Source organism: Neopelma chrysocephalum, unplaced genomic scaffold (genome assembly GCF_003984885.1).
Source record: "Neopelma chrysocephalum unplaced genomic scaffold, ASM398488v2 Primary Assembly neopelma1_22b, whole genome shotgun sequence".
Lineage (NCBI taxonomy): Eukaryota > Metazoa > Chordata > Aves > Passeriformes > Pipridae > Neopelma > Neopelma chrysocephalum.
The window spans coordinates 15,518,621-15,760,393 of NW_020897690.1; the positions used below are offsets into that span (position 1 = coordinate 15,518,621).

The 241,773-nt window shown below is 39.7% G+C and overlaps 3 protein-coding genes across 10 annotated transcripts; all 3 read left to right on the forward strand.

Moving 5' to 3' along the window:
* Positions 1 to 4,779: 4,779 nt before the first annotated feature.
* Positions 4,780 to 149,331, forward strand: GRB10 (growth factor receptor bound protein 10). Its single transcript, XM_027680571.1, has 17 exons — positions 4,780 to 4,910; positions 41,201 to 41,298; positions 66,040 to 66,133; positions 93,062 to 93,278; positions 95,992 to 96,133; positions 125,191 to 125,347; positions 130,986 to 131,101; positions 133,103 to 133,177; positions 136,251 to 136,388; positions 136,926 to 137,036; positions 138,192 to 138,290; positions 139,788 to 139,865; positions 140,528 to 140,644; positions 141,530 to 141,596; positions 142,590 to 142,677; positions 145,368 to 145,461; positions 146,202 to 149,331. The coding sequence occupies exons 2-17, from the start codon at positions 41,248 to 41,250 to the stop codon at positions 146,346 to 146,348; spliced, it is 1,791 nt and encodes a 596-aa protein (XP_027536372.1). The 5' UTR covers positions 4,780 to 4,910; positions 41,201 to 41,247; the 3' UTR covers positions 146,349 to 149,331.
* A 5,323-nt stretch (positions 149,332 to 154,654) lies between these two features.
* Positions 154,655 to 224,720, forward strand: DDC (dopa decarboxylase). 5 transcript variants are annotated; one of them, XM_027680592.1, is made up of 15 exons: positions 154,655 to 154,845; positions 155,127 to 155,221; positions 175,258 to 175,494; positions 180,790 to 180,903; positions 181,576 to 181,695; positions 185,760 to 185,894; positions 189,351 to 189,494; positions 195,944 to 196,010; positions 198,067 to 198,161; positions 199,981 to 200,048; positions 206,321 to 206,397; positions 210,079 to 210,098; positions 210,785 to 210,883; positions 216,601 to 216,702; positions 220,787 to 224,720. In XM_027680592.1, the coding sequence occupies exons 3-15, from the start codon at positions 175,294 to 175,296 to the stop codon at positions 221,000 to 221,002; spliced, it is 1,458 nt and encodes a 485-aa protein (XP_027536393.1). In that variant the 5' UTR covers positions 154,655 to 154,845; positions 155,127 to 155,221; positions 175,258 to 175,293; the 3' UTR covers positions 221,003 to 224,720. The 5 variants fall into 5 exon arrangements, with proteins under 5 accessions (XP_027536393.1, XP_027536404.1, XP_027536385.1 ...); XM_027680603.1 differs by lacking the exon at positions 155,127 to 155,221 and having other exon boundaries at positions 220,787 to 221,029; positions 221,214 to 224,720; XM_027680584.1 differs by lacking the exon at positions 155,127 to 155,221.
* A 2,069-nt stretch (positions 224,721 to 226,789) lies between these two features.
* On the forward strand, positions 226,790 to 232,412 carry FIGNL1 (fidgetin like 1). Of its 4 annotated transcripts, none has more exons than XM_027680633.1 (3): positions 226,790 to 226,833; positions 228,466 to 228,574; positions 229,702 to 232,412. In XM_027680633.1, the coding sequence occupies exon 3, from the start codon at positions 229,716 to 229,718 to the stop codon at positions 231,789 to 231,791; it is 2,076 nt and encodes a 691-aa protein (XP_027536434.1). In that variant the 5' UTR covers positions 226,790 to 226,833; positions 228,466 to 228,574; positions 229,702 to 229,715; the 3' UTR covers positions 231,792 to 232,412. The 4 variants fall into 4 exon arrangements, with proteins under 4 accessions (XP_027536434.1, XP_027536453.1, XP_027536425.1 ...); XM_027680624.1 differs by lacking the exon at positions 226,790 to 226,833 and adding an exon at positions 226,890 to 227,001; XM_027680642.1 differs by lacking the exon at positions 226,790 to 226,833 and adding an exon at positions 227,219 to 227,387.
* Positions 232,413 to 241,773: the final 9,361 nt, after the last annotated feature.

Here is a 241,773-nt window from a genome sequence, read left to right on the forward strand (position 1 = left end):
TGAAGTTTCTGCTGAGTCAGCTAAAAAAACAGACTTTAGCAATTACTGGTGGAAAATATGAAAAGTTTCGAAAATCTCAGTCTTTTGGTGAATATTGAAATTCAATCTGTATCCTTTGGCTCATACAGTTATATTTAGTGAGTGTTTTTACAAACTTGTTTAGTTTCTTTCTTAGTGCTTTCCTTTCTTCTTCCAGCTTTCAATCTCCACCATAGCATGAGTGATAAAATAATGGAAAAGTAGGATGTAGACAGAAAGGAATGAGAATATTTCCCCTCCACCCCCCCATCTTGATGTTAAAATGACCTTTTTTTTTCTGAATAGCTTTAAAAAATATTTTAAGCATTTGCTTCATCTATAGTAAAAGCAACAAAAATAATTTTGAGTTGGTTTTGTTCCAGATTAAGCCTTATTAAAATTCTACTGTGTTAGAAGACTTCCTGACTATTTAAGGTGAAAAGCTTTGTCCATGACAAAAGAAACTTATCATAATTTCAAAGGCTGGTCAGCACTTTTGCCTATATACCTACTAGGTAATAATGACCATGTTGACCCTTTTTTGATTGCTGAACTCTTTTATCAGTGCATTCTACTAGTTAAAGATCATGCTTAATGCCAACTTTCATATAATGCTTTCATGAAAGTTCCTTTGAGAGTGAAAGCAATGGCCAGATTCTGATCTCTCCTCTTCAGATCTTCTGCTATTGGATTTTCATTTCCTAAATCAATGTAATAGAAAAGAAAATTATGCCTGTTCTCAGTATATATGTGAAATATAAGAATGTTTCTAAAGAAAACTTCATATCTACTAGACAGTTTTCATTAGTCTATTTAATAAAACTTTTAAATTACCTTTTTCTCTCTTGGAACTAACTGAATTGTAGAACTTAGTGTCCTTTGGCTAAGTTCCAAAATGAAAAGTCACCCTGCAGAGTTCAAATCTATGTGGAAAGAAAACCAGGTCCACTGTACTTGAACTCCAACATCTATTTATTATTAGGTATTGAGTCTTAAACATAGCACTAAATACACATAGAATGTCTATATTTTCCTTATATTTTGGACCTGGTTTTAAACCCTTAACACACGACAAACTTACATTAATGTAAGTTTTCTGAGGAGTAAAAATGGTAAAAAGATAATTTTCTGGGCTTTATGGATATCTTGAGGGTAGTAAATTGGAGAATAAACTGATATCATAAGCTCAGTTGTACCATGGGCTCCGAGCCTGGTAGCTGTGGGGCAGCAAGACCCTCTCCAGCTAGGAATGAACTGCATGCCCTGTCCTCTTTTCTCCCAGTGCCCTGGATGCCCCCAAGCACAGCCACGAGTCTCATTAGTTCTTCCATCTTCTTCTTCTGTCAGGGGTCAGGGGAATTTGTCTTCTCTAACCCTAACCTTAACCACTGCAAAGAAGAAAACAGGGAGCTGGGACAAACTTAGCCTGGGCACAAAGTCCTGAAGGCATCAAGGCTTGATGTTTGCCTTTACTTTTTGGACTGTCCTTGGGCAGGAATAATGTTTACATAGTAAGAGTACATTATTGCCAACATTATTTCTTCTGTGTTTTTTCTTGCAGAAAATGACACTTTTTATTTTTCTTAGCAAAAATATTGACATTTTAGGCTGTTATTTTCATGATATAGCATACTGTAGGGTGTTGCCAGAGATTTGTTAGTTAAAAGAAAAGTATGTCCTTCACTGCCACAGAAAAGATGCATTGCTACTTCTCCAGTTAACAGCTATTTTGGATAAACAATTTTATAACCGTACAGTTTTGTCTTGAATGATACAGCTGTAGTCTAGGAAACTAAACATATCTTTCCTAATGTTTTTATTTTTCAGAGGAGTATTTTCAATACTCATGTGTATCTGTTTTTTTTAACCCACCACAAAATGAAAAATATTATACTATTAAGACCTGAGCAGTCACTTATTTTTGTATGTATTAGAAAGAAATTTAAGTACAGACATATGCTTAATAATAATACAATTGAACATTTTATCATTGTCAAAGGCATCTTTAGAGGAATCCATCAACTCTTCTGATTTCCATACAAGTCAATTTACTGTCTTCAAAATGTAGCACTAATGGCACTCAGTGTGTACACACTGTTATCCTTTAAAATAATGTACATGGGAAACGGATATGTTCTCATGCATTAATAATTTAAAAGTTAATTTTAGGTACTTACTCAATATGATTAACTGATGGATCAGCAGTCTTATATGTGAAACAGTGAGTACACTTAAAGGAAGAGCATGCTGAAAGGCAGCCAGGTGGTTGCCTGCGTGATGCTTCAAAAATACCTGAACTTTATTCCTCCTGTTTCCCTTCAGTGTTGGATACAGAGCATCACAGTCACAAAGGTGGTCTCTGGTTTTGAGATTCAAAAATGCCCGAAAGTGCAAAGTGCCTTAGAGGTTGAGGTAAGAGGACTTTGGTGGAAGAAGGGGGATGTTTTGGAAGGCGGGAATCTCTGCAATGCAATCCTGCCCATGGCTGGCTGGCTCTGCAGCACCAGACCAGTTATATAACTTCTCTCCTTTAATTTTTCACTTTTTGAGGACACAGTGTAACACAGGGTTGTAAATTGATATTCTAGGGTGGAAATACTACGGATAAAAAAGTATAACTGATGCATTACGGAGCTAAGGAATGTGCAGGGGCAAATTGCATGAAACAGGATGTAGAAAAGGCATGTCTTGAAGTCCTTGGCCTTGCCTGCCACAGCAGGTTCTGCGAAAGCAACAAAAACTGGACATCTATTGCAGAAACCCTAGTCAAATCATACAAGTACATGTATGGCTGCAAAAGAGATGGAGATTCTCTCTTCACAGAGAGACACAGGGAGCAGACAAGCAGCAACAGGTAAAAGTTGCACGAGGAGAGGTTTCATCTTGATTTGGATTCACTGTAAAAAAGGAAATTTTTTACAGTTAGAACAATCACCCATTGGAAAATCATCCCCAGGTAGGGGGTGGAGTCCCCATCACTGGAGGCTTTCAAGATGCGATTGGACAGTGTGACAGACAATGTCATCTTGGCTCCCTTTCCCATGAAAAGTTGGACCAGGTTGGACCAGATCTTTGGAGTTCCCTCCCAACCTGGGCTGGTTGACCTAAATGTGCAGAAAGCTTCTCATGTGAGCATGTGGGGCTGTGCTGCCAGCCATGCTGGTCCTTCCACCTGGGATCTGGCAGGTAGTAGGTGCCTCCTCTGGAGTAATCTCTGGCAGAAATCTGATACCGCCTGCATTCACCTTTCCACTAGATAGTAACCTGGATAGGAGACAGCTTCTCCCTTGGTGAGGCACCAGCACTCCGAGGCTGGACCCACAAAATGCAAGATCAGGGTGAATGATGGCTCACAGAAAGTCAGGGCAGACCAGCCCAGCAGTGGGAAGAGAGGGTTGAGAGTGAGGTTGAGAAGAGACAGCATGCGGAGCAAGCTCCCGATAGTCCAGGCCAGGCCAGGCTAGGCAGTAGTGGTGCTGACAGGCTGAAGAGCAATGCTCAGCACTGCATCAAGTGAAGATGGCCGAGGGAAATGCGGTTCCCAGGAGAGGTCAGGGGACTGGTGACATGAGGAGGATGAGCACTGAGTAGGCAGGAGAATGGCACGTGCATCCAAGAGGCTGAGGTGACACACACAAGGAAACTGGAGAGATTATTTGAGGAGTTGAACAGGGAGGGTGAGTGGTGAGAGCAGAGCAAGACCAGAGCAGGGCTGCAAACACAGGGACCGGGAGGGCAGGTTGATAAGAAAAGCATTTCTTTAAATTCAGTAAAGAAGAGCCATGGAGGAAGAAACAGCAAGAGCAAAGAAGGTATCATGTTACATTTCAAAATATATTCAGCTCGGGCACTCAGCCACAATGCTCCCATTAGTGTACATGCATCTGTCTTAGGAAGAAAAGCCCATAGATTTCTCCCACTTCTCCTTAGGTTCGATTTCCTTTTATAGGGCTGACCACTTTCTTATGAGAGGTGTTTTTGCCTCTGGCGGAGAGAATATTCCTCTCCTCCCAGAGCGTGACGGCTCGTGTTAGATGTCTATACGCTTTAAAACAGTAGCTCTTCCGGAAGCGAGCAGCTTCGCTTCTCTTGAAAGAGCTTTAACCGCAGTCCGAGTTGCACGCTACTTGCAAAATGGGATGGCTTGGAGCTACCGGGGTGAAATACCAAAAGTCACAGTACACAGAAGTTTGCAGCAGTAGTCTGTAGGAGTGCTGGTAGCAGCCTGAGGATCCAGGGCGCTTTGCGGTATAGAGAAACTCCGAGCAGACCCCCACACTGTTGGCACACGCCGGGCGCCTGCTCCACACTGTCTGAAAGGGGAGCTGGGGCACCTTCCCTGCGCAGTTTTTTCTGGGAAAAATGTGAGAACGGGGCCGGTAAGGGTAAAGAAAAATACGCACAAATGCCTTGCATTTGCAGATGCTCTGTTAGTTTTATTTTAAAGAAAAAATAGCCCTTCCCAACAAAAGCACGAGCCGATGCTACCTGAGGGTGAGCTTTTGTTGGAGGGCAGGAGAACCGCCACGGTCCCGTGACCTGCCGCCCCCAGCCCCGTTCGCAGTGGAACGGCGGAGAGTGGCGGGGGGGGGGGGGACGCCATCCCCGCACCGCCCGCCGTCGCCGCTCCCGGCCGCCTCCTGCCCTCGGCGGGGCGCGGACCGGGGCTGCGGCTGCGTGCAGCGGGGGCGGGAGCGGGGCGGGAGCAGGGCGGGAATGGGGCGGGGCGGCACCGGGAGTCAGCTGGGCGCGAGGCGAGAGCGCGGCGGCGGTGGGGCGCCGTTAGCACCGGGATCGGCGGTGGCAGCGGGCAGGCAGAAGTTTTCTCCGCAGACCTCTTCCCGCAGCCTGGGGACGCCTTGCGGAGGCGCGAACGTCCCTGTCCGCTTTGGGTGTGTTTTTCTTCTTTTTTCTTTTTTTTTTCTTTTTTTTCCCCCCTCCCGATTTGTTTAATTGCAATTCTTTTTTGTTTTATTTTTAATTTTATTTTTTTCTAAAATTGTAATTTTTTTTTCTTTTGTTACTGTTGTTCTTGAGGCGCGTGGCTCCGAGAGCTTGCCCTCCCCCGCCCGTGTCCCACTACACCCCGCCGCTCGGAGGATCCCCCCTCCCCGCCCGCGCTCCCGTCCCCGCCGCCTCACACGACCCTTCCTTCCCCTGACCCCCCGCGCCCGCCCCGGGCTCGGCGGGTGCGCGGCGCCCGGCAGGGTCGGTGCCGGCCGCCCGCCCAGCAGGTAAGGGGCCGGAGGGCGGTGCGGGGCGCGCAGGGGGGCAGCGGCTGCCCCTGGGGAGCCGCAGCGGGGGATGGGGGGGGTCGGGCCGGGGTGGGTGAGGACTCGCCGGCTCCTCGGTGGCGGAGGCCGGTGGGAGGAGGAGGAGAGCAAACTTCCTTTTCCTGGGGCCGCCGGCGAGCCGCCCCCCCACACCCCCCGTACTCGCGGGGAGCGCCCCCCGCCCACTGCCCGCCATCCCCGGGCCCTGACGGGGGACGGCCGGCTGCCGCGGGGCTCTGGGGAGCGGCCCTTTCCCCCGGTTTGGGGCTTTCTTGCCGCGTTTTGTTTGCTCGCCTGCTGCGCGCCTCGCCCCGGCGGTGCCGGGAGCCGAGCTGTTCCGTCGCCCCGCACTGGAGGAGAGTGAGGTCCTGCCCCGCCAACTGTTGGCGGTGCTGCTGCCGCCACCGAAACTCCCCGGTGTTTCCCCCTCTCCGTTCGGGGTTTGCGGGAGTGCTGGCGGATGGGCAGTTCGCAGAAATGCCATCCCGGAGTGCTGCCACCTCACTGCTCATCCGCGGCGGGGATGTGCGACCGCTCTGGGCGGCCGTGTGCCTGCGGGAGAGCGGCCCTGCCCGCCACAGAACCCCGGCCCTGCCCGGAGCTCCGCCCTAGCCCAGGAGCCCCGCAATAGCGGGAAGTGCGGGGCTGCTCCTGCCCCAGCTCCGCGCCGGGGAGAGCCGTGCACGCATGGCTCTCTCATTGTATAACTGTGGTACTGCAAGCTGGGGCTGAAACTGTGGCATCGTTATAAGAACAGTTTGCAGTTAATTGGTTTGGCAGATGAACTCCTGCTCAATCCTCTTGCCCGCTTCTGTTGCTTAAGTGCCAGGGCCCCCTCCCATCCTTTCCCCCCTTTTCCCCCGCTTTCCTTTGAAGCGTCGCATAACTCTGTATTGCCAGCAGGATGGAAAGTGCTGATTCAGCAGCCAGGAACCCCACTCCATCTGAAGTGGTGGTCTGCCTGAAATGTTCCCATTTGTTGAAATGGGAACATGTGTTGCTGGTATGTCAAAGCAGCATTGATCAGGTTTTCTAAAACAGACCCGAAGAATGTGGTTTGCTTTTCCCTTCAGTAAAGCAAAATGAATTTGGGTTTGGGGGAAAGCAAGAGCAAGCAGGATAGGAGGGATGTGAGTATCTACCACCTCAAGTTACGCTTCTAAGGGACAGTTGAAATTGTTCTCATTGTGCCTCATAAAGGTTGCAAGGATGCATTAACAGTCCAACTCCATCTATTCCTGTATTTAGAGACTAGTAGTTGTGCTTAAAGCTCTAGAAAAGGTATGGAGAAGGGCAACAAGGCTAATCCTAGATTTAAAAGGAGTGAGTTATGAGGACAGGTTAAAAAACCCTACCACAAATGCATGGAGATTAGAAAACTCACACAGAAAAAGGAAATATGCTTGAAACTTTAAATAGGAGCTTTACCTGTGCTTCATGATCATTTTGGAACTGAAGCAGGGTGCAGAAGGTAAGCAGGATGCACTTGCCATTGCCGTGTTGGTCTTCCTTCAGGGCTTAACCTCTCAGTGCAGCGTAAGAAGGAGAGCTGTTCCAGAGCTGTATTCCTCTGGCTATCTTTGTATGGGTGTATGTTAATATCAAGGCTGCTTGGGTTTTTTTTCCTCCAAAACCAAACTCTTTAAAATTCAGCACAATGTAGAGCAAACAGCAAAGCCTGAAGAGTACTGTTTGGTAGCCTTACTGCAAACAGTAAACTGACAGAGCAGCAGACCCTGACGCTTGCCTCCAGTGATCATTTTACCATGTTATAGTCTGATTTATTTTCTTCACTTGGACTTTATTTGTTCTTAAAGTAGGTCTTGTTTGTCCTGGCTACATATTAAAGATCTTGTGGTACTTCCATGGTTTTCCTTGGTTTTGTTAATCAAACTGTCCCCTCCCTGAGCACTGTGTGAATTGGCTTTCATCCTCAGATACAGCCACACCTGGATTTCAGTAGCATATTCCTGTGTTTTTTATTAGGTAGTCCAAAAGTGCTGCCTAAATGCAAAATGGATCTCTGCATTTCAGTTCTGCTAAAGTGTATACTATGCACTCTGTGAATAAATCAAATTTTTGCAACCCTCTGTCTTGTGAGCACTTAAATGACTCCAGCAAGAATTGTCACAAGGGTTTTTTAGAAGTTTTTGGTCATGTTCTCGTCTGTGCTTGGGGTGTAAATGGGCAAAAAAGTATCTGGATCTTTCTGGCGAAGGTATCCTTCCAAGGCAGGGAGTTCCCAGCTGGCAGAGGAGAGGCATAGCTGGGTCATGCGCTGCTTCTGCCAGCAGTACGGGAGTGTTGCGCTGGGAATTTGTTTTCTGACAGCCCCGAACGAACAGATGTCCATCTAGACTGTGAGGCACCATCAGCTTCCCTGGGCGTGCGTAGCGGTGGCAGCAGGCAAGCCGAGGGGCTCCCGGGTAGTGTCACACTAGGTGGGACCGTGTTGTTACTCCTCTCCTCCCTTTTGCCATGCCTCTCTATATCTGGTTGTAGAGGTGATGGTGCTAAATGAGGCTAGATTTCTGGATAAAACTTTTGCTTAGACCAGTTGAGCTCTGTCTCAGGAAGTGTGTATCTGTGTGTGGGAAATGCACTTAGGTGCTTCTTCAGACCACTGAAATTGGGAGTGGGGGAGTAGATGAAGGGGTTACCTTTTGATGTCCAGTGGTAGACATTTTTAGGATGCACTTAAGTATTTGCTCGAGTAAAAATTTCACTGGTTGCAGCAAACACTGTGGTGCAAAACCCTTACTATTTTCTGCTGGCTTTTTTACTCTAAACCTCTGGGTGAACTTTATTAATGGGGTCAAGAGAAAAGCTTTTCTTCACTTAAAACCAACATTTTTGTCCAAACTAAGACTAAGGAAGCCTGCTTTTCTTTGGATTTATCTCAATTATGAGAGTATTGATGCCAGTTCACAGTGTAGCGTTTCTTACATTTGCCCACCTGGCCCACTGTTTTCACAAACAAGGAATATAACTCTTGAGACCTCTGCCTCTGTCAGGCTTGCATGCAGCTTGCCAATTGGCTTGGCTACAGCGTGATTGCATAAGCCTCCTGTATGAAAGCAGGCTAAGAAGTTTGGATTGTTTTTCCTGGAAACTGGACCTGCTCCTGGCCATGTCCAAAATATACCAGTTGTGACTCTTCATCCAGGGAAATCTAGGAATGGTGATCCTTTACCAAAAAGTTGAAACCCCCCAGTCTTTTTAAGAATTGCAAGGAATGAGGTTGCCAAGGTGTCCTTTTGTTAGCATTGAACTTTATTTACAGGTTTACCTGCTGGTCAGGAGAACACTTTTCAGTCTAAACTTGGATGTGGCAAAGTAGTCTTGTTTCCTACCACTTTTTCTCCCAAACCAGTGGTTGTTGTGAAACATGATATTATGAAGTAAACAGATGTCACCTCATTGACTTTTCTTTATACATGTTGAGCTGTGTGCTTCTGAACTAGTCCCGTGCCAGGTCTTTCCTATTCTTATGCCATCTGTTGAATTGGATGATCTTTTTGGACAGCATTTCCCACTTAAACTCAGTATGGCTCCTCTGTTGCATTGTGGATGTAGAGAGTAATGTCCTAGGAAGCCAGATTCCACTATGAGTGCAGCATTAAAGAAAACTGTTGATCGGTATGAGGCATTCTGTCTGCAAACAGACTGTTAATCTCTTCAGTGATTAAACAACCAGAATAGCCTGACTATAAGGTTTGGTTGGATATATTTTACAGTCCCTTTGCTTATATGCTTTATTCCTGTGGATACTGTCTCTTCAGCGGGTACCTGATATAAGAGAGACAGATAGGCACTGCATTTTTCATACAGGTACATTCATCTGAAAGCAGTGGGGTTTATAGTTTCTAGCAGCTTTTGGACTTAAAATGTGCATAAGAACCCTGAATATCGAAGGATTCATGAAGTGAGTCATCATCAGTGACAGGTTATCCTGAAACTGTTTAAAGAGATCTTCACATTCACACTAATGTGCACCCATTGCCTGAAAACTTAGCTCCCTCTTTGCTTTCCTAGGGTCTTTCATAAGTTGCAGATGGATCAGTTCATGCTGAGCAGATGGACATGGTTGTCAGAACTGAAGGCAAGTTCATGCCCTACTTTAGAGTAGTGCCCTTGTGAACAGTTCTGTCTTTTCTGGTCTCTATATCAGAAAAGGCCAGGAATTTCTGTCTAATGGTGAGGAGTCAGTCATGGAACCATGAGGTTTTGAGCACTGGGTGAGTCATCTTCCATTAGAAGGTGGTGGCAGCTATATGGCTGCTTGGATTTTTACTGGCAAACAACCTTTGTAGGCAAAGAGCAGAGACTCAGGTGTGGATTGAACAAAAATATAGTCAGGATGAATAATGTGGGTTCTTCAAAGCCCAACACCAATGCTTATTTACAAGTCAAGAGAGCTTTTAATGAAACCTGCTAATTGTATCCCAATTAGTTAACCCATGGGGAATGCTGATTACCACTCCTGAATGGCTACAGCAAGTGAAGATCAGTTATTTTAAAGTGGATGATCTCTTTAGCAGAGTAGGGACCTTTTTCTTGCTGAAGCCTTTCAGAACCCTTTGGTAAGTCAATTGTATCCCTGGGTATCAACTTTGGGGAGAGTAAAACAGAGAGAAAAATGCATAGTTCTCTGATGTGTGATATGAAGTAAAATTACAGGTTGTACCAAAGTTGTAAATTGCTAGACTAAAACTTGCATAATCTAGGCATATGACATGAAAGTCTACCTTGTTGATACTGAGAGAAGTGAAATGTCTCTTTTGGAACTCTTTGCAGCTTTGAAGACTGCTGTCTTTGAGATTATATTGGTTCAGGTATGATGGGATAAGACATCTTTGCTAGAATAATTTGACCCCTTCTTGGAGAAAGGATCAGCAGAGAGAAATTCTCCCTTTGCCACATGAAGATGGGACAAACTCTGTTTATTCTTCCCTGAAGTGAGAACTGGGGAGGGGGTGAGGGGAGTTGCAAGTCTTAATTATACTGTGCAGTAGGTTTCTGAAAAGAGCTTTGACCTTATGGTGATTGTCATAATCCTTGGATACAGAGGTGATAAGTGCCCTAGATGAACTTACTGGGAACACCATGACCATCTCTGCATGCTCTTCTTGTGGGCAGAAGCTGGAGAGCATCTGAGAAAGAAACACTGTCCTATTTCTGTTGTATTCTTTTGTTGCACACCAGGAGAAGACTGCAAGAGGTTTTCCCATTATCTTACCTTCCTGCTGTTGAGCTATCATCCTTAGGCCAACAGCAACAAGTTGAGCAGCCATGTTGATCTTAATGTGCAACAGTTTCATTAATGATTACAATGTTAACCATTGTAATCATTACTGTTTCAACTGAGCAACAGTTCTGTTGCTCTAGCCATGATATTCAAACAATGTATTTCTTAGTAAGCCTGTTTCAACTTTTTTGGAAGCCAAACCCAAGGAACATGGGGAAATTCCAAAAAAAGACAGTTTTGCATAGACAGGGCATGATGAATGGGGTGATTGTAAACACATGTTTGGTTAAACCGCTAGCAAACCAGCCTCTGATTCTTCCCAGCCTCCATCAATGCCAGCTTCTACTAGCTCACAACAGGACAAAAATAGGAAATTACTTTCCTGGCAGGCAAACCATAGAGGAAATGCCATGCCATCCTGTTGGAATAAACCTATAGCCCAGTGGGAAGGAGCTCTCCTGCTGAGCAGCAGTGGGGATTTCTACGTTTGTTCACACAGTAAACTTCGGAGTGTGGTGGTCCTTGTGCTCTCTTCACACTTACTGCTGCAGAATTTGTGTCAACAGAGAAATCGGAGAAACTGAGCCGTCTGCATTGAAGCTGAGCCTGTGGCTGCTGAAGGGTGCAGATAAGTAAGGGTGGATAATACTTCATGAGACCAATATCATTCTTCCATTATGCATCCCTGGTGAGAAAATCAATAAGGAGGGAGAATCTCTTAGTCTGTAGATTCTTTTCATGGTGGAGATTAGCACCTGATGAACACTTAGAAACTTCTTTCAATGCCCAGGATCTAAATTCTGCCTTTCTGATGGCTTGATCAAGTGGCTGCAGCTCATATTGTTGGTTTGTAACATAGAGTAAGTTTTCAGAAGTTATTTTTTTCCTTTGATTAACTTTATTTCTAGGTCATCTTCAGGTGCAATTTAAGTTTTGAAACCATGAGGAAAGGAATCTGTAAAATATCACCCAAATCTTTCACTGTAGATGTTCCTCTTAATGAACAAGCTGTGGTTCTGTAATTCTGATTTGACACTTAAACATATTTTTGATCGGGAAGTTGCAACTGGACTCTGTGTCTATGCATGATTCATATGTTCATAAAGTGCTTTAGATGTCAAAACTAACTGGCAGCAAGGATTTGGATCATTTTCTAGAGAAAAATCTGCTAGAAGAATTTTCCCAGATAATTGATTTGAATGGAGGATGATAGCACAAGATAGTTGTATATTAGAAAGTATTAGAGCAGAAGTTTTCAAATCTGAAATAAAAATAGGGAAGAGACTTTTTTCTTTTTTTTCCACCTCCCTTTCTTCTTTCCTTCTTTTCCATGATGTTCATCTCTGCCAAACTACTAGGTATGGATTCAGATAGGAGAATGTTTTCTCTCCTTAAATGGGAATTGAGAGAGGGGGTGAGAACGACTGGGGGAAGGTAAAATCTGTGGGTTGGTCTTGCTTAGTGTACTGTTAAAGCTCTGAGCATCCTTGGAAAGGAACGAGGAGCTTTTATTATATTGAAGCACAAGTGTGGAATTAAACTTCAAGGAGCTGGAAAAGCTAAAAATTCAGAAGGCTTTGGCACAAGACAAAAATATCACAAGCTTTCTTAAAAGGCCTGCTTTCCCTTCTGGCTCAAATATATTGAAGTCCATTTATGAGATGTTAAGGGAGGAATATGTATTGCAAGGCCATTGATTCTTCCTGAATTAATGTCTTGTGGGTGATCATTCTTCATTCTAATAGCTGCTTGTGCTGACATCATCCAAGATGTCAGGGGATTATGTCAGAATTCAAGCCTTGATATGTGCAGAACAATGGCTCAAGTGCTGTCAGATGCTTTCTTGGTGGGTCAATTTGCTTTTCTTTTTCCTGTCCAGCTCTAACTATGATGTTCCAGTTACTGTACATAGTCACAGCAAGAGATGTAGTAAACAATTTCCAAGAGAAACATATCTGTGCAGCATAATTGTGAGGACAAAGTACTACTTGCTTCTAAATCTTAGGCTAGAGGGAGATTTGCCACCAGCATCTACACTCTAGATGGAGAATGCGTGCATTTTAAACAGTTCATGAAAAAGCTAACTAGCTGTAACATTGTCATCTCCTGTTTTGTTACGAAATATTTAATTCCAGGAATTCTGAAGTCCAAAAAGTTGAGGCCAAAAGTGGTTTTGGTGGTAGTGGTTTTTTCCTGATCAGTTGGTTGGTTCATTGTTGGGGTTTTGTTTGTTTTGTTAGATTTCTTTCCCCCTCCTCCCTGGCTATTGCACACCTAGCTTTACTTTTTAAATGATGATTATAACGAAGGCCCTTGTGGTTTAACCTGTCAGGCAGACACAGTTCACTCGCTTCCCCCAGTGGGATGGGGAAGAGAATTGGAAAGAAGGTAAAACTCCTGGGTTGAGATACACAGTGCAATAGAACAGAAAAGGAAGGTAAAATAATAATAACTAAAAAAGACTCCAAACAAGTGATGAACAATGTAGAGGCTCACCACCTGCTGACTGATGCCCAGCCAGTCCCAAGCAGGGGCCACTGGCCCTCAGCCAAATCTCCGCAGTTTTTTGTTCAGCATGACACCATATAGTATGCAATATCCCTTTGGCCATTTTGGGTCGGCTGTCCTGGCTGTGTCCCCTCCCAGCCTCTCGTGCACCCCCAGCCTCCTTGCTGGTGGGGTGAGAAACTGAAGAGTCCTTGACTTGATGTGAGCACTCCTCAGGAACAACCAAAACACCAGTGTGTTATTAACATAGTTCTCATCCTAAATCCAAAACATGGAAGTGTACCAGCTACTAGAAAGAAAATTAACTCTATCCCAGCTGACACCAGGACAGCCCTGTGAGGGGAAAGCAATCAAAATAGCCCATTATAATGCTCTAGTAATGATCAGGATAGAATGTCACAGATTATACCCAATTTTCATAAACTGATGCTTTTGATATCCTTTACTGGTAGGCTGTTATAACATTACACATTTAACATTTGAAAGGTTTTAGAAGAAGCATTGGGTTTATTTTCTGAAAGGCTTCAGGAGAATTGAGCAAGGAGACTATGAGATTAGCTGTAGGAGTGGAGAGCAAATGCTATTTGGGTTACTGACGTCTCTGGTGTGTACTCAGACTTGTTTTGTGTTTGGTATGCATTATTTTTTCTAGAGCTGATGCCAAAAAAGGTCAGGAAGAATCTCTGTGGAGTTCCTTGCTAGCAAAGGAGTATTATACTGTTAACAAACGAAAAGTCAGAGGAGCATTGCAAAGGCTGTTGCAGATGATGCTGCGCGCGACAGGATGAGTTTAGGTGTGTGATAACACTTGCAACACCTAGTTGAGTTGTTGTTGGAGGATAACTTCCTCCCCAGTGTCCTTTGGAAAATAGTACTGATACAGCCTCCAGAAGGAGAAGAGCATTGCAAGATGTCTTGCTAGTCTTATTCTTAGCTAATTTTGGTAAATGTATCATTTGTCCTGGTTTACTTGGAAATGGTTAAACTCTTCTTCCCAGGGAGCAGGTTCTCACGGTGTTTGGAAAATGGACAATTTTGAAAACTTGAATGAAGGAGTCCTGTGCTGTAACAACCTGACTTTGTTTTGCTTGTATTCATCTCTGAGAAGTTCTTGGGTCCTTCATGTCCAACAGTCCAGCTCTTGCTTACTAGGTTTATTTTACAGGGGTCTCATTTAAAATGCACATTAACTAAGGTGACATGTCTATAGGTGATGTGAAATTGCCTTTCAGGTCAATTTGGCAATGCTCAGTAGAGTTTCAGGGAGACAGCATGTGTGCAGCCATCAGAGATGCAAGTCACTTTTTCCTCTTTGAGTGTTGAAATGCTAATTTTTTTTAATTTTTTTTTTTAATGAAAAATCTACAGTGTGAAGAGGTGAAGAAACTTTTCCCTTGGGAGAGAGGCAGGTCATCATTTCTCAAGAGATGTGGGCCATGCTAAACGCTCACTGCTGCCAAGAGATGATGTTGTTTTTGTTAGAGCATTTGGGTCTCTTACCTCAGGCCAGCTTGGTTGTTCACTACCTGCGTGCATGCCTAACTCCATAACTAGGTAGGAAAACTGTCACACGTACTTGCCTTTTCTGGGACTGGTTTTCTTTTGGGTTAAAGGATGGAATCAGTTCTTGGAAGCATGCTGTGAGGCAGATGAGGTGAGGTGCCCTTACAGGGAAAGGAAGAAAAAGAAATGGGAAAGAGAAGAATAGGTCCCATCTCTTTTCAGTGATAGCAAACTGCTGGGCCAGCTTGGCCAGGGAAGCCTACTAATTTTTCTGGCAACCCAACAAAGGTTATTTTTCTCTATGAATTCCAAAAAATCTTATGAAACTACGTAAGCAAACAAGCTAATGACTTAGACCTGGATTTGCAGAGGGTCTCTAGAGCTTGCCTATATTTGCAAGGTTTACCTATTGAAAGGCTGAAGGGAATTTTTCTACCATGTGCGAGGGTTAACCTTGTGTCTGATCTGTGTGTTGCCTTGAACTGTGGTTCTGAGATGTTGTCTTTACTTGTGTCTTTAAATTTCCACTTTTTTTTTCAAAAATAAAATGGACCTGTATTGTTGGGTTGTTATCTTAAAATGATTATGAAATACATTAGTGCTAGGTGAGTTTTTTTGTTGAGCAACTCAGCCATAATAAAAATGTCACTATTGCTCTTATAAATTTTAAAAAAGTAAAAATAGCACCTTGAGTTTCAGAAGATTCTGTAAGGTATGTTTAGCTGTATCTTATATGATCATCATAAAACAGAACAACTGAGGAACTAACTGGTAATAAATCCATCATTATTCATATTATGAAAAATATCAAGAGTAATAGCTGTTCAAACACCAGAGACTGGGTTGACTTGCTCTGAAATGTAGTGGTAAAACATACTTGTTTCAGACCAGTTACCAGCTGAAATGTGTTTTTTCCTGGAATGGCTCATGTTTCCAGTCTCAGGATCCCACAGCTACCTGTAAACTGGTTCAGCCACCCTGCTCTGACCAAGAGGGGTTTCTGTAACCAAAGTCAAAGAAAAGCATTAGAGGTGACATCTCTTGTGCCTACTAGGAAATGGTCTTAGTGGCTGTGGGGCAGATCTTGCCCGTGAACTCCTGGGACCCTTTAGGGGCTGCCTTAGAGTGCAAATTTCTCAGCCTTGCTAAAGCTAGTATGCTTTAGCCTGAAAAAAACCCCAACCACCCCACAGACTGAAAACCAAAGTAAGTTCAGTAATTTCAGTTATTATTCTTGACTGTGGTAAATGTGGAATAATTTTGAGGGCAAGGTGACATGTAATGTATTTTCTTCATTTTACCAAACAGAGTTTGGGAAGATCTAGGGTTTGGGTTCTTGGGTTCTGGATTGCACAGCAGGGACTGGGGTTTCTCTTTAGAAACATATCTGAATAGCTGTTTCCATAATTTTAGCACAAAAATGGCTGAGTTAAATGACTGGCTCAGTCTTTCTGGCTGGGTACCAACTCTATTATAGATGGACTCCTGGATGGATGGAGGAAGAGATCTTTTCTCAGCCTTCATTACAGGGACTTGCCTCCATCTGAAAACAGTTTCTATCTTTTGCAAGGTCATTTGGAGAGTGACAAAATGTGTGTTACATGTCCTCCCCATACTCTGTGTTTTACTTTGAGCGCTCTATACAACTGTTGAATGAAGTTCGGGTTTTATAACAAATGCTACTCATAAGGCTTTGGTTGGTTTGCATAGCTGTAGGGTTTGGGGCTGTTGAGGTGAAGGAAGTAATGAATGACAAACTGTGCCCATAAAATTACTTCTAATGTGGTTGTATACAAATACCAAGTTTCTTCCTCTTCTCAGGATATCTGGCCAACTTGTATGCTTGCCTTCAGCCATGTCATATCTGTACTGACTTTGGCAGTGATTCAGAGAAGATTCATCCAGCCAGAGAAGCATTCATGGGATGGATAGTTTTTAAAATCAATTGCTTTATTTATTTTTTTTTAAGTGTCTTGGGACTGAACCTTTTTTCCTATGCGCAGCTGTGGCTTGTCTAAAGTCAATGTTTGACTACAGTTCAAGCTGTGTGGTCAGAGTGAATTTTTACCTAAACCTATGTTAGAACCATAAATTGTTGCATTGTGTGGGCAATGATGCTTTCATCCAGTAGCCGGTCTCAGACACCTCTTCCTGCCAGTATCCTCTAATTCTGGAGTTGTAACTCTGTAAAGCCAAGCAAGGAAGTGTGTCCTTTGTGTGTGAACTCTTTGAAATCCTGGCTTACTGGGTTGAAAGCCCAGAGTTTCCCAAAGTGTCTTTCTCTGCTCCTCCTCCTGCCCTGCAGCCAGGGCTACCTACCTGCAATATCACGTTCTGTTCCCAGCAGCCCTGTGGCCATGCTTTCTCCCCTCCCAGACACCCAAATACCCCATTTCTCTCTCAAGGATGGGTGACGTCTATGCAAAATAGGATTGTAAAACCATACTTTTCTGGAGTACCTTATGGATATTGAAGGTTTCTTGTTGAGCACTGACATAGTTTAGCAATATACTGAAGGTTGGTAAAGGTCTTATGATCCATACATAAAGCTGACTGTTTATGTGCTGTGGGGAGATGAGGGGGAAAGATGAAGGGAAGAATGTGTTGCTTCTCGTGGTCAGGGCGGCAAATGTCCTTCTGCAGGTCAGGCTTAGGGCATTATCAGGATGGCTTCAATTGAAATTAATTAGTTTAGTGTACTCTGATTATACTACATTATACACCCCCTTTATGATGTCTGAGAGTGGTGTATCTCCTCTGCAGTTCAATGCATGCTAAATCCAACACTTCTTTGGTATTTCTGGGACCTTAGGATGAAACCTTTCAGCAATCTGGTATATGAAGGGCTAGTTCGTGTTGGAATATGCAATAGGAGACATTGTTCCAAGCTGGGCTGGAGCGGGGGGGCTGCTGGGTGGTAGTGTGGAACCTTAGCAGGGCTGTGGCTGTGTGTGGAGCTGAGGGGCTTGGAGGAGAGAGCTTCAGGTTAAGTCTTCCTACGGTCTTCTGGGATCCTTCTAAAAGTACTGCTCTAACAGGGTAACTCATGGTACCTGACACCTTAGCCATGTCAAATGACGTCCCTAGAAAACCAATGGACTCAAAGGATTGTATTAAAAGTGGCTTTTACCTGAGATGCTGTGTCTGAAATTCATTAGCAGTTTAAAATTAAACACATTCTTGGTAGCTTAAATGAATCATAATGACTTTCTGACACTTTTATTTTACAACCTTGTTGCTTTCAGTGCAGCCTGGATTGCAAATGTGTTATTTTATCATTGAAGATGATTTTGTAGTATGACAGTAATCTTCCTAAAGGTTTGTCTGGTCAATGAAGAAGTAACAGGATTGTATAAACCAAAGCAGAGCAGTCCAACATAGCTGTATCCTAAAGCTGACCTAACCTATAAAGCTTTGAATTACTGTGTCATCTTCCACCAGGGAACACTGCAAAGTCTTCTGCCCTTTTCCATCCTGTAAGAAAGAATTTAGTCATTCCATTATTAGGGAAGAAATACTGAATACAGACTAAAGATCTAAAATTGAACAAAGAATGTAAATGAACGCCAACTAAAAATGTTTGTTTGTTTTCTTTATTGAGATCCATACTGTAAAAGAAAACCATTCCAATCCAGTTTTGAAGATTTGATTGACAGTTTCCAAGTGACCTCTCTGCTCATATGTGTGTTTTGTAGCAGTGGGAGGGGAGAGGGGAAGATGCTTTAAAGAAGAGAGTTTAGGAGACATAGTGAGAACTGAGAAGGCACAAAGAAGGGCAGTATTGAGACAGCTCAACTTTTTCATCAACTTGATCTTTTGCGTTTTTTTTCCCCCCGCCAGTGCACCCCACTTGTCAGCAGTGTGAGAGGTGAAGGAATCAAATTGATTTCCATAGTCATATATGTCTTTCTAGTGTGAAAAGGCAAAGCAGGCTGCATCCCCACCCTCCTCAGGTGAAAATGATGTGATAGGAATGTCTTAGCTCAAAGCATGGCTAAATCATGGCTCTGAAAGTGATTACTGATATGATTATCTTTTCCGAGTAATACTAACACTTTCTTGGAGCTACTGTCAGGCATCTGTATGAGAAAAGCCTGCAGTTTTTGGTGGCTGTATAGTTTTTGGTGTTTTCCTGTGTGATGGTTGTATCACTCTGTGTTTGCTTCCAATGTCCCAGCTCATGGAAGTTAAATTCTCAGAGATGATGATTGTCTCACCAAAGGTGAAGGAAGTGTTAAGAACAAGAAAAAATTGAGAGAGAACAAGTATTTATACCACAATGCATAGTAAACATCCCACTTGTGATACAGGTAGCTAATCTGCATCTAAAACTTTGCCTGACTTCAGTCCTGCTCTAGACCATAAGTGTCAATTTTGAGTAGATGTTTATGTGCCATGTCCTGTGGTCTGGTGGCCGTTCAGACAGACAAGGATTCCAGGGATAACCACATGGTGAGGCACCTGAGTAAAAACATTTCTGCTCTGAATGCAAACAGTGGTACAGCGTAACTCCATGAAATGGCAATGCCTGTTCACCTTTCTTGACTTCAAATGCCTATACCTGTTGATTTTACTTTTTAAAACCAATTTATTTTCCTTTCTTTTATGTCCCAGCCCTGTCACTCTTCAGGAGCAACTGGTGCTTTGCCTTTGTGGGCTGGCAGCCTCATGCTCCAAGATCCCAGTATCTGCAGTTGTAAAGATGCAAAGTGGAAAGCAGAGGGTCATTCCTGATAGGGAGGGATGGGCACTGGTGCTAATCCTGTAAATCCACAGCAAGTCCCTCCCATGCGCAAAAACCTGATCTTAACTCTTATATCCTCATTTGCTGTGATATTTACATATAATTCCTGCTTCTTAAAACAAGAAGGAGTTAGATCTAGTCAGATTTAAGGGAACCTGCATTAACTAGCCTTATAAATATTTATCTCTGCATCAGCATCTCACTCAGGGATACTCAAGAAAATATGACAAATGACTGTCTTTTTGACACTGCACAATATAAAGCAAATGAAATTTCAAAGCCTCCCTTAAGCCTCTGTGGCATGCTTAAATATCTTCCAGTTGGATGGTTAAAGGCTAAAATAAGTCTTGTACCCAGGAGTATTGGATTTGGGAGGTTTGTGAAGCGTCTGTCCCTAGCTACTTCCATTGATGCAAATGGTGGAGACAAACTGCGGGGTGAGGGACTGCATCTTATTGGCTGGATAAGATGATAGTGCTTGCAGTTATTTCTAATCAGAGTTCATTTCCTATAGATAATCCCATAGGTTTTGCATAGTGAGAACAAATGCAAATGCAGTTTGGAATACGCTGGTGGCTATAGCTCAATGCTCACAGTCCACGAGGTAAAAAAAATTGAAGGGATTGAAGTTTTGTTGGGTTTTTCCCCAGGTTCCCCCCCTGCCCCGCCCCATCCATACTTCTAGAGATGCTTGCTGCTGAGTAAGTGTTAATGCCAAGCTGCAGAATGATGAGATTGTGCTTTACAGTACTGACTCCAGTTAATTGTACTGAGATGGCCATGTATAGATTATCATCTTCCATGGTCTTGTGGAAGAAGAAATTTCTCTATAGCATGTACCCTTCGAAAACCTGACAGGCAGTGAAACCAGAAGATCTTGATCCACGGCTTCCTGATTGTGGCTAAGCATTTAAAAATACTCAAGACATTATAGTCAAAGTGGTGTTCCTGCTATTTGTCCCCCAGAATGAGACTAGAGAGCAAAATTTCTAGCATTGAAGGCATTTGCAATGTGCCTGTCTTTTGTCAGGTACCGGTTTGTTTGTAGTGTTAGGACATAACTGGATTCTTGTATCAACAGAAGCAAGTAGATGGGTATTTTAACACCTAAGGTTTTAAGTTGTTTATTTGGTGGGGTTTTTTTTAAGACATTTTGGCACAGAAGGTTACAGTTGGTAAGCAACTCATTGGTATTCTCATTTTGAGTATTGTCCTTTGAAGAAAGAGAGGAGACAATGCATCTGTTAAGACTGTTTCTCTTGTAGCACAGCCCTAGATCTGGAGAGGAGACTTTACAGAGGTCAACTAGTCAACTCCAGTCAAAGCTGGAGTATAGCTGTTTTTGGAGTATACAGTTTTTGATGGGAGCTTGGTGAAAGTGATTGGGGGAAAATCTGTGTACTCTATTGACTCACTGTTTTTTTTCCCCCTTTTAGCAATTTTTGATTTGGTGCTTCTCTTTTCTCTGTGCCCTCACTCCACACCCTCCCTACCACTCCACCCAGAAATGTTTTCCTAAATATTTGCTTTTTAAACTTTTCTGTTTCTTCTTCTGAAAGTGGTGGGCACAGAGAACAGATTATTTTCTCTTTCTTTGCAGCAGGCTTTCATAGATTTAGAAGATTTCATCATGACCCTTACTTTTGCTTCTTTTGGCTGAGCTCCAGTTAATTCTCCTTTGTTTTTTTTTTTTTTCCTCCCAGATGTCATGTTTTTCTAATTCTGTGATGTTCCTATTGCTTTTACTTGGATTCTTTCCAGTTGATCTTTTCTGAAATTTGCTGTAGACTGGGTACAGCTTTGTGCTGGAAGCTTTATCAGCCACAAGTAGAACAGAACTGTTGCTTCATGATTCTCACATATGTTCTTCTGTACATTCCTGTGTGGTATTTGCCTCTTTCTCAACAAAGGATTTTCCAGTTTCTCAAACTTGCTTTGAATTAAGTCTTCCACCAAGCTGGCAGCTTCAAGTTAGCAGCTTCCCCAAGTTTAATGAGTGTCATTTTCTCCTTCATTATCTAGATCATTAGCGTTAGAACAGTGTGGGACCAGGGCAGATCTCTGCAGAGGTTATTCAGTATGTCAGGCTATTTTGTTAGTATTTCAATTTTTTTTGACATTCCAAACAAATGTCAAAAATGTAATGTACGTCAGTGCAGTTACCCAGTCACTTTTAAATTTGCCATAAGATGACTGTTTGCATTGATAACAGTATGACAAAGTTTTCCTATCTTTTCATGAGAATGCAGTTTGAATTTTTTGATGTGGTTTTGCTAATGTCAAGATTGTGTCTACTGCTTCTGTGTTCCTAAAATACATTATTCTGACATACTAGGATATTGAGTTGGTTTGACATGGCTTATGCATGAAAAACCAATTTTTGTTGAAGTCAATCTTTTATTTTCTTCCTGATGCTAGCAGATGGGTTAATGGCAATCCATGTGCAAATTAGGCAACAAATATCATTCTTCAGGTTTTTCTTTCCACTCCTTTCTCCTCCCACTTCTTTAGGATATCACTGTTTGCCATTCTGTAGCCTCTGCTACCTTGTCAATCCACTATGAACTTTCAAAAATAACCGCTAATGATTTGAAGCTTTAAGAAAAATTCAAACTATTCAATTCATGACTGAATTTCATGAAAATCGGCTAATTTGAAAGTTGATTAACCTAATTTCTTTTCTCTCCTCTGTCCTATCATCACTAGTAATAGTTGGGTTTTTTGTTTTGGTCTTGTTACCTGCAACTTTCTTCAGAAAGCGATGAGTGGACTGACCTTTCCCTTAATCATTATTTTATTGCTGTGGAATTACAGAATGAATTTTTGATGTCTCTTGTTTCACTTTCACTTATTTTGGTACTGCAATAATTGTCTGCAGGCTATTGCTCTTTTAGTGGAGTGCAGATGAATGGACTTTGCTTGACCTCTTTAGCTAGCGAGACAGAAGAACTAACTGTTGCTTGCTTTTTGTCATATATAGGCAACAGCAAAACTTAAACATCTTGGGTCTGAGGATTAACTGGGAAGCCAATTAAAAACCGGAGATGAGAAAGAACAGTCAGTGGCAGAAAGCTCTCTTCAAATACAAAGCAAGTTGTTTCATCTCGAATCAATGCACTGAAATGGTTAATGGGCAAATGCCAAAAGGCTGAATTTTTACCTCAGCTGTTTTTGTCAGACTTGGGTTTGAGAACATCATTTAGTTGGTGCCCCGATCAACTCAGCCGTAATTCAGAAACCATGAATGGTTTTATATATGTTGCTTCTGCTGCTGTCTGAGATTATAATAATTGAAAATAGAAAGTACTGAAATATACTGATGAACTCAAATTGACTAGATAATGACATGATAAACCAGAGGTTTAGTCCTGTGTCACCACCAGATCTAGAAGTGCGTTGGATAAGGGGCTGTTGATAGAGCGAAGAGAGAGAACAATGATAATGCTGTTCACAAAATAAGAACCCTTCTGAAAAGGAACATACAGTTTCAAGAACAGATGGTCTAGTGGTAATAGAGACTAACAAATTTTTGTTGGCTGGCAGCCATCTTTCAGGTTAGGATCTTGTCTTTAAAGCTCTTTCATGGAGTTGACTTCCTTGCTGCAAAGTACTTGGTAAAAGGACAGAATAAATTCCTCCTGGGAACTTATTCTTCCTGGTCTAACAAAAATGAGATTACAGTGGAAGCACAAGGCAGTCAGCTCATGGTGACAAGGTAGGCTTTGTTGGAGCAGCCTATGGTTTTTTTGATTTTGTTCTGCTCCCTGCACTCCAGAATTAGCATGCTGCAGGACGGTTGTCACCCCTGTGATGGAAGGTGGGAAGACTGACTTGGAAACATGCACAAGTCTTGCTTTGATCATCTCATTTCTTCTGCAGAAGAAGCATATTGTTTGTGAGACAGAGCTTACATAATGCTCCTTCTGTGTGTGTGTGTGTGTAAACATATTTAACACAGGCCTTTTGTTTCTTGACTAGTTTAAATTTAATCCATAGTGTACATGCAGTGTGGAAGGGGACAGAATAGGGGTGAGTTACAGTGCATTTTGGATTTATCCTCTCCTCCAGTGCCCCAGAACTTGTATGGACTCATAACAGGCAAAATGGAGGTGAAATAATCCCATTCCCATTTTCTATCTGTGCCCTAAAAGCAAACTGACTGTCTCTAACTAATCAGTGGTATCACAACCCTCTGTCTTTCCTTGCTGGGTTGTCTTATTGCACAGTAGCTGGTAGAGAGGCTTTAAATGCAGAATTAGCATATAAGCCTGTGCCATTTTTGGCTGGCTGTTAATGTTTAAAGTCTTTAAAGTCACCCACTAAAGACAAGGCAGAAGAACAAACGTCGGCCTGGATATGTGGCGTGTGTGTTCTTGTTTAATATTGGAATTTCTGGTATGGCCAGGGATGCATGCCAGCTTTGGCAGTACAGGGCACAGTTCAGATACTTAAGTACTGTACTAAAAATAACAGGACTATTTTAGACTGGGACCCAATTAGGGAGAGAATAACTTGTTGCTCTGCAATCAGTAATCTGAAGTAGCAGGCACGCTGCAATGCGCATGTAAACTTGTCTGTTTTGCTTGCAGAGTTGCCAGTTTTGACATTGCTTCCTCCCTGTGTTCCTTAGATGCTTTTCCAGAGGTTAAAAAAAAAAATCAACAAAACCCCCCCTCCTCTTAAGGCAGACTTTATGTGCTTTAGTTCAGATTTTGATATTGCAGTGTTTAATAGCATTACATCTCCTAATCCTCCAGTGTTCGCTTGGGAAATTCCTAGAAGGCAGGGAGCAGGAGATGAGGAGTGGTGCTCTCCATGACGCAGTGAGTGAGCTTTGTCCTGCCCCACAGAAGGGCAGCGAGGGTGAATCTGGGCAGTCAAGGAGCAGAGGGGCTGGTTTGGAGACTTCCCCTGCTTTGCCTGCTGGGGATGAAGGAGAAGGGAGTATGGTTCTCAAAATTTGCTGCTGCTGCTTGATTTCCATGTCAAGAAGTACAGTGAAAATAACCTGCGTGTTTAACCTCCTGAAACAAAATATTACTTTACATGTCAGTAGTTTCCCTCTGATGATTTTATTTTTGGTGATGCTGCTGGCTGCCACCTTCTATTAAAACGCTTGGATTACAGTGAAGCAAGTTAGAGGAATCTGAATTTCTTCGTGTGCAGCGTGTGGGGGGTGATGGGGAAGGTGCAAGCCTGCTCCAGCATCCAAATCCTCTGGTCTGGGAGGGCTTTCAAGTGATTGGCTGCATCTGATCTCAGTTTTATGCCACTGATCAGAGCGGGGTTTTTGATGAGGGAATGCTTTATGGAGCCTTACGCAAATGCTTCATTGGATAGACTTGTGCTGATGCTCGAGATGAAAGCAAAATGCACCTAAAACTTCTATTTTTGTACACGTCTTTCTAGCATGCTATTCTGAGAACATGAAAAAGCCAGAATCTTTTTGGTGTTGTGACTCTTGTGCTGTTTTGAAAGTAGCTTTTCATTTTTTTAAAAATAAAAAGCTTATGAGAAGTGTTCAAGGCTTTGTTCAGCTGTGGTCTCTTACAGCTTTCAGTATGGTGTTGAGCTTATGTTGTGATTTTTGGGAGGACATAATCAGGTTTCCTTTATTATGCAGGAAGCTTCGTGTTCTTTAAAACCTTAGGTTTCGATTTGCTCTTGTCCTGACCTGAAATGCCAAGGAAGAGTTTTCCTAGATGCCCATTATGAAAACAGCATCTTTTGTATTCAGTGTTAAAATGTAGTGTATCGTGGATATAGTAAGTTCCCATGGAAATAGTGGGAGAGGCACCTTGGCAAAGTGGATCATGTTTTGTGTTGTAGAGAGCCAGAATTTAGGCATGTGCTTGTCAACTCATGGGCTACGTGTGTTCTACCTTCTTCATACTGCAGCAGCCTGCAGGACTTGCTGTTAAAAGTAAATGTTACGTGGAGGATGCCTAGCAACTGTAGTTTCTAGTTCTGTGCCAAATTGTTAAAGGTGCAAATCTGTTAGATTGATGCAGTGTTTTTGGAGGATGCAGTGTGGCAGTGCTGAGGTGGTACTTCTGCACCTCAGTGATGTAGCTGTCCCTCCAGCTCTCCTTCACCATCCCCATTAGGTTAATGTATAGAGCCCACAGTTCACAGCCAGGAATATTAATTTAAAAAAAATTAATTTGAATTGCAGTTTCTTAGGTAGGAAGCCTGCAAGGAGCTTTTCTCTGCTTTTAGACCCTTCTGCTTCATGGTGAACTGTACTCTGGTTCTCTAGAGCATACACACCCATTACTATAGGTACTGTCCCTTAAAAAGCTTTCTCCAGTGTTTAGCCTAAACTGTTATTATTTTAACACATTGATCAAAGTCCAGTCACCCCATCGAAAAGATTTGCATGTTTCCTCTCCACTCAATGTTTGCCTTCTTCTCCCTCAGATATCTCTCTTCTTCTCTGTGCCAAATAATCCAGGACTGTTCGTTTCTGCTTTAGGAATTCCTGTTCTCTGTACTCTTTTTAATTCTATTTTACCCTTTTAGTGTCATAACAGCCCACGGTTTTCAAGAAGTGGGTGTGTCCTGGGTTTAATGACTTGTCATGATTCTGCTTTGCTTGTGACAGTTCCTGGATTCTTAATACTGTATTACTATATTTCCTTGTGAGATATTGTCTGCTCCCCCCCGCCTTCCCTCTAAGGTGATATTTCAAACAAGACTTAAGACTCCTGACACTTAAAACTTCAGTGGTACACACAGGCAGGGTTATTTTTCTTCTTGTACATTGGCTTGAGTTTGTGGAAATTAGGGTTGCCTTTTTGGCTATCCATTTGCCTGCGATCATGAGATCATTCTGCTGTGCTTTGCATGAAGCTCCAACTCTGACTGAACTCATCATATTGCTGGCAAATTTTGTGTCACATTTCAGAGAGCTTATGGATATGTTGAAAAGAATGGCCAGTCATTCTGGAGACTCCTTGTATGGAAAAAAAGGCTCTGTTTTCCTCCGTTTAATTCTTATCCTTCAGCTGGGTGTTAAGGGGGAACTACTCCTGCAAACTACAGCAGCTCTGGTCCTTTGAGGTGTCCCCAGCCTAGAGATAATGTCCACATGTGTCTTGTTCATACAGTATCATAAACCGTGGGTAGGTTTGAGTCATAATTTCTGCAAAGAGTTACTGACTCTTCCTCATGCCATCTTATTTATTATTCAAGTCCATGTTATCTAGTTTTAACTGGTTCTTTCAGAAAAGAAGTCACTTCCTGATGTTTCAGTTCACTGGATTTACCTTGAACTCATTTCTAAAAACTGATATAACTTACCATCTTCCATGCTATGTCCAAATCACTTTATGCATGACACGGTAAGTACAATAATTAATAGCTTGGTAGTTTGATGTTTTCCTCTAGAAATCTTGACTAAATGCTTTCTGTTGTGCAACTTACTACAGTCTTTTATGCTGCTCTTAAAAATAATCTGTCAGCAAGTGTTTAGTATATATGGTGTCTGGTTGGCTTATTTATTTTGACTTCTTTTAATGAACAAACATAGTATCTCTTAAGGAACTAAAACCAAAACAGTCCTTACCTTTTCTTTCTGTCAAGAAACCTAGAAGATGTTTGCAGCTAAGGTGAGTTTTTGAGGTGAGGGGTGGGAAAACTTGATTTCCTGTATTTTGCATTAGAGCCGGTAGCAGGTGCCATTCTAGGCTGGTCTTTGGATTAAGTCTTGTGCCCCAAATTAGTCTAGGCGTTTGTTTGAAGGTAACCATAAACATGAAATTGATCTTCACTACCCTGACTTCTGGGGCTCTTGCCATAGGTTATTGGGTGTGCCTGGTACAGCATCAGTACATCCTGGTGTTTCATTTCTGAACTTGTGTCCCTCCTCTGCGTTGCCTGGTCTCAAGTTACTGGGACACCAAGTTAACATCTTTGAGTACACTTGGCAGAACAAAGTCAGAGGAATGTACTTCTTGGTTAGAAAACTTAACTCTCCAACTTTTGCAGCAAAAAGATGGATATAAACTTTCCACACCTGAGCAAGAAGTGTCAGGCAAACCTCCCACTGGCAAAGGAGAAGACCTGGGAAGCTCTCATGTATCTTTTGCAATATTTCTAGCACATAATTAAATGCTGCTTTCTTGTCCAGTCTGAGAACTTGTTTATGAAACCTAATACTGCCCTGTGAAACTCTATGCTTTGCTTCTTAATACTACAGCCTGAGTGATGCTCAATGAGGTGGACAGGGTGCTTTGTGTATCAGCTGTTTCAGGCATCGTGAAGTCTAAATACAGCACTTCCTTAGCTGGCACTTGGAAGCTTCACTCGCTCCCGGGGAGGGGGAAGAAATGTCAGTGTCACGGCTCAATCCTGTAGTAGATGGATCCTTCAAAAAAATAAATAAAACAGCTGAATCATTCATTCTTTCTTTTTCTTCCATGCTGCCAGCCAATCCCAATACCCTTGTATTTCACACAGGAGGGAGAAGGCAGACAATACTGTCTTTTATTATTCATACCCTGCAGCTCACTATCTTCTTCACAAAATAAGGATGGCGTCTGTCTGTCTCCACTTCATGGGAAAGATTAACAACAATTAAGGTCAGCAATTAAGGTTGTGAAAACCTTTGAATAACTGCAACATCTGTTCTTATACTAGAATAAATAAAATAAAGCTGGAGCTCTAATTGCCAACAGAGTACTTGCTCATATCTGTTTTGTAATAGTGGGCTTGTGAAATTCGTATTGTTAACTGGTCCCTTGCCGACCAATATCACTGGCCAGCCATTGGTGCAAACTTGCACGGTTTAGCTGAGAGCCATGTGCTGGAAGTGAGGGTGCAGGATGAGAAGTGGGAATAGCGTATAAAATGTGGGACACTGTGAACCTTGCCCTGGCAGGGTGGCCGAGTGGTTCCTGAGATGGCTGTGGGATGTTATCAGCCTCTCACATTGGACATAGCACTTGATCCCCTGAACTTCCCCGTCCATTTCAATGTCAAATAAAACTGTTTTTCCTAAACTGTTTTTCACTCTGAGTGGTTTTACTCTTGCTTTGAGACAGAATAGGGTTGTTAAGGGGAAATTTACTATTTCTCAACTGACTGTTGTTTTTTCCATAAGCTTAAATTTGATGGCAAGAGAGCACCTGAGTGTTCCGAGATGGACATTTCTAGAAGTAGTTGTTTTCAGTGTTGCATCGATGCCTGACTTAGATCAGGAAAAAAATTTACAAATTAAAGAAAGAGAATGTCCTGAATTTCAGTTAAGCATTTGTGCAGATAAAGCCATTTTGGTATAAAACAATGTTCCTTGAATGTTCAACAAATGGAATAGAACATTGCAGTTCAAAGGTACCTGCAATTATCATCCAGTCCAACTGTGTGACCACTTCAGGACTGACCAAAAGTCAAAGCGTGTTGCTAAGGGCATTGTCCAAGTGCCTCTTAAACACTGACAGACTTGGGGTATTGACCACCTCTCTAGAAAGCCTGTTCCAGTGTTTGACCAGCCTCTTGGTAGAGGAATTGTTTCTGTATATCTAGTCTGAACCTCCCCTGACTCAGCTGTGAACCATTCTCATACATCCTGTCACTGGATACGAGGGAGAAGGTTTCCAGTAACGAATGGCACGTTTACTTAATTTTGTCTGACTCTACGGGCTGATTTCTTAACTTTTCTGCAGAGCAAATGCTCAACAGTGTTGTACTTTCCATCCAGAGAATGAAAACTTCAGTGCTGCTCAAGTGCCGGGAGCTGGAGCCTAGTCCTTGGCACATGTGGCCTTCACAGAGGACATTGCTTGTGTTCTGACTTGGTGCAAAACTGTGCTTTCCAGTTGTCTTTTTTGGTATTTTTAAAAGTGGTTCTCATGAGACATTTAAACCTTAAAAGGCTTAACCTGCTAGACAGAGATCTGTCTTAAGACTTAGGGATCTATCCTCAAAGTCTGGTAGGAAACCAGCCATGTCTTTCTGTCCCTCAGACCATGGGAAAAATTCAGGTGTGTTGTTTCCTGGTATGCTCAATATTTCTCCCTCTCCATCTGTTGGTAGTAGTTTCCTATAATCCTGCATTTCTTTATTCTAGCTGCAAGACCTTTTCTGACCAGTGCTGCTACTTGCTGTCGTGGGAAAAATTATATCCATGTTATTCCTGCTGCATGTTTCACTGTTCTGCATAGTCCCACTGAGACTGATTGCATTATGCAATGTGTTGTTGCATTTCTGCAGGAGCAGAGAATAAAGGTATGCCAGTAGCTTAGGAGACAACACTAGGAAGTTCTACAACTGGGTGCTTCTCTGGGAACAATGGCTATCATTTCCTGCCATGGAGAGAAGAGAGTTCTGTATGGACCAGCCTTTTTAAATCTGGCTCTTGAGAGGCATCCAGCTTCAGTGAATTTCTGCTTCTGTCTTGTGTTTTGGAGAGAAGCTTTTTGGTTTTGTATAATGAAGAGGTTGTCATTTAGTTAAATGATACAGTCCTCATGAAAATTGTGCTGCTTATTTTAGGCTATTGACTTATATGAGTTATCGGACTGGAAAAGATGCGTAGGCAAAGATGTTGCAGGAAACTAATCTGATAGTTTCCAAGCCATAGTGTAATTTATCTCAGAACAGTAATGCCATAAAGAGGAGAGAGTATCAGACACTGGTGGCAAATTCTGTGGTACTGCTGTCTATTTGAAGGAGGTGGGGAATATTACAAGCTAGTGATTGCTGAGATCTGTAAGCATCAGAGCCTTAGGTGAAGGGAATATTCACCCTTTTCTAATGACAGAAAGTAGCATGAAAGCCTGTGGGAGGTATTTACGGGAAGAAGGCAGTTGTGTGAAGCCATCTCTTTGTGCAGAGCTGGGTTTTAATAAAATAGAACGGCTAATTAGTGAGGCTGAAATGAAAATCAAGACTTCTGATGCATCTGTCAAATTGATTGTATTAATTATGAGTGAATGCTTTCACAGATCAAAATACAAAGCTAAAAAATCTTTTTGAATTGTTATTTCTTCAATTAACAGCAGCAATCAGAAATTTCAAATTTCTGATATTCACAGAGGCTTTTACAAGATAGCTAGTCTGCTTTTTTTGGTAAATCTTTTGTTTTCTTACACTGCAGTGTATATTGGGAGGGGGAGAACTTTTTGGAGGAGCAAAGTGTGAACAAAATCTCTGCCTCAAACAGCAAAGGAAGTTCAGGGAAGAAAACTGAGATTTTTTTTGTTTTGTTTTGTTTGAGGTGGACTGACTTCTGCCTTGTCAGCTGAAAGAGCTTTCTTTTGCATTCTGTGCTGCAGCTAAAGAATCTCATCTGTTTACAGAGTTTACATACGCGTGTAAGACTACATGTATAATATATATATATGTAGAGTACATGTATTATATATATAATATATATAATACATATATATATATGTATGCACATACTGAGTGAAATCAAACCCTGAAAATTGCTAGGAGAAACTGAAGCTTTGTCAGGATTGACTCCTGCAGTACAGAGACGAAAAGTCTTGTCCAGAGGTGCCGAGAGTCTAAAGTTTAGGTGCTGAACACTGGGGGGGGATTCCTCTGGCTGGTTTTGTGCCTCTAGATTGTGGATGGCTGCATCTGAGCCAGTTTGCTAAACTCCCTTTGTAGTCAGTGGAAAGAACCAGGTGCTCCAGTGGTGTGCTTCATTGAATTGTGTAGGTTGTAAGTGGCCTCTTGAGCTCATCTCATCCAAACCCCAGCTTTCTCTGACATCTTTTAGATAGCTGCCATGTAATGAGATGGACTGTACATAAAGAGAGCCTGTTTCTCCTCACTGACTGATGTGGCAATGCAGGGGTGTACATTTCTCCTGTATGCATACCTTGGGTATGTGACTTTCTTCATATCCTATATTAGTGTTGTGGTCAATTCTGTGTGTAGCCTGGATGTTGATTTGCTTCTGTGGGCAGTGTACTGCAGGCCTGTAAAATGACGTTGTGTGTGGGGACACTTAGGTGCTGTCTTCTCCATCCTTTCTAATGCTGCCAGTACCAGTTAGACAACCTCGGAGGTGGGAGAATGCAGATGGGACCTGTGTGTGGGTTCCAGGCTTGGAGTACAGGTGTTTTGTGGGTTAAAGTACATTGGTACGGAGGGAAGGCACTTTGGCTATATCTGGAGCCTACACCCTTTGAGAACAAATGTTCCCCTTCATCAGCTCTGTAGTCTGAAGGTTAACTAGGCATGTTCCTTGTTTAATGTGTGTCTAGTTAACCTTCAGTGATGGTGATATTCAGCATCTCATACCATTGTTAAATAGTCTAATAAGGCCTGAAACAACAGATTTCCTTTATGGCATCCTGAAAGTACAGGGAAGTAGCTCTTAATGTAGGTGGCTTGGCAAAATACTCTAGTCGAGTATTTGGCCTGCTACCCAGCCTTCGATATATAATCTTTCGGTGCTGCCAAAATACCGTTCTAATTAAGTTGACATAGTCTATGAAGCCTGGGTGGTATTATTTCAGTTTTCTTTACTGTGCTTTCCAACACTGCATTTTGAAAGGGTTGGTGGAAGCTGACACTTGCAACCTCACCAGAGTCTTCATTAAACTGGGATTTTGGTGACCTTGTGACCTTCAGTATCTAAGGAGGGAATAATTCTCTTTCTTCCTCTCTGCAGGTACCTGTTAATAGCAATAAAGAAATATACACTAATGCACATAAAACATGTGATCAATTGGCCAGATTTCAGCTTTTCATTGAACATTAGCCCTTCTACAAAACATTAACCTATCCTGTAGGTTCTGTTTTGCTTACACTTATTTGAAAAAGCTATGCCCTGTTTGTCCCAGGGTGGTATTATATTTGCAAGTAGGTCAGCATACTTGCTTTTGAGATGTCAGCTTGAAACTGTTTTTCAAGGGCTGAAAAGCAAAAGGGGTTAAGAAAGACTTTTGCATGTCCACTATTCTTTATTTATTTATTTATTTATTTATAGAAATTCTTAGCCTGTAATCAAGAATAGAGCACCAGTAACATTTTAGTTTTTTTCTGAAAGTCTACACTGATTGCCTGCTGCTAACTATAAGCCACCCGTGGATTTGAAGCTTGTGTGTTGCATAATACCAGCAAATGCATCTGAGATTACAAAATGGTCTCTTTGCTCTAAGAAGAGATTGTTGTGATTTGTTAGTAAGGCAGCGTTAAAGTACATATGAGGTATCTATGACATCAGTATCTTAAAACCGCAAGCAGTTTTTTGGAGTTGAGTGTGCTCTGGCACTGCTGGTGCTTCATTGCATGGGAGTGAATAAGTGCAGACTCCAAACTGGGTACAGTTTTTATGTTCCAGTTAATCAATCAAGAGTGTATGTATTCCTTTAAGTTTCTTTGCATTATCTTTTGCACTTCTTTATTATAGCCCTCTTGAATAGACAGGATTTTCTGTTCATCCCAAGAGCAACACAGTATTTGTTGGAGCTGCCTCCTTGCACTCTTTGCAACTAGAAGCAGAGTTCATGGTCATCTGCTTGCTCCGGGTTGATGTAGTCCAGGGCTCTCCTGGCTTTATTGAGTTATCGCTTACAAGATACACGATGGTTACTCTTACCCTGCTGTGCATGAGACGTGAAGTGGGTTTGCTTTTTCATTTTACTCCATGCTATTGTTACTTACTGTGGTGTCTCTATAGTGATTGTTTCAACAGTTGAATTCTTTAGAATAAACCATGTTTGGGAATATGTCACCTCAAAATTCTTTGGAGGGTGAATTAACGTACTGTTGATATTGGGGAATGAATCTCTGCTCGCAGCATGTAATTTTTTTCAGAGTGTTCTAACCATACAAATGAGATATGCTGAGAATAACCTGCACACTTAAGTGTACCTCTAATAGTATTTCAAAAAGATACTATCTTAGTGAGTAGCCTGGTGTTTGAATTGAAATGTCTAAACTTGCCTTCCAGCTTCAACTGTTTATATGGTATTAGACAATGTAACTAAACTAGTGCTTATTCATGAACATAAATTATAGATAACTGTAAAACCCTCTGTCAATTGATTCGCTTTAAAACCATAAACCTTGATGTCTAAATAAAAGCTTTTGAAAATCCTAGTCAATAACTCTTAAAAAAATCTTTTACCGGGAGAACAGCAAGTGACACATGTACGCTTAACTGTGTTAACTATCAGTATTAAACCCTGTAAATCATCAAAGTGAAAAACCTAATGTCTAATGTCCTTGCTCCACTATGATGAAGTTTTAGATCCAGTATTTTAACTTACCTGAAGACTTTGGAGAGCAGGAGAGACGTAAGGAGGGATGTGAATGGTATTGACAGATCTCTGTAGCTTTCTGTGCATTTTGGTTTTGAAGTGTCTTATGGTCAGCCCTCTGTAGCCAGTATGGTGTTACAAAAACTAGCAGGTTCATTGAGAAGCTTTGCTGAGCTCCGTGCATAAAGCATCCAAGTAAAGAAAAATAGACTTGAATAGCTGTAATGATGGATGAATGGATCATTTGGATGAAACAGGCTTAAAATGCATGAAAAACTGATCAGTAGGTAATGTGATAGGAGATTACCTTTTGTTCTGTTTCTTTTTTTTTTTTGTATATCTGTCTTTTGCATCAGCCAGAAGGGGAGGAAAGGCTTTTGCATACTCTGGAAGATTCTCCTCAAATAAAGGAGTGTTGTCGAGAAATGAGGGAACAGAAGCTGAAAACAGGGCATACTTGCTACAGATTGCTACTCTATGAATTTAAAAGTCCCTCTATCAAAGCTTTGTATATATGTTTCAACTGTTTTCTCTCCTAAATTTTGTCAGGCTGAACTTGCTGTAATTGTATGGGAGTTGGGTAGAAAAATGTCTTGTGTGTAGTTTAGTCTCTGGGCTGGGGGGTCTAGAGCCATTGGCTTCCAAGTTCGACCCCAGAGCACCATTCCACATCATTCACACCAGTTGCAGGTTGAAAGCATTAGGGCTCATTAGTGTGTTGAATGCAAAAAGCAGTGTTTTGGTAAGTATGCAACAAAAGCAGACTTCAGTTGAGTTGGTACCACAAGGTGAAAGTAAATGGCTTTGAGAAAAATGCAACTTTATATTTTATTTGGAAATTTCTCCAGATGTTTAACTTCTGTGAGATGCCTGGAAAGAAGTAATCTCACAGACATGCAGTAGGAAAGATTTGCCAGCTCCTAATGGCAGTAAACAAAGAAAATGAAAGTTCACGTTTCCTTGGCCAATGCAGTAGTTTGCTGCCACTGGAAGGAGGTGATCGTGTTCCTTTCCCCTCTTCCTTGTGGTCTCCTGCCACTCACATTGTGCCAACTGAACTGCCTGTCAGATCTAAGTTTATTACACTTGTTTCCTTAGCAGAACACTAACCCAGCAAAATAAATGTGTTAATTAAAACAAGCTGAACTCATTAAGGACCATACATGACACAAAAGGGGGAGAAGGAGGGAGTGCCATGAAGTTGCTGGGAGGAAGTGGAGGAAGAATGCAGAGCAGGGGCTGATGAAGAGAGTGGGACATCTGTCCTGTTCTTGGCAGTAAAAAGCTTTTAAATCATCTTGCCTGTTGTATAACTTCACTCTAAGTCTTCAGGTTGGAAAATAAAAGCCTAAAATAACATAAGGAAATAATTATTTAGACTGCTTCCCAAAATTATAAAACTTTGGATTCTGTTTTTCGAGAAATATGACTAAATTGAGGTGGGGAGGGGGGACAAGGCAATGATAACACAGAGAATAGAGATAGTATTTTTTCGGTTCTCTGGAGGCAAAGAATGTTGTGAGGATCTGTACATACAAAATTAGGGACCGTTAGTCATTGCATTCTCTGAAGTTCACCTTGGGCTGCTTCCCTATGTATCTCCTGACCCAGTCATGCATCTGTGGACCTGCCCTACCTCTGCATATGGCTTGGTGATGGGGTTGTCTCCTGTATACTGCATAGTTTTTTATTTCAGTTGCTGTCTAATTAACATTTTGTTTAGACTTGGGTACAGTCTCTGTTTAGTTGCTAAGGTTCCTGCTTCAAAGCTATGGATTTAGCTGTTAAAAGGCAGAAGATTTTCAGTGATTAAGGGAGAGAGTGAAATTGCAGAGTTTTGGAAACGTTTCTAAAGTTCATTATAGGTTTGGGGTGTTTTTTGTTGTTGTTTTGGGGGGTTTTTTTGTAGTTTTTTTGTTGTTTTGTTTTTTATTTGTTTGTTTGTTTTTACCTGGAATACTTCCTTCAGACATAAGGGGGAAAATCCTTACATAGACAGGCTAAGTCCTATTTCTCTATTTTTCTCCCAGGACTTTATCTTTGCTGTCAGTGAACCTGCTCTGTCAGGAGGTGAACATGAATTCACAGGCTATAAGTCTTGAGCCTTTTCAAAATTTTAGGCAGATTCAGGAAACAAAAAAGTGCTGAACTGCCTATATTTTATTTAATTTTATTTGGCAAGACTGGAAGTGGGATGGCATCAGCTCTTCTGTACTTCTTCTGAAGTATATATCTGTTTTGGCTTTCAAAAGCCTGAATTGCTGTTGCCAAGATTCTTCACTTTCTGGCAAAATTACAATGGCAAGTGGCTTCCTTTACAAGGTGTAATATTTAGACTAACAGCTTTGCAATTAAGAATGGCAAAAGAGAATTATATTCCCTTTTTTTATAAGATCAGATTTTTTAGTATGGATTCGTGGGAGTGTTTGGACGTAACTGAAGTGCTTTTGATTGATGATTTATATTTTGAACAATGCTTTTCATTTTAGTGTGCAACACTCACTTGAAATTTTAACTAGAACAATGCTTTGTTTTCAAAGATGTTCAAAGTATTTCTCTAGTTAGGCAGTTGCTCTGTATCATAGACTTGCAAATGCCTTTTGGGTATGTACGTGTAACAAAACGTGTTTGCAGATACCGACTTGTGCAAGGGAAGTGGGAAGAAATTGGGAAAGCTACAAGTATTCTTAAATATTACCTGCTGCTAATCTCAGTAGGCCATCAGGGTGTTGAGGATCGTGTCATTGAATCTTTTGTGGATGGAGAGTGATGCCTTTCTGGAGTGTTTGGGGAGATGTTTTGGAGGAAAAAAAAACTTGTTTGAAGGGAAATTGACCAAGTATTATTTTCCGGCATGGAAAACCTGGAGACTTGGGGTGTGAGGAGGGACGTTTAGAGCTGGGGAGAGAAGCAAGCATATGTTTGGACTGAGTAAATTGGGAAAGTGGTCAATAAAATGTTTGAGATGATGAATCCGGTCCTCTGAGTGCCCAGCAAAGCAATGCTGTGTTGTTCTGTGCACAGAAGGCTGCCAGTATTGTTTGAAGTCGGAGTCTTTCGGTTTTATCTGTTTGACAGCCTGCACTAATGAACCTTTGAGTCCTGCTGATCAAGTTATCACCTTGGGAGTGGAGGGCATCCTCAGTCTTGTAAACTGACACAGTCTCTACCTGAAACCATCACCAAAAGAGGGCAACATGCTTTAGGAATCCGTATACATACTGATCACTAAAGCTGCAATGAAATCTGATGGCAAACTTGTGTGCTGCCAAGGGTGTTCTAGGACCTAATCTCCTTAGTCCAGTCAGCTGGGGAACCTGATGGCACTTTTTTTTCAGCCCACATAGTTGTCATTCAGGCTTCCTTCTTGTGAGAAGTTGTGTGGATCTTGAATGCAAAAGCACATCTGGGTCCCGCAGTTTCAGTGCAGCTGGGGACATTGCTAGCTGTCAGGTCTTTCAACTACAGAAAATTTACTGGCATGCCTCATGCTGCTTGTATCCAAATTTATATCCATTGTAACTATGGCAATAGGAGTAGATTAGGAAGAAAGTTTCAGAGGATGGGTCCTCAGGCCCTGTGTTGTAGAGGATTGCTGGGTGTATCTATTTATTTGCTTCCTCTTGAAAACCTGCTTCAGTGATTCAGATATCCATATATATGTATGTGTCTGTAGGTGCTGTGAAGTAGTGGGTAGTCTGGAGCCAGGTGAGTGGCCAGTTGAGGTCTTGGAGATTGCTCCTTCTATGGACCAGCCAGATAGGGTCTTCTTTCCCTGAATCTTTAAGATGTTAAATTATAAGTCAAGTAGACTTAACCCAGACAGTCCTGAAGGTAACTTAGGGGAGAATATTGTATGAACTCAGTTGTTTTAAGACTTTGTTCTAGTTTCTTAGGAAAAATCCAGGTTTGGTCTGCTAAGCATCATGCTGTAGTGTGGGGAGAAATGAACAGTGATATTTAGTTATGTTAAACCTGAGCTCCTAGAGAAAAGTCTTCAGATAGGTCAAAATATAAGGCTATGTTGAAGCTTTTTTCCCTTCCCTGTTTCATCGTAGTTCAGTTACAGAAAGCAGAACAATACAGAAGAAAAATAATGAAATATTTAAAAGAGTATAGTATTCAACATATTTTTTAAGTTACCTTTCATAAAAGAGCATAAATCCCGTTTTCAAGAGCTCTGGAGGTTGTCTTGCAACTCTGCCAGGTTAAAATATTTTTTTTTTGTCCTTCCTCCTGTTCCCAACTAATATGCAAGCAATTTTAAAAATTATTTTTCTCTTGAATTTAAAGACTTTGACAGATGGCACATGTAGAACCTGGAAAACTTCCTGAATTGGCAGAGTGACCATACCCCTGCCATTTTCCTACTGCAGTATCTGTAGGTGCGTAGGCTGTGTCTGCTTCCAGAGTGCTGGGTGAGATACCGTTTTCTCTGCTGGGAATGTGCAGAGAGCAAGTGATAAATCAAAAAAACACACCTGGCTTAATTTACAGTTAATAAATAACATAATCTACTGGTTAGGTGGGTAATTTGATTGTGACTTAAACTAACTCATTCATACCAGCAACAACCTCCAGGATGCATACCTCCAGTGTTTTCCATACGGGATGAATACCAATCTTTGTTTAGATTATGTGAGTTGGTTTAACACTTTTGAGAGACTGAGACATCAAAGCTAAGCCTCACAATAGTCTATTCTTTAATCTAGAGAATGTCATACCAAAAATTAGTCTTATGACCTTTGAAACTTTGTTTATCGTGACTGTCCTTCTTTCAGGGACTCTGTCCAAGGCAGAACTCTCAGGCCAATAACAGCACATGAAATTGCTTGTTTATGAATGCGCACAGGCTGTTTCACTCGATGTTGCATGACAGTTGTTCTCGCCACTGAAAGTAGTGAGTTTTGTAACAGTGATTGACTACGTAGCTTTTTTTCTATTTACAATTCTTTGGAATTTCCCTCCCCCATCTAAGGCATTTTAGGAAAAGGGCAGTAACTTGGCACTTCAATACTTCTTTGCGATTTGTGCTGTTTAACTTGTGTGGAAAGAATACGTACGTCTGTATGCAGCTACAATCTGAAGAGAAGTGAAGTGCTAAAAATCATGTTTAGGGCAACAGCAAAGGAAAAGTTGATTTATTTTTTCTTTCTAAGTCCTAATGTTTATCTGCGGAACACGTGAATTCAGTATAGAGTTCTGTCCGTATAGAATTTATTATTTGTTGATGTGGTACAACAGGGCCTTAGATCTTAAAGGTGAGCAAAGGCTTTTTTTATTCCTAGGGTAGGACTAGTTTGATAAACTGCTTTTAGACAGACAAAAGAGATGTGATCTTAAATCAGTGTTAATGTGTGACTGACCAGGAATGATATCATCTAGAGATTGCTTTCCTCTGTTTCTGCAGTGTTAACAAATGAATACTCAAGAATGTAGCAGTAAAGCAAATGGTTCTTGATGAATTATGCAATCTTGACTCCAACTATTGTTTGAGGTAATTTATGATCTTCCATTGGCATAATGGGGCTGTGGCATAAACTGCAGCACACCCTAGAGTAGACAAATTGGTCTGGTATTGTTTAGAAACATATTTAATCTATCTTGCTATAAATGAATTGGAGCTTTTTGCTGAAACATCAAAAGACAGTATTTTGATATTCAGCCCTAAATAACTTACCATTAAAATTGCAGCAGTTGTGCCTTTTCCTGTTTTCTAAATACTGAAGTGATAATAAACATAAAACTGTTGCAGTATAAAGCTGAATTTTTTTCCCTTATCCCTTTACGTAAACTTTTTTTAGTCATGATGGGTTTAGAGGTTAATGATACAGTTCTCCTTGTTCTTGATGCATTTGACCAACTTCAGAACAGCCATTCCAGTGGCTTGCCTAATTTCACAGTACATGTGCTTATAGAAAACTGTACTTCCCAAAATGAAAAGGTTTTTAAGAGCTTTTCTTAAATGGATGCTTAATTCTCCTGGAACAAACTGGGTGATTAGAGTGAAATCTTCAGATCAGTCCTAAAAACTTACTGCAAACTTTTAAGTGTGGAGAAATAGTTATGTGGCTTTAGACCACTGTTTATATTTTTAAAGACTAGCGATAGTACAAGTTGGGTATTGTGCCTACAGAGTTAGATGTTTGAGCTGGCCTCCCCCTGCTTCATCCTCCACTGTGAATGCTGTAAGATTTTTGCGTTTAAACTTTCTTCTTCCACAGCATTTACTTACCTAGAATAAACAACTTGATTTATGCAAATTGGGTTGAATAGATTTTCAGACTTGCTGTTGCCAAAAGCAGTTTCCTCCCAAGGTAATTGGCTGTATGAATTGATCATGGAAAACTGCAGAAGCTCAGTAACTACTTTCTGGAAAGGAGTTCCCAGGAGTTTGCCTGCCTTACTGATAGAAGAGGAGGCAACCATACCTCAGCCTAACTTATCCTGGAACTAGATAAAATAAAGCTTCCTTGATGAGTGCATGGTTTATGTAGACCATAGGCTACAACTCCTCTGGGAACAGTTTTTCCAAGATGTCCTTTACTCTTGTCTCTGACTTAACTGTCCCATAAATCTGGCTGGCAGCTTTGGTTTGGTGACAGTTCATGCTTAGCAGAGAGCAGGGGGTAGCCTGTTTAAAACTCAAGCTTTTGTTTTGAATATATAATTGATAATAAGAGCAAACAAGACAGGAACTCACTTGTGGTAGAAGTTCTGGCTCTGCTTTGCAGCCTGTTCTCTCTTCTCCAGTCACCCATTTTTCATCTACTTGGAGATGACATCACTTGTCTTAGTCTGCAGGAATGTCTCCAGTTGAATATCAGTAGATGGAAGAAATGCTGGAGCAGCAAATAGTGCTTTATATATCTATTTATTTTTGTTTATTTTTCTTTCCTTTGTTATGAGGCAACAGTTAAAATAACTGTCTTGACATTGTCTTAATACTGCCTTCTCTTTTGTCATTCTTAGTTCTTTAGCCATATGTACCTCTAAATGTTTGCCAGTTTCTTTTCAAGCTGTATCTGATCACAGAAGCTATGCTTAAAAGAAACACTACTCACCTTGAAAAGCTGTTGCTGATAATCACTCAGAAGAGCAAATGCAAGACTTGAATGAATTTGTATGGGGCACCCTATTTGATAGATTGTGTGAGAATAAAATCATGAGAGAAAAGGCAGGCAGGAAAGGGTAAACGTTGAAGTTGTGTAACTAGGCATTGAAGGCTAATGCTACTTAAGGATCTTGATGATCCTATGGGTCTTTTCCTACCTAAACGATTCTATGATAAGTGACTGTCATCTTAATCCTAATTAACTCAGATTTCAGTGTTTTCTTTCCACAATTGAAAAGATAGCCTCAATTGGTGAGAGCCAATTTTTAAATGGTCAAGGTTTCAGTGCTTTACAATGAAAGAGAGGCTTTCGTTTTTGCCAGGATAGTGGAAATAAAGGAGGAGCCACCTGGCCTGAGAATAGTTATGTTGGGAATTTAAATGAAATGCCAAATTGAACGTGTTTTCTAGGCTACAGACAGCAAATGTGCAGAATTGCTACTCCCAAGTTGATGCAAATCCTCATCACCTCATCTTGGTCTTCTCGGTCTTCCCCCTCCAACTATTTTCAATAATAAGTTGATGAAATGTCTTCAGTATGGTTTCTGACAGTTTGTTTGTACTCTGCAGGTCCTGGGAAGCAGTATATGTAATTTGAAGAAAATTTGAAGGAACAAATGGCTTTAGCTGGCTGCCCAGACTCCTTTTTACATCTTCCTTATCGGATAGTAAGTTGTGAAACTGCATGTTCCTGTCAGCTTGTAGCATCATATTGCTGTGTGTCGCTGATTGACTGTGCATTCAAAATTTTCATCAAACTGCTAATAGCTGTCTGGCAATTCTCTGGGTTTTGCTAACATTTGGGAATAGAGCCTCTGTTACCATCCAGTATTCAGGATCTGCTGCTGAAAAAAATTGGGTCACTAATATATACTGATTAAGATTTTATATTTGTCTTCAAAAAAGCCATTTCATATTTGGAAGAAGTCAATTATTTAAAAAAAAAAATTGCAAGCTACAAAATCAGTGAAATGCCTTGCACTGAAATGTATCAATGCTTACTGAATGCTATGTTTGTAGGAACAAAGGCAGAGATTTTTACACTTGGTTAGATCCTATGCTTTTTGAGTCATTGTGCTGTATCTAAGCAGCCAATATGGCATATTACAAAGAGTATGTTTTAATAAACCCTCAGCTAACTTCAAAGGTACTATGCAAAAATGCATGTAACCGTTCCTTTTTTTTAATGGGCAGTTTTAGTTGTCATAATTTTTTATAGAACAGCAAATTCTTTAGTTTGGATATGACCTTTTCTTTTTGCACTTTTTATCTCTTGTTTTCATAATGTGATTACCACCCTGAGGGTTCAGTTATGATTTTGGACCCTGCAGATACACAAATAATTATACAGTGTCATATGACATTAAAACCTTTTCTCTTTGTCGCAAGAGAAACATTACTAGTAGTGATTCCTACAGTCATGCTACTCATTTGGAAGAAAAACAAAACCCAAACAGAAACAGCAATAAAATTCCCCAAAAAAGTATAGTATTTATGCATGCTTTGTAATGTGTCAACTTACAATTTTTTTTCCCAACAGGAACCTTAAATGAGTTAAAAGTCTAATGTTAGTATATGCTTAGTTGTCAGCTGAATGTACCTTAATGCTTTTCCTGATAACAGGAAAAACATAACAGTTCCTTTATAACTGCTTTTGCAGCTATAAAAATAGAATGGACTTTGAGAAATTGGGTGTTCTGAAAATCTGTTACTATACTTGGATCTATGATTTTAAAAGAATATGTGAATAGATATGCCTGGACTTCATAATTTTGATGCACTGTGAAATTATGCTTCCAATTCATTTAGAGCATCATCTGAGTCATAATGCAAAGCTGAGGGAGAGGAGAGCTATGTAAGAGAAACTTGACATTATATGCAGTCATTTTTGAGCTGCAAGTTCTTTAACTGAATGTCAGTCATACTTGTGAAAATAGTGTCTTTACTGGTTCATAGGAAGTAAGAATGTGAATTTTCATTGTTACTTATTTTCTCTGAAAAACCCTGTAGATAATCTGCTTTAGTCTGGGGCAATCAGCAGACTAAATGTGTCAGAGTAACATGGGTGACTTAAGATGGTGGGAAAGTGACTCATTTAATTGTGGTCATAGCTGACTGTGTATTAACTACCCTAAGTGCTTATAACCAGTTTGAAGACTAGCTTTGGAAGCCCATTCACAACTACTGTGCCTTCTGTCAGAACTGAAGTTTGCATTAAAAAAACCCTGAACATCTGTTTTTCCACCCCTACTAAATCTGACTTAAGAGCTTTCATCAAGTTGTCTTTCAAATTTGGCTGCAGTGCCAGCATTTTGTTGGTAAAGGGCTGAAAGAAGGTTAAACTAAATATGCTCTAGATTAGAGTGTAAAGTATTCTATTTTTTCGGTACATTTTCTGACTTAATATGAATGAAAGTCTATGAAGGACACTGGTCCAGAGATCCCAAGGTTGGGACCTTAATGCTGTAACTTCAGTATTAGAATAAATTGACATATCAGAGTTTGGGATTACATTCAAACCAAGAAAAATGAGAACCTGGATAAGTGAGTGTGCACTACAGAATAACCTTTGGGATGTCTTGTTGTCAATCTACCTCTGCTCTTCATTTTTTTTCTGGTTTTGGGGAGATGAGCAAAGCATAGAGCTCTGAAATTCTTACTGGGCTCTTTGTTTACAACCTTTGCTGCTTTCAGAAGCTTTCAGGTCTTGTTTAAGAGCCTTTTTTTCTTTTAACTTTCTCAGGAGTTAGCACATAAACCAGTCATACTGAGTGCATTCTCCTAAAAACAATCTCTAGCTTTGTACTATCTTTCAGTGGCTTTCAGGAGCCCTTTCCAAATTCTTGAACTCTTCAATAAAAATCCGGCAGTGAGAATTGGCAGTGTTTGTCTTCTGTTCCTGGAAATTCAGAACATAGTCCCAGAATTTCTCAGAAAAAATGGGATGATTTACTGTGTTTCCGTTCTTTTGCAATCTGTAGTCACAACAGTATTTATGTACAGTGACTTGAACTCTTGGGGAATATTTAGTTCTTTAACCCTTTGCATTAATTGTACAAGTCTCAGTGACATAAATAACAAAAGGATGAGGTTTTTTCTCAATTTATGAGGATAAAATTCTGAGCTGCTCTTCATCTTCTACTTTCTGCCTTCTGTTTATTTTCTCATAACTGAGATGCAGGTATGACTTTGGTAATAATTAAGAGTTTGTTTTCATTGAGCTGAATTCTTATTAGAGAAAGGCCTTGTAACTCAGCATAAAATGAACTACAGGTACTTGGTCACAAAATAGGGAGAAAATGGAAATTGCTTTCTCATATGTGTACAGAGCTGTGGATTTTGGGATTGCCAATAATCCTCTTGATCAGATAAGAGAGCAGAATATTGCACATCATACTTGAGAAGCTTTGTGCACTTTACGAGTAGGGAATTAAATACCTAGGAGAACTAATCAGAGGCTAGCTACTGTAATGAAAGCCTCTTTTAATGATGTCAGATTTGTGGATGTGAAGGTGATGTGCTGCCAGTACTACAGCTGCAATAGTGACATTCCTTTGCCTTCACCTGGAGGAACGGCTAGGCACAGCTAGGTTTTCCAGGTCTTAGTATGGCAGTTTGGACCCTTGTTTTCAATATAATGATACAGTAAGTTAGGTGACACCTTTGGAGGTTGTCTGATCCAAGTCCATGGCATATTGAGGTTATACTTGTTTTCCTAGAGTGCTTCATCTTGGTGAGTGTGGTTTTTTGGGAAACTTGGTTTTTTCGTTTTCAGAGGTGGTTTGCTTTGATTGGGCAGTTAAAGAAGAGAGGGTTTCTGTTTTAGTGAAATGGGGAAACAACCCTTTTTGATTTGATTAAATCTCTAATTTAATTAGATAATTACACTGATGGCTGCCATAATCTTCATCCTTGTGACGTCAAGGTGCCTTCTGTGTGACTCAGTCTTATCTCTGCCACTGTGGAATTGAACTGTCTGTTATTTAGTGTAATATAAGTATACATGCTGCTGTCCATGTTTGCGTTCATAAAATGTCTTGTCCTAAGGAAATCTCTATGAAAAAAAAATTTGATTGCAGAATTTATCTCCAAGTAGACTTGGGAAGGGCTGTCAAGACCTATGTTTTGGCCCTCATTGTTTGCCTTACACTATTTGAAAATCTTCGTTTTGTTGGGTATTGACAAATTTTTTATTGAGTCTATGGAGATCTTTTTTACCAATTGTAGTAAGAAAGACATCAGGCCAAAGTGGCTCTGGTCACTCTCCTCCTCAGCTGGGCAGGGGAGATAAAATATAATGAAAGGCTCATGGGATGACATAAGGGCAGGGAGAGATAACTTGCCAGTTACCATCATGGGCAGAACAGACTTGACTGGGGGAAATTAATTGAATTTATTACCAATCAAGTCAGAGTAGGGTAATGAGAAATAAAACCAAGTCTTAAAAACACCTTTACCCCACTGCTTCCTTCTTACCAGGCTCAACTTCACTCCCAATTTTCTCTCCTTCCTCTCCTCCAGCAACGCAGGGGGATGGGGAATGGGGACTGCAGTCCAATATACATTGTCTCTGCTGCTCTTTCCTCCCTAAGGGGAGGACTACTCCCACTCTTCCCTTGCTCCAGTATAGGGTCCCTCCCGTTGGAGACAGACCTCCGTGAACTCCGATGTGGGTCCTTCCCACTCCAGCATGGGTCCCTTCCATGGGGTGCAGTCCATCAGGAACCCACTGCTGTGACCTGTGGGGTCACAAGTCCTGCCAGAAAATCTGCTCCAGTGTGAGCTTCTCTCCCCATGGGTCCACAGGTCCTGCCAAGACCCTGTTCCAGCACAGGCTTCACATGGGGTCACAGCCTCCTTTTTGCATCCATAGGTTCCAGCATAGGGTCCCCTGCACCACAGGCTGCGGGGGATCTCAACTCCAGTTCCTGGAATGCCTCCTTCTACTCCTTTGTCACTGACCCTGGTTTCTGCAGGGCTGTTTCTCTCATATATTCCCACTCCTCACTCCGTTGTTTTGGTTTAGGAATGGTACTCCCTAATTTAGTTCTCCAAAGGAGACTCTTCAAACCACACTGCCCTCCCACCCCCAATGAAGGTGGCCAGAGAGGAGAATTGGAGGCACAAAAGGCAAAAATTACAGGTTGAGATAGTAACAATTTACTGGAAACAGCAGTGAGATAAGAAAATTAACAGTAACAGCAACAATTTTAACAATAAAAGTTTATGAAAGAGAGAATGATTCACATGCAAAATGCTCAAGGAGCCTGATGCCCCTTCTCCTGGGAAGAGTCCCTTTTCCCCACCCCCAGCAACTGACATGAGGTGATATAGAGTAACTTCCAGGTCCTAGCTGTGTCTCCTCCCTCCTACTGCAGAAAATTAACCCTGCCCTGGCTGGAACCCAGGCACAACTGAATGGATTTTTCCCTCTCTTAAATCCAGTATCAATCATCCAGTGAAGGACTCCCTGCCCCAAGGGAGGTACTGCCACTGTTGCTCATGGCCTTGGCCTTGGCCTTGGCCAGTGGTGGGTCTGTCTTACAGCTGGCTGTCATTGGCTCTGCCGGACATAGGGCAAGCTTCTGGCAGCTGCTTACAGAAGCCACCCCTGTAGCCCCCCCCACTGCCACAGCCTTGTCTTGCAAACCCAATACATGATTTTCAAGATTCAAAATAAACAGTACCTTAATTTAGTCCTATTAGGCTTAAACATACAAGTATTCTACTTACATAGAATTTGTCCCAGCGTTTGGGTTTTTGATGCTAAGAGGACAATATGGAAGGACTAGAGTGCGCAGGCAGTCTTTCAAAGTCCTTGGGCATAGCTGAGTGAAAAAACACCAGATGCATTATTGCATTGCATCATTCTTCTACATATTGCATAAAGAAAAGCTGAAATGTTGCTACTGCCAATGCAGAAAGTCATCAGCTTTGTGAAATATGGTGTCAGTCAACAGATCTTTTATTGACGATGCTCTTGTTTTAACAGTTTACATGTATGTGGTGTAGAGGGTTGATGGACTGGAGCAGACAGAAAGTACAAAGCAGCGAGAACATTAGTGAATGTTTTTACAAGACATGTTGCCTCCAATATGAAGTTATGAAATCTGTCTCCCTGAGTGCAGACTGCAAATGTTTTTTATAGATAGAGTTGATGCTGCTTGGTAGTTTTCGTTGAAGATTAACTAAAGCTAGATTTCTAGCCTCTATTTTTCTTGGAAAGAAATCTGTTTAAAAACTTATCCCAAAAGCAATTGTTTTCACTAACATTGAAATAAAATTGTGGTGCTTACCTCTTAAAGAAGCCATTGGAAGTGTACTTACCACCACTAAGGTGTATCATCAGACTATTTTATATGAAGCAAAATAATGTAAAAGAAATTTCTATCTTACACTAAGCTTATATCCAATTGATTATGGTTTCCCTTCTTACAAAAAATACACATCAATTATTTTTTTTGATGTACCAGTTTACCTTTCTACATTTCCAACTGAAAGTCTGTACTTACCAGTTTGCACTTCTGCTTTTGTATTCCAATTTACATGGGAGTTGGTTGGCAAAACATGAAGCCTTTTTATGAAGGTGAATGCAAGCACGAAATTTCAAGTGGCTGGGTCCACATTTTTCAATTATATGAGCTTTTTCAAGCCACAAAAAAAAAAAAAGGGACTCAAGGCATTCTAGTGGTCAATCATAGCATTTGCTACTTGTGTTACTACTAACAGTGGTTAGGAAACAACGTAGGTGTTTCAAATCAAGTGAGGAATTTAAGTAAAGAAGTTTATTTTGCATCTTTCTGTTAATGGTTTCATGCTTGAACACTAGACTGAACCTATCATTTAGTCTTGTAATGTCATGACATGCAAGCAGTCTCTTGATTTAGCTCTATTTTTCATACATCTTTAAATCTACAGTTTACTGCTTTTATACTTCAGAGAAAGTTGAGGGTGATCTTATGAATATATATATATATAAAAGTACCTGAAGGGAGGGTGCAAAGAGAATGGAGCCAGGCTCTTTTCCCTGGTGACCAGAGGCAATGAACACAATCTGAAACACAGGATATTCTCTCTGAACACTGGGCAACACTCTTCCACTGTGAGGGTGACTGAGAACTTACAGGTTGCCCAGAGAGGGGGTGGAATCTCAATCCAAAGCCATCCAGACATGGTCTCAGGCAACTGGCTGTAGGTGGCTTTACTTGAGCAGGGAGTTGAACCAAGTGAATTCGAGATCTCTTCCAACACCAATCACTCAGTGATCCTATAAAAATCAAAAGCAGTATGTCTCTTTAGGTTCTGACTTGTATGCAACTTCTAAGATGTCACTTCCAAATTATAAAAACATCCATGTTGATAAAAACAGACCATTTTCTGGTGTTTTCTCACAGAACTTCATGAGAACATTCTGAAGCAATGGTAACAATTAGCTTAGCAGGCTATAGCACCAAATGAAATCCTGTATATTTTTTTTAATGAATGTGATCTTTTCCAAATGAGTAAATATTTGACAAGCTCTTTACCAACTGGTTGTTTTGGAGAATTTCAAGTGTTTTCATGGTAGTAAGAGCTCTAACTTAAAAGAGAAGTTGATGTACCAGTCCTAAGACAGCTTCATACTTCAAATGTCTGTGTAAACATAACAGAATAGAAACCTGAAATACAAGGGAATGGAAGCATTTTTTTTTTAAATTGTCTTTGTTGTAATCAACTAGAATTATGTTAGAGATAGTTTGGGGGGGTGTGCTTTTAATGAACCTTCCTTCTACACATGTTCTGTGCTCTAGATATGAGTAAATAATAATCAGAGGAGATGATTTTGTTTTTCAAAGAGGAAGATAAGATTGCTGTGCATTTGGAGCTGTCACTTTTCAAGAAAGTACTGTGACTTGGAAAATTCTTGGTGCTGTTTTCCATGCCTGTTGGCTCAGAAAGGCCTTTTCTATCCTTGGAAGAGACCAATGATATAATATTGTCTTATATTTAAGTATTTCCAAGAACTGTATCTAGATACAGACCTTGCGTAAAGTTATGCTCAGTACATTTTCTTGCCTTACATAGTCTAAAGGGAATCTGTTTGATCAAAGGAAGGACAATATTTCATAAGCACTTATTTCATCCTTTTTTTTAAAGTTAAAAGGGGGGGGAGGGAACTCTTCCAAAGTACCACCCCACAGTCAAAATCCTGTGATTCTGCATGAAGCTGTTTGTATGATCAACTCTGAGTGGAGAATTTTTCGGCTTCTAAAAAGAAGCTGTGGGTACAGTTTCAAAACTTTATTGTTTATGTGATGTCTCATGGCAGGGATCATTTTGTTTGTTTCTACAGTTGCAGACTTTCCATTCCCAATGCTGCAGCAAGTCCTGAATTGAAGCTGATTCAAAGAAGAATGGATAGCCTGAACTCACTGTGGCCTTGGTGGTGGATGGGCCACTTACCTTGTAAGCTAGGGATGAATATATCAGGTCCACCTAGCACTAGCTATGATTGAAAATTATCTTTACCTGCTCCTTTTGCATCCTTTAAGAATTTTTCTTTCAGTTTCTAGTGTAAGGCAGTCTGAAACACTCTTTTTTAATAGTTCTCCCCAAGTTCCCATAGAACTCTGCTGCTTTCAGGTGTATCTTTCATTCATATTGTTCAGGTACGTTCCCTTCATGGAGATGTGGGATGGAGAGTACAACACAGAGCAAGGGCTTTGTTCTTGTGTGATTGACTTTGTTTTTTCAGGAGGGAATTTTACCGAATTGATCAGCTTTCAGGAATCCTTCATGAAGAAAGGGCCAGATTATTGGTATTAATGGTCTTTCATGCTAGATAGTATTGATATTTTAATCTGAGGCATTAAGATACAGTGTTTTTCTTTCTGGTTTTGAAAGAACAACAAGCAATCAAAAGTAGAACACAAATGTCCAGCAAAGCTCTCAGGCTTTACTGCTATTTTAAGATAGCTCTGGTCTGCGCACTGGTACAACCAGTGTGCATGCTTGAAATTCTAGCCTCTACAATGAAAAGACAAGCCCACGGAAACAGCCAGTGGTTTTGGAGCATGCTGGTCCCTTGCAAGCTGAATGTTAAACAATGACTTAAGACTCTACTACACACTGGCTGTAGCTCTTGATGTCTTACACACTGGCTCCATTTTTTGACATAACTTTGGCAAGTGGGGAACCTGGCAACCCTTCATGCTAGAGACCTTAGCTCTAATAAAGTGCTTTAGTTATTAGCACAAGTAAATAGTTGTCCATTTGTGCTTCATTAATGCATATTAGTCATACAGTAAATACTGTCAGCTGGCAAGTTCCCCAGAATACTGAATACTTCTGCACAGTTCAGGAGGGGGTTTCTGACAAAGTGGTGTTGGCACTTTTCTTGAAGAAGTTCTTGAAGCTATTAGTGTAGGAGAGTGACAGGCCATTATTTCAGCTCACGTGGGTTTTGTAAAATTGATGCTTCAGTGGAGGCAAAGAAGTATTTTGGATGAATTTTATGCTGTTGCAGTCGGTCCTTCTCGAGTTTGCAGTTAACTTTTCTACAGTCTTCAGCTATATCTGAGGCAGATTGCTTTGGGCTGTGCAAAGTACAAATGAGGTGTCTACTTTTCTAATGAAAATGGATGTTCTGAAAATCCCACAAGATTGTCCAAAATTGTAAAATTTTAACTATATATTTGAAGAACCTAGAATGTGCAGCTTGATGAAGAAACCAAAAGGCAGCGCAATGATCCATGATCTATGTGTTTTGAATTCTTGAGAAATAAGGCCTTTAATATAAATGGTATAAAATTGTGAGCTGAAATGTCAGGTGTGACTTGTTTTTTGGAACAGCCAGTGTAGATTTACCAATTGCTTTTTTTTGTCTTCTGTGTTCCTGGCAGTGACTTCCAGGAGGACTTGCTGCATAATCTTGACAGAAACCAGGCAAGGTTAACCAGCTTCTGGTTCTTCATATTGAAGAGGAATGTATTTTTTTTACCTCTGCAGTCATCAGGATCATCCTCTGATCAGTGACTTACTCTTTTGAAGATATGAGAGAGTAGCTTCTCAGTGATATTGGCTAGCTTCCTTAGCACCTTCTGACACATTCCGTCTGGTCCTAGGGACTTGGTTCAGTTAGCTTGTCTGATCCATAACTTTCCTTTGCTGTGAGTAATGGTTCAGTCCTCCGGATGCTGACACTGTGCTCAAAAAACTGGGAGACCTGAAGATGAATTTACCAGGAAAAACTGAGGCAAAGACATCATTGATCTTTTGTGTCCTTAGCTGCTGGGTCCCGTGCACAACTGAAGATGAACTAGACTAATATTAGCCATCCTTTTGTCCTTGCTTGCCTATATAAGCATTTCTTGTTTTTTTTCTTGTCTTCATTTGCTTGCTCCAACTCTTCTTCATGGGCACTTATCTCCATATTCTTTCTGCATAACCTCTTCCTGCTTTGACCTTCCTTGCATTACAGCATTTGAGCTGACACAGAAGTTGCCTGTCCATTCAACCTATCTTTCTGCCATTCTCTTGTGACTTTCTGCATGCCAAAATGGACCATGTTTGAGGAGGTTGTCCTTCAAGATCAGATTGTTGCCTTGGGCACCTTGGTCTTTCAGAGCAGTCTGCCATAGGAACCTTGCAAGCAGATCTTTAAACAAGCCAAAAATCTGCTTTCCCATTGTCCAGGACCGTTATTTTGCTAGTAGTCTTGCTCCCTTTGCTCGGTCATTTCCATCATCTCCGCTACCATCAACCTCTTCCTCTCCAACTGGTTCTTCTTTGTCCACAAGTTGTCTTTGCTTGTTGGTCAAGCAGCAGAATGCTTCCCTGGCTGGCTCACTGATCACTTGTGATGTGACGTTATCTTGAACCCACTCCAGAAATCTTTTTAGTGTCCAGTGCTGGCTGCAGCTGGAACTGCACTGTTTGCTTGTGGGTGGGTCAGAAATGTGGTTTAGCTGATTTTTCTCTCCCTATCCCATGTACCTGGCTGCAAAAATGGACTTGTTTGGCCTAGGCAACACAGATATTCTGAACTTTTCTTCTCAAAGATGATGGGTGCCTCTGTTAGATAGAAGTATTGATGTGGAAAATGAGGGACTTGCCAGTGTGACAGAACCAAAGGAGAGCCTAGGGGTGCTAGTAGTCCAGGTGTTTCCTAGCCCACCTCTGTCCTTTGTGGCTGCCCAGCCAAGCTGCTGGTACTCAGTCTTCTGTTGTGGCACTCTCCTACCTTCCCTGATGTCTACTCTCTCTTAAAAGGTTTGCATCCAAATGGACGACCCCCCATGCTGCCTTCTCTGAGGACTCACTGCCAACCATATCTCCCCAGGACTGTCCTTGGGGCAATGTGGGGAAGGTCCCCCTTGCTAAGTGGCTTATGAGCTTCCACTCTCAGATCTGACTGATGATTCTATCCTTTGGTCACAAGTGCCTCTGGCTCAGAGTCATTTGGTGGGATTGGGCATGAGGCACTAGGAGAGTTGTGACCATATGTTCCCCTTTCCACTGTGGGCCCATTGCAGAAGAGATATCACCCATGTGCCTGGAGAGCAAAGAGACAATGGGGGTCAGGAAGGAAGGGCTGACACAAGCCTTCAAATGCATGAACTGTTCTATTGATTGTAAAGAGTTCGTGGCTAACCTGGAAAGGCTAACACCTCCCTTTCCTAAAAGCCCGTGGGTTTTCTATCTCCTCCACCACTCTGGCAGAGACCTGACCCCTCAGGATTTCCTTGAATGGTTGTGTGTTGGCTGATGGAGGGTACTGCCTGGGGGAGCTTCGGAGAAGATATTCTGGCCCTTCTGGAAGGAAATAGCTGGCTTTTTCTGGAGGACATCTTGGCAGGGATGATGTCAGAAGACAGTTGATTGTATCTGGGGCTAGCCCACCTCCATGGGTTCCTTTTTCCTAATCAGCCTCTGTGGTCTCTGGATCTGCTGCCACCTGGTTAAGTGAAGTCCTTCAGTTCTGCACAATCCTTCTGTGTGCTCTTACCCTGTTCCCCCTCTGCATATCTTCCTTCTTCAAGAGCCCTTCTCTTGGGCTCATTCTTCCTTGACTAGCAGGGAAGCAGGAAGCACTGGGCAAGCCATGGCCACACTCCCATGACCTTGCCATGACCAATTGAAAAGATTTCTGTAGAATGTAACTCTAGGATTGTATGTAACATACATGTTACATACATAAATAAATATCCATTTATTAAAGTGACTTAAAACATGTTTACCCACTCACACATGCACACTCAACTTACGTGATTTTTTTTTCCTTTTTGAATTCATGACAGACTCAAGACATTTTTAAAACCAGATATTAATGTCAATATTTGAGGGAGTCACCTTGAGTGTTTTGTAGCTGGAAGCATTTGTAGAGCCTGTTCTCTAAGGTGAATGTGAATTAAGACTTCAAAGGGACTGTTTCTCTACTTCTGACCATACAGAAGTATAAGGCAGTGTGTTGCAAGTTTGATGGAAAAAATTCCTTCCTACATGTTTGCTGGTGAAAATTCTGCATGGAATATATATTTTTTTTCCTGACAGGGGCAAAAGAGCTAACTAAGTGTGCTAAAGATGTTCCTAAAAAGGCACCTCTTGCAATCTTGTTTTTTCTGGAGTCCTTTATGTCCTCAAAATTATGTCAAGCTGATGGCTGTTGAACATGAATTGCCTGGATGGTTTAGTCACAAACCATAACTGCTATGCTGGATGAGAGAAAGTTGGAAAAATAGTTTTCTGACAATGTATCTTTTAAAATATGACTTGCTCTGAAGATTAAAATAAACCCAAACCCACAAGACCAGAAACTTCATATTGGCTGTCCTGCTAGCATCTTCTGGAAGAGGGATATTGACACAATAACATGTAGTATTAGGATGTAAGACTACACACACGCTGTCAGTATTGCAGTGTGCTAAGGAGCTCCCAGGTAATCTGCACAGCTAATTTTCTTGTTTTAGCTAAATGAATGGTCTTCTGTTCATCTGTATCCAGAAGGTGGCTTGTTCCTCTCACCCACAGCTTGCTTCTGAAGCTTAATTCAAAGTTTTTCCTCTTTTCCTCCTTTTTTTGATCTCTGGTTTGACTTTAATCTCAGCAGGAATCTTTTCCACTACCTTTATTTCATAGATCTGCATTTTTGGGTTAGAAAGAATAGCTCAAAACTAGAGGAAGCGGTACAGTAAATACTGATTGTGCTGTAAAAGGTACCGCCCTGAATGCTGGAGTTAATCACCATGTCAGCTCATGTGTGGTAGCTGCTCATGTGCAAGCTGCCAGCCCCTTGAAGTGCAAGGTAAACAAGTCACTTCCCCTCCCTAGACTTCAGCAGTGGTTTCATGGAAGAGAAAGAAAGGTGTTTGAAAGCCACTTCAATTCCAATTGAACACAACTCATCCGATTGCATCTCACCTTTTCTCGGAGTGAACAGTAGAAATCCATTTGCGGAAATTTTCTCATAGTCTGCCGACCAGCTTTGCAATCTCTGTTCAAATCTCTCCTTGTTTGGAGACCCTGTACCTGGGCAGGTCTTGTTTGAGGTGGTTTGCTTGTTTTGTTTCATGTGCTGCCTTGGCAATGTTTGGCACACCAGACCTTCCTCCAGTAGCATGCTGGTAGTTATGAAACCTCTTTGATCTGTTGAGGCTTTAATATAGCCTCAGATGCTTTGTGAAGAATTAAAGCAGCTGCTGCTAACTATGTTGAAGCACCGCAGTGTATGTTCTGACGTGCTGTGGGTAACTTCCTTGGATGTGTCCAGTAGGCATTAGCAAGAGGTGGGGAGCAGCTGTACAAAATAAGAGGTCACTTAACACACTTATGGTGTAAACAACAGTAAAGCAGAACGAAACAAAAAGAAAACCTTCCAAGCATGAAGAGATGTTTGACGTGCTTGCTTTTGGTGTGCCAGTTTCTGCAAAAACTAAAGATTACACTTTGTATTGTGTTTTCCTGGAACAACTTGCAATTTTACATGTAATTTGTTACTATTTGAATGCAAATTGCTGATCTTTTGTGAATTTTCTTCCTTCAGAGTATGTTAAGTCAATAAAGATTTTCTGATAAAGCCATCTTCTTAATGCAAGATAACTGGTAGAGCTACTTACAATTTGTATCCTTTCCTTAAGGAAAGGATAACATGGCAGCTGCTACTTTGAGATAGATATAAATATAAATATAAATATATATTTTTATTAATACTGCAACAAGTGTAACAATTAAGCATATTTTATACTGTACCTAGATTTTTGAAAATTAAGACAGAAAGAGATAAAGTATGCAGAGGACTGAGAGAAGTTCTCAGGCTAAAAAGTAACTTTGAGGTGCTGGGATTCTACTACATTCAAACTAGTTAATTCTTTTTCTAAAGACTCTGAAGATGTAGAAATTCACAGAATCATTAAGTTGGAAAAGACCTCCAAGATCAAGTCCAATGTTTGGACCTTGTCAACTGGACCACAGAACTAAGTGCCACCCCAGTTGTTTCTTGAACAGCTCCAGGAATAGTGACTCCACCACATGCCTGGGCAGTCTGTTCCAATGTTTAACAACCCCAGAAATTCCTTCTGATGTCCACCCTGAACTTCTGCTGGTGCAGCTTGAGGCTGTGTCTTCTCATCCTGTTGCTGGTTGGTTGTGTGAAGAGCCTGATCCCCACTTGGCTACAACCTCCTTTCAGGCAGTTGTAGAGAGTGGTAAGGTCTCCCCCGAACCTTCTTTTCTCCAGGCTAAACACCCTCAGGCTCCCACAGCCACTCGTCATATGACTTACTCTCCAGACCCTTCACCAGCTTCGTTGCCCTTCTCTAAACTTGCTCCAGAACCTCAGTGTCCTCCTTGTAGTGAGAGGCCCAGAACTGGACACAGGACTCAAGGTGCATCTTCACGAGCGACTGAGTACAGAGGGAACAGTCATTGCCCTGGTTCTGCTGGCCTATTTTTGGTACAAGTCAGGATGCCATTGGCCTTGGCCACCTGGGCACACTGCTGGCTCATGTTTAGCCAGCTCTCAAACAGCACCCCCCAGGTCCTCTTCTGCTGGGCTGCTTTCCAGCCACTCTTCCCCCAGCCTATAGGACTGCATGAGGTTGTTGTGACCTAGGTGTAGGACCCGGCATTTGGACTTGTTGAACCTCACACTGTTGGTCTTGCCCCATCTATCCAGACTGTTCAGATCCCTCTGCAGAGCTTTCCCACCCTCCAGCAGATCAGCACTCCCACCCAACTTGGTGTCATCCATGAACTTACTGAGGGTGCCCTCGATCCCCTCATCCAGATCATCAATAACGATATTAAACAGGATTGGACCCAATACTGAGCCCTGCAAGTTCCTTTCATTTTGAGAAATGAGAATAAGATAGTGTCACCCTGAAATATTCAGGATGACTCCTGTAGTTAGTCTTATCTTAATCTTTGTTTTGTTTTCTTTCCAACTGTTATGAATCAACAACTTGTTTGTAGGTATTTCTATAGTGCAAACTGCAGCATCATTTGTGTTAAAAATTTTATTCAATCGTTGTATGCAAAGACTTGGGGGTGGTGACTTTACGAGGTCTAATAGAGCATCACTGTGAGACTTTTTTAAGGAAAATTGTTTTGACCATCACTGTGAAAGGTGCAGTGATGTATGTGACTTTCTTAAAACTGCAAAGGTCAAATGAGATTCAGACATGATTAAAGAAAGAAATGCACACGTACAGGCATCTTGTTTTCTTGGTAAAGGTGTGGGGTTTGTTGGTTATTTTTTTCTGAGGGCTTGCAAAGTAACCCGTTATTTGAATGTAAGCAGTACAAAAGAACTTTTTTTTTTTTAAGTACCCATATATTGTAGACTGTTCTTAGACTCCGTAATTTTTTTTGCATAAATTACATTACTCATTTGCACTGAGTGTAACCCTGCTGCTTGGTTAGGGGAGAGCACAGCATTCTGTTTCAATACGTGATCTGATGCTTCATTATTAATCATGAAAAGACATGATTATTGTGCTTTAGACATGTGTCTGTGATTTCTGTGGGGTTTGAGTAGGGTAGAGAGCAATCAGCTGAAGTGTGTAAATCTTTACCCCATGTCCGAGATTCTGAAATATCTTTTTGGTAAGGCTTGCTGTTTTGGAACTGTGTAAAGAGTTAGTTCTGTATCTAACTGAGAGTATGCCACCTGAAACACAAATGCTCTTTTCTGAGGTAGGCAATGAGTTCTGGGGCAGACTGCACCATATAAGAGGCAAATGGTTCTTTATCTAAGCAGAAAGGTGTGTGATCAATATAATTAGGATCATAGGTTTGATCAGATGGGACAGGCATTTCTAGACCTAGTTAAATTACTTATCTAATGCCAAGGATCACTCTTTGGAAGGAGGGGAGGGGTACCAAGCGCACTCTAAATTGCAGCAATTGAGAAAATTGACTAGAAAGTAGAGTGAGAAGGTCCATGTTGCTGATAGTTGAAGTAAGTAAGGATAGCAAAGTAGTCTTGTATGAATTTGTTCAACATGACACTTTAAATTCATCAGAGTTTCAGTATGAAGAATAATTTCATTAGCGTGTGAATGGTACTTTGCTTGCTGGCATCCAGTAAATTTTAGAGGTCTGTGTGATACAGAGGCTCCTGCCCCACAAGACGTTTATCATTTTATCAGCTCTGTCAAGGGCTGTGGATAACTGTCTTCATCTCTTGGCATATTCAGACTCTTGCTTTGAACCTGAACCATCAAGACAACAGAAGTATTGCCTGCAAGAGAGCAGACCCACATTCAGATGGCGTAAATTCCTTTGCTCTGTGTTTCATACTACTTTCATTCCTTTGTTACAGTTTCATCTGTCTTGAGTTTTCAGGGCTGCCTAGCTATGAGGGTGCGTACACTTAAATTTAGGTTATCTGGCTGTGGTTGCCGCTTCCCAAAGCGTAGATATTTGAATATAAATTCCTGAAGAGAATGCGCTTGGATGGAAATAGTGGTTCCTTCAACCCAGGTGTCATCTTCCCTTCTCTCCTCCCTCCCCTGGCCTGAGACACAGAAATTTTTTGCTGCAGTGCCAGATCCAGAGTCCACCAGCTCATCGTTTCAAGCGTTGAGCCTTCCAAGGTTAATTCAGGGCATCTTTAGCTTGTACTGGGACAAACTGTCCAAGGCATTTTGCAGAACGTCTCCTGTCCACGTGGTGCAAGGATGCTGTCAACACCTGACTCCTAAAGCCAGTGTTCCGTGAAGCAGCTGGTCAGCAGCACTGCTACAACCGAAGCTCTAGTAGATTTGATGCCAAGTAGAACAGATGAGCTACCTTGTATTTCACAGATCTGAGCATGGGGAGGGCAGTGCATTGAAAAGGATCAAATATCCTATACCTTCTTTCTGTGTTACAGCTTCCCCCAAAAGAATATGTGGAGATTTTTTTTTATTTTTTTTAAAACACAAGGTGAAAGAAAATAATTTTTAAGACACTTTCTCAGACTGGACAGGTGTGTTAGCAAGTGTGTGACATGCTGAAATTTTCCATAGCACCAGGGCACAAATATTGCCATTGTATTTCTTTTCCTCTTTCTGATGAAGAAGGAATATAGCCTGACCATGCACTTCAGAAACTTGGACAAAACATAGAAAGTGACCCCAGTAAAGATTCTTGAATAGGCTAAAGGTTTTATGAGCAACAACACATTGTTATGGCTTGCATTACTGCCTCAGATTTCATGAGCACCATTCAGTATAGTAGTTAACATGTATGAACCTGTGCCTTTAGGTCAATTGAAGTAGTATAGTCTCTTAAGTCTCAATTCTTTGATAAGAGAATGATGCAATATGTCACTGAAAAGCTAAAGACATGTTATCAGGATCTATAGGCACCAGCAGAAGAAAAAAAAATTTATGTAAGCATGTGATTTTTCTGCTGTGAAGAATTTCCTAATATAAACTTCATTTATTCAGTGGTGTTTTGTTAGAAATGAAAAGGAACCTAGTTTGTTTTAAAAAAAAGGATGCAAAAGGATACTTTATCAGTAAATAAGTGCTTAATTTTTGTAAGTACTTTATAGATGAAGACACCTCTAAGGAGTGATTGCTTTCACTGAGAACTTTGTGCAATTGTTTCTTTTCTGTATCTCAGGACTTTATTTTAGCTGTAAACTATGTAAACTGCCTCTAACAGACCCAGTGGTTTTAGTCTCATTAAAAATAGAACAAAGCTCTTAGCATTTCTAAGCCTGTCAGTTGGATTCCCTCCTTGCTAGCTGATTAAAAGACAGCAACCATGATGCATTGAATTTTCTTCTCCCATAATAAATGGCAGTCGGGTTCAAAAAGTGCACAGTGTAGAACATACTGTCCATTTTCTTGTGCAGAGTAATGGGAGACAGCTCAATTCTTGCAGAAGCAGTTGGTTTCTAGTACGGGAGGACTGCATCTAGGGAGAGAAATTTATTTTGACGTCATTATGGCCAAAGTTTGGGTCCAGGAGTGTTGAAAATCCTGTTAATGCCAGTTTTGCGAAGACCAGCCTAGAGAAGCTGAATCTGTAATGTTAACCTGTGTGTGTGCTGTAAAAGTGCATTGCTGGAGCTGTCAGCTAATGTGGTATGCTCACTCCTGCCTTACTGGAGAAAAGCCTTTTATTAATAAACTGCTCCTACCAGATACTGTTGGAGCTTGCTAGTCGTGGTCCAGCTCTTGCTAAACTACATTAACTATTTGATTAATTGATTTGTTTATTTCCTGGAGGGCAAAGAGACACTTGGAGTTGGGGGGAGGACAGGAAGAAGCTAGTAGTAAGAGTAGTTTTTGGTGTGCCCTGATAGCAGTTGCAATGCAGGTAGTGACAAGTCACATAACCGGACTCCTAAAATAAATCTCAAACACCTTCAGAAAAATAACTTTCTAGCTCAGCTATAGCAGTAGCTTCTATAACTATGTCGGCCCGTGGCTTTTAGAAAGAAACACTTCACTGACTTGGGGCATGCACAATATGGGGTTTCAGTGTCAACAACAGGGTCCAAACTCCCAATTTTTTGCTGAATTGAAGGACTTATGGTCAGTGGGTTACTGAAGCCCAGAGGGGGTCGGGAAAGAAATTCCTCCAAGGTCAGGCTGACAAGCCTTTCTGCCTTCCCCTGTATCATGGGATGTAATATAATTCCTGTGATTCATTTAACAAATTCCCTGCCATTGCAGAGACATGGACCATGGATGCAGGTCTGTCTTGTCTATCAGTCTCATTTTCCTTCTTTCTTTGCTAATACCTGGTCTGCTGTGTTTCTTGTAGCTATTGTATATGTTGCATGGTGGGCTAGTAAGTCTGCTGAGGGTTATATGAATGTTTGGATCACAATAAGTCTGCGCCGTGCCAGGTTTTCAGTGATTTGCTGCAGGGATTTGCGGCACTGAGGATCAGAGGTGCTGCTGTGTGTTGGGAGGAATGTACTGCTGCCTTTGCTACTCCTGTAATCCTGAGCTGGGCTTGTTTGTTCTTGGTCTCTAGGGTTATTGCTCCTAGTCTTGACAGCCAGTACTGTAAAAACAGAAGGATTCCTGCAGTTAGTGGCTTTGCTACTTCAGGAGAGAGAGCCCAACTTTTGACAAAGCTAAGTGGCTTTATTTTAAGCCCTTGTTTGTACAAGCTCTCTTAGCAATGGGAATGCTAAAATTCTAGGTTCACAGTTACTCTGTTGACTTACTGAGCCTTTCACTTGGCTCTTACCTAGTCAAATGACTATAGTTAAGAGGCAGGAAACCAGGTTACAGGTCTTTAATTATGTAATATGTGGGTTGTCTGAGAATGCACTTTAAAGTTTTTTGCCTAGTGTGCAAAGCTTCTTTTTTCTTTATTTCTGTGAGATGTTAAGCACTCTTGCAGAAAACAGTAAAACATACAAACTGTGTTTGAGTAAAGTTGAAATCATTTGCAAAGAAGTGACTTTGGACAAACCCAAGAGCCTTGCTCTTCCCTTGGGACACATGTCCTCAAACTCTGGGACGTCAGCTTGCTGAATTATGCTGTACCAAACATCTGTCTGGTAGGGGACTGTGCTGCTGTATTTTTAAGAAAGAAGCATCACATGCATTGCTAATTGATCTGGACTGTGGAGTTTGGATTAGAACTTGAACATAGGTTTGGATCTGTCAGTTGGATTTATTCTTGTAAAGGTTTGTATGTTTGCCTTCACAGGGCTAAGAGTAAAACTGAGTGAACAGAAACTCTGTAGATGCTTGTGGATACCAGTAAGCTGTAGGACAGTTTATTTAGATGAATAGCTGGCTATTCAGCACTTAGCATAATTGAGTCTATTATCCTCCTTGTACATTTGATGCTTCTAGTAAGCTGCAAAATCATGGTATAAAGAAGCAGCATAGCTTAAAAAGCAGTGCAGAGCTTAAAAAGCAGTGCAGGAAATTACTTTACATAAATGCAAATAGTAGTTTGTTTGGAAAGTGAGGAATCTTATAAACCAGTCCTCAGAAGAAATTGCAGCCTAATCTGTTTATTGCCTAAGGAAACTCCAGGAGCATGTTAAGAGTTATGCTACTGGGTCAGGTAAAGAAATGTTCCTCTATCTCTGTCTCCTTCCTCTAAGAGCAATAAGTTGCAGATACAAAGAGAGAGTATAATTTCTTCAAGTATCCCCTTTCTTCTCCAGAAGCCTGGAGCTGTGTCTGCTTTTTCACAGCCCTTGGTGGACACTTCTTCAGTGAATTTTTGTAATTGCCTTTTTTGGAAACCACTTACACTTGAATACTCTGCAATAGCTTCCTTTGTCTGTGCTAGCATGAAGTACTTCATTTTGCTTTACACAAGTTACCTGAACAGAGTAAAGCTAAGGTGGTTCAAACAATGACTTGGCTAATTTTCCTTTTACGCTCAACTAGTTTGAAGACCTCTGCCTTGGTGTGGTGAATGAGCTCTGCCAAGTGGGCAGGCAAGGCAGGAGTGCCTCTGTGCAAACAGAGGTGTATCTGCCTTGATAGTCTCCTAAACCACGGTGAGACCCGTCAGCATGTCTGACTTTACTTTCTGTTGTGCTGGACAGTGTACAAACATCAGAAGTATGTCATGATCTTAATTTGTCGCTGTGGGACTGCTGGCATGAGTACGCGTGACTCTTGCTCAATTGAACCTTTTGTTCAGGAGCACGGCAGTGTGGGTTTGCAGACAGCTACAGTAAATCCAAAACCAGGGACTGTCATCTTGGTGGTCTGGACATCCTCAGTCTGGCCATGCTCCCAGGAGCTTCCGAGAAGCTGTGCTGCCACTTGTAGCCTTTCTTCATCTCGTAAACTTCCAGTGACTACTGAAGTTAGAAAAAGTTGAAGCCTTCAGTAACAGGGGATTTCCAGACTTCTCAAGAAAGCTGCTCAGTCTCTGCTAATGTTAGGCCCCTTTCTTTGCAAAGAACGAGGGAGAAGGGAAGTACAGATTATACTTCATTATTTGTGCTTTCGAATCTGCTTCCTCCCTTCTCTAGGCACTATTTACCCATAAGATTATCCTGAATGACTGACTAGATAACCTTTGCTGAATGAATTAGGATGAGAGAAGCAGCAGTAGAGTAGTAGCAACACACTGGTCAGCCTAATAACAGTCTCATACTGATAAATACTCTTCTGAGCTAACCTGCAGGTGGGAACAGTAGCACTTGGAGCTGAAGAAGTGATTAAAGAACATGTGTGCAGACAGTGGAGCTGCTATAGTATATGACTATCTGATTCACTGATTAAAAATAAGATTTAATGTTTTCTTTGATAACTGAAAAGCTTATCGTGCTAGCACAAACAGCAGCAAACATATGTCATAGTTGAAGGAGTGCAACTTGAAAGGCTTGGTTATAGATTGAAAAATAAATCCAGATTGTCCTGGTTACTGATACGTAGAGATAACACTGCTTATGGGTGGACTTTGGCTCTTAATGCGATGCAAGCATGTCACCTTTTGTGTCGTGCAATATAAGTTTGCAAAAGGACACCGTAGTGTGACCTGTAATGATGGTGTGTTTGGCTATATGAAATCCTAATACTTTAAAGGACTATATGAAAAATAAACCCTGCTTCAGATCCTTCTAGCACTCTTGCTAGTCACTTGATTAAATCATCCTTGGTTGCAGATGCTGATGGAGAAAATAGTACATGCAAACAAGTCAGGGAGGGCTAATGCTCACTTAGCTTCTAAAAATACTACAAAAGCTGGATGGTCCAGTAAGTTAAGTAACATGCTTTAATTTCATATTGAGAGCATTTATTGGAAAAGGAGGGAGAGCTGGGGATTAAACCATGAAGCAAACAAATGACTTCAAGCTTGGTTTCGGTCACGACAGGGGGGATGATGATAGATCAAAGCAGGTGCCCACCTTGCTGAGGGCCATGACCTCACCCTTGATATGGAGCCCAACAACAAGGCTGCTGGCACAAAGCAATTATATAACTTTATTTCCTGCCCCCCTCCCCTTTCTTTTAACCTTGTTCCAGTGTCTGATCTCAGCTGCATCTGGCCGAGTGCCAGTGTTTGTCTGTGCACACCGGACACAAACAGATTCTGGAGGGTCATGTGAAACTACCCCTAGCTCTTTAAACCACACCGCCCTTACCTTTTCCCCTCCACTGCCTGCATTGCTGTAACAGGTGTGGCTTTGTTTATGCACGGCTTGTTGCTTTGCTTTAGCACCTGGGTTTTGCTGGCCCTCAGTGTCCGGAGGAAACCTTTGTTTCCCTGCTTTGCTCAAGCAGAAGGAGAACTCTCCGGACCTTCTGAGCAGGTGTTTGCACCAAACGAAATAGTCAGGGGCATCAGCTTTATGAGGGCATCAACCAGCAGTCATTAGTCACTATAATGTCGCTTTCTGAAAACTTTGACCATGGCTTTGGCTTAACTTCATGAGGCCTGTGGTTCTCAGCATCTTCTGGTACAGATGTAAGGTGATTCCAGAGAGGGTATATCCTATTCCTGTAAATTATTAACAATTGCTAGTTAAAAAAAAAAATAAAATCCAGCTTAATTGAAGAGTTACGGGCTTGGAGCCAGGTATAAGCCTGAAATAAGGTCTTTTCAGTTAAATGTTTATGTGTTACTGCTGTGGGAAATGCAAATGTAAAATGATGCATCTCAGCCTCATTTCACCTTTGTTCATACATAGCACTGCATGAATCTTGCCTTGCACTTGTATGTGTTGGGGCAACTGCAAACACATTTAGATAAGTAACAAATAGCTTATAACTGGTTTTCTTGTTCCAGCTTTTATTTCTCTTGGGATACCCTGTTGTTCTTCCCAGCCAAGAGTCAATAGGTAACTGCATCCATGCATTGGACACTGGGACTTGTTCCTGGGAAGTGGAACTGATAGTGCTAAACTGCATCTCTAGGATTTTAGCGACCCCATAAAAATTTGTCATGTTGAATTGCATGGAGAGAAATGCACAGAGAAAAGCTCTTTGCTAGGGAGGGATGTTCTGCTGAGTTCTCTATGCCTGGGATGCTCACCTCTTAGCCTTTGTACTGAGAGCAATCAGCTTCAGCTTTAGGTTTTGACTGAAAGTTTTCCTAGACAAGCATCTCCTCCTCCCTGTTGCCCTTGGCACCTTTGAATCAATTACACTTAACTTTCTGGGGAACAGACTCATAATTTTGTATGTCCTTTCTCCAGTTGCCTTCTTGTGTTCCAAGTCCCAAATTTCCTGCCTGAAATTTAAAATTGAGATGATGTGAGCCAGGTCAATGATGGCTGTGTGGTGTCCCAGAGAAAACGAGATATATCCAGTGAGAATGACTAGCGCTCCAAAAGCACTAGTAATGTTGGAATGTGATACCCTGCAGTTGCAAGGGATTTGACAGAGATAGGACCTCATGAGTTGCTTGTTCCTCATACATGTTCAGCTAGCTCCAGTGAAAGAGCTAACAAATACTGCAGTTTCAAGAAAGTAAGAACAAAGATAGCACCTTCTGTGCTGACAGAAGGTCTGATGTGGTTAGGTGTTTTTTTTTTATTCCTAAGAAGCAACTACAAAAACTTGTGAGATAAGGGAGATGTGGCTCATGAAACAACAGCCAGTGTTTTGAAAACCAGTGCGAAGAATGTGAAGAGCAATACGTGGAGATAGTCAATATGGAGGCAGAAGTCTGAGTGGTCCCAGTTGTATCTGGCATAGATGATGGATGCCATTTGTATCTTATCATATGTTGTTTACTCATAGAAACCTTCCTTAGTCATACCACTGTTGGCAGCTTTTGTCTTCTAAATGCCTGTGGGGTCTTGAATTGATCCCTGATGGTGAAGACACTAGAGTGGTGCTTGAGTACTTGAATCAAAGTTCAAGTATTTGCTGAGACTGTCTCTCTGATGAAGAGATAATATAATTTATTTCATATACTGTATAACTATATGCAATTCTAAGCCCCAAACACTACATCCATTATGTTTTTGAGTATTGGCTTATATTCTGTAAACTCGAAGTGCTGGGCTGAGAGTTCATGATTGCACATAGTTGAATTGCCACTCACTGTGGGCATGTTATTGCTCTGCCATAATTACAATGTCATTTGCCATGAAGGTGGTTCCTATGTTTTGACATAAATGTGGATGATGCCATTGTGTATTTATCCCACACTTCAGGCACAGCAGGATTGTGTATATAGTCACGTATATCACTGCAGCAGTTTATGGTGGGTGATATATCAATGCAGTCAACTTTATGCACTTTTCCCTACCCACCTTTAACTGGTATATGCAAAGGTATGCCAACTTTGTAAAACTATGTACCTGCTTTAAATCCCCTTCTCATACTTCAAAAATGTGACTTGTCTTGCTTTTCTTATATTCTTGTTTATATTTCAATTCCTCTGCTTTCTCCTAGTTGTCTTCTTTGGCAAGATCTGTGAGAAACTGTGGTGTTTCAGACTGAGCCAAATTCAGTTTGTGTTAAAACTTCATGAAACCTGATCTTGTGAGAGTTCTAGTATGAAAAAAACAACAGGTTGGCATCCAGAGGCATGGATGTTTATCTAAACTGAACTTCTGATTCCTCTTGAGGTTTAGTAGTTCACTACTGAATCTGTTTCAGTCCAGTTAATTAGTTACAAAACCCTAAGCCACAGACTTGGAATTAGAGAAAACAAAGCCCCAAGCCTCTGCATAATTTGATGTAAGAAGAAACTTTTGTTAAACTAGGAAGTGCATTTACATCACTGTTTCTCAGTTTGAAATGCAAACTTATGTACAGATGAACCAACAGCATAGTCATTGGTTCTGGATTCATGCCACAGGTATTAATGTGACAGCCTTGTGTCCCCCTACGATCTGTCCCCCCCACCTTCTCTGACACTGATTTCTCCTGTCAGACGTATGGCAGGGTTTTTTTGTTTTGTATAGGTGGTTTGACTTTGTGTAATGTAGCTTACAGGAAGCACAGGATGCCTGATTTTGATAAGATATTCTGCTCCTCTCTTTTTAGGACAATGTAGATCAGACTTCAGCTCATGGTCGGCGGGATCTGGTGGAGCCGGGTTTCCAAGAACCATCTAACCGCATCTCCCTGAATCACCAAGGTAAGGAACAGTGGGTGGAAATCCAGGCTTCTCAAGGGGATGCAGATGCGGTTTGACCTCCATATTGCCATTTTCCTCACTGGGGGAAAAAATGTTCTGGATGGTTGGAGGAGGAGAACTGAAGAAATTGTTTCTTGTCACAACTGTCCTTTGAGCTGTGAGTGAAGATGATGAAGGACCTGTATGCATCTCAAGCCTTGCAGCCCAAAATGGGATTACTAGGCAGGGTGACAGGAGGGGGCAGGAGAGAAGTACTGAAATGGAATTCAACATTTGTAATGTCAAAGTTGTATTTAAAAAAATCTTCTGTTGCTATAAGAAGGATTCAGGGCTCTGGCTCAATGTCTGCATTAGGGGAAAAGAAAAGCATGTTTACTTGCTTTCCATGAAAGAATTCAGATCATTTGGGAAAAGAAAGTCCTGAACTAGAAGTTGTAACGCTAGTGTAATAGTTCAGCTTCTGTATGTCAACAAGAGTACATATAAAAAGTTAAAATAAATCTTAAAAATCTGTCTTTGCTAATTTCTGTCTGTTCAGATGCATAAAAGGCAACAGTTACTATTATTGCAGAGACTGTTCAGCTCAGCTTTATTTTTTTAGGTTTGAAATAATTTATTATAGAGAGTACCATCTTAACCAGTGAACCCTTTTACCCTCGGGGTTCCTGATGGTTTAATTTGAAACCAAGTCCTTGAAGGTCATCTTCAAATGTTGTTTCATCAGTGCAACAGCTAATAGTATGCAGTCAGAACAAGTCTATTGAAACAAAAAAGATTACAGACGTATTACTTAAAATATTTGCCAAATATGACATGCTTGAGTTTGTCCTTTAAAAATCCAGCATTTTTTATTTGTCAAGGGCAGCAAGACTGGAATTTCATGACTCGTAGATTATCAAGACCATTTAGGTTTCACAAACAAGTCCCAGAATGTAATGAGGATTGTATTTTAACTTGCTCCCCTCTCCATGCTCCAAGTCTTCTGGTGTTTTTGAAGCTTTGTTTTCAATTGCAATGTAATCCAGTCTAAAACTTGCAGTAACCCAGGCAGTGTGTTGTGACATGCTTGCGTGCATAGAGCAGAGTTTATAAATTCAATTTTTCATTTGTTTTAGAATAGTACTGTTACATTACTTTCACCTATCTCAGGATGTGCAAATCCTGGAGAAGATCTATACAGGTGACTTCTGAAGCTATTTGTAAATGTCCCCCCTTTAATCAGGGGATTTTTTTGGGAGGGAACACATGCTGTGTGGTTTGAGTTCATGCTTTATAGTACGTGTTGCTGCTGCTTTTGAAGTCTGAACATTTATTGAAGAAATAGGTAATACTGTGTTTTGATGGCAAAATGCCAGCTTTGCAGCCTGACATTTTCCTACTTCCTTTTCAGATCCTTCTTTTCCTCTATCAGTATTGTTGTACTGCAGAAGGATCCATACAGTGTCACCTGACATGTGGCTCTGTCTCAGCCACTTCAAAACAAATGTCTGTATGCGGTGGTCCAAATTAATTTAGGAAACAGCTGTCTTTGAAGAAAATTTTGCATAGGGGGTACTGGCAGTTCAATGCCTGTTTCTAAAGCAAGACTCGGTTAACATATCTCCCAATACTTTCTGAAGTAAAGATCTCTTATGCATCCACAAATTGTTTGGGATTTTTCTTCTATGTCAGCTGACTGACAGCAATCAAATCCAGGATTTCTAAAATCTTTCTAATTTTGTTGCTGAAATAAGTATATAGTACATTATTAATCTTGATGCTGTTACGTTAGTGGTGTGGATTAAGAACTGAAATCTAAATGCCCAAAGGTGGCCTTTAATCTGTGCTGGGCTGTAGCACTTCTGCCTTTTTGCAGTGTTGGAGGGAAGCAATGTGCTTTACAGACATGATACCTGCTGCTTTGGTACCTTTTTGAAAATGGAAGTGACCATAAGCATGATATGGTGTCATGTTTTGTGTGTTCTGCCTGTCCAAGTGTGAGCATCTACACTCTTTCACAGCATATGACATATACATTGTTATCCAAGAACTTGAAAGTAAAAGTATTCTAAGAGCTGGCATATAATCCAGTAACTGATTAATGAGTAGTACATAGAAAAGTACAACACAAAGAGCTTCAATGGGAGTTATGACATGGTCTGAACTAGCTCCCATGCAGTCACATTAGTCACATCATAAATAGGAAGACTAGTTATTAACATGAAATGGATTTCTAAGTTCTATGTCCGCTCTTTACTTTGGTTTTTTACTCTTACACAAAATTTTGTTATCCATTACTTTCTATTAAAGCTTTGCTGGCACTGACACTGGTTAAAAATGTAAGAGTAAACCTGTATCCGGAAGAAACTTGCAGGACCACTGCAAATTAATCTGGTGGTATGTCTTGATTATGTTGATGATAAAGATACTTGCAACAGACTATGGCAATTTTTGCTTCCAGTTATGTACAACGTTGCTTGCTGACTTCAGCATACACCTATTATTAGATCTAAAGCTTTTGTTCCTGTGTTTCACATGAGCAGAAATTGTGGAAGGATTAGAATTAGCTAAAATATTTAATGTGTTAGGTGCTCCCTGCCTTTTTCTCTTTAGTGTATTGCGTGTTAAACGCTGCAGCTGAACTTTGAGCAACCATACTTGTTATGTTACTTTATGTATGCACTTCCAATTCATACCTGACCACATTGCTCAGCGAATGCAGCAGATCTGCCAGTTTCTGTTGAACATTAACTTATGGCCCTTTGCTTTTCACTGGGGGAGCTTTTGGTACAAGCACTTGCAATTCTGAACCCGAACTGCTTTCCACAGCCTATAAAAACGGTGATTAGCTACTTCCCAGGCATCTGAATCCCTTCAACACTAAGTGAAAAAAGAGCATTCAAGTGGAGACTTGAGATAGCCCTGCCAACTGTCCCTGCCTGAATAAGCCCTTTCTTATGAAGGGTATTTCAAGTACGTGTTTCCTGCTGAATCACTGTTTTTACACAAGCAGATGCCTTATAACTGTTCAGCTTTTTATTTCAAAAGAATATCTTGCAAAGATTGGGAAGCAGAAGATACTTTTGTAAAGTGAGGAGTCTTTAGAATAGGACAGCTTCATGTGAAACACATGCACAAAGTTAGCATAGATGGAACGGTATTTTTTCCTAGACATAGTTTAATAGCTGTTTATGTGTAGGTATGCTAATAAACTTGCTTACTTTAATAGTAAGTATTTTTATATCTAAACCATTATTTAGTACTCACTTTTCAATGATTCTGCTAATTGGGCAAATTTTGTAAACGTACTAAATGCAAACAGTGGGAACAGTGATGTCTTTCCTATATTCCCCATAAGCTACTTCATAAATTAAATGTCATAGGAAAGAACAAGCTTTGTCTTGCTGAGTAATACTAATATTGCAATACTAGCAATATTAGCAATGCTAATATTGAAATAGTGATATCCACTGATGTAAAGGATGCTTCAGCTACCTATTAAAAGTTATAGGAAGTTATCAACAGCCAGCCAGGATTTGGCATTTAATAACCAATAAGTCTAAATATTTCTGGAACAGTCCTTCCAGAAGTTGTAGTAAAGTCTCTAGGCTTGGAGAAGAAAAATAAATCTAAATTATGTGGTCTTTTCTGAAGAGGAAAAGGAAGAAGGTGAAGAAACAATCTAAACAACTACTTACCATCTTTAAAAACACTAAGAGAAAGTGAGAGCATGCTTAGGATGGGACAGGTATTGTTATTTTTTGAAATTTTCCCCTTCAGGAATGGAGTGTGGAGATGAAGGAAACTGTAGCCCCCTCAGGCACATCTTACTTTGCAATACATTCAACAGTCACAAATGTTTAAAATTTGGCAATGACAGGTTTCCTGCAGTGTGTAGCCTACAGCATTTGTACCCTGTCCAGTAGTGAGGGGTAGTGTGGAGCAGAGCTGGGGACCATAGTGATGATTTTAGTCAAAAGCTCTGCATTCACATGGAGATGCCATTTTGAGGTTTTTAGTAGAGGTGATGGGCTTCAGCACTTGTTCTCCCTGTCCTGTCCCAAAGGATGCTGCTGGTTCTCTCTCCCCAGGCACCCTGGCAGTGCAGCCTCTGTTCCTCTTGGCTGCTCTGTGTGATGCCACCAAATTTAACTTTGAATGTCTCTCAGTAGCAAGATAAATCTCATGGATTTCCCTGTGCTACTGAGGAAGAGTTTTGCTGTATGAATTATGGTGGCAAAATACACTATTCTACAGAAACTGTAAGCCCAACAGAATTTGTTGACTCTTGGACTTCAGGAGGTTTAACCTGACAGCCATGCCACTGCTGTTTCTCTTCTCACTCTATACTTCTGGGATTTTCTTTGTTGAGGCATGTTTTGGAGCTCCTTTTTTCTGTTCGTTTTTCTAGAAAGCAGCAAATAGTGCCAACTCCAGTCCCAGATGTAAGTTTATGGGCAATACTTTTTATTGGTACTTGACGTACTTTTTGAGATTGCGTAGGTACTTCTTATTCAGAATTTTGAAGCCATGCATAAATAAGATGCATTCTGTCACCTTGCCTTTTAGTGGAAGTATTAAACATGCAATTCTGGCACTTTCTTTATGTGTGTACTTGTGGGATGATTGTCAGTTTCTGTACAGATGTGTTTTGCCATGGGTCTATGATGAAAGATTTATCTTCCTTTTATTAATGCATTCACACACAGCCTTTCTTTCCTGAGCTCTTGTTGGACTTCATGCTTTTTGTCACTCCACTTTGCAGACAGAGCTGAGCTGAACCTTATGGTACCTCTGGCTGCACAGCCAGGTGTCTCCAGCAGCAGAAAGGAAATGGTGATATGAGTTGTTTTAGCCAAGAGCTGCCCTGTGTCAACAGCCAGCTCAGCCTTTGGTCTTTCTTGGTTGGTCATGGTAGAAAATCCTGTCTGTCGAGAGACGGTGAATATGCTTTGGTTGTGGATTGGGTTGACATTAGTTTTCCTGCCTGTATTTACAGACAACTTGCTCACAGTGAAACTGGAGGGATCCAGGGCATCTGCCAACTTGCATCATACTGCAGCCAACTCTTGAGGTAGATGCTCTCTAGTACCTCACTGGCTAGTCACTAATACATTAACTTCTCTAGAGACAGTAAATGACAGCATGGTGAAAACTACCTTTCTAGCACACTGCCTGGGTCCAAAAAATACAAGCCCATGTAAATACAGGCAGACTTTTGAATGAGCATGGGTGTAGATGAAGTATTACAATGCCTAAGATTTAGCCCAGAGAAATAATCTTGTGTAGCACTCTTTTTCTCCTCCACTGTTGTTATTACTTGCTTTTAATATCTTTTCTTTTGTATCTGCCTCAGGATAGACATGGGAGGTTGAGGCGATGTTGTTATTCATTCCGTAGCTAAGGAAGAGTCTGTTTAGTAACAACCGGTGCTACTCTGAAATGCTTCACTTATGGGATCTGACTGGGATGAGTCGGTTATCTGGTGTATCAGAACTAACCCATGTTTTTGCAGAATCCAGCTGGTACCGAGTTGAAAATGTAGAGTGAAAAACAGATAGTCTTGTTTGTATTTCAGGGACAATACTGCCAAGACATTCATGAATTCTCATGCTTTGTATAAATGTTGTTGTCATTGTCTAGCCTTAGAAAAAAATCAGCATTACTGCCAAAAAGATTTACACTGACTAATCTTTTGAAGAGAGTGGAGGTCCTGCTTCCTGCCTAGCTCATTACAGTACCTTTGTCTTGTTTTGGAAAACACTCCCATTGATATTTGGTGATGAATCTTGTTAGCTACTAGGAAGGCACCTGTCATAGCTGTGTAGAAGTTTAACTTCCCTCTTTAGATTAGTTCCCAAACCCTCGGGCTAACAGAACTCTGAAAAAAACCCAAACAAAACAACATGAAAAGAGAAGACAAAGTAGAGTGGTGTTTAGTACAGATAGCTTGAGAGATTTGCAGCAAGCTACAGGAAGAGAGAGAAACTGAGTTTAGCTGGAAGACTGTATATAATATAATGAAGATTGAGTGAAATCAGTGAAATGAGAAGAAACAGATAAAAAAATTATTTAAACTGTTGCACGTTCAGATAAAAATGTTTGCTGGTGACTGATGGATTTTCTTTTATTTTTATTGTATTTTTAAATTTTATTTTATTTTTCATGTATTGATTTTTTGTTATCAGCTTTGCAAATCATCACTTTTGGACATATTTAAAAATTTTGTGTTCCTCTGAAGCCATTCTGTGACTTACGGGAAAATGGTAGTTGTTACCAGGTTTGCAATGACCTTCTTGCTGTGATGGAGGGGAGATGGTTGCTGGGGCAGAGCAGTTGCATTGGGAGAGCAAGTGGAGCTGGATTGGGAAACTGGGTTCCTTGCTCAAGATAGTCCATGATTACCCACCCTCAGGGACTGAAGCTGTATGGGCGTATGGCATTTGAAATAGTGGTTTGGGTTTTTTTATGCTGAAGATAAAGGGATTGTCTTCACCTCTTTCAAGATTTGTATCTGCAGTTATCAAGGGGCAGAGGGGAGCAGATTCACAAGGTGTGAATTTAGGGTAATTAGAAGGTCCTTTCTTGTATTGTTAAATTCTTGTCTAAAGCTTTGGGAGGTGAAGGTGTAAATTGGGCCCCTGAGTGGTGTATTTCTCTTGCTTCTTTACAGATATGTCTCAGAAAAAGAGGGCATTTAACTTCTCTCACCCCTTACGTTTTACCTACTGGAATACAAGTTACCAGCATAAGCTTAAAGCGATGACTGTAAGAAACTCGCCACTAATCGAATAATGAGAGACACTGCGAAATCAATCGTAAAATCAAACGTCCTTTTTAATTCACTCTTGTCTTTAGTATTAAGGAACGTGCATTTCCCGCTGCCACTGAAGCGGAGCAAATCTACCTGATGGAGCAGGCACATTTTTGCATCCTCTGGGTAATGCAAGAGGTAGCATAGGGATCCCCTCTCTCCTTGTCTGGGGGTTTGCACTCTTGGGCATCTCGTGGAAGACTGTCTTTCTGTGCTACAGCTATCGAGGCGCTCCGGGGGCTCTTGGTGAGGGGCTGGGATGCCAAGAGACAGGTGCATGAGAGCATTGGTCTGTTGGGAGTGTCTGCTCTGTTAGCGGGAGGCAAACATTCACATCGAGTATTTGTTTACTTTTGGCACGCTTTCCCAGAGGTATGTCAGCTCAACGCGGTGATGTCATCGGCGGCATAAATAGTTTCTGTGCTGGTGCGACTACCCCGGTGGTGTCGGGGCGGCTGGCTGCCTGCCCAGCGAGCGCCTGTCTGCTGGCAGCCTGATGCAACAGCCTTGCTGGTGGCTTCTTGGGAGGGACAGCACCTTGCACTGGCTGAGAGAGGGCTCCTGGAGCGAAGCAGCCTGGCAAGCCCTTCATGGATATGATGTTTCAGGCGTTTCGTTTCTTGGGCTTGAGCTCATGGGTCTGACACTTCAATTGGAAATGGTGTGCTTGGAAAAATTCAGATATCAGAGGCAAAACAGTGTCTCAATATCCACTCGTGATGAGATGTTTCTCCCAGGTACCAGAGCTGAGCTTATTTCTTGTGCACTTATGTCTTCTGTGAGAAAAAAAGTCGAATATCCTATGGGTAGTGCACTCTCTCCTCTGTAAATGTATTTACTTAGCAAATTGCATCATTCCCGTTGCTAAAGCAGCCAAATGCAATATATTTCACTAATTTTTTAATCATTTTATATACTTATTTATCTCTTCTCCATGGTATGGGGACACTCACAGTCTCAAGTCTTTCTCTGCCTCCCAGGTGGCTTATCTCTTCCATTTGAGTTAATAGTCCGTAACTGAACTTAGTGATCTGAAATACCCTCTTCTAATTTAATCAATAGAAGTTAACTGTAAGATCTTGGGATTAGCTCATATGTTTTCTGAACATAACTTTATTGCTTTTATGTTTGGTTTTTTTTGTAATCTGACTAAATTTGTACTGTTAACATGTTAGAGCAGAAGGATGGAAATTAATATTATCAACATAGGCTCTTTTGATGGCTTCTGGATGACATATTTAACATGGCTCAGTTGAATTCTGGCCTGTGCCACTCCACCCTCTTCCTGCACGTTCTTGGGGTTTGCATATTCCCTGTTAGGGGTAATATTTTAAGTGTATTTAGCTTTATGTAAGAAGCTTTTGAACCTGTCAGTGAGGGTGTTATAGCCAAATGTCAAAACATGGCTGTGGGCACTTAAAATAGTCTCAGTACTAATGAGCTTTCCAGCTAGGAAAGTTGATTTATTATGTAGCCTGGCTTTTAATCGTGCCATAACAATGGCAGTTATTCAGTAAAAACAGTGTCTCTGCAGCATCACAATATTAACTTCAAATTCTGACACCTTAACCAAAATCAAATTCTAAATTTCAAAGGCAATTTGACATGTGAAGGGGAAGGGTATGGTTAGAGATGGAAACAATCTGCGTACACACTATACCGTCTGCTCTGAAATACACTTTCGAAAATATTCTTTCAAGAAGTATCTCTAATTTTTGAGATAAAAGTACAATGTCACTATACAAGGACAGCTTTAATGGAGAGAGTATCTGATTACATGGAAAGCTCTAGGGCCTTAATCTGGTTTCATGACTGTTGTGTTCAAGTCTGAAATAAATCTGCTTATTCGGACATTTAAAAGTATCATCTATGAGTAGATCAGAAATTGATTTTCATTTATCTGCAGTGCACATTTGAAATCACTGTGACTGTTGAGGGGAGGCTATTTTATTTTTTAAATCTCTCTACTTTGGTAAAAGAAGACAGATTTATCAAAAGCACAGTGTTAATTGTACATCCTCTGCTTTCTGAAGATGATAGGGGAAAAGGGACCCCATTTTCTATGAAACTGATTTCCAAGTGTGTGGTGGCAGTGGTGTGGTGAAGTACAGGCAGTTGTAATGCCAGAAACTGCTCCTTAAATTGAGATTGGCTGGACTGCAGCTTCACAAGAAAGCTTTTAACAGCCTTAGTTCACTGGTATATTTAATGGTTTTGGAATCAGATTTTTTTTTTCAGAAGGAGATCCATTTAACCAGATGAAGCCCTGAGTTACTCCCACCCCTATTTAAAGCACACTGAACTGATTTTTGTACTATCTCTGACCAGCCATGCACCTTTGATCTCTCTTGTGATGGCAGGTAATTTCTAGTAGCTGACACAATATAGCCCTCTTGTCTGCAAACAATTCTGAGAGACGTGTATTCAAGTTTTGTATTTTTGTTTTCCCCTGACCTTCAAGGTTGTATTTTTGGTCTCTGTCAAAGTTGTGAGAGGGTAGAGAACAGTTTCCTTCCATTGTTTGTCTTAAACTTTGGTTTCTGTCTCTTCTTTCCAGTGCCTCAGGTAGAGAAAAGTATTAAGTTAACTTACCTTTTTATGACTTTCGTCTTCTAAGCAGAGCTTTTATCATCTTAGAAATGAATACAGAAGTTCACTTTGTTCATCTTTTATAAAATAAAAATAATTAAAAAAATAAGCAAGCAATGTCTAGATCTGTAACATTTCCAGGGGTAAGAAATAGAACGAGTGTGAGGTAAGACTTGTTTGCAAGAGTGAAATGGGGCATATTTGTGATACAGCAGTTCTCTTGGCAAAGACTTCTGTTGCTTTAGGATTCCTAACAATTCAACAACTTTATGCTCCTCCTTTTCAGTTGTTAGCTGGTCTTAATCAGAGGAAGAATTATAAATGCTAAACAAAAGTTGGCCTTGTGCTTAAAAATTGAATGGATTTTAAAAGTTGGCTGACACTATTTTAACAAATTTAGGTTAAGCAGTCCAAACAAGTATAGAGTTAGTTTAAGGGTTCAGTATCCTTTTCTGCATATTAAAACAATTTTCAGGAGCTTACACACTAGAAAAAATGGGATTGTCACAAAAAGATATAACACATCGTACAGCTGAGAGGAAAATACCCAGTTCAAGTTATAGCTTAAACATGATCTTTCTTAGAAATGCCTTTTCTAATGTGTTTATTAGATTGGTTCAGCCAGATGACTGGGAAGTTGAGGACTGCAGATTTTAAGATTTTTCCAGCATGGGAACATATCTCCTTCAGTTGAGACAAACAAGTTGCACTGGAATGCACTCATGGTCTATATCAGCAAGTATAGCTTAACTTAGTTATGTCAAAAAGAATATATACTATGGTATATCTGAAAAAAATGAATGTCATTAAAAATACTTGGCTAATAAATTACAGTGGTTTTGGGTGAATGCGAAAGTAGGCTTTCTTAGTGGCAAAGTTCTGTTTATTTAAGTATCAACATGATTTTCTATGTTTAAAAAATGATTAAAGATTCATGAACTAAGTCAGACTTCAGATAGCAAGAAGAGCGTAAAATGGCACAGGCTTCAACTACAGCAGCTTTATGGTTCTTTTTTTAAGCTCTACTACTCTGCAGAGTGTACTGCCTGTATTTTCAGCCAGTCCTCGCTCAAAGAAGGTGATTTGAACGTGAATGACTTTGTGCTGACTGGCAGCTTTATTGATAGCAAGATCCTTATTGGAGGAATGGTTCATTTTTCACTCATTTTGGAAGTTGTGTGGAGTAGCAAACATCCGAAGCCTGTGCTGTGGGGTTGCACAGACTCTTACACACATATGCGAATGAGTGGTTGCAAACTCTAGCAGTTAATGATGGCAGCAGCAGACCTGGCTCCCCTGTGTTAATCATCTATAGCTCAGGCATGTGTAAGCTGCTCAGAATAATTGGACTCACTTGAGGTTTTGATGAAACCAGACTGCAGAAATCGTTGCAGGATGCTTCTAAGTGTCTGTTTCTTTACCACACTGAAGCAGCCATGGGCTCTTCACAACCCCTCCAAGCAGAAGCTAGGAAATACTTTTTGGGGTTGGCCCCTGTGCCTGTGGGGAGCAGGGCAAAGAGTTAGAAGCGCTTGTTCAACAAATTAGCTGTTACGTAGAACAAAACAAATCACTGTAGATGTCTACCTACATTTTCACCATTGGCAAAATGAGGACATTGCTATTACAAAACTTCGGTCAAATATGTAGTTGAGATCTGCTCAGTGGTGTGCATGCTATTTTTGAGATTAAGTCCTACTTTGTTCATGATATTAAGTGAGCCAGTTGTGATGAGATGAAATCAAGACCGAAATGTGAACATATGTGAGATTGTATCGTAATACATAGGGTAAACCATAGGGTATTTTTTGACATGGTGGGTAGCCTTTCTGTAGATTAACTTGCTTGCATGCCACGTGGAAGTGGCACATGGAAGTGGTGAGAAATGATGCAGCTTCTAAGTGCATAAACGTGCTTTGATTGATGGTGCTTTATTCTTGACTCACAGTAGGGAGGAGGTCAAGTTGAAGGGTAGCTGTAGCTTTTTCTTTGCGCCCCTGGGGGTTGAAATTAAAGTTTGGAACAGTGATCAGACTTGCCAGTTGACAATGAAACATTTACTAAAAACAAAAAAAGAAAGGTATTAAATGTGGGATGACGAGATAAGGAAAAACCACTTGAGGCATAAAGCATGGTGAAAAGCCATGTAGTTTCTTTAAGACGGTTTTAGTGTGTAGCTGAAATGAAACTACTGAAAGAGATCTAATTTGTTTTCATTACTGTAGGAGCCGAGATGTCTACTAATACAGTATTTATGTTTGTGGTAATATCTTTCCACCATTGTGTATCTCTATAAACCTTCTGTTTAAGAAAACGACCAAACAAAGCAAAACAAAAAAACCTCTCAACCCTTCCTCGGTATGGCAATAGTGCGGAGCTGTTTGGGCCAGGATACATGTCTCCTGCTGTGTTAAGCTGGTGAAATACAAAACAGAGAGATCTCTTTCTGAAGAGCAAGTTTAGAGATGAATCTGGCAGACTGTTGGCTCCAAGGCAAATTGAGACTATCAGAGAAATTTGTTGAAGGCTTGGCTGGGTTGAATGCCTCCTTTCTTACAGTGAGGGTGTTTGAGCAAGAAGAGTTGGTGATCTCGGTGCTGATGAGTTTGCCCTGAAAAAAGATGTCCTTTCAAGTAGGCTGTTCTCAGACCATTTACATTCCCCACGGTCTGTGTCTCCCAGGGGTTTGGTGGTACAGCTGTGCTGGCACAATTCCTAATGTACTTGTAATAGCAAAAAAACCACTTTCTCTGAAGGAAGTTTATTCTGGTTTGACAAATGAAATGAAATGCAGCAATAAAAACATTCTTAGACACTTATACTGAACTAGAAATACAGATATTTTAAAAGGAAAAAACAGTAGAAATGTGGAGTCATCTCTACTGAACTGGTTGTGTGCAACCTTTCCTTGTATTTCAGGCAAATGTGCAGACCTACACAAAGTGAGGGCCTGAATTCAAGAGGTTAACATTGCATGTGTATGTCTCTCAGCTCCAGCCTGATTTTTGTGCCTTACAAACACAGAGGAAGACTCAGCCCCCGCCAATAAATCTGACAAAAAAGAGATAGAGAAGAAGTGCTTTTGCACTGTAAAGTTTTTGGTTTAAAATCTGGGAGGTGGAAGAGAGATTTTTAGTGCCATAGGTTAAATAGCTTTTAAATAGACTTGGAAGAAACTTAATGGTTAATCTATCCCCAAAAGTTTTATGGATATAGTTTTACTAGTATAGGTTTGTGATCCCTTTACTGTGTTTTTCACTTGTAATGATTCCTGGAAAAATGCTGCTGTTCAGCATACTTCACTTTATTCACTGACCTGATATAACCAATGCGTGCATTTTTCACAGGTTAATGAATGTCTACCTAAAAAACCTTGGTCAAAATACTTGCCATGTCTCATGCAGGCATCTAGATTACTTCTAAATGCATTTTATTGGGAACGTGGGAAGACAGTCTTCTAGTGAATCCTCAGTTTTGGAGGGACCAGCAGACAGACTGCCTAATGAGGGCAGAACTGAGGGGTGTTGTTGACAGAGTGGACACTAGAGATGTTAATAGGGTAGAAAAGAACATAAGAAGCTCTCAATGAAATGGTACCCTACTGTGCTGAAAGAGGAAGACAGTAAGAATCTGAAATCCATTTGACTGAAGTACAGAAGAAGGTGTTATTCTTCAGCAAGATAATGCTCAAAATTAGTTCTCCACAAGTTGTAAGGAAGCCCATGTGAGATGTCCACTTTGGAGGACTTAGAGGGATAAAGGAAACTTTGAGTGGTTTCTAGTGCTTTACTTAGATCAGCTCTTAGTGCAGGTCTTTCCTGCTCTCAGACCGTATGTTGGTGTTTTGTTCACTTTATGGTGAAAGTATGTATAGGTGCATAAACACATCAGAAAACAGAAAGAACCTTCATTTATTTTTTACTCCTAAAGATTAAAAATACTTTTAGGTAACTGTACATTCTGATGTTATACTACATCTGCCTTGGCTTGTGCTTTAAGTTGAAAATTTGTCAAATAAGGAAACAAAGTCTGTGCTCGTTTGTTTGTTTTTCTAGTCAGATGGTCCTCATGTTTATCTAAGAAAAGATTGAGGAACATCAGTGAAAATAGGTTGCCATACCAAAGAAAATGCTTTTGAGTTTTTTGAAGAGGAGTAAAATAGCAAAAGCTAATATTGTAGTGTTGCATTATTTATGGTGCTTATAGCTTTGAAAAAATCTTGCAATGTTAAGACTGTCCTGAAATGAACTGGAATGGTACATTTCTGTTACTCTTTTTCTCTGATTTCTTATTTTGTCTATAAAGCAGATATAGCAAGCTTGGGATTTGTTTTAAGATCACATAATAAGAGCAGGGGAGAAATCCTCTCAACTTTCATAGCTTAATAGAATAAGCAAAATCTGTAGAAAAACAACTCTGTAATTTGATGTCAGTTCTGCACTAAAATCTTTTATCACGGTGCAGCATTGTAACAATAAGCCTCAGTCATCACTGTCTTTCAACTTACCTGACTGTGATAAGCAGTACGGTATTTGTTTCTGCCTTTATGTCAACATTGTGCTGCAAGTAGTTCATGACAGCACTTCAGCCTGGCAAGCTGTGTCATGTGAGGATACTTGAGAAATGCATCCTTTCAAGGCAGCTGACATTCTTGCATTGAGGTTGAAGAAGGTTGCAGCACTCTTCTTAAAGCCAAGAGGCTTCAAGAGGAAGATCAATCTGAATTTGCTACTTTTTCCATGTTTCTTTGTGCCTATTAAAAAGGACAAGCTTCTGCCAAGATAGTTATATTTTCAGCTAAAAAAAGCCAGAGTTAAATGGGGCAAACCACCTAAATAAAAAAAAAAAAACCCGTCAGAATATAGCATGAGATGTAGCTAAATTTGGAGTTCTTAACAGCAAGCAGCTGCTTAAGTAATTAAAGTGTATAAGGTGCTACTGACCAAAGCAATTAGTATGTAATTTCATTAATGGTATTAGGATTGCAGTAACAATATTTAAGTCTTTCTGTCCAAATCAAGATTGCAGGCAATTTGTGACATGCACAAGATGAGGTTAGAAGCAGTGAGATGTTATGGTGTGTTACAGCACCACTGTCTGAGAGGATTTGTAACTGCGCAAGAACGTGTCTTACACTGGCTGTATCTTGTTAACGCTCCTAATTGACATACATTGCTCTCGAGTTTACATATTCGTACACTTCTAAAATTTATATGCTAGGATGTTTGTAAGTTTATATATAAAACAAGGCTTCATTGGGGCTGCTAATTTTTTGTTTATCTCTGCAATTAATTTGTGAACTTGCTGCTGTTCAAGAGCAAAAGAGAATTATTCTTTTTTTGTATGCTTTTGTGGTTTGGCCTTTAAGTGGTTCAAAAATCCTGGAGAGCTCAGGCATAGTAAAATATTTCAAGTCCCTCTGAATTCAAAAGTGCTGCAGATGACGGGTTTCTAAGTTACAAGGTCTGCAACTCAAAGACAAGTGGGCGATGAACCCAGCAACTACAGTTAGGTAACTTCATTCCTTCAAGAATAGCTATAAATATTCTTCAGAAGATGACAATGAGTTTTAGAGACTAGTTAAAAAAAATATATATCAGAGGGTGAATATGGAATATACTAAAGTCATCTCCAAAGCTACGGTAGCATCATTGACAAATCATTCAGTCAGGGAACTGAAGCTGGGAAAGCTTGCTGCTGGGACACCCATGGGTATTACTACCACAGTGGCTAACCTGGAGCTGCTGACACTGTTAAAAAGCCATCGAGAGAAGTCCTTCAGAGCCTTCAGGCTTTACAGCAACACTTTTGGCCTACCTCAAGCTCTGTCCTGTTGACACATTACCTCTTTCTAGGTCTAAGGCTTTCTAGGTCTGTAAATATGTGGGAGTGCTTTTGGCAGGGGAAGCCAGTCTTCGCTGCTTTTCTGGGCTGTATTTCAGATGTGAAACGGAGCCAGGTGAGCAGGTTGTCTCACCCCTTGTGAACACTGACCCTGCGCCCAGAGGTTTTTGGGGCGTCATTCCTTAGAGGAGTGGTGGAGGTGACTTAAGGCAGCGCAGTGCAGGACACTGGTGCCCTGCAAGCTCTTTTGAGCGTGCTGCTGACATCCTTGTCACGTGGGGTGAAGGAAATGGAGATGGCCTTGTAAGAAGCAATGGTCTGTTAACAGACACGGGGGAAAGTATCTTGTGTCCTGCTTCCAGCCTTGTTATATGGGCGTGCAAGGAGGTGAATCTAGGCAGGGAATTGGGCTCCCTGAACACTGACTTGATGGAGAAGCACAGCGGCCAAAATCACAGGGCACGCTGTGTACCTGAACCGGGAATGCACACAACTTGTAAAATCAGGCACATGGGTCTCAGAAGGAAAATGGGCATAATGGACAAGTTGGTTTTGACTCATACCAATACGCAAGGAGTCTTATGTGTAGCACACCTTCTGCTTTTGCCTCAGGGTGATCCTGATCCTGATTGATTTTCACCAGTGCAGCTTACCTGCAGGATATTAAATCACAAAGGACCGGGCTTTGAGTAGCTGAAAGAAAAGAAAACTTCATTTGATGAATTCAGAAGAAACATTAACACAATTCTGGTTTTCTTAGCCTAGATAAATTTAGGCTGATTTTCAATGAAGATTTGAATGGTAAATTCACATTACTTGTTCTTTTGTATTGTTGCTGGTCTCAGGGTTGTTGCTGTTGTTGGTTTTGATTGGGGTTGGATTTTTCGGGGTTATTTTTGTGTTTAAAAAAAAAACCTGTTGGCTAGCAGGAGTTCTTGAAGTCGATGTACGGCAGAGGGAAGCGTCACAGAGATTTTATAAATGACTGTTTTTCGCATCAGCGGTGTGCGGTACAGGCACCTTCAGTAGTGGCTCCACACCGCCATTTGGGATGAGACTGCAGCAATATGCTTTGCCATCTGGGGATCCGTGAGGCAGGACTGTGGCGTTCCCTTTTCATGCAGTGGAGGTTTGCGCTGTGTTACAGCAGTAATTCCTCACAAATTATCCACCCTTTGCTGACGGCGCCAGGGGAGATCTCCTTATTCTGTGCCCAAAAGGACTGTGTGATTTTTGGAAATAACCGCTCAGCTTGCCTGAAGGGAGAACCTAAAATAGACAGCCAATTCAGGGACAGCGTATTTGTCTGCAGATGAAATCAAATGCATGCCCGAAAACACTGTTCCTTTAGTGGGGCAAAGAAATGTACGGAAAGCTTATATCGGTGCTGCATAGGCACCAAGAGGACATCTGATGGCAGCTGCCTTCATCTGTGAAGCAGAGCTAAGGTAGGCAAGCATGCTCATCGTTATTTGTCAGGTGCTAGGTTTAAAAGTCTCAAGTCAGAGGCAATTTCTAATGTTCTATAAGTAAATTTATTTTAATCCTCAACAGGCTCTTAGAGAAGGGTTTTTTGATGCAGTATTGCAATATCAAACAACTCTCCCCCAGTTCAGTCTCTTGTAGCTAATTTACTAAAATGATGATTGGAGTTAATAGGAAACTATTAAAGCTACTGATATAAAGAAACCAAAATTACCCTGGCATTAAAGCATATTCCTTTTTCGTATGACTTTGTTTCTGTTAACTCAACTCTGACAAGAAGTACCTTAAATATGAAATATTCCTGTTGCCTGCTTTGCAAGTCCATCGGTCACAGCTAGGTAACTACTATGTGCTGAAAATGCAATCCTTAATTAACTTGGAGGAATAGCTGATTCATTAATTGCTGTGTGCAACTTTTGGAACTTGTATTACATCCTCAAACATGGTTTCTAAGCTAGCAATAAACCTGTTCAAAGCAAATTTTAAAACTCATGGTTTAAACTTGGTAGGAGTAAAGGTTAGCTCGGGTATCAAGTGATGAGAGGCACACCTAATTTAATAACAATAACAACAAGAACAACAACAACAACAACTAATAATAATAATAATAATAATAATGCTTCAGCACCAGCTCTGCAGACACATCACTTCCTGAAGAGAAATGCTAATGGACTTTTTGGGTTAATCCAACCACTTTTTACTTGAAAGCTGTATTTAAGTTGTGGAGTGGCTGTGAAATAAAACCCCCAATGCAAGAAGCCTGGGTGTTGCTGGCTGCCAGGTGGGGACTTCCCCAAACAGGTGGGCGATGCTCTTGCTCAGCAGTCGCCAGCACTGGTGCTGGAGCAGACATACATTACTGGCATTGGCTGGAGCGACCCAGCAGCATGTTAGGAAGTTACGCACGATGTTTCCTGGAGCAGGGATAAGACTTGGACTTTCTTGGCAGGATGGGAGGGACTAATCTGTGCAGTGGTACTTATATTGATTTGTAGGGATTGTTCAACTGGGATTACTCGGCTGGGTATTATGGTGTTTAATCAGGGAGGGAGAACGCAGGTTCCCTAAAGGAAAGCAATAGATGCTTTGACTGTTTTTAACTTTGTCTTTAATAGCTTTAGATTTGTAAGACACGTACAATGTAGAAGGTAACTCTTCTCATCTGTATGAATTTTTAACTCCTTTTTGAAATGTGATTTGTGTAGTAATTTTGTTTGTCTATATTTGATTTGCACTTTCATTTTTTATTTTTTTCTCTGACACAGGTGATAAGAATAAACCATCCAAGTAAAACTTAAGAGAAACATTATGAGTAGAAATGTGTATATAGGAAATAGTAGAATAAATTTGGAAAAGTAATAATTTTTATTCATGTAAGCATAAGTGAAACACATAGTATTTTAAAGCTTTCTATTCTGTTTCTTTTATGTAGAACTATGTAATCTTAATTAAAATGGAACTAAACCTGACCTTTGCTATGTCAAATTGCAGTTCTTACTGATACAGGATATCTTCTTATAAATATGGCTGCCTAATATAATATGCAGTCTGCCAAGCATTTACTGTGTGGTCAGCAGACAGTATTTCAGTTCATGTCCTCATTGCTACCCAAGGTTTTGCTTCCTGAGTTCTGACTGGTAAACATCTTAATGGCTCAGTGGGCTAACACAGTTTTGTCTGTTTACTGAAAAGCTTCAGTGAATTTTCTGTTTGTTTTTTTATGGGCTATACAGGCTAGGAGCGCATCTGCTGCCCAGCTATTGCCTCAACCATGTTCTCTTGAAAGATAAGGGACGGTCTTTTTATAATCATCATTTTGGGACGTATTGACAGGGCTTACTTTCTCAGTTTTGCTATTGAGGTAATGCACCAAAACCGAAGCATCCAGTTAGCCTTACCAGGAAGGTAAGACTTGAATCGAGAATGCCTGTGTAAGTCAGTCTGTCTGTCTGTGTCTCATGCATTCCCCCATGTTCACTGTCTCTTTTGTTTTTCATTCTGAGTTAAGAAAGGGCCACAATAAGGCTATAGATTCGTGACTATTCCTCATATATCTATAATTTAAGCTTTTGGATTCCCTCTGTCCATAACTCCTTTTGGACCACGAAAATCCATCTGGCCTGCTCACTGTGTGATGTATTGCATCCTTCACCAATGTAACCACTCAGTCCTTGGGTTTTTTGAGGATTAGTCTACTCCAACCCCAGGTTTGGCCTTTGAAAGAATACACCATTCTGCCCACTATGGTGCTGCTTCTATCCTTGATGTTATTTCCTATCCTCTGGGTAACTGAGGCTGTTTTGAGTTTTCCCGTCTTGATAAACACAAACAAATAAAGGCTTTCTTTTTAAGGTCTTTCTCAGCCTTTTTCTTAAATTTGTGAACTAAAAGTAGGTGACATGAGAAAATGGTACAGGAAAACCACTGAACTTTATGGAAGAAAGCTGCAGATGTTAACAGTTTCTTGAAAATTAATCTTTTGGCTGGATTTTGTAATCAACTCAAGAATGACAATTTCCCAGAGGTCTACTTAATCTGATATTCTGCTTTAAGTGATGTGTTTACTCAGTGTTTACTGTGCAGTAGTGGTTGTGCAGGCATTGGCTTGAAAAGAGGGGTTTGAAAGGCCATTAGCTGCTTGTGATTGCTATTATCGGTCATCAGCAATAATTGCACAAGGGTACGGGGTGCTCACCCAACAGGAGATGGGCAGTTCCACTATCTGTGCAGTGACACAGGATCAGCTGGTGTCGTGTTTGCCTTTGGGTTCAAACTTTGGCCTGATGATTTTTTTAGGAAGTTATGCTTTCTTCCTGCATTGTTTATTTTGTTTGTTTGTTTAGTTGGTTGGTTTTGTTGTGGTGGTGGGATGGTTTTTTTTGTTGTTGTTGTTTGGTTTTGGTTTTTAAAGCTGCAAATTTCCCATAAGAAAATGGGTATCTGGAAGACTAAGTTTCAGTTCTGCTTTATAAAGGGTTTGTGTGTGTCTGGAAAAGGGACTGGCCATGACTTAAATATTTTAATCCTATATCTTATAGTTGTAATATGCATAATCAGAATTCTAGATGGTTTAGATGTTTTCCTTGGATTTCAAACCCCTCTCTCATAATGATGCCATTAGTGCTTCAACACTTGTGAGTGTCTTAGAGTAAAGCAAGGATTCAGCAGTAGTGGCGGTGGTAGCGGTAGCCACCTATAGCGATCGTCTGTCGAGGCAACTAACATCCATCCACGCCACAGAAGGACCAGTGTGAGTCTACAGTTCTTGGGTTAGAAATGGGAGCATGCACACTGGGAGGCACTTCTGAACATTGTCTGTGAATAGTTGCAGCATCATTAAAGACAAAACCGTTAAAATCTCCATCAGAGACATGCCTTACCTTAATTTGCCTCTGGAATTAAATGAATAAGCCTTCCTTATCCACTCCCACTCCCCACAAATGCTTAGGTTTCATTATATTTCCTTTTTATCTTGTCAAGTGTTAGATGTGTGACCTGGACAAGAACTGAATTTTCCATTTTTTAACCATCCATTTTTTTTCATGAGAATTCCTGAAACTCATTTTATGCACTAGTCTAAGGGTACAGCTTCATTCCTTCCTGCTATAGGGCACCTGTAGCCAGTTGCTCCTATTACTTGTTGAAACTTTCATTTTTTTTTTACCAGTACCTTTCATATGTAGCTTATTCCTATATTTGTTACCTAGCAACATCAATTTTGTTCAATTTAGTTTGTCTTCTATTTCAAGAAATCTATCAGGTTTTAAGAACATATCTAGAGTCCAACCATGAGCCTGTAGAAAAGAGGTATCTATACAGGGAATTCTCTCCAGTACCTGTAATTAATGTACATACATTTGGTGTTAGCCATCGCAGCCTTACTGGCAGAAATGGAAATAGATGCATGTGCCATTTAAAAATTACCCAGAGGATACTGGAGCAGTTACAAGTTCGCTGCTGATTTCTCTGTTTGGTGTTTCAGTGTGCTCAAAGAGCACAGATGCCTATCTCAATTTCACGCTCTTTTACCAACCAGCATCTCTGTTTCTTGCCCTTCTCTCCACATCATGGTCCATTTAGCATTTTGGAAGCTGCACATGCGATGATGTGACATTTTCTAGGCCAGCAACCATAGTTACAGTACAAAGTGGAGGATTTCACTTGAGCTAAAGAACATTAGAATGTAATAAAGGAAAGGAGTCTTCAGTGCAGGGTCCATAAGGAGACTTACAGGGTGCGTAAAATTTGGGGTTCAGGCTTGTAATTTTTAATTCAGACTGACCACTCTGGAGTTGGTCATGCCTCTGGGACATGAAGTTGTGTTTGTGTCTTCTGGTTTGACTTGAAATGAACAACAAAGCTCTAAGCTTCTAATGTTCAACCAAGGCAGTCTTGATATTTTTATAATTAGGTTTGACAGCATTCTCCAATCTGGAGAACAGTGAGAGAGCAAAGGGTTTGCAAATATTTTTTATATTGTCTTTTTGTTTCTTGTGCAAAACTATCCACCTGTGTGGAGTTTTCAGGAAATTAGGAGGGGAGAGATTGCATAGAATTGGAGCTGATATTGGGAACGGAGGGTGTCACTCAGCTGTAACATCACTGTAGAGGTCACTGTGGGGTTTTTAAAAAATTGTAAGAGATCTGCTTATTATCCTCCACCTTCTGTTGCATGCATCTCTCAGAGGTGTACAAGCTGCCAAGTGCTAAATGCATGCGTCTGTAGTGGGGCTGTAGGTAACAATTGTACAAGAATTGCAGGTCAGAATAGTCAGCTGGTGCCTGTGGCATTAGTGGAAGCTGGAATCAGACTATGGAGGAATGTGAGACATTTGGATGAACATAGGAAATGTAGTTACATGCTCAGAGGGAAAAAGTAACAGAGGAGTATGAGTGTTACCTAGAATGGACTTCTGTTTGCATCATTACAACTGTGTGTTGTCAGCAATAGTATACTTTCAAAAAGTTTTAATGATTGAGATTTCTGAAAAATCCTATCAAAACAGCATTTGAACGCAGCACTGGAGGGACATGCTGCAGTTCCCATGTGCAAGGAATCCCCTTAATAAGGGGTTGTCTTAGAAAAGGAGTTTGTATACTCATCACTGTAATCGTTACCTGAATTTTTATTATAAAACATGAGATTTCCACAATACCAACATCCTTGCAAAACATACTTGCATCACCAGTATGAATCAGAATAGCTTATATGTGGGTTTAGAGGATTTGAAACAGAATGTTGAGGTGGATACCACAAGTTTTTTCCCCCTTTTCAAATTCTGGTTAAGTCCTTCTGTTCATTTTAATGTAAATAGATTTTCCTTGTATCACCTATAATTTACATAGTGTTTGACTGCATCATCAGTGCAAGATGCTAGGATATCTACAACTTGTTCCTTTTCTTTCATTTTTTCCATCCGTCTCCTAATGTGTGCAGGAGGGCCTGCTAACCACTTTGATACCATCCTTTACTGAGCTAAACCTGAATGAAATCTTATAGCAGTTATATCTTAATTTCTTTATTTTGTCAAGGTGGATCTTGACTGTGCTGCACTGAAACTCATTTTGGGGAACTGATTGCCAGTTAGGTTGTCAAATAGGAAGAGGTGATCAATCAACAGCTGCATTACTATATCAGACAGTTTATATACATGCTGTTAGGCTTCATGTAGTACCAGACTTAATTTTATGGTGGCAGAAAAGTGGTACAGCGTTTTTATAAATCTTCTGCTCAATTCCTAGTAGCTCTCACATCAGTATTCTCTGTGAACTGATATGAGGGATAATGCTGGATGATTAAATTAAAAAATGAGCTAATGAGGAGATTATTTATTTTTTAAAATAAAAGGTTTTTACAAGCCTCTTAAATCACAGCTCACTTAAGTCCTGTTATGTTTTTTATAGTGTTTCCTGTGAACTGTAGACCATATGTAAAAGGGGAGAGTATTTGCTGAACTGCCATTGAGAGACATGAAATGCATCCTGGTCTGTAGTCGAAAGCTGGGATTCTTTCCATGTTCATCTTTTTTTTTTTTTTTCCAGTAAATTTCTGCAGTGCAATGAGCCCCTTGACAGCCATGGAAATACCTGCTTTCTTTGAGAGGCTGGCACAGATGAAGATGAGCAGGGATCATTTCAGCTTTATGTCGCTTCAGAATAAGTGGGATCCTGCTTAGTCTTGTTAGCTGAGCTTAACATGTCAAGGCCAACAAATACCAAAATAAGTAAATAAATGAGGATCTAGGGGATAGAGAAGGACTAGAAGGAGAAAGACAAGTGGGACATGGTTAAACACAGATTAAAGTTTGCTCAGGCTTAATTTAGGGGTTATCATCCCTCCTATGGCATGCTGGAAAACATTCAGAAAGTATTCAAAGTGCTTTGTTTTAGTGGAAGATGATAGCTTAGCTCAATATCTCAGTAGAGGTTTTGTAACAAAGTTTCATTTTTTCCTTGGACTGAACTTTCAAATTTTTTTCTTGTAATTGAAATCATGATTTACTTTACCAAAAATATTACTTGCAACATCCAGCATAGCTGGTTTCTGAACAAAGCCAAAGTTTAACAAGTTGCAGGCAAAGACACAAGATGAAGTTCAGGCAGCTGTCGGTGTATGCACTTTGGTTCTAGTTTGGGAAAGAACATTGCTCACAAAAGAGTCTATAAAACTGCCAGTACCCTGTCCACCACCAGAAGTATGTCAATTATGCAAGTATTGCAAGGTTTTCCTTTTAAAAGTATATTCAAAAGCTGTTTGCATGTTTGTGCGTGGAAGTGATAAGCTAGCATCTATGCTGTTCAGTTGAAGTGAAAAAATAGCCCTCGAATATCCGCTTTCATACTCATTGATCTTATGGCAGAATTCAGTACAGATTAAGGAAAATATCCTTTTTTAGCCCTGGAAGTGCATGTCTGCAAGATAGCTGGAAATCTAGGGGTTCCTCAGCTACCTTTCAACTCTGCTTGATAGATCCTTCCAGGTCAGCCACAGAATTTGTGTGCACACACTTAGAGGACCAGCGTGATGCCATGCTGGCTCAAAGCCCTATGATTTGCAAATTTTGCTGCTGACTAGCAAGCCTCCTCAAAGTCAGTTTTGCCAGCTTTTTTTCTTCCCATGTAAAATGCTTTTGATGGAGGCTCACTGGTTGGTAGAGAAAGATACTTTGAAGGATTCCACTGTGTATGAAATATCCTTCTGAACAGTATACCTGCAGATGGTTAAAGTAGTTAGACATTCCATGGATGGCATATTTCATTTTTATTTAGTTAAACTCTGTAGAGAACCATCACAAGTAACATACTGGATTACTTGGCAGGCTGAGACATCTGCTGGCACTTCTGAGGTGTAGGCTGAAGCAGTGAGGTTTCCTATTGCATAATGCTGAAATCTCTTCAAAACGCAATGGTATTTAGTAGTAAATGCCATTGTATGGAGATGAAACTGTATGAAATTCAAGATTGCAGGCTTTGTCTTTAAAAAGCATAAGGATTTGTGCTCTTGCAGGAGTTTTATAGCAAGACTGAGGGCTATTATTAGCAGTGCTGCACCCACAGAGAAAAGGAGTTGACAGAGGAGTGAAACCAGATTCTGGACTTTAGTGCAACATATTATTAGAAGAACTCTATATGCACCTTGTCAGTGCTTGTCCTGTTGGAAATTGAATTTAGGTGTGTAATTGATATACTTAAAAGCTTGCTAATGGTAATTCAATGCTATAATCTATGTACTTGGTTTGCTTACTATTTTGCATGAAGTGCCTCATTTTATGCATATTAGGCTACATTGGACACCTTTGTAACTATTTGATTATTCAGGGATAGCTTGAGATGACTCTTAATCGCTCCTTCCATGTTACAATCACCTGAAAACTTAATGATCTTGCACGCTAATAGCTTTGTCTAAATTGTTAATAAATTAGCACCCTTGCGGACCAAGCCATATGGACTTCCATTGAATGTACACCTTGACTTTCTTCCCTTTCTGCTTTTGACCCTAATAAACAATTGCTGTTGGTTGCTGTAATATATACTCCCTCACTCTGCAGCCGAGGTCTGTCTTTTATGTCTCCTACATCCAACTCCAAAGCTTTTACTGGGCAGCCACCTGACGCCCTACAGCTCAGTCTTCTGGTACTTTGGATGAGTGATAAAATTCTAAAGCCTTGTAATTTGGCCTCTTCCTCTTTATACTCCTACCCCTGTGGTTACCTTGTGATTGCTCAAGAAGTGTTTTCAATATGTCCTCTCCAAATAGGATAAGAATCTGGAGTAATGAAATTTAAATTGCATCTCTCTCTCAAGATTGCTAAAAATAGCAGGAAAATTATTGTAGACTTTGTCCAAGCAAAGCAAAGCTTAGATTGTTTAAAATGCATGAACTAGCTGACGGACAGAAAAGATGGTGTAACCTAGTGAAGGTGAGTCCTAGTAGTAGTGTAGTAGCTGTTAAGTACAGAGATGGAGGAAAATGACCATAAAGAAATTAAAGGAAGCAACCTGTTTATGGGGTCATGTGAGGGTTTTTCTGTTGTTTTTTTGTTTGGTTTTTTTTTTGACATGTGTTCAAACCTAGAAATCGTCCAAGTACATTTTCAGTGAAGGCTAAGTGGCTGTTACTTTAGGAAAGAGCCTACTGACTTTCAGTGAGGAACATAGTATTTAAGGTCACTAGATAGAGCTCAGGTGTAGAGACATGGACCAGCACCTATTTAATTCTGAGCAGATCTTTTGTTCATCCAACACTGAGAACTGGGGTTGTCAGCATCCCAAACAATTGCTGTGTAAATGTCATGTTCAGATCCCATTATGGTTATCGAGGCCAGATGGACAGTTGGTGGACAGAAATTCGGTGGTGCTGTTTCAGATTATATCCTCAAGAAATGTGATACTAGTTCAAAACGATTTATGGTATCTAAAAGAAAGTAGTACAGTTAGTTGCAAGCTGAATAGCTGCCTCTGGTGGTTCATTTACCTAAAAAACATGGCAAAAGAATGGATATCAGAAAATAGGGTGTGTTTTAGCCGCATAGCACTGTGCAAGGATTTGCTAGCTCCATTACTTCTCTCTACTTGCCATCCATGTCATGAAAAGTTTTGTGAGATAGAAAGTGCAGGCAGCAATGGTATATTTTGCCAAGCCAGTTGATACAGCTGGAAAATAAGGGCACATTTTTGGATGCATAAAGCTCTGTTTGGTCAGAAGTAGCTGTTCAGGCAGTGGCTGTGCTGTAACCAGAAGCAGATATCAATGTGTGTGTTCATCAGCCCACTGAACTCCTGATAGGGGGTGACGTAACTTGTGGCTAGGGAGTAATTACAGTGCTCTGCAATAGGAGTTCAGAGAGTGGTTAGTGCAAAGGGCTAACAGAGTTCTGTTGTCTTGCAGAGTAATTATGATCGTTAAAGAGGAATGATTGAGCACAAGTTACTTATTTACAGTGAGGTAAGGTGGCATATATGGAAAGGTTGGTGTCCTTTTTAGGGACTGATGTTTCTCCAGCCACCCACACCACATCCCTGGTTGATTTACGTTGAGCTCTTTAAGGTAGGGGTCTATCTGTCACACTGTAAGAGCAAGGATACAGATAGATCTTTTTATGAAAGTCCTTGGAGTGCCTTTCAAAATACTGCATCACAAAAATATGCAGAAATACAGGGTTTTTTTTTAAAGATATAATGGTGGCTTTCCAATGCATGCAACAGAGGAGTGAGTGTGCCTTCCAGCTATTGACTTCTGCAGCACTGTCTTATGTTGTTTTCTTCTAAATTATTTGGTCTCGCAAAGTGTTTATTACACTGGCAAACTGAACTTGATACACTGACAAGCTGAACTGAGATATTTGTAAATGGTACGTCAGTTTATCAGGAAGAGGAGTGGTGCTTCACATTAGCATTGCCATTAAAAATCCCACCAAATTCTGGTTATATATCCACACAGTCACCCCCCCACATATATATATATATAAATACTATTATAGAAATATTTCATTCTGCATGAGTAGTTTTCAACAAGGAAGACAAAACAAATGTCCATTGCTGGCTGTTACTAGCTGCCCTAAAATAAATAAATTATTCCTGCAATAAAAATTTGCACTGTTAAAATATAACTATAAAATTATGTGACAGTTTTACTGAAACTTCATCTTTGCTCCTTGCCATGTTTCTTTTATCTGGGACTTCCAGGTGCATTACACCACCTTTATTTTGTCTTCCAGATGATGATGTGGACCTAGAAGCTTTGGTAAATGACATGAATTCCTCGTTTGAAAGTCTATACTCCACATGTAGCATGCAGTCGGAAACCACTCCGCTCCTTCAAAATGGTCAGCTCAGCCGCAGCCAGCTGCCATCCTCGGGACCTGGCACACTGCAGCCCACGTCTCCGAGGCAGAAGGTGCAGCGGTCTCAGCCAGTGCGCATCATGGCTGTCAGGTAGGAACAAGGGACTCGCCTCCTTTTTGCTAAGTTGTCACCAAGTAGTTTCAAAGGAACTACATTTTAAAATAGGAGATCCACTTTGGTAAGGAACTGAGTAGCCTTAGACTGGACTTTCGCATAGAAAAATATACCAGGTAGGTGGAGGACATAATATTTCCAGGTATTATCACCCTTTTTTTCATCAAGGTTTGATGTATCTGTAGTAACTGACGTGTAGAAGTGTATCATCGGTACCAATTGGCAGAAATTATAGACATACTTGGATTTGTTTCCAAATTCTTAAAAACCATGCCTGTTGTCTTAGGTATGGTGCCTACTGACAGCTTCTTGGTGTTTTTAAACATAAGAGATTGTGTAGATAGATGAGGTAGTTTTGATATACAGAAAGTGCCTCTCAGTTATTTAATTGTTCTTCCTAGAGCACTTTCGTCTCACTGGAGTGCATTGTGTGAGTCATTACCAAAAAAAGAAGTGTTAAAGTTGCCCCCCTGTTCTAAGGATGAGGACTGGAATTCAAACTTCAAGTGAAAAACTCTTGATGGTGATGAGAGAGTCTATAGGTGATATATAGGTTCTTAAAATCTTCTTTTTAGGCAGCAGGAGGAAAGGAGCTCCTGTCAGCATGAGTAGGTAAATAAATTTATTTCCTTCTAGTTAACAATGTCTTCTCTAAAAGAAGTGAAAAATAATAATATAATAAAAGAAAAATCCCAGACTTGGAAAGGATTGCTTCTAGTCCTTTACATGGATGTACTACCTATAGGAACAGTATACTTTAAACAGACAGCTTTTCTATTTGAATGGGTAGTATGCAGTAACTGTACTGCAACCAAGTCAGTTGATGATGCAATTTATTCTACAAGTATTTCATACTTAACCTTGAATAGGGCTGTACTAGAAAATGTACTCTCTGGAGTACTGTAACTGCATGTTTTGTAAATATCTCAGTCAAAACACTTAATTTAAACTATATTTTGCATTTCAAAACTTAGAAACTCTATTTTGAGAACACTCTGCCTTTCTGAAATCTGTACTCCCATACACACAAGAACATCGTGTGTTTTATCATTTAAGAAAATAGTGGCAAAACTTTTATTCAAGTTAATCTAGACCCCTATGGGGGAGGTTGACTGCATCTTCTTTGCAGCCAGAACAGAGTGATTGACTGTGGTCTCTTGAGAACACGGGTTCACATGCATATCAGTCAGGAAGTAAACAATGCACTGGCAGTAGTACAGACACAGCAGAGTGCAGCATAGAGAACTCCCATTTCAAGGAAACCACACCTTTCTAATTGTGTTGAGTCTGTGGTTCTACTTCTTGCAGTGGAGGTCAGTCAAAAACTTGCAGTACAGTGCACTATTGCACAGTTGCTGATATGTCATGTCTAGTGGTCTGAAGAAATCTTACACTGTCTTTTTACCCTGTGCTACAGGGAACTGCAAACATGGAGAGCACAAAAAAAAAATATCAAGCAGGTCAAGTAGTTGTTGGCATGTAGACAAGCAGTAGTTGTCATAGTTATGGTTGGAGCCTGCTATTTATGGCAAACCCCCAGATGTCCAAGGCTTGTTTGTGGAACACTAAGGCAACTAAATTGCAGGACAGAGTTACCTGTGGAGCAGATTTCATAGTAGTTAAATCTTACCAGCCCCTGGGTTCTGGTACAGTCAAAGACAGTGAGTTTACCCAGAGTGGGACACATTGCCAGAGGCAAACCCAGCAGTTGTCTCCCAGGCAGCTCTGTTAAGGAGGCTGTGCTTGCTGAAGGCACGGGGAAAAATGAGAGCAAATTGAGTTTTTAATGATTTGTCCTTCAAATACAGAAGTTGGTTGATTATCTCTGGAAACTTCCATGGTTGCCACTAGATGGTGCCTTCTGCTCAGGCCTTGAAAGGCAGACTGCTGCAGTCACCTAGTGCATCTTCAGTGCTGATGCCCTGGCATTAGGGAAACCTAAAGCCACCTATGTGGTCATGAATAGGTCTTACAGCTTTTCTGGGAGGGTTTAGTTTTCCTTTTTGTTGGTGTGGACAGTGCAGGTGTATTATAAACTGGAGCTTGAAACTCTTGTTGGTCCTATGTAGACTCATGAGGCATATTTTGGTAGGTGCAAACTTACCTGAACAGTAACTGTACAACTGGCATAAGCTGGGAGGGTGTAATTGCAGCTTATTGCTGAATCTGTCTTTGCCTTTTCATTTCTCCAGAAAATGCCGAGTTGCTTGGAGATAGAATCTGGTATTATAAAGAGGGGACAATACTGTTTCAGTCTCAGCTTAGAGAACTTTACAGTGGGGTACACATTTGTTTTCAAATCCATGTGAAATCCGACTCCAAGTGACAACCATTGTGTTCTCCTCTTTCACATTGGTTTGGAAGAGCTTTACTGACTTTCTGGCACACAGAGCTTAAGCTTATAAGCTAGTGCTTACAACAGTAAGAGTACAGATAGATATTTCTGTTTATTTACCTCACTTACTTACCCAAGTAATCAAATTATAAGCAACAAAACAAGCATAAATGCCTAACTGGTCATTTTTCAATGCAGTTAGCTCTAGCAGTTGCTATAAGTGTATAGTAGTTGCTTAGAAAAAGAGTGGTTTTGACCTTGTCTTTAGTGTCAATCATAAATAATGGGGCAGGAGATCCAGGTCTAGTGATGCCAGTTTGCTCCTCTTAATGCTTAGTGCTTCTGTGTCTATAGGCGTCTTCAAGAGGAAGAACAGCAATTCAGAACATCATCATTGCCAGCCATCCCAAATCCCTTCCCAGAACTTTGTAGCCCTGCAAGCTCTCCAGTGCTGGCCCCTGGATCTTTACCTCAGAGTCAACCTGCTAGTAAGCATGTGAGTATGGGACAAAGCTTTGGGTCATCCATTTGCGTGCAAAATAGCAGTGGACTACTTCATTTTGAAGGCAGAAAAAAGCTTCAAGATAAGTAAAAACACTTGTAGACTTTGTCTGTGAGTAGGGCAGCACTGGCTGAGAGAGTATCTTCAAATAGGCTTCCTTTCCTAAAAGGCTTGTAAGAATTAAGGGTATAAATGATATAAGCCTCTTTCAGATAAAAGCATGTCGTGAGTGAAGCAGTAATGCCTAATGTCTTTCAGATTTTGTTATTCAATATAAAGACTTGCTAATTCAGAAGTCAAGTTAACTAGCTTAGAGTTGGAGGAGGATCTGTGCATATTATACTGCATGTTCTAGGTGCCACAAAAGCACTGAACAGGTGGATTCTTTAAAGTCATGGTGGTGCTTTATTTTGCTGTTTTTCATGAAGCTGCTTAAAAAGCAAAATAGTGTTCTTAGAGCATGTAACTAGGCACAGCTCCTTGTAATGGAATTTAAGGGAGTGCTGTCCCATGGAAAACTGGTGGAGTCATTCTCTAGGTTCTTGGCAGTGAAGATAGCACAGACTGAGTTGCCATGTGGTCCAGAGCAATAACCCCAGCAACACTGCAGTTTTTCTTCTCTGTCCTACTCCACCCTCTGAGAAATAGTCATCTGGTTTTGTATTGTTCCTCAAGCACACTGAAACACTAAAGCTGGGCTCAAAAACCTTTATATAGTTAGTAAACTGTGTTGACTTGCATGGGGATGAAAGGATGGGTTACTCTTACTGACCATTGGCTTACAGCAGTTCTGTGCTCATGTACCCAAAAATATTAAGAAGTTTTGCGTCACTGTCCAGTTAGTTTGTAATTACCTCCTACATCTGCTCTGACAGATAAATGGTTTGGGTGGACAGTTCAGCTACAAGGAGTAGACCCTAATGTTTACCCTCGCATATTCTGCATTGCATTACATTGCTATGAACATCTACCTTCTGTCTTGAAAGACACAGTGCATCTTCGTTGGTTTTACTGTATTTCTTACACATACAAGACAGACAAATAACCAAATAATGCACTGGGAAAAAATTGAGTCATCCTCTTTGGAATTTAGCACAGGGCCCTGTCAGAGACTTAAGCAGAGAGGCTGTTTTGCCAAGGCAGTGTTGATCTGACTCTGGGGAGACAAAACTAGGGGCAATTCTGCCTCCTAGCACTTGCCAACAGGACAGCAGCATAGCTGTCTTTCTGAAACATACTGTAGTTGCTGATGAACCTGTGTTTACCTCTCCAAATATTTCCTGGGTTCAGGGATTCTTTGCCTTTTAGCTATATGTTTTATTAAAATTAACCAAGGCACCCTAAACAGTGCTTTGTAAAGTCTTAAGGAATCCTCAGTGATCTGAGTCAGTTTTTGATGGAATTTAGAAACTAGTGGTTTAACAGCAGATAAATATAAAAGTAATCAATCTTTTAATGTATGTAAAAAGATGGCTGTGAACCCCCCCCCCCGGTTATAAAGTATTGGTGGACAAAAGTAAAAAAGAGTAGGTTCAGTTTTTTTGAAGGAAGGAAACTTATTTTTATACCTCAATTTTAAACATGGAGTGTTGTTGGATAACAAAATAATCTGTCTGATCAGCCTCCTTGTAATTTGTGTTTAACCCAGTTCTAGTTCCCTTCAGTGGAGTCTGCTAAACATCATGAGTAAAAAAATCAGTAACTTAAAAAATGTTATACATCTTTCCAACTTCATCCCATTAAAAAAATGTAAAGTTTAGGAATTTGAGTAAATTATTTTAGGACATGATCTGACTTAGATAAATGTCCATAAATACAAAATAAACTACTGGTTAAAAAAATGAGTGATGAACTTAAAGTTAGTTAGTTAAAGGACTGCAATAGCATGCTTTAATAGCTGGCAATTAGTGAAAATAAGTTGTGCTTTAAGAAAAATATAAATACAATATTGAATGCAAACCAAGGTTAAATATCAAGGTGCTTAATTTCAGGTTCTCTGCTCGTAGATTATAAACAAAGATTAACATTGGAGAGTGGAATGAGCCGTTCTAATTACATGGGATATATGAGGTGTTAGTGAAAAGTGACTCCTTTTGTGTATTTGAAGGTAAATAAGCAAATAGCAGTTCTGGCCAGCAGTGCTGCAGCTCTGATCGCACAGGGCATCACAACACACTCATGGCGTAGAGGAAATGTTGCCCTTGGTCAGCTCCTATCTAGGGCACTTGACAGGGACACAGGTTAATGTAGCTTTAGGGGATTTCAGAAAAGAGTGGATATTTTGTTTGCTGACCATGTGAAACAGTGGGGAACGACTGGAAAGCTGGGATGTCTGATACAACTTCGTAAGTGCAGTGTTGTTAGTATTGTTTCTCATGGAGCACCTCAGTCTTATTTTTAATAACAGTAAAATACAGCTCTGCAATGATAAAACCTAGTAGTGGTTATGCAAGAGGAATTTAAAGATCCAGTCTTGTGAAACACAGAAGAGTCTCATGTCATATTGTCAAGCCTTGAGCATAAAGAAATGCCAGTTCTGTTCAATTTTTACTAAAACTTTTCCCCAGTATGTTGTTTCCTACAGGAAAAGGATGCATGTGTGAATGAAAGAGTGAATAAAGGAGCTTTCAGGTCATAAAGCTTGAATTATATTTTCAGCTGAAAAAATGGATATTGTCTTTTCCCATATGCAAAATTTTATTCATGCAGCTGGAGCCTGAGATATAAATTTCTTGTTACTTCTGAGTCTTTACCTTGTTTTTTTCATGCAGTTGCCACTGCTTTTTTTTAACAAGAGGTTCACAGCTTTGCTTTTTGCTCTGCTCTGCATTGGTTTCATACTCTTTCTTTGCTCAACAAAGAAAGGTAAAAGCAATAAAGCAATGAAAAATAACTGTAATAAGCCTTTCTTACCTTTTTGTGGTAGATTTTTTTTGTTATCTCATGACGATGAAGCATTTTTTTATCTTAGTCAAAAAATTGTGCATATCAGGAATAATTTCATTTTTTAAAGTATTTTTGATGAGATCTGTTGGGTAATGGTACTAATTTCACCACAGCAGGAAGCAAGATGCCACCTCTAGCTCTGCTGCCAGTCAGGCACTGAATACTGCTTTTAAAGCTAATGGCTGCAGCAGCATACTCCCCAGAAGACAGAGATCAGTGAGAAATAAAGGGTATTCTATATTAGCACAAAACTAAAAACACATGTAGACAAATGGGACAGTCATTTAACAGGAGAAGCAATCTGGGAAGTAAAACTGGAATGTTAAGTTTATTGAAATCATTCCAGATTTGGGTTTGGTTTGTTTTTTGGGGGGTTATTTTGTTTTTTGGGGGTTTTTTGTTTTGTTTTTGGTTTTGGGGGGGGGTTGTTTTTTGTTGTTTTTTCTGTTTTGTTTTGTTTTCTTTTAAACTCTGGATATCTTCTCTGTTTTAGAAAAAAACCCTTAAATTTAAAGATCTTGTAGATAATTTTTTTTGAGCACACGTAGGTTGAGAAATTGGCACAAAATTTAGTAGTAAAAGACTTATAAGAGAAATAACTGTGAACCTTTGGGTTACGTTTCAAAGGCTATCGTGCACTGAACAACCTCCACAGTGGCAGTGTCTGCGCTAATACAGTTTTGTGACTAAACACATTCAGTGGTAGACATTAAGAAATTATTTGTAATTAAAGGATACATGCTTCTTTGGAGTTCAGCACTATGATCTTTTATTACAGGTCTGCAGGTGGAAACAGGCCACTGTGAGCTAAGTTTTGCAGTGAAAAATGTTAGATGTTGACCTGTTGATAGTGAACAGCACACGGATCTGTAAAAATTGGCACTTCTGAACTTTAGTAGTGTAGCCAACCAGCTGGATGAAAGTACCTGAGTACCTGGATGAAAAGTACCAACTGTCTGTGCTATTTGAGCCAGTAGCTACTTCGGGTACTGGTGTGTGGTGAATGAGGCACTGCAGATGTCTTGTGTATGGAGAAAGCATGACCATTCAAGTGGTAACTGACAAAGAGTTCTTAAGTTCTTAAGTTGAGAGCAGTGTTGTCTGTGAGCTTGGACAGGAGGAGGGTGACAGGAGAGGAGCTACCTGATCAGTGCATGCCCAAGCATTCCTCTCTTCATCATGTGCCTCTCTGTCCTGCAAGTACCACCCATCTGCCCCTCCCCACAGAGCCCAAAACTTCAGCAGACCTCTTGGGGGCATGTAAGGGCTTCCACTTTCCATGCTTAGGAAGGGCAAGAAAAGGTGAGAGCAGAAAGGATATGTTCTGGGTGACACCATGCAGCACTGCAAGACCATTTGATATTTTTCTTCGTTTCTCTATTCCCCACATCTTTGTATGTACGGCTCATGCACACCTACAAGCAAAAGGTCACCCCACGTCTGAGGGGGACAGTGGTTGCGGGCTGGGAGAAGGGACAGCTGAAAGTTTTTAAAACATTGTTTACTTAACAGGGTAAATATATTTGTTTAAGAAAAATGGAAACCAGAAAATTACACCAAGCCAAAACCAAACATTTGTCCAAAAGATTGCTAAAAACATCAGACAGCTACATTGCTTCCAACTGAAGTCCATCTTTGTGTTGCTGGTATAAACTAAGAACTGGTTGGTAACTTAGGTTATAATTTCTGGTTGTGTACAAATATTTTGGAAAAAGCATGCAATAATTACATGTAGGTCACTGCAGTGCCACAGGATATTAGGCTTAAGTATCTTGTGTGAGTCAATGAAGCTTTCAACTGTAAAAATAGGGCAAATTTCTCACATCCCCCCTCTATACAGCCCAGGCAAACTTCCAAAAAGCAGTTTGATGTACCAAAATTATTTACTCTTTTCTAGCAAATTAAATTCTCAAATGGGTATGAACTAATGCCATTCTTTTTTCCAGATTTAGTTACCCTTCAAGGGAACTCCTGTAAAAAGACTTCTTAGTTTTAATTGTTCTAATTGCATGTTATGATGCACATTTTTTTTATTTTTCTTCCCATAAAACTTTTTTTATTGGCTCTTTGGAAGACAAGGATGTTGATTTACAAAAGAGAAGCTGTATAAAAATACAAACTTCTGTATAATCCAAGCGCTATGTACTAAGTTAGATTTTGCATGTGTGACAGCAGATTTTGTTACTTGATCCTGTGGTGGAATAATCTTTAGCAACAAGACATTTTGAAAATAAATGATGACATCAGAATGAGTCAACAGGACATTACTTTCCCTAAATAAGCCAAATCTGTAGCAGGTTATAATCTGGACATTTCCTTGGGTCCAGGTCCAAGCACTCCCTTTGGCCTAACTTTAAAATATGGGTTTTCATGGGTATTTGCCATGACACATCATGTTGTTTCTCTCAAATCTTTCTTTGAAGCAAGGCTCTTAAGCTAATTAAATAAATCATACATAAATCGCTCTTCAATATGTTTAACTCAGATGCCTTTTTTAAAGTAGGTTGCAACTGTGTTTGGAAAAAATGGGGAAAGAGCAGGCCTCTGCTGCACAGCTGTGATATAACTGCATGAAAGCAGGCCTTGCACTTCCCTGGGCGCCCCTCTCTCATTTGGAGAAATAACACTTTCCTGAATTAAACAAGCTAAATTTGATGGGCAGTGTAGGAAAGACATCGCATTACTTCTCATCTTGTCTCCTGTGTCATGAGAACATGTTGTCCTCTTAGTCTTGAAGAAATTGGGGTGGAGGGTGAGCTCACTTGGTTCTGAAAGTCTCATGTACTCATTACTGAAGAAGAGAGTGATGAATAACTGAAGACTAACGAGTCTGCTGGACTAAGCTAAAGACTGGCAGTCCTCAGTGCCATTAGCGCTGGTCACCCAGGGGGTCTTCAGGCTCTCCAGCTGGAGCCCCATGTGGCCTGCTGGAGACTGAGATCAGCACAGAGTCAAAGCTGCTGTTCCTCCTTCCTCACGCCTGTTACAGCTTTGTGGTAGAAAGAAATGAGTCTCTTTGTTCTTGCTTTTGGAAAGTGCCAGAACAGTAGTTACAGTCCCAACTTGAATTACTGGAAATATTAAGTGCATCTCACGCTCAAACCCAAGAGTATATTATTTGTTGGGATTTTTTTGTTTTTAATGACATAAACCTGGCCCAGCTCCCAGGAGCGTTTTGGCTCCCTAGCCGGAAGCGATGCTCTGGCAGTGGGAGTGTGCTGTGAGGAGGGTTACATGGTCAGGACCAGCAGCAGCACGCAGGGGAATGCATTGTCCATCCCAAGGAGGTCTGGCACACACTGCAGGATGGGACTGACCTGACCCAAACCTGCCCTGCTTCACATGTGCTGGTACCCCCACTGGGTCTGCAGGCACGCAGTCATGTTTGCAGTTGTTTTAAGAAGCTGCTGCACAGAAGTGATACTGAGAAGTCTGTAGTATGTGCTGCAGTAAATGCATTAGTGTGTTCACACTAGATTTTTGTGTGTGCATCTCAGTTACATGTGCCTGTGCACATTCTTGTTGCACAACATTACTCTTGCTATATTTTATTAATGGCACAGTGAGAATATAACTTAGCTGTTCTATGCTTTGATCAGGAATTGACAGAACTGAGAATCTATCAGGCTGAGAGTGCGGTGAAAAATGAGAAAACATAACATGAGAGGAATTCTAATTCCCTCTGTGCCTAGTGAGGCAGGCAGGAATGAGTTTGGGTGTAAACAGAAGTGCAGTAGGGAATCAAAAAAAAAATCCCAGAACTATATTGAGTGACTGTAATTATACCATAAATGAATGGTTGAGATGTTGTAACTTTATGCTGACAGCCTTTGAGGAGTCACTCAACATAGTAGGAATAGCTACGCTGAGTCTTAGCTCTCCTTGATGTCTGCGCTGTCTGGACTGGAGGTGTGAGTTCAGGTCAACTTTAGACCTTTTGAATAGAAACCTTTTTGGACATCTGCTACCCAGATGAAAGAAAGCACCAATTCATAGTTTAGTGTCTCTGTTGTGTGTTCTGCGTGACCTGTGGCACAATGTTGGCAGCAACTGGTAGGTGAGCTGACCACGAGGTCCTTCCTGAAGTGAGTTGTGGCACCATTACAGAGCTGTGCTGGCCCCTGTGGCTGAGCTGCCAACCATGCCCTGGTGGATGCTCTGGACGTATGTAGTGCAGGACTGGGAAGACGCCCAAGTTTTTGCTTGCTTGCTGGCATCTACTTCTAGGGATGGAAGGCAAAGCCGGTGTTTAGTTTGTTCGTTTCCAAACCATCAGCACAGTCGTTGTTTAAGTATCAGAAGTAATGCTATTCATTCACAGCAGGTAAAGGCTTCTTTGGACTTGTTGTAATTTCCTGGACAGTGATCTGTGCCCACGATGAAAGTGAAAATCTGTTTGAAATGTCCATCTTCACTTAGGTGGTGTTTGTGTGTGGACGCACGGGGAGGAATGAACTTGGAGTTCATTGTTTTGGTAGTGGGATGTTTTTGCATTGTTGCAAAGCTTGCAGATACAGTTTTGTTCAATTTCCTGAACAGAAGGGAATGTTAGTTGGAATTGAATAGCACTTTTTTATTAGAAAAATACCACTGAGTTAATTAAATCATTGTGGGATGAGTTTCAATTCTCTGTGCTCTTGATTTATAGTCTCCTATTGCTATCAAATTCTTATTATATTATTCTTCCTCCTAATGGGAGTGCAGAATTACTGTACTAAAAAGTGATTTTGTTTAATTAATGTAAGTACCTTCAGTCTTTGCTTCAGCTTCACTGTAATCTGATAATCATTTACAAAACTTACATAAAAGTGAGTTTAATCTGGACTTGTTAAAAGGCAAGCCACCATTGATTCATAAAAGCTACATGTCATGTTTCTCTGTTGGCATTAGGATTGCTTATTCTCTCTGGTGGTAGACCCTGCTGCTGCCAGGGTTACTGGAGCTGGTTTCTCCTGCTGCATTTCAGGAAGCAACAGAGTTAGAAATACCTTCATTGTGCTTCATGCCTGGAGTGTGTGGTTTTTCTGGTATTGCTGAGGGAGAAATGAATAGCAAAATTGATTGATTATAAGCTAGGAGTTTGGATGTGAGATCCCATGTTGAGCCCGCGATGTTTCTGGGGAATGTGGATAAAGCAACTTTGTCACAGCAGACTTATTATCAGTGAAATTTCATTAGCAGCAAAGCAAACACTGTTGTAAGTTTTTATGGGGGAAGGGAATGGAAGTGGGAAAGACCTTTAAAAGCTGCTTCTTTTTCTTACTAAACAGATGCTACTTTAAAGCATCCAAATCTTGCCAGCCACCCCTTCATCTGCCTAGCTCTCTTGTCTGGACAGAGTGAGGAACTACTCTGTTTTTTGGGGTTATTTAGATATGGACTATGAGGATGCCGCTTTACCCTGCACACACACACAGAGTTTGCGGTGCGCACTGTCCATCCAGACATCTAGGAACATCATCCCTACCCATAGCCTCAAGCTTGCCAAGTGTCCCGTGCTGTTGCAGGAGGCACTAGGCTTGCTGAGTTGCTCTCAGGAGCTGCAGAGGGCACGAGTGTGAAGAAACAGCTTTGAGTGCTGGGAGTGATGTCTGTGCCCGACAGTCACCGAGGAAGGTTGGCTGCCTCACTGTGTGGTGACCTTGCATGTGTTCCTCCTCTCGCCTTTTATATTCACCTTTAACAATCAGAGTTGCCTACCATCCTTGTCAGAATAGGTAACAAGAATAAGAACAAGCTGTTCATAAGGAACAAACATTGCTTAAAAAAAAAAGCTGAAAAAAAATGAGGTGCAAAACATTATGGAAAGGAGTATTCTAAGCTAAACACCACTGTCCTGATAGTAAAACACCTCGATTTAACTTTACAGGCAGTTTGCCCTTGGGCTTCTGTGAGTCATTTTTGAGCATGTCTCTGCCTGCAAACTTTAAGAGCAGCTAATTACTCTGAAGTAACTTGCTTGTCATATTGTTGCTGATCACACTTACTTTCCCTGATGCTTAATAAAATCCACTGAAAGCAAGCCAACCACAGTATTTCTAGATGTTATAAATAGCTTTACAGATGTTTTGAGCAATTCCCATTCACCAAGTGCTCAGTTATATCAAACAAGCTATAGATGGGATCTTTGATAAGCATGAGGTATCAGGTGCGCAGTTTTAGCATTGAAAAATACCTGTTGTGCTTCAATTTATGAATGTCTTACTAAATTCTCCCAAACTCCAATCTAGTGTTACATTTAAATGTTTGAAGTGTGTGTGTGTGTATATATATATGATTGTATGTAGGAGAAGATCAAAAGATTATTTACAATACTGTCACACACCTTATAATGGATTTATGGAACAGCTTGAAAAGAAATAGACTTTAAATATATAAAGGTCACCCTCCCCTTCATGAGGCAAAGGAAAAAAAGCTAATGTTACGGGAAAAGCAACATATAGTCATGCAAATAAAACCATGTATTTTATATTCTTCAAATATTTTTCTGTGTTATATGCTGGTTTGTTCTATGTATTTTTTTCCACGGCTTACCTTTGAACTTTTTTCTTTAACAAACTAGCTTGGCAAAGCTTTGTAAAGCTCATCCAAGTGAGGCTGAGACTTGCTTGTGTTACAGCCTTGTCAAATGAGCATCCTCTAACAGACAGCCTCAAATAATGTGTTGCTGAAAAATGTCCTTGCTATGCTTGAAGCTAATGTTATTCCATTTGCAACATTTAAAAGGTCCTAAATATATTTGAGAACCTTTTTTGTCATCTTCACGAGAGATGCCAAGGCTGGGTTTTCCTTGTGAATGTGGATCCAGTCAATATTTTTGCTGAAAGTTTTGGTTTATGCTTATTGCTTTTCTTTGATAAGAAAAGATGTTATTTCGCATCTTTGATACTTGTCCATCATGATTTGCATCCTAGTCTGTTGAGGATTTTGGTTATTTTTTTGGCATTGGGTTGGGATTTTTTGGGGTTTTTTTTAATGTCTGCACAGATGAAAAAAGTAATCTAAATCCCAGGTCTTTCATCTTCTGCAGAGAGAGGCTGTCATTCCAAGTGAAGTGAAGTGCTTGTCAACTGGGGAGGCAGAAGAGCACCATATTCAGCTCAGGGAGAAAGAATATCTGTTTCTAACAATTTGTACAGTGTGACACATTTCTTAATATTTTGTAGGATATTAATAAGAAGGGGAAAATCAGGAGGCTGCCAGCTATATTTGTGCAAATGTACCTTCAGTGTAATTTCCCTTTGCTACCAGTGAACATTGAGTTCTGTGTTACAGTGCATGCAAGTTACAAATGAGCATTTGCTTACAGCCTAATTAGCATAGCTTAGAGCAGTACTTAATTGCAACACTTCAAGTAACACAGAGGAACTTCAAGCCAATCTGGCTAACACAAAATTAAGTTCGTGCTCTGCCTAAGGTTGCATTACCTGCTGTGTCTGTAAGGCTTCATTACGGCTTGCCCTCTCTATGTCCGTGGAATAGCACTTAGGCAATCTTTAGAGGTCGCTTTTTGTCTAAGAGAAACCTTTAGGATTTAAATTATAGCAGGAAATTCTGCAAGAAGTGAGACAGGGCATGACGGAGTCTTTCAGTGAGTAGGGAAATTGCCTGTGCAGCAGATGCTGGCTTTGAGTATCCCTAGCAGTTCATCCATCGAACAGATGTCCAAACAGGTCTAAGGTGAAAGACTGCTGTGTTGACGTATAAGCATTAAAATGAAAGAGCTGAATGAACTTCATAGGCTTTCTATATGTTACTTTTATCCCTTAAATAAATAAATAATCTAGTAGTTCTGAAGATGGTGAAATCAATTTTACAGCACTGTAAACATGCCCACATCAGTTTCTCCGCTTTGCCTCTTTCTCAAGCCTTCTCCAACATGCAGCTGTAAAAGCTCTGGTGTTTAACTTTTCTATCAATTTGCTTAAGGATGATGTGCATGCAAAGGTCTTATTTTTGCCCTAAACCAGAGTCTTGGAAGTGCTAATAGCCCTACATTCAAATAGTAGCCATTAAAAAAGGGGAGATCCTAATAAAATTCCAACAAAAATAATATAAAAAATTTTGCCTAGTGTCATGATTCACAGGATACTAAACATGATACACAATGACTGCATTCTTTGAGTTTGCAGCAGTCTGCTTTCTGCATAATTGAGTTCATCTCTAGCACAGCTGTGTCTTATCTGAACATATTAGGTGCAACTTAGAGGCAATATCTGGATATGAGGACTGATGGATTGCAGGGGAATTTTTTGATATTCTTCATTACTCTATTTTAAAATCTGTAAATGTAGGGAAGTAGAAAGTATTTTTTTTCTCTTAAATTACGGGACTATTTACATAAAATTTCAAACCAGTAAGGTCTCACTCAGTTGAAGAAATACATTAGAAATATTTGAAAAGAAGGTATTTAAAGTCTGAGTTGACAATAACTCAGAGTGCTTGGCTTAGACTTGCAGAACTCTGACACTGATATGGAAGGACTTCTTCCATTACTTTTGTACAAAACCAATTCTGTTGGTGCAAAACTTTTGCAAGGCCAGTTTTCCTTCAGTGACTTAACAGATCTTTTAAAAGGTTGTTGCAGGGTATTTCTTTATACTGAGCAATTCTGCTTCTTCACTACAATCACAATAAAGTATTTTTGAAGGAGGTATTTGTCTTTACATAAAATGGTTGCTAATTAGTTTTGTGTGCTGTAGCTGAACTACCAGTATCTGGACTTAAATACCTGTGTTAATTATTGATTGCATATTGAATTATAAAAGGTGTTCATTATTGTAAGACAAACTTGGAGGTCTTTACCTTCAGCTGACAAGTAATAGGAATGACCATGCTTTTCATATTATTTGCAGTGGCATTTTTTTTGCTGCTGGAAAGTGGCATGTAGACTAATGAACATATCCGTGTAGTTGTTTTGCCTACCTATAGGGAACCCTTTTTTGAATCTCAGCTTACAAAAAATGGAGATTGAAATATTTAAATTCGGAGGAAGATACTGAGATTTCTTGCTGAAGGTAATCTTCACCTTTTCGTGTCCAACTTTGTATTGTGAATATTCATATCAGCAGTTGGCTCGAACTCAGTGCATAAGTCGCTTATAAGCTCTGGAAGAGTGTTGGGTTTAATCACCCTTAGGTTGTCAGATGAGACATGATAGTCCCAGCCTTTTACTCCTTCTGTTCATAGACCTTTTCAGGTAGCTGCTTGCTTCCTGTTAAAAACAACAGCAAGTGCTATTTTGAGAAGGTGTTGCATTCCACATTTTCCTTGATGAGCCTCATGTCTGACCAAGGGACCTTTGTGTGTGCTCTGTTCCTTCTCACTTCTTATTTGAGTTGCTTGTCTGGGTATCTGCCGTTAATGGTGAGATAGGGAAGTACCCTTCAAGTGCAATCACATTGTCTTATGGTACAAAGCTATAAAAGATGATAAATTGCACAGAGTACTTCTTCCTGTTTCCATTGACCACACTGGGAACCTGAATGACTACTGAAGACTAGATGTGCTTTGACTGAGGTAGCTAGTGACAGCTGAAATTACTATCACCTCTGTGTAATTTGGGAATGCAAACCCAACCTAAATTAGGTAGTGATCTGTGATGATGAAGATCCTTTCTTTCCCCTAAGTTACCAAGGTGTTTTATTAGGACCAAATCAGGCCTTGTGTCTAAGTGAGAAATGTTTGTTGACCATTTGCCTGAATAGCCAACCTCCTCCTCAGTTACTCCTGGAAGAAACAGCAGAGTTTTTTCTATCTGGAGAGAGGCTGGCAGCTCCAGGGCTGATTTTTTTTCCATCATCTGTTAAGGGCTTGTGATGAAAAATTTTCAGTTTCTAATCACATTCCTTGTTCAAATTCAAGTCAGTGCTCTTCCGCATGTCTGTTTAGTGGTTTAACCTCAGTATGCAGTGTTCAGACATCTCAGGTAGCCATTTTCAATAGAGGAATATATATATATGATTTAGGGAGGGAATACAGACTTTCATGGACAGGTACTTTTAGCCATTGGTACTTGATATACAATAGTGATGCTAATTCGGTTTTTGGGGGTTTTTTTGGGGTTTTTTTTGGGAACAGATGGGAATCTGGGTGGGGGGGAATACCTCTTCTTCAAGAGCCAGTAAGCCCATGGGGGAAAGTAGTTTCTAAGGTAGAGGGCTGTGGAACTGCACCATCATTACAGAAAGTAAACTACCTCTGATTGCTTTCTGATTTTGTACTAGGAGAAAGCTACCCTCAGCTCTTGTTTTGTGTAGAAAGCCAGATGCAACAAACTTCAGTTGGTTTGTGAAGAAGGAAGGAGGATTCATTTCCCCTGATTGATTATCTTTGCAAGGCACAATCAAAGTAATTAAGATCTATTTCTGATGTTTTAGTTAACTAAGAAATCCTAATTTGTCACCTCAAAGTTGTTTCCATCTTGAACCCCAGAATGAAGCTACCTGGTAATTTATCTTATTCAATCTGTACATATGGAAAATAATGGTCTTTACAGAGAAGATTAAGATGTTAGGCTTAATGCAGCACTGTCCATGGAAGTGAAGTGTGTTAGATCACAACTAGAAGAAGTGTGTACCTTTTCACTTACCCTTTAAACACAGTTTTCATGGTAGAGCTTAAGGAAGTTGGTGCACTTGCTATTTCGTTATGCTTTAAAAAGTGAAATCCATAGGGTGTATAGGTTGGCATAGCCTTAGTTGATGTGAGCCAAGCAAACTTGGGTTGTTTTCTGTACAGCTGGGTGCACTGAAAGAAGAACCTGCAAAACTCTGGCAACAAACCCACAAAACCACTTATTTCTCGCAAGTTACACTTTGGGTCTGATCAGTGTCTGCTATGTTGAAGGGTGTATAAGGTGCAGTTGAACCGAAAATAGTTTCAGTACGAGTATTTTTTGTTAATACTCTACAGCTAGCCAAAAATTTTTACTTTTGCCATGTGCAATCTTGTGCAGCAAGATGGGGGAGTTGTGGAAGAAACAAATGTTGTGACACTCTTCTACATTGTACAAAAGGAAGATAGATTTTTCTCCAGTAAGAAACCTTATACTCAGCCACCATCCAAAGACAACCTTCTGAAGCTTGAAAAGGCAATAAAGTTCTTCCTACACGTAGAATTGTCTCTGTGTGAATCAATTAAGAGTGATAACTAGTGAGAGTTGCTGAAGTCAGCAGATTTTGTTTGACCTAGTTAGAAATGCAGCAATAGTTAATAGCTAATATTAATTTTTATTGCCAGTTATAATTATTAATACGATATGTTTTTAAAGGACACTTCACTTCAAAATAAATTAGTTTTCCTGTGTACGACTGTGTATTTAACCTATGAAATTCTACATGGCGATTGAATGAAAGAATTAAGATACTGAAATTTTAAATGTATTGAATGACATTTAAATGTATGTAACTGGTTTACATAAATATAAGACTGCAATAAGCAGATCCACTAAAGGAAGCAGATCATAGTATTCAGATTCATAACAAACCCAGGCTAGTGTTTGGGGTGGGGAAGGAAAGGAAGAACCTTGTTTACATTCAAATACCTTTGATTAAAATTTTGTCTAGAAGGGACTATTAAATTACTATGTTGCCCAAGATCCTAAGATGAGATGTTTACATGTCTTCTGTTATATGTTGCTCTAAACTGTACTTTTGCCCTTTAAGCCTAGCCTTCTTAAAGTTGTACTTATGTAGCAGGAACTGATAGCCAAGAGCACAACATTTAAAAAAACGTTTTATTTTGAAAGGGAATGGAATTACTCACTCATGGAAATAGAAACTTCAGAATAAGAAAGATGTCCAAAGATTGATCTACCTTCTTCCAGTCAATTTGGGGGAAGAAAAATGAGCTTGTGAAAAGGCAAAGTAAACCTGACACTAATATATATTCTCTTTCAATTTCTCTGTGGTTCAGTTCAAGAAGGTTCCAATGACCTAGATTTTTCTCAGCATAATTCTTAAAGAAGATCCGTGATATAAATACAGAGCCATCAAATTCCTTTAAGAAAAAAAATTATCATTCGTGCCAGAACAGAGATAAAGTTACTGGTATCTTTGCATAATGGATTTCTTTACCTCTTGACAATAATTTAGGAAGGAGGGAAAGAGGAAAAAGGGAGCATGCTTGAAGGTAACAACTCTTAAGTGTTATCTGTAGCACATAAAAATACAGAGTTAACTCCCTTGTTATTGCCTTTCTGAATCTTGAAATGGTTGGTTTTTCTATGATCATCTACAGTAGTAAGGCCACTGTTAGAAGATTTCCCACTTAATACCATGCAGAATAGGTTTCTAGAGAGTGTCGATTCTCTTAAAGAAAATATTTGCCCAGTGTTTGGTCTTTTCTTCTGGGGATCTTTTTCATACTCATTTGCCTACTCCAAACAAAGAAACTAGGCATGTGAGCTATTTGCATATAATTGTCTTTCTAATACAGGTAATTATTTTAAATGTTTAATAGGATCCTCATGAAAATTGTTGCATAAACTTTTCAATTAGAAAGAAGGCTCTTTGATTGCATTTGTGCAAGATCTTTAATTGGGTGGACAGCACAGAATAAATACATTTAGAAATTATCTCAGATTACCTGCTTTTAGGGGGATGCCTATAGGGAGGTGAAAATTTTGCTTCCAATCAACTTTAAAGATAAGATAGCTTAATTGGAAGCTGACTGTGCCTTGACAGCTTCAGAGTAGCAGTGACTTCCATGTAAAATAATCTGAAGCAGATGCTGAATGAAGAAGTAACATTTTCTTTCATGCAAGCTTTGGCATCAGATCTCTAGCATTATGTTATCTAGTTCTATATCAGGAAGCATATTTTTTATTGTGACACTGGTTTCAACCACTACCTCAAATTTATACCTACACAGTTAAGTTCATCAGCCTTTAGCAAACAGATCATAACACTAACTTAAAGGGAACTTTGAACCACTGTGGCCTGGCTTGGGAAAATACTGCTGAAGGATCCTAGGGAAAGACCTATTTAGAGTTCCTAAACTGTGATCAAATGTCATTAGATCTTTCTCATGCTTTTAGTTAATATTGCGGTGTTTATGTAACCTTTCACTATCTGTGTAAGAGATTACAGGCTAGAGAAATGGGCTGCAAGAAACCTCATGAAGTTCAACAAGGGCAAGTGTAAAGTCCTGCGTCTTTAGAGGAACAACCTCAGGCATTAGTACATGCTGGGGGCCACCCAGCTGGAAAATAGCTTGGCAGAAAAAGTCCTAGTGGGACACTTGGGAGTCCTGGTGGACTCCAAGTTGAATATGAACCAGCAATATGCCCTTAGCACCAAGAAGGCTGATGATATCTGGGCTGCCATAGGCAAAGCATTGCTAGCAGGAGGTTTATTCAGCACTGGTGAGGCCACATGTAAAAAGTACTGGTTCCAGTTCTGGGCTCTCCAGTACAAAAGAGACATGGACATACTGGGGAGCATCCAGCAAAGGACTAGAGAGATGACTAAGGGACGGGAGCATCTCTGCTGTGAGGAAAGTCTAGGAGAACTGGGACTGCTCAGATTGGAGAAGAGAAAGCTCAGGAGCATTTTATGAATGTGTATAATTACCTTGAAGGAGGGTGCAAAGAGGACAGAGCCAAGCTCTTTTCAGTGGTGCCCAGTGTCAGGACCAGAGGTAACGGGCACAAACAGAAATGCAGGATTTTCCCTCTGAGCATCACACAACACTCTTTTAACCATGAGGGTGTCTGACTGCTGTCAGTCACAGCCAAGAGAGGTTGTGAAATCTCTAGGCTCTAGGTGACCCTACTTGAGTAATGGGTGGACCATCTCTGTGTTATGTCTTTAAAATTGAAGTTTGGAATTATGAGGATAAAGCTCACTATTAATTAATTTATAACTACTGAGTTTCTAAGAGTAATGTTTTTACTTGCCTGGCGTGTGCCAGCACTATCAACATAATCTACTTGAACACCTTGCAAGAATTCTATTAAAATTTACTTTAGGGAGGAATTCTATGTTGAATGTTTGAATCTTATTTGACTATGAACAGTACTGAAGTTAAGCAATGGCAATCAAAGTACACCTAAATACCTGTTCTATGTCCTACATCAGTAAAAATAGAGAGGAGCCAGTTGTCTGATTTATAAATGCTGAGAACCTGGAACAGAGCACATAGAAGATGATCTGTTCTCATGGGAAATCCTCAGCTTTGGAGGCACTAAAAATAACATCACTCAAATGCTTATTCTACTAGTCATAAGGGATAGAATGAAAGATTACCAGTTGGCAAAAAAGATGATGGAAAACATTTAAGGGCTGTGAAGAGAGGTTTATATGATTCAGTGCAGCTTTGCACTGAAATCTGTTTGATAAGCGGCAGTGGAATACTGATAATGATGTACTTGCAAAGGAGAAAGCCTGGTCTAGCATGATGGGAATGACTGGGTGGGGAGGGTGTATTGATGTCAAGGTAAGAGGATCTGCTTTCGAATAGGTCACTGTGTCAGTTGGCAGCACAAAGCAGCGCTCACATCTCTGTGTTGTGACCTGCAGCAGGAGATGCAGAGAACTGACGTGTTACTCTTCAGGAATGCGATAAAGAGAGGAGTTGTAAGAAAGGAAGGACGGAGCAGTGTGTGGTACTTCAAATCAAGCTGATGAAAACTGAGGAGAACATGAGAGAGGAGAGAAGAGGCTGTTACTGTTGAGTCAGTTACACGGCCACAGGTCCTTTAAAGCAAATTGTGTGTATGTCTGCTGAACATCTTACTCATTGCAGCTTCTTTTTAAAAGTTGGCATGAATGCTGCAGTCTTCCATCGAAATAATACCAGCCATAATGAGCTAAGTACTTCACTTTTGAGCCACTGCTGCTTCAGGAATTAGTGCTTGGAAACCTCAGTACATTTAGATGATGGGGAGAGCTTCTGGAGGATTGTTTTGAGTAAGATTGTATAGAGGACTGTTTAGTTGCCTTTGTTTCTCAGCTTTTGGTAAAAACTAGTTGATACAGTTCATAATAGGCTGAATACTAAGCTGTTTCTATAATGTCATGGATTGCTTGTTCGGCATCTTTTTAATTAGTGACATTTTATTTAGTCCAAATTAATATGCCAGATGTAGCTGATTTAGTAGCTAACAATGATGAGTGGTGGGGGAGGGAGGAAGGGCTAACATATAGCCGTCTGTTCTCAGGAAAGTTGTTTTTTTTTTTTAATTTCTAGTTCCACAGGAGGAGTTGGAGTGGTAACCATGGCAGCAGGGAATTTGTCCCTGTAAGCCAAGCAAAGGGTTGGGTTGTGTGGGGGTTTTTTGCGTTTTTTTTTTTTTGTTTGTGGCGCCCCCTCTAGGAGGAAAGGGTGTGCAAAGTGGTCTTGATCAAGCCCTGGAGAGGGAACTTGGAAATAGATAAGTTCAAGTCCACTTGCTGTGGACTTGAACTCGTGAGTTGGTCTTACCATAGCATGCATGGATGGATGGGTGCAGCACTGAAGCAGAGCAGTGAGAGATGTGAAAAACGTCTTGGTAACTTGGATCTCTATATTAGGTGTTTTGGGGTAGGGTAGTTAGACACTATATGCTAAGAAATCTCTTATATTGTTGTGTTTGGATTTACACCAGTATTTTTCTCACTTTTTTCCACTGAAAATGAATAATTCTTAGCAGGTTGGAAGAGACTGAGATTTGCATGGGACTAGCTGCATTCAAGAGAGAATATCCAGTCATGGTGGCATAACCCTAGATTTTCCATCAGCCCTGGAAACTTTCACCATATCATTCTTGAATTTGTGGAAAACCGTTGTTTTCATCTGATACTTAAATCTACCAAAAATTAAACAGCAGAGCTGTTTCATGGAACAGTTTCCTTCCCATTAAAGCAATTGCTGAAAATTAGAATTATACATGCCTTGGGGAGAGGATAACATAAGCCCTCTTCTTCCATTGACGTAACTTTTCCTGGGTAAAGATCTGCAGGGGGTAAATTCTGGCCACACAATCAATGCTTACGCAGTTGCGCAGAAATAACCCCCCCAATGTGAGCAGCTCTGTTAAAAGCATTTATTGTGTGTGTGTGACAAACTGACCCATAAAACATCCTGAACATTGCAGGCAGCAACAATTAGCTGATACTCACTGCTTGAAATCGCCGGCTTCCAGAACCGGTAGCTTGGGAGACGGGAAGTTAAGCAATATTGCTGAATACTGTAAAGTGAGGAGGCAGCTGATGGCTGGGCATTAGAGATGCTTTGCCATGCTGCTGTAGTTAAGCCCGTCACCCACTCCTTATAAAGCACCCTGCTGTTATTGTCAGAGCAGTAAGAACTCAGCCCCCTTGGAAAAACCTATTGGGGGTTGTGACTGATGCTGTTGGAGTGCGGGAAATTTGTATTTCCAAGATGTGCTTGAGCTTTTGGGATTTTCAGCACATGGAGGCCTTATGTTATGCTATAAATTTTCAGTGTGTTTATACTTTAAGTTGCCGCCCTTAAATGATCATCATTCCTTGAGTGCCTGGAGAGTATAGGCAGTTTTTGTTAGGAGTTTTTCTTCATGTTTTGCCTTTTTTTCTGGTAGCTTCCATTACCTTTTTCACTGCCCTAAGTTGTTCTCATCTTCATATTTTCACACTTTGGTTGGTTGTAGCCCTTGTATTGTGTCTCCATGTGACATACCATACTTGATTCTTCTCTGATCAAGCTATACATATTAAATTCATAGAGTTTTTCTTAAAAGTTTCTTTTTTCGTGTCGGTTTCCAGCTTCCCTCTCTCTCCTGGCAGCTTTGGTGTAACTGCCTTGTCTGGGATGTCAGTATTGGTTCATCAGATGTTGGGGGAATAAAGCAACTCTTGCAGATAATTGATTTTTTTGTTATCTAGTGCACCACTGTATCGGTCTCCGAAAACTCTTTTCATCCTACTGTAGACAATTCTGGCAAGACTTGTTAGGTCTAGGAGCTGGGGCTTCAGTGAAGAACTTGTTTTCATTAATTTTTAAAATTTATTTTAGTCTTCAGGGATTCAGAGGAACTGAAGGAACTCTGCACTTGCAAGCACCAGGGAACAAGTCCTTAAATCCTTGGCTTTCTCACTCCTTGTGATTACTTTTTCGGGAGGATGGAGGAAGAAACAGGAGTTGGAAGAAGGTCCATCTTTGTCTTCCCCTATAGCATTTTAAGTTTGTAATTTCTGTCCAGCCCTGCATCTTATGCTTGCTTAGATTCCTTTGCTACTAGACTAGGTAAATTGGATTGCATTTGTTCAAGACAAATTTCATAACTATTCATTGTTAAAATAATGTGTTTGTTTTGTTGTGTCTGGACATTCCAAATATAACTTATTTGGCATTGTCCCCAACTGGGCTGCTGGTTTTGTTCTATTTTACTTCTGATATTACATCAACCACAGTCAAAATCCCAAGGTCCCATTTTATCAGATAAGAAACAGTCACTGCCGCAAAGGTTTTCCCATGCATTAAAAATGCATGTATTTTCAAATACTAATCCTCAGTTTCCAAAGACATCTTTGAAAGCAGTCTCTGGTCCCTTCCCTAATAATACATGGCTGGACTGGTACATGGAAATGGAGTGCTAGGTCTAGCTAAATATGCAGCTCTTAATGGTGTTCCCATTGTCTGCTCTTCAACCTCCCTGCTCCTTTCCGCTCAGAAAAGCATGCAAGGGAAGGGGGGTTTTGTGGACTACCCATGTAGAAGTTCTACTTGGATAATTGTAAATCAAAGTGAGAACCAATTGCAGGTTGCCAAACCCTGTGCTGAAATGGGTTCTTGGCTCATAGGGTGGCCTGGGCACTAGATGACAAGTGCCTCAGCTGCAGTTGTCACAATGTCCTATTGGGAAGGAAGGAAGGAGCCATCCAAGTCTTTGGGACCTGCACCATTTTTCTAAATCCTATGGGAAGCTGCTCCCTGGAGCCTTGTTGCACTCTCTGCCAAGCTTCAAATTAATGTGGTTCTTGTGGTTGGAAGCCTGTGCAGCAGGAAGATGTGGTAATGATTCCTTTTCTACAGAGTAATTTATAATGGCAGAGCAATTTAAAATACTCAGTAACTAGCTTGGTTACTTAAGAATTTAATCAAGAAATTATTATGTTTTTCCTTTTTATTACCCTTTCTAGGGTTGTTAGTGATTTAAATTGTGTTTGCAAGAACTTTTCTACTAAACCTTTCTCTTGGAGCAAATTCAGACAATAAATAATGCATTCTGTAAGCACAGCTGAGGAAGATTGCAAACTATCTAGGGATGAATTGCACAATAAAATATATGAAAGACAAAGGTTAATGCCAGCAACATCACTTAATGTCTTTCATTACATAATCAAAGGAGTGTAACAGTGCCTGTAACTATCTTTTCTTTCTGTATGTAAAGAATCTTGAAACCAGAAAGGATTTTTGCATAAAAAGTAATTGCTGTTGGAGGAGCTGTGTGGAGAGAAGGGAGCGCATTTACAGACTTAAAGTCAAAACTAACAGAAAAAGCTGGAACAGTCTGGACCCCCAGATTAGGAACTGGGAGAGCTGGCTATTGCTGTGCTCCCTTGCTGTTGGTGTGGACTGGTACTTTGTCAAAGGCTATCCAAACTGCTTCCCAAGCTTTCTGTCTTCCAGCATTCAGCAAAATTCATAAAGGCCTATTGTTGCTCTTAAAAGGATTGAAAATTAGTCTTTCTCCTTTCTTTTACCTAAAAATGAGAGGCAAGTGAGGAATTGAGTGGGAAGATGTGAAAATGTTAAACAGGTCAAATAATCTGTCTGACCATTGGAGCATTAAACGAAAGTGGGAAAGAGTGAAACAGCTTTTGGGAATACTGTCACAAAATTGATGTGTTGTCTGCATGTCGGTATGCATCACTTAAAACTGCATTCTGCTATTTATTTTTAAAATATTGAAATTATAGGGTAGCAACTTACAGTTTCCAAACCTTCAGCCTCTAAGTATGTGAGCACATGTTGGAATAAATCTTTTGTTCATGCAGGCAGTGGTTATGTCTTGTAAACGTGCTCTGTACAGTCTTTTCTTAGAAGTATATTGCACAGTTGTACGTAAGTAGCTGAGATTTTTGAAGATTTGATGCAGTTGCTATACAAGCCTAAAGCTATACAGAGAGCAATAATACTTTAAGTTTTGAGAAGATAGAAACAGATAATGACTATAGATTTAATTCAGTGCCTGCATAACAAGTAACCATTTTACACGTAGTTTTGAATTAGAGAAGGAAAAGCTTTGGCTTGTTTTTACAATTATTTGTGTTTTAAACTTTAATAGTACCCCAAATGTGCTCATTGTATATGTTCCTTTAAATGTGCTTTGTGTACATGCCCCATCACATACTTTGCTTATTTTTTTAAGCTCAAATATCAACAATTGCAGTGTGTAATAGTGCTGGTTTTGACTGGGGTAGAGTTAATTTTCTTCTTAGTAGTTGGTATGGGGCCGTGTTTTGGATGAAAGCAGTGTTGATAATTCTGGGATTTTTTTAGTGACTGCTAAGCAGTGCTTACAGAGTGAAGGTCTTTTCTGCACCCTCATCCCACCCCACCAACTAGGAGAGGCAGTGGGAGAGACACAAGAAACAGAGAGGGGACACAGCAAGGACAGCCAACCCCAACTGACCCAAGGGAAATCCTATACCATTCGGCATCATGCTCAGCATATAAAGCTGGGGAAAGAAGAAGGATGGGGGGACACATTTGGAGAGGGGACACATTTGGAGTGATGGCATTTGTCTTCCCAAGTCACCATTACATGTGATGGACCCCAGCTTTCCTGGGGATGGCTAAACACCTGCCTGCCCCTGCGTAGTAGGGAATAAATTCCATGTTTTGCTTTGCTTACATGCATGGCTTTTGCTTTCCTGATTGAACTGTCTTTCTCTCAAACCATGACTTTTCTAACTTTTATCTCTCTGATTCTCTCCTCCATCTTATGGAGGCGGAGTGAGCAAGTGGCTTTGTGGGGCTGAGCTGCTGTCTGGGGTTAAACCATGATGTGAATAGAGCAGAGAAACATGTTTGCTTGATTAGTCACCACAGTGGCCTGAATTCAGCCAATACAGCTTATAGCATCCAGCTTATGTCCAGAGTCAGGAGCCTAGATTCCCTCTGCACCTAGCAGATAGACACAAATGCCTTTGTCATGTGCTTTAGATGTTAAGTTACTCCATCTCTCTCCTTTACCTTCAGAAGGAATTTAACTCTCCAAAATTACTTGGGTCAATGTGCAGCTGGGTGTTCATACTTGATGGGTTCAGAAGAGCTAACCCTTTAAATATAGATGCTGACTTGAACCCAGTGCTAATCCTGCCCTGTTCTTCTCTACCCACACAGTTGTGATTCCCAAAACTTCTCTCACTGGTACATCCCTCACAGAGTTCATGACTTTAGTGTTGGTTTTGATGACCAATGAAGATAAAATGATACTGTGATTCCCTGTCAAATCAGGTTATTCCTCTAACAGTCAAAAATGGGTTTAAAATTAAATAGCCCAGTGAAGAGGGACAGAATCAGGGTTTTGAAATGTGGCCAACTTAAGTGGGTTTTTGTGGGATTTTTTTTGAGCTTGCTGTTCTGAATATGAAAGTCAAAGACTAAGATCTTGATCTTATAACAGTTGTTCTCCTTTGTTGTTCATACGCTTTTAAACATGTACCTAAATATAGTATATGCCAGAGGAGAGAGTTAATGTTGCTATGAGAACCTTAACCTCAGCATTTCCTAGGGTTTTATGTGTATATGTAGGGGAAAAAAAAGGCAATTATCAAATAACTCACAGTTGTTTTCTTTTATAAGGAAGTACTATCTGATGCCTTGTATATGAGTGATCTTATCCACGATGTATTGCTGTTACCGCTGCTGTTTGTCTGCAGGGTTTTTTTCTTCCACAAGCAGTGCAACAGAGAAGGCAAAAAAAGCCATAGGGTTGACCTATATATATATATATATTTCATTGCAGCACTTGAAGTTCCCATGTCTTATAAAGCTGCCTCACTGCTGCTGGGCAAGTAAGGGGGGACTGGCTGGTGCTCCAGCATGTAGATGTCGTTGACGGAGTTGCTTGCCTGTCAGGTGTGCGCAGAGCATGCCTAGAGGCTTTACCTTGTCAAAGGTTTGCAGCTTTAAAAAGCAAAACCTTCCTCTAATTTGTTGCTTTTTCAACTAGGCAAATAGGAGTTCAAAGGTAGCCTGCACCCAGAGCTTGAGTCTTCAGCAGCTCTGAGTTGACTGATCCTAAATGAAAGCTTCCCCATTCCTCCAAGTGACTCTGATTCTACTCTTGTGAGCTGATGAGCTTTGATTATAGAAAGCTTTTGGAAAAAAGATCTCATCAAAACAGGGTTCCAGTGAAAACAGCAAGTACCTGCCTGGTACATAAGTGACTTCTGCAATAAATAGTTACTTCTGCTTGCACAAGGTACATGCATTTCAGTTCCACTTTTCTTCTATTTACCTCACTGATTGTATGGTTCTCATGTCTGAATGAGTGAAATCAGAGGATGAAAGTTAAAACTTGCTGGACTGATTTTCAGTTTGTGCAGCCCTTGGTAATGACTCTTCAGTGTATTTTAATGGCTTACTATGAAGTCTCTGATCTTCATGTCTTATAAAGGGAAACTTTTGAAGAACTAGTGTACTGAAACCTTTTATCTATTAGATTTCAGTCAGAGGGCCTTCTGATAACTGGTACTCTCTTCTTATGTTTGGAGTCATAACCGAGGATATGGTTTGCACTGATATAAATTACACTGTGTTTAATTTCAGATTGTAGAATGCAAATGTAGATCTGTTTGATGCTGGAGATTTCCAGCATAATGTCATTTAAAAGCATGAATTTTTATGATCATGGTGTATAGTCATAGGTTTTGTTTTGAAGAAAAAGAAAAGAAATAGAACAAATAGAAAAGTGGAGAAGAAATAATGTGACCGTGACATGACTGTTTTGTTTTTTGGTTTTGTTTTTCTCCACATTCCTAAAATGTTTGCATTACTTGATGCACACAAAATACTGCAGTGAGGTTGAGGAACTAAGGCTGGAAGATGAAACAGCCATGACGATACTCGAGATACATGACCCATTATATGAAACCACTGAAGTGATGAATATTAATGTTCTTTTAAATTTTTAATTTTTTAAAGTCTTTCTGTCTTTCAAAAAAAAAAAAAAAGAGAAAGCTTGGGGGAAGAATTCTTCCCAGAACAATGGTGCAGTCTGTTATCTGCTCCTTTGCACTGTAAAGCACTGAATGTTCAGCCAATATACTGCTCTGGTTGGCTTAGCATTCTTAACCTTAATTTTGAATAGAAGGTGCCTTGTGCCGCTGACGTAATTAGGGCCTTTTGTAAATCACTGTTGCAGGCAGTCTGCTGTTGCATTTCACTGCATTTCTCGGAGGGATGCAGGGCAAAAGTGTCAGACTAACTTTTTGAACCTCTCTTCAGGCTAAGTGTTTTCATTCTTGGAGTATTTTATTCAGAATGTATTATGCTTCATTTTCCTTTGTAGATAATAAGCCCCAAATCAACTTTGGAAGTGAAACAGCATTTCTGCTGGTAGAAGTTTGAATAGAGAGCCCTTAACATCTTAAAGCAGGAGGTGTTTCCTTGAAGAAAAAAAAAAAGAAGGAAATGTGAGAGGATTGGATTTGACCAATTGACTTTAAACTCAGTCCCCTCTGTGATACAGGAATATTGTTATCTACCTCTTTTGTCACGGAAGCTGTCAGAAAGTAGGAGGTGAAGCTTTGTCTTCAAGTTGGTTTCATATTTGTGGTTGTACATTATGCTCTGCAGCATTGTGCGGGGACATAAAATGCCCTTACCTTTCACATAAGCCTCTTAGGGGCCATTGCACTCTTGCCTCTGCAGAGGCACAGGGTTTCATCTCACTTCTGCCTCTCTCCTGTCCCCTAGGGCAGGGTTCAGCTCAGGCCATTACATCCCCTCCTGATGTAGTGTTTTATATCTCTGATGTCAGTGGTGATACACGGCCTTGCACTGTCCTTGATGGCAAACACAGCACTATTAATAGTCAGTGAAGTTAACTTGCTCATTGCTGCATTCATGCTGCCCACCCGCTGCATTCCAGTCCCTGGCCTTTAAAGGCACTGTTAAAGCCCCAAAGGCTGACCAGTCCCGCAAATGAACGCATCCATGTTTGTAACACAACTCCTGTAGTGGCTGTGGTGTGGGAGTAGCAGATGCTGCCTGCAGGGCCTGGCTGTCGGGAGAAGAGAACATGGTGTTACAGCAGTTGCACACTGAACTGCAGCACTGGGTATCCAGTACCTGCTTTGAAATGCTGTGGTACTTCAAAGGGGCTGGCATCGGCATCAGCTCTGGCTCTGGGCAAGGGAGGGGAGGCTGGAACACTCACCCATGATTCCTTTATTTCATACTGAGACAGCACAGCATGAATGAGCATAAAAGACAGCTGCAGTTTCTTCCAGTGGCCATATGCCATTAAGTCTTTCGATGCTTGGGAGCAGAAAAAAGTATGGTGGTTGTCTTACAGCTCTCTCTTTTCCACCTGCACAGACTGGAGAGGCACCTGCAGCAGAACAGCTTTGCCTCTCTTCTGGGACTTGGCACTGACAAGGATCAGGTGCAACCTGTCCTGTATCACTGACTTGTTCCCAGCAAAACAGCAGGGAAGGAAAAGAGGGGGTTTTGTGCTCCAGGTGTTGCAAAGTGGCGATTGCTGTGGTGTATTCCTGATTCGGGCTCCCTTGTGAATGCTGAGGCAGCGAGCGCAGGGCTGTCCTTCTCGTGACTAATGAATGAATGATGTCACCAGGTTGCTTCCCGAGGCAGGAAATCCATCCAAAATAGTTCAGTTTCAATACAGAAAGTGGAGTTACGTGCACAGAGTAAGCTGAAAGTAGAAAGGAATTCTTTCATCACCAACTTTTTGCTTATGTCACTCCTTTCCAATCTATGGCTATACTATAAAAAGTAGAAGAAAAAAAAAAGAATCAAGCGGGTGTTAGGTCCCTCCCATTCTCCACTAAAACCAAAACAAATAAAATAGCTACTTTTTGTCTTGTTGAATACTCGCTTTTCGGTGTGCTCGCACATCCAGGGAGGGAACACGAGAGCTGCGCTGCCCGCTTGGAAACCGGTGTGATGCCTGCGGGGTGTCTCGGGCATCAATCCACTCGTGTCCCCCGGTTCCACGAGCGCGTTGCCGAGTGGCAGAGCCGGCCGGGACCTCTGCAGGTGTGATCTGGGGCTCTGCTGCGAAACGGGGGCTAGCAACAGAACAGAGACTTGCCCGCAGGACAAAAAACGGGGGCACCCCCACGCCCAACAAATTCCTGCGTGTGCGAGGATGCCTCTGGCTTGGCTAACTGTTGGCAGGAGTGCAGCCGTAGCATTGTACAGCACGCATGCCTTCCCCAAAGCAACTGGGATTCCCCCTCCTCTCCTCTCCAGAGCCCACTTCTGAAAGAGCTGGCTCATCCCTGCTGTCAGATGAATCCGTTTCCTGAACGCGCGGGTTTGAGTCACTTGGGCTGGGATGAGGCTTTAACTCCTCCCTCACTGGGCTCGAATTTGTGCGTGGCCGGGGCACCGGCGGGCGGGGGGGCAGGGAAGGCGCCGGGCGTACAGCGCTGCCGCCGCCCCCTCGGTCCCGGCCCGGTGGCACCGCGGGGCCCGGAGCGGGTCCGGACGCGAGTCCGGCCCTGGCAGGAGAAGTTCAAGTGCCCAAGTTGCAGGCGGATGACATCAGCCGCGGGCAGGCCGGGCTGCGGGCGGGCTCGGCAGCGGCGCCGGGGCAGCAGCACACGCGTGCCGGCCTCCCCCCGCCCCAGGGCGGCCCCAGGGGGCTCCAACGCCCCGAAGGTCGTCATAAAAAAAAAAATTTCCTTTGTAATTCCTTTTTCTTTTTTCCTTTTTTTTTGGGGGGGGGGGGGGGGGGAGGCGGGAATAATTTGGAAGTCTGATAGTGTGTGGGAAATGATTACATCAGTCGGAGGGAGGGCTAGGATTGGTCTGCACAGTGTGGTTTGATTCACTACCGCAAAGATTGCGTGTAACCCTTTGAGTGGAGCCCTGGCAGAGTTGTTTCCCTCCCCAGAAACAGTCCCCATAGCAGGGGCTACGTGACAGGTAGGGTACAGCCACCCTCTGATACCACCGGCACCCCAAGCGCCCAGCCGCAGGCTGCACAGGGTCGGCGGAGGCAGAGAACTAACTCTCAAGAGGCAATCCCTATTTAAAATGCCATCTTGTTCTTCCGACTGCTGCCTTTTACGTGCTGTTGAGGTAAGATTTTCCATATCGAATTACCCTCCACGTTTTTGTTAGACTCTCCTTCTCGTGCTAGGATGTGGAACATTTTAAACACAGAGTTCATTTAAATCTGGGACCTGTACGTTTGCCCAGAGAAATAATTTTGCGGCAAGTGTCTCTTGCTTGAGCAGAACAATGCAAAGAGGAAAGCATCTGTATAATTCAGGAGGTGGGGAGAAGGTTCCTGACTTGTTCTCTCATCCCCATTAATATTTAGGATGTGCAGTGTATGCACAGTTGGTTTCGAACTACTTTCAGGCTACCATCAAAAAAGAAGTCAGGGTAGGAAGAGAAATCTGTGGACTGTGCTAGGTCATTGATCCGCCGGCAAACTGCAAGTGGTACTTCCCCACATGAAACAATCAAAAGTTAGTGGGGAACAAGAGAGCCATATTTAATCTTTGGGGTCTTGGCCTGCTCCTCTGTGAATGTTCAGAGGCCTCTGGGATCGCAGTGAAAATTGTGTGTGTTTGACTGGATGTGATTTCTCTCGCCCACTGTTGCCAAAGTACTCTCCTGACATTGTTTCACGTTTGCTTACCTTATGCAGCTTTATACAGAACCTGCTCTCTCACTTTTTCTGTGTTCGTGGTCATATTAATCCTGCTGAATCTTTGTTTAGTGCAGGGAGGTGTTGGGGAGGGGGGAGGGGAAATAGGTCTAGGGGGCATCTAGAGAAAGTGTTCTAAAGTGAATCATCCATTTCATTTGTCCTGGCTGCCAAGCTGCTTGGAACCCTCATGCCAAGAGGATGATGCTTTTCTACAGTAGCTGTGTGGTTTGCCTATGTTCAGAGCTGTTGATCTGTAAGTGTACCCTTTATGTTGCAGGATGTAAAAGTCTTTAGTGAAGATGGAACAAGCAAAGTGGTCGAGATTCTAGCAGACATGACAGCCAGGGACCTCTGTCAGCTGCTCGTTTACAAAAGTCATTGTGTGGATGATAACAGCTGGACTCTAGTGGAGCATCACCCTCACCTAGGATTAGGTAGGGATTGGTCAAAGGGGTGGCATGGTTACCTGGGAACATAAAATATGTGTAATTCGTATAAATGTGCTTCCAGACGGAACATTTTCTTTCCACTGCTTTTATTTGTACAATTAGCTGAAGTCACATACGTGCTTTCTGTGTATTACAATTTGATGTGTTAAGCATTTAAGCCATTTTAAGTCCTTCTCTTATTTCCCATCCTCTGGGTTTTTTTATATAAAAAAAAGAAGAATTGTCTAATCTTCACACTAGTGCACTATTGCTACCTTGCTGTGTCTGAAGCTATTGCAAATAAACAGCTTAGGCAAATTAAGCTTGATCCTTAGAGTACGGTCCTATGAAACAGCTCAGCTCATCACCAGCTGGGAGACCTGGGTGAACAGACTCAGCTTTGCATACCTACAGTAATGCTTATGAAAGCTAGACATGCTGAGGTGGGGGAGGGGGTTGGCTAAACTTGACTTCAGGCAGGGAAAAAATGGTGGCACCACCCGCAAATCCATGGGCAATTTCTGGACCAGCAGTGGCATCTGCTCTCCAGGCAGCAGCTCCTCCACCTGACTGAAATTAAGGTGTCATGGTTACAGTTTCAAGAAGGCAGCAAGAGGAAGAACCGTGGGGAATTAAATAACACCGTGAATTGGTTTAATTACAGTACCTGAAAGGATCTCATGTTATTCAGTCTTGCTTTTCCTGTTTTTTTATGGCAGTGATTAGTTGCAGGGTTCTGCTATGCAGCTTGCAACTGCATATCACTCAGATAACACTATCTATAGTTCTATGTAGCATACAATAATGCTTTAGAAAGTGTAGCATTTGGGGTATTAGTCAATATACTTCACAGGAAATTTTTTTCTAGAAAACAGAGGAAGACAAATCATGAGCTGTGATCACCAGCACTGGAATTGTGAATGCTATCTGTAGCTAACAGAGGGATTTTTATTTCTAAAAATGTAATTCAGAACCCTTACAAATAAAAAAAGGAAACGATTTGCTGGAAATGTAATGCCCTAAACCAATACTGTTAAATGCTAATAAATGCACTGCTCTGCAGACCAACACTTTAAAAAAACCCCAAACCCATAGGATATCCTGATTGTTTAATGGTTTTATAATTTCTCCTAATGTAGAATATATGAAAAAATTAAGATTAAATACTCACTGGAATATGTCTAAGATATACTTTCAGTTCTGAGGACATAGGACAAGAGGTGAAGAATTAAGATATAAATTACAGAACCTTTATCTCTGTAGCTTAATATGCCACATGCGCTTCTAAAAACCTTTACAAATTTTCAGTTTTATCAATGCTCATTAAACTACCAGGCTCTCTTTTTCTATATTCTTTTTCCCATCATTGCTGATTACCAAGGTATTGTGTAAACAGAAGCCTTCTCCTTTGTAACCAACATCCTTCTCCTGCCAGATTCATTCAATGATGCCACAATTCAGTGTTTGTGACATCACAATAGCTTCCATGGTGACTAATTGTGCTGTCAAACTCTGGTGTGTGACATCTCTGAATGAATCGGGCAGGGGGCTGATTAGGAAATCAAAAGCTTCTGTTTACACACAAATAACTTGGTAATTAACAATGATGGGAAAAGAGCAAGATACTTATCGGGCTGCATTTATATACATGGGGACCTGCCTGCTTTGGACCTCTGTTTCACACTGAAGCACAAAGCGGGCCCCCAGAGAAGCGGGGTGTGCAGGTTGGAGCTTCAGCAGCCACCAAACTTTGTTCCTCAGGGACTGCTCCAGGGCTGTCCTCTGTATGCCACGCAGTAGATCTGTGTGAAAAGTAATGCAGCCTTTGGGGGTATAAAGCAATCAGACAAAGAAGAAAAGCATTTAAAGAATCAAAAAAGATATAATTATACAGATTTCACATACTTGAAAGGATGTGGACATAAAAGAGAATAAATTAGTTCATTTAACAGGAGACAACTTCATCCAGTTTCTTGTGTTTGGGGTCCCAAGTATCCACTATGACATAGTCAGTAAAAATTAAATACCAACTTTAATGTTTCTACCAATTTTTGGTTGCAGTTTGAATTTTTTATTACTTGGCTGCTTATTTCTACTTCTATGAAGCTTAAATGCTACCCTGTATTTCAGAGACTGTCAGATCAAGGTCTGCATCCTAGATGAATTTATCAGGTGTCTGATGTTCCATATTTTTTTCTCTACATATAAGATTGCTAGTATAAGTATGAAACAATGGTGTGTGAAAAGAAATATGATTTAAGAGTAGTGAGAATTCTGTGTTTCCAGAAGACATTATTTCTTACACAGTACATCCTTGCTGACTTAATGCTGTAGGTGCTAATCTTGAAGCCCACCAGAAGAGAGGAGTTCCTTCATTTAGTTCACTATCTTTTTTTTTTATCTTGATCTTGCCTAATACTACTTTCCAAAAGAGTTCAGTTTGCAGAACCAGTTCATCTTTTTACTATTGGGCAGACTGAGGACAAGATCAAATTTTTGAAACCAGCTGCATATTTATCATTGCAGTGGTCTTCTAGGTCCCACTTTGTAAGGAACCCTCACCTGACTCTTTACTGTGCACGCATAGTCAAGTGTATTCCAAATAACATGTGTGCTTGCAAAAGGCTTCAAACAACTATTGGACTGCACAAAGTATTTGTGTTCTCACTGGAGGCATAGGTGTGACAATTTGACCTCAGAAAGTCTTAGATTTGGCATTTAAATGTGGTCCCTGCTACACTGTACCACTAGTATCTAAAGCGCTTTGTGGTCAAGATTTAAGCAGTCTGTGAAATTCAAATTGGTCCCATTATTTCATTTGCTACTAGAAGTACACCTAACCTGTTCATAAAATGTGGTATTCTCCTTATGTGCTACTTCATGCTTAAGTATCATTAATTTAGGATGTGGATGGAGATCTCTGTATTGGACATTAGCAGAAATAATAATGATGAAGACACGTCATAATAGAATGTGTCTAGACACTGAAAGAATCCCTACCTACAAACCTAATTTTTCCAGCTCCAGAATTGACTATACATCTTGTTAAATATAGTTGAACCAGGAAAGAAAAGTAGTAAGGCTCTGAAATATGTGAGGGTTAGAAGGAAGTGTTACCGCAGTTTTGTACATAGATTTTTTTGTTTACATGCCTTAATATGAATGAATTAAAAGTGGAACAGTTAGACACAGCCCACACAGGGAGGGCTATTTCATATGGGGGTCCACTTGTCATTTGTAGTGATTCTCTATATGGGAGTTTAGGGCCATGCCTGTGAGTTGTTTATGATGGAATCCAGCTCCTTCTCCCACTGCTACAGTTTTGTAGAAGTTTTGATAATAATACAAAGCACTCGGGGGGGGGGGGCAGGGGACTGGGGAAGCCTGTTCTTCTGGGAAGTGTGTAGAGGAGACTGAATGGAGCCTATCAGATAAACTGAAAGGACACATTTCTGGTCACTTCAGCAGCAATGCCACTTGAAGACAGACTGACCTATTGAACTTAGCAGGCTGACATCTGTGTGTCTAGTTTTGTAGCAGGAAGCTCAAAGCAGGGCTGAGGCTGAGTTGCTAGTGTGTCAAGTGGTGGTTCATCCCATTTGTACTAACCGACTGCAAATTACCCAGGACTTTCCAGGTGTACAACTCCTATGAAGTTGGACTGACCAGGACTAGCTTCCTTTTTACATGTACCTGTTATGAAATGCTGTACCTTTTCTCCAAGATGGCTTTTACCATCAAAACAAAAATATAAACATTAAATGAGGAGGAGTATTAGCACAGAATCTGAAAAGGTTCTTGATTTAGTAACAGAATACATTTCAGTTGTCTAAAGCATCTAAGAAACAAGCACTGAGTATATTTACAGAAACTCAACATTGAAATACAAAATCAGTTGACAAATGGTCATCTATACTGCATTTCCTCAGAACAGAATGAACAATTTATCCCTGCCCTTAGATGAGCCATTTTCAGTGCATTAGGAAAGTGAAGAGCACAACTTCATGTGGTCACAGAAGCAGTCAGTAACAGAACACGTGGTCTTTTGGGGTTCATACTGTGATAAAGTTTCATACCAATGTAATTAAATGTTTTTTGGAGGAAACATAATGTAAAAAAACAGACCCTCCATGCTCATTGGCCCATAGTCCTCATCACAAAGTGAAGGAGATTTGATTTATTAAGTTGCTTAAAACCATGATAGTAGCAACAGATTAGAAATACCTGAAACTTCACCCATGAAGCCCCTAGATGATGTGTAGGTTTAGTTGATGAATGCTGAGGTGGTGAAAAACATCCTTCCTTAACAGCCACCAGTGAAAGCAGTGTCACACACAGTAGTCAAGGAATACCCCTTAAAAGTGGTGTTATGGCTGATGCACTGGAGCAGCCCACTATGGACATTTTTCAATGTTAACCCCTGGAAAACACAATCTGTAGCAAGGCTGGACATTGAAATGCACAGTAAATGCTGAAGTCATCAGTGAGCTGGTGATGACTGACAACCTCAATGCAGGTGAAAGAGACAATGGGATCATTGACATTGGTTAAATTTTCAATCAAAGAACATACATTAATCTGCTAAGTTCAATAATTCAAGTAACATTCAAGAGCTTATTCTTCCTGAGATGCCAATGACTGCTTGCTTTCTATCCTGAAAACACCCCAAGAGCTTGGGTTTCTGACATTTCTAACTGTAGGAATGCAACACGAAGTGGGTAAGGGACTCTCCAAACTTCTTTGGTCACCAAGTCACAGGCATTTTGTTTAAAGCTTTGCAAAAGTTATGTTTTGCTTGACCTAATTTTTTAATTTCGTATTATATAAGGGGTGAAAGCACTGACTAGTTAAAACTTTTGAAAAATACCTAAATATTTTCGTGGAAACTTCTGAAGACTTGCCAAGATAATGAGTTCATTAAGTAGTGCACACTTAAGCAGTTGCCTTCTTTCGAGTTACTGTTTTCAGTGAATTGGATTTGTTAAGCTATCTGTTCATGCTTTGATGTGCCATTCTTTTGACCAGAGAAGTGGTGGTTATGGGGAGTTACCTTGTAACCTAATCTAGAGCAGAAAATTGCCCTGTCATGTGTACAAAACGTTTGTCTCTGTCAGTATTCCTGTAAAGTAGATCCTGTGACCTCTTTCATAATAAACCCCATTGTCTAGCATCTACAATAAAGGCCTGAAGTTCACCTTGAAATGAACTGGTTTTATAGAGTGTGATCAAATAGGACACTGTATTTCTGTGATAGTTCAAGACCTAACAGTGGCCTTTCTGTAACTTTTTTCCCCTTAAACCTGTCCACCTTGCCAGTCCCAGAGTGTACAGCCAGCACAAAGAGTTTCGTCTTTATCATTTAAGCTTCTGCACACAAAAAAATGTATTCCTTTTGAGAAAATCTGTGTTTATGAAGCCCTGATATAGGAAATCTTTAAAGAACACTGCCATATAATGTTAAACTTTGTAATACTTTACAAAGTAAAGCATCGCTTCATGGCAATGTGGTTTGAAAGCTAGAATGTGTTTTGCTGATTTCTTAAGAGGTAATGGAATTACACTGGGTTGTTTTACTCCTATTCTTAGTTGGTCTCTCTCCTTCTGCTTGTTGGCTGTATGTTAACATCATGTTCTTTTTCCATAGAGAGGTGCTTGGAAGATCATGAGCTCATAGTTCAAGTTGAATCCACAATGGGAAGTGAAAGTAAATTTTTGTTCAGGAAGAATTATGCAAAATATGAATTTTTCAAAAATCCCATGGTGAGTCTCATTCCTTAGTTGTTTACACCACAGAGGGATGGATTGCAATAACATTGCTGGGCATTATTATGTCTTAAACATCTATTATAAAAAAAAAATGGCAACAAACTAACAGAATTCTTTCCGAAGAAATTTTAACCAATGTTTAAATTCCTTTTACTCTCCTCCCAGCCTAAAAACCTCAAGTGTTTTCAATTTACCAAATATACTTGTTTCAAAATGTCTGTTGCTGTATTAGAGGGTGACCAAGACAGGGAAATCTTGGTTGGTTTAAGAAAAACAATCAGAAGTGCAATTTACTCATCATCTTAAAAGTTACTTGATTTGAAGCAAATTGATCGCATAGCATGCAGTATCCAAACCTTTTCATTTCTGGCAGTATAAGCAAAACCCCTCTGAGTAACCCCTAAAGCACTTACTACATACAAGGAATTTCCATTTTATGTATATTGAACATTGTTTCACCTATGGCTCTGTTTTTTGCTAGTGTGCTCTGCCTTCCTTACTCATCATAGTAGCTTGCCCTGTTTATGTCCTCATGTATATCCATGTTTGAAAAGTATTGTATGTCATCACTACTTATTCCTGTGTTTGTAAGATCCTTTGAACATCATAATTTTAAACTAGTTACTGTGTAACTGCATATCTGGGGATGACTTTTCGCATTTTATCTAAACAATTAAGTTGGAACAGACTGTTGACGTGAAACAATATCAGCTGGTGTAACCCATCGTGATAGTTGAAAAAACGTAAGCCAGAGGTCGTTAGGTAGGAACAGATTTTTGGTCAGTCAGGCATTTGTGAGGTGAGAAGAAAAAAGATGCACAAGATCACATGTAAACTCATTGCTAAAGTGACTACACATGATAAACTCATTCGTTTTCTCATAGATGCTAATTCACAGTTGCTGCATCCTCACACGTGTGCTTGCACGTACATTTGTCATCTGTTAGTGCTTGTTTCAGAGTCTGTGCCTTGACTTACTGTGTGAAATGTTTCTGTGCATGGAGTGTTCATAAGTTTTCACTTCTATTGATCTTACCATCTGATAACCTGTGAACATCTGAGTGTTGTATAGAAGTTTTGGTATCATAGGAGCTAGCACACTGGTTTCATGTGGTCTATTTTAATTAATAACAGAGTAAAACCCAGAATGCTTGGCATTCAGTCCCAGGCTCCTGCAATCACAGAATAAATAATTCTTTTGGTGTAAGAATGCGAAGGCTCCCTATCCGTTGCATTAGCTGTTGCCATATGGCACTGTTTCTACTCAAGAGAGTCTTGTAAATGTTAGCTTTCATAACTCATTGTGCAACTTACCTGGCAGAAGGGTGATTCCTCTTCAGTCCTTCTCTTTATGCCCTAAAGACTTGAAATTTATATTGCCCGAAGAGTGACAAATGTTCTAAACTGGAAATGTTTTTGTTGTGATTCATCTTGTTATAATCAGTCATTCTTTTATTTCAGTCATTTCTGCATGTTTCCATGCTTCAAATAATGTTTAAAAATTTCAAGAATGACTTCATATCTTTGCTGTGTATAGTAAATTCACTGTACCAAATTATATAAGCATTTTAAAACATATCAAGTGAAAGGGAAACTGGAGGATTAAGTCTGAAGTCAAGTCATTGATGCACTAAGCAAGGAATCACTGCATATTCAACCTGCAGGACCATTCATCCTGTCCTTTCCAAAAAAGTAGAGGCTGTTAGCAATCCCCAAAAGCCCTCACTAGTAGAGGAAATGATGGGGAAACACAGTTATGAAATGGTGTATATCAGATATTTTAGAAACCCACAATCTGTCTGCATGGGCATCTGGTGAGCAGAAGGAAGCGAAGAACTGCACTTGAAAACCCTTGTATTACTTTCTCTGTCAGGGGATCTCCAAATTGATTTAATAGTGATAGTTCCAAAAAATGAATGACTGGAAGAAAATTTCACTAGTTTTGTGTAAGAGTGTTCACATATAAAGTGAATTGTCTTCTCTTTTTTTGTCTAGAATTTCTTTCCAGAGCAAATGGTTGCCTGGTGCCAGCAAACAAATGGCAGTATCCCACAGTCACAACTTCTGCAGGTACTGTAAATTATCTGTATGGACAAAAAAAGTTTTGGAGCTGGAGGGGGGAGGTTGAGAGGAAGGAAGAGAGAATTCAAGGGTCTGGAAAGAGTTGGTCAGAGAAAGACCAGTGTAATGAGTTAGCATATGGTGCTAATGTTGAAAATATCTGACAAAGATCTTACCCGGTGGCATTGAGGTGTAAACACAAAGTATTCATAGCTATGTTCACACATACTTGTTCCATTAATACTCACTCTGTGGGTATCTGGTTTGGCGACCCAATGTTGCTCCAAAAACAGTCTTGGCAGATATATTTCTAGGAAAACAAACACCCCTTTTATAAAAAGCAGAACAGAAGTAGTCTTCTATACTCCACATCATAGCACAGGAGAAAGTGTAAAAATGCATCTTGATATTAGAAAATGAGTTTGAGATGATGAGAGGTTTTGCTTTTACTTTTTACGTCCCATGTTTTTGCCTGTCAAGAATTAACAATAAGGATCAACTTCCTCATGGTTCAGCCAACTAGCTGCTTTTTTGTATAGAAGAATAATGCCCTAAGAAGTAAATGCAAGTAGAAATTTGTATATAGTATTTGCAAAGTAATCCCATTTAAAGCTTCCCAGATTAAATTACAGGGGTGTGTACCTTATGGATATGTGTTGGTAGAGTTGTGTAATCTGCGTGGTAGTGGCACGTGTGCTACATTTATACTGAAGTTCTGATGTCACTGTAGAGCTTCTTGCTTGCTCATGAAGGAACCGTGGTGGTGGCACAGTTAGTTGGCCTTCAAGGATGGTGCTGAAGAGTGGGTTACCTCTCTGATCAGTAACTGATTCTCTTAAATCTCTCAATTTTAGTGCTGCAATCTAAACCTCAGTCTAAATCTTTTAATTTCAGTTGTTTCCTCAAACTGGGGTCATTTAGCTCAGGACACTCAACTCAAAACGCAGTTTATTCAAAGAGTGCTGTATTAAGAATATAAGATCATGGTGCCTGGAAGACAGTGACCTGCGTACCAGGCAAATTATAAAGCAGAAGGCACAAATATATGAAGAACGTATACATACAAATAACTGATTTTAGCTTGACTTCTGTCATTTTGCATGTTTGCAAATATGCACTGACTCTCTCTTTGAAGACAACAAGTTTCCACTGACTTTTGAAACAGTGAACTCGTTTTGTCCCGTAACCGTATCGAAGTCCATTAAATTCTGGTACCATGTTCACTGAGAAGAATTTAAAGCATTAGCATCCACTCTCAGCTGGAAAACAAACAAACAACAAAAAATCAATCCTATTTACAGAATTAAAAATGAAAGTCAGAAGCGATGAGGTTGTAATCAGGAACCAAAACTGTCATGGATTGGCATCGCCACAGACTGGTAGGAAGAGAGGTGTTCATATCCTGGACCCTTTTTCCTGTAGTGTAAGTAGAGAATTGAGTTTGTTTGTTAATACAAGCAGCAGAACTCCCTAAAAGAGTAAGATGTTCTTGAAGATAGAAAAGTTTTGATCCTAGGGTAATTTGAGTGGTAGCAAAAGGAAAACCTTACAACCTCTTGAGATACGAGAGTTTTCTTCTGGGAAGGCTCACTTAGGTGTGGTCCTGGAGAAGCAAAAGTCAATGGGGGTTAACAACACGAGAGGGAGGGGAAAAGACGATAAGTATATTCTCTCTGTTTCATTGTTTAACCATAAAAGAACAATATTCCTTAAAGTATTTATACTGAATATCCCTTTTCTTTAAAAAAAACCACACAACTGTTTTTCAGAATTTCAGTGGCAGCTGTAATTTATTGAAGTCTAATAGTTATTAAACATATTGCATCTGAGGCCACCTTAAACACTGAGCAATTCCACTGTATTTAATTACACATAGAACAGGGAAGAATGTTAAATATCATCTCATGGTATCATATACTGTATTAAGAGCTAGTATTTTTAGTCTTAAGAATAGCATTAAAACCATCAGGATCTGTTTTCCCTAGTCTCAACCTGGCTCAGATACACAAAAAAACCTGCATCTTAGTTTACTTTTCTTTTATCTGACTGGACAAAAAGAACATATTCTTCTTTTTGTTTTTCCCTTTCACAGCTGAGAAGTGGATTCATAGTACGAATAGCAGGAAAATTGACTGTTTTTTTCCATGCTGTTAGATGACATGAGAAGGAGGAATGGGAAAAAATAGCTTTTAATTCTGATCCAGGGCACTGATTTTTGGTTTTGTTTCCTGTGGGCATTGTCCACCAAATAACACCAAAACACAACTTTGAAGACTTGCAGAAGCATCTAACCAAACAGGTTTATGCATTTTTCTTATACTGTTGAATTTATTCATTTGGTGTTTAACTTACTTGAGCAAGCCCTCTGTCATTTAAACATCTGCCCCATTGTAATAAGGGAGCAATCCATCAATTCTCCTACCGTAATTAAATGCTTCCTTCCTGATATATATCACAAATCAAATTATTCCGTATGTGGTCCCCTCTACTTATGTCAAGAACTTAAATGCTTCTGAATCTTGAAGTCTGGTATAATTGCTGGCACTTATTTGACTGCTCTACATTTCATTTTCAATTAAATATTCTGTTGTCTGCCATACCTCTTGTCTTGGGACAACTTAAATGCCAGAAATCCCGAAATAGGATCTTCCCTTTCAAAAACTTTATGATAAAGACGGAGATTTTGGCCAATATTTCCAAGTTAGACAATTTGCCAAAATTGCTGTGAGAAGGTATTATTTTAAGAATTAATAGGCTTAATTCCTCTCCCTTCAGGCCAAGTGCAAGAAGAATGGGGATATAGAGAAATGCTTAGCTTTTTGGAGATATAAGTATTGTCAGAGAGAATAGGAAGATGTCAGTAGTGGGAGGAGATAGCTAGGTAGATGAAATGGGAGGAGCAGGAATTTCCGTTTTGGTCATAAATCAGATTAAACATCTAGGTCAGTTTAAGCCTAGTGTGAAACTGCACCTCAGATCAGCAAACTGATTTGCTGTTTACCTCTCTGGTCTGCAAATACAGTGACAATTTTATGATCCATCCCTAGGATACAATCTTCATTTACATTTTTCTCTCCAACAGAACTTTTTAAACTCCAGTAGCTGCCCTGAAATTCAAGGTTTCTTGCATGTGAAAGAACTGGGTAGGAAATCATGGAAGAAACTGTATGTGTGTTTGAGGAGATCAGGACTTTATTGTTCTACAAAAGGAACTTCAAAGGTAAGATTAAAGAAGAAGTTGCACAGTACTAGCATGTGAAAACATTTTCTACTTTTACAGTTGGCAGTTTTTTGCTGGTTTTTAAATATCCCCACACAGTGTTCCCTGTTTTTATGCCATAGAAAAGGATAAGTAAGCCATGATCAAAAGAGAGTCAAGCCCTGGGCTCTCAATGCATGAACATAGCCATATGGTTTCGTTATAAAATGAAACCAAACTAGCCAGGCAACATCATTGTGGCTACTGAAGTTGTGCTAACCTTCAGTTTCCTCTGGAGCAATGTAATAGGCTATGCCATTTTTAATGTGATGTGTTTGCATAAGTATAGTATTTTGTAAGCTTCCGGAATCAAGCACCTTCTGTTGGTAGGCTGATATTCAAGAGGTGACAGCGCTGTGTCCACTTGAGGCTGCTGGGGAGAGGAACAGTGTTCGTACACTGCCCTCTGTTGGAGGCCGGGCTGGAGAGACTGCAAAGCTTGCACAAGATCTTCCAAAACCTTACACTTACCTGTGATAAAACACGTTATTTCCCCAGGAGCCAAGACATTTGCAATTGTTGGCTGACCTGGAAGACAGCAATATCTTCTCATTGATAGCAGGCAAGAAGTTGTACAGTGCACCTGCAGAGTATGGATTTTGTATAAAGGTAAATCTCATTGAGTTCTTCCAAAGTTCCAGATGGTGTTGGTAGCTCAGAGTCACCCCAGCCCGCAGCTAAATGGGATTTGTGTCTAAAACTCTGCAAGCCTTTTCTGTCATGAGGACTTGATCTTTAACATCTTTTATTTGGCAGGCATGTCCTGTGAATCTTATCATCATTTTATGAGACATTTTTAAGAGTTTATCTGGTGCTCCTTTCGTTTGGGAAATTTCTGTGCAAGAGCAGCTCACTGCTGAAGCATAGTGTGCCTGCGAGGTGGCCTTGGTTCACCTCACAGATGAAAACTTTTTCCAAGTACTCTAATTGAATAGAAAAGTTTCTGTGGAGAGCGAGCACCAAAATTATACAGCAACAAAGGATCAAGCTCTGATGGGTAGTCATTTTATCATTATTATGGGCCAGAGGTTTGCCTTTATTTAAAGAGGAAGATTGTCTTGGACAAATGAAAATAAGAATAAACAGTTGCCTTTGAAAATTTTTAAAACTTTTGTGCTGATAGATTGGTTTGGACAGTATTTCTAAACTTTGAAAAGTGTAATTTTCTGAGAAGAAAATAAGGCTGGAAGCTGGTTTTATTGACAGCAGTGAAGTAGTCTCCTTCCTACCAGCCATTCCAGAGCTAGACAATAAGGGTTTGCATCAAAGAGACTGGCAGCAGGACTGATCCTCAGCCAGCTATGGAAACTTTCGTCCTTCATCTCAAAATGGGGTCTTATAAAACTTCTCACAGATTTGGAAAAAAAAAAACAACCAACAAAAAACCCCACCCTAACAACCAAAACCAACAAAACTAAATGCCCTGGTTTGGTTGTAGCATGGCCTGAGTACCTTGTTCCTATAAACTGCCAGAACTGCAGGTTATTTCAAAACATAGCATCATAGAATATCCTGAGTTGGAAGGGACCCTCAAGGAGTCTAACTCCTGAAAGTCAGAAGGCACTGACATTTATCTTGCTAGACCCAACTGAGACAGTGATTTCTTTCAAAGCATGCTCAGCCTCTCCTGAGCTTTTATTCAGAGTGGTGTGAGCTTTTTCTGGCTAGTTCTTAAGACTAATACTGCACCTGACTTTACAGTAAACTTAGTTGTGCTGTTGGTTTTCTACTGAATGTAGCTGACTTCCCTCTAACACTTTAAAGCCCAACAGAGTGAGAAATGAAACTAAGGAACTGCGGTTGTTATGTGCTGAAGATGAGCAAAGCAGAACGTGCTGGATGACTGCCTTTCGACTCCTCAAGGTATCTAATAATCTCTTCTACTTGTGCAAGGCTACACCTAGAGTTAAGTTGCATTTGTTACTTTGTTTATGAGAAATTACTTACGTGTTATTAAATGTCGTCTGTTCCAAAACAATACAGATAAGAGCAAAATGCCAGGCAGGCCTGCCCTACCTAAGATTTTAAGCGCAGGACTGAGCTCTATTCCTTCCACATACGAACCAAGCATAATTTTAGTTTTGCATCCAAATTTGAGATATGTGAATGAATCAAAATACGTTTACAAGGTATTTGCAAGTTATCATAAAGCTAAAGAAATTGTTTTGATAATGGTAAGTGGTTCTCCTAACTAGAACAGAGTGCCTTTTGCAATTCTTTTTTTTTTTTTTAGTTTTCTGAAGGTTCTATTAGAAGAAGTAACAAAAGTAAGTAATTCTATCTTCAGGTGAAAATAATTTATATCTGACAGCAAACAATGAGATTTCTTGTAATATGGTAGGAGGCTTCACCAATTTTTTTGAAACAAAATCAGGATGGAGGGAACTAAGGAGAAAGTTGACTATTTTGTGCCCTTTGAAGCAGAGAACTTCCTGATCTTCATAGGAAAATGTGCATAAGTTCTGATTTGGTTTTAAGTCTTTCCCTGAATGTGCTGTCTTGAAAACTGCTGTGTCCTTCTCTATACCTTACTACATCCTATGTACAGAGAAAAAGGTTTTTGTTTTTAAGGAACACTGAAAGATGATTAAGGGTGTACAATCAGTGAAAATTAAGGCTATGCCTCAGGGCTTTGTCTGTGACCCTTCTTTTTATTCAACTTTAGCTTTCCATAGTCCTATATTACCCTGTTCACAAATTGTATAAACCATTTCAGTTAGAACATTCGGTAAGTAATGTTGCTATACTTCAGCACTGTGCCTCCAGGGAATGCACTGAGTAGGTGTTTTCCTACCATCCTAGCTACTAGTGTTGCTAAAATTGATCATGTTCAATGAGGAGCATGACTGGAATTCAATCACCTTATTTTTATAAGGATATGAAAAGTACTAAGTGTTATTTCCTGATGAAATTTATTGAAAGAGCTAGTGAACTAGAAAGGTTCTTATTTTTTATCATTTTGAAAACTGAGTTTGAATGCCTTATGCAGAATATTTTTAAGTTCACATTACTAGAGGGTAAAAAGATGGCAATTAATATGTGTGTTCTGACCTCAACTGAAAGCTTGTATTCTACAAGGAAAATAGAGTGATAGCTCTGGTGATTGCTGAGAGTGGCAGAAATTACCTGTGTATTTCACTCAAGCTTCTATTTTTTAAAGAAAACTTGTGTGTATTAACTGCTTGATTGCCACCTGCCAATTGCTGTTGCTCAATACAAATTGCTTTGGGACAGCTTCTGATCAGGAAAATAATAAACTGGTGGTACCTTGCTCCAGTGTAAGTGGTATTTTGAAATCACTACAGTTTTTTTCCTAGGGTATATATTTGAATAATAGTGTCCTTGCATTTGTTTTTGCAGTATGGAATGCTACTGTATCAGAATTACAGAATTCCCCAGCAGCGAAAAGCCATGCTTCCACACTTTTCCACTCCAGTAGTAAGTAATGAACTTACCTCATTGACATATGATGTTGGAAAAGATACGTTTGCTTTTGCATTTTAAAAGTGGAAAATTTTACGCTAAGAAGTGTAAATACAGCATTGTATAGCAAATTAATGTAAAGTTCATGTTTTGCATGAGTACAGTTTTCGTGGTTGGCTCTCCATTATCTCAGGCTTACATGATCCACATGATTGAAAAATCTTGGCTATGTCATGCTCTTTGAGACATACAGTAGAGAGACATCTGGCTGTCTCTGCAGAAGCCAGCTTAGGTCTGGCAAAAGTAACACGTAAATTTCTTAAAATAGGTTGGGCCAAGAGCTGACTGTTAACTATCTAAAAGTGAAGATCCTATATTTGGATCCCAACTGGCCCTGAAAATGATTGGAATATAGTAATAGGGCAAGTGGGCAACTTGAGCAATACAGATTTTATTCTGAGCCTTTGAATCCTCTCCCTCCCCTATGGCCTTAAAAGAAAAGCCACCTATTTTTGTGTCAGTGAATCTTTTGAAAGGGATAAAAAATGAGATGTATTTTTCGTGATGTTGAAGGAGAACCTTGGACAGTCTTCTGAAACCAAAACATTTTGAAATTAAACTCTCAAGCTGGATTTTTCTTTTCCTGTTTTTTGAAACAAGTGAAAATTCCTTTTCAGAGAAGTGTATCTGAAAACTCACTAGTAGCAATGGATTTTTCGGGGCAAATAGGAAGAGTTATTGAAAATCCTGCTGAAGCACAGAGTGCTGCCTTGGAAGAAGGACATGCTTGGAGGGTAGCTATCTTCTCTTCTTTTCTATTTTTGCAATCCGTAAGTGTCTGTTGAGAGCCAAAACACAGAGTGTGCTATGATGTTAGTGCAGTGCTGGTCACAGTATAGCTTAGCTCCGACCTGAAGCAATCACACTGCAAGCATGCAGATCTGAAAGTCAATATCCATCTTTAGCAAAACTGTCACATTCACAACAACCTTCTACCACTGCTTCTCTGTCCCCCTAGTGTCCAGAGGAAAGTTGAGGGGGAAAGCAGACCCACCAGAACTTTACTGCCAGTTTGCAAAACCAGTCTCTGAGGAGGAATATGTCAAATTAAATGCTTCCCCACATGGAAGAGGCTGGGGCTCTGACTAATGGCTTGCTCCCAGTAAGTTTAATTGCAGAATATACAAGAGGCAGGACCTCTTGCAATGAAAACTGATGTAACTTGTTTATAGTGTCTTGTGGACAGACAGCTGCAGTACAAGTTTTCCCACATGCTCGTCTTTTAGGGAAAAGAAGTCATTACTGAAACATTAGCTGGTGCTTTATGTACGGGAGGGAAACACTGCTTGATTTACTGAGTGCCTGGTGTTTTGCCTGAGCAGAGACATATCAGACTTTTCTTTTTTTCTGTCATTTTTTTTCCTTTTCCTTTTTTTTTTTTTTAAATTTTTTTAGATACTGAGCTTTCATCATTAACATCTGGCTTGTGTTTTAAGCCAATTGAAATGAACTGCTGCTTGTAGATTAGCCCCCTTCAAAGTTGCATTTCTTTTTCTCATTCTTGCATTAAATTTGCCCAGCCCCCAGTTTCCTGTAAATTAAATCTGTATTGCATGTTCACTAATTCTCTTCTGTTGAAGCATTAGTGTGGATTTAACGGTAATTCATTTTGTCTGTAGAAACGTAGCACAAGAATGAACATCTTGGGTAGCCAAAGTCCACTCCATCCTTCCACACTGAGTACAGGTAAATTCTGCTGGTTTGTAAGCATAGTATCATAGACCTCTGTGGGTAAAGAAAAGCTGTATTTTATATAGAGTGCAGTCATGTAGTATTGATGTAAAATACACTGTTTACGTTTATCAGTAGCTTCTGTGTCATTAACATGCTTACTCATACAGGCGTAGTAGAAGGAACTTGTTTTCCTTTGATGGTGCACTCAAGCTTTTCTTCAGAACTAGTCTTTTGAAACTCAGATTTTATAAAAATAGACACTCTATAAATGTTTCCATTTAAAACAATCCAGAAATTAATTCCCTGTTTCAGACAAGAAAAGTCAATGAGTGATCTGTTAATTTTTAAAGAGTAAAAATGTGAGTTTTCAAAATGGAATTCATTCCATAATAACAGACTAATGTAAAATATGTATGCCTGTAATGCAAGTCCTGAACATCTGAGATTGTAAGTTTATTAAAATAATAGGAAATTTCATATTAATATCCCGAACTTCTTAAAGGAAACACAGCTATTCTCTGTTGCTACTCTGTGTTTCTACTTTGTTGAACAGAATTTAAAAATACCATTTGAAAAATAAACAATAAACATAAAATATTTGGAAAACTCTGCTCTTGAAAGCACAAGCTAAAGTGTTTTTCTATATTTGAGACTTAAGAGACTTGGTTCTAACCCATTAGCTTATACATTGTCTTGTAAGAATTGTTAGTCCCAACATTTTCAAGAAGCTATGAAAAGGCAATATAAGATATTTCTCTTGTTAACTTCATTGTACATCTGCAAATCAGAAAATATATGAAATAATGCCTCTCTGCTTGGTATATTAAGTAGATGCATTTTTTGATATTGATTTTTTTTATATAGATTGATGGAAAATACTTTATATCTACAACAAAACTATACCCACTTTTAAAATGTTTAAATAATTAGTGCGTGGAAAAAAGTGTTGCACATGTAACTGTTTTTAACCATCTTCTCTTTCCCTCTTTTCCCTCTTGCCTCCAGTTATTCATAGGACACAGCACTGGTTTCACGGCAGAATCTCTAGAGAAGAATCTCACAGGATTATTAAGCAACAAGGGCTTGTAGATGGGTAGGTACTGTTGTTGCTTAGTATTTATGGTCTGATGGTGAGCTTTATAGACAAGAGCACAGCCTCTGCTGGTAATGGTTTACAGGTTTCTGAGCACTTCTGAGTAACCCGATTCTCAAGTAGTCCCATTATAACCTGCCTGGCTTTCAAAAAGTCAGAGTGCGTGTGTAGGAGTGGATCCTAACTCTTAATTTGAAAAATAAAATCTTAGAAACACACTTAAACTTCCTTCTTTTTTTCTAACAGAGGCAATCAAGTTTTAGAGACTGTTATAATTTGAAAATAGTTAATTCTTGTAACTGCATTGAGGATGTATTTTTTAGAGAAAGCTACAAATTTATAATCATTTGTTTGTGCTCTTTTGCATGAATCAGAGCAGTTAATGGTGATTTCTCACTATTTGTTTCTGTTCTAGAGCAAAGAAGTGAAAGTAACTTAAGTGCTCTCTAAAATGTCTTTCGTTGAGATTTAAGTATCTTCTGTATCGTTGTTTCACTCATTTATATGGAGTTATGGTTATTGAAGGAAAGATGATTGAACTGCATTTAGCAGTTCTTTATCTGTAGGATGGGAAAAGCGTGGTTGCCTTCGGTTCACTAACCTAACTGCTGTCAGGTTTAAGGTAGAAACATCCATGTTGGCTTCTCAGAAGACAGTGAAGTTCAAACCTTTCTTCGGTTTTTCTGACTTTCTGATTCAGAACAGCAATCTTTGTGAAGAATAATATACATTAGAGAAATAGAAGTTGGTAGTACATGTACATATTTATCAAGCAGCATTTATTTGTTGTTTTGGGGTCTTGGCTGAGCTAAGGCTGGGCTAAGGGTTTTAGCTTCACAGGTCAAATAGAGAAGAGGGGCTGAGAAAGCAAAGGAGTACTGCTGACTTGTTGGGTTTCTGGTTCTCTCACACTACAGATCTTTATAATCTTGGGCTCATTTTGACTTGTTGCCTTAGGAATCTGGTGGCCTATCCTTCATGAGGTTTTCAGGAATGTGTTGTGTTAATGCCTTTGAGGCAGTGTTAAATTTGTGCCTAGTCAGCTTACTCACCATGGACCGTGAAGATTAGTTAGTTTGGCTGTAGCAAGGTCAGTCAGCAGTGACAAAAGAACCATGTTACCTATGTGGTCCAAGATCTAAGGATTGTGATTTTCAGGACGGAAAAATCTTGCCTATGTTTTCCTGCTGTGTGTTCTTGAACAAAAGAAGGTAGAAACTTAACAGTCTCCTGATGGCTCATGGAAGAGGTTCAGCAACGTATATATGCAACCGATACTGCTATCTTTGACTGTCTCTGCAAACTATTGTTGAGGATGCATCTATCTTTATAGTCACTGTTTGTGCGGGAGCCAGTTGCTTGCCAGAGGATGAGTAAACCGTTGCAGTTTCAGTTGTGCAGAGCTCTGCTTTGTGCTACCAGCTTATGATAACATGCATTATCTGAAACAGCTACATGAAAGATAATTTAGAGATACCTGCATGAACTGCAGTACCACAGGGCAGGCAAGACCTTTCTTCCTGACATGGATCCTAATGTATAAGGGCTCTTGTCCCTTTGCCACACATCTGGTCTTCCTAGGACTAAAAAGGAATGTCAAATACCGTTCATGGTTTCTGATGGTGGCAAGACATGCCTGTCTCTGACTACTGAACTGACAGTGGTCATGATGGTGCATTTTTGTGGTATTGACATTTCTCAATCAATTCTGAGGAGCTGGAGTAAATTCTTTTGGGCTCCTAAGACTACAAACAGTTCTTGCAACTCAGCCTTGGAAAAGTGTGTTCCTGGCTTAGTGATTAGCAATTAAGAGGGCTTGAGGCCTGCCCCCATACTGTATTTGGCCATCTCACAAATCCACTAGTGATTAGTGCTGTAAGCCTTGTGCCAAAGGTATATTCTTGTTTTCTGTGACATGGAGAAGATCTGCTTCCTTGGTTCATAAATGTCAAGGGAAGAAAATGTGGGGTTTTTCAGCCAGATTTTTTTCTCCTCTTCCTATTATATGTATTTAACCATTTGAGTTAGGACTTCAATTTTGTGAGTCAACTTAAAAGTCACAGTTAGATAGTGTATGGTGTTGCTAGCTGTACTGCTAAAGTACATTTTCTCCCAGTGATGCCAAGGGAAAAATACTGTGACTGTTCTAGAGGAAAAATCAGTGTTTATTTTCCCCATCTTGATAATGTGGAAGCTACTTAACTGATAAGTAATTTTAAGAAAGTACTAAGCTATTTCTGTGCAATTGCAGCCATTTAACCTAAATGTAATTTTGCTGACACTGGATTTTTGTGGACTTATGCAAGATACTGGAGAGTGGGAACAGATTCGCACATATTACTTTCCAATCTACAGAAGTTCAAACTTGCTCAGGAGTTAAATGATAATATTTTTTTCATGAGAGTACATATCATTAATGGAAAGCTGAGTTAGAGAGAACCTTAAAAAAAGCGTCATAGGTACATTCTTAGGGGAAGAACTACTGTCATGTATGTTTCACTTCTTGTTTCATCTATTATTGTTGCATAGTCATGGTATAAAAATTGAAAGCAAACTGCCAGTTATGGAATCACCTGTTAATGCAACTAAAGAAGAGTTAGGCAGTGGCACAAAATTACTTAGTAGTTCTGATTATTTATGAAGAAATAGATTGCAGTATTCAGTTTGCTCTTAAAAATGTTCTCTCCTAGATTATTTCTTCTCCGGGACAGCCAAAGCAATCCAAAGGCATTTGTACTTACGCTGTGCCATCATCAAAAAATAAAGCATTTTCAAATCTTGCCGGTAAGTAGATTATTTTTGATACTGATAACAAAAACCAAAATTTTAAATCATGAAGCTTTTGTCAACATCTGAGAAGACCTCTTATTAATTACTGATGTAATTCACAGGGGTGTTTCTATTAGCAAGTATATTAGCAAGTATTTTTTACAATTGTGAAATGTCTGATTATAATTATTTATTAACATTGCCCGGAAAACTAGTGTAAGTCACTACATTACACAAGTCTGTGTAATGCACAGAACTTGTTCTCTGTGACTGACAGCAGCAACAGCAGCTGTTGTCTGCCTGTCACTTAGGCAAACATAGAATAACTTAGGGAAACTTTAAAAAGTTTTATTCTAGAGGTTATCCAATAATTTTGAGCTTCAAATAATGTTACGCTGAGATGCTGGGAAACAATTTGATTTTTATCTTGATCAAAAAAGCACCAAAAATTTTACAAACAGCTAACAAATACTTTTGGGGTATTTTCATTTTATATAATGAAGTCCAGTGCTGTCTCTACAACGTTCAATTACTCTGCCCACGAGCTTTCAGTTTCATAAAAAAAAATATTACAAGTTGAGTTAAAATATGTTTTCTCTAGTGCTGTGCATGATTTCATTAAGAACTCTGGGCACTAGGTTGTTTGGGCAGTGCCCATCTTTTATGTTATGTCACACACTGGTGGTACTCTGTTTTGTCACACTTGCATCTCTTCATGTGTAGTCTAACTTAAAAAGGACGTTTTGTTTCCCTAGTGTGAAGATGATGGACAGATATTTTTCAGCCTGGATGATGGGAACACCAAATTCAGTGATCTAATCCAACTTGTTGAATTCTATCAACTAAACAAAGGAGTCTTGCCCTGCAAACTCAAACACCACTGTATCCGAGTGGCCTTATGACCTCAAATCTGACTCTCACTGAAGACTGGATTTGCTAGAAGAGTAATTGTAAGAGAACGTTGACACTGGGGAATTGGCAGATTTGTAAGTTGGTAAAAAAAAATAAATATTATGCACCTTGGGACTCTGAAAGGGATGGATTCGACAGGTGCCAACAGACCAAGATGGCTGGTTTGTCTAACACCTAAGAGTAATTGCTGCTGAGTGTCCCAGCATCCCAAAAATGGGGGGAGGGTCTGTTAAACAATAATTAAATTTGAAACAAAACTGGAAACTATCTTGGCTGGGCCACTTAACAGGAACAAGTGTGAAGAGAAATCTTTGAAAAGAACTCTTGCCCTGGAATAATCTTGACAATTGAGACTAGTGTGTTTACTTTTTGTATTGATCACTTTTTTTGCACTCCTACTTTGTTTCGGATATTGTATGCAGCCTATATTAGGAGCTGATGTGGCTTTTAAAATTCATGCAGGAGTTGGGTATTAATCTGCACCCTAAAATGTATGGAATGCTTCAGCCTAAAAGGATCTAGAAGAAAATCAAGAAGTGTGTGTGTGTGTGCGCGAGCGCATGTCTCAATACTTCTCTGGAGACCTGAGGTTCAATGATCTGCAGATGTCTTTGAAGAAGCAATGAGGATACAATTCTAAAAGAACATACCACCAATACACATATTCTTAAAACTGTTGACCTGTAGCATTATGGCTGTAGTGCGTTGATGGCATATTAGTGGTATCCAGTCATGCAAAGACTGTATTAGATTCTATGCACAAATTTTTATTATTGGAGTGGTGGTTTGTTTTTTACAGCCTTTTGACTGTTTTCCTGAGGAAACTTACTGTTACTAAATAGAATAGGACTGAATGACTACACTTGTATTTGAAACCACCATTTTTTGTGAGAAGAGTCTTGTGCGGGTAGTCTTAGTATGACAAAATAAAAAAAAAATATTAAAAACCAGTGTTTTTAGCTTTATAGCTCCTTGAATTTTCAGACTGTTTCAAAGAGCTCTTTCCATATAGTAAAGCTACAGTGACACAAAGCTCTCCTGGGGATAGGGCATAAGAAGAAATGTACCACTTCTGCTTTTTTAGGGCTGTGGAAGTTTACATGGTGAGAAAGAACATACTGGGAATAGAAACAGATTTGATTGTGAACTAGCTGCTGGCAATGTCATCCATCGAGATAACTGGTGATCCCTGTGTCATATATGCTACCGAATGGCAGACAGGCATGTATCTTGCTCTGGTGCTGGTTTGTCATCAGAACTACTTTATTGTTAATGTTTAAATGAATTATTTAATGTTTACACAATAACTCTTTCTGATGATAAATCGGTATTAAAGTTGGACAAGTCCCACCTTGATCCTCCAATTGCAAATAAATCAATCTTTCAACAACACGGTTGGTGCAGGAACTATTTTAAGTGAAACAACTTCCCAGTGCTTCGTGCTGTTAGCCACAACGAGGAGTATTCCACCCTGGGAACTTGCAGAGCGTAGTGCAGAACAGAGCATTCTTAGGATGGTAAGTGATTTACACGGGCTAATTCATCTTTAGTATTTGCCACTGGGTTTGAAATCCTAGCCATCTGAAAGGGTAAAGAAGGAAATCCAATCCTACACTTTTAGGTCTTCATGTAGTGTTAAGAATAGCTTAAGACAAACCATAACCTGCCTGAGTCATCCATATCAGCTTAAACTATGTCAATGGTATAGAAACACTGTATTTTAGTTTACAGAACACATTTAGTATTTTTTTCCATTCAATGTCTAGATACTAAAAATGAAGAAACTTGATTTTGTTTTTAGTAGAAGCCTTTTTTGTTTTGGTTTGTTTGTTTTGGTTTTTTTTATTGTACATAGTGAAATGAGTGTTCCTGCTTTCTAGACAATGTATTTTAAAACCTTGAAATTAAGCTAACTTAAGTCTGACTTCACTTTGCATGCTTCTATTTGGCCCCTATTAGGAGAAAAAAAGATACTTGTATCGACTACATTACCAGTTTAATAAGACCATTTATGCTGTAGTTTTAAGTTTTTCTGTTTACATAGCTTAGTGACAACCATGCATTTTTCCCAGTAGGCGGATAGTATTTGCAGTGTTTCATATTTATGAAAAAAACCTTGCATCTTATTTAAATTGAGAATAAAAGTTTGACTATGAACCATGATTTTTGTATGTAGATGGTTGACTTAGTATTTTGTACTCTTCCCAGCTAAAGTGAGCTGTTTTGAGAAAGTGACCACCTTCAAAGTGGCAACAATCTTACTTAAGCAGATCACTGCTTTGTCTTCTTTCTGCTGGAAAACAGTCAATGCCACCTTAGTTTTCCAACAGATTCAGCTGGCTGCCAGCTCAGAATACCAAGGACTGAAGGACATTTGACTCTTATTTTTGTATTTAAATGACATGAATGTAAAGGGGATGCTCAGGGTTGTTTTGGAGCCTGTTGAATTTTTATCTTTTTGCCTGTGATTTTATTTTCTAAATAAATACTTCATGTAGCAATCTTGAATATGTTGAGAAGGAAAATGCCAAACCATTTTGGTAATGAGGTTACTAGTTAAGTTATGTTACGATAGGTGTTAAAGTACAAAAAAACTTTTTATTTGTTAATTAATCTTGAAGAAACACGTGCCTCAGTTTAGATGTTTTGTCTTATCTTTTCTGCACTAAATACCTGACAGTTTGACCAATCAATGCACCTTTCCAGTGGCAAGACTTGCTTATCGTAAATTATATTGTCACAATGCAAGATTTAGTGACTGTAAAATGGAATAAAGTTTAAAGTTTCAGGGAATGCAAAAGGTATTAACTTAAGAGACAAAACCTTTATTCAATATGCTTTGCTTCATACTGTAAATAGCTTTTTGGCTTGTGAACCTAATTGTAATCTTTCAGGTATTTTTGTACAAATAAGGGACTGATATTCTGTTTCTTGTAATTAGAAATAAACGTTAATACAATGCTATTCATTTTATATTGGAATGAATGTCGTCTTTTGGATATATCTGTACACTGTGTATTTCTTGCCTTAATTAAGAGTTTAATGAAGAGTGAAGAGGAAAACACAATCCCCAAGATACCTTTATTCTGGCTGTTCTGTCTTAAGATTCTTATTAGGACAGACTGCACTTTATTTAGAAAAAAACTTGTTTGCCCCTTTTGTTTGAGGAACATTACTGGGGACATTCTGCTACGACATTTATTCATTTGGGAAGGCTGCTAAAATCAAATCAGGAAAACATAGCATGTGCATCTTTTGGGTCATAAAGCTATAACTCACTGAAAATGTGCACTCTGCATAAAACACTTTGTTGGCCTGATAGCTGTTGGATCAGAAAACTTTTCAATAGTGCTTTCAGAAAGCAATTGTTCATGCCTGTAATCCTTGTATTCGAGTGGTCTATCAGCATTTGGCTGGAAAAGCACATCTTCACAAAATATGTTCTTCCTTAAAAAATCTGGGTTGGGCGAGGGGCAATTGGTCGTTCTACTGGTAGATGGAATAACAGAAGGTTGGGAATATTTCACTTTTTAGTTGGACACAATCCTTTCCTGTTTCTACCTTGCTAATCCATAGAAGCCATCAAATGCATTCAAGACTTTGTCACACTCTGACTACTTCTGCATGCTTCATCTTCATATGAATTTATACTGCACTGTGGCATGAGTTAGTATGTTAACATTATGAAATTCATGAGCACATAGAGGCAGAGTACTTCCTTTGGGTTTTGATATTTGCCGAATTTTCTCTATCTGGAGATGCATGTTAAACTTTAAGTGCTTAGAGTTCACTATCCTGCACGCAGCATGTTACTTTTTCACTGAGTTAATGAAGGGGACTGCTTGCTTCCAAAAGGTTTGAAGATGCCTATTTCTTGCTTAGCTAAAGGAAGCCATGCTAACATTGAAACTGGCCCCCTCTGTAATCATTAAAAGTCAAGGACTATAATTCTACACAAACCTGTAAAAAAAACACAACAACAAAACACAACAAAAAAACCCAAACAAACAAAAAACACAAAAAAGTCAACCCCAAAACCTCAGCTCACTTTATTGTATATATTGCATTTGGAACAGACAAGAAGATGGCATTAAATAAACCCCAACACAACAAGATGATCTTGGTAAGCCTGCCCAGTGGCAGGGTAGTGCTGTCTGCATGTTTGCCACCAGTGTGGCAAATGCAACACGATACCCGTGAAATCTGGCCCTTGACATTAGCAGCAGGTACCTGTGCTGTCAGAACGTCACCATCGTAAAATTAGTCTGGGCCAGAAGTGGGTTTGTGGTACAAATTTGAATTACTTTCCTGATAGAAGGTTTGTGCTGCTTTCACATTAGTTGCAGAACAACAGACATAATCAGACATATGATGCCACATAAAACATTCTAGCATGAAGTTTACCTGGCAAAACAGATCAAATGTTGTCGGACCTATAAGTAAATTCCTATCAGACTAGTGTTTTACAGCATGTGGCTGCAGCACTTTCATCCTGACACAGAGCACTCCTAAGTTAGGATTATTTTAACACTAAATTGTTGCTTCAGCCTGTACCTGTAAAACCAGATGAGAAAAACATCCCCAGAATGAACCATTTCCCTTGAAGTAAGTAGAACTTTATATGACTTTGGGTCTTTGTTATTGCTAATTTAGTAATGCTTTAATCTGGTTTGTCAATGTCTAGTCTGTAGATTGCTTTGTGTCTTGGACATTTGTTTGTCTGACATCTTGGAAACCTCAGTAACAATGTCAGCAGATGGAGAAAAGTATCTTCCTTTGAAATACCCATATTGCCTTAATTTGGGTTGCTTCTGCATCTTAAATCTTATGTCTTCCTTAACTTGAAGCACAATTTAATTAGTATTTGAAAGCCCAATATATCACAACTATGTCCAAGAGCTATATGATTTTCATTAGATATTGCGATTAGTCACATCTGAGACTTCAAAATGAATTAGCTTCTGTAACACTTACATTGCAAACTCTTAGCCTGAAGACATTCTGCTCTAATTGCTCATCATTTCACACAGATACGAGCAGATGTTTTAGCAAGAAAGTTTGGTTCACACAAACACTAAGCTGTGATTAACAGGGTCTTGCAACACTCGTTGGTTACACAGGTTTGTGTGCTTTGCTATAATCAGGTGTTTTCCATCTCTTGGCTGCAAGATTCTGGTGCCACAATTGGGGAACAGGAAGGTGAAATTACAAACAGCTGCCGGCTCCGAGCCAAAGTACAGCCTGGGTTTATGGGCTCTGAGGCTCAGCTTAGCCCAGCTCAGCTGGGAAAGAAGTGGAATAGAGAAAAGAATTACTCTTAGACAGGATGTCCAAGTGATGGTTTGGGTGTGACTAGGAACACGGTGAAGACAGTGCTGTGATGCCCAAGTGCTGCTCACCAGTCCCTTAGAGTCAGTTTCCTCTCTGCTTCCCTCAGACTTTCCTCATTAGTCTCTGCTGCTTAATATATTAGCATGACATTAATGTGCTCTGTGTGACTTAGCAACTCCAAGTTTTCAGGTTACTGTAGTACTCTTCAAGTCGGGTCCAAAGGCAAAACAAATATAGAAACAAGGCAAGCTCTGAGGATTAGAGCTTCTTGAAAAATAACTCCACAACAGATCTAATGATGGAAGAATGCAATTTGGTAAGTATAGAATTGGTGGGTGGAAACACTGGGTTTTTTTCGCTAAAGACTGAAAACATGGTTTGTGAAGACAGCTGGCTAAACAAGGATGAAAGTCATCGAAGGCTTATGAAGTTTACCTCAAAATATTTACTATCAATTACTGGAACAAGCGTTTGACCTGCTCTAGAAAACAGTGTTTCATAGAAGAGTGTGTGCCTGGAAAGGAATTGCATCGTCTTGCTTGTATGCATACCTTCACTAACAAAATCCTAGAAGATGCTGTCCTTCAAAGTATAAGAGAGCAAGAACTCCTATAACAGGAGCAGAAAGGAAGACTTAGGATGCAGTAGAAATGGAAGAGCAGACATGAGGGTCAGAGGAACAATCAATGATAATAAGACAGTTCAGTCAACTAGAAAGCAAAGAGTGAAGGTAGGATAATAGACGTAGATAAACATAGGCAGCTGAGCAGAATACAAAACATTTAATTACAATATTTTTCAATACATAACTCAGAGTCACCTGAAGTATGCAGAGGCCTAGTTCAGGAAAACCTGAAATATTTCATCACAGACTGCTCATGTAATCTCTAGTATTCTCCACCACGGAATGTAGCATGTGGGAAAAGTTCCCATAGGTTCACAAAGGGCTTTAAACTTCATGATAGAGAAAACTCAGCTGATGGATGTTAACTACAAAAATACCATCTTTCACGCTTGAAGTCCATTGGTCACATGCCAAAAAGTGCCAAGAGCGGTCTTTAGGGGAAGAATCATTACTTAACAGCCCATATATATGTACATCTTCCCTACATGTCCACTACTAAGTCTTAGACAGGGGGCAGAGATATTTTTTTATCTGATCCAGTGCATGTACCCACATGAGGGTTGGCTCATACAGAAACAACTGAAGATAGCACTAATAGTTGAGGAAAGACCAAGAAAACTTGCTCTATAATCAACTGGAGGCTCCTGTTGACTGAATTAAGATTAAAGCTGCCCTTAGAGAAACAGCCATGTCAGTATTGAATATGCTTCCTACCATCCCAGGAATGGGATGCAACAGCTGTCCCTGTGTGCCATCCCCCTCTCCAGCCTGCCACTGGGATGGTTTGCTGGGTGTGTGGGGGCTACTACAGCACAGCCAAGTCTGTCAGAGCCCTGAAGTTGTTCAAGAGTAGTGTCTGGCTTCATTCAGCCCCAAAACAGGGTGATAAATGACAGGGACCAAAGCCCTGTATTCTAAAATGAGCTCTAAACTGGGAATAGGTACTACTCGAGTTAGGTCTGGAACGGGCATCTTAAAAGTTGTGCATAAATGGGTATCTCTGGGCATTCTCGTTCAGCAGTGCACAGGAACGTGTTGTGAAGCTTCTCCTGGATAAAACGCAGCTTTTCCTGCCCCTGAGTGGGAGCTGAGGAGCAGAAATGGGTGTGCACCTGCTGAAGCCTGGTAATTTCTCTCACTGAAAGGTGTGGTGCAGCTGGAAGGACAGCGCTGTGCTGGGATGGGTGGGCCAGATCTGGGGGTCACATGAGTAGATGATGAGGCTCTACCCAGCCACCCACTGCTGCCCAAGCAGGGAGAGAATGGGAAGAGCCAATCACAGAATCACAGAATTGTTAGTGCTGGAAGGGATCTCTAGAGATCATCTAGTCCAACACCCCTGCCAAGGCAGTCACCTAGAGCAAGTAACACAGGAACGTGCCCAGGTGGGTTTTGAATGTCTCCAGAGAGGGAGACTCCACAACCTCCCCGGGCAGCCTGTTCCAGAGCTCTGCCACCCTCAACATAAAGAAGCTCCTCCTCATGTTGAAGTGGAACTTCTTGTGTTTTAATTTATGGCCATTGCTCCTCATCCTGTCACTGGGTACCACCAAAAAGAGTCTGGCGCCATCCTCTTGGCACCCACCTTTGAGATATTTATATGCATTTGATGAGATCAAATGCTGGTGCCCAGCCCCGGTTGCATCCTGTCCTGGAGGGTGTCTGGGCATCCTGCTGCCGAATAGCCTCCCAGCAGTGCACATCAGAGGGCGCCACGCACAGGCCGGCCTCAAACGTGAGGGTCTGGGGCTTTTTCTCGGTTTGGTTTCCTTTGTTTTATGGCGGCACCCTGGGCCTTGTCTCTTGTGAAACTGCTGTAAAACAGCTCTAAGTGTAGGCAGGTTGCCCCCAGCGGGGCGATTGCTGCTCATGGCAGCGCTGGAGCATGGCTGGCAGTGGGGTACCCGTCCCTTCCCTTCCCTTCCCCTGCCCCGCCACCAGGAACATGTCTCCAGTTTGTGAACGAGAGGGTTGCCCCTCCCGGCTGTCTGCCAGCCGCTGCCCTGGAAGACCTGGCTCTGGGGTGCCCCAAATTGTCCCGCTCGCTTCTTCAGTGGGACCCGTGAGACACCTTCGCTGTGTGGACATTCTCGCCAGCGAAACTGCCCGACCACGAACCGGTAGAGGCGGGATCTGCCAGCGGTCTTGGCTCGCTCTGTCCCTCGCATCGTTGGATTTTACACTTGAGGCTCTGTGAGTAAGTGAAAAGTCCTATGTTCCTCCCATCCCAGTGCATGTGAAATGCCGCTGAACGAGCTCACAGGTTTCCTGGGTTTCCCTTGTTGAGAAAGAACGGCTGATAAGGCTGACGAACACTGCTGCAGGTGGTTAATGGTTAACCAAAGAGTGCAGGGTGAGCACAGCAGAAGTGAAGACCGAATAGTCACTGGAAAATCCTTATAAATTTCTTGAGGTTAAAATTCCTTAGCCACTTCTGGTAACGTCTTCCTCAAAGGGTGGGAGACTATAAGAGAACCACAGAAAATACCTTCTTCCAAGGTACCTGGAAAAGGAGTGAAATCTCTTAACAGGTAAGGATAAATTCGGTAATGTCTGAAAGTGAAGTTGCCTCTGCACTTTCACCAAATAATCTGATCCAACAAGTCCACATAATGTGTTAAGTATTAAGCTAGTCAGCATTTAGAAGTGCAGCATAATATGCTAAATGTAAATCTATTTTAATTGACGTGTGCTTTAAGCCAATTTTGTTGAAACTTTGTGAATTCTTGACTATATTTTGAAATCAAAACTCTGCAATTCACAACATTTTTGAGGGAATCTCTTCTTAACTGCTTCTAAAAATTGACTTGAGGTCACTGCTGGTAAAGTGAAGAAGCCTGAAGGGATGGCAGTAGCTCTAAGTGATGGTATACTGGGCAGTCTTGGAGCTGAATCCCAGCTGACAAGGTAATTTCATTAACCTTTTCAAACTTGGTCAGAAAAAAAGTTATTATTTGTTTGAAAATTTAGTTCTCCTAGTCCTATAGCTTTATTTCATTGTAACAGTGTCACATTAGGCTTGTCCTCTTGTAGAGATCCTGTTTATGACACAGGGACTGGAGCCATCCCCGTAAATTGACACTACGATTTTACGTGGGGCTAAATGTGAAACAGCAAAAATTACTTCAACACTGGTAGAGTTCAGAGAGCAAGAAGATAATGAAATTGGAACTACCATTCATAAATATAAAATTGGAAAAGGAAAGGTGGAATAAAATGACAGTTTTTACCAATTACCATTTACATTACAGAAATTTTCTGTTATGTCAATGGTAAATTAAAGGGGAAAAAAAAGATGCTCCAACGAAAGTGTGATGAAAAACAAGTTTCCAGTATAACTGTGATACATGCTGAAAGGTTTCCTTGGGTGAGTGACCCTTGACGGAAGAGCATTCTGCCATTCAAAGTGTGGATCCCCCACCAGTGCATCTCCAGTTCCAGTGAGGAAACTGGAATTTCTTGAAATTTTGCATGAATAGGAGATTTGCTGAGACTAAGGGTGTGGACTGTGGGTTTTTAATTATACAGCTATGTTTACTATTAAATAATAACATTTTTCTCCCATCTTGTCTTTGAAAGGAACATTTGGTTTGAAAATTCAGGCAAAGTTTGTTAAGCTTTGTCAAGATGTAGTAGAAATTAGTTTTATCCTTCCTGGTTGTATGTTTTCAAAGGAATTAGATGGTTTCTAGGGAGTCTAATGTAGTTTAACGTTGCTATTCTTGTATTATGTCAGATGTATTACTTTATTCCTGAATTTATTCTTTACAATTTCAAAGGCAGACAGTGAGAGAGATTCTGTCTCTAAGATGATGATGACTGATATGAGCATTAATATTGATAATCATGATAATTTTTCATTGATTCTTTACCAGTGAAATGCCATGCTGTAAGTCTCAGTGTAGGAACATGGGATGATTTGTAGGCAAAGATGTGATGCCAGTGCTGTGTAAACTATCAAACAGTCTCTATAGAGGATGTTATCTCCCCCCCCCTTTACGTACAGCCTATCTCTACAAGCCTGGATATGAAGCAGAGAAGTTAGGAAGATTTTGAAGTGACTTGAACAAAGATAACATGGAAAGGTTTCAGTCACTGAAAGGAAGATAAGGAGGGAGGACATGGGACTCTTCTGATCGTAACACTGGAGACAACGGAAGCCATAGTAGCAGCAACTGTGCACTCTAGTAGAAGCTGCAATGATAATAACCCTAAGCCAGCGTTATTATTAGCATTTCAGAGTTTCAAGCCAATCATGCCAGACTTAGGTTTGTGACATTCCTTATGCTTCAGAAAATTCTTTTTTTTTTTGTATACCAAGTACCGTCTGATTGCTAGGGTAACATCAGTCTCTGGTGTCAGCATTACTGTCATATAATTTGGAGTTCAAGGGCTAGAGCAGCGTGTTGAAATACATAGAAGGAAGCTGCAAAAAGGAAGGGAATAACCTCTTCCTGCTTCGTGGACAGGATGTAAATAACAGAGTAAATCTGGGAGAAAAAGAGATCCTAGAAAAAAAAAAGCACTGGAGTGTATTGTTTAGGAAGGCTATAAATTCAGCATCAGAGTAATGCTACTGTTAAGTTGTTTATAACACTTCCCTCTGTTTTGCCCTCATTTGTACTCAGTTGTGGTGTTGACAAATTGTTTCATTTAAATGAAAAAGACCTCACAGTTTTAGATTTTTTGTCTGACACGTGACAGTGCAGGTACAGTTAACATGATGTAACATGAAACAAGCATCATTACTGAGACTACTTAGTCACGTAAAAAGCAAGATGGGAAATTATAGAGATACTGCATATGGTACTTTCTGCTTTTAAAAACAATCTGAGCTCATAAAATTAGAAAGCATCCAGCTAATTGTAGAACCAGGTATATAAATTTCAAAGCAAATATACATTTCCAGATACGTGGGACACTGAAGGCTGCTGAAATGCCAGCATGCTGGGGAGATGGCTGGCAGACACCTTTTCAGCTCAGAAAATACCCTAAACAAAATGGTCTTTCAGTGGGGCTGATATTGTCCCTTTCTTTGCTGTTTCTTTAAAGGGAGGGAGAGAGAATGAATGCAAAGGATTTAGGAGGAGGTGAGTTTTCTTTAATGGCATCCTGTAGATGCATTATCTCACAGAGACCTTGTTCTTTGTATCTCACTCTGATTAGCACGTGTCTGTGCAGTTTTGAAATGTTTGGACAGTTTTCCCAGAAGAAATACATGTGTCTTCCAGCAGCTTTAAATTGCTCTTGATATGTTTGATATCCTTATACATCTGCAAACCTATCAGAATCTTGCTGAGTTCTTGACTGTAGTTCTTCCTGTGGTAATTATATTTTCTGCAGTTTTAATCACACATGATGTGAAAAAGTGTTTCCTTCTGTCTGTTTTTAATCTGCTCTCTTTAATTCCCCTGAGTAATTCCTCTTGGGCTTTTAAAATTTGAAAAACAGAAAGAAGTTCTTTATTTCTCCCTTTACTCTTTCATTCCCTTATCCTTTCCTTGGTTTCCCTCATGTTGTTCTGTTTTCAAAGCTAACCAGGTCCACTCATTTGAATCTTCCCTAGAGGAGGGCATTGAAGAAAAATCTTCTCTGACACTTCAGGAGGGCAGCGAAGCCTCTTTGAAAGTGAAAATCTGAGAGAATATTGAATATTCCAGAACTGTTCCAACAATTGATCGAAAGTCCCTAGAATATTTTTCGTATAACTCACTGACTTGTTCTTACTCAATACAAACTTCTTGCTATTCTTGATCATACTACTTACTAAACAGAGGTTTTCATTCAACAGTGCCACCAAGATTACTTAGACTAAGTCCATTAGTTTGACCCTTAAGATATTTTCCCCCTTTGTATGCTGTGTTACTTCAGAATTAATGTTACTCGGCTTCCTGCAACTCTGTACTTACTATTCAAGATGTGACATTCCTAGCTCTCCTCCCCAGTTCCTATGTCTGCATCTTTAATAGGAAAAGAAAAAGAGGGGGGAGTGGGATGGGATGGGATGGGATGGTGGGATGATACCTTTCACTGCAAGCTTTCATATCTTACTAACAAATATAAAAGCCCCCAGGTATTGCGGCTTTCGTATATTTTAGGCAGCTGAGGTAGAGGAGTCTAAGAGACCTCCTTGGCAGGAACTGTGATTGAGATGGGACATAGAAAGAATGGACCAGGAGGAATATTCACTGTAGTGATGGGTAGTGACAGGTCTGAGATGGGACATGATGAATAAGCCTGTACTATAACAAGATAAACTAACATCTAAGAGAACTTTTGGGAGAGAAAGAGGAATATTGTGTGTATTTCTCTAAAAAGGACAGGCCAAGGAGCTGGCTCTCAGAGATGACTGAGAGGGGATCTCATCAATGTCTATAAGTATCTGAAGGGAGGGTTTCAAGAGGATGGAGCCAGGCTCTTCTTCATGGCGCTGGGAGGCAACAGGCAGAAACTGAAGCACAGGAAGTTCCACCTGAACATGAGGAAGAACTTCTTTACTGTGTGCATCACCCTGCCCTGGAACAGATTGCTCAGACAGGCTCCAGAGTCTTTCTCACTGGAGATATTCAAGAACTGACAGGACACAATTCTGTGCCACATGCTCTAGGACAGCCCTGCTTGAGCAGAGAGGCTGGACCAGATGACTCACTGTGGTCCCTTCTAACCTGACCCATTCTGTGATTCTGTGGTCTGTTGCCCATGGTTATTGACACACACTGAAGATGTTCCGGAAGATGATAATATTTTCTGCTCAAGTATAAAAGACTAGTTAATTTTACAGAATTTGCATAGGAAGTGGAAGCACCCAGGGAACAAAAAACCTGATCTTTGGAAAGAAAGAAACGATGGCTAGAGAATATCTTTTTGAAACATCTGTCATGAAAAGTAGAAAGTAGGAAGGTGTTACAGATGTTTTCATAGTAAATAGTAAAAGGTCAATAATTAAAAGCACTTCTAGTGGTGATCTTAATCTATGAGGAAAACCCCTTCATATCACTAAGTTTCCAAAATAATGTGTAAATAAAATTTAGTATTACAATGTAGAATCAGAGAAAATACTTGATTGTGAGAGCTTGGAAACCTCTGTACGATTGTACTTAACACTATTTAGTATTAAGTAACAACAATAAAGTGGTGTATAGAGTCAAACTTCATAACAAATGGAGATATGGAATTATCATTGCCCAGAAATATAAGTTCTGAGACAAAATAAATTTTTTTGTTTACATTTACCTTAATAAGGCTGATTAATTCAAACTAACCAATTAAGTAATAGAAAGCATTCGTGAATAATAATAGCATAAGCATAGCTTTAAGGAATTGTCTTACTGAAACAGAAAACATCTCACAACCCAACTAGAGTGCCAGTACAGGCATCCCTAGGCAGTCACCAGCTTAGCAGCAGGGTCATGCTGCAGTTCTGAGTGGTTTCACCACTGGCTCTGTGGCCTGAGTCAGCAGAAAAAGCAGCAACCTCTAACTGGATGCACGTTACACATACTCCCATGGTTTTCCTTTTTTAATATTTTTTTTAACATTTTAATCTTTTTTCTTATGGCATAAACTTCTGTTTCTTCAGTATTCTTTTTCCTCCAAGGAAATTTATATCTAATGTTGGCATCCGTCCCTAGAATCCTTCTTTTCATCATATCCTAGAGTTTATTTAATTATTTAGTCATACCTTCCTTTTTTGTTGAGGCTGATGACATACAGCCTTTATTCAGGTAGGTGTGTAAATTCATGCTTATATTTGTTAAGCTTCTGTTACAAGATCTTTCCAGACTCTCCAAAGTCCTTTATTTGCTAATTGCTAACATGACAGGTGCCTCACACACTCTCTCTCCTGTTTTCTGTTGCCTTGCACATGCCAGAATTTTTTTCCTTGGCACTGCTCACTGAGGTGACGACTTATCTCCTCATTTGTCTGCCTTGCCAGCTTTTAAATGGGTCCATATTGTGCCATTATCTTTAGACACCTGGAGACCAGGTACAAATTCCTGAGCAAGTATTGCAGGACCACACTCTGAGGCCTGCCACACCTGCCAGAATAGGTGCCTTGTTGTGTTAGGCCACTGAAAATAACATTTATTATAATGAAAAGTTTTAATTCAAAAAGTAAAACCCAGAGCCTTACAAATGTGTTTCATGCTAACGAAACATAAGGCACAGAAAATAGAATACATTATTATGATTATATGTAAGTGTAAGGATTCTCTGTAGCTGCATCAGCAGCTCAGCTAGTTATAAGGCTGATCTCAAGAATATCTGCCCACGGCACACAACTGTTGTGTGAATTCATGCCCAGGGTTGTTCTTACACCTACCTCTGCTTCCTTCTTTTCAAGGTTATTGATACATATTTCTATTGTACATTGTCATGAGTATGTTCCTACTTTTGGGTGATTTCCATTCTAGCACTATCTAAGAATCTGAGATGCAAACCTATTTTTTGTTCGTTTAATCTTCCTTTTTTAAAAAAAAAAATTTTTTTTTTACCATTACAGTAATTTGTCACGATGTTGAATGTTGTTCTGTTCAGCCCATTAATTAATTGAGTACTAGTCCTTAAATGACTTTAAGATTGAGTGGTGAACCACTCATTTGCTACTACTGTGGGTTCCTCATGTTTCCTTCCAAGGCTAAAAAAAAACCCGACAAAAAATGTCATTCCTTTTTTGCTACAGCTGTTGCTTCATTTTGGAGGTTCCTTTGGCAAAGTTTTTCTAATTTTTCAAGAGGACATTTCTTATCCTTTTGAATATATATTTCTTAAAAATACATTGTGCCCTTTTGGAGCAACAATTTTTGACTTAATGCGTCTTTATGTGTAGTCCATTTTAAAGGTGCATAAATTTGGGTAAAATTTCATATCTGGCAGAAGGAGTTAGATATTAAAGGTTGTATAGGGAAGCCAATGTTGGTAATCCTACAAAATAAAAAAGTTATTACAGATCAGTAAGTACTGTCTGCTAGCACCTTCTTTCTCAACTGTTCTTATTTTTTCTGCTGTTGAAAATGGCTGTTAAAACCCCACCTTTTGGTTACTGTTTTATTTAGAAAGTCATCTCTAACTTGGATGTTTCATTGGTTTTGAAACTTAAAGTGGTCTTGGTATTCTACAGGTTCCTTGTTGGACCTACACACTTGTGCTGTTTTACTAGGAAAGGCATATTCACACATCTTTAATTTTTCTTGGCTTGTTCCTAGCATAGAGTTCCATCACAAGTTCTTTTTAAGAACAAGACTATCAAGGCTATTTGCTGCACATTGCTTTTAAGTATTTCTTTTTAGTGCACATACGTTTGGTACATAAATTACAAAAAAAAAAGTGTGTGAACAAAAGTGTTTGCTATTCTGAAGCTTTGAATGTTATTACATCGTGTTACTACAACATAATTAAAATAAAAAGATTATCACATCTTATATAGCTGACCTTGCTACCAGGTTTTGATTTGTCAGCTTTTTGCAGTCTCTACTGCTCAGCACTATTCCATGTTAGGAGTTAATCCATTACTTATTTTCAGGAGAGGATTGTGTTTTTGAAAAAATACAGTTCCTACAGAAAACTGGTAGTTACTTTAATAACAGAAGCCTCTGATAAGTTGTGGAAATGTTTCAAAATTACTAAGATGATACATCAAAATTTGTTGTATTCAAAGCAGCATAAAACATTCTTTTTCTCAGGAAAAGTACCTGTAAAAGGAAACTGGAAGGAAAACAGAATAAATGTAGATGTAGAAGCACCATTCATTTGTTTGAAAAACAGCAGAAGGGTTATCTTTTTAACCAAATAGGAAATATTATGAATAAAAATGGCTTATTCAATAGATATTTAACAGGACAAACAGAGAGAAGTATGAAATTGTAGTGCTAGATAACGGAGTGTAACTGAGCTGTGAGTAGAGGAGTTTGTGTCCTCTACTGTAATTTGTACATCATTCTCTGCTTCACTGCACAGTGCCTCTACACTACCAGTTTGATCCCAATCACAATATTCAGCTCATTTTTCCTGGGGAAAAAAAATAAGTTTAGATGCCTGATGAGGATGTGAATTCAGCTTCACTGTAAGAAAACCCACAGCTCCACCTATCTCTATTCCAAATTCAACAGGCAGAGCCATAGCAAATGTTTTGAGTCTTAACACAGGTTCTGGATCTCTTATTCCCCAGTCTTCTTCCACATGCTAGTTGAGGACGCTTCTGGTCACCTTGTCATCACAGTTTTACAGCTTGTCTTCCTGGGTAGCAGCAGTAGCAGCCAGCAGAGCTGTAAGCTGCAGAGCTGAAGAGAAGTGTATTGTCTTGAGGATCCAGAAATACTGTCGGGCTTTTTGTGACAGCTTGCTATTCTAGGATTGGTAGAAACCAACTTTTCTTTGTAAGTATCCATTGAATGTATAACACTATTTCTCATGGGGTCTTTTTTCAGGGAATAGAAAGTAAGGAGGTCATGTAATTTATCCCTTGTTTCACATCACATTGAGGTATTTCCTTTATCTTAGCAATGTTGCAGGCTTGGAATGTGTTTGATATGCATTTTACTCACAGCTGAATAATCTTAAGCTTTTTTCATATAGTAAATGAATTACTTCAGTTATTCTTGAAGATTACAGTAACATAAAATGTGGACTACTGACCTGGGTTGTATGAGTTTATTATTGAGTAAGATAAAGTAAATAAATCATAATTTTGGTGAAAGATTAGTGTGATTTTACATGCTGAACATACACATTAAGAAAGAAAATTAGCAACCAATGTAAAATGTTAACTGCTATTAAATAATTCACTAGTCAGATACAGAGGAGTTTTCTTAAGGTTTGCTTCAGTGGGCAACAGGAATAGGCTTAGACTGATGTGTTGTTGAAAGAGAAAAACTTAAAATATCCTCTAGAATTCAGCACAAGCTATAGGCAGGTAAGGTATCTTGTTTCAATGTATGTAACATAAAATGTAGTAGTGATTCTCCTTCCCTAAGCATATTTTTCCTCCATTCTGTATTCTCTAAACACTGAAGAAGAGTGAAAAGTTACATTTCTAAACCACTTTCTGCTGAAAAAAGTAGAGATGGTAGAGGTAGAAGAGATGTCTCTTAAGACTACACAGATCAAGATCTCTCCCAAATAAAGGAGATAGGGGTTTTTTTAAGAGTTGGCAGGAAGGAAAAAAACAGAAATCTCAAAATTTCCCAAACTTTCCTAGATTGTCTTTCAGAGAATGATGCAGAATGTTAGACTGCTGTAAATGCAGGTTGCTTCTGGACTGGCAACAACTGACCTCAGAACAAAGAGGTTCAAAACCTGTGCCTCTGACCAGAGACACTCTGCCAGAGTTCTGCCAGAGTTTGGTGCTGCCACTTTAAACCTGGCCTAGATTAATGCTGTCTGGATTCCAAATTCAGCTGGAGCCAAATGTGTTAGCGCAGAAAAATAAGCTGGAAGAGAGCAACACTTTTTAGCAAAATATTGTATGGAAAATTTGTCTGAGAACTTACCCAGTATCGCACAGCGAACGGCAAAGTCTTGCATTCTGTACTTGAAAGCAAGAACTTGAACTAAGGTCTCTCAGCATAAATGTAATGAATACATTGGACTGTCCTTCTTATTTAACTGCCTATCTCTGCCAGTCGCATGTAAATCCTGCCTAAATGAGAGCCTGCCTTTCCTAGTGGTAATGTGGAAGCTGTGATTATCTGAGGTGTGGAAGGGAACAAGATCATAAGGAGAACAGATGGCAGGCAGTTCTGAGTGGGGATATGGCTGGCTGCACTGTGGTGAAGCTACCTGCAGCAGCTTAAGCTGTTATCTTTTCTGGCACACTGTCTTCCCTCCTAGCTGGAGATGATTGCCTTTCTTGTGGAGTTGGCAGGAGGGATCGTGTGAACACTTGGTGGCTCTGTCACCTAATGCCACAGAGACAGCCAGGTTGTTTTAGGAGCCTTTGGTAGAATGAGAATTGGTCCCAGGGTTTTAGATACAACTGGACTTCTATTGTTACATAAAATACATACTTTTCAACGTAGTTTAGTGTTATCTACAATTTTTAGCATTTAGCATAGCTTATTGTTGCACAAAGTTTTTATGAATTATTATACTTTCCTTTAAGCAAAATTTCTAGTAATGAGTGTAATGAGTAATGAGCTTTCTTACTGTCTAGAGTCTTTAATTACTTACACTTTTACTCACTTGGACTCTCTGCAGATCGTGTCAAACTCCAAGTAACAGGTGCATGATACAATAATCGTAATCTAGACTCGGACTTTACCCAAAAGAACATGAGTCACTCAGTCTTCAGAGGAAGAAAACAAAGGTAGCTGCATCCCAGGCCACTGGGGGATCACGGGTTTTGCTGTCCAGCATCAGGACTTGCGACTGCTTGATTTTATGGGCAATATTTCATGTACTGTTACACTTCTGTGTTCCCTAACAGGTGACACCACATCCTGGCAGCAGTGCTTGGTGGGCAGATAGTTTTTTTCACAATGCTGCCAGGGAATCTGGCTGTTCTGTAATGGCGGTCATCACATCTTGGTGACAACTACAGTGTTGAAAAGGGGAAAAGAGAAGGAGGTGATACATGATTAGCACACATTTTATGGCTGTTTGTCTTAGGAAATGGTGTTGGTTATACTAACCATATTACCTGGAGTCAGGAGCAGGGCATATACGGGTCACATGGCTCCACTGGAAAGCTGTTATCTTAGTGTAAATGTGTCTTCCTGCACAAGTGGTTTAGATGGGTACATATATCACTTCCACCTCTGAGGCAAGGACAGTAATCTGCAGCAGAAGGTAGCAAACATTACTTTACTTATTGGTTCAGCTGTGAATGTGTGTCCATGACCAGAGAGACCTGTGCATGTGGAAGGTTCAGTTCCCATTCAGTTCTCTGGAGCTCTAGGTTTTTGATACGTGTGAAGTAATTTCTCTTTCTTGGAGAAAGTCCATGTATTCAGCACATTTTATGTTATATAAGCATAAAGTCTCCAGAAGATCTGCATTGGTCTTTTCTAGAAAGGTGCATGTGTTAGCACAGACTGAAGGAGAGCCAAAGACACCTTTGCAGCAAAGCTGACATGGAGGGAGGGCAAGAAACAGCAGAATGATCCCTTGCTGTAGTATTTGCTGTAATCTGAGAAAACTGGGCACCAACATGCTCTTTATGTGGAGACTCTAGTGTTGTTCTCATCCTATAAAGAGTGACTCAAGGCTTATAGGGGTGACAAATGCTCTTTGAAGCTTTTTGCAAGTAGGGCATGGTAGTGCATGGCCGTCATGACAAGGCATTAATCACAGTCAGTGACAAAATGTCTTCTCGACTGTTATGTGTTCTTTGATATCTTTGCAAACAGTGATCCAAACAAATCACTTGCGTAAGAAGTGCTGCATTTCGTTCCCCCTGTATTTCAAGCCATCTTCTTCATGCCTCATCTGGGTCTGTCTTTTCATCCGCACAGTGGACTATTCCATTCATAAACTAACTGCTATAACTTGCTTTTCTAACATGAGTCTTCATAGCAGATTTAAGCCCTGATAGCAGTTCATCTATCAGCCACAGCCCCCGTGAGGCTCACAATAATCAATGCTTGAGAAAATTCTCTCTGCGAGCAATACGTGGCTGGACAAGTGCCCTGGCAGTGCCTACGCCTCTAGGTAAGCACATCATCTCAGCTCACAGCAGAAGCTATTCCTATCTTTTATTGGAAGAATCTGCCTACTGTGATTGCAGCCTGCTCTCACTGTCTCTGTGACTCTTCACAGCCTGTCAGTTTTTCTGTTGACACTTTTTCAGTTCATCACAACCTCTCTCTTTTCGGTAGGCTTGCTTCCATAAGAGTAATGTGCTCAGGCTGTCTCGAACCAGCAAGTGGTACAGTAACTCTTCCGAAGCTGTGTGTTTCAGTCTGTGCCCATGTTCACTTCATTAGCAGTTCCTTTTTATCCTTCTTTGGTTTACCTTCACATGTTCACACAGACAGCAATAGGAACTGAACAGGGAAAACAAGTCACACATAAAATATTCATGAAAGAGAGATAGTTACTTTCCCAGTTTGTCAGCACTGTCTGAGATTCATCTCCTGGCTAATCTGTTGCAAAATCTACTTATGTTCTGCAGGAGGCTTAGCTTTTATCCTCATATGTTGCAAGTAATCTATCTATTTGTGTCTGAAGGCTTTATTTAATTCTTAATTTCTTCCAAAGGAAATGCACCCTTTGTTTTATTTAGAAAATTATTAGTTGCATATTTTGGTTAAAACATTCTCTTCTGTCTTGTCCCATCCTTATGGCTTATGCAGATTTGGACCTTGTTTATGGAACATATAAGGACTTTTCATTCCAGTACATCTGAGTGATTTTCAAGGTGTTTTTTTTTCTTTCTTTTACCTTTTTGTAGATAACTTTCTTTTTCATTACTGGTATTTTTACATTCATAGAAGAAAATATTGGGGGAGTGAAAAAAAGACAAAGATGGGGCTCTACTGCTGTTCTCTCTTTGAAGGAGCAATAGCAAGGAAAACAGGAAAAAAAGGCCTTCAGCCTCCAAATAGTGTCCCTGCTCTACAGATAAAACCAAATATTAAGTAACAAACCAGTGTTTTTTCCTATGCTTAGGCAACAGTGACTGTTCCTTTTATGCCAAATGTGGAAAACGGACACAAACATTGTGCTAGTACAATTTCTAATGAATTGTTTCAAATTATTTTCTCAATATCTAAAGTACCGATGATATCTGAGTCAATTAAAAGCCCTTCATGTTATAGTGTAGAACAGTATTGTTCAAATAATGTTAGGCTCAGTGAATTACAGCACAAACACACCTTGATCAAATTTAGTAACTAGAGCCACACCAGGAGGCTAGCATATGATAAGTGTCAGGCTATTCAGATGAGGGAAAAATAAAGTTGAGTGTAAAATCATCTGATTGTGACTTGACTGAAAGCCTGGGAAAACTGCCTTTTCATTTGTAACCTTCATTGTACAATGGTGGAAGAGGTAAAAACTATTAGAAAGTGGGTACAACTTCCTCTGCTTTGTTCCATGTCTTTGCACTTGGACTGACAATGGGACTGCAAAGTCGCTGATAACACAGTCTGCATCCTTTTCTGGTGCTGTGCTGAAGCCTCCTGTTCAAACACATTATCTCTCCCACCCTGTTTGCAAACCAAAGGGTTCAGCAATGGTGAGAAATTGATACCATTACTTCATGGGCACAGTACCATTATATATCATCATCAGGGTGACATACCTCCATGTGCAAAAAACATATTGAAGCTTGTCTCTTGTTAGGTGTGAATAATGCAGTCTGTTGGTTGCTTACCAACAAGCCCTGGCCTTTAAACCTTTTGGTATCATCTGTTATTTCTCACACACTTCTATCTTGAATTTTGGAACAGTTTGGCAGTAAAGGGGAGATCTCTATTCACTGTGTTTCAGCAGTAAAAGAAGTTATGCTCTGTGAAAGAGCCTGAAGCCCTTCAGCAGACTGAAGGATCTGGAGCAAATTCAGAGGGCCACATCAGGTCTGACTTAGCCAGCACCTGTGATAGAAAACTTAGTGATCTTGCTTTTGTCCACTACAGAAAGATTCTGTTAAGATGAAATTTGTGTATTGCCAATAGTTGATGATGAGAATTATGAAAGTAGTAGGAGTCAGAAGAATTACTAGAATTGTAGAGAGACATGGAACATGCTTTTTAGAAGTGCATTTAATTTCCCTTTTCCAGCTTGCCTGTTGTACATCTGACACTTTATTTCCTTTTTCTTCCTGAGGAATTAAAAAAAAAAAAGAAAATGTGGTTATTGTCTGTTCACAGGAAGCTTTACAGGTACAGCAGAAAAATAAAAACATATCAGGTGGTATTTCAGCACTGATGAAACCACCATTTTAGTACTCCAATCTTAATTTTAGTTTCCATTTTAAATTTCCTTTGAAAGTTATTTGCCTTGTGCAAGCCATTTAGGTGAAACATTGAAGTGAGATTTCAATTATCTTTAAGTTTACCAGAGACATCTTCAGTTTCTGCATCTCTTATACCCTTACAACAAATTTTGAGTTTTCAGCCTTTTTCAGTCAAATTCAGGGATAAAGGAAAAATAGGAGAAATATCCAAAACACTTGTTTTCTTATGGGTTCCCAATATGTCGAGACTGTAACTCTGAACACTCAGGAGTTGATTTGCTGTGGGAAAAAAAAGAAACAACACAGTCCCTAGCAACTGACTCTGAGATTTCTTGATGCATTTCAAGATCATAGACAAATCATTACAGCAGCCAACCTGGGCACTGAGAATGCAAGTCACATCGCAGAATAATATCTAGCACAACAAGCGCAGTGGAACTAGCAAGTTGACGTGTGGAGTTTAGGTCCTGTTTTTATTTTGGATAGACTCTTCCAGAATTGTAGCGGAGTTGTATTTGGTCTTATAACATTAGAAGAGCAAATACAGCTGCAACAGTTTTAAGATATATGACAGCAAGGGATTCTTCCTCCTTCACAAAAAGGTTGGCTGTAATACTGCAGTGTACTGGAGACTGGTGTAGGAGCAGTGACTGTCCCAAATCTGTGACGCTACCTGGCAATAAGCTGATCAGGACTATGAAATGCTGATAGTATTCTTTTTTTTAATTAACTTGAACCGCATAAAAATGACAGGAAATTACCTGGATTCATCTAGGAAAGAGAACTCCACATAAAACTTCTAGAATAGGAAAACAACTCTTGAACACTTAGTATTGCTTTTAAGTATACATATGATGAAAGAGAGAAACTGAAAGAAGTTGGATAAAGCATATCCAGGGATGTTAATCCCACATATATACCTGTTCAGAATTAGCAGTCACCTGAGTGGTATTTCAGTCATGTCTGTGTTTGTTTCCTGGAAATAATGTTTCACGAAGTGGATCAATGCATGTGCTCTTACAGCAGCAGCTTCAGCAGAAACGTCCTGGAGTGTGTAACACAGAGCGGGCGCATGTGATCACTCACTGTTAATGAACTCAGATTTGTTAATGGAGTCCCTGGAAGAAAGCACACACCACTCCATAGTTAAGCGGGCAGTGGCCGCTTCTCGATCAGATCTGTCTGCCTTTCAGGTGGTTTTTTTTGCTAAGTATATTTTGGAGGAGGTGTGGGAGGAGGGAGAGATGCTGCTGCTGCATGTTCAATGGAAAGCCCTTGGCTCTGATAGGCTGAAGGGACATGGATATTCTGCCTATATATGCAGGCAACTGCATCCACTCTGCTTTATAGCTGTCACAGAGGAGCAGAGAAAGACAGAGGAGAAGGAAAAATCAACTCTCTGTAAGTAACATTCTTTGTCCTTAAGGCTTTGTGGTTATTAAATTCAAGTAGGTACATTTGGATTAATGCAACAATTGGTTACTGAGAGTGGGAGCTCAGCTAATAAACAGCCAGCTTGTGTTATTTTAGGGATAATAATAAAAAGAAAAGCATTTATTTTTAATCTAAGTTTGCACAATGTGTTGTGTACCTCTCATTTTGATTTTGCTTATTTTTACATCTGCTGTATGTCAGCTATAACTGCTTATATACATTTATGCAGAATCCCATGTATCCAAAAAGTTTGTATCTTGTCTTTCCAAATACAGGAGTGCTTGCAATAACCAAGTACCTTGAGAAATTCTATGCCAAATATTTTGAATAATAAAATTTCAAGATAAATTAAACACATAACTTTTTAGGATGAGGTTTTCTTTAGAAATAACCCTTTCCCGTCACTATAGTAAGACCTCAGAAGGGAAAATTACGAAGTTGCAGACTCTGTGCCAGTGACAGCAATGAATACAGTCAGCAACTTCTAACTGGAAAATGTAATTTTTAAAATAAAATGTGAGGACTCTTAAGAGATATTCCTAATTCTTGGCTTTTGCAAAGGTAGAAGTACAGAGTAAATCCAGTTCCTTTTTACTCATGCTGAAATAAAATTCATCCTGCAGTCCTTTTTCAGGCAATATCCCATTGCCAACGGTGAAAGTTTAGCTTAGCAGTAGCAAAAACCTTCAGTTAAGTTCAGTACCAGGAAGTTCTAATAGCTTCAGTGGTGTCACTGTAGCACCACGAGCCTTTAAATTACATTTTGTTCTGCAACAATCAGTTGGCAGAATAGAAAATGCACTTTTCTCATTTATTGGAAAGATACAGAGTTATTACTTTTTTTGAGCAAATACAGCTATCAGTTTTAGGTGCTATTAATGTGTCTATGTGTTCTTCCTGTCTGTATTTAATAATAGGACCTGCTAAAAGATTTTATTATGTTAGCTGTTGTTTATTTTACTTTGATGAACTGAAGAACAGGCACACATAAAATTGTAATGAATCAAATATACCTCTCTCTTCATTTGTTCTCCTTTTCCTCTTTTCCCTCTTTTCTTCTCCTTTTTCATCTTTTTTTTTCTTTTTCTTCCTCATAACAAATTTCCTGGTAGCATTTAGATATCTTTTACATTTATATTTAGTAAATACAACTCCCCCCAAACAAACAGATTCTAAAATTATAGACCTTTTAACAGAAATATTGAAAATGCTGAATTTATCGACATAATATTGTAACTATAAATGTATTTAGTAATTAATTGTGTGTAAACTGCTCATTTGCATGGTTCAGTTTCAAATAAAGTAGAAAACTGTTTGCAAATGAACATATGCAATCTAAAGTCTAACAACAATTTTTGGTAACTCCACTAAAAAAAGGTATGGCCATGTTCTTTCTAATTTCAGTTCACAGAGGTAGAAGGAGTAGTTGAAATAAAGCAGCAAAGGATATGTCAACTTTAGGTTGTGTAGTGTACTTGTCCTCTGACAAATTGCAGCAAAATCAAAGACCTAAGTGTTTACATGTGAATAAATAATACTAAAAAAGATACATTGATATAATTTAAGGTTAACATGATTGTTCTTGTTTTTACCTGCAGTTTAGAACAGAACTCAATCTTCTCCAGTAAAATAGGATTTGATCCGAAGTATGTGGTGGTGACAATAGCCATTGATTCCTGCTGGGAACAAAAATTCTCAGACATAATATATGCTTGGTAAAGTTGTATTTTATCAATCAGAGTGAGACTGCCAATGACTTTGCATACAGACTGTTTACAATGTGGTAGAGGTTGATAATTAGGCAGGGTGCTTCCTGAGAAGCTGTGCTGTCCTCGCTTGGGGTTCAGCTGGCAGATCCTGAATAAGCTGAAATTCATCCTGGAAGGTATGAGATCTCTGAAAGCGTGGAGCCCTCCTCACTCTTTAGGGGCATTCAAGAAGATAGACCACTATTAAATACTTTAGAGAGAAGCTTAGTTTCCCTGAAATTTCCATTTAGTTTTAGAAACTTGGCCTTCATTATTTTGCAGTTTAAGTTCTTTTGACTTAAGTGGATATTTTGAGTGCATGCAGACTGTAACACTCATCCCTTCAGAAAATACAGATTCTCTCAGTGTTTTCACTTTCAACCCTAAGGGCTGAGTTGTCTGAGGTATTTTGCTTCTTAGAAAATTACATTCTGTATTTTTTAAATATAGTGGCATAGAGGGAAGGTCTCTATGCATTGTGTTGTTGCATTGTACGAGTGCTGAATATGCATGCAGGAGGTGGAAATATTCGCTACTGGTAGAGAGGTGAAGTAATTTGTCTTTTGAGAGATTAACTGGTAAGCATTACAACTGTCTGCTGGATGTGGCTTCCATAGCAAGTAGTAATTTCAAGCAGATGAAGTGAGATCTGTAGTGAACAGTTCAGGAAGAGAATAAAAATAGGGATGAGAGTGTAAGTGGGTCTTGTCACTCACAGAGAAGAAATGTAAAATAGGAGGTGAAAAGGGTAACCACTGTGTTCCTGCAAGGAGTATGCCTTCACAGTTTCCCCATGAGATATGTGTATTACAGTAGGTAAGGAATTTTCAGGCAAGGACTTTTAAGAAAGAAGATTCATGGATACAAAAGAACTAGATTTTTAATTTCTCAGTATTGCCTTTGGGGGAAATCAGAATGGAATACTCTGCTTCAGACTGAAGCAGATTGATATATTTCATTGGATCAAACTGAATTCTAAGTATATTTGATGTTAAGTTAATACTAGTTTATAACAATTTATAGCATTGCAACCACTGTAGCATATTTGGGATGGAAGGCTCCCATTCTTTATTCTAAGGTTCCTGGTTCAGTTAAAAACAGTGAGTTTACCCTGTAATTTAATTACTTATCCTGAATTTTAAGAATGTTATTGCAACAATGATTTATGATAGAAGCAGTGCAGCCAAAACAATGCAAGGATGAGCCAGTGGACCTCCAGTTCTTAGGAAGAAGTATAATGAGCAAATAAGAAACAAGATCTCAGTGATTATCTAAAATGTGTATTTTGTCAAATTGGACTGACAAATTTAAATTCCAGTTCAGTGTCAGTTTCATTGATAGGATGAAACCACAGAATGTGTATCTGATGTTTAGATATAAATTTTATTGGCTTATCATGATATCTGAAAAGAACTTTGTCCAAACTTCTAATAATAAAAACGACAATAAATTATATCAGCACACTGTATAGCAACAAGATGATGTAAATATTATTTGTAATAGAAATCAATTTCAGACAAAAAAATCTAGGTAGAGGAAAAATGATCACAAGCTATATAGCATACCATCTTTGTTGTGATAATATGATAAAGTAAATTTATTTTTGTCTATGTGTTTGTGAGCTGTTTTGAGCTTACACACTATGTAATTTAATTTATGCCTTTTGATTTATATTTTGGGAAAAGCCCAAACAATCCAGAGGTTTCTATGTTAAATGATGCCCTATGTTTGATTACTATGAAGTAAAGAGAGTACTGTAGTGATACTCTTACATACTCTTACCTGTCTTGACATTGTACTTGTGGTTCACTGGATCCACAGATATGGAATGAGATACTCAGATGAACTGATCCATGTGTAAAAGTCTGTAGGAATGACTATAACACCGTGGTGAGTAGCAGTAGTGCTGGAAACACCAATCCTCAAGTTCTGAGTCAGTTCAATCTCAGGCATCTCCTACTAATTTGTCATCGTGTGTTAAATTCTTGTTTTGTCAGCTTTCATCTCTGAAACCAGAGAAAAAAATAAGATTACCTTGTGCAAGTTCTTTAGAGCATGTTATAGCAATGAACTCGTTAATGAAGTAGCATAAAAGAAATAAAACCAGCATAAGTTAAGGGTTAAGTTAGAGATATATTAAAAAAGAAGTGCAACAGTACAATATTTAGATTTCTTCTGGCAAAAATATCTAAACCAAAGAAGTGAGCCTTGGGGTGTAATTAGGTTGCTACCACAGAGATGCACATTGATTGCTGCAGTTCATGCTGAACTGTGAACAAAGATGCATAAAATGAAAAGGCACATAAGATTAGGGAGGTATTGAAGAAATAGAATCATCCTAATTTTAAGGAGTAGAAGCAAAACTGCTCCCTTAAACAGTCTTTCAAAAGGGAGATGACACATAAAGCTGCCCACCGGAATCCTCTGAGGACCATAATGACTACTGGCAATGTGTTTGCAGCAACTTAGTAGCAAGGTCTGAGAAAGGTCCTAATACCCTTTTCAGAAAGTCATAGGCAGAGCCAAATAATAACTTTCATAATGGTTAAGGAGAGTAATATAACTCTAGTAAAATAGCAACAAGAACAGCTATTCTCTGGGGAGTCTTGATGTCCCTACTGTGCAGATCCTTGGTTTCCCAAGTGGTTCGTGACCTACAGCAGCACTAGCCTTCTTAAATAGCGGCAGCAGCAGCTGCTCCACACAAATCCCAGATCCTCAATTTGTAGCAGCCGAGATGTCTCTAGGACAGTGTTTATCAATGATGTCTTTCTTTTGTGATGTTACAGTACTGGTTCAAATATAATAAAGTCCAGAGGGGTCTCTTTTCTTGAAGTGATGTCCTCAGTTATAAATCCTTAGCACGAATACTTGCTATCTGAAAAGTTGTGTCTTAATTACCGAATATTCACATTGTGCTTAGAGTAATTATTTCTTTACAAAGTGAAGAACTGCATGTATGTGAACTAAGCATAGTAATTCTTGACACCAGCAGTGAGTGTCCTTGTTTCACTTGCTAGTTTTCTCACTAGCTCCCAAGGAACAGTACCATTCAACCTGAGCGTACAAAGACTCTGGGCACTGTTTAGGCACTGTGGTCTCAATCTTCACCAAGCACTCAATGCACAGACACATAGAGTAAAAAATTTGGGTGGGCCAGGGTGGCAGGAGCAGGTACCCCTAATATTGTGAATTTATGTTTGCAAAGCACTTCGCAGGCAAACTCCAGCTCATCTCAGCTTGGGTGTGCTCACACAGTCTCTGCCTATCTCAAAGCACATCTGGAGCTCCAGCCCAACATCTTGGAAATATGGACAGCCCCAGAGAGAGCTTCCTCACATCCTTCTGCAAAACGCAGTACAGATCAACTTGAAGTGAATTCTATTTAAAACCTCATTAAGAGATACGGTTTAGTAGGTAACAGCATACGCATTTATAGTGAAAGAGTAAAGGAGTTAAATCTTGAGGCAAGACAGGAGTCAAGAAGCAGATAAAATGACAGGGTGGCACAGTGGATCACTGTGATAACTGTGATTATTATAGCTTGTTATTACAGATTATAATAGAGACACACAGCATGCTATTTTCTTAGACCTCTTCTTTATAAGGCAGGAGGGAGTAGATTATGTGCCACTTAACAGTGCCACATCCTTGTGCCAACCAGCAGCCGTAGGGATTAAATCTGTAATTTCTGAGACTTCATCAATGTGCTTCTACTGTTCTTCTGTGCTAAAGATACTGTCTATCTGTATTAAGGTAATCTACATCATGACCATATGAGTCATCCTATAAATCATATGAATAACATGTTTAAAGCTAGTAAAATTTTCTTTCAAAAATGACTTTTTTTTCCCTTTTTTTTGAAGTGTTTTTCTGATAATAAGCCCTAAACTCTGATACCCATGGATGCTGCAGAATTCCGCAAGAGAGGGAAGGAGATGGTGGACTACGTTGCAGATTACCTGGAGAAGATAGATAAAAGACAGGTCTTCCCAGATGTGGAACCAGGATACCTAAGGCCCCTCATCGCAGACTGTGCGCCCCAGGAGCCTGAGAGCTTTGAGGATATCTTTAAAGACATTGAGAAGATCATTATGCCAGGGGTAAGAAAAATGGATCTGTAGTGTAATGTTCAATACTGCATTTAGGTTTTGAAAGACTTTAAAGAAAGCATGGATTGAAGGCTGTGCAGCTAGACCTTACCAACATAAGTACCCACACTATTAAACTTTTAGAAGGCAAGAGTCTGCTTTACATGTTAAATAGGATCTCACACTTTACACAACTAATGTTTTCTGTTCTTCCTAGAAATAATCGAATAATTCTTTTGCTTCAAGCAAGGCTTACTTTTGGAAATAATCCCCTTTCCTCCCTTGAATTGGTTAAGGCAAAGCTTTATAACTTTCAATTTCATGTGATATTTTTGCTACCCTCATAGCACAGTAAATATTTTACAAAATGGTATTTTTATTAGTCTGCTGTGCCTAAAGTGTTCTTTCAAGCTGATCTTTAAATGTTAAAATTCTCTTAGGAGACTTCTTTCTATTACAGAGTTGACCAGAAAGGATTCTCCAATACTTGTTCTGTTGACTTGTGCTCTTTGTGCTCTAAATGTCAGCTTCTTCTAGTACCTAAAGGCAGATGGCCACTACCTAAATATTAGTCCTTGGATAGATCGGTATTGGACAACAATGCAGAACAAAGCATCTGGCATTTGTCCAGTTCTGAATCTTTCTTGTTTTTCCACTCATGGTGTACCTTTTTTATTTTAAATATATGCTTGTCTCCTAAGATCTCTAAGTAGCTTGAAGAGGACTGAATTATAAGTAAATGTTAATGAGGAATCTCTCCTTTGGATCTCTGCAATAACTACCTCGGGTTACTTCTCTAGATGTAGCTAGGTGATACGACTGTGATGTGAGTGGACATCGCAATCTCCAAATGTGGTTAGTCAGCGTACTATAATACCAATTCTTTTTCATTGACCAGTGTAAATATTTGATATTCAAGATGACTTTATCTTGTTTCCCTTGGAGCCAGCCCTGCTGTCCTTTAGCAGGCAAAAGCTTCACTGAAATCAATTGAAATCTCTCCACTCTTTTCCAAGATTTGTGGATGAAGTCTTAAATCCAACAGAGTTAAATCAGTGCAGATTAGATAAGAGAATTATGTCCAACACATACAAATACTTTAATTGCTGCTTATAGATATGATTGTCTTTTCTTTTTCATTGGAGGAAAATGGTAATGATTGTGAATTAGAATAGAAAACACTTTGCTTTGAACACTTAAGAACATTCAATAAAATAATGCCAGATTAAAAAAATAAGAGATGAATCATTTGAGAATAGAAAGTGAGACATTGAATTCCAATTATGTCATCAATATGTCATGTTCCCTCTTAACTAAATTGATTTTTTCTTGATATTTACATGCCCTGCAAAGAAGTTTCCTTTTACAAAATGATACATTCTGAAGAAATGTTCTAACCAAAATCTTTCCACTGCTGTGAAACGTTAGTGTTAGTGACACAAAGAGCACAAGTACAAAAATCCCAGTTCTTATAGTAACTCTGATTCTGCCTGTGTTGTTTGTGCTAAATTCCGAAGACTCACATGAGCACAGAATCATGAGGTCATAGTATAGTAGTGATTGGATGGTACCTCTGGAGATCATTTAGTCCACCCCCACTGCTCAAGGCTGAGTGAGTTAGAGCAAGTTGTTTAGGACTATGTCCAATTGGTCGTGGAATATCTCCAAGGATGAACTCTTTGCAATCTGTTGTCCTGTTCCAAGGTTGGAACTGTCTCACAGTAAAAAAGCTTTTGCTTATGTTTAAGTAGAATTTTCTGTATTTCCGTTTGTACACATTTCTTGTTGTCTTGTCACTGGATACTGCTGAGAAGAATCTGGCTTCACCTTCTTTGCACCCTCCCATGAGGTGTGTAAAGAAGGTTAACACATTACCAAGATACCCCCTGAGCTTCCTGCAAGCTGAACAATCCCAGCTGCAATTAGTCGTCTCCATGGCCTTTCACTGGAGTCACTCCAGTATGACCACGTCTTTCTTTCTTGTCCTGGAGAACCCAGAACTGGACACAGCATTCCAGGTGTGGCCTCACTAGTGCTGCAAAGAAAAGGATTACCTCTTTTAACCTGCTGACAACAATTTTCCTAATGTGGCCCAACAATGCTGCTGGCATTGTTTGCTGCAAGGCACATTGCTGGCTTATGTTTAGCTTGTCCACCAGCACCCCCCGGCCCATTTCTTCGGAGTTGCTTGCCAGCCAGTCGATCCCTCGCATGTACTGGTGCAGGGGGTTATTCCTCCCCAGTATGGGATTTTGCATTCCTCTGTTGAACTTTGTGGGATTCCTGTTGGCCCATTTCTGCAGCCTGTTAGTGTCCCTTTGAATTGCAGCATGACCATACCGTATATCAAACACTCCTCCCAGTTTTATGTCATCTGCAACACTGCTGAGGGTGCATTCTATCACATCGTCCTGGTCTTTAATGAAGATGTTAAACAGTACTAGTCTTTCCCATTCACAAAGCTTTGCTGCCTAGACCAAATAACCTTCTTGTCCCATGTTTGGAAATAGCTTAAAGGTTCTTTCATCTACCCTGAGATTGAGGTGAGGCCTGTAGTTTCAAAGATCATTCTTCTAGCCCTTCTTGAAGATAGGAGTGACATTTGCTTTTTTTCCAGTCTTCTGGAACATTCCCCAGCTGTTGTAACCTTTCAAAGATATTTGAGAGATGTCTCAGTGACACCCTTTAGCTCCTGCAGCACTTGTGAGTGAATCCCATTAAGCTTCATGGATTTATGTATATCCAGTTTATTTAAATGTGTCCTAACTCGACCCTCCTCCACGTAAGGTCTTCCTTGCTCTTTTCCCATGCATTTCCAGAGCCTGGGATTGCTGATTGGATGATTGAAAATGTGAAAATGGTGTTCCTTCAGAGGAGCAATGATCAATTAATAGTGTGAAGCAATTATGCAGTATCCATTGCTGTCTTTACCCTATAGGAGAACAAGCATTCATAAGTGGTGAAACTTCTTTATGGAGACTTATTGTGAAATGTAATGTAGACTTCCAAAGGGCAGTCCATCAAATGATGATGACAATAATGGTGCTAAATTCCTGATATTTACACAGGGACAGAGGGAACAACCAGTGAACTCTGATCTCCACAGCAGGAAGGCAACATTGAAAGGATGCCTGTAAAAATATCAATGGGAGTCACTTTCCTCTCTCAGATTTGCTTTGTTCTTTTGAAATATATCTCATCCTTTTTCAGAGCCAAAGATGAGTGTAGTTGTAACTGCAAATATCAGTACTGAAAATGCTACTTTTCCGCACATTGGATCTATTAATGTATGAACTTTCAGCTGAATTACCTATCTTTAGTGTGTGGTAAGGGAAGACTGTTTCTTAGACTAAGCAAGCCAGAGAAAGACATCCTTAGAAGAAATACTGGAAATCACATGTATCTGAGAAGCATTAGAGTGGTAATTAAAGTGAACCCAAGACACTTGTGTATCATTACTTATCAGCAGCAGGCTGAAAAAACAAGCATCAATTATGCCATCTTTGCAATATTTTACTGTGTCTGTTCCAACATGGTGAAAAAAAAGAATTTTACAGCTGCTTCAAGAGGAGGGGGAAGGGGAGGCAGGAGGAAGAACCGCAGCTGCACTTGCCCTAGGGCTTTTAGCTTTTTTGCTTTATGTGAGTAGTGCAACTGAAATCTGCTGCGTTTCATCAAATAAATGGCTCCCAGCAAGCAGTCAGTTTAACTTGATTAACCCAAGATGAATGTCACAAGTCTTACACATCACAGAGGATTAGAGCTGGGGAGATGAACAGTGGCAGCCCTGGCTTGTTATGGACATCAGTGAAAGTGTGATGTGGGTTCTATCAGGGACCACTGTTTCTTGAATATTGTATTGTTTTCTTGTGAAGAACCAAGTCCCATCCAAATTTTTTCTGATTTGTGAAGGAAAGTGTTTGCCACAAGTGCTCCAAACTTTGTTACAGCAAAGAAGGAGATCCTGACCAAATATGAGATACAGGTGGAAATGTTAACAGTGGCTTGTCTTTGGATAGCTGATTTGACAGGTTTGGACCTAGTGATGAGAAAAATGAAATCTTGAACATACCAGGTACAGGCCTAGTTATACAGTGAAAAATTGTAATAGACAGGAGATGTTTTCATATGAAAGAAATGGGGACATCTGAAATTTTATATATGGTATACTACAGCAGGAAAAGTGATGCCTGATTCATTGTGTATGCAAGAGTTAAGACAGTTTCCCCTTAGAATGAAGCATGGCCTTTCAGGAAGAGCTGGTGGTTGGCATGAAGAAGGTTAGAAGAGGAAAAAAAGGGATATTTGCAGAATGCAGAACAGTGCAGCAGAGTGATTCCTGAGTTAGCTTCAGAATCAGAAGCCTTATCACAGACTGGGAGAGAGGAGTGTAAAAGGTAAAATTCTTGAGTGATGAGAATGCAGAACAAAACGGCAAAGAAACACTAAACTCAGGCAAAAGAGAATGTGTATTTTTTCTCCTCTCTGGTTGTAACTGAAGAATTCCAGTATTAAAAAAGAGGAAACAAAATGATGTAAGAAAAGGCTAGCCTTCAAAATCTCATCAGCCTCTGGATTACCCCCAAGAAAAAAATCTTATACATGTTCTGCTGAATTATCACTTATAGTTCATCTAATCCTCTAGAAGCACTTTGTAGAAAATACGCCTTTTACCCTGAATGTGCACGTTGTTTTTGCCAAACACATCATATTATCACATCACATTATGTCCCATGATCATTGCAATGTGGCTGTACATTTCCTGATTTTGAATTTTATTAGACTGGAGTTGTGGAGCATTATCAAGTATCTCACAGATCCTTAAAATTGCTTAGATATTACATTAAGTGCCCGAATGTTAACAAATAACATCAGAGTGTGGGCAAGAGAGTTCTGTGGACCTCTGCTGCACTGAAGACACTATTGCTAAGGCAGTTTCATGACAGAGATGGAAGAACAAAATATCAGGGAGTCCCTGACAGCAGAGGCTCAAGAACAGCGTTCTGCACAGAAGCTTAGGCTGCCACAGCCCACCTAATTCTTGTCTTCTAGGCAGACAAATGGAGAACTCTGATTTGGGAACTGTTGGGAAGTGAAGGTGAGAACCAATTTATATTTAATTTGAATAAAAGGTAGATAAAAAATTGTGGAAAAACAAGGTAAGTTTTTCTAAAAAATGGGATCTTCTGTTACAGCCAGGTAGTTAAGCACTGTTGGCTTGTCTCAAACTCCAAACTTCTAATTTTGTGACAATTTGTTTCTGCTTCCTGCATTAGCTAAAAGTAACTATTTTCCCCCTTAATCCAGGTGACTCATTGGCACAGTCCGTACTTTTTTGCCTACTTCCCTGCAGCCTCTTCCTTCCCAGCTCTTCTTGCAGATATGTTGTCTGGTGGAATAGGATGTGTGGGCTTCTCTTGGGTAAGTTTACTCCAGTGTGTACTGCTATGTGGTAATGATGCTTCACCTTGCCAAGATTTTAAGCATTTCAGTAACATTCTACAATGAAATTATTGATTAATAGCAATGAAGTCACAGGACTATTTTTGCAGGTAAATTTCCTTAACTAATTAAGTGTTTTCACGCAGACACCATGAATAACTCGAGGAATAAAAGGCTATTTCCTCTTAAAAGTTTTGACCTTGAAAAATCACCAGCATTTAGAATTAGCAGTAGCAGTGCAAACTCCCTGGTAATTCAATAAGTATATGAGTACTGCCTATCACCCAGTGTTGTTATTTCTCATTTCATCTGGATGAATGGAAAATTGTGTTAAAAACTTCACATTCATATGAGGTGGACTCTTCTCAAAAGAGGCTGGTATTGGATGTTGAAAAAAAAAAGCAAGATGCAAATCCTAGCTTTGACATTTGATAGTTACAGTTCTATGTAAGGCCTGTTTTGATATTTGTTTTAATAAGTATTAGAAACAGCATGCAAAAAGTGGTCTTCAGGTCCCTAATTTGGCTAGTAACATTAGTCATCTAGTCTCTTCCTCCATAGTGAAAAGACAGAATTATTCTCGCTCCAGTAGATCTTGTTTCTCTTCATGGTGTACTGAGATTATTCCCTATGTTCTGGTTTTCAACACAGGCTGCAAGTCCAGCTTGCACAGAGCTGGAGACTGTCATGCTGGATTGGCTAGGGAAGATGATTAACTTGCCTCAAGAATTTTTAGCTGGGAAGGATGGCCAAGGTGGAGGAGTCATTCAGGTAAGAGGGGACCTGAAAAAAGAATACAAATTGAGTTTGTGAACTTGATGATTTTGTAAAATCTTTATACTAAGACACTAATAAAGGGAATAATTTTTTTTTTCTGCCACATGGGTTCCTTTCTAATTTTCAGAAAGATTGATGCTCTGTGAGAAGGTCCATATGTGGGTAGGATCATTCATGAAAGTAATGACATGAATGATTTGATTTTAGAGCAACTGATTTCTGAAACACTTCTCTGTGAAGAATTACTAGTAGTTCAATTTAAAAGCACAGTTTAGGCTTAAAATTCAAATCAGAATAATTTAATTTGTTTATTAACGAATTGAGCTCATACTTACCGACAATGTGCGGCAATGTCTCATAGCTGAAATTAGAAAAAATCTTCTCAGATAGAAATATATCTGAGGATTTGAGTAGAGCAGCATGAAAAGTAGTTACAAAGGCTTCCATGAAGCCCACCTTATACACGTGCAATTGTTTACCTCAGTCAATTTTCAAAAGAGCCTTCCTGTTTTGTTTTTTTTAGGAGAAAAACTGTCAGAGATCAAGCAATGGATAACAACATAGGAGATAATCTTCAACACGTAGAAATAGCAGAATGTTGTAGAAAGTCTGTCACTCTTTGTCAAAGAAGTTGAAATTATTTTAAGAAGTTTTCCTTATGTAATAAAAAGAAATATTGGAATATTATAATAAAATGAAGGGCTGCTTAAAAGTTGAACTAAGCAGTACTATCAGTAGATAATACCATTTTCAGACTACACTGCATCTTCAAAATAGAACAAACCCCCAAACTTTGACATTGACTGCTTAATGAAACGTACAATGTCTGAACAGAAAGCATGAACAATAATGAATACGTCATCAATGGGCCAACTTGCCTGCATAATAAAGCTATATTATTTGTCAGCCATAGCTCCACTAGCGCATGGTCATTCTGCAAATGCAGCTCTGGTCGCAGCTATTAATCTATTGAAATAGATCTCTACTGTGAAAAAGACTAAATTTTAAATAATTGTTCTGTGCTCCTTTGATAATCTCTGGAGTCTGGTCATTGGAGGCCAGGGCACAATCCATTTTATCCCAAGACAGACTTCTAATATACATCTAAATTAGAGGCTAGAAGCAGAGGCTTCTTTCTTTGATCTCAGCTGCAAATGCCTACAGCATATTCCAATGAATTCTTCCCAACATCTTCCAAGGCAAGAATGAATTTAATCCAACTGTTTTGATTCTCCTAGGTGGAGCTGCACCTACACCAGTGCATTTACAGTATAGTTCTTTATTCATCTGCTTGCCCTGTTAGTATCTTTATCATTACAATTGCTAGGGAGGGGGTCATGTTCAAGAAATCAAGCTTTCGTCATGCATCTTAGCAGCATCTCTTTTGTACCAGTGAAAGCAAGCAATTATGCCTGATTGTTATCAGCAGGAAATGTTGCCCTTCCAGGCTGACAGTGCTAGATTGCCCATAATTTTCATCAGAAACCAGTCAGTTTCAAAAATCGAAAGTGGGCTATGTTCCTGCTTACAATGCAGTCATTTGGGCTGCAGATCTTCGTCTTGCTCCTGAAACAATAATGATACAAATAAGAGGCAAAGCGTGAGGCAAATACAACAGGAGTGTGTGAAAGTGCCAGTCATTCTCTTGGTAAATGCCAAGTAATTATTGTGGTATTGGGTAAAACCGAGCCTGTGAAAATTGGCTCTTAATTACATTTGAAAGTCTACGTCAATATGAAGCACTTTGTTGTTGTGTGCAGGATGACACTTCAAAATGGCAAAAGATGAAAGAAAATTTCAGTTCAGAGCTCTAGTGGACATGAACATCAGCTCTTGCTGATATTTCTTCCGCCTCTTGAGCCTGCTTGCCATGGCAACCTTTGTTTGCTTGTGGTAAAAGGAAAGGTACCATCATCCTTCACTTAATGTAGAATACAGCATTCAAGAGGGGAAAAAACCAGCTTTTAAAAATAAATGAGAAAGCAACTTTCTTCCTGAAGTTTGTATCCTGCTGTTCATTCTAGATAAATTGCTGGAAAGTGAATTTTAAAGAGTTTTTTTTGCTCGGCAAAGTATTTTAGGGGTGAGACAAAGATATCGTTGGCCTGGCAAGGAACACTGATGATTTATCTTGCTTGTCGGTTAGCCAAGTAGTTCAAGAACCAAGGGGGGTTTTTTCCTTAAAAATAGTTAATGCAAGACTTTTGTGCAAAGTGTTTAGAAGAGCCTTGGAAACCAGGTTCTGCAAACACTGTAAGCTTCAGTATAAAAAAGGTGACTCAGTATAAAAAAAGTGATTTATGGAAACTGAGGCAAGGTGAAAAAGCCTGTGTCTATTGTGAGACATCCAAAAGCATTTCCAAGTTGCTGGATTCAGGTGCCTTTATTTAGGCTATGGCCCAGCTGTATATCAGAAGGCAAGACTCAGCTGGACAGCAGGCCCTTTCCTTTTCATACATGTTTCTGTATAAGGAAATTCATACAAGAACTGTTGTATACATTGACTATGCACCAGTCTGGATGAACAGCCAGCATATCTTGTGGAACTCCTCAGAAAGCTGAGGCTATTCTTCAGCCTAAGTCATTCACCCACCCAGCCAGGCTGTCACCAGAATAGTGCAGGCCTAAATTTCCAGATCTCAAATTAATGCCTTAACTGTTGTAATTTCTTACAGCCATTTTCTTTCATATATCTGTGCACATTTTTTTAATATGCATATTCCTTACATGTCCTGGAAATACACTAACAGTATAAACAGTTATTTTATTTCAGATATTTTGACTTCTTAGACAGAAAAAGTAGGATGATTTCTCCATGTGTAAAGGGCACCTTTGTCTTATAAAAATAGCTCAGCTAATTTCAGTATAGGAGAAACTCTGAATTCACTGGGATCATTTATCACATATGAAATCTGTCAGATCAGGCCAATCTTCAGGGAAGAAAAAAGACTTCTCAAGTATTTAAACATTTGCTGTAATTACTAAGTACACATAGGTCTTCAACAGAGGGAGGATAGAATTTTGGTACAGGACAAAAAACATCGCTCCAAAATTAGTTTGTTGACACTTGGGATATTTCAGAGACATACATATTAATATAATCAACTGTATTCATTGCACTGTTATGATTCACATGATGATTGATTAACTTTTAAAGTACCTAAAATCTTGATCTTGCATAAGACCCCCCAGTACATTGAAATTTATGAACATGTGTTTACAAACTGTTACTTGTGGTTTAAAAGAGCAGTTTAGATCATGTCTCTTCTGCCTATTCTAGATGAAAACTGTAAAAAGAATTTTTTGAAAGTTGTATTCTGTGAAATCTACTGAGAAATTGATACAAAAAAATTCCCCCTTTTGTTGTCACAGAGTATCCAAGGCACATTTTAAACCGATGTTTTGTGAGTCAAAGTGCAATTTAGAAATAGTGTGTAACTGTTCTTTTCATCTGTGTGTTTGTGTTTGTGATAAAGAAAACATACATAACTAATACTTTGAAGTGCAATTAGCTATAAAGAATCAGCATTTTTTGTTTTTCAGTGTTTTTCTCTTTTAGACACAATAATTGACTTACGCAGGGTAATTCTAACGTCAGAGAAGACATATAATTAGGCATGTTGCTTGATAGAAGCGAGAGCTGATGTTCAAATCCTGATTGAACTTAAATGAGCAGAAATCCAGAGTTAGAAGAGAAATCAGCAGTTAGTCTGCCATTGTTACTGGTTAACAACTGATCGGTGCCTGGTTTGAGAGCCTTTTCACATACAGTTAAGTCTGTGAGTCCAGCTTTCTAGCACTGACTGCAAGGCTGGTGCCTAAGCTGAACAGGCATAGAGATTAAAGAAAACAGGCAGGGGCATCAAGAAGGAGGAGACAAAGATTAAACACAGGTTCCGCCCTTGCTGTCAGACATATTTTTAAAAGTAGGAGATTGCACAGTTTCTCATCTGCAGTTTCTGTTAACAACTTCGCAGATTCATGCAGAAGAAAACAAACATTTCTTTTCTTCTTCTGGAATGTCTTCATTTTGAACCTTCCTTCAATTTGTCCCACAGGGAAGTGCAAGTGAGGCCACCCTGATTTCACTGCTTGCTGCTAGAACAAAAGCTATCAGACGGGTGCAGTCAGAAAAGCCTGAGCTAACAGAAGCAGAGATCATGGGCAGGCTGGTGGCTTATGCTTCTGATCAGGTGAGTACCTCTTATTAACATGGAAACATGACATCTATACTTAACAATTTCAGCCATCTGAATGGGCAGGTGAATTAGGCATAAACTTCTTGGATTGGTCACTATTTGGTTTTGCTGGTCCATACTGCGTCCAGTATTATTTAATATCTTCATTAAGGACATAGGTGAAGGGATGGAGTGCACCCTCAAGAAATTTGCAGATGACATTAAGCTGAGTGGTGCGGTTGATAAACCTGAAGGATGGGATGGCACCCAGAGGTACCTGGACAATCTCAAGCCCATGGGAATCTCATAAGATTTAACAAGACCAAGTGCGAGGTGCTGCACCTGGGTCAGGGCAACCCCTAGTATCAATACAGGCTGGGGGATGAAGGGATTGAGAGCAAGCCCTGCTGAGAAGGACTTGGGGGGTGCTGGTGGATGAGGGGCTGGACATGACCCAGTGATGTGCACTCACAGCCTAGAAAGACAATTGTATCCTGAGCTGTATCAAAAGCAGTTTGGCCAGCAGGTTGAGGGAGGGGATTCTGCACCTCTGCTCTGGTCAGACCCCACCTTCATGGTTTTGAACTGAGCGAGAGTAGGTCTAGATTAGATATTAGGAAGACATTCTTTACTGTGAGGGTGGCAATGCACTGGAACAGGTTGCCCAGAGTGGTTGTGGATGCCCCATTCCTGGAAGTGTCAAAGCCAGGTTGGATGGAGCTCTTGAGCAGCCTGGTCTAGTGGAAGGTGTCCCTGCCCATGGCATGGGGATTGGCACTAGGTGATCTTTGAGGTCCCTGCCAATGCAGGACATTCTATGATTCTGTGATAAGTGGGCTGGAATCTCATGTGTGCTACGATAATACGAAGGGTAAATATCCAAACATCAGTGTTACATAAGTATTGCCTCTTTATAAAAAGAGCTTATTTGAAGTAAATAAAGATAATTGTGTTAATTTTAGTTATGTTGAATAATTCTAGACCATCTTTTGTTGCATCCAAGCTTGTATATCCATCTATGCACACGTGTGCATACACATGTGCAAACGAACACACATACATCATCCCCCTATATGCCTGCATGGGTGCAGGTACACAGACAAACCTGATGCATGAATATAAAGCAAATTGGTCACAGTACTTGAAGAAGCCCAAAACATTTTTTGTTTGTTTTTAAAGAAGAAAAATTCTAAGATCTCCATCTGTCAATACAACTAAGAAATCTTTTAAGGAGACAGAAAATATAATCTTTGATTTCTGACTGTGAGTGGTATTTAGCAGACTGAGTTATGCTAAATGCTCAGCAGGCCATGACAAGAGAGGTTTTTACTATTAAAGAGAACAAATTGTACTCTTATGAGTTCTGCTGCTGCTACCTTTCTGACACACTAATACTACTGAAGGGCCAAGCAATGTTGTTTCTCAATAGCTGTAACATTTTCTTACCTACATGTCAATGAGACAGAAAAAAACCAAACCCTTCTTTAGTACCTAACGTATATTTTTAAGTAATATTTGATTATGCAGAATAAAATGGCCAGGTTTCAGCCTTACTTTGATTTACTACTAAGTGTATGTTAAAAAGCACTGCAGAAGAAGTTAAAAGTACACTTGCTCTTTGCTGGTGGCAAGAGGGACTACACTTGCATGGTGAGAAGACTCAAGAAAAGAAAATACGAGGAAAGATAATTGCTTTCAAAAGGCACAAAGGATATTTGTCCTTTTTTTTGTCTGAGACCCTAAGGTCAGTATTGCGCAGACCACCAGTCCCAGAGCTCTGACTGACCCAGTGATGCACAAAGCCTTTTACTTATTTTGATTTTTTGTCCCATGTAAGTGGCTGACCTGAAATGAGGACTGACAGGCCTTCCTGCCTACTGAAGGTCAGAGGATCTTGTGTTTACAGAAGGATTTGCCTTAAGACACTGTTGACCTTTCAAAGCAGGTTGTTGCAGAGCTCACTGTTCCTTCTGCATTAAGAACAGACCTGTGTGACTCACAGGCAATAATCCGCAAAAGAAAGTTAAATGTAAGCCATTCTGTGGGAGTGAAAACCATTCACTGACAGAGCCCAACAATGCAAGAATGCATTTGGAAGAGAATCTTGCTGCAGTTTTCAAGTCTTGATGAAGCAATTTAGAGGTTCTGACTGGCTAAAAACCTCAGTGTATTATTATTGTTTGCTTATTTGCAATTCTTGTATAAATAAGTTATAAAACATATTTTTCCATTGTACACTTGAATGAAGTGTGGTATTTCTATGCCACACATAGTTTCCACTTTAAAAGTTATATTTCAAGTCTAGGCTTCCAAATTTTCTCAAGTTGGTGCCTAATTAGTTTACCAAAGCATTTTAACAAAGAGGCACTGCTGAGATAAAAATTAATGATACATCTGCCTTTAAAACATGTAATTCCAGGGATATGTGAAGTTGAAAGGCAAAAGCTTGATCTTCATCTAGTCTAGTTCAACTGAAGTTTTGGATTATTATTTTTGTGATTATAAGCTAAATTAAAATAGAATTAATAAGTGCTCTTGTACGCACTGGCAAGAATCAGCAAGGGTAAGATGGAGATGTGAATGAGAATAGTCATGATATGAAAAGGTGAGGAATTTTTCTCTTTCAAATTAATGATGATTCATAAAACTGTAGAAGGTGGAAGGTAAAACAGGTTTTTCTTTTGTTTTAGTCATGTTGTAAATGAGAGTATTTTGTGGCTAAATGTATCTTTCATTGTCAATAGAGTTATTCTAGTTATTATTCTATTGTACTTCATAATTTTACAAGAATTTCTTAGTGATATATTTGTTTTTATTACTGACATGTGCTTTATGCTCTAAAAATTATTATTTCTGGAGAATTCAAATGAGGTGGGTTGTAAATAAAATAAAATAACATATTGGGAATGATCCCTTACTTGCCTAACAAAATGAATGAATGATTGATCCGCAGTTTAGTCAGTACATCATCTAAAAAAATGGTAATGTAAGAAAGTATCTCAGTTTATATCATACCATGATGTGTATTATTTTAGAGGTCAGCAGAGCTGTATACCATAAAAATAAGCTAGTAAGCAACTGAGTCATTATCAGGCAAACTGATTATCTGCACATCTTTGGGTTGATTTAGAGCCAAATCCTCAAGCTCTACATCAATCCTACCATGTTAATTAAAGATCTCACTAAGGTTAATTGAACTCCTATCTGAATTGTGTCATGGCAATGGTCTCAAGGATATTTCAGGGTTTCTATCAGTTAATTGTGTGTATAGGTATGTACATTTATGTGTATCCATCTGTTTATCTATCTGTATGAAAAAGAGAGAGGTATGTATCTTTTACATACCACCAACAGTCCCAGGATCTCAAGTATTGCTTTACTTGAAAGAAATCAATTTTTTTTTTTTTAATTCAAATGAACTCACATTCCAATAAAAGGTGTCAGTCTTAAAACTTCCCCATTTCCTTGTAGGCTCATTCATCTGTGGAAAGGGCTGCATTAATTGGTGCTGTGAAGATTAAAAATGTTCCTTCAGATGATACATTTAGTGTTTGTGGTTCAGCCCTGAAGAAGGTTCTGGATGAAGACAAAGCTGCTGGTCTTATACCGTTCTTTGTGAGTACTGGATTTTAATTAATCAGTGGATTTTTTGCTTCTGATAAGCTACTTTTGACAAGAGTAGATGGTCTAATCAGTAACAGAGGCACTGACAGGCAGCTGAGGTAGAATACCAGGAGAGGTTCCATGAGTGTTCTTCACATGCCCTTCTGTGCAGGAGGAGAAACCAATTGAAGCAGCTGGTTGCATTTCTCAGCAAAATGATGTTTTAAAAGGACTTAAAGTTATACTAGACAGTTGAATAAATAGGGGTCCCTTTTGTAGTTGCAGGTAGTTTTGCAGTGTTATAATCTCCTAACCCTTGAACTCTGAACTGTTTACCTTTATTTTTCAGTTTCTAACTTACTTACACATAAAAGAAGCTTAAAGGAAATAAATTAAATAATGCTCCCTCAAGCTTAAGTATCTTCAAGAAACAATAGTTTCCCCTCCTCAGTATTTTAGCAAAGAAATGAACCTCCATAATATACCCCAAATATCATCAATATCAGGCACTGTCAGTTGGGTATTTCTGACTACATAACTAATCTCTAACAAGTGAGCTATAGGGAATGTGGCTGTGGAAACTTCAGGTGTCGTCATTTTTTGTTATCTGTCCACTTTCTTTTCCAGAGATTCCTGCTTTTACAACAGTCTAGCAAAATCTCCCAATTTTTGACATAGAACAGTGTTAGATTAGATAAAATTCTAAAGTTGTGTTCTACTATAAGTACCTGATCAAAAAGAATATTTGCTTATTTGTCAGATCTATTCCTCCTGCCAGTTCAGAGCACCATCTTATTATTTCAAGTTAAAACGAGATTTTACCATTTGACTTTTGCCATGAAGTAAGTAACTTCTATTGTGGTTTTGTACATCACCAACAAAATTTTTTGCTTGTTTCCCAGCATTATGCCTCTGCAAAACTTGATATTGACCATGGGCTGTATAGATCTATTAAGGGGTATAACATGCTACAAGGAATATGTTTTTACTGGCCTCCACTGAAGAAAAACTGAAGAAAAAAACCCCACCAACAACTAATTTAGAAACTGAGAACTTCAGAAACTGATTTTTTAAGAGATTGAAAAATGTGTCACAATGTTTTCAGAAAAGTCATGTCTGATGAGGTTTTTTTTTTCATATGGTAACATTTTGAAAAGGGCTAATGTGAACTTCAATTTCTATGAACTGTTTTTAGAAGAATTAGCAGATTAAGCTTTCTTATACTCATGGATAAGTGCCAAATGGGACTAAGAAGCTTAAATTTCACCAAGCTCTTTTGAAAATATAATCTTTTTACTGTTCTTATTACTAACCTTTAAAGTCTGTTTATAAGTAGTACGAGGATGACTAGAGTGAAAAGTGGTTTTATATGTGCAGAATGATGCTAAATTCTAGGCTGCCTAGAATGATCGAGTCCTTGGAATGACCAAGCGCATCCTATCAGTATAATAAGACTATGACTGAGAAACAAAACACCTCTAGGTCTTCCCAAATGAACTTTTTTCTGTGGGCTGCACCTATTGAGGTGGAGAACATGCCACAAGGCATGTTTTATTTCTCTGTTATATGACCCCAGCTCATAATACCTTACACAGGATCCTACTTTTGTATCTTACTGTTAATTTTAAACAATTACAAGTACAGCACTGTATCATGTCTTCATGCACTAACTGCAAAGTTAATGTGTTTTTTCCTCAACTTTTGTCCATTAACAAAGAAAAAGGCAACTTGCCCTTCATAAATATTCATTCCTTATTAATTTTTTTTTGTGTAACGAGGAAATAAAAAAATCTGGTTTATGTATTCAGTGACACCTTTACGACGGATGATTTAACTGTTGTTTTTCTTCCTCTGTTTGTTTAGCTGTGCAAAACAGGCTTTCAAAGACAGCAGAGGCTCCATCTGAGTTAATATGGCCTGTACTGGATCTTCCATTTATTTGTATGCATAAAACATGTCATCTTAGATTAAAGTAGATCTCATTATCCTTATGGTTGGCTACTTAACTCAAAAGGTGTGCTAATTCTCTGCCATGCTGAGCAGCAGTCCATGGACTGTCTTAGTGCTCCCTTTTCTGGCTTGAAGATTTCAAAAGCATTTCCATTTCTTTTTTTCTTGAGTAATTTGGTGCTATTTTATTTTGTTCTGACAACAAAGATATGCACATTACCAAGGAAACACCTTATGCCACTTGATTCCTTGTCTCCCTGTACTTACTGATCGTTCACTAAGGGGAGTGATTCAACATCAAAGCAACAAGTTTGACGGAAGAAATTCTGCCTGAAGAGACTTGTGACAGCAGAGAGATCATTTCTAATGAAGATGTCTTGTTTGCATCCAAGTTGTTTCAGTCTCCCTTATCAGCAAGAAGTTTTGTAAGGGATTAAAAAGAAAATACAACTAAATTACAATGCCTTATAGGCATGATTCTCCTCTTATACTTAATGAATAAATGAGGAATCATTATACTGAACTTGATAGATATGCTTTCCCTGTAGAGGTGAGTGGAGAGTCAGGGCCAGGTTTCCTTGATGTGAAAGAGGTTCTGTCATTACAGCAATACGGTAGTTATAGGTTTGCTTTTCACATACATAGGATTTTGCAGTTAGCCTTTTTCTGGGGAGAGGCATTGTCTTTAAAAGGAATCTTTGCATTCCTACCAACCATCAATATCTTTTAGCATTAGTAATGTGTATATCTTTCTGTTCAGTGAAGGCTATTGCCAATAGGTACCCAGATCTCTACTTTTGTTTTCATTTGTTTATTTCTAAATTCAGACTTGTGTTAATTGATCTGTTTCAAAATACTTTTGCAGAAATTGAAACAGGGGTATTTTCATATAGTAAAGCAAGCAGACTGTGCAAACAAAGCACTTAACCATGTCAGGTGTTGAGGCACTAAAGTTGCCACAATTTACCAAGGAGCAATTTCCCAGTGTGGATGATACACAGCCCTTCATTTGACCACCATTAAAGGGTGAGCTTTAAAGCATATGCTGAAGTCATGTCCATTTCATTAATTATAAACACACACTGGTGGTTAAGCACATGGTAAATGCCTTTCTCAGCTGGGCCCTACGGTCCCAGCTTGAGACAGGTCTCTGCGTTCGCTGAATGTTGACTGGGATGCTCAAATTTGGAGACCACTAAGTTAAGCACTTCTAAATTCAGATGTAGTGTCCACTGCATTCAAGCCCAGTTCACTTGAATGTGTGTAAGTGGCCTGTGAGCTTTATGCTGTCTTTCATAAATCAACACTGATAGGTTGCAGCTGGCATATATATAGTACAATACACTTCAACAGCCTTATCCAGTATAATGCTCCTATGACACGGTTGCCTTGCTGCCCAGCCTGAAGTCTCTCTGATTCTAGCTGAAATGACTTTTCTGAATGATGATCTGCAGGATATTAAGAAGCAGGCTGTTTATATCCAGACTCACTTGGGAAACAATAAATCAGAATCAGACTGACAGAGGAGCCATCTTTTCAGTAGAAGTCAACACTTAGATCCTGACCACAGATTTCCATTTGGAAGAAGCATTCTGGAGACATGTACAGATGCCTAGGGTGATGTTTCTTTACCCACAGTTTATGAATGATTGCTGTTTTGTAAAATAGTGAACAGTGGTTTAGAGAACTATTGCAGTTTTCTTCAGGCCACAGACATTGTCATAAGTGCAAGCCAGCAAAGAACTGAGTAGGAGAAAATAAAAACAATAAGGGAACATTGAAAGTCCTGCCTCATTTTAGTTAGTTGCAAATGAAAAGCTTTGTGGTGAAACCATGCAAAATGTGTCCATGTCTTTTGCAAAAGGTATAGGAGGTTCTTCCAGTTGAAAAGATTGAGAGTAATTGCTCTCAGGCATCATAAATGTTCATGGATGTTTCCTGATATAGCTCTTCCTTTCAGGAAACTAATACATGAGATGACTGATGCAAGCTTTTTAGCTGTTTTGTATTCACAGCCAGGGCTGAGTCAAATTTGAAGTGCACAACCTGAAAAGGATAAGGCCTGCAGGCTATACTGAGCCATCAGTCCCATTTCAGTGATGCAGCCTGTCCCCTGCCCTTTGCACAAATGTGATTTTTCTGGTGTTACATAGGCTACAAATTGAGTTAGATTCATTCTGCAGTACTGAGGCGGGGTAATGAGAGTCCTGACAAGAGCAGATGCTGTCACTTTAAGTGGTTTCTGAGAATTAAAGCAAGTAGCTTTGAGGCTTAGACACCTGCAGAGAGGAAAACAAAATTATTTTAGAAAATGAGGTATACTTTACAGAATAAGCCATTATTTAAACAACTAAGAATATGTTTGAACTCATATAATCTCTCATTGAAAAAACATACTCCTTATCCTGATTAGAAGGAGAATACCTTAACTGCAGTACAATACTAACAACAATAATGTGCAACTTTCTGTTGTGAAATCTTCCTCAATATTTTAATTGCTGGACTAGCCAAAATAGTTTCACTCTAATCTTGTCAGAAAATTCATAGCATATTGTCATAAAATATAGGTGTAAAATCAGTGTTAAGTTTATAGTGCACTCTTTTATTTACTTCCCAGTCTAATGGGTTAATCCCTATTCTTTATCTATATAGAAAAATTGGAATTTTCATCATGGTATCCTCCAATTCTTGTGATCCAATGTGTAGATCTTCAGCCAAAGATGAAAAGCAGGTTTCTCCTGATTGTGGAAACATCTTAGGTAGACAACAATGTGATAAATATATTTTCACTCCATACATGCATGCCCTCTTAGTAAAAATAGGGACCAAATTTATTCCTATTTCAAAAGATACCCTACAATCTTTTCAAAGCAACCTCCTTCAAATGGTGATTGGTCTTCCAGAGAAGTCGTAAATGTACCTCAAAGCATTTTAATTTTTTTGTTCTTCTCATATGACTCAGGAATATAGGAAGGCCCAGTATGGATAAAGATTAGATTATTTTGAGGGAAAAATATGTTAGCACACAATTTTACCAACTATATATACAGTATGATTCTGATTTCAGAACTGTATTTGTTTCAAACTCAAGTTCTTAGTACATTGATACAGAAAAAATACTGTATTGTCTCATTATTTTAATAATTACTTTTTGCAAGTTTTGCTATGACAGTATGTTTGTTTCTGGAAAGGTCTAGTGGATGGACAAGTATCATCTAGGTTTTTTGTTTTTCTTCTTATTGGCCTCATCATGAATTCACTGAGGGACATGTGCATGCATACACACAGAAAAACGTGGCTAGTTGCTGATATAAAGGGAAAAATTGTAAAAGCAACAGATAGTGCGTTGACAGTGTACTTGGCAGAAAAGGTACCTAGAAATAATAAAATAAAAAAAAGCAAAATTCTGGATTTGGCATTTTTATAGTCATCTCTTGGCTGTACTGTAATCAGTGTGTGACTGTGGATAAATTATCTAATGCTTTTGTACTTCAGTACTCTGACTAGAACCCAGATTACTTTATTTATCTATTTAAACTGCAAAGTGTCTTTTATTATGTAAAAAATCCAGTACAAGACAAAACCCAGACCCAGCCTTTATTAGTGCTTTCAGAAATGAGACAGGGTGTTTAAAATGTAAGTGTATCAGTGAAAAATAAAATAATGTCAGTTTAAATGTACTTGGTATTTGGGATTTTTTTGGTTAAAATTCTACCTGCATATTCCCAGTAAATTATGATAGTTCATTTTCACCTAGTTATATTCTCTTTCTACTGTGAAATTTAAGCATTTGTGTTAGCTCTGCTTTTGACCCACTGATCACACAAAAGGGTACATTAAATGAGACATTAAAAGAATAAAGGAAAAATAGTTCCGGTATTTTAGGATGAATTTCTGAGAAGTTTATCTGGGAAAAAATCTTGCAAGTCTAATAGTAAACATATGCTACTAGTGAACAGCTTCCAGGCTGCAGATCCATTGAGCATAAATCAGTTACAAATCTCTGTTGCAGAGCTCTAATCGAGGCAGCAGCATTTGATGACCTATTCTGTCAACAAGAATTCCAGCACCATAGTTGCTCAAATTCAGAACTTGCTTATATACCATGAACTGCAAATTATTTTGATGGCAATTGCATATGTGAGGTTAGTATTTGGCCACATGATAAGCATGTGGAACACATAGAAATTATATAAATTATAGAAATAGCATAATACTGTGAATATATTGCAGTACTTATCAGTCAATTTTATACTGACATTTGCTTTTATGCATCTGTTTCAATGGACGCTTATGGGAGTTTTGGAAAAAGACCCACCCATGTTCTCAAAAGTTCCACAAAGGATTGGTAATGGCTAACATCAATTTATTTTGCCCTAAACCACAATAGTCCCATACCATTTATCACTTATTCTTTTTGTTTATTGTTGCCTTTGCAGAGAGTTTTTTTAATTTGCTATATTTTTTTAATTTTCTGTGCTATAACACTTTTTTTTTTGCTTGTTCTGCAGTTCTGTGCAACTCTTGGAACCACACCTTGCTGCTCCTTTGACAAACTGTTAGAACTGGGTCCTATTTGTAAGTCTTTGCTGCTTCTTTCTAAAATTGCAGATATCAGTTTAAGCCATGCTAAGTCATTTCCAGGATGTTGTGCAGTGTCAGTGTTCCAATTCAATAAAGCTACTTATAGATGAGACCTTCAATTACAGTTTTATCTCTAATATTAGTCAAGCAGCAAATGTGCATTCTCAAACTCTTAAAAAGTATAGAGGACATTGCCTCAAGGGTTTTTTCCTGGTGGAGTCATATTTTGGAACACTGTCAGTTAAAAATTACTGTAAATGCTTCAGTTTGTAATATTCTTCTTCAAGCCCTTCTACCTGCAAGTGCATCTATAGCAATGGTGAATATCAGGGGAAAGTTGAACTCCCATTCTCCTCTGCACCAAGTGTTTTGTTTCTACGTGGTTCTAACAACTATGAAAAGTAGGGAAATATGCACTAAAAATCCACATGTATTCTTAATCCTTACTCTCCCCTTCCTGATTTTCTTCATCTTTCAAGAAAATAGAACAAGTGCCAGGGCGTTTAATGCAGCGATTGAGTCATGGACTCGTCATAAGTATTTCTGTGTGATGGTTTGTTGTGTCAAGCTTTGATCTGCCAGCAGGGTTTGGTCAAAAGCACACGCTGGCTGATGAAAATGAAAAGTGCACCATATCTATTCAAGTGTACATTTAGAACAGGAAATTTACAGCTATAAGCTATTGGAAGCAGCTTCATAGAAACTGCATTTGATGTTCTGGTAATTCATTCAGTGGGGCTTGTGTGGTGGTCACTTGCTCTGTGAGGTTTCTTGCTCTTCAGCACAAGCCCAAGAGACTCAGTTTCTCTCAGTCCTCCTTTCTAAACAGGTTTCTAGTAGTCTGCTGAGCAGCTAAAGATTATTTTGCTGTTTGAGTTATTCCTATAGATCTGACCTAATAAAACAGTGACACCAATACTTTTAGGTATAGCAGTCATTCATGTGTGTTTCACCTCAATGATTCCCTGTTTGTGCAGTAGAGATGAGAAGGATTTCACACCACTGAAATCAGAAGTCTCGTGCTAGCTTTTCTGCCTGATTTTCCTCTTAGTATATATGAGCATATTTAAAAATAATTAATCAGTAGAACTTTCAACATGTTTTCAAATAAACCTCAGTTATGGATTTTGTGAATAATGTTGTATTAGCTTTTCACAGACCTTTATGCAAAAGGAAAATGTAGTTCACAAGAATGAAAATTTCAGCTTGAAGTTGGTGCCCAAATGCAGATCACAATGGATCTCTGTATGTGGAAATAACAATCAGCATTGTCTGATGACCAGTGTAAAAATGTTATGTTGGCTTTAGCCATCAACTCATAGACCAGAATTGTTACCAAATGCATTAATACTATGATCTATAAAAGAATGTGAATACTAAACTACAGAGAATACATGAGCTGCTCATATGACAAAATATTTCTGCAGATACCATTCAGTCGCTAATCAAAACTAGCACTTTCTTAACACATCAGTGCTTGCTTTTGCAGAAGTATCTCCATCCTTGTAATAAATAGTTTGCTGCTGGCAGTTCAAAAGCATGTGCATGCATATATATCAATATGTAAAAAATATTGTATAGAGACACATGTTTATGATTCATGAGTTAGAAGTGGGGAGCACAGCTAGTATTCTAGCTCTTCCTTCTAAAGTAGTTTTATTACCATAGAAATTATAGTTAAATCTCTAGATATATCTTTTTTAAAGTGTATTTTTAATGGTTCTTAAATCAAAATCACGTAGTATTTTGTGTTGCTTAATATTAGTAAGACAAGACATGATGATCCTTGTGAGTCCCTTCCAACTCAGTATATTCTATGATTCTATGACTTTGTTCCAGGAGAAGTGGGAAGGAAAAGTAATATGTTATGTATACATCTTTATGTATAAATGAAAACCCAGATGGTAGAAACATTTAATCTCTTCATTTAATTTTAAATTGGGAAAATAATAACATCAAAGAGAAACCTCTCAGGCACTTGGTTTCATCCAAATTAATAGGACTTTTTAATCTGCTGTTTAATTTATTTCCCCTTCAATTATTTTTTTAGGTAATAAGGAAAATATCTGGATGCATATTGATGCAGCCTATGCTGGGAGTGCATTCATCTGCCCTGAATTCAGGCATCTTTTAAATGGAGTGGAGGTGAGTGGTGTTTTTTCTCTAGAAGCCTGCTAAAACCTTGCTCTTTCATAGAATTTGTTTGTTGTTTATGCATCTAAGATTAATGGCTCTTCCAGAATCTCCAAGTAAGCTGTACCTCAAATCTCTGTACATTCTATTACGTTACTTAAGTTTATATAATTTTTACTGGTTTATACTGGAGTATGCAAGTTACCCCACTACGTAGAAGTTTCTCATTCAGAATAGCAAGTAGTACTGAATCAACAAAGCGTCTTACAAAATAGAAAAGTGGAACTCTTTCCCAAATATCCCAAATGACACATTTATAGAAGCCTAATTCTACCTTACATGCACACACAAAATTATTCTAAAAAAAAAGTTCTGTCTGATTATGTCATTATGTCTGATTTTTTTCTCGCATCCTGAAAGTTATCTAGGATATAGCCAGTAGCTCTATCTCAAACAGACAGGGTTTAATAACCAAGAGAGCTAAATGAAATATTCCCCCAACAGCACTCCTGTTCCTTTTTCCTCCCCTTGCTGGGCTACTTGGCATTCAGTTGCTTAGATAAGAATACTTCAATTTCCTGCTGCTCCCCTCAGACAGCCAGATAAGTCCTTGTCTTCCACGTCAGTGGAGAAAATATTACTGTTTGGTAAAGCCAGAAGTTTAAACACAGCACTGATAGGTAGTGACTAATGAAGAAGAAGAGGGAAAACCCCCTCACAAATAAAGCATTTCTTTCTGTCTCTTTTTTTTATCAGCAAATGAAGCTTGTTGTAATTTCCTGTGTGGGAACATTTTTTAAATTATTGTTATTGGTTCCCAAAGGAAATGAAACAGCATCCCTTGTGTGGGCCAGCATTTTTCATAGCAGTAAATATTTAACAACCATGAATAAGTTTCCTACCTTACCTAGTACAGGGTGATAGCTAGATAGATATATAGATAGATAGACAGATAATCTTCTCTTATTAGAGTAATTGTTAATTGTTTACAGGTGACAGGGAAGGTTATGAGAAGCAAATGAGAACAGAAGAGTGCTATAACGTGCTGCCAGGCCCCTCTCTCTCTTTTTTAAGGCTGATGACTTCTGCCTTTGTTAAAACAGAAAACATGGATGAAGCCTTTCCCACATGATGTCCATCTTACCTATCTGGGTTTCTTCTGACATCACACTTAAACATATCTCAAGTAAACTGGGCCTGGCACATTATATATATAAACATGTATTGCCAGTCCTTATTCTTTGGTGGCATTTCTTTTGACTTAGATGAAAAACTTGATTTCTACTGAAAGAAAATACCCTATCAGTAAAAAAAAAAACCAAAACAAAACCCCAAACATTTCCTAGTCAGTTGTAATTTTATGAATGAATGGGATGTGCAGATTCTGAATTAAATAAATCATTTGTCTATGTATATTTGAATTTTGTGTGTATATGTTTAATGCTCTTAGAAATAGAAAGCTTATTGGAAAATGTGATATGAACCACCAGTGAATGTATCCGAGTATACAGATTTATTTTTTTAGTTTACAATGAGATATGTACTTTTCTGTAACATATGTATCTAAAAAATATAATTTTCAACAAATGCTCAAAATGTTGATAATACTAATAGCCTAACTGCACACCTAACATGAATTCCATTCCCAAAATGAATGAAGATTTAACTAAAACAGTTACTAACTAAGGTGGCATTAGTATGAACATAATAAAGACCCAATTCAGTAATTCATTTGTAGTTAAAGTGTATAGAGACAATTTAACAGGGTTATATCATTAGCACATGGATCCTTTTCTCTTTCATAATTCTGTTTTTATTTATCCATTTTCAGTTTGCAGATTCATTTAACTTTAATCCTCACAAATGGCTCCTAGTGAATTTTGACTGCTCTGCTATGTGGTAAGTATTACAGTAAAAGGAAACATTGCAAGGGAAAAAATCACATTCTGTTAGTCCGCCTTTCTACCAGTAAACATTTATTTATATTTCTCTATTGAAATGAGGAGCACTGAATAGCTTCAAGTCTTGTAAATTATTTAAAAATTCCCTTGTTTCAAAAATGTGAAATTTAGAAATAGGCCTGAGCTCTGCATGATGTTTCAGAAAGAGAGAGAGAAGTCCCAAAAACTCTGCAGATTCATACCTGCTCCATTTTGGGACTGTTTAAAACATAAAGGAAAAACTTAATTTAGGGATACCAGTGCAATGAACAATATGCTCAACAGAGCTTTTTGTTTTTCTTTTCCATATATTTTTTTTTTGTTTAAGCTTCCATCTTTTAAAAGCCTTTCTAAAAATGTTTGAGTGTTGGCTGATGAAAAGCAGTTGATTTCAAAAAGGACTATGTATATAATTTTGTAATGACTTTCAATTTCCCCAGATGACAGCAGACAACATTTTGATATAAAAAGATGCCAAAATAGAAACCCATAGACATACTTTCAAACAAACCAAAGTATCATAGCAGTAATAGTAGCATGGTTTTGTTAAAAACATTCCAAAATAGATGATCCTATTGTGTCCCAAACTAGATGTTTACCAGCATCACAACTAATGATACTTTTTAGCAAAACAACTATTCAGTAAATGCAGACTAGTTATCAAAATAAATGAAAACATTAATTTCAGTGATAATGGAACAAAATTTGCAAAAATGAGAAAAAGGAAGGAAAAACTGAATGTTAAAAAGAAGACTCCAAAACATCATGCAGAGATAGGTCGCCTTATTTAAAAGAAGAATAAATGTGAGACAGTAGTCACTGAGTTGCTTTTGGTTAAGCTTTGGCTCTTTTAATATCCCAAGCAAAGCTGACTTTTCAGGTGATATATTACATTTTTTATAAATATTTTAGCTGATATAGGCATTTCAAATATTCCCAGCCATTGTGGTCTTTTTTTTTCTTTTCCTTAGTGTAAATGGTTTACATTTTGACTCTAATTCATCAGTAGCAGCAGTGATTAAGCCAACACTCCAGTTTATAAGTACCTCATAACATGCTGTGTCTGTGTGTATTTGAAAATAGGAAGACAATGAAACAAACTCCTTTGATAGTTTCTCCCATCTTTTTCTCATTAATCAAAGACATTGTTAAAAAAAATAGCCACCTGCAAATAAGACAGTACACTATCAATCTCTTCAGTGTTTGTAGAACAATTAGGGGCCAGAGTCTAGTCCCTAAAGTTTAATTTCTCATTAATTCCGCTTTCCCTGAAAACCCTGTGAAACTATGTTAAAAGTGTTTTACCTGGCTTTTCAGGAAAACAAGGGAGTATATCCAATCCTACTGTGAGTTCCATCTCAGGTGATTTTAGCTTCTTCCTAGCAAAGCTTAGACTTCAGACTTAGGAAAGTATTTGTCTCCATTTTGTTTCTTGATGTTTTTTCCTTTCTTTTTTTTTTGTTCTGTTTTGTTTTTTATTTGTTTGTTGGGGGGGGGTTGTTTTGTTTTTTTTTTAAATAAGGCATTGCGTAAAATGTTTGTTTTCATAGATAGGAAGATTCCATTGCAAGGAATCTCAAGAGACTTTACAACAAGTCTCCTTAACCAAAGTGAAAGTTTCACAACTACAGCCATACAAGCTTCATTTAAGCAAGGCATTTATGTATAGATGTTATTCACTTAATAAAGAATGAAATGTACACTTAAACTCTTTGACTTGAAGTCAAATCTATTGTTCAGCTAACTCTAAGACCCATCTCCAAAATTTACCTCTCTTACCTACTAAAAAGGTGAAATTTGATAAGAAAGGATGAAGGAACATGGTGAGAAAAAGTAATTATGAAGGATACATAGTCCTCTTAGGATCCATGGGAAGTATTAAACATGATGTTGTGGTGATATGGAAAGAGTTCAGTAAACACTGAACATCATTTCAGAATGAAAGTAATCTGAGTTCCTTTGATGGGCGGGCTTCTAAATAACCCAGGCTCCTCAGCACTTTCCCCAGTAAACACTCACATTTCTTTTTGCTGCAATCTGATTAAGAAAATTTAGCCATTAGGTCTGTAATGTAATTATTTAACTACTCGGTGCAATATGTGGCACTGATATAATTTTGGATTTGGAGGCAATTTCATTATAAACCTTTTGTAAAATATTCTCAGACTTCTTGATGTACAGAAAAGAGCAGTCAATTTCCTAGAAAAAGAAATTTAATATAGCCATTCCAAGAAGTGTATATTTTCTATATTGAAATGTTAGAGTCCTTTAGAGACTTTGTCCTGAAACTACTGGTCAGTTTTGCCTGACTTGTTCAATTGCTACTCTGGAATATTATAAAATGGGAAGAAATGTCTTCATTCAGGGAGTGTGAAAATAATAATCTTTCAAAGTCTTGGTATTCTTGGTTTTTTATTACTCTTTTCAGGGCTTAAGTGTTAACTTTTGGTTGGGAAGGTGTTTTAGTATTTGGAAGGAAGGTGCTTACAGGAAATACTTATCTGTAGATCATAAGAGCACAGAATGGCTCAGGTTGGAAGGGAACTTAAAGATCATCTAGGTCCAACCAAGTGTATGGTTTCAAAGCTGTGTATCTCTCTCTGTTTCAGTCCCTCTAATACTGCTTAGCCTATTAACTGTGTCTGGTAATTCAACCACCTGCTGCAACAGGTAAAATCAACCTGGGCACACTTTGTGCAGGTACCAGCCTTTTCTCCAGTAGAAGTATCTGGGCGTCCATTGCAAACTGCCACCTGTACTGATGTACCTTCCTTATCAGTTCTGTCTGGGTTTGAGCAACAGTCTTCTCAGGGGCTGTCTCAGTAGATACACTGGGTTTGGCTCTGAGGTGAGTGCCCACCATTACGGCAGAGACCTAGAGCACTCAGCCCTCTGGTGTGGACCTCCTGAGCACTCAGCACTTACCTGAGGTGTGGAACTACTTGCAGATTGCAGCACCCTTCCTGCATTTCCTGCCTATGTGAACTGCCACACAAACTGCCATGTCACATCCTTCTGACGTGATCCTTCATTCGGCCAGGAGTATTTGCAAAGAAAGTTAAGAACACCACTCCTGTCACAGAATATGCCAAGTTGGAAGGTACCCACAAGGATCATCAAGTCCAACCTTTAGCCCTGCATAGGACCATCCCAAGAGTCACATCATGTGCCTGAGAGTATCATCTAAATGCTCCCTGACCTCTTTCAGTTTTAGTGCTGTGACCACTTCCCTGGGGAACCTGTTTCAGGACCCAACCACCCTCTGGGCAAAGAACCTTTTTCTAATATCCAACCTAAACCTCCCCTAAAACAAATTCGGGCCATTCCCTCAGGTGCTGTCACTGGTCAGCAGAGAGAAAAGAACAGTGCCTGCCCCTCCTCTTCCCCTCGCAAGGAAGTTGCAGACTGCCATGAGGTCTCCCTTCAGTCTCCTCTTCTTCAGGCTGAACAGACCAAGTGATCTCAGCCGCTCCTCATACGGCTTTCCCTCAAGGCCCTTCACCATCCTTGTTGCCCTCCTTTGGATACTTTCTAGTAGCTTAATATCTTTCTTATATTGTGGTGCCCAAAACTGCACACAACATTCAAAGTGAGGCCACAGCAGTGCAGAGCAGAGCAGGACAATCCCCTTCCTTGACCGGCTGGTGATGCTTTGCCTGATGCCCCCCAGGACATGGTTGGCCCTCCTGGCTGTCACATTCAACATGCAATCCTGCTGACTCACGTTCAACTTGCAGTTGACCAGGACCCCCAGGTCCCTTTCCATGGCACTGCTTTTCAGCATCTCATTCCCCAGTCTGCAGGAACCTCTGGGGTTGCCCCATCCCGGGTGCAGAATCCAGTACTTTTCCTTGTTGTACTTCATGTAGTTGGTGATTGCCCAGCCCTCTGATTTGTTGAGGTCTCTCTGCAGGACCTCAACAGCTCCTCCCAGTTTTGTATTATCTGCAGACTTGCTTAGTATCCCTTCCAGTCCTGTGTCCAAGTAATTTATGAAGATGTTGAAGAGCACAGGGCCCAAGATGGAGCCCTGTGGAACCCCACTAGTGACAGGTTGCCAGTTTGATGTCACCCCATTCACTATTACCCTCTGTGCTCGACCTGTGAGCCAATTGCTCAACTACCTCATGATGTGTTTGTCCAGCTCTTTTTCCCGTCTGAGATAGGTGCATCCTGTCAGGTGTCAGTGGACCAGGTGTTGAGTAGATCATCCCATTTGTGGTCAAAAACTACAGAATTTTTCCGATTACACCAACCTCAGAGACACTTATTGACCTGATGGATCTGCCTATTCCTGTCAATATTATTCCTCGTTACTGGAAGAATTGAGGAAACTGTTCACTACCTGTGGTCCTGATCCCTCTACAATTGTCCCAGGGCCCCGAAATCTCTTTTGATTGCCCTTGGACTTCTCTTTGTTATTTCACTGCTGCCAGTTCAAACAACCAATGGCAGACAGTAATCAGAGGGCCTTATTAAACTGGAGAGTTTGCCAGTAATGTCCCTTGTCCAGACCACACAAGCACTTACTGCAAAGTTTAAATACATAGAGTGAAATCTAGGCATGGTGTATAGAGGTGCAACTCAAGTGGTTCATACACATTGATGTCCAGGCTTTGGATTTATTTTAGTAATCCTTTTAGATAGTTTTTCATGGTTGCCAGATTAAGACCTGTGAAATCTCCTTTTAAAAAAGCAGCGACATCACCAAGAAAGTACGAGATGGCAGCATTTTTATGTCTTCTAAGCTAGATGTTCCTGCAGAATAGCTATCTGTTCCACTGTTAAACAGAGAAGAAATTAGCTGTCACAAAACAACTAAGTACATTGCTTGTAACTTGGATTAGCTGCATACAGAATGAGCTACTGAAACATTAATATATCAAAGTAATCAAACATATCAAAAAAACTACAGTAGAACAACTTCAGGTTTGTTAAAAATATTTACCCTAATTAAACCTGCTTTCAGTTAATAGTTCCTTCCTTCTCTCCACAGGACATTTCCAGCACACAAATAAATTATTGTTTTTACTGAGAGCATTCTGAAAGTTTGTTGCTATTTTTCATGTGCATAAGCTTACTTATCTTCAGCTATATACTTTCCACACCAAAAGGAAAGCACTTTGCTGTTAACCTTGGTACTTCCCGGGCCATTAGTCATAGAGAGGCTTTTTGTTTGTTTGTTTGAATAAGGGGTTTTATGACCACAGCCTAGATGTGAATGAGAGCTGGGAGTGTGTACTGTCCTGTGTATTTATAAATACACAGTAAAATATTGGAAATTAGATTTTTCCTTAGAAATTTACAATTTTACATTTAAATATTAAAACATAGGAAAAAAAAGGTTTGGACTTTGGTCATTTAGAGTATTCCCACGTTGATACAACTTTTGCTTACTTTGTAATATATTTATAGGCCTAATATAATGATGTAGCAGTCTTTCCCTTTTTCGATTTATGGTTTCTTCTTCTTCTGCCTCTATAAACCCCAACATTTGTGGAGGTGAGTCAGTCTTACACAGCGTGAAGCATGAACAAGAAAAATCTTGTTATCAACCACTGGCAAAACATAGCTTATTCTCTCTAAAAGGGACACACTGGCTTTTGAACCTCAGTCCAGTCACATCACCCCCTAGCTGGCAATAGTAAGGTATGCTTCTCAGTGTTACATTGTGCTGTAGCATGTCTGTCAGTAACTGTGTATTGGATCCAGCTAAGGGCAGGGTGGTACAAGAGGGAAGTCTGAGTCTGGACCGGGTGGCTTGCCCCTACCAGTGGCTGCAGCATGGAGACACAGCGGTCAGCATCCACAAAGCCTCCCCGCGACTGTGCATGGTGTTTAGGAAGCAACAGCTCTTCCCACGCAGCTTTGTACTGCAGTAATTTCAAGACAACTTCTGTTGACTGCAAACATTAACATTGCTTCAGCTAGTCTCACATTCTGGTGTGAGTGTCTATCACCATAAAAAGATCCTCTATGTCTGTTTCTTGTCTGTTTTTAAATATGCAGTCGTGCAGTCATGCTGCCCGTTCCTGCTGAGCCTTACACTTAACTACTTGTAAGTACAGTACTGATATGGCTGTGAAAAAGCACTGAAAATGGCACAGGCTGTGCTCAGGAAATATGCCAGTTTAAACACATTCAATTTGACTTCATTTCTTGTGGAAATATAATCCCTTAAATTTCTATTCTTAAATTTCTCAATTTGATTTCTTTCTTTTTTTTATACAGGGTGAAAAAAAGATCAGATTTAATAGGTGCCTTTAAATTAGACCCTCTTTACCTGCAGCATCGCCATCAGGAGTCTGGTAATTTTACAGTTATTATTATTTTGTTTGCACACTGATATTTAATGGGAAAAAAAGGACTTAAGATGAAAACTGAAATTCTTAAAACAACCTAAGTTGTTTAGGAGCCTCTTTCCATTTTCTGAGTGCCTGAGGGAGTTAAGCTTATTAAAGTGCAAGTATTTGTCTAATGAGATTTTAGTTAGTTAAAAGCAATAGAAGGAAAGTAATTTTATAAAGTATTATATTAATTTTTTTGTATTGGGATTTCCCCAGTTCCAGACTTATCACTGATTCTTTATAGGAGTGTTGAGAAAATTCTTTATGGTCTTTTGGCTGTCAGATAAACATATGACTGGGTGCTGTGTATCAAGTTCTTTAACCTGCCTTCCCCAACATATCTTTCTCCAGAATGGTTTCAGGATCTGATTTGGTTTTAGAGTTGCTAAAGTCTGTGACTTTTTTCTTAGCTATTTGTGTGATTCAAATTTTTCAAAAACCCATGTAAGGAGCAAAAACTCCCAGAAGCCACAAAGAAGACGCTGTCTCTGCTATATTTTTGAGTGATAGCTTCCTGTGGCATTCTCCTGTAGCTCTCATATTCTTACACTGGCTGTAGAGAAAGGCAGTAAGAGCAGACTATCTGTCTTAAACAAAATGCTCATGAAAGCTCTTCACAAAATGCTCACAAAGAACTTACAAATCTTAGGCTCTGTACAAAGCTCCTTAATGGATTAGTGCTGCGCCTGCACATACCTCGCAACCGCAGAGTGATATTTGCCATCTAGAAGACCATTTTTACACATTTGGTTATTAACTGAATAATTGTGAAGAAATTCACAGCAGTGCAGTGTCAACATGGTGGAAGTTCTCTCATAACTTTCTCAAGAGGGTGAATCATATGTGGACGCTCTTACCATGTACTCGATCTCCTATTTTTCCCGGAATTGCTGGTGCTGATCTGTGTTCAGAAGTGTATCCTGAGTACTTTTATCTTCTCTCTCTTATGGCTATGAACTCCTTGACATTTAAATTAATACCATCCAGAATTCCACTATTCACTAAAAAGCCCTAGGAAAAATGGATTCCTGTGCCTTAATCCTGAACTGGCATAAATATTGCATTTTATTCCTTTCATCCATTTCTAAGCAATACAGGTTCACCCTCTAAAGTCTAGAATTGTTAAGAAAAAAGTGTATACTTTTTTTTTGCCTTTTTTAATGAAAAATACAAGTTACAGCAAATACATTTAAGGCACAAGCTTTTACTTTACATACATTAAAAATATTTCTCTTCAGGAGAAAAAAAATCCAACCTTAACTAAAATGAAAATATGGCCTTGTGACAACTGATAGTGCTGATACAAGAGCCTTTGGCCTTCCCCAGGTTAAATAACACCAGAAGAAAACCAAGCCTTTCTTAAAAGTAGGTGCTATTAGTAAGGCCACCGAGTTGACCTGAAAACTTTATCACCCCAGTTATATAAAAAGTTGTTCAGCTTTCATCTTGCCTTCAGAAGCAGTGAGACCATGTTATATGATCTGACATAATGATTTCAAAGAGATCAGCTGATTAATAGCAATCTAGTAATGCTAATTTTTTTCTATTCTCTATTCTCATTTAGTATAAATTTTTGCAAAGAGTTGGACAACACTTTTCAAATGCAAATGCCTCTAGTTAAACTTCCAACCCACACTTATGCCTTGAATAAACATAGTCAAATTTGCTATGAATTTACTACACAAAGGTGCTACAATCCCTATTGATCCCTGTGTGATTTATGAGATGTCAGCACTCCTGGAAGTATGACTTGTCTAATGGAGGGTCTTATTTTCTGAGTATGTCTCAGGTCTGAGAATTCCTATCATGGTTTACAAAGCAAACAAAGTAGTATTTTTGAATTCACTTATCTCTCACTCAGGAATTTAAATGAGCAGAAAAATGTCTCTATCTGTGAGCAATTACTCTTAATAACCATATGGCAATTATGTGTGTCCCCAAGGGGAAAGTCTTTATTTTGTCATTAATTATAATTTTATGTGATTTGCATCATCACACCAGGAAGACTATACTAGCTTGCCTGACAGTCCAGGATGTAGGTCAAATCCTAATGGCAGTGTTAGAAGAATGCAGCTTTATACTTCATTGTGAATACCACATGTGCTCCCACAATGCAATTCCTCCTGGTTAAATACAGATGTAAGACTAAGGCTCATAATCAAGGAATCAAGGAATAAGCATTGATTAAATTCTGCTTCACAGCTTGTGAAAGGCGTTGTTGTGTATCATTAGACATAGCCCCTCGCAGGAGCGTAGGATTATTTATCTGTCACCAGTTGCTTTCTTCTCTTTGCTACCAGTCTTGCAGCTTTCAAACAGAAATGGCTGCTACAATGCAGAAGAATATGAATGTTATCGGTTTACCTCATTACTAAGCTGAGACAACCACATTCGTTTCCTGAAGTCCAGGAACAGGTTAATGATTGTTGGCTGTTGTGTGGGTTTGTTTTTTTTACCACCTGGAAACCAACGTAGTAACAGGTTAAAGAACCCAATGACTATCTGTTATGGGGAAAGAAGGACCATGTTTTTTTCTTATGTTTTCGCTGCATAGATGAGAGAACATCAGCAAGAGAGCTTGTAACACAGGAAATAGTCCTTTTTTTGCTGGTTTTTTATTGTCTCCTAGGAAACATAAAGCCTGAAAATTATGTAAATGACATAGACTGGTCAAATTCAGAAGCTGCAGTTCTATATAGTACCTTGCAGTTCACAATTCGAGGAGCATTTAGAATTTTCCCAAGGAATTCAACTACATACTTTCCTATGAAGTTTATACTCCACTGCAGAGTAATAAAGCAGAGTAAGGAAGCTAAGCAGATGTTTCCTAAAGAAATGCTTTAACTTTTACATCTGTTAAATTTCTGTCACTGAATTACAGCAAGTAATTAACCATGTTACAATTTCCTTTACTATGAAATCAGTTTAATTACCTTATTACAATAAAAGGTAGATGTGTCTTGACAGTGTGTGTTCATATAAAGGATAATTAATAATGCCCTCTACTTGCCTCCCTGGACTACTTTGTGGCTTGGTCAATCTGTGTTTATAATGGGCTTTCACTACAACAGATGAAAAGCCATAAAAAGTACAGAATACTATTGTCCAAGCAGGAAGAGGTCAAATCCTGAGTCAGTTTTTCCAGTCACTTATTAGACATGCTGAAGAATTAGCAACAAATATATGTATGAGTATCAAAGGTGGTTAGAAGTGGATTATTTTAAGAAGTGTTACCAGTTCACTAGGGTAAAGATGATGACATTCCACAGCAGAGAATGAGTGATAAAGTGAGTTTGGGGATTCTGCAAATTGTTTTCCTTACAAGAAGAAAATAAAAATAGTATTTGGTCTGTCATCTCCACAGCATCTGCAGTATAAAAGAAAGGAAAATTGTGTCTCTTCTCTAAAAGGGCTTAATTTGTTAGTGGCATATTCTGACTAGCTAAGGAATGAAGCACCTTAATTTACCATGCTGCCAACTATCCTACTAGTTATTTAGTGGTCCTGTTGATACTGATGATGCTGAAATTTGTAGTGGATGTAAACTATAGCTAAGATACAGCTTTTTAATTAACATTAGAATGATTGAAGGCTTTGGCTGTTCTGATGATGCAACGTGAACATTTTTTCTTTGATTTCTAGGTCTTGTAACAGATTATCGGGTAAGTACAGCATCAGTGTAATAATTAATACTATTACTTGTATATACTGGTACTTTTAATGACTTTTATTTTCCATTACTATCATAAACCTCAAAAATATGTTTCTTTCCAAGAAGGATGCAGCTTGCTAAATTTTCAACATTCCTCAAACTGAAATTTTAAACTCCGTTTTTTGAAAAACGAATTGTTTAAAGGCAGAAATTGTCTTTATATGCAATGTCTCAAGGTTCAGGCAGTAGAAGGAAATGTTCTAAAATTGCGTGGTTTTTTTTTATTTTAACATAGTGAATATCAAAATTTAAAAATAAAATTAAAAGCATATGCATTTTAATCCTTAACCCATGGAAGCACTGTTGCTTTGAAATGGAAAACGGGCCTGTCATTACAGATGCTAGCCCCACAACTGCAAACAAGGCAATGTAACAAGCTTCTAAGATACTTATTTTTCTAAAGCCTTTGAGGAGAATTCAGGATGCACAAATGAAATTTGATTTGCCATGTGACCCTTCCATTCGGGCACCATGGTATTAAAACAGGAATAGATATTTCTACTATTATTTGACTCACCTCTAGGAACTGCCTGTGGCAATGTGGTTCACTTCAAAACCGTTACAGAATGTAGTTTCTGCTGTAGCACTGCAACAGTGGCTCCTAACACGGGTGCCCTCTCTTCTCGTTGGCTGCAGCACTGGCAAATCCCCCTGGGCAGGAAGTTCCGCTCCCTGAAGCTTTGGTTCGTGCTGAGGATGTACGGGGTCAAGGGGCTGCAGGAGCACATCCGCAAGGTGATTTGCTTTCTTGGATAACTTGTGGTGGGAAGGCAAAGAAAAGTGAACTGGCTGACTGCCTGTCATCTTTCCATGACTTCTGTACACATCAGAAAGCACAGGCAACGGTCTGAGGCAGCTCAGTTCAACAGCTGGGGCTGCTTGTTTGCCCCATGTAAGGTTACAATTCCATATCATGGCAGGGTCAAAGCTGTCATCCATTTTATGTTAATCTTTAGGGAAGACAAGTCTAGGAATTTGGAATTTCTACAATATGGGGCCATAGTTCCCTTGTGATTAAGCCGGAGCACACCCATGGTTTTATTGTGGAAACACGTGTATATTCATTACTTCTTTATCTTATTAATGTGCATGCATTGATAGTATATCATAGATTATGATTAAGGGATACAGTGACTTATTTGGCATGTCTACTGCTGCTGCTGCTTTGTTTCCTGTTTAAAATGCATATTTTATTTAAAAAAAGAATGTGTACAATTTACAGTTTGTTAACATTGTTATAAGTACTAAGTTTATTCTTGATGTAAAAAGAAGGGGTTTTTAATCACTAAAAGAAACATCTGGCGCCAGTCTAAATTATATATATACTTCCTCTGTAGCAGTAAAGTCAAATTCAAGCATACCTTTCATCTTTATGAAGTTTAGGGAAACTTCTAGTTAGGGGAGATCCATGACTTGGCTCTAAATATTTACAAAAATATCCATTAGCTAAAGGTCTGGTCTAGCATACCAATGTCCCTGCAGACACACATTTAGTAGTACATATTGGAGTACTAAGCAGAAGAATTCCTAAAAAAGACTTTTTTCACTCTTGTAAAATCACTGTGTGAGGAAGTCTCTTTTGATTTGGAAAGGTTCTGGGATGGAGGGTACTCTCTTTGCTTCTTATTTTTATCGCATTATAATTTTCAACAGACTCTCCAAATATCAAAATTAGATTTTTAGTCTTAATGAGTCTTTCAGAAATAAATTTTGGCAGCTATGGAATCCTGATGTACTGTCATCCTTATGTTAATCTGATATGTATCCTCCTGGTGAAAAATTGATATGAAGTTTGTTATCACTTTATTTTTCTATCATTACCATTCCCAGTGGGATTCTCTCTCAGGTTAGATTTCTGAAGACTGCAATTATTTCAGTATGTTGCCAAGTTTTTAAGTAGGGCTAAATCTCTTACTGGGAAAATGGGCTTGGAAGCCTCATATCAACTGCATGGCCTTCTGGTTTCCACAGGTCAGTATTTACATTCAACAAATTCCCTCTTTCCCTGTCTCTCAGATATTTCTCTGACTGTCCAGCCATATAATCATAGCTGAAGACCAAGTTTTGATATTTGAACAATACAATTGAGGAAGGTTAGGCAAATGAATCTTTTCTTAAAAATATTGACTCCAAAATAAAACCTTATTTGTGAAGGTAATTCAGATAACTAGATTTCCAAGGGTTGGTAGAACTGAGTGTGTATGTTTTATATTTCATTAAGGACTACATTGTTCTCCAGTGTAGATATAAAAATAAGTTATGACAGAATTTGGCTTACTGTATACTTCTTCAAACTGGAACCATTAGTTTCTCCTCACCCCCTGCTCATTCCCCCCAATGAATGCTGGTTTGATTCAGTGGGATCCAGAGCATCTTTTTAAAAAAAAAACAGTAATTTCTATCTCCAGCAAGCCTCTTTGAACTTAAATTTCAAGAAATAATTGCATTTCATTTGCTCCCTGCTCTAGCAGAATTTAAGATATCTCTTGTGAGTTTTCAGACATGATGGTAAAGTTATATCAGTAGCTGCAAAATAAAAATTAGAAATGTGTTTCATATCTTGCACATTTTACTCTCAGGAATTATCGTGAGCTCCAGATGCACTGGCTTTACTTTAGATAGAATAGTAATGAAGTATGTAAACCAACCTGACACTGGTTTATTCTTTCAAACCCATATATAAATTTCCAAATTAAAAGTAATTTTGAATTTAACTTTGCTTGTTAACTGCACTTTAATATTGCTCATCCCAGTTCCTGGCCTTGAAAAATTGCTTTCTTTTAACCATGTTGTAGCTGAGCTTAGAAAAATCCCAACATAGATGCTGTGATCACCTAGGGGGAAAAAAGAAAGGACACTTCAGTTCCTAAGTCATGGAAAACTGTGGGAAGATCTATGCAGTGTTTATAGATTTCTAGTTAGGCTTCTTTTGTGCAGCCAGGTATTACTTACAAAGTGATTTGAAATTTCAAATAGTGATGAGTTTCTGACATGATATAGAGGGAAAAAACACTTGTATGTCCTTAAGAAGCCACCCTATTTGTTGTGTAATTAGCAAGTTTCTACATGGAAAACCAAAGACATCTGCAACAGTCTCTTCATAACCTTTTTTTTTCCTGGATCTAAACTGTCACAAAAATTATTTGTCTCTTTCCGTCTTCTTTTCTTCCCCTCTTTTATTAGTATGTTTTAAGAAAAAGATGTTTGTTATCTTTGCAGCCTTAAGGTTTACATCAGATGACTCCATAACCACTGTAACCTGGCATTTGCTTGAGGATGGCATTTAGGAACCAAAATATTCCTGGGACATGAGAATGTGTGACTTGGATTTAGATACAGTAATTTTTTTGTTTTCCAAACATTCGTTATGCACTCCTCTTGCACACAGCATGTAATATTAACCTATTGCAAAGTATAGGTTTCAAAGCAGTGGTAAAGTGGAGGGCAGTCATCTCTGAAGGATGTGGGGAGAGACAAATACAAATTTTGGAGGTAAGTCCCGAAGCCACAGAGGAGATGTACAAAGAGGGTGAAACCAACAACAATAACGGTTTCCTGGACTGATTCCAACTACTCCAAGTCAGTATAAATGTGAAACTCAAATGGCCCATTTGTAAATGGCCCATTTGCAAACTGCTTGACCATCTGTTACTCCTTTGTTGGTTTAAGTCCTCTCCAAGAGCTCAGAAGTAATGTGAGAAATTTAGGAGTTAGCGTGTTTTCGTATGCAATCTCTATGAACATTCTGACTCGACTGAATTCTCCTTAGGACCAGAAGTCATCAGATTACACATGCTTCTTTCTTCACCAAGGATAATGAATTCCATTAAAAATTAACAGCAGAGTCCAAGAAACTGGAACTGTAAAGGACAGCAATGCCAGACATAGCATTTCAACAGGAGAGTGGCACAGTCCAAGTGGCTGTTGAAAAGACTCTTTTGACAGCATTTTCCTTCAGAGCGTAGTGGGATGCAAGCTAAGGCAGGCAAAGAGGTGAAATCTGTAGGAGGAAAAGTATGAAGTGATCACGACTAGGCTGATGTGCTCATTTGCATGTACACAGTAGTGTACTCTTATGCTTCAGAGAAGCTCCCTGCAATTAAAAACTGTTTTGGCTCTTGAAGGCTTTGCCCAAAAATTAAAATTCAGTTTAAACATTTCAGTGGAGAAGGATTTATATTTATATTCACAAATACACATACAGAAATACAGATTTTTAAAATGGGGACCACATCTTAATGCCTCACAAGTTTTCTGCTCCTATTATTGATTATGTAAGACATTTCCCTTAATCCTAAATAACCAAATTCATTAGATCTCTCTGTTGTTTCCCTTCTCACTGCAGAAGAGCAAGGGTTATTTACCTGAGATAATAGTGACATATAAAAATTCCTTATAAGTTTCTTCAATCAGGTAAATTTCACTGTGAAGACCAGGGCTGATATTCTGTTCCTGCATAGCAAGACATTTCAGGACACTAACACTGTCCATGTGATTCCACTTTGAGAACCCATGTGATGAAGGGATTGTCCAAATCCCTAAGTCATAGAATCATAGAATGGCTTGGCTTGGGAGCAACCTTAAAGATCATCTAGTTCCAACCCCTCTGCCATGGGCAGGGACACCATCCACTAGACCAGTTTGCTCAGATGATACTGCTAGAAACAGTACGTGAGTTGGTTTGTGTACGTCCACTTTCTTTCTGAAATACCTGACAGTGTAAAATGAAATAAATTTGAAGGATTAAATAATATTTGAATGCCAGTTTTAAGTTAATGGTGCTAGGGACACAGCCTGACACAGATGTCAAAATCAGAAGCACCTGAAGGGTTAAAATATCCAGGGTTGGTATGTACACATTCAGCAGAAAACTGAGAACAGCCTATCAGTTTTTTGCCTCTTCTTCCTTCCTATCCTTAGTTGCAGTGCCTGCAGTTCTACAAACAGGACTTTATTTTCACAGTGTTGTCTTGAAAAGTTGAAGCACTAAAGCCACACGTGTCCTCCTGTGAGTTACTGCAGTTCTCATGTTCAGAGTGTGGGTGCAGCTTTTGGACTCACAGAGGAAGGTGTGATACCTAAAAGCCCTTTGGTCTTACAGAGTTTGAACTTCCAGTCTTAATAATATTTAACTTTACTGTTGTGGCAATCTTGGTAAGAGCAATTCAGGACAATAGTTAATAGTTCAAAGGTGCCGGGCCTTGGGTAACTGTATTTAAGCAAAGCTTTCCATGTGAAACTCCAGTTAAATCATCACTTTCTCTCCTTCCAGTTCTGTAAAATCTAAAACTCTTGGTGCCCCCTAGTGTCTTTACCAATTATTGCTACTTTTTAAGACTAGCCATGAGTAAAAGTACTTGCATCCCGATATGAATCCAAAATACTTTTAAAGTTTTGTTTTGCGGCTTACTGAATATTTTCTATTTTCCCTTGCTTTTATTTCTTTCAAATTCCTGAAAAATCCTTTAGTGTAAAAAGTGGGCATAAATACCAACTATTAAATGTACAGGATGGGTCCAGAGTTTTCTTATTCAAACTTCTCACAGTAAGCCAAATCTTAAATTTTTGTTTTATTCAGTTCTTACCCAGATAAATTTTGATGAAACACAGTTGATTGCAGAGAGGAAGTGGTAACAACAGGAAGATTGGCTGGTTGTGTAGGGTACCAGTATGCCCAAAGTGAAGGTTTTGAAGTAATATTTTGATTCAATATAAACTGTGTTTTTCTATTTGAAGAAATAAAAAAACATCAGAGAGCTATGATTAAGATTGCAAAATGTGTTGGTTTTTTTCTTTTTTTTCTTTTCTGTAATTTCTGTTTTGCCTTTCTTTTTGAAAAACGTTCCCGTGAGATGAAACATTCCACATTTAACCCTGGCCCAAAGTGAAATATTTCATTTTGGTTTGATATCTGTCCTTGAACTTGCAAAATGCCAAAGTGCAAAAGCAAGAAAAGACATGGGCTTAGTTATTTATTTTTGTAAATTTTTTTGCAATAATAAATACATCAAAGCTAAAGAACCTTTTAGCATATTGTTTAGATATTGCTTCAGATAACTTGGTGTAGACAGGCTATTGCATGAAGACAAACTGCAATTCTAATAACTGGTTGCTGTTACTGTCTTACCTTTTTTTTTTTTTTAGGGTAGTGAGGACTAAGCTGATGTTATAGCCAGTGAGAGGGGAACTGGATAGGTACTGCAGGTACTTGATGAGGATATAGGTTCTTTTTTCCCAAGTAGTTTTGAATTCATTTTCTGTTTGGAAAAAAGCAAAGCCAAACATGATATGAGCACTCAGGTATCACTGACTGATGTTAAGAATTCTCAGCTGGTTGGTACCATGCCTGTTGGTATTTTTCCTATTTATTTGATTTTGGAAGAGCACTGGTTTCCTATGCTTCAAAATACTTCCTCTGGCTTGGTGCCCAACGGCATTCTTTCTCTTCTCAGCACGTCAGGCTGTCACATCAATTTGAACACTTAGTCCTTCAGGATGGAAGATTTGAGATCTGTGCAGAGGTTGTCTTGGGACTAGTCTGTTTTCGGCTGAAGGTAAGACCTCCTATTTCTTCTGTCATGTTTTATAGCAACACAATAACATGCAATTGAATATAATCTTTGTAATTCATATCCTTGATTATTTTTTAAGGAAAGCAAAGGGAGTTCATGTAGAACAAAGCAGATTAAAGAATAGCTTAAGACAATTTTGTTAAAACTTAATCAAAAGCTTAAGAGAAACTCAAGCATATTAGGATGTGGAATATATAGTCAAGGCAAATAAATGTTGTAACCAGTCATACAAAATGACTGTTATATTCTATGATGAGATTTGATAAAGATGATTGTTTTAGTATATTTCCCTAGACATCTGTATATGATGTGTGTGTGTCTATTATGTTTCCTGTCAAGTTAATTTATTATGAGTGTATATTAAATATTCAATTTTATATAAATAATGACTATCATAGATGAAAATTAGAGTATGGAGCACTTTTTTTTTTTAAAGAATAGTTTTTCATCAACAGAACTCTATGGGCAGACATGGAAAATTGAAGCGAGATATGTATAAGAACAGGTTACATGGGAGGCCACCTCCCCAAGTGCCCCTGGCCCTGGTCTGCTTTTTATTGCTGAACATGATACTTTTGCCCCACTTGGCCTTTTATACCCCAGAATCTCTCAAAGTACCAAGTTCGTTGATGTGAAGACCTTGCCTGACAGAAACTAAAAAACTCACTCTGCATTCAAAGCATAAAAGCTGCAGTAACTGGGAGGGCTCATTGTTTAATCAGACACTAGAAGGGGATCAGTGTCTTATTTTAGGTAATGAACTCATTTTATAGAGGAGCTTGCAACTAAAGCCTTTGTGAAGGACTGGATTGGGACACTGAATCTGACCACCAAGCAGCAATAATAACAGCACTAGTGTTTTCTAGTTCACATGATACCTAAATTAGCTTTTAGCTTTTCTGAAGGCTTGCAAGCACATTTTTGCTCCTTCTGTGTAGTGTGGTATTACTATTTGTCACAAATTCTTTCACCAGTCAGTCAGTTGTCCCAGTTACCCAAGTTTGATGCAACTGGCTGAAGAAGCTAACAAATCTTTAACAATGAAGTAATAGTGAATTCATCTGGAATTGGAAAATTGTTTGATTTGAATTTATATTTATATTATTCAAAATAAAAGGAAAAAAAGAACTGTCCCTAAAGGATGAGACAGACTACAGAATGTGGAGTGTTTTCAGTAAATGGAAACATGAATATAATCTCTTTCTTAACAAGAATTTTAAAAGAGTTTGAGGAATAGGTTCTGTGGCTTTTATTGTGCAATAACAAGATGTTGGTTGCAGTCTACTCTCTCACATGGAACAAGCAAACACTAGTTTTGCAGATCCAGAGACAGCTGTTAGTCAGTGCTCTACATTTACTTTAAAGGAACAGTCCTGGTGAAATAGAGCATAGCAACACAGGAATTGTCACTTTTGATCAGACCAGTAGCTCATCTACATCCGTTCTCCTGTCCCTGATGAGGAAGAAATTACATCTACAGGGAAAGACAATTTTCAGTAGGAGTTAAATATTGAACCCCTAGCTAAGAAAGTTTTGGAAAAATTGTAGAATAAAGGCCTGATTCTACTGAAAACCAGTTTTCATTGCTTGCCTAACTGGTCGAGAAAAAGAAAACAAAACTAACAAGCTTTTAAATAAAGATGTTTTATGGCTATTTTTGCAGCTTTATTTCCTTTTTTATATCACTCCTTCAAAAATCTTCCTGTGATTTTTATAATTCTTATTAAAATGCATTTTAGAAGCAGAATATTTGTAACTTTTATGTAATTACAGTAGGACTATGGATCAGGAGACTTGAACTGTATAATACTGCACAGCTGTAAAACTATGAAATATTTTTTCTTCCTTCCTTTGTTCTTGAGAAACCCTTTTTTATATATTTTTGCCTAGCTGTAACTTTCAATTTTTTGCTTTTCACACTGTTGAGCAAATGGACTCATTACCTATGACTTTCATATTATAATTATTTCATCAAATGTATCATGCCAAAGGGTTAGTTTTTGGCCTCCTTGTCATGACTGCAGATGAATACAAGTCAAGCTAGTCATTTCTCCAAGGGAGTGAGAATGCTGTCTTATTGAAGCTCACAGACTCAATCAAAGCTGGCTTCTCAAAGCTCTGGGAGAGGATTAGTCACTACTAACTTCAATTTGACGTGACACTTGAGTGTCACAGCAGCCCTAAGGTGGAGCTGTGAGAGTAGAACAGAAGAAAGATACACGAATCTTTCTCCTTCCTCCCCTCACGCCTGCCAACTTAACATCGTGTAACTGCTGCTATTGCCTAAAAGTCAGTGCTGTGCATTTCATATTAAAGGCAAGGATTGTCATTTCAATAATGTATTACCTTTGATAAGAAAGCAGGACATCATTGTCAACAGTGACTGACCCGTAATAAGTGGGGACTTGCAAAACACCAAAGTTGTTCCATTTTCTTAGTTAGGAGCATTCCAGTTGCATAAATGTCTCCTAGAAGAGTAAGGCTAAGCCATGAATTTCAGGATGTCATACAAAATTCCAGAGAACTTGTGCTAAGTCAGAACAAGGTTTTGACTTCAGTCCAACTCTATCTCTTAATATGATCCAAAACCATGAAAATTACACATTTATCCTTACTGCCAATGGGAAACTGTTTGCCTTATGCTTTGGTTTTATATGGAAAAGGCTAAGCAGGAGTCACAACTGCCCAGATTTGAGAGAAGGTGTTTTCTGATACAGATGTTTTCAAGAAGACCTATGCTGCTACAGTAACAAAATAGCTGCTGAACAGATGGATTGGTCCATTTGTGCTCTTTTACCTCAGTGTTCAGTAAAGAACACTGCAGGAAAAGCGCAGATGCTCCCAGAATCTCTTGCAATTCTGTTACTTCAAGTGTAATAGAAAGAGTAAAGGTTCTGCAATAGCTAAGATGCTGCCCCAAAGAATAAAATTATAGCACTCCAGATCAACCTGATATATCCTAAACTATTATAGCAAACTATCCAGCAAAGCTGGAGCCATCTCTCAGTCCACTGATAAAAAAAGTAGACAGACGGGTTTCTTTAATTTGGCTAACAAAGACTGTCAAAGATATGTGGCTAGCACTTCAGCCTGTGATGTTAAATCTGAAAAAAATCGCAGGATTTTGGAGATGTCTTCATTCATTCTTTTCATTTAAAGTGATTTACTACTGTTTTTGAAAATCTGATGACATCTTTTGTTTTATTTCCAAATGCTGATGGACATGATCAGGAAAACCATCGATTCAATATTAGCTGAACCTGCAAAAGAACCAGTAGTCCTCACCTTCACTATTTGTGCATAAGGAAAATTAGGTACATTAGAAGGAGATGAAATTCAATACTGCATGCATGTAGAGTCTTTCTGACCTTCTGCAAGACATTTAACATTTATATCTTTGTTTCTCGAATGCAGAAGACTGTTTACTTCCAGTGGGTGGGTCAGTTTACCACATTTCTAAATTCCTTCACACAAAAAAACCACTCTGTAGGATTCTGTGTTGGACACTTCCTATAGAATTTGAGACAAATGCCTTTTTAGGGCTTCCACTGATAATAAGAAACTTATTTATGCCAGGGACACATTACCTTAACAATTTCTTAATTAAGGGTAAGATTTCCATATTCAAATTCAAAAGACTCTTACAGCAACCATGCTTAAGGGAAGACTGAAGGGTTTGTTTTACCAAAATTAGTATAGTTCATTGCAAAACTTCCTCCCATGTTTGTTTGATTAGATCCAAGAAGAGCATAATGACATGGATACAATAATGAATGCTTTTACATAGCGCATGACCTTAGGTCGCAAAAAAGCACTCAGCTATAACAAATGGCCCAGTGTGAACACTGCTTCTAAACCCAAGGTAATCCATAAATCTCTTTGTAACTCAAAAGTTATCTCTTACACTGTCATCTTTTTGTAATGCTTTGATAGCAAAGCACTGAGAGAAGAGAAAATGGCTGTTTGTTACTGGTGGTACTTGGGCTTGGCTGCTTGGTAGGATTTACATATTCCAGACTTGCTTCTGAAATTCATCCCCATATCTATTGAATTACAATTATTTCAGGGCTCAAATAAACTAAATGAGGCACTTCTTAAAAGCATTAATGAGGCCAAGAAGATTCATCTGGTCCCATGCCATCTGCGAGAGAAGTTTGTGCTACGTTTTGCTATTTGTTCCCGCACAGTGGAATCCACCCACATCAAGTTTGCTTGGCAGCACATCTCACAGCTGGCAACTGATCTTCTGAAAACATGGGAGCAAAACCACCAGCAGGAGTAACAGCAGTGAAGTACAAGTGGAGATGAGGTAATTAACTGGCTTTCTCTGTGTTGCCAAGTTTTATTTTAGGGGCAGGTGGGAAAGTAAAATTAAGAAGGAAAAAGATACAAAAACTGTTGTTATATAGCCCAGTTGCAGTAGCAAAATCCTTGCCAGCAAGTTGTGTTGTAACCTTTGTCATTTACTGTAGTTTCATCTTGCCTGTTTCCAGGATGCACATAGCCAAGGAGACTTGAGCTGTCATTTCTTACCAGTTTGTAATCAAGAGCATTTATTCAACCAGGCAATGGAAACAGAAGGGTTAGTGCTCCCTCTGTTGTCCCCACACTCCTCTAGCACACCCATTCCTTCCTTCACAGATGAAACTGAGAGGTGTTATAACCAATGAATTTAACGTTACTATGGCTTCAGAAGAAATCCAAGTTGGGGAAGTTCAGTAACCTGTTTGGGTCCTATCTAAATAGGCATGCACAAATGTCATTGTTAGAATTTGGGGCACTGTCATGTCATGACACGCTGCAGTAATTTTGTAAATGAACAAAGGACAAAGGACTTCAAGACTCCCTTCATTACATAGCCACATTGAGGGGAGTGACCACTAACTGAACACTAACCATCCTTCTGGCAGGTTCTCTACTTTCCCCTAAAGGGTTTGCTTTTAAAACAGCCATTTTGTCAAATATCAGCAAAGAGGTTATGCTGGCTTTTGGTTTCCACTTTGATCATTCATAATGAGGCCTCTTAAAAACTCCCGATGAAGAGTTTTGTCAAAAGCCATGTGCTACCTGGCATTCTATATTTTTAACCAAGCTACTATAAGCAGTGTTACTTGAAAATAATCTGTAAGATATGTTCTGTGAAATTAAGTTACGATTACTTTTTATGGCTACCATTCTGCTTACTTCATTGTGTAATAAATCTCTGAGAAAATGTGCTAAGAAATGTGATGGCAAAAAATGTTACTTTTCGTTTCTCAAATTAGCTAACAAATGAGTAAACAAATGACAATAAAAATAGAAATTAAGAGAACTAACACTCAAAATATGCAGTGGTTCCCCCTTCAGTGGTTTTCTTCCATTAACAGTGATGTGTGGAATATGAAAATATTGGAAAACAACTTTCACAGAAAGTCAGATCACGTGTACTTGACACAAACCATTGATATGTCATCCTGTTGAAGGAAGGTACATTAAAGACCTAAAATGAAAGTCAGAGGTGAAATGGAAGTCAGAACAATATTGGACTTTAAGAAGTACTTTTGCTGTTTTTAAAACATGGATTCTAGACAGTTATTTCTATGCAAATAAGAACAACCTAATTAGCTACTCCAAGAAAAATAATATGTAGGATTAATTTCTACATTTGCATTTTAATCTTCCTTTTACTGCTCATATTAACTTCTAAAACATCTTGAACAACTTGCACAGTTATTCAGCTTTCTTCCTCCATGCCTTGTGAATATACTTTCTACGGCTGGCAATTTGCAAGTAGACCATGAAGCATGGAATGGGACAGTTAATTTGGCATATGGTCTGCTCCTACCCACTGTCTTTCCAGAAGGGATTAACTAAATTGAATATGGACTGTGTGGATTTTTCTGTTGATTCCTAATCTCACATCTGAGGTGCAAATTAGGAAGGATTACTATTTCTTTAAGGAATTGATTTTCCAAAATGGGATGACAAATCAATCTGGCAAAACCCTGTAATATTCGAGGAGGTGACTCGGCCATTTCACAAGACACTACTCTCATCTACAGTATCAGAAATTTTGATAGCATCATTCTATTTAGCAGAACCAATATGAAATTAAGCTTTTCTGTAGTAGCACAATGCAATAGATTGACAAACTGAAGAGAGCGGAAAATGCTGGCAGCTGTTTCCTTTCTCTGTTAAAACAACATTCCTTCATTCTCATAACCTGGAAAACAATGTTCATCCATAGCACATATGGTTCACACTGATACAATTTTAAAACTTTTACATTATGAAAACTCTAGAATCCTGGAGCCAGAGAGGAATTAGAGCTTGTCTATGAGACAGACCAGTATTTTGCATGTGAAATATATAACCAGGTCTGTCCAGGGATTAAAAAAAACAAAAACAAAACCAACAGATTTGGATCAAAGCTATCATAGAGTAAATCCGGGATAGTGCCACTGAAATGAAATGGAGTTGCTTTGGTCTTAAGTGACTGTAATTGAGATTAAAATCTGACTATTAAGTATTGGAAAAGAAAGGCATAAGGTAAGGCAACACTAAACTAAACTTGAGAAGATTTTGGTGGAAATCCTCTCCATGGAAACCAGAGCAGATGTACACCTGCGTGAGCCTCAAACTGCTGTAAAACTGGGATGCAGGTAGGCTGCGCATCCAAGCTCAGGAGGAGTGAAATGTTCTCAACAGCCTAGAATTTAGATACAGATCCCTCTAGACATTTGTGGGAAAATCTTGCCAAAATCAACATTCAATTAAGCATTTTTCAGTATATGGGTATCAGTTTTAGAAAAGGCTGTTGTCTAGATACCAAAACTTCTATTGGCAAAGAATTTAGGATAAAGGCTAATTTAAAATACAAATACAGTAGAAGTTAATTTATTTAATAGAAGTGACAAATCTTCTAATAAACAACAGCGACAAGACCCATAGAATTACATTTCCCCATGTCTAGCCCAATACAGAAATCTGAAGTTCACAGTTCTAGTTGTTCTGAAATTCTGGGATGATTTGAGTATGTAACTAGTGAAGGCCTCCATAGTATTCAGTCTCTAATGCCCTCTTTTTCCCATGGGGTAATTCCTTTGTAAACCATTAATGTCAGGTCATCTGAAAAGGAAATCTGGGCTATGTAAGCAACTCAAGAACAAGTGTTGAGAAGAACATTTTTAAAGAACATAACTGCTGTTTCTATTCTGTAACTTTGCAACATATCTGTAAGTGAGAAACACTGTATTTATGAATAGTTAGTATGTTAACCTGCATTTATGGTGCCTTTCCTGCAAAAGCTAATAGTCTGTGCTGATTAATACTGTTTGATATTGAAAATAATTACAAAATCTGAGAATTGTAATTTAGTAGAATACCCACCAGGACAACTGCGGCTATTAGAGAAGGGGGAAAAAAGCTAACTTTTCAGTAACCACAATTTATTTTTTTTAAAACTAGCAGAGTACTAGTACAGTATTTACATTCTTAATGACAGATTATATTTTATTACTGATGGTGAAATATTGAAAAGGTATGTATTTATGAAAGTATTGGTAATATATTATACTCTGAACTGCATTATAAATATTAAATTTCTAATTTACTCTTGCCTTTACATATAAGATTCTGCTCATGGTTGTTGTTTTGTTGTTGTTATTGTTTCCTGTAAGGATAACATATGTGATGAGTAGTACTCACATTGCAGTTGCCTTACAGCAGCAGTCTAAACCTTGAGAGGTATAAACTTCAATTGCTCAAAGACAGAATGAGAAATAAAACTGAGAACCTTGATGACCTGGGTGGTTGGTGGGGGTAGATTAAATAACCATCAATAGATAATATCTACATAGCATATGCTGAGTTTGTGTGACTTAAATGGAAAAATAATCAGATGCTTAATGCTCTAATTGTAATTTGTGAGCTGTCGACTTCCTTTAAAATCTGTGTGCAAACCCTGCTGAACAGACATGTAGTTTTTAATTGGCAACATTAATAAATAGAAACAAATCTATGATTATGGTCTGTCTTTGCTCTTAAACAAGCTTTTCCCATCTTATTCATGCCAGATGTGCTGTAGGAGGTCCAGCTTCCCCACTAATATCAAGTCAGTGCCCTGATTTTCACTATCGATTACTTTTTCTCAGTGTGTCCTTCAAACAAATTACTTTGCAAATGGGAGTTTGCAAACTCTCCTGAGAGAAGTTCTTCCTCAGCAACATGCATCTGAAAAATACATGGATATAACCAGGGCCGTGCCGTTCCTTCTGTAAAGTTCTGCACAGTCCTGCAGCTGGATCTGACACTGGAGCCAGCTGCCCAGCTTTGGCTTTGGTTTGCAGCTCTGGAGCCATCACGTAGGACAGGGAAGGGGCCCATGTCATTAGTCCTGCCTGACTGCAGCCTATGTCCCCAGGGGCAGCTTGCAGCTGCAGGCTTCTTCGCTCTCTGCCCATGTGCAACCCAAGGGAAATTGGGGAAGCATGCTTTGGGAAAAATTTGATGGCAGCAGTGTCACAAACTCTAAATGTTGGGTTTATAGCCCAGTTAGATTAGCCCAGTTGGGTCTGAGATAATAGCTCGCCTACTAGCCCAGACAGTTCAATATGCTGTCTGCACTAATGGTGTAACAAGCTTAATGTATAACAAAAACCTGACAGTAAATGCAAGAAATGTTTCTCATGGGAAATTAAATGTCCACCCACACACAAGTGTTTATGTTAATACCAGAGGTGTAACTGGAGCTTAATGTGGTAATTTGCATCTTGTTTGGTGTGCTAATTTGGATGTAGGTTGGTGTGATCCAGCTAGGGATTCCACGATCAGATTCAGCATGTGGCATACATCCACCTGGGTGACCATCTTTTGCCCTGCAAGGCATTGTGCCATTAATCGTGTCCCTCTGCCACAAAGTCCAGCTACTGCTGCTCAGACCTTCAGCAGAGCTGTTCTCCCAAAAAGGCCTGTCCAGCAGCTGTTGTTTTCACGAGTGTTAGACAGCACCACTTTCTGACACTGCTGTGGTGGCCCTGCAACTGTGCCACAGGAGTGGAGATTGAACAGGTGACCGTGGAGGTCAAGTGCTCTGTGCAAGGAAGGGTCGGGTGCCCATCACTGACACCCAAGTCACGAGGGAGGCCAGGGCTTTGTCTGGGCCCATCTTCCCTGGAACCTGCCTCTCATGGAGCTTGTCCTGCACAGAGTGGGGTTGCAAAGGACTGAGCCCACGACCGAACTGTATTGCCACCTCTGAGGAGAGCGAAGGGCACCCAGGGGGTCTTCTTACTGGGAGGAGAGGAAGGAACAGCGGGTAACTGGGGTGTGTTGATGGGAGGTTGCCGCCCTGCCATTTTGAGCAGCCAGAGTCGAGTTTGGCACAGAAAGAGCCGCAGCAAATCTGCTCCTTCGGTCACCGAACTGTGCATGAAGGCAAGGGCCTCCTCTGCCTCGCAGGAACAGCGCATCTCCGTGTTGCCATTTCCTGCTGCTACTGAAAATGGGCTGGACAGGCAATAAACGTGACATTCTCCAGCCTCTCCCTTCTCGGCCGCTCTAACTTCCAGCCGAGGAAGCAAGCCTTCCTTTATGAGGAAAGTTCTTGCGAGGCGCGTGGCAAGGGCTGGCAAGTCGCCAAAGCCGCCCTGGGCAAGCCACGGCAGCCGGAACACCGACCGGCACACGCCTGCCGGGACGACACGGGCATGCCCGGGCCCGCCAGCGGAGGATTTAGCTGGGAAGGCGGGGGAGGGCGCGGGTGAGATAGGAGGGGGACGATTAGAAGAAGTTGGGCGGCGGACGCGGGACACATGCCCGCATTGGCCCGCGCGCTGAGGGCGGGACGAGCCCGGCCCCGCCCCCCAAGGCACGGACCCCGCACCCATTGGAGGGCGCGCGCCTCGGAAGCAGCCAATGGGGAGCGCCCGCCCGCCCCGCCGCGCGCCTTCCCATCCAGCGCCTCGGCGAGCCCCATGACGTCACGAAGCGAGGCCGCCCCTCTCCCCCTCGTTCTCCCTTTCGCTCTCTGATTGGCTGCATCTCGCGGAGCCCTGTTACTCGATTGGCGGGCGGAACGGGGGCGGGGCTGGAAGCAGCGCGGGCGCGCGCGGTGAGCGGAGGCGACGGCGGCCGGTGGGTGCGGGGGTTGCGCACGGTGCGGTGCGGGAGCGGCGGAGCTGCGGGAACTTCCGGGCCCCGCGCAGCCCGTCTGGGGCCTGGGGAGGGGGGTCTTTTCGCCCCTGTGGTGGGGCCAGCGCCGCCGAGGAGCCCTCAAGGCTCCGGGCTCGGCTTCCCGGCGTGGTGAGAGGGGACCCCCACGCAGCCGGGCCCGCGAGGGCCCCTGGGCTGAGGAGCCCCGGGCTGAAGGGCCGTGGCTGCTGGCAGGGCCGCATCACCCTATGCGCGCTGGGCTCAGCCGATCCCGGGCAGCTTCCCGCCGGGATTGCTCGCCTGCGGGCAATGAATGGGGGGTGTGCCCGTTTTCTTCCCTGTGGTTCCCTGCTCCTGGTGCGTCCTGATGTGCCTCTGTGTGCCAGAAATTCATTCGTGTTAGTGCTTGGATAAACTTTCTCCCAACTTCAGGCACTCACAGGGAAATACGATGTCCTTGTCTGGGAACAGCTCCGGCTGAACGTGTGCGCGTTTGGCTATCTCCTGGGGGAGAAATAGTGAGGCTGTGAGGACAAGTAACAGGGATTAGAATAGGGGGAGAGAATATGATGCTAGGAGATACTTCAGAAGTATATAAGTGTATAAAAGGAGGGTATGAAGAGAATGGAGCCAGGCTCTTCTCGGTGGTGCCAAGCAATAGGACAAGAGGCAACTGATGCCCAGGAAGTTCCACCTGAACGTGAGGTGACTGAGCACTGGAACAGATTGCCCAGAGAAATTGTGGAGTCTCCCTCACTGGAGATATTCAAGAGCTGTGTGGACGCAGTCACAACGCACACAGCAACGTGCTCTGGGATGACCCTGCTTGAGCAGGGAGATTGGATCAGATGACCCACTGTGTACCCTGGCAACCTGACCCATTCTCTGATTCTGTGAAAAACCAAACAGAAATTTTAAACTGGCTACCACTGTTCACTTCTTACGACCTTCCCTCAGTACTGTGAAGGTGATTGCTAAATCCTTAAGGTAGTGGTAGTGACCTTGAGGTTTTATTTTCTGAATGATGGAAGTTAACGGGAATGTTTCATGGGAGCAAATGCATGCTATTAAACTTTTTCTGAACTTAGCTTTTATGGCGCATAAGATATTTTTGATTCAACAGTTACAAAAAAGTTATGTGCACAGTGACAGCTGTTTAGTAGTTGTTTAGAGAAAAGAAGTCTTTCATCTCCTGTTCAGTCACCTGTCACTCAGCAACAGATGGATTATGATGTGAATTTACCCTGGATTCGGTAGGCAGAAGTGAGACTTCTTATGGAGCAAAAGATGGCAGTAATTTTTCAGAGAGAAAGTCTTATTTTTTTGAGAGTTATTTTGTTTGTTTTCATTGGATTTGGTTGTAAAGGCACCAGATTTGCAGGTAAAGTGTATTTTGACTTTTCTAAACAGCTCTACAAAGTTGGGCTGAAGTCTAAAAAAAAATTTGAAAGAGAATGGTTTACCTACTCGTTATTTATTATGTGTGTAAACCATATAACCATATGCACAATAATCATCTGTACTCTCTGTTGTCTAATGCTGATGCAAGACTTTAAAAAATAATTAGAGAGGAAAGGCCCCACACCCTGTACTCGTTCTGTTCTGTCTTCCCAGTCTCGTATGAACATTGCACCCTTACCTTCATCTGCACTTGTACATAGTCTGTAGCTGATTCAGAAGAAGATTGCAAGTTGACTCATCCTCTGTTGGAAGAGATGCAGAAGATATGGACCTACACTTTAATAGTTTTTGTTTTAAGGATTCTCTGTCTGGAATGTGCTTGTACATATTGAAGTTAATAAAAAAACCCTATTAGCTTATTGAAGTAAAAAAACCCTGGAAATTATGTCCCTTATGGACATATAAGGAGATCAAACTTACTACATTAATAGCTTTCTGCAAACCCTGTTGAGGCAGCGGTAGGTTTCTCTTAATTTTTCTTGTTCAAGTGTCCTCTGAAATGATGCATTCTTGATGTTGCTTGCAATGTCTCTGTACATGATGCTTTGCAGAGGAAGAAGATACATCATAAACATGAACAAATCATATCAGGTCTTAAAAAAATGGTTCTTCCAATCCGAATGTCATCTTTACTATTTCTTTAAGTAAAAAATCATTAAATTTAAATTCCTCTTTTTAAAACTGAGAAATAAGCATTACTTTAAATATGCAAGAACTTTGTTTCTCTAAAGTGTAAAATGGGGACATTTTAGTGCATTCTAAATGAAATAGTTTTGAACATTTGCTGTGAACCTGTAAATATTATCTTAGTCTGAAAGTTTACTACACTCAGACTTATTCATTCTGCTTTTACCTCCCCTCAGAGACTTTGCCTATAATTTTGTTTGTTAGCTTCATTGTTTCCTTTTTATTACCATCGCTGTAATAAACAGTCATTCTGACAGTGGTGTATAATCTGTCCTCCTCTGCACTGTGCCTTATTCTGTCAAATAAGAGTGAAAGCACTGGTGATTTCATTTAAGAAGGCCAATTTTTGCTTAGCCATCTGTTACCATTCTTTGCAGTCTACTTACCTCCCCAGGAGACCTCTGGTTAGCAGCAAACTCTCTCCTTTTTTCTTCACCCCTCCCTTTTTTTTTCTTCTTCTTTTCTTTTTTCAAACAGGGTAGAAAAGAGAACCTCAATCTAAATGCCTTTACACCACAAAGCTGGTTGCTTTTTGAAAATGGCGAAGTGTCGGGACTGTCTGAGTATCTTGCAACATCTGCTGCACTGTTTCTCTAATTGAAATGATATGTTATGTGTTTCATGTGCATGTATTTAGGAAAGGGGAGAAGTAGCCTGTGCAAATGGCTGTGAAATGCATTTTGTAACTGCAGGTATTTTCTGTTCCAGCGTCAGTGATGGAAGCTCCCACCCCCAGCTCCGTGCACCTGAGCGACTGGCAGAGAAGTTACTTTGCTATTACCTCTGACACCTGCACACCCGCACAGAAGGCAGATGAGTACCGTGCCAAAATCCTGCGTATTCAGTATGCATGGGCAAACTCTGAGATCTCCCAGGCCTGTGCTGCCAACCTGTTCAAAAAGTACGCGGAGAAATACTCTGCAATTATTGATTCTGGCAACACAGAGACCGGCTTGAATAACTATGCGGAAAACATTTTGACTTTGGCAAAGTGTCAGCAGAATGACAGTGACAAGTGGCTATCTGCCTTGACAACAGATAATGTATTTGAATTAAAGTGTGTGCAAGAGAGGATGCAGGCTGGCAAAATTTTCCAGAGCTCTCAGATGGCACCAACAGATGCCCGTGTACAAGCTGATAAAGGGGTCAGTGCCTCCGCTGCTCTAGCTCTTTCTAAACTCGGTGTCTTAGGCAGTGCCGGAGAGACTGAGCTCTGTGCCGGCTCAGCAAAATGTGCAAGTCAGGGACCGGATCTCCTGGAGCATCCCTTGTCTTCAAAGTCTCTTCAAAGCCATGTGCCCCCTGTGACCAAAAGTTCAGATACACTGCTTGCTGCTTCAGCCTCCTTAAGCAAAAGGGTTCAACCAGTTTTCCAGGCAACTCCACTGTTTGGAAGTAAAGAAGCCACAAGTAGCAGTTCTCTGAAAATGTCGGGTAACTGTTGTGATGGGCAAAATTTGTCTCTTTTTAACCAGTCAGCTGCACCTGCTTGGTCTGCAAGTTCTGGGAAAAGAAAAGCATTCTATGATCTGGCTGATGAAAGCAGCACAGTTATTCCTAGCCTTGCTCCATGCCAGCCTCCCATTAGCACAGAAACCAGTAGTTTTTCAGGACATAGAAACAGAAATGAAGAGAGCAGTGCTCCAGGTTTTAAAACTGCAAAAGAACAGCTGTGGGTGGATCAGCAAAAGAAATCTCAAAACCAACCCCAGCGTGCACCAGTCTCATCATATGGAGGTGTAAAAAAATCCCTGGGTGCAGGCAGGTCTCGGGGTCCATTTGGCAAGTTTGTTCCTCCAGTTCCAAAGCAAGATGGAAGTGAAAATGGAGGAGCACAGTGTAAACCTCACACAAGAGAACCAACAGATTCATTGTTGCCTGTAGATGAACGGCTGAAAAACATAGAACCAAAAATGGTTGAGCTCATTATGCATGAGATAATGGACCATGGGCCCCCGGTCAACTGGGATGACATTGCCGGAGTTGAGTTTGCTAAAGCTACTATAAAGGAAATAGTGGTCTGGCCTATGCTGAGGCCAGACATCTTCACTGGGTTGCGTGGACCTCCTAAAGGAATTCTGCTCTTTGGCCCCCCTGGGACCGGCAAGACTCTCATAGGCAAGTGCATTGCATGCCAGTCTGGAGCAACTTTTTTTAGCATCAGTGCCTCTTCTTTGACTTCCAAATGGGTGGGTGAAGGGGAAAAGATGGTCCGTGCGCTGTTTGCTGTGGCACGATGTCAACAGCCAGCAGTGATTTTCATCGATGAAATTGATTCTCTTCTATCTCAGCGTGGGGAGGGGGAGCATGAGTCGTCGAGAAGAATAAAAACTGAATTTCTGGTCCAGTTAGATGGGGCAACAACCTCCTCTGAAGATCGTATTCTAGTGGTTGGGGCAACAAATCGACCCCAAGAGATCGATGAAGCTGCCCGAAGGAGACTGGTGAAGAGACTGTACATCCCTCTTCCAGAGGCCTCGGCCAGGAAGCAGATTGTTACTCGTCTCATGTCCAAGGAGCACTGCTCCCTAAATGAAGAGGAAATTGAACTCCTAGTTAAGAAATCCGATGGGTTTTCTGGGGCAGACATGACACAGCTCTGCCGGGAAGCGTCTCTGGGCCCCATCCGCAGTCTGCAGTCCATGGACATCGCAACCATCCTGCCAGAGCAAGTACGGCCCATCGCTTTCCTGGATTTTGAGAGTGCCTTCAGGACTGTGCGGCCCAGCATCTCCTCCAAGGACCTGGAGCTCTATGAAACCTGGAACCAGACATTTGGCTGTGGTAGATGAACTGCATCCTAACTGTTACACAGGAACATTCCTTTAACACTGCCATGTATTAAACGTGGTAATTTAGGGTTGTCTGCACTTCTTTTTGTTTCTCTCTGGGAATTAAACCTTCTTACATTATGCAGGCAGATGTCCAGGCTCTGGCCTGAGGTTTTGCCAGCTGACAAGACCATGAGGAACTACTGGTCACAAGATGAAAAATTGCTGAACACCGGTAACAGTGAGAAGCTGACAAAATTTACAGATAGCTGCTGTGAAAGATGGACAAATTAACTGACGTTTAAGGGGAAGTTGGTCAAACCTCACATATAATGGAAGGGAGTACTGGGGGGAATCTTGCAAAGCCCGCTGTGTTGTACTGGAAGGGGATCTGAGTAATATCAGAAATAGCAGTTTTGGGTAGAGATGTAGCAAAACGGATTGATGGGGAAAAGTACTTAGAAATGCATTTTTTGGGAGGAGACAGGAGCAGAGGGAGAAAGGGCCAAGGAGGATGTGGAGTTGCATGGAAAAATAGAAGGGGGAATAAAAGGGGAAAGTCTCTTGAGCAGTGCTGTTGTCAGCCTTGTGACACATCACTGCAGTCTATCCCAGCTTCTTATTAAAAACTTTTTCTGATGATTTTCTGCCTGACCGTGCTTTCTGTGCTGCATCAGCATGTGCAGATGTGTTTTGTCAGGAGGTCTGGACACCTGCAACTGGAGAAGAGGCCATGGGTCATAGGGGCTTTAGGACCTGGGGCCAGCCCACTGTGTGTATGACCAGGTGCTGTAGGGATCCCCGTGTGTGTGCAAACTTCACTAACAAAACTCACTGGCAAACTTGAGGCTGGACTAGCTGGCAAGTAGGAGGAAAACAGCATTTGGAAAGAGCCCAGGTATAAGCCAGTGGCAGGGCAAGGAGGCTTAGGATCTGGGAATGGGTATTTGATGAACTTAAATTCCGAGGGCTCCATGAGCGTAGTGTCCTTGTGAAGCTGGAGAGTGGGGGGTTTGTGTCACACACTGGTGAGCTTCGGTCCCGTTTGGCTGGAGATGAGGGACAGGATGGGGCTGTTCATGGATTTACGTGAGTGGATTTGCTCTGTGTGTATGTATGTGTGTGCTGGTAAAGGCACTGCTTGCTCTGCACCCTTGTTTCTGTGTGTGTGCGTGTTCCCAAATGTTTGGATTAGGGGCTCAGCCTTGCTCCTGGCTGGACCCACAAGCAGAAACAACAGCAGCTGCATCCATCAAACTAAGATGGAAGATGCCTTACTCCAAGAGTGCTGGGTTCTGGTGATAAGGAAGGAGAAATCTTGTGTCCCAACATTGACTGAGTTCCACTGCTCCTTAAAAAATCTTGATACAACAATGGTAAAATTTCTGACTAGCTTGTATTTGACATTTCTTACCTAAGGTATGAAAGAATGAATGGCCTTTTGTTCACATAACCTAGCGTTGCCCAGTGTCTGGACAGAGCTGCCTCTGAAGGGAAAATAAATGGAAAGCTTTCCTTTGGATTTGTTTGTTAGTGTGACAGAGCTGGCTGTTGTGATGTCCATGCTTCATTTTCAGTTCCTCTAAGGCACTTTTTCTCCTACTGGGGAAAAAGCAGAGCTTAAAAGCTAGTCTTACTTAGATTTTTCTGAAAATGGATAAATACTGTTTAGCTAGCATTTTTTTAAAGCCATTTGGGAACTTCAGGGCCCAGGAGACTATAGTGAGCCTTGAATCTAGAATAATTTGGAAGACTTTGAATTTCTTAGAGCTCTTCCTGATTTAAACACAAAAGTCAGTTTTATTCATAGTTCATGTTTCTGGTAAAGTCTGGTATGTATTAGAAATTGTTTTGCAGAGATGTAAAAGTTTAGGTATGGGAATTTATCTTCAGTTTTGAAATAGTGATCATAGAATAATTAGATTATTTTGTAAGGATAAATGTGTGATGTGGTCCAAACTGATTGACTTTTGTGCCACTTGGGTAAAGATTATGAGATTAAGTCTGCTCTTACAAGTTCAATATTGGAGAGCTATAAACATCTATTAGGTGAGATTTTTGCACTCTCCCAATATTTCTTTAAAATCATTGCTCAGGCAAGTGAATGAAACACTAGAGAATTTTACTTGTTCAGTAAAACCTAAGGGTTGCTCCAGGGTAATAAATCCCTTATGTATGGATAAATAATTGCCTTATTTATGCTGGGAATTACTCTGGGATGCTATGTGAGCATTCTGTGGTCATCTATGTGTCTGAATATTCACATTTTAATAGAAATGGCTCTACAGAAGGACCAGTGAGAATGCACATGGTGATAGACAATAACATTCCCCCTAAGATGACTAGGACTGGGACAAAAGTGCTGTGCTGCTGTGTTAGTCTCCTGCAAAGTGGAACTTGTGAAAGAGATAAAAGGTAGAACCACAACACCAGACAAGAGTGTTCTTCCTCCTACTTCTTATGTTACTCATTACTTAGCCCTCTCTTGAATTACATTAACATGCCTTTTTTTTTTTTTTTTTTTTTTTTAGGAAACACATAGAAATAATGAAAGGACACATTAGGTAAAGATTATTCTGTTTTAGTAATGATGCAGGTAAAACAGCCATCTCTTCAGCCATCTAGCATTATTCAGGCTTTGCTGCAGGGCTCACGAGTCAGCAGGACTTCCAATGTTACCCCAATATGTGCTTCATAACCCACTATAACAGAGCCACCACACAAGCCATTAGATTGCAGTAATATAATTTCCGAAAATATAGAAAATTGCACAGAAGTCGGGCATGATTGTAATTTAAGGGAAATGGTGCAGATAAATCCACCTTAATGGATTTGTTTAGTGTATGCAGAAACCTGTGTACCTCATTATTTATTCTTTTTGGCTGGCTGAACTTTGGAAGAAGAAATGCAGGACTCTCCTCTGGTTTTGTGGTTCGGCAGCACTTGATGCACAATCTCTTAGTTTCTTTTAAAGGTAAATAATTGCAGTCCTGGAAAAGTGAGGTCTCATTAATAAACAAAGCAATTCAGAATCTCCATTTTCTCAGTGCATCTTGTATTTGAGTTAGCTAAATTGTCTCAGAACAGTATGAAATCCCCAGGGGAATTTTCATTTACAGAAAACTGTGCCAACACAAGTAGGGGAAAAGCTGATGAGGCAGCAATGATCATCGTCTGCTAAGGTGAGTGGATCAGACTGGCCTCTAAGAGCATTGCTAAGATTGTCCTTTTGAAATAAGGCAGTTTCTTTCTAATAGGAATTATGGAACTACTCACAAGCCAATGTGCCGTTGGAAAACAACCCACCAAATAAGTAAAAATTACTATTAAAGTGACAATTTAGGTGGCAGTGAGAGTTTGGTCTTAGTGAGCACTTAGATTAATTAGGACTTAAAAGATGCTTTGAACTGTAAGATACACAAGCAATGTTGTCTTCAAACTTATGAGTGGGGCATTCCTTTGAAATTTAAATGAAAGGACGGACTTGGGAGAGTTTTGAAAGAAGGCTCCTGAGTAGTTTTCATACCTAAAGAGGTATTCTGGCAGTCTAACCTTGCTAACAGCCAGGTGCCCACCCAGCCCCTCAGTCACTCTCCCTCCTCAGTGGGACGGGGGGAGAAAATAGGATGAGAGGGCTTGTGGGTTGAGGTAAAGATGGGGACATCACTCACCAGTTACCACTGTGGGCAAAACTCACTCGGCATGGGGCAAATTAACTTATTGTCAATTAAAATACATTAAAACATTGAAACAATACCTTTACTCCCTGTTGTTTCAAACTCAACTTCATTCCCAGCTCTTCTACCCTGGTACCACAGGGCATAGATGGGTGGGATGTTGCAGTCAGTTTCTCACTGCAGCTCCTTCCCCCTCACGTTTTTCTTCTGCACTGCTACAGGCACTCTGTGTATTTAGGAATATCCATCTGCTCTGACATGGGCTGTCTCATGGGCTACAGTGTAGATATCTGCTCCACCATGGGTCTGTGGGAACCAGATGTGTCCAGTGCAGGGCAACCCCTGGCCTTTCTCCACAGAGGCCACCCCTGCAGCCTTCCACCATCCAAACCTTCACATCCACTCCCAACACAGATGCCTGCAGCAGAACAACTCACATAACTGCCATTCTTAGTGAAGATACTGACACAAAATTCCCAAAGTCTTTCTTAGCCTTGCTTTTTAATATTTTATTACCATTCTTTATGTTATCTGCAGAAAAGCAATCATTTAAGGTGCTGTAGCTATTAGCAACTGTAGTACTAATAGGTCTCTAGTACTTGTTTTTGTCCCATTAGGTCAGAAACATCATATAATCTTGGCTCATAGATGCAAAGCCAAAATAGCATTATCACAGAGTTATGGGTCTGAAAAGGACTACAAGAAATCATCAAATTCCCACTAGGGTGGAATTAGTTTTTGTAATTCCTGATGTATGTTTTGCCTGATTTGTTCTTTAAAATCTGTTATCGCATGTTCATTCCCATACCAGTGATATGATCACACTCGAGACGATGTATTCAGTATATGCTGCTATGCAAACAGAGTCTGGTAAATATTTAGTGTTAGCCATTAATAAAGTGGCTTTCTTGCCTGAATTCTTCTTTAGCAAGATTGAAGATGAGTAAAATTCTTCCCAGTGTCTCATTTCTGTTGCTGGGATGCAAACGTTTCATGCCTTATCCTGTCCATATGGCTCACAGACACAGGGAAATGTTTAATCATCCCACTTGTAGCAGGTGCTTAGAGCAGTTGAGATTTGTTGTCATTCAGCATTACAATACTCTCTGTGCTACAGAAATGTCCCTCTTCCACTCTCTTGGAGTGTCCTGTTGGTTAGACTTCTGATCACTTCTGTTCATGTCTCTTTGGCACTGAGATGCCCTGAACAGGATAGTGCCTGTCAGTGATAACAGGTGAAACTGGAGCAGAGTAGGACTGCACATGAGTGTAGGGTGAAAGATAGATGAATTGTTTAGTGGGGCATGATGCTTGTGTTTTCAGTTTATAGCTCATTGTCAGCAAAGTTTTTCTGTAGTTGCTGTGTTTTGCCATCTTTCCCAGCTTGGTTTCGACAGCAAAGTTATGCAGGGGAGACTCCCTCTTCCATCACATAGTCACTAATGAATACATTGTCACTGCTATAGGAAAAACCCATGTGAAATCTCTGATATACCTTGTTGTTTGTATCAGTTTTTTGAAAGCATCACAAACAGTTTATTAATGGGAGGTAACTGTGCCAAGATTCCTCTTGACTTTGAGAACATTAGATTGCTAAGGGATATAAGAACCCATTCCCAAATTGTTTAGCAGCAGAAAATAGCGTCTTAGAGAGCTGTATTCCCTTGACTGCACAGATTTATTCCTTGCAACTGGCAGCATAACTTATCTACTATATGGATTTTATTTTGTTGCCCTAGAGTACTGCACTTTGATTATGGTTTTACAACTGGTGTTACAATAATTGAATAATTTATATTTTCAGAAAATATCACACAAGAACACTCACATCAGGTATGTCCTGTGTTCATGTTCCCATATTGCCAAAGTAGGTTACCTGTTCTAGAGAAATACTGGGTTGTTTACTTGAGAAGATAAAACAGCAAGAAAAAGGCAATATTGTTCTCTTCCTGAAGCTGAGGGTCGAGGAGTGTGAATGAAAGCTTCAGGGATGCTGTAAAGATACCAAATCTGCTTTTTGGCTGGCAGAGAGATGATGCAGTGCTTCCTCACTGTAGGTTACTGGGGATAAGGGGAAGAACTGCCCTTTCTTCACCTGGGCATGGCCAGAGCTGTTAGGTGGTCAGGGAAGGGGGGGGAACAGAAAAGGGGAACCTTCAGCTGTGTGAGTGCAAGCAGGGGCAAGGCTGCCCATGATGTGGTTTGATTGTAGCATTACAACCATGTAGCTCATCCTGCCTTGCATGTGTGCAGCTGAGGTTGTGTCTCAGATTCCCAAACAAACCCTAATCCTAAAACTGCACCTCTGTTTGGGTTGGGTTAGTTTGTAGTCTGCATGGGTAGGGTTCTGTCATGCTTCTGATCATGTTACACCTTCCTTTGTTTCGGGTGTAATCAAACACCCAAGCTAGAAACACAGCCAAGCTCTTGCGAGGCTTTTCACCAAAGCCACATAAGAAAACCTTCCAGGAGCTGAGGCTTTCCTTAAACTGTGCTGATAAAAAAATCCAGTTTCAGATTAGTTTACCTGGTTTTGGAACTGGAATACTGCAATCTGAAATTCTCACTGGGCTTTGTAAAGTGGAAACGCCTGGGTCCATGAAATTAAATGGCCAGTCTGCTAATTGCTTTGAAAGACTGTCTAGAACAATTGTGTATTCACAGGGAAAAAATAATGCTGGCTTTTTTTTTTTTCCTAGAAGTAGATCACAAAATTCCAGGCAGTGGCTTGGGAAAATTCCTACCCAATTCTTACAGGTTTTGAGTTCTGTACTATGGGTTAAAATGTAATGGGAGATGAAACTGCCTAGGCTTTTAAATTTTCAGTGTTTCCTGTTGGTTTTTTTACTCTATTTACTGATATTAGTAAAACTGTCTCTTTATAACTTTTTACTTACAGCCAAAGGAGAATATGTCTTTGCCAGTTGGAACCAGTTCCCCCTAAACCTGTTATGCAGAATCATTTTGGTTAATAAACATCACCAGTTAGAAATATTACTCAGTGGTGATTAAGACCTACATGTCTGTTTTCTCCTTTTCCAAATTAATAATTTTATTTTGTGACAGTTACAACTACTGACTGCTTCTCCTTGCAGATCTGATGTAACCAATAAGATTTCTTACAAGAGTTGTCATGAAATAGCTTGTGCTCATGTACTTAATTCAATATTTGGAAGAAGGAGAACTTTGTCCTTCGTTTTTAGTTTGCTTATGGATTTTTTTTTACATATTTGAAAAGAAAAAGAAGAAGAAGAGGAGTGAGATAGTGATGTAGGGAGCTTGAATGCTCCAGATATACTGTATTTTTTGCACACAAATTATTTGTGCTATGGAATGGATATAGATCTGGTGTAGTGAAGAATATAGCCATTTACATAGAATTATAGACACTCCTGATTTTTCTTAAATGATGGAGAATTTTTTTCCAGAGAGAGCATGAACTCTGGAAGATAGTTTCTGCAAGCTATTCTGGTGCCAGCCACTCTTACAAATAAGAGGGAGAAAAATCAAAAAGAATCAACAGAGAAAATGGAAAAGTGTTATGGGGAAATCGATACACATAAAGATGCAAATCAATATGTATACTTTCAAGTTATTTTGTCAATGATAGTATATTTGTCAATACCTGTCAATGGCTTAATGTTATATAAAAGCATACATTTAGTGGTGATGGCACAAAACAGAAAAGAAAAACACTTTCAAGAAGGTCACAGAACCTCTGGGCTAGTACAGCTACAACTGGAGAGAAAGAAGAGGTAGAAAATAACAATAGAGGTGGTGAGTCTGTTATTTTCTGAATGTCCCTTGTGGGGTTTTTTTTCAGTGATTTTAATGCTAAATTTAAAAGGTTTCACCCTGCTTAATGTGGTGCCTTAATGTCATATGACAGTGAGTCTTAGAGTTGACTGAAAAAAAGTAAATGTGATAATTGAAACATTGTGATATCAGAAGTTGTTCCAAAACCAGAAGTTTTGCACCAAAGAAATGCAAGATCAAATTTTCAGCGACTTGCTGTCATCTGCTGAAAATACACACTAACGCCCTGCCTATAAATGTCTGAGAAGGGACAAGGCTGAGCTCGCTGGGGACTGCTCCATTGTGGTTTCATTTATGAAAACTATTTCTCATGTGCTTTTAAAAATAGTTATGGTACTGCACTGCCCCAAATAGTTACAATAGTACAACTCCTTCCTCTAGTCACCCCAGAGTAGGGGCAATTCATACCAGAGAATGTTACCTTTTTTCTGTAGAACATCATCATGGCTAGGCTTCGCAAATGAAGATTTGGGAAGGGCTCTACCTGCGTTTGTTACAAGCGTGTTGATGGCTGAAAAGGCCAATACGAGATAGACACATCGGTTGCAAAAGGCACAGCAGAAAGACTCCTTAGGTGGTATATTCTGCAAGACATGATTCTTTCTGCGTTGTCTTTTCTCCTCAAGGGTAATCCTGCGTGCTTTCTCAGAAGCATCAACAGCGTTATAGATGGTGTGTCTCCAGACCTCCCTATTAGAGGCCAGAGTAGACCAGTTATGTTGATCAACATGGCCAAGGCTGAGATGTTGTTTCAGGGAGTCCTTGTATCTTCTCTTCAGGGCTCCTCTCATCTTTTAAGAGTCTTTATTGCCTTTACAGCAGTGGAAAAGTAGTGCCACCTTATTTATATTGCCACAGAGGGATATAGGTATTATCCACGGGTGAGTTCTAATATCCTGGACACATATGCCTGCAAATGCAGGTGGCAAAGGCACTGCTACTCCTCATCATCCACAGCCTGGGATGTCTTTCACACAGCATTGTCAGCAGGAAAATTTGTACCATGGGATATGGGAGCCAGATGAGCTCAAATGCTTTAGCTATGCATGCACTTAGGACAGGCTTAGAAAGCCTAAAAGATGCCTTGCTCATTCTATCCTATATAAGGCTTAAAAAATCACTGAGAAATAATTACCCAAGCAAATCCTCTCCATTTCCAGAAACAGCAGTCTTTTCCAGGGAAATGAACCCCGCTGTAGTGCTGAGTTGATCTTTTTTATAGCCTACCACCAGATGGAGTTCTTTTCCCAAAGAAGTCCATCCAATTTCTTAAGGAAACCCAAAGGTAGTCAATGTTCTGTTTCCTTGTTTTGTTACTTAAAGTCATTCAGTGTTAATGACTTGTTACTGGAATTAATTATTATATTTATTGTTTTTTCATTGGGTGGACTTCGATTTTTTAAGATTTGTTTAGGGAGCTGTGAAAACCAGCCTGACATCTTTAAAACTTCCTATTTAACAGAGAGGGTTCTAAAAGATTAATTTTACTTTGTGTCTCAGGTCAACTAAGACTGGGAAAAGAGCTGAAAATCCTGATATAGTACTTTTGTGTTGAAAACTGATCCTTGATCTTAGGAATTTTAATAACAGATTAAATGACCAGATATGACCAGTCTCCCAGGCTGAAGATCCTGAAAATGCATTGAAATGTAGATACATAACAGGTAGGTAACAGGTTCTGAGTCCAATTAATTCAACAGTCTCAATTCATTTGAGTTTTGGTTGATAGTAAATGGCATCTGTCACTCTCTCAGTATTGCCTCACAAATAAAAATCACTAGTTCTATTGCAATAGGGTCAAATGCCTGGCACCACTCTCACCCCAGTGGTGCAGGGACCTGCCTGACAGAACTGTGTTCTGGGTAATTAGTTAACTTTATGGGTGATCCCTCTGCTAACATTCTGCTGAGCTGTCTGGGCAGTGCCAGGCATGCCCACCTGTGGCCTGTAGTATGGAGTTTTCATGACTGAAGAAACCACTTGACTGATTTTTCAGGTGAAATAATTCTCTGGAGCTGCTAAGACTTCAGCCTCTTGAGCACATTTCAGGTGAAAATCACCGATGCCATCCTTGATCATTGACACAGAATATTAAAACCCCATGTATATTTAGATGTAGGTGGCTAATATTGCTCTATCTTCCTGAGTCCTACAGTTTCTCACTTCCCTGCTTTGAGGGTCAGATGCTCTGCAGCCAATTTACATCAATTCCTGGCACTGTTTTTAAAGGAAGCAGGGGGGAACAGCGTGAAGTCTCACTTTCTGCCAACAACAGGAAGCGTACGCTCTTTGAGTCAGGCAGCTTGTTTCAGCCATCCCTTTGGTTGAACCAACAAATTACGGGACTACAGATTCGATCTTCAACACAGCACCACTCAACAAATCCTTGGAAAGGCAATGTCACTGAGTGGCAGCATGGATGGTCAGGGGGAAAGCTGTACTCTGCTGCAATTCCCTTTTTCAGAGGGAGGATTTGCTTTAAAGACCAATTGTCTGAGGGAAGAGAAAGG

Coding starts and splice junctions, on each gene's coding strand:
- GRB10 (XM_027680571.1), top strand. CDS start 41,248: ATGGCTTTAGCTGGCTGCCCAGACTCCTTTTTACATCTTCCTTATCGG. Junction 93,279..95,991: donor GTGCGCATCATGGCTGTCAG/GTAGGAACAAGG, acceptor CTGTGTCTATAG/GCGTCTTCAAGAGGAAGAAC. Junction 136,389..136,925: donor CTACAAAAGGAACTTCAAAG/GTAAGATTAAAG, acceptor TTATTTCCCCAG/GAGCCAAGACATTTGCAATT.
- DDC (XM_027680592.1), top strand. CDS start 175,294: ATGGATGCTGCAGAATTCCGCAAGAGAGGGAAGGAGATGGTGGACTAC. Junction 180,904..181,575: donor GATGTGTGGGCTTCTCTTGG/GTAAGTTTACTC, acceptor TTTTCAACACAG/GCTGCAAGTCCAGCTTGCAC. Junction 189,495..195,943: donor CTGGTCTTATACCGTTCTTT/GTGAGTACTGGA, acceptor CTTGTTCTGCAG/TTCTGTGCAACTCTTGGAAC.
- FIGNL1 (XM_027680633.1), top strand. CDS start 229,716: ATGGAAGCTCCCACCCCCAGCTCCGTGCACCTGAGCGACTGGCAGAGA.